Source organism: Jaculus jaculus, chromosome 14, assembly GCF_020740685.1.
Source record: "Jaculus jaculus isolate mJacJac1 chromosome 14, mJacJac1.mat.Y.cur, whole genome shotgun sequence".
In the NCBI taxonomy this organism is placed as follows: domain Eukaryota; kingdom Metazoa; phylum Chordata; class Mammalia; order Rodentia; family Dipodidae; genus Jaculus; species Jaculus jaculus.
Window position 1 is genome coordinate 48,947,669 of NC_059115.1, and position 288,358 is coordinate 49,236,026.

General features: G+C 40.9%; 1 protein-coding gene across 8 annotated transcripts in view; it reads left to right on the top strand.

Annotated features, from left to right (window-relative positions):
- The window catches only part of Foxp1 (forkhead box P1), a 526,824-nt gene extending 505,307 nt beyond the window's left edge, over positions 1–21,517 (top strand). For 6 of the 8 annotated variants that reach the window (XM_045134137.1, XM_045134135.1, XM_045134136.1 and 3 more), the window contains 7 exons: positions 3,237–3,438; positions 3,544–3,623; positions 4,224–4,325; positions 7,679–7,800; positions 9,466–9,535; positions 14,462–14,628; positions 20,205–21,517. In XM_045134137.1, coding sequence (XP_044990072.1) covers positions 3,237–3,438; positions 3,544–3,623; positions 4,224–4,325; positions 7,679–7,800; positions 9,466–9,535; positions 14,462–14,628; positions 20,205–20,349 — 888 coding nt within the window. In that variant the 3' untranslated portion in view covers positions 20,350–21,517. The remainder of the gene's footprint in view (positions 1–3,236; positions 3,439–3,543; positions 3,624–4,223; positions 4,326–7,678; positions 7,801–9,465; positions 9,536–14,461; positions 14,629–20,204) is intronic. The other 2 variants (XM_045134139.1, XM_045134138.1) reach the window with 1 other exon arrangement.
- Positions 21,518–288,358: the final 266,841 nt, after the last annotated feature.

Here is a 288,358-nt window from a genome sequence, read left to right on the forward strand (position 1 = left end):
GAGCTCTAAAAATTAATGACGAGAGATCCAGTGGACTTGGTGGGCTTCCTCACAAAGTGGTAAAGAAGTATGCATGTCTCTTAAAGACTCGTGTGTTCATAATTTTCTTTACTTTTTAAAAATATTTTTATGTATTTGCAAACAGATTTGCAAGCAGAAATAGAGAGAGAGAGAGGGTAAATGGGCACACCAGGGCCTCCAAGCCACTGCAAATGAACTCCAGACGCATGTTCCACCTTGTGCATCTGGCTTACATGGGTCCTGGGAAATCAAACCTGGGTCCTTAGGCTTTAAAGGCAAATGCCTCCACCCCCACCCCATAGACATTTACATTTATGTTTACATTTGTTAGGAAAGCATTGATGATTAGGATAATGTTCTTAAGCTGAAAGGAGAAGCAGAATAAGGCCCCAGAGTGGCTCCTGGGGTTTTGTGTAAGACTGTCCTTCACCGATCCCTGCTTTCTTTGGTTAAACCCTCAGGCAGCACTTACTGTTCCAGATTCCAGCCCTTTACAAGGTCTTTGTTCTATTTATTCAATGCCATTTAGAAGCAGGGATCAAATCTATTCATTGAATCCGTTCAACAAAATAAACATAACAGGGCTGGAGATATGGCTCAGCGGTTAAGCTCTTGCCTGTGAAGCCTAAGGACCCTGGTTTGTGGCTTGATTCCCCAGGACCCATGTTAGCCAGATGCACGAGGGGCGCATGCGTCTGGAATTCCTCTGCAGTGGCTGGAGGCCCTGGCAAGCTCATTCTCTCTCTCAATCTGCCTCTTTCTCTCTATGTCTGTTACTCTCAAATAAATAAATAAATAAATAAAAATGAACATCGGGCTAGAGAGATGGCTTAGCGGTTAAGCGCTTGCCTGTGAAGTCTAAGGACCCCGGTTCAAGGCTCAACTCCCCAGGACCCACATTAGTCAGATGCACAAGGGGGCCCACGCATCTGGAGTTCGTCTGCAGTGGCTGGAGGCCCTGGAGTGCCCATTCTCTCTTTCTCTGTCTGCCTCTTTCTCTCTCTCTATCACTTCGAATGAATACATAAAAATAATAAATTTTTAAAAATAAATAAATGAACATAATAGAGAAATAAAACTAGTTAGTGTTTATTTTCACCATTAACTAGGCATAAGAAGATTGTGTAAGGATCTAGGACCACCCATACATATGTGTAATCTGACTCGGGGTCTGGATGGAGAATACAAACAAGCTGGCTTTTTTCCTTCCTGATAGAATGTGAGCAGCTGTATCTCAAATATTCGTGGTGGTGTGTGAATTAAATGAAGCCACACAGGGGCAGGTGTTTCAGAACATTATTTTTTGCAAATGCTGCTTGTGTCTTCCTGAGATGCTCTGACTCTCTGGCTTTGCAGCACCTGGATGAGAAAGGCTGTGTGTACTTGTGAGCTTTCAACACTAATGTTCTTGACCTACTGCTTCAGCAGATGCAAATTCACACTCTTCCTGGACTTGGTCTCTGATGAAGGCTTGGGGTGAAGAAAGTGGTCAGCCCCCTTTCTTTCCCCTTGACATCTCAGCTCTGCCCCATTGCCTGACCTCTACTCTGAACTGCTAGCCCTTGGTTTGCGATTATGTGTCGCGGTAAAGTTTCCAGTTCCACTAGGAAAGCAGCTGACCACACCTGCCCTGCCTGCTGGGGGTCAGCGAGGGTAGTGCCTTCTTCCTGGTCTTGCTTTTGTTGGGCACCGTGGGCCTGCGGTGTGCTGTGTCAACATTCATGCTGAAACTAGAAAGGAGAGCAGAGCTGCAGACTCTCGACTCAACAGGGAGGAACTTTCCTTGGAACTTCTTAAACAGGGAGGGTGCTCATAGCCTTTCCTCTTCCTACACTGTAAAGGTTGAATTTTCCCCCAACACTTTGGAGCTCTCTTATTGTGTGCTTTGAGGGGAACTATTCCTAATTCTTTCTGCACATCCTGCTCTGTGCTTAAGGTCAACTGTAAGAGTGGTAAAGTGGACATTATGGTCAATGATTTGGTATGTGGGCTAAGGAAAGAGGAGATTTGGTAAAAGCTGTGAGTATCTGGGACAGCAATAAATAACCAAGTTCACATGCCTTATCAGATCTAAAGTGGTAGTTCTACCCCACTCAATTTAGAAGAAGCAGTTTCCTTCCCAGTGTTTTTTTAGAACAAAACACTGCCTGAGGGATGGATGGACAGACAAAATAGTATTCATTCATTCATATACTAATAGAAGTATCGAAGTAAATATTTATTTGAAGTAGTAAATTAATTTGCACGAACCATGAGAACTGCAAAAAAGCAACATCTCAATATGTGATAGTTTCATGAAGATTGTACATAAAGCTTTACAGATTTGTTTCTGCCAGCGGCTAGCTCGCTGGATGAGAGCCACTCTTCACTCCGGGGGAAGTGCAGGTCGAACACGTGCAATGGTTCCCACAGTCCATAAAGTTTCATGATGGACTCGAGCTGCCTGGACCCTTGCTGGCCTGTTGTGGTATCTCACAGCCATATGGGGCCGTTTAGGTTGATTAGAATTAAATAAAAGCTAATTTTAAGAAAAAAAAAATCAGTCCCTCCAGCCCTACAGTGAGCTGGTAGAAAGTCTGTGTCGGACAGGTCAGTTCTGTGTCACTGAATGTACCTGGTGTTCCCCCAGTCCCCATCGACACTGGAGCCATCAAGGATTCCATCCCTTGTTGAGGTTTATGATGCATAGTCAGCTTTTAGAGACAAAGACAGTGGAATTAAAGGAATGTCCTCACCCATGGTTTCTCAAAAGCCCTCAGGTATGGGCTGGAGAGATGGCTTAGCAGTTAAGACGCTTGCCTATAAAGCCAAAGGACCCAGGTTCAATGCCCCAGGACCCACGTAACCCAGATGCACAAGAGGGCACATGAGTCTGGAGTTTGTTTGCAGCGGCTGGAGGCCCTGGCATACCCATATTCATTCATTCATTCTCTCTTTCTTTCTCTCTCTCTCAAAGAAATAAGTCATAAAGATTGAAACATTAAAAAAAAGAACTCAGATCACTCCTTTGCAGCCTTTGGAAACTGTTGTAACCTAGGAAGGCAGGCATTGCAAGAGATAGCCTAAGTCCTGTGTGACCCATGCACAAGGCATCTGCTTAGAAAAATGACCCTCGCCAGGCATCCCTTGTAGTGGTCCTGGGAGTTGGGAGCTTCTGGCTTGCTTGCCTGTCTCGTTTTCTGAAAGTCTGTTAACTAGAAATGTTTTCTTCACAGCTGAATCTGGTATCAAGCGTCACACTCTCCAAGTCTGCGTCAGAGGCTTCTCCACAGAGCTTACCTCATACTCCAACCACCCCAACCGCCCCCCTGACTCCCGTCACCCAAGGCCCCTCTGTCATCACCACCACCAGCATGCACACGGTGGGACCGATCCGCAGGCGGTACTCAGACAAATACAACGTGCCCATTTCTTCAGGTAGCTACCCCATCTTGGGCTCGTGTCCAAGTGCAATGTGCAGTTCTTGTTGACCAGCCTCTGTTTTAAAAATTGATAATTAATAGGACAATTACTCTTATTTAGCAGACATTGCACAGAACCAAGAATTTTATAAGAATGCGGAAGTTAGACCACCATTTACGTATGCATCTTTAATTAGGCAGGTGAGTAAATAACACAGTATATGAGATGTTACCTAAAGGTGTATGTATACATGGATGTATTTTATGGAGGAAGTAAATTTAAACCCATTTAGTATGCAAGCATGCTAAAACCTTTTCTATAAGGTTTTTTAAAACTGCAATATATAACATAATTGCTTTTGATTAAGTATTACAATACGATGTGATTATTAGGAAATTCATTTCACACAACAGTGAAAATGAGCCTGTTTAAAGATGGCAAGTCAATTATCACAAGCTACAGTAATCTCCGATCCCTAGAATTAATCTGAGCTCTAAATAATTACTGAGCTTTAATCAGCTAGTGAAATGTTTTGCATTTCTCTTTGATTCTGCTTTATGAATGACTAATAAATTAATATTTCTGTACGGAAACAGAAATAAAAACTCAAAACAATTAGATAATTCCATTTTGAGTTTTGCTATTGAACTGTGAAATACAACCATTAATCTTAGATCATTCTGTGAAACCTGTCCTGGGCTTTCACTGTGAACCATAGTTTCTTTAGATTTTCATGAAACTGCAATTGCGATTCTATGCCTCAGTCATCAGTGACCTCCTTCTGGGATTCTGCTTCACAGGCCATTCTTGAATCTCCAGAAAAGCAGCTAACACTAAATGAAATCTACAACTGGTTCACACGAATGTTCGCGTACTTCCGACGCAATGCAGCCACGTGGAAGGTAAGCTCTACTCATTGCCTGTTTAGTCTTGTATTATAACCTTTAGAGGGCAAAGGTTGTTATTGGTAAAATTCAGTTATTTGGCTACAAAGATTATACCAGTGTTCTTTAGGATGGTTTCATTGGGAAGAGGGTTTTATAGGGCTGACCTACTCAGATGGAGCATGGTGCTGGGATCCCTTTATCTGATCATTTCAACCACCACAGAGCCCTCTTTCCCAATGAACTAGATGGAGCAATCCCTCTGAGAAACTATTACTTACACAAACCTCATGTTGGTGGGGTTTGACCACAGCCACTATTTGAAGAGGTAACATTAGGAACCTGGGGAAATGACCAAATTAAGTGTGATCTTTAATGGTTGGATTTCGGAGCTCACCAGCCCCCATTAGTGGAGAAAGCTGAGCAGTTCATATAATGGCACCATCAAGGAGTACATACTGCAGAATGTAATATACTGATTTTTAGCTTATCTGGTTTTTGTGTCAATGGATTGTCACTTAGAGGTTCATAGATTCCCTGGAAGAAAGGTAGTTTCAGAATGATGGAATGTAACACCACTTGCCATGAAACAAGACACATTCCGTAAGTCAGGATTAGATGTACCCCCAAAAGACTTAAGAACCCTATAGCCAGACATAGTGACACATGTTTATAATCCCATATCATCCCAGCATTTGGGAATTATGAGGATCAGAAGTGAAGGCCAACTTGAGTTAAAAAGATCCTGTCTTAAAAAGCCAAAATATGCAGATAGTATAAACCTTCACAAACTTTTTGCAGCTTCCTTTCAATTTCCTTCCTTTCTTTTTTTTCAATTTTGGTTTTTCAAAGTAGGGTCTCTAGCCCAGGCTGACCTGGAATTCACTGTGTACTCTCAGGTTGACCTCATATTTACAGCAGTCCTACATCTGCCTCCTAAGTGCTGGGATTAAAGATGTGTACCACCACACCCGGCTTCAATTTCTTAGTGTCTCTTATTATTGCATTTTTACTACCTGGTATTCTTATATTCCCTGTATTCCAAACAGATCTACTTAATACTGATACTTAAGATTTTTACATATCATTAGCCTAAGCATAGACGATATTTATTATAATGTAAAAGTTAAATTTCATATGGGAGAAAAACAAAGCACGTTTCTCCCTAAGTTTATAATAAAATAGCATTCCAGAAAAGTGAATGTGGCTGCAGAATTAATTCATTAGCCACATGGAGTCTCAAAGGAAGCTATTCCAAAAATCTTAGCAGCCTGCCTTAGGAGATAAATATAAAGAGTCCTTAACTATGAACACTTTTAAAGAATTTAGGAAGTAGAAGCATAAAGCAAGCATTTTCTGCAAACTGCCTATTATAAATACCAAGTGATCAAATTTAAAAATAATTATCACTTGTGAATATAAATTTAAGCTCATATCTTCACATCTCACTTTTTCAGCTTTGCAAAGTGCAGACAAAAGTGTCATTAATGTAAACAATCCCAAATGAAGGATTTAATGACTCATAAATACATATAATTTTCTCTATGTGCCCTGACTGGGCCTGTGATCTCCGACTAAGGGTAAAGTGACCAGCTAAAATTATGACTAAAGAGAGGTCACTCATCCTTTTCAAAACTCTTGATTTCCAGTTGCCTTCTATTTCAACACAAGCCCTCTGAACATAAAGGAGCACATTTTTTCTAAAGCAGCATCATAAGTCTTCCCAGTTTTGTACATTTGGATACTATCATACAATACCAGATTGGAAGTAATGTGACTTCTTTATCATTTATCCATCCTCCACGGTTACATGTTCTGTCTCGATTTTTAGAGGAAATAGTTTTATTTTTTTAATCTCCCTTACATTATTAGAAGAGATAACAATAGACATTCAGCCTTTATGCCTCTCTGTACAATACCAAAAGAAAAATTCCTCCAAGCTAGGCTAAAGTTACATTTGAAAAAATTTGTCCTACCAAGCCGCCTAACCATGAGAGTGGTTGTAGCAAATTTTGTTTTTTGAAGAAAACACATTAAAAAAGTTTCAATCAAGGATCTCCTTTGCTAGTTCTAGTCTGTAACCCTTGGGGAAGTCATTTTGTGGATTCTCCTGCCACTTGTAAACAGTTTGTCACACAGAAGAATGGTTTTTTAGAAAATATTTTATTTTACGTATTTATTTGAAAGGGAGAGAGAGAGAATATGGGTACACCAGGGCCTGTAGCCACTGGAAAGGAACTCCAGATGCATGCACCCCCTTGTGCATCTGAGTCATCTCTCCAGCCCGAGAAGAACATTCTTAATGTCACACGAATCCTCATAGTCAATACATTATTGTCCAAATATTGCAGGGCCTCTCAGGGTGTCAAGATTTGTTCCTGAGAGAATAAATACTAGATGTGGTTGCAGAAGAGTGGGTGGAACGTGTCTGAACATCATCAGTTTTACTGGAATTCTATACATATGGGACACTAAGCTCGGTGAATGAACCAGCTTCCCTTGGCCATTACAGAGTGTGGCCCACTAAGTCCAGCCAGGCAGGAATAAAGAAACAAAACCATGGTCATTTGGGCATCCAGTCAAAGTTATGAATTTTCCTGAAAAAAGCAAAGGAAAGGGGAGATACTTAAATGGTTCATACTTTTTGGTTAAGGGCTCTCAGCTTAGCAATGGCCAGAGATAACTTTTAAACACAGGCATGCACCTGTAGAACCACTGGAGCCCTGAGCTATAGAAATACAGTCGTTTTGCCATTCAGAGTCCTACTTGTGTATTCCATGGCACCTTCTCAGTTAGTGAAGGCCCTCCCTTATAGTAAATGCCAACTTCCATATATATTCTAGAAGGTAAGACAGCCTTAATCCACTCTGCTGCACAAGGTAATATTCTCAGTGGTAAATACCTATTTAGCATTTTAAATAAAACCCCTGGGTGGTTCCAATACTAGATACTGCTGTGTATTTAACAATGTTAACCAAGTATGTATTGGTTTAAAGTACCCTTTTGCATATGAGACAGATGAGTTTAAGATGAACAGTTTCATCCTTTATACATGTTCTTATTTTAAAGTTCTAGTAAGAATATTTTCAGTTTTGTGTTGTGGAATCTATTTGGGGCTTCCATGCATATTGCCAATATTATATTTCTGGTTAGATGTTACCAGAAGTTAGTCTTAAATGCCAAATACCATTAATTCATAATTTGAGGTTCTTATCGGAAAAGACGCCCTCCACCACAGCCAGGTCCTCTAAGGGGCAAGGGTGGTAGCCACAGCTCGGGATGGTTTTACAAATGTTAGGCTGAATGTACTGCTGTTTTTAGTCTTTTTCTTATAGAAAATGTCAATGTTCTCTCTTTTATACTTGCTGCAGAATGCAGTGCGCCATAATCTTAGCCTTCACAAGTGTTTTGTGCGAGTAGAAAACGTTAAAGGGGCAGTATGGACAGTGGATGAAGTAGAGTTCCAAAAACGAAGGCCACAAAAGATCAGTGGGTACGTCCACCATGTTTGAACTTCTCAGCCCAGCTTGGATTGTGCTAACAGGAATGACGTAGAGGCTTTGGCTGTTAGACGGTGTTAGACCAAAGCACTGGTTTCACGTTGTCTCAGTTAAGGGAAACAAAAGAGCATTTCATCCCTCTTGTTTCGTACACCCGCCAGTCCCCTGCCCTGCTTGCTGGTCTTTGTTGCATCACATGCTAGTAGCTTGTAGGTGGCAGTGCATATTAACCCTCACAGACCATTTGCTTATGCTTATTACATTTTATTTTCTTTTTCCTGTCCCCTGTATTGGATGTCTGTTCTGCCCCCGCCCGCCCCCCCCCCTTTGTTACCACCTCATCTCCCTTGCTGCTGCTCCTATCCCAGGGTGCCATTCGCACCAACCTCTCACTGCATAAGTGCTTTATCAGAGTAGAGGATGAGTTTGGGTCCTTTTGGACAGTTGATGATGAAGAGTTTAGACGTGGCCGCCATATTCAACGAGGCCGTCCTCGCAAATACTGCCCCGATGAAAACTTTGACGAGCTTGTCGCACAGTAAGAGCCTTTACTTGCTTTTGTTTTTTTGTTTCTGCTGTTGCTTTCGCTTTGCATGGTTGACTCATCCCATGTAGTTTTGCATTCCACCCAGGAGCAGTGCCACAGCCTTCTGCAACGGAAACCCAGTGGTGTGATTTGTACATGTTCTTCTCTTGTTTCTCTCTCTGGAAGGCCAGTGCCTGGAGTCATGCTTGTTTGATGTTTTCAATGAAAATTGCTGACTGGGTTTTGTTTCAGCAGCTCACAGGGCCCTCTAATTAGATCTTGGTGTGTGATCCATAACTCCTTCAAGAAAAAGGAAATGATGGTTAAAACACATATCAGTTTACTCACTCAATATAAAAATGAGAAATGGATAATGAAAATGTTCCAAACAAGCTGGGCATGGTGGTACTTGTCTGTAATGCCAAGCCTTTGCAAGTTCCAGGCCAGCCTAAGCTACACAGAGGGATGCTGTCTCAGATATCTAAAAAGAGAATAGTTCCACACATAGAGAAGAAACTGATCATCCCATGTATCCAGTACTTCCTGTAAAGTTCTATGATAAATGCAGGGCATATCCTTCTGGAGGCCATTCTTTTCCCTCAGTATGCCCTACGTAATTTCTTAGTGTTTCTCCTTCATTCTAGGCAAGAGTGATTCTTACCTATGGTCTCCTAGATTGGGCTACATGAGAAACACTGCAGCCCAGGCTCCTGCTTTACAGATCAGAAGGACACCTGCCCTTCTCATACTGTGCACGCTGTTCCTCTAAGCTGAGACGGCCCTGCTCCATTCCAGGTGTCCTGCGCATGCCACAGGCTGCCACCTTCCTACTGGAGTATGAGGAGCTACTAACAGTTTATAGACAGATGTTCCAGGGACTATCCAAGACTTGTTATGCCTTAAGCCCGTTTCCAGGGGGAATAGCTAAGTTCATCCTCACAGAGGTTCACCCAGACCAAACCTGTAAACCCACAGCAAGCCTGACCTACCGTGATTGGTGATGGGGGCGGTGATGGGAACTTCCTGATTTGGAAGGCTACCAGCAAGCTTAAAAACAAGACTTAGCAAGGACCTCAGATGTCGCCTGCCATTAACTTTGAGTTTTTTTTTTTTATATCTTTTTCTCACACAGTAACCCTTCCCTTATTAAAAACATGCAGAGTGGCCACGCCTACTGCACACCTCTCAACGCAGCTTTACAGGTAAGATTAATGGCTGTCCCAAATCCGCAGCCGAAGCGCATGTCTCCCCCACTCATTTCAAAATATATTAGCCTCGCTCTAATTAGATATTAAATTTTAATTCCGTTAAACTTTTTTCTTAAGTGCACAAAGCATCGTGCTCCCTGGAGGCAGACACATCGGGCTGCTTCAGCATTAGCGGGATGCTTAGCATTTTGAATATTGTGGCAAAAAAATTAAAAGTTCACTTATTAATATTTATCAGCAGTATCATAATTTCCATCCTCTTATTTCAGAATTTCACTTGAGGCAAAAATACCACAAGTGTAATTACTCTAGCACAGCTATTAATGTGCTGGATGATAGGCCGCCGTGTCACGTGACCTTCCATTGTTCACAGGCTTAAAGAGGAAGCCAGGGTTTGCATTTCTGCCTCTGCTTTGAAAGTCCATTCCTATGTCTTTCCTTTTTGATTGGGACAGGGATTTGGGTTTGTTTAAAGGCTCACACACTTAAGCAAAATATAGGTTTCTGGCGGATTGTTCCAGATTACCTAATCCTCACACAGAACATTTGTTTCCGACACACCACACACTTGTTACGTCCTCAAGGGTGCTGGAGGCCAAAGTCAGGGTGTGAGCTACAAGGGCAGTCCACGTGTCTAGGCAGCCTTCCTCTCCCAGTTCACCACACCAAGTCATTTTTAAAATCAGCAGGATATCCATTATGGCTTCATCGAGATACCTAGACATAGCCAAGGCCCCTTCAGGAGCTCCTAGGTAGCCTACATCCCTGCTTGTTTTTTTTTTTTTTTTTTTTTTTCAGAACAGTTCTAAAAGGCAGGCCAAAGGGAACCTCAATAACTTTTACATGACATGTTCTATAGACAAGTTGAACACCCTTTCTTAACACTGTGCGCCATCAGTGCCATAGCACCCACAGATTGGTTCTTGGATATACATTGTTCCATGCTCTTCAGAAGGACTGCAGCGCATGCGCGCGCGCGCACGTGTGTGTGTGTGTGTGTGTGTGTGTGTGTGTGTTTGTGTACATATATGCATGTGTGTGTATATATATTTATGTATATATATGTATATATGTATATATATGTATGTATATATATGTATGTATATATATGTATGTATATATATGTATATATGTATGTGTATACATATATATATACACACACACACACACACACACACAGAGAAATTTGTGGGTGAGACCAGAAATAGAGAAACAGAGGTCTAAAGGGGGGCGCTAATAAGAGAAGATGTTCAGACACTTTCAGACATTGTGGAATCAGTGTGGGGTTGTCATTACTCACTAAAAAGAGCTTGCCCAGCAAGCATATACTCTGTACCCACAGTACCATCTTCCCAGCTCACCAGCAGCGTCTTGAGGCTCTCCACACAGTTCAGTGGCAGATTTGCTGAACTTAGCATTTCAGCAATTATATTAAATTTAAATTTAATAGAAGAAACTACTTGCTGCATTTCTTTTAATTACTTGTAGTTTACACAGTAACTTAAGCGGAGTAAATGGAAGCACACTCAGACGCCGCCACTGTAAATACCATGCATTAGTAACTTGTTTTCCCTGGAGTCTTGTGAAGTGAAAATTTAAAGGTGGTGCTATCTGGAATGGTATTAAAATTACAAGCACACTTTACATCCACAAGGCATAAAGGCAAATAAGTAAATAGAGAAATAAGTATTCCTCCATCGTCAGGGTTCCTTAACTATGTGACTACTTTAAATTACTATGCTTTATCGTTACAGATAAAGGCATCTGTTTTGGTACCCCCTACATACTTTATTTCCTGTGGTAACTCCCACCCCAAAGCTACCTTACAGTTTTCCAGGAAGGCTTTTAGGGAGGCAAATAAATCGTTATGAATTCACGATGTGGGGAGTGTCCTCTTTCCTTGTCCTCTGTGTATTTGGATTCGCACTCACCAGACATTCACATAAGACAACTTCCTGTCACGCACATTAAATAAAGATCCTACCAGCAGGCCTTCCTTCCCATTATCACCCACTTCCATTTTTCAAGACAGTAAAAATAATAGTGTAACACTATCTTTTTAAAAAATTACTAGAGCAACATAACGCCTGGTATACAATTTATAAAATAGGACACAGAATCCACCACAGAAATAAAACACGGGGCTTGGGACAGATTGCATTATGCTCTGAAAAAGTGAAGTAACTAAGGGTAACCATAAAGCTTCATATTTATAGACTGCCTTTTCCCCAAGGAGCACAGAGTGGTTAACATTCCCAAAGCAATGATACTTACAGACCTGTGTATCATTGCTTAAGCACCTGTGTGTTTTGGGTAGACGTGCCAGTTTTGTATGAAACCACATACCATGTGCAAGAGCATTGACATAATTCAATCCATTGTAAAAAAAAAAAATGTGACACTTTTGCGTTTAAAGGAACATCAGCAATGGAAAGAACCTATCTTTTAGAAGCAAGGGGTGACAGTTTGTGCATCGCTGTTATCCTTTGCTGAACAAAAGAGTGCTCAGGCCTGGAGGGATGGCTTAGCAGTTAAGGCATTTGTCTGCAAAGCCAAAGGACCCAGGTTCGATTCCCCAGGACCGTCATTAGGCAGATGAACAAGGAAGCTCACATGTCTGGAGTTCATCTGTAGTGGCTGTAGGCCCTGGTGTGCTCATTCTCTCCCTTCTCTCTCTCTCTCTCTCTCTCTCTCTCTCTCTCTCTCTCTCTCTCTCCCTCTTTCTCTGTCAAATAAATAAATAAATAATTTTTTTTTTAAAAAAAGTACTCAAGAGGCACGATGGTGGGTTAGACCCCAGAATTTTATGGCAACCCATTGGCACGCGCACGCATATGCGTGCATCTGTATGTATATGTGCCTGTGTGTGTGCCTGTGTGTGTGTGTGTGTGTGTGTGTGTGTGTGTGTGTGTGTGTGTGTGTGTTTAGGGGACAAGCCCATTGTACTTAAATACTGCCTAAAAATCAAGGGATTGCACTGGATGCTTGTTACCACTAGGGCCACTTGGGCTGCACCCATCATCTTTGATCCAGTGTCAGTGAGAAATGGCTTTGAGAGCCAAAAAAATAAACACATCACCCAGGAAGGTGACCAGCTATGAGGTCACCTACCCATCCTAGCAGACTCATCCATATGACCATTTTGGTTTTTACCTCTCCATTTGGGGCTTGTGGATCTGCAGAATATTCAGCTAGCAAGTGTTCCATTTTTATTACAGCCAAGCCAAGTAACAGTGAAATTGCCCATGAGAATGATCTTGTAGTATTTCCAGTGCAAAGCACCTCAGCCAACAGTCCCAGGAGCACGAACACAACAGAGAATTGTGACCACTGTGTGGTCTCAAATAAGGCAGTTAAAAAGATGGTTGTCCAGCTACAGTCTACAGGAATTATTATTCTGCCAAACGCTCTGCCCAAAATAGTAGAAATACTTTATTGTAATTACAAGATAGGTTGAAAAATTCTTGATGTAAATTATTTGAAAAACCATAGGAGAGCAAGGAATGTTCATCAAATTGAATTCTCCACAGTGGGAAATAAAAATGACATTTCTCCTCCTGCTTTTTAAAAGGAGACAGATAAATTCAAATGTAGAAGCAAAAGCTATGGGCATAGCTCTGTGTTAACCAACACTGGGTGAGGTGAGTATTTGCAGACCTGCCACAGGCTCCTCTATAGTGAGCCAGGCTATGACTGTCTTAATAGGCAGTCTCCCTGCAACCCAGCTTCACTCCTTTTTTCTCCTTCATTTTGGCTTGTACCTTCTTACTCCTGCCAGGATTTCTAGAATCATTTCAACTCTTGTATGATGGGCCAGTGGAAGTCACTATGCCAGATTGTCTCCTGATTGTGCTTTCTCATTAGCAGGGAAAAGCAGGCACAGTGTCGTCTGCAAGAGGACGACTTTCATAAATCTTCATCTAATTACAGCTGCCAGTTTTTCAAAGTCTGTCCTCCTTAATAATAAAATGAGAAGTCACTGGGTCACCGTTGGTATCCAAACGAAGCAAGTACAGTTCCTTACAGTGCAGTGTTATTGAGGACCATCTGCATCTTAGACTATGTGGCCATCATACACATGTGCAGTAGGATGGGAAATGAACAGTCTCCTACCAAAAGTTCAGGGTTCCTTTTTTCCCATTTCTACAGGACTTTTTTTTTTTTTTTTTTTTGCAACTGTTTGGGGTTTTGTTTTGTTTTGTTTTGTTTTTTTGCTAATAATCATTTAGAGTAAACTTGTCACGCTACTACCAACATACTTATGCATCAAAAGGAAATCAAAATTAAAACTTCTTTTTTCTAGAGATTTTTCTTTAGTCCTAAAATCTTAGGTGATTGACCTGGGACAAAAAGATTACCTGGTGTTACCTTTAACTATTTATGTCAGACTTCTTAAACAGATTCAAAAATCATTAAAACAGAAACTATGGGGAGGTAGGGATAAAAATTGATTCCAAGTCTGTATCTCTCCCTTTTCTATAGGATCTGAGAGGTAAATGTTTATGGAAGTTCTCATAAACTTGAGCTGTGTGGCTGCAATAATCTCATCAAATCTTTGATATCCAATACTGGAGTTATCAAAGTGGATAAAGGAAATGAAAATTCCATTATATTTCACTATGATCTAGAAATACTCAGTTCCTTTAGAGCAAAAGCATCCAGTATCAGCCTCTTATTACACAGCTTTGTCTAGTCTGAACCACATGCCCTGATCCAGTCAGTTATTACTTCACCTCATAAGCACTTTGGTACCCCCCAAGTTAACCCATTTAAACCAAGCTTGGCATATATGCCATGAGTCACCATTAAAGCCAAATCCTTCTGCACTTCTTTGAAATTTGTGCTCACCAACCATGATGCTGAAGTTCACCCAAAGCAGCTTAGTGCACCACATCCTAAGTTTTCTCTTGCTTGGCACAGGCTTCAATGGCTGAAAATAGTATACCTCTGTACACTACCGCTTCCATGGGAAACCCTGCTTTGGGCAACTTAGCCAACGCGATCCGGGAGGAGCTCAACGGGGCCATGGATCACACCAACAGCAACGAGAGCGACAGCAGTCCAGGCAGATCCCCTATGCAAGCTGTGTGAGTACTGTTCCCCCGCATCCTCCCTTGCTTCCTGTCCCAGTATCCATTACGCATCCAAATAAGCTCGCCCTTCTCTGGGCCTTCTCGGTAACTTTCTTATCATTTCCAACTTCTTGGAGCCTCCCCAGGAGGAGGTTAGTGCCTGAAAGGACTAGACACTAACTTTTCCATGAAGAAGGTTGGCTTTATCTGGCTCTAAGTATACACAGTAAGAAAATAAGACGTTTCCTCCTCTTGGCATCTCAGCCCATTATTGAAGTCACACTGGGATTTTTTTTTTTTTTTCCTTCTAAAATCAGTACATAGCTCTTTGAAAAAGCTCATGGTGAGATCAACTTCCAGGCCTGCTAAACCTAGCAGTGAGAGAAAAGATGCTTGTTTACTTGGTTGTGTGCTGAGTTTCACCGCGAGCGCGCCATGGCAGTATTATTACCAAGCATTAATGATGGCACAAATGAAAGGCGGCATGATTTATAGATTGCTCTTAAAATATCAAAAGGAAAATTAATAGGAGCATTACAGCAGCAGACGGCAGGATAATGAGAGCACATATAACTGAATCAAGTGATGGGCGGCGGTTGCCCAGCCTGAATGTGAATAGCACGGAGGACCAGGCAAACCTCAGTGGGATTGAGGCCACCAGTCTAGGGTGCCCTCATGGTGGGTGTCAGGCAAGGACGGGAGTTACTGTCATAGCCGCTTCTCTCCCTGGGGAAGTTGTACAGAAGTGCAGCGAAGCCATGTGCAAAAGGGCCATCCCTCCCTCTCTCTGGCCTTCTGCACCACCGTGGTCCGCTCCAAGTGAATAAGCCAGTACGGTAATAGTTGCTCCTAGAATAAGCCACTAGTCTGCACATTGTTTCTGGATTAATGACCAACATCTTAGGTTAGAAAGTCTGAATGATAATATTGGAAAATATGACCGGTAGCAACTAGGAACAGAATGACCTGGAATCTGATGACAAAAATGAAATAAATAAAATAAAACTGGTTGTTCTCCAGCATAATCGGAGGGTATAGGAGGATCTGAAATTTGAATTTCATGACCAGAGTGCTTTGAAAAAGAACTTGTAGGGAAGTGTGTGTTTTTCACACCACTACTGCCATATTTTGTCTTTCATAAAGCTTCCTCGTTGTTGCTGACTTTATTGTCCTAACACATGGATTCACTGGGGAGTCCTCACAGGACAAGATTACATCAACTCAGATGTCCAGAAATTTTAGAGCAACTATACATTGGCACATAGGCAACTTTAAGAAATACACATTTGAGTAAAAATATCTGAAAATACTGAAATTTCTCATCATCTGTTCAAACTCAAAGGTTTAATTGACACATATTCCTATTATTTAGTACAAAGGATCATTGAGAGAGAGGAAAAAAAATAAAACTAGGAAGATTTTTTGATCCATGCCTGTCAGGCCATAGTGTAGTGAGGCCACTTTTCCTGGGCCCAATGAGGTCAACTGCAAAATTAATTTGTTTAACAACTTTGCATTGACCTCCAGCACTGCAAGAAAGCAGATCTCAAAGCAAGCCCTAGTCATGTTTACAGAAACAAGGGCGTCAGCTGCGTAAAAGAAAGAAGTAACTCCCCCACACAAGGGCATCCCAGAGTAAGTCGCTCAGATGTTAGCTTGAGCCACCTGTTCGGTGCGCTTGTGAGTGGACAGAAGAGTCCCCGTGACTGCAGTCACTGCCATAGCTGGTTACTCTTCCTGACCCTGTTCTTCCATTCAGTGAATTCTGCCCAGTACACATTCCTACTCTGCCGTGATGCGACCTGTTGTTTAACCATTCCAGTCAGTGGGAATGCATCAGACTATAAGCTATATGGCCAAGTTTAAAAGCCCTTGTTAGGAAAGAAGGCCAGCTGATATGTACACAACTTTTCAGTCTTCTCCTTGCTGTGCCATTTACTTCCTACTACATGTTGTTGCTGTTTAGAAGTACTGGAAGAAGTCACATAATGATGGCTTTAAGGCTCCCAACTGGAGCTAAAGGAACCACAAAGCCAGATCTTGCCGCTATACATGCACCATGAACACAATGACTTTCAGCACCAGTCAGCTTTATTTAAGAACCCATATGGTGAAACAAAGGACTTACTCATATGTAAGGGGAAGGAGGGATGTATAGTTTTGAACCATTATTCACTGGTGGCCCTTTCAAAAGTAGATGCTGGAGAGGAAGAGTGATGGGGCCTGGGTCTGGGTAAGGGAAAGCTCACAAGAGACACCCCACTGTTTAAGCCCCAGTTTCCAGATGACACACTGGGTATATTGCAGCATGGTGTCTTTTCCACTTTGCACCCCGCATGGAAGTCCATTCAGTTTTATTTCCCAGAGCTTGTGGCTGTACCATGTTTACCACAACCAAAGCTATCTGCTAACTTCAAAGACCCTGAAACTGATCTTCCCATTTCTGGAAGCCAAAGATGCCTTCATGTCTAATCTGACATAGCTGGTCTAGTTGTCACACAGTAGATTGAGTCAGCGTTTGTTGGTCATCCACTGTCCTGAGCACTGACTGGGACCGAACTGGTGGACATGGTAGTGTCATTACCTGTCTTTGAGAGAATAACCACTCCATGAGTTTTAGGGAAAACAAAATAGTTTGATATGTATCCCAGCACTTAGAAGTCAGAGAGGTAGGAGCTTTGCTGTAAGTTTGAGGCCAGTCTGTGGCTACAGAGTGAGTTTTGGGTCAGCCCGGGCTAGAGTGAGACCCTGCTTCGGAGTGGGGGTGGAGATAGCTAGCCACATACATATAACTCCTATTACTGTTTGGTAACAGTTTATCAAAGCATGTATAGCTGTCTAAAATTATAAAAAAAACATTTAATCAGGACTGTTCCATGTTTCTCTAGGGGTTCCCATCTTCATCCCACCCAGAGTTTTATATCAGCAGGTTCCAGTTTGTAAACTTAAAAAGATTAGTAAGTCTGATAGCTTAAAAAAGTCAAGCAGGAAAATGGTACTGGGGAAATGACATTAGGACCTCAAGATCTGTCTTTTAAAAAAAGGTGGGGGCTGGAGAGATGGCTTAATGGTTAAGCGCTTGCCTGTGAAGCATAAGGAACCCGGTTCAAGGCTCGATTTCCCAGGACCCATATTAGCCAGATGCACAAGGGGGCACAAGCGTCTGGAATTCGTCTGCAGTGGCTAGAAACCCTGGTGCGCCCACTCTCCTCTCTCTCTCTCTCTCTGCCTCTTTCTCTCTCTGTCTGACACTCTCAAATAAATAAATAAAATAAACAAAAAAAAATTTTTAAAGACAAATTACTATTTAGTGAACATCTTTAAACCCATGTGTTCAGTGGCAATGGAGCAATTTACAAAGTCACAGTTTTCTGTAATGAAAACACAGAACAAAGCAATGTCCATTGTAGTCAGTAAAACACAAAGTGGATTATGTAAGTGGATGACAGACATACTTGTGGTCCACCTCATACCTGCCAGGCAGGCAGCAGACTTTTGTTTTGCTTTGTGTTGTTTTTATTTTTTTTTAATTAATTCCCAGGACTGATGAGATTGAATCTCAGTTGATAAAGCCCCTTTGAAATTACTATCACAATAAATCAGAAGAACCATAAAGATGTTTTGGCCTCTGCTCCAACAATTCCATTCTTAGAAATTTATCCCAAGGAAGTAAATCAACAGAAGTAGAAAGATTAATGGGTAACAGTGGTTTACTGTACTATGCTAACAGTGGAAGGGAGGGAAGCCACTTGAAGATTGCTCTGATTCCACATAGCCAGAAAAATTATAACTGGGAATATAACAGGACAACAGCATTCCCATTATGTCTACTATTACTGTACAGAACAGCTCACTTTCCCACAGGATGACATAGGCAAACACTGACCTTAATTTGGGCTGACAAGTGACATGTATAGTCACATAGTTACACCATGCTTAGAAGAGCCCTGCACTGTTTTAAATATTTGATTGAAATTCTTAAATGTTTGATCCAAGGCCCTGGACTTTGTCAGTTCATATAGCCAGGCCTGGGTCACACTGCGAAAACACAGATGAACCAGAAATATTAGAACTATTAAAGAGATGCGGAGCCACTTATAAAATGTGCTATAAGGCAACTTCACTCGGTTTTGTTTTGCAAATGCTTTTTTAAGAATATGGGCATGATTGTTTAAAGCTATTTATCTGACATCTCACGCCCCCCGCCCCCCCCCCAAGCAATCTCCCTCTGTGCTGGGCTAATTTCAGAGTCAATTGATTCTGAAGGTTTCTGTCTTCCAGGGCAGTCCAAAGTACTCCTCTGTTTGTTTTCAAATGGTTCCAGGGGCCTTTGGGGTTTGCATACAGCATCAATTATTTAAGAAGCCAGCCATTCCCACTACCACCTCTTATTAGTAATACTTGATAATGTCCATTAAGAGCCCCTCCCTCCTGCAGCCAGGCCCAGAGATGGGAGCATTTAACTTGAATGCTTCTTTTACATATCAAAAGCCTCCTACAACAGAAAGCAATTTGTATTTGCAAAGGATCAGTTGTAAATATGATTTAGGAACAACATTTCTCAATTGTTATCAGAGCAGTTCTGTGTGATCACCCCAGCCCCCTTCGGATGAACCAAGCCTCAAGTCCATAACGAGAAAGTTGGCAGGTCTCACAGCAGCGTGAGCTTTCCCGGTGGCCGCTACCAGCTGGGCCTCATGTTCTGCCTTGTTTACGGCTGACAGCGTTATTATTCTGATTGGGGTTCTGCTTTCTTATCATATTGTTGTGTTGAGCGAGCCTTTTCCACTCCGTTTGTGTTTCCTGGCAGGGCTTTTCTTGCCTTATTGACAGTTTGTGAAAATATGCATTAATTTGGAGTTTCAAGCATGTATCATGGTGTCTCTTTGCTGTGTTTGCTTGAAGTTGATTAATGATGGAACCTCGCCTGGGGTCGTCCTCTGGGGAGCTCTTTCACAGGTTCTGCATGTTAACTAGCCAAGTAGAACACACAGCAAGCCATGAGGAGGCCAGCCTCCCGTGCTCAGTGGTCTCCACCAACCGCTGCTATATCACAGATTCTCATTTCACATAGTTGTTTGAAGATTGGTGTTCATCTACCCGGGATGCCACTATGGGGCCTGTTAGCTGGTGCTCAGGACCAGCAACATCACCCAGGAGCACCTCTGAAATGCAGAGTCTGAGGCCCACCCCAAACAGTGTGGATCATATACCGTATGTCACAACATCCTCTAGGGACTCAAGTAAACAGAAAAGCAGAAGTAGGTCTGGGTGGAGTGGCTTCCTTTTGTCCAGAGTGCATACTCAGACTGAACTGCTCAAAGAACTGAGTGTAGCAATGCTAATGAGCTCTCTGTATTGTCCAGGTCAGGAGCCCGCTAGCCACACGTGGCCCTGGACACTTGGAATGTGAAAAGGACAACAGATACATGGACTTTCATCACAAGTTTCTGGCTTAGTTCAAAGGCACCTATGGCCAGGAGTGCTTTGTTGGACAGAATTGATGTACAGGGTGACCTTCAGGTTGCCCTGCACCCTGGGTTTATGTTCTGCTTGGAGGCACCCCACTAACTCTCTGCTTCTTTCTCCAGGCATCCTGTCCACGTCAAAGAGGAGCCCCTTGACCCCGAGGAAGCTGAAGGGCCTCTGTCCTTAGTGACAACAGCCAACCACAGTCCAGATTTTGACCATGACAGAGATTATGAAGACGAGCCAGTAAATGAGGACCTGGAGTGACCTGGGCAGTCTAACCCTGAGCAGGAAGATCGAACAGGAAAACAAACAAAACAAAACAAAACAAACACGTCAAAAGTTAGCAGTGAAATGGTTCTCCACTTGTTGTACAGTCCGGAGGATTTTCACTACTTTTTGACAACTCTGCAATGTGTTAACTCTTAGTGCCATCAAGAATTCCCATTTGGGAGTATTTTTGATTTTTCTACTTTTTGTTGAAAAAAGGAATTTGTACTCTGTGCATTGGATGGACTTGTTTGGTACTTGGGATTTTCCTCTCTTTCACAGTCAACATCAGTGTTGTAAAATTTGCTAAACTGATTCACTTGTAGCAGCAGACTTTGAACTGCAGTCCTGCCCACGCCGGACATGGAGGACACCCAACCGAGCTTGTGCACCCGAGCTGCAGACCAAGCCTTTGCCCAGAAGTCAAGGATTCCAGTGACGACCTATTTGCACAGACTGCATGTTGATAATTCTCACTGCCTTTACTCCAGTCTTTTTTTTTTTTTTTTTTTTTTTTTTGCTTCTGGTTGGGATGGGGAAGGCCTTTGTGTGTGTATTGGGGGGAGGGGTTAAAAATAATTATCCGAAACTTTTTAATGTATTGCTCTTTTTTTTTTTTTTTTTTTTTTGGCTTCTACTTTACCATTTTAAGTTCTGACCTCAGGCCTCCATTTGGGCCCATGGCCTCTTGGAGGCTTCAAGTTTTCTGTACCTTGTGATGAATGTTAATAGGTGTTTTTATTATACAAAGCTGAATGTCATTTCTCGTTTGTAGTTTTCTGTCACTCATTCCATTTTCCTACAGACATCACCATGTTTCTCTCAAGTCAAAAACAAAAGCATTCCGTTTTGGTCTTTTTCAAAAAAAAAAAGAAAAAAAAAGGTCCCAAAGGCTGCACTCTACACATGAAGGTCCTCTCACACAGATGTGACTGTCCTGCCAGAAAGAGAATGAATGACAGAAAAGCAAAGAGAGAGACTCACATACATTCTTTAGACCCACACCGATTCATTCCACAAAGCAGTATTGGAGTGGTAAGGGGATCGTTTCAGACTTTTCTTTTCCTTGTGTAGTGCCCATCATTGTAACTGCCACCACATTCCAACAGCACAAGGAAACAGGCAGCAACAGAGAAAATAATAAAGACTAAAAAAAAAAAAAAAACACCTTAATCATTAGACTGACATTGTGACTGTGGAAGGCGCTCATCTCATGATGAAGTTGCAAGGACCACAGGTTCTGTGCTGTAATCACAAGTATGGGTTGCTTTGTTACCTAAATGACCAAAAAGCCAGCTTCCCTGACTTCCCTTGACTTTGCTGAACGTGACGGCGCTGAGATAATACATCAGTTCAGACCTGCTTGGTGGCATTTATCTGTTTGAATGCAAATGAGACTTCACATTGAACTGGTGATGGGAGTTAACGACGACTGAGCTCAGCAAATGCCCGAGTCGGTTTCCAGTGTGCAAAGTCCGTACTGCAGTTCAGTTACGCAATATTCACACACCACCCTCAGTATCACAGACTAGCCCAAGAGGCTCCTGGGAACCCATGCAGGGCCCACAGACCTTTATGACTCTAGGTAGAGTAACCTCAGTCCTTCCAACCCCTCCACACCTCCATCTGCACCCACTTCCCTGGCATTTATTTATCTAGGACTGTAGCCTTTGTTTTAGTTTGAGAGCCTTTCAGAGCATAATTTATATTCTTTGTACCTTTTATTTCTAAAATTACCAAAGATATTACACAAATTATGTTCTTTTATGCTTTATCTAATGAAGCCAAATATCCTCTGATTGTTAAGCCAAGGAGGCGAAAGAATTTAGAGGCAAGTGATGAGATGCAGGCTATTGCTAACCCGAGGAGAAACAACTGCCCCTTCACCATAGATACATTAGAAACCTAAGTAGAGAATGGAACCAAAGTTACTTTTCTCTAGTTTTTTTTTTTTTTTTCCTCCTTTTTAAACCTGTACAGAGACCAAAACTGACTCTTACAAAGAGAAATTATGGGGCTACTGAAGATAAAAACAGGAACGGTATTAGAGTTCCTACAGTAAAAGAGTCCCATCTCAAAGAAAAAGAAATGAATGTATGATACTGAAAAAAATCCGGGTATCCAACAGAGGAGACAGAATGAAATTCGAAGAGAACAGAAAAGCTTCTGTTGAACTGGGCCATGTAATAGTATTTCTAAGATATTTGTTTCTGTAGAAAGTGTGTATGCCACTTTTGTTTAAGGGCTGTTCTATGATTGCTGCATTGATTTTGGTTTACGTTGGGATTGATCTTCCAGTGTGTTTGTTTGTTTGTTTTTAATTTTTCTTTCCTATTTTTGGATCCTGATTTGGTCAGCATTTTTCACTTACACAAACACACACACACACAAAGTCACACTCCTGTGCACTCATAAGCTCGGTACAGAGCCATCTTTGGCAATTATTTTCAAAGCTTTGCTCAGCTTTCTGTGGAAAGGGCAGTCTGTGGTCACTCACGACTTTCTATTTTATTTTATTTTATTTTATTTTATTTTTTTACTTTTCCAGGCAGCTTCATGACGGGCAGGCAGTAGCCAGACAGGGTCATGGGAAGGGGGCCCTGTGCTTCTGAAACTGAGCGGTTGCTGGTTAGTTTGGTATTCAAAAGAGGATAAAAATCTGGTAGATTAGTTCATTCTCAGCATGTGTAGCTAGACATGAGTAAAGATAACAGCATGAGAAACTGTTAGTACGCATACCTCAGTTCAAACCTTTAGGGAATGATTAAAATTAAAAAAAAAATACATTTCACTCAGTTGCACTTAGTCGTATGTCTTGCATGCTTAGTCTAAAGACTGTAGCAAAAAAAGAAAAAAAAAAAGAAAAAGAAAAAAGGAATTAGATTTTAACATATCTTTGCAGGTATCACAGCCTTGCAGAAGAACCAACCGAAAAAAAAAAAAAATCCTCAGGCTTTAAAGCTAGCAAACGTCTCTATGAGTTTTACCGTTCTGATTCTGTTCACCATGGGGGGATTCCAGTCGCTTCTTTAGGGTGGGGTTTATTATGTTGTACATATATCCCAATGTGTCTGTGTGAAGTTTGTCCTTTTAGGGGGAGGGCAGAGGGCGGTTCTTTTTTTTTCTTTTTCTTTTTCTTTTCTTTTTTTTTTTTTTTAGGTATTGTTCCTAAAAAGGAATAAACGCATACACCTGTTGGTCAAAACACCTTTGCTTTTTGTGCAAGTGCTCTATATTAATGATACGAAAAACTATCTTTGGAGAAAACCTACTGTATGTAATGGAATTGCAGAATGTGCTGCCCATGTGGTTCGTTTTGTTATCCTTGCTCTGAGAATATTGGATGACATTTCCTGACATGTGGGAGGGAGAAACTCCCTACCCTTATTTTATTTTATTTTATTTTTTTTTTGCTTTTAAATTGTAACATAGTTGAAAGAATTCTTTTTTCATGTTCTCATTGATTAGAACATTTTGTACAGGTTTTGTGTGAGTGTGTGTGTATGTTATGTGGGTTTTAATCCGTTTTTGATACATTCCCGTCCCGTGCGTTTAATGCTACCACTGCCTTCCTGGCTATTTTAAACAAGTTCACAAGTTTGAAAAAGAGAACAAGAAAAAGTTGTTCAAAAAAAAATTTTTTTTTTTCATGCTGCAGTCAATATTTTGCATGTTGGAATTCCAGGGTCATACTTAAAGTTTTATCAGCGATGTAGTGATTAATAATGGGGAGTGTTGAAAATACTAAACTTTTGTATAAAAAAAATCTTTCTTTACAAGGTGCCAAGATATAAAGACAATTTACTCTTCTTTTTTAGTAAAAAGCGAGCATTTGTTAGAGAGGAAGTCCTGTGTGTAAGACACATGTACTGCCAGGAATTCGGACCTTTCCTGCTTGTTCCTAGATTCTGTTCATGTAAGATGACTTAGGCTGCCATACTGAACCAGCAATGACCTGAAACATCGAGACTTCCGTACATGAAGAATGACTTGACCACCAACCCTTACCCTTTTGGGACAGCTCTGTCTGACACAATATTCTCAACGTCCCATGAGACCTAATAAAGAAAACTTTGGACTTTTTTTTTTCTTTTACCAAAAAATATGTAAGTCACTAGCTTTTTTAATCACACCAAAAAAAATCAGAATAATAATAATAATAATAAAACCTCCATTCTAGCTGAGGTCTGTCTGCAAGGGCATAACACAGACTGTGCTTATAAGGAACTTGTTGGTATCTTTCGGTTAACAGCATACCCTCATGATATTCCGGATGTGTTTTGCAAGTCGGTTTCACTTTATTATCCTGAGAGTCAAACCTACAATCCTAAAGGTGTTCTATGGACCCACTGTAGCTCATTCAATCCCTGCTACCCATGAGCCCGGATGGAGATGGTGGCGGTCTGGGCTGGGAGTGTGGTGCTTCGTGTATATGTGCTGCCGCTAACAAGGGTTGTTTTGTTTTGTTTTGTTTTGATAAGGCATAAAAGAAACTCATTCCTTGACATCAACTGTAATTCCATCATTCCATGTCTGTGGACACAGACAATAAAAAAAAAATGTTGTGTAGTCAGTACTTACTACTGACATGATAGCATTCTCAAATGCAATAAAAATGCTGGTTGTTCACACTGGTAGACACTTGCCACAGCCTAAGTTTTTTCCCACTTCTGACCTGCTCATGTTGTGCTCTGGGCTTATGCCTCAAGCTTGCTAGCACCAGCGGCTCCAAGACAGATTGAAAATCAGTCTGCCCAAAATGCGTTCAGCATCAGGCAAGGCTAAAGAAAGCTCTTCCTGGGGAAGCTCATTTCCACGTGAAGGGAGAGGGGGCTGCCTGTCTTCCAGAGGAAAGCACACTTTCACTTCTCTTCATCAAATTTGATAAAGAAAAACACAATGTTTAATAACTAGCATTAAGAGCAAACTAACATTTCATAGGAAAGCAATTTCATGAATAATTCATTGAAGTTTCACATCTGCAAGATTAGTCATCCAAATAAAATGCTAATGTCAAAAACATGCACCGTCTATAATATTCTCATCAAGAAATCTTTTTGCATATAATGATAAATGCTTAGATTAGAACAAATGATTTTATAAAAATACTCTATCAAAAGTGTGCAAGTGTGCTGGATAACTGCTTTTGGAGGAGAAAACGGCTCACTGTAGTACCTAAATGTCCCAGGAAAACACTTCAATTTCAAGATTTTTAAAATGCCATAGCTTTAGAAAAATTTACTATTACTATTTCTCTTGAACAATGTTCTAAAAAACATATTCTAAGGATTAATGGATTTGTGTGTCAGGTTTCACCATAAATTATATGGGAAATATACTGAAAGAAATCCTTTATTGTCAGGCCAGAGTAACATAAAAACTGTTGGGTATCTAATTCCAAGCCCATAAGGCAAGATGGAATACAGTTTTGAAGGGGAACCTTACAGCCTTCACCCTGCAGCGTGGGAACCACGTGAAGGAAGGTTCTATCCCAGCCCTGTTTTGAGAAAGGTTCTCTACAATGTTATTAGTTTTGTTTTGTTGTTTTGGCTTTTCGAGACCGGGCTCTGCCCTGGCTGGCCTGGAATTCCCTGTATAGATAAAGGTGGCTTGGAATTTATAGCAGTCCTCCTGCTACCCCTCCCCACTCCCCCAGTGCAAGGATTACCAAAGAGTGTACCACCATGCCTAGCTCCTGATTTTTGTTCATTTTAAACAAGTAGAGTTTGTTATTAAGTTATAAAGCACCATCTTTAATTCGTTGATAATTCTCTAGTCTAGAAGCCCTCTAGTCTGATAATTAGCAAAATGTTTGAACCTTTAATTCTCACCTGGCTACTAAGAATATAATATCAGGGTTAATTGAAACTCCCTTAATTGCTAGGCTTAAACGTAAATACTGCTCATAGCATACACTGGTTACATTAGATGTGCACTTGTATTTCTTCTAATAGACTGCAAGAACCAGAGCAAGTGTGATGGTGTGTTAGTTTACTGGCTTAATTTCCTTTCAGGAATGTTTCTGTGGCAGGATACATGTTCCTTTCAGGCATGCCCCTCAAGTAAACACAGCAGCTAGCCCAAAATATTGGCTCTTCTAATAAACGGGGTCTTTTCTATAAAGTTATTATTTAAAACCAACACCGGCAGTTTCAGAATAAATAGTAACAACATTTTTCAAAAAGTATAGTTAGCATTTCTTACTCGACTCTAGAATTTTCTTAGTTGATGCAACCTATTTATGCACAGAGTAGTTAACACAATTTATCTTTTCATTGTAATTGAATCCAATAAAAGTATATTTTATTCCAAGAAAGTGAAGTTCAGGCTCAAACATGCATTTAAGGAACTGACTGTGAAAGGCTTAAGACAGAATTCGCATTGGATGGAAATTAAATTAAATGCAAAAACACTGGCTTAACTGTGGGACAGTATTTGGATTAGAAACCATCACTCTAAATATAACTAAATATACATTTATTTATTTATTTATTTATTTATTTATTTATTTATGGTTTTTTGAGGTAGGGTTTCACTTTAGCCCAGGATGACCTGGAATTCACTGGAATAACTCAGGGCAGCCTTGAAACTCATGGTGATCCTCCTACCTCTGCCTCCTCCTGAGTGCTGGGAATAAATGCATGTACCACCATGCCCAGTTTTTAAATATATTTATTTTTAAATACTATTTTATTTTAAAAAAACCAACCCTATATCATATTATTTCTAATCAAATTATAAAATATTTGACACACACACACACACACACACACACACACACACACACACACATATATATATATATCAATTTATCAGTGATCCATTTCCACCCACCACTGATACCTAGAAGACAGGCAAGGAAAAAGACAAGCTTCAAGTTATAATGTTAATTTGAAGGTAACCGGCCTTTCAAGAATTAATTTCATCCAATGCAATAATCATTATTTACCAGCGTGTGACATTTTTATAACTCATCATATTAGCAAGTTTCCATTGAAAATGCTAAAATGGTTCGTCATAAGGCTGATAACTGCTCGAGCTGTAAAAATGACCAACACAAGTGGTAGTAGTCAAACATTAAATTATACTGTAATTAATAAAGACAGTTAAACTGTCTACTAGCAACAGCAATTTAGGTAACCACATTTGATCAGCTATAAATTGTAACTACATTAAAATTCCAGAAATATTAGCAATATGGATTACTTAATGGAAGTCAGTGCTGATCACCAACTCTTCCTTTTCTTTCTTTCTTCCTTTATTTCTTTTTTTTTTAAACAACGGAAGCACAGGTCATGTTGACCACAAATCCATGGGCGAAGATCAGGCCTTAGCACTTTTAATCTTGTGAAACAAGCAATTACAAATAGTTTCATCGATCTGTTAAAAAGCTTTAGGTGACATAAATTGTTTCCTGTTTAGTTCAGGGCTGTGATATATAAATGTAACCGAGTCCGGTAATAATTAAGGTCCTTAAACCACACGGGGTGGCCGACATGGCTCCTGGTCTCAAATTTGTCACTCCTTTTGTGAGCGTCCTTGGCTGCTATTATCACCCACTCACTTCTCATTAGTGACTTGGGAAACGAAGACTATTTTGTTGTCTTTAATACCAGCTTCATTATTTTAAATGAAATTACAGGATTTTGTACTTGTTGTCTTATGATGGCACAAAATACCACATCTAAAGAATTATCTTATAAATAGAATAATATTTACAAGGGATTTCAGACCACATCTCACCCTTCTCAATATGTACTACTATACATGTTTTTTTTTTTTTTTTTGGTGGGGGGAGGGAGGTTATATTTCTACACTTAAAATGTAATTTTAAATGGCTCACACATACTGTTGACTTAACATAAATCAAATGTATCACATATACTTTCCTGAAGTTGGCATGTGGGGGGGGGGCATAGAAAAGTTATTAAATATAAATTTTTACTGTAATAGAATATTAATCTAATGCAATGCTCATTGGCCATTAAGCTGATTCTTTTTTTTAACATACACATGCTTCTTATTATATTGCACTCAAGCAAAAATTCCACATTCAAAGACTTTCCATCTAGTCAGGAATGTCACTGGTAAGCAATGCATCAAGAAATCCTAATGTACTAGAAGACAGTGGACAATGACTGTTCTGAGTGTTAGCCCACCGGGCAAAAAGACACAAACCTGCTCCCCCAAATGCCAAATCAGCGCTGGTCAGCAGTGGGCATAGGGAGAAATGATCACCTTGTAAATCTTTCCTCGCTGCTCCTCCACTAGCACACAGTTAAAATGTTTGATTTGCAACATAAAAGATTCATTAATTACCACTTGAATATTTAAAGCTATTTTGCAGTCTAACAGTGATAAAGCAGTGAATTAAAACTTCTAGTAAAATTGTAAAAATATTTCAGTAAGTTTACCCATGATATGATTTTGGGAGAAATTCAAGCATTCTTATGGAGCGGAATCTTAAGAATTTTCAAGTGTGTATTTGAAGAAAGGAGCTAAGTGTTCCTGGAATAATTTGTTTCTCACTGGCAAATGTTTACTAATAATTTATTTTTGATCCAAGCTTGCTACCTTAAAACTCTTAACAGTGGAAAAAAATATCTACCAAATGCATTGGAGCCTTCTGTGTCTCATCTAGAAATTAATATTCTTTCATAATGTTCAAGCTGATCTGAAAGGGTAGTTAGAGGGTATCCTATTCCCCACAAAATGCATCAAATACCTGACCCTCAGAATATGGCATAGGTGTCCTGATCTCCCCAGGCCCAACATCTGATTTGACATAAGATCCTCAAAGGAGATGGTGCTAGTTCACTGTGAATTCAAATGCTTGTGTATCTGACCCCAGGCTTCCCATGCTGGTCATAAGGCATGGGCTGATTCCTTCCTTCATCTCATTCGTTCTGAGCTTCCACTTTCTATTAATCAAGAACATTTACTAAATGATAAGGATTTCTTCCCATTTTATCCTTCTAAAATTTTAATAACATTCTCCCTTGGAGACTTTTCTTGATTAAATCCTCAGCCTAAGAGAGTTTGTGAAACACTCCATATTTCACTGATATTATAAGATTATCTTAGCAACCCCAGCCTTGTAACAAGGGCCCTTAGAAACAAATTTCATGAAAATGAATGTTTCTACCCGTCTATCCACCCTCACCTATCATTGAGGATTAAATAATTGACTCAAACCCAACACTGGAGATCCAGCTGGGAAAGACAGACATCCCTTGACTTCATAGTCCCTAATGAGTCACAAGGAAGAGAGAGATGGTGTTGCAATCTGATTGGTGCTAATGCTGGAGCAGTTCAAGAATCCAGGAAGGCCACCTACGTCCACTGGGCACAATCTGAGAGGCCTTGCAGAACATACAATGTTTAATTGAAACGTAAAGGATGTCTAAGCTTATGCCAACCAACAAGAAGCCAGAGATCTTATGGAACCTGTGTTTCGGAAGGTAAGGGACTTCACACAGGCATTGGTAAGAACTGTTAGAGAAAGCCACTGAGTAAAGTGATGGAACCTACTTGGTCATTGTCTCAAGTACTATGCATACACAAACTAGTGCAATCATTTACAGGAGGAGCAACGTCAAGACCCTTGTCCTGCCCCTTTCCACCCCTCCCCTTTATATGGCCATACAGAGGGGTCTTTGAACCCTATCCCAGACTTCTTTTCTTCCGGAGTCTCTGAAAGTTTCTTCCTGCCCTATTCCCCCACCCCCGGCCCATTCCCCCCACCACGGGTTGTTTCAGTGTTTGGCTAATATAACCTTGGGGAGTGGTTGTGTGAATTTTAAGATTCAACCCTCCCCAACTAGGCTTCCTGAATTCCCAGAGCCTCCTTTCTTTCTGGAATTTGTGGCACAAAGGTAAGGCACAGTGATGTGCTTTGAGGGGAAGTCAAGAAAACAAGAGAAATCCGGGTGTGGTGGCGCACGCCTTTAATCCCAGCACTGGAGAGGGAGAGGCAGGAGGATCGCCATGAGTTTGAGGCCACCCTGAGACTACATAGTAAATTCCAGGTCAGCCTAGGCAAGAGTGAGACCCTACCTCCAAAAAAAAAAAAGCGAGCGAGAGAGAGAGAGATACTCCTCTGACAGGCAAGAGTTAATGGGGGAGGGGAGGGCTGCGGGATTGTGACAACTCGGTCTACTTGCACTAGGTCCCATCCTTCAAGCTGTCCCCGCCCACTCAGCCAACACTGGTACGTCAGCAGTTGTAGCACTAAGCCTTGCATGCTCATGACTACATCCCAGGACTTTTCTCCACAGTGTCGAACCTTCTCAACGGTATTAATGACAGGAGAGAAAGCAAGCCCAGAGCTGGTGGTAGCTATTTCTGTCATCACAGCCCACGGGTCTACCTAAGTGAATGCAGAGAGAGAAACACGAGACAAAGCGGGGAGATGTAAGAGTAGAATCCCAGAAGAGACTGTGATCCAAGACAAACACTAAGATAGGAGACCAGGACCTGGAGCTCAAACCAGCCCCAGGAACAAGAGACAGAACACTTGCACACCGAGTCTTGGTCACATCAAGGCTCTAGATCCAACCATCCTTCACAGAAGGTAGATCTTTAGTCTTGCCTCCCAGGGAACTCACTTGGGTCAGTTCACACTGACTTCTATCTCTTGTCAACCAGTAGCCCTTCATTGTAAAGTGAGGTCATTTCATGAGGAAGCAACGTATGTCAAGGCCCTACAGCAGGAAGGGCCACTTCAAGTTCGAGGGGGCCCATATGATCCTAGCTCCCACAGTGACAGTCTGGGCTTCACAGTGTTGTAAGACTCAAGCAGAGGCGCTACACACTCATTATCACAACTTGATGAGAAGGAATCCTTTGAATTGCCAAATACACGTTCGGAATCAACATTCTCCCATTTGGCAGACCCCATTGGAGCTCTAAAGCACAGAGCTAAGGAGAATACTTCTTTGTGGTTACAGCAGAGACAGAGACAAAACGAGCATTTTGTGCTTAAACAAAACCCAAATGTAATCCAAGCTGCAGAAAGGGGCAGTTGGCCCAAGTCGCTGGAAACTGACTTGGATGAATTTTTACAGCATTTCTCTCATTCTTGATCAGAGGGAATTTGGCTGTAGGCTTCATGAGATACAGTCCTCACGTGGTAGGGTCACAGCTAAGAGGTGGGGGAGGGTGGCGACACAAGCTTGCCCAAAGTTCTCCGAAGGAGGATTCTTTTCAAAAAGTGTCTTCATGGGCTCAACTTTGTGTGCTATGATCATGATAGAAAAGATGCTAAAGACAAGGAGACATGTCGGCCCGCAAACCAAATATTATTTTCTGTCCTTCTTCCCCCACATTCTCCTATGGTAGCTGGGTTCCCACAGCTGACAATCAGCTGTCACCAACTGGATGGAGGTGCCATTAGTCGGTAATACCTCACGGTTGCCCATGCCTCAGCTAGATGCATTCCGAACCTTGCCCTGATGTCCCCTGTATAATAAAGGTGACCACCGGCAGAGCCCGCAGCATCTCCTGCTTTCACCATTAGAGAGTCCGGGGAAGAGCTCCAAGGGGCTTCTCTTAGTCAAATACAATACCCAACAGCAGGAGGGCTGCCTGTGCTCTTACTGGCCACACTGGTATTGCACAGAAAAAAACAATAATAATGACACTGAGTGGGGTCAACACAACTCTCCTTGAAAACAACAACAAAAACATACTGCTGAGCTAGGGAGTGCCTAAGTGAAGTGCTTACCTGTCAAGCATGAAGACCTGTGTCAACCCCTAGATCCTGCATGAAAAAGCTGAGCATGCCAGCAGATGCTTCTAATCTGGCACTGAGGAGGCAGAGGCATGTGAATCTCTGGGATTCCAGGGCCAGCCAGTATAGCCTGATTGATAACTTTGAGGCCAATGAGAAGCCCTGTCTCAAAAATAAATAAATAAACAAAACAAATGGATGTTGTTGGGTTGCTATACGTGCATTCACACCAACACACACACACACAATGCACACACACGCAATGTTGCTAAAGAAGCTAACACAGTAGTTGTCTACTTCCTGAACTGCACAGTGCTAAGCATGTTCTTGAACTCAACACTGAAAGAGATCTTCACTGGGCCTAGCTTGTGCAGGGCCCCTGGCTGCTCTGATCCAGTCACACCTCAGTGTGACTCTCATTTCACATCCAGTCACAGTGAGTGCTACATGCATCAGGCACCGTGTGAAGCTCTGAAGAATCAATAGAAAGCAAAATAGGACGGGAGGGATGTCTTAGCGGTTAAGGCATTTATTTGCTTGCAAAGCCAAAGGGCCCAGGTTCAATTCGCCAGGACCCATGTTAGCCACATGCACAAGGGGGCACCCACGTCTGGAGTTCGTTTGCAGTGGCTGGAAATCCTGGCGCTCCCATTCTCTCTCTCCCTCCCCCTCTCTCTGAGTCTAGTAAATAAATGAAAATTTAATTTTTTTTTAAAAAAATCAAAGCAGCCGGGCATGGTGGCACACGCCTTTAATCCCAGCACTCGGAAGGCAGAGGTAGGAGGACTGCCATGAGTTCGAGGCCACCCTGAGAATACAGAGTGAAGTCCAGGTCAGCCTGGGCTACAGTGAGACTACCTCAAAAAACCAAAAATAAATAAATTAATAAATAAATATTTAAAAAAAGCAAAGCAGAAAAAATCCTTCATCCTGAAATATCCTTTCCAGAAAGGAGAAACAGACAATCTTAGGTTTGATGTCAAGTGGACTGCAGAAAAACACAGCTAGGGCCGGCCGTGGAGGCGCACGCCTTTAATCCCAGCACTCGGGAGGCAGAGGTAGGAGGATTGCCGTGAGTTCAAGGCCACCCTGAGACTACAGAGTTAATTCCAGGTCAGCCTGGACCAGAGTGAGACCCTACCTTGAAAAACAAAAAACAACAAAAACAAAAAAAAAACACAGCTAGGAAAGGGGACAGAAAGTTCTGTGGGAAAGAGTGGACTGGGGGGATGAATGTCATCACAAAAGCCTCCATGACAAGGTGACGTTCCAGTAGCGCTCTGAAGGATAGAGGCTGGCCAGACATGAGAGGAAGACCATCCTAGGGCAGAAGAAACAGATACAACTCTCTGTGGCTGGAACAAAAATGATTAGGAGGCTAGAAATTTGGTTTAGCAGTTAAAGCGTTTGCCTGCAAAGCCAAAGGACCTAGGTTCAATTCTCCAGGACCCACATAAGCCAACTGCACAAGGGTGGTGTGTGCATCTGGAGTTCGTTTGCAGTGGCTGGATAACCACCGCCCCAGGGCTGCATGAGTGTTGCTCCCATCCTCTGATCTTCCACTTCCTATGTACTGAGATTACAGGGAAGGCAGTGATGGGCGGCCATCAGTTGGCTCAGTGTGTAGTGAAGCTCACAGCTGCTCCTGATAAAGATGGAAACGGTTGTTCTGCTCAGAGGACCACGTCAATCAACATGGTTTTATAAATCAGTGGACTCTGGATGATGTTTGGTTTTCCTCTTGGTGAGAAGGAAGCTGTTTGAGGGTTAGGGCACAAGCACGGCATGACTGACTTGGGTGGGCTTTTGTTTGTTTGTTTGTTTGTTTCTGTTTATTTCAAGGCAGGGACACACTGTAGCCCAGGCTGACCTGGAACTTTTAAAGAATTTCTCTGGAAGCCGGGCGTGGTGGCGCACGCCTTTAATCCCAGCACTCGGGAGGCAGAGGTAGGAGGATCGCCATGAGTTCAAGGCCACCCTGAGACTACAGAGTTTATTCCAGGTCAGCCTGGACCACAGTGAGACCCTTCCTCGAAAAACCAAAAAAAAAAAAAAAAAAAAAAAAAATCTCTCTGGCTACTACAATGAAAATGTGAAGAAGTAGTAACAGAAGAAAAAGGACCTGTCCAGGCTGGAGGGATGGCTTAGCAGTTAAGGTGCTTGCCTGCATAGCCAAAAGACCCAGGTTGGCTTCCCCAGGACCCACATTCAAATGCACAAGGGGGCACACATGACTGGAATTTGTTTGCAGTGGCTGGAGGCCCTGGAGTGCCCATTCTCTCTCCCTCTCTCTCTTTCTTTCTTTCTTTCTGTATCTCTCCCTCTATCTCTGTCAAATAAATAAATAAATATATTTTAAAAATGAACCTGTCCAAGAGATGGTGATGGCTGGGACATAGAAGGCTTCAGGACAAAGAAGGACAGACAGGTATGAAGGCATTATTAGTTTGGAGACAGAGCCAGTGGACATCATTGCTGAGTATGGTACTGGTATGAGAGAAGAATAAAGCCACCAGAGACTTCCAGTGTGTTGGCAGTATGAATTACAAATACATTAAAAGATAGTTTATTTATTTATTGGGGTGTATGTGTACATGGATTTGTCAGGATCTCCTGCCACCATAATTGAATACCAGATGCTTTCACTATTCTTTGCATCTGGCTTTATAAGGGTGCTGGGGAATTGAACCTGGGTTGGCAGGATTTGCAAGCAAGCACCTTCAACCACTGAACCATCCTCCAAGGTAAGATAGAAAGACATTTTTACATTACAAAGGCATGGGCTTTCTGCAATCCTGAGAGGACTGCAGAAGGAGTGGGTACAAGATAATGTCCCATTTAGACTTACCCCAAATGCTTTCTGAGCATTCAGCGTGGGACAACAAGTAGGTGGCTGAGTATAGAAACCGAGTTCAGAAAAGAGGCCAGGGCTGAATGTGTGCAGGCGTATGTTTGGGGAAGAAAGAATAAATTGTATTTTGGTTCCAATGACACAGAAAGTAAAGTACACAATCCTCATCCCATTAAAACAGAATCTAATTGGAGAAATGGAGTAGTCTATATTCAATAAAATCACAAATGTAGACATCCAAATGTATCTTTCTTGGCCTGACACCAGTTGACTTGCTTAATGAACTTAAAACCAATGTACATACAGACTGTACCATTTATGCTAGGCTTAAGGAAAGCAATGTGCTGAGACAACTTAATGTTAAGTTCACAAAACAACATAAAAGTATTCATTTTTAACATGAGAACTAGAAAACACTATATGTGTTAAAGGGGCCAAGCATATGCATGCTGTGTAAATATACATAAACAACTCTATCATCAAGAATCATTTCCTGGGTTGGACATTCTCAAAGAGTTACTAATTTAAAAATAAACATTTTCAAAATGCTCAATTCACCATAGGTTCCCTCTCCCTCAGAAGTCCTTCTTTAATTACAAAACCTGCATAAGCCATTTCCTTTGGTGTGCAAAAAGGTGTGTAATTAAACCATCAGCATAATACCTATCTCCATGTAAAACCCGCACTGATGAACTTTAACTGCGAATAAAAAGTCCTATTACATGACCATTAAGTATTATGAATAAAGCAAGTCATGGTAGAACTTGATTAATTTTTATGCACTATGGCTTGTGTGTAGAAGAAATTTGATTGTGGCGACTCTTCTCCTAGGCAACTCCACAGCCCTTGAGGGTTTCACCTCAGAAAAGGCAAAGTCCAGTTGGTACAACGAAAGACCTCTGACCCCATCATAGACATGGCACCATCAGCTACTCCTGGAAGTGTCTCTGCTCATGGAGAAAGCTCAGACCACACCACCCCCAAAAATAATCAATCCACTCGGCATTGTTAAACAAAGGCAGCAGTAGTAAAGGTGGGACGTATGTATATATAATTTGAATATAGCTTCCAAAGATGATAATGTTTGAGAACAATACATATTTTAAGTGTTGTAACATAAGAGTTATGGTTTAAGACATGACAACATTCGACTTGGAATTCTACAGCACTATCAACTTATGCCTCAGGAAGCTCAGAGAGTCTGGTCAAATAGGCTTTGAGAAAAAGAAGAGTTTTGAACTGCACCTCAGAACCCTAAACAAAATTCATTCTCTGCAACTCTGAGCAGTGAAGCAGGCTTCATTCAGAACAGTGTCTCCACCCAAAGGAAATATACTTGACCAGCAGTGGAAAATCAGCAAGCAGAAAGACTGAGGAAATAGAAACCAAACTGAAAGCAATGGCCAAGTATTTTAGAATGGGGAGAGGAAGGAACTTGGGGAAAATTTACAATGGACAAGGAGTAAAGTCACATAGAACTAAGATATAGTTAGCATGTACTTAAGCATATAGCGTCAAAACACACTAAGAAACAAGTACATTTGCAGAGAAAAATAAGCAAATATTACAGATGAAATAACTGTCACACTCGTCTCTGAACGCATTGAACAAAAAAAAAAAACACCTCAGTACCAATATATAATGTTTGAATAAATTGATTTGTAGGCTAAGCTAGTAGAAATAAATGTATATGTAGGAAACTGATATCAGATAAAGCATGCCTTGTTTTCAGGCATATTTAGAACATTCATCAAAGTACATGCTAATTTACAATGAAAGCCTTAAAAATGCAAAAAAAAAAAAAAAAAGAAAGAAAAGAAAAGAGAAAAACTTCAGGGCTGAAGAGATGGCTTAGCAGTTACAGTGTTTACCTGCAAAGCCTAAGGACCCAGGTTTGATTCCCCAGAATCCATGTACTCTAGATGCACATGGTACTACATGCATCCACCTAGAGTTTGTTTGCAGGTGCTGGAGGCCCTTGTGCTCCCATATTCTCCCTCTCTCTCTCTCTCTTTCTTTCTCTCTCCCTCTCTCTCTCTGTTCCCCCTCTTGTGAATAAATAAATAAAAATTTTAAATTTCATAGTGTGGTGCTGGAGAGATGGCTTAGTGGTTGAGGCATTTTCCTGTGAAGCCTATGTACACAGTTTTGATTCCCCAGTACCTACTAAACTAGACGTACATGGTGGTGCATGCATCTGGAGTTCATTTGTAGCGGCTAGAGTCCCTGGCATGCCCATTCACTCTCAATCGCTCTCTCTTTCAAGTAAATACAAATAAAATATTTACAAAAAAATTTATTAGGGGATAGGGAGATGACTCCGTGGATAAAAAATATTCATCTCTCAATCCTGAGTATTAAAATTCAATCCCCAGGCCCCGCATATAAAGCTGGATGCCATGGCAGACTTCTGTAATCACAGCTGATTGTTCTCTGAGCTGGGAGGCAGAGAAAGAGAATTTCCCTGAAGCTCTCAGGCAGCACAGTGAGGAACAGCAAAGTGAGAAACCCTGCTCAAAAAAAAAAAAAAAAAAAGGCAAAGAGCAATGGGAAAGTTGTCCTCTGACCTCCATACACGTGCCATGGCAACCATGTGCCTGCAATTGCAATGACCACACACACACACACAAATGAATAGCAAGATTAAATTAAAATTAAAAAAAATCACATTCTCTGGGCTTGGGATGTAACTCAATGGTAAAGAATTTGCTTACCATGGGCAGGCCCCTACATTAAATTCCCAGCACCATAGAAAGACAAGAAAGCAAACCATAAGATATAGTCTTCTGCAAGATGATATGCTCATTCCAATTGTAACCTAGACAATTGTAACCTTGACTCAAATGTAATAATAATAATATATTAAAATACATAGAAATGAATGATGTTCAAAGTGCTAAAGTTTTTTTTTTTTTTTTTAAGAACAGCATGGCTTTCAAAACATTTGATGCCAAAGAAGGAACATAATAGACTAATTCATGAAGTTAAAGACTGCAGCATGCAGCCTTGAGAGCAGGGAGGGAATCCCAGGCAATTAGAGACAGCAGTAGCCAGCTCTCACACATTGCTGGCAATACTACAAGGCACCACCAGCCAGAATGGAAAAACCTCAAGATTTACAGAGCATCAGTGAAAGTACTTAGAAGGGTCTTGCCTTGGTAATAAGAATTAATTAGCCCTATAGTCAACAGTGCTCTGAGACTGCCTAAGAAATCTTAAAAGCCAGACACTAAGGGATCAATCTATTTCTAAGTAACTTAACTACATCCATAATAAAGCTGAGGAATATTTTTAGTAATTTAAAAAATATATAGCCAGAACTCAACTAGGCAAAATGGACCACATCTGTCATTTAATCAAAATTTTCCAAGCAATGGTACCCTGAACATGTGAGTTGAAAGCCTGACTACATAACTAGATTCCTTGTCTACAGAGAAAAAAAAAACAAAAACAAGAACAAAAACCACCACCTCAAACCTACTACAACCAAGTCCTGGAAAATTGCAAACATTTCCACTGAAAGACTAAGGGTATTAAAAGAAACGTCCAAACAATGACAACCCAAAATGTACAAGTTCCAATATAGAAACACAAGCATAAAAAACCAAGGCATCATAACTCCTCTAAGAATTACTAATCCCACAGTAATGGCCTCCAGTGAGAGTGACTTAGGTGGATACCCTAAGAATTCAAAAGAATGATTTTAAGTATGTTCAAATAAATCAAAGAGGACATGAATTAAAGTACTGAATGAAGTTTTAAGAGAACACACACACAAATGGCCAAAGTGAAATAAAGATGACATTAGAGTATATGAAAGTAGAATCAATAAAAAGGAATACTGAAAAAAATCAATCTTAGATACTGGAAATATAAAGTCCAATACATCAGATAAAAAGCTGTGTGGAAGACCTTGCCTTAGAATGGACCAAGGGGAAGACAGAATATCAGGGCTTGAAGAGAACAGAGATAAATGGAACATTCAACAAGGGCAAAGATAAATAAATAAAAATGACAAACAGAACATATCAGATCTATGGGACTCCATGAAAAGATCAAATCTATGATTTGTGGCAATGCCATGCTGGAGACAGAAACGATTTCATTAAATCATATAGAAATTCCCCAAATCTAGGGAAATAGACTCCAATACAGTTATCTGAGTCATTTAGAACATTAGAGGACACTGAACCTTCTTATGTCAATTTACACTTAAAACACTGAACAATACAGAACAATAAAATTACATTGAAAACTGCAGGAGAGAAACACCATGCCACATATGAAGGTAGGCCAATCAGAATAATCATATGTTTCTCAACAGAAACTTCAAAAGCCAGAAGGACTTAGCATGACATACTTCAAGCTCTGAAAAGCAATAACTGCCAACCCAGATTACTATATAGAGGAAAACCATATGTCAAGTTTGAAGGAGAAAGAAAATCTTTCCATAATAAAAGACAAACTACAGGAACTTATGCCTACTAAACCATCTCTACATAAGTACTTGAAGTAATTCTGTAGATTGAAGAGAAAGGTAAACACCCCCATAAATTCACAGCAAAGAGTAAACCATCCTAGAACAATAGCTAAGCAAATGAAGAATAAGAAAAAAACACTACAAAAATCAACAAAATGACAGGAATTAATACACATCTTTCAATCCTACTACCTATGAATACTCACAGCCTTAGTTAGAACTCAGGTTAGATTCTCCAGGATCCATATAAGCCAGATGCATACGGTGGTACATGCATCAGGAATTCACTTGCAGTGGCTGGAGGCCCTGGTACACCCATTCTGTCTCTTTCCCTGCACCTCCTCATTATCTCTCTAATAACTAATTAAATAAAAACAAAAAATAAAAAAGACACATAGTAGGAGATTGGTTTAAAAAATACGATACACCTCTTTGTTGCCACCAAGATAAGTACCTTATCATCATAGATAAATATAATATTTAGGTGAAAAAATGTATTCTAAGCAAATGTGTTTTAGCTATGTTCTTGTTTCTGGGACATACATCTGACCAGAAGCAGCTTATAGGAGGAAAGGCATTATTTCAAGTTTAAAGATTCCAGGAAAGCATCTTCATGGTGGAGGAAGCTGGCTCATGTTATCATACCTCCACAGCCGAGTGACAACCACCAGCCCCAGCAAGCCTGGGCAGCCAGGGCTCAAGCTGGCTCTCTGCACACCTCATAAGGCTGAACTGGAGATCCACCCCTTAGCTCTGCTTGCTGAAGACTAAGTAGGAAGTCAATTAAAAATGCCTGACTGTATGTGAGACATATGTTTAATTCAAACCACCACAAAATATAACTAGGAATCATCCAGTTGTTACTGTTCAAATATATGACAAAACAGGCCTCAAGCCAAAATTAATCAGAACACATAAAGAAGGACACTGTGTACTTACTAAGGGAATAACCCAGCAAGCAGACATTATAACTCTGAACATATATGTACCAATGTTGGTTCACCCACTTTCCTAAAACAAATGCAACTGGGTATAAAGACACTGATAAAACCCAGCACATAATATGGGTAACATCAATGCTATACTCTCACCAATAGCCAACTCAACTCACCAAAAACTTTTTTTAAAAACCCCAACATTGGAATTAAACAAAATCAAGTGTACCTAAAGACATATATAGAACATTTCATCCAGACACTCCAGAATACATGTTCCTCTTAGAATCCCATGGAGATTTCTCTAAAATCAATCATTAAATGATGCAGAGCAAGTCTGAAAGACCTATATAATCTAATAAAATCAGTCCTAGTAGTGGTCTAAGCACCTATATTAAAATATCAGAGAGAGCTCAAATAAATAACTTGGGTTGGGGAGACTGCTCAATGGTTAAAGGCACTTGTATGCAAATATATAACTTAACAATGTACCATAAAGTCTTGAACAACAACAAAAAAAAAAAAACAAAAAAAAAAACCTCGAGAATTAGCTAAAACCCAAATTAAGAGATGAAAAGAAGCAACTATGATCAGAGCATAAGTCAATGGACTGGAAATAAAAGACAATAATAATAACCATTGAAACAGTCAGTTCTTTGAAGAGATTATCAAGATCACTAAACCCTTAGCTAAACTCATCAATACAGAGAGGTCATAAACTAATAAAATTAGAGATTTAAGGCAGATATTTCAACAGATACCAATTAAATTCACAAAATAAATTGGGCATATCCTTAAAACTTATCCCACTAAACTGAAAAAGCTAAAGTGAAAGAATTTTTGAAGCCATATAACCTGCCAAAATTAAGCCAAGATATACAATTTAAACAAATGTGTAACAAGTAATGAGATTGAAATGATATTAAAAACGATCTCCCAACTAGAAAAATTCCAGGCCCAAAGGTATTGATTTATTGCTGAATTCTATCAGGCCTTTAAAGAATACTATTGTAGTTACCTTCTCATTGCTATGATGAACACAGCAGCTTATGGGGGAAAGAACATATTTTGGCTCACAGTCTCTTAGCAGAGGCTGGACCTCTGGAACTCACCTTTGCTACAGTGTGTAGGAAACAACTTCAGGACAGTGAGCTGAATTAACTCTGACAAGCTAGGGACTTAGTCATCAGGGTCTACCTCCAGCAACACACCCCATCCAGCAGGGCCCCACCTTCCAAATTGCCATCAGCAGGAGATCAAGCATTCAGAAAACATGAGTTCAATGTGGGACATCTAATTTAGACTAACACAAACACCAGTGCTTCTCAAACTACCCAGAAAATAGAAAGGGAAGAACCACACATGGTAATAAATGCCTATAATCCAATGGTGAGTGAAGGGAAGTGGATCAGAAGTTCAAGGTCATCCTTGGCTATATAAAGAATTTTAGGGCTTACATTAAGGTTTTTCATCCATTTGGAGTTGATTTTTGAACTGGGTGACAGACAGAAATTCAGTTTTTTCTTGCACAATTTGTTCAAGAGCCTATCTTTCCTTCAATACACTACTTTTGGCATCTTTGTCAAAACTAGGTAGATAGTTAAGCTTCCCATATATATTTATGTATATTTCATCCATAAAGAGCAAAGTTATATTGTTTTCAGGAAAATAGATTCAACTGGAGTTAATGATATTGAGTTATATCAGTATCAGAAAGACAAAAAGACAAACATCTGATGTTTTTTGTCACTTGTGATTCCAGATTTTAAATAGATATATAAAATCATGTATGAGTATATAATGCTGAAGTAGAATGCAAACTGCATAGGTTAACAACAAGACTAAACAGAGGAGGAAGGGTTAGAGAGGGGTGGGAAGGGCATATGGAGGGGATAGGATCAAAGTTTAATATAAATTTGCATTAAAATGTCCTTATATGCAACCCACTGCCATTCACAATGAATATACACAAGTGAAATTCTAATGACAATCTCCAGGCATGAAAAGTAGAAAAATATGACCCACATAAGGCCGGGAAAGCCAATACATTGGTCTAGCACAGATGTTAGAATTAGCATAAGGGAACCAAGAATGGTGGCATTACCTGTAAACTCAGCACCCAGGAGGCAGGAAAATCATCAGTTCTAGGACAGCCTGGATTACATGGTGAGCTCAAATCCAGCATGGTCTATGTGGCATAATCTTGTTTTATAAGTAAATAGGGCTAGAGAGATGGCTTAGCTGTTAAAGTGGTTACCTAAAAATTATATACATACATATATATATATATATATAATTATTTTATTTATTCATTCTTATTTGTTGTTTTATTCAAGGCAGGATCTCACTTTAGCCCAGGATGACCTGGAACTCACTCTGTAGCTCTAATCTGGCCTTGAACGCACAGCAATCCTCCTACTTCTTTCTCTTGAGTACTGGGATTAAAGCAATGTGTCACCATGCCCATCTGCAAAATAATTATTTTTGTCCCAGTAGAGTTGTTTATTTAGTATATATGTTTTTACCTAATAATATATTTTATCTGGTTCTTTCCCCTCAAAAGAACCATTCTTGAAATTATGGGTATATTTGACATTATGTGATGGGTAGATAAGTGAGAAATTGTTGGCAAAAAATTATGACTTCTCACATTAAAAATATAGACTGATACTATAACTTTATAGTAATTCCCCTAGGAAATATGCTCCAATTATTTGTGAACAATTAAATCTCTTCATAGTTGATGCTTTGGCATTTTTTCTGCATCAGAAACTTCCATTTAGCTTGTCAAATGTGTAATCATCCTCTTTTTTTTAATTGGCAATCATTCTTCTTTGAAACTTTGGTAGAATTATTTTTTGCCACTTTTAAAATTTATTGTGTGTGTGTGTGTGTGTGTGTGTGTGTGTGTATGTGTGTGTGCATGTGTGTATAGGTCAGAAGATAGCTTTCAGCTATCTGTACTTGCCTTTTACCTCATTTTGAGGCAAGTTCTCTTGTTCACCACACCCTTCATAAATTTCCAGGAAATTCTCCTGTCTCTACCTTCCTTATCACCTCAGGTACACTGGGATTACCAAAGCCCACTACAGCTTCTACCTTTTATGTGGGGCCCGGGGAATCCAATCTGTGTGTTCATAGTTGCATGGCAAGCAGTTTATCCTTTTTTGTTTGTTTGTTTGTTATTTGTTTTTTGTTTTTTGAGGTAAGATCTCCCTCTAACTTAGCCTGACCTGGAATTCACTATGTAGTCTCAGGGTGGCCTTGAACTCACTAAGATCCTCCACCTCAGCCTCCCAGTGTTGGGATTAAAGGTGTGTGCCACCACACCTGGCTTTTTTTTTTTTTTAAATATATGGATGTCTTCAGGCTAGTTTCAAATTCTTGGGCTTAAACAGTCCTCTTTCCTTAGCCTCCTGATGGCTGGAACTACAGATATGCACCACTGTTTCAGACAAGTCCACAATATATTTTTTTGTAAATACTTTTATTTATTTATGAGAGAGAGAAAGAGAAAGAACAGATGCAGCCGAGTCTCTTGTCATTGCAAACAAACTCCAGACACATGCACTACTTTGTACATCTGGCTTTACCTGGGTACTGGGGAATTAAATGCAGGCTGGCAAGTTTTGTATATAAGCAAACTTTAACTGCTGAGTCATCTCCGCAGCCCTTACCCATAATTAAAAATTATATCTTATTTATTTATTTGAGAGAGAGAGAAAGGGAGAATGATAGTGGATGCACTGGAGTCTTCACCCACTGCAAATGAACTCCAGATGCATGCGCCACCTTGTGCATCTGGCCTTATGTGGGTACTGGGGAACCAAACCTGGGTCCTTTGGCTTTGCTGGCAAATTCCTTAACTGCTAAGCCATCTCTCCAGCCCTTCTCCATAATTTTATAAAGTGAAAAAATACTTACTTGCATGTTTATTATGATAGTTATAGTCTCCTTGACATTGTTGGGATAAAGCAATTGATGGGAAGAAAGGTTTTATTTTGGCTTACAGACTCAAGGGGAAGCTGCATGATGCCAGGAAAAGGGTGGTCCTAGAGCAAAGGCTGAGATCACTCTAAGAGACAGCAGGTGGGGATAGCAGCAAGAGAGTGGACTGAGCTTGCACTGGTAATCTAGGGGTTCATAATCCCCAAGGCCTGCCCCCAGTGACATACTTCCTTCAGTAAGGCTCCAGCTCCCAAACTGCCACCAGCTGGGGACCAAAAACCTAATACCCATGAGCTCATGAGGCATCGTATTCAGACTACCACCAAGTTGATATAGATGTCATGATCAAAAAGGAGAGATTGTCAAGTTGTAAAACAAAGGTAGTACTCACAAAATGTTCCCTATAAGAAATACAGCTTCCATATGAAAATACTAATAAGTTTAAATTAATGAGAAATGATATACCTTATTTATATTTACCAAAAGAAAGCTAAAGTGAATATATTAAGCAGTTTCAGGGCAAAACACATTTACCATGGACAAAGAAAAATATTTCATAATATTATTAATCATTAATAAGAAGAAATAAAATTCCTAACTATGAATACAACTAATAACAGGACTTATGACTATAATAAGCAGAACCAGGCAAAGCTACAAAGTAGAGTATAAAAATTTACATCGAATATGATTTCAATATCTTTGTCATGTGTCAATAGAACAGAATATAGTACACAGTAAATTAGTAAGAATATAGAAGATTTGAACTACCATACAACTCTCTTGATCTATTTGCTACTTTTTGAAATTTACCAAAAAGAAACAGAACACTTATAGAGGCAGTTTAGGGGTAACTTGGACCCTGGAAAGTAAGTGAGAATGTACTGAAGCCTGCCCGTGAGGTCTCCACTTTGCTAGAGGTCAAAAAAGGATCTGGCTTCTCCTTATCTCTTGCTGCCTAAAGGAGTTCCCTATGCTTTTTTTTTTTTCTTTTTTTTTCTTAAACTAAATGTGAGTCCCTTCCTAAGCAGTAGTTCCCTTTCCCTGGAGGATTATGATTCCTGGCAGAACTTGGAGTAGTGTCTGGTTAGCTAGGCCTCCATTCAGAGCCTATAAAAGATCCCACTTGAAGTCTCTAGGTGGGCTTTACAATGTTCCTTCCTTTTCATGGGCATTCTATACTCTTCTTTCTCTTAAGCACTTGAAGTTCTATCTGTAATTTAATAAAATCTCTCTAAACCTTCTGGTCTGTGGATTGCATTTCTTTTGATTCATAAGACAGGAATCTGAAGTCTTCTGACTCAGTGGAACTTTTACTCAGACATACCAAATTCCCATATCATATCAGTGTGTTGGCATAACATATTGATGCATTGGCAGACAATCCCAGCTCCTATTTCATTATTATTTCAAGTGCACATGGAACATTTTTCCAAATGAATAATATTCCAGGTCATGAAACAATTCTCAACAAATTTGAAAGGATTCAAGTTATTCAAAGAATGTTCTTAAACTAAGCTGAAACCAGTACAAGAAAGATGTACAAAAATATCTGCGTACTTGCAAACTAAATTAGCTGAATATAACTAATCAATTGATCATAGAAAAAACTTACAAAGGAAATTCGAAAGGATATGAATTGAATAATATGACAACAAAACGTATCAAAAATCTGTGGGATGCTACTGAAACAATGCTTGGGAGAATTAAAGGCAATAAATATGTTTATGAGAAAAAAAGTGGTCATAAGTGTCATAGGTGATGTCATTTTTAACCTTAAATTAGATGAACAACAGAAAATATAACCCAAAATAAGCAGAAGAAAAATATAGAATTGAAATCATTGAAAGTAAAACTAGGAAAATATTATAGAAAAACAAATGAGAAAGTCAATAAACTTGATATATCTCTGTTTAGGCTCACCAAGAAACAAATAAAAGTGTCTATGGGCACCCTCTGGAGAGCATCCAGTCTTACCTGTTCCCAGAAGCTAAGCAGAGTCAGACCCAGTTAGTAAGTAGATGAGGGGAAAGAAAGAAACAGGTTATCAGTATAAGACTTGATAAAGATGGCATCATTATAAACCCTAGGTATATGAGGAGGGTAACAAGGGGTTATTAAGAACTTCTGTATGCCAATGAATTTAAATATTAGATGCAAAAGACAAAAGTGCTTTCAGAGATTAAAAGCTACCAAGGAAAATAGATAAGATGAATTTATACTTATATTACTTAAAGAAATTAAATCTGTAGCTAAAAGCTATCACAAAACTCCAGAAGTAAATGATTTTATTGAGAAATACACACTAGGTTTTCAAAGCTATTCTAGAGAAGTGAAGAAGAGAGAACACAGTTCAACTCATTCTATAAGTCCAACATACCCTCAAACTACAACCAGGTAAAGCCATCACAAAAAACAAAGATCAAGTTCTTTTTGGACATAGATGCAAAACTCTAGGCAAAATCTTGGCAATATGAGTTGAGGAATACATAATCCAGAGTGAAGAGGTGGGGCTTAGTCCAGCAATATTGGATTTGTTTAACATTTATTGCAGACAGTGTGGTGATGGCTTAAGCATGGGCAAATGGATCAGTGACCAGAAAAGAGTTCAAACACAATCCACACATACACGGACAACTCTGTCTTCTTTACCAAAATGTAAGGACAATTTGGTGGAGAAAGAATGATCCTTCAAGAACTCTTGAGTCTGGGTTCCTTGCACAGACAGTATGTGAGCCCACACAGTGGCCTGGAGTAAGTAGGCCAGACCCCAGCATCTGGGCTCCTCCCACCTCCCCAGTCTAGGTTGCCTGCACTGGTTCTCTGGTTCTGGTAAGTCCCATTGTGCCTTGCATGGGAGGCCTGATCCCTGTGTGAGCTGTGTAATCAGGCCTTTTGCTGACTGACCACCAAGTATCAATATCCCTGATCACCTGGGTCAGAAGGTGAATGGGCCAAAGGACAAAAACTTGCTTCCATCTCAATAAAATAGTCTTCCTAAAATGGGTAGACAACAACACAAAAAAGCACAACAACACAACTAAAGTCAGAAAACTAAGAGATCTCCAAGGATGCCTAGTCTTACTTCAGAAGCCTCCAATGACATCCTAGAGAAATCAACAGAAATTCATTCCCAAAATAAAAACACAACAACCAATGAGACCCTGATTAAAAAAAAATATGTTGAACTTTAAGCAAACTATCAGAGAACAACCAATGGTATCAATGAAATTGAACAGAATTGTCTCCTAGAGTGTTCAGCTTTTCACAGTAGGCTTAATTTGATTGAAGAAAATGTTAGAACCCTCCAAAGAGATATGAATAAATTGAAGGTAAGTCAAGAAATGGAAGACCTCAGCAACCAGTTGATTAAGGTTAATGAAGACTTGATCACATGTAAGAATGAGATATCCAGAAAATCATAACATGAAATCATACCTCAACAAAGAGAAGGACACAATGCAAAACAACACAACAGAAAGCAAAAATTAAATAGAAATTATAAAAACTTCTCTAGAACCATTCACCAACCAACATAGTTACTCATGTGGAAGACAGAATCTCTGACCTGGAAGATAATACAAAAGAAATTGATTGGGAGGCCAAAAACCTTGCTAAGTCCAAAAAAATCAAGTGAAGCTGGGTGTAGTGATACACACCATTAAGCCCAGCACTTGGGAGGCAGAGGTAGGAGGATCACCATGAGTTTGAGGCCACCCTGAGACTACATAGTGAGTTCCAGGTCAGCCTGAGCTACAGTGATACCCTACATTGAAAAACCAAAAAACTAAAAATTAAAAAGAAAACGAGTGAAGAGAATATGAGGGATCTGTGGGACAGCCTGAAATGACCAAACATCTGGATCATGGGTATACCAGAAAGAGAGGCAATCCAGGCCAGAGGCATAGAGAACATATTCAACAAAGTTATTAAAGAAAATTTTCTGAATCATGCAAAAGAAAGGCTCATCCAGATACAAGAAGTCCACAGAACACCATACAGGATTAAAGAAGAAACTCTCCAAGACACATCCCAGTTAAAACTCTCAACAACAAAAGCAAAGAGACAGTGTTAAAAGCAGCAAGAGATGATTTTATGGAAGAAGGGACAGAATGATTGTTAGAGACACAAGTTGGGACATTTTTCACAGAGACATTGCCTCCCCCCATAATGCATGACCCCAAATCCTCATGGAGTTGACCTGAATCCCCAACAAGAAAGGCCTCTTCAGAAAAGGGACCAGGGGGAAGGAAAGGACAAGAGCTATGATCTATCTTTTCTCATAATGGGATTCCAGCTGTATCTGTTATAGGTACTAAACCATGCATTGTTTCAAGTATTTGCTATATGACATAGAATAACTGAGAACTACAGTGCAATGCAATACAATACAATCAATACAGTACAATACAATGCAATGCAATGCAATGCGATACGATACGATACGATATGATACGATACGATACGATACAATACAATGTGTTGATACATTCAAATATACAATATTGGTGAGAATCTAAAATGAAAAAATGATAAACTCACTTTGGAAAAGCATTTTGTAAGTTTCTTTTGTAATCTACAGATAACAATTGCCTTCATTATTTTTTCCACTGGTTACTTCCTATGAAAAAAATATTCTAAATATTTTCTCATTTCATTTTCAGACACATAGTACACAATTGCCATGTATACTAACCCTGTCGTGTCATACCATGCTAATACTTTCTAGTCCTGTGTAATTGCAACTTACTACCCATCGCACTATTTCCTCATTCCTGCCCCATTCCCACTCTCCCCTGGCCTTTGATAACTAGCATTGCATAATAAATTCCAAAAACTTCACTACACATCAGTTTTCCTTTCTTTTCTTAGAGATTAATCATAAGGGATTCAGATGGTACCACAGAAATGTCCAACATTCACTTCCTTCTGCAATGAAGAAGCCAAGGTTATAAGCGTATGGATTTTTTTTTTTTTTTTTTTTTTTTTTTGGTTTTTCGAGGTAAGGTCTCACTCTAGCTCAGGCTGACCTGGAATTCACTATGCAGCCTCAGGGTGGCCTCAAACTCACGGTGATCCTCCTACCTCTGCCTCCTGAGTGCTGGGACTAAAGGTGTGTGCTACCACGCCCGGCATAGTGTATGGATTTTGATATGAGCAACCACAGAGGAATAATGAAAACCAGCAAGAAAGGAACTTGAGCCATGTGTGGCTCAGAGGCCTTGGGTGATGGCATGATAAGACAAACACAGTACCTTCGCATCTAACACCCCAAATCCCCTTGTAGTAGGATGAAGATGAAAATCCTAGAAATCTTTCTCAGCATAAATGCTAGTAGTCATAGCTAAGGGCAAATGCTACAATACTCACACTTGTAGCTTGTAGCACACCAAAAATAACAACTGGAAATCTGTATAGTAGCCTTGTTTTGGAAAAGTCTGTCATGTAATCTCCCAGAGATCACCCAGCCCACTGAGGTCAGCAGCTATCTTGAGAAGTGAGCACTGCCTAAGTTTAGACCACTCACAGGGTCAGAAACCCCTGCATATGCCCACCTCTGGCTCTCCACAGATATGAGTTAGTTGAACCTAGCCCAAGAGAATGACTATGACCTAAGCCCACTGGGTGCCCTGAACTCTAGGGAATGGATGTCATGATTTGGAGGTAAACAGAAGTATGAACTTTGAGACCCAGAAGACCTGTGCACTTTAACTTCTAAGGCCAAAACTAAGTAACCACTTGTATACTCACACCAGTGCCAGAACTGAGGGTAGGTGCCCATGTGCCAAACCCTTCAGTCCCTACCTCATCCCCCACACATGCCTCTTTCTGACAGGATACAGAGGGAACACTGCAGTTTTCTTCACTGCTCTCCCTATGGCAGCATTTGAAGGGTCCTTCCCAACACCATGGCTCCAGTTGTCATATACTAGAGCTGAAGGAATCCACTCGCACATCATCCTGACCCACGCAATGTATAGCCAGAGACAGCAGAGAGAAACTTCATATGGTGCTACCTCCACACCCACTCCTGAACATACAACACCACAATCAGGGAGGATACCATGTTCCTGGCATAATTTCACCTATGAAGATCTCACTGCTGCACAGTGCTTCTAGAATTGGGTATAAATGCTACAGAGTCAATGTTTCTGCAGTCACCAGTGCCTCTCCCAGAGCACATGTAGCAGTACCTTCTGGTTATTGGACTAACAGCCAGTTAGAAGTCACTTATGGATGGTAAGGGTTTATTTCAGGCTCTCAGGGAAGATCTATCATGGTGGAAGAAGCTGGATCACTTCCACCATATGTCTGTAGCATAGAGAGACAACTGCCAGCCCCTCAAGCACAAACAGCCAGAGCTCAAGCTGGTTCTTTACACACCCAGGATGGGTAGAATGGAGATCATTCCCCAGTGACATACCCACTCTAGCAGGGTCATGCCTGCTGAAGACTAAATAGGAAGCTTAACCAACAATACCTGAGGCTATGGGGGACATGCATTTACATTCAAACCAACACAGCAACTATATCACAGACTGGGCAGAAAACAAGTGTTCCAGGTCCCTCACCACTGCAGGGACTGCCAGAGAGAGAAAGAAGCCCTTGGGAAGAGCAAGGAAACCTCCATTGTCCCATCCCCTACCACTCATCAGAGGAGTAATTACATACTGAGCAGCCCACTTCTACTGTTCTCTGAGGTAAATGACTCGCTCTTCCCCAGAACCCATTAACTGCCATTTTCTTCTCAGAGAGGGCTATGGACATGAGCCCCTCTCCTGTTCATGATCGAATGTTGACTGGCCTTATCCTGTGCAGGTCTTCCACAGGTAACCCACAGCTGCCACTGAGTTCATGAGTGTAACAGCTGTGTCATGCCTAGACTACAGAGTAATAGAGCACTCCTTCCCGACCTTCAGTTCTCATAATATTTCTGCTACTTCTTCCATGATGTTCCCTGTGCCTTGGAGGAGGCAATAGAGATGTCTGGTATAGGCCCAGACACTTGGTATTCACTTATTTTTAACACTTTAATCAGTTATTAGCCTCTGCACTAACCACTACCCACCACAGGGGCAGAGGGGAGAGATTTTCTGACCAAATTGGAGAGCACCACTAATGTGAGAGCAGGAAAGGGCAACGCACAGTGGAGCCTGGGTGGGTGGCAGGCCCAGGGAATGCCTGACATCTATACTCATTGTGTGGAGTGCCTTCATAGCAATTGTCAAAAACAAGACTTAAAAAAATCTCATTTAAGCTGGGTTTGGTGGCACATGCCTTTAATCACAGCACCCAGGAGGCAGGGGTAGGAGGATTTCTGTGAATATGAGCCCAGCCTTAGGAATACAGAATGCATTCTAGGTTAGCCTGGCCTAGAGTGAGAACCTACTTTGAAAAAAAAAAAAAAAACAATTATATTTATACCATATTGTCCAGTCAATCGGTCCTAGGTACTGACCCAAGAAAAGAGTAGATACACCAATATGAAGATCTGTACATGAAACATCCCAGCAATTTTTTAAAGGAATTTTACATTATTCATTTGAGAGAGACAGAGAAAGATGCAGGGACAGAGACAGAGAGAGAGAGAATATGGATGCACCAGGGCCTATAGCCACTGCAAATGAACTCCAGATGCATGTACCGGCTTGTGCATCTGGATTACATGGGTCCTGGGGAACTGAATCTTGGTCGTTTAGCTTTATAACCAAGCACCTTAACCTCTAAGCCATCTTTCTTGCCCCATTATAGAAATTTCACTTTTAACAGTTAATGCTAGAATTCACACAAATGTCCACCCACTGATCAGTAGAAAAACAAACAGATCTATCCACATAGTTTAGTATACCATCTAGTACCTAGCAATGTTGGGTAGTACCCATTACTTGATGTAATGCATGTCAAAATAATGAGGCTGTCATGAGTTCAACTGCAGCAGTGAGGCATTCTCAGGTATTGGCATTCCACACTACATTCCCACTTCTTCCAGCTCTTACATTCTTTCCACCCTTCATCCACAAACTCTCATCACTTTGACTTTGATTATAAGCCTCTGAAGTTACCTCTGTCACAGCAAAAGGGAGCTTCTCTGACCAAAGCTGACAGCACCGCTTATATGTGGCTATAACTGTAGTTATTTAGAAGGTAATTTGACAGGCCCATCTTGTCCACTTAGCAAAATAACAGGAGTAGCTTCATCATTAAGGAATATAACACCCTGAGGCATGGGCTTTAGCCTGGGTTTACAGTTTGAGAAGAGGATTTTTTTTTTTCCCCCGTGGAGTGGGCCTGAAATCCTTAGAAGGTAGTTGGTTACCCCCATAACAGACTTGCTACTATTGAATCAGTGGGTACATCTTGCCTGTCCTGTCCATAGTGTTACATGCAGGATCTACAGCAGGAAAAGACTATCGATGACAATTCTTTTCTGGCAGTCTCATAGCACTTCCCAGCACTATCAGGGCTACCCCACAGGGAGGCAACTTCCAGCCCAATTTCAGCTTGATTTCTCTATCTCCTGTGACTAGCACATGTAGGGTCCTTAGCAATAAGGTCTAAGCATCTTGTTCTGGTAGACAACCAACAGCAGTGGTAAGTCAGAAGCTGTGATTATCTGCCCAAGAGCTACACAGTGTTGGACCTGCCGGCATCCTGTTATGGAGGCCAGTGCAGCTCATGAGGACCCAACTCTCTGTAAGGGTTTATATGCAGTTAAAAAGTGTTGAGGGAAGGAGGGAGAGACTATTTTCTTCACTGATGATGCCACTGGTAAGATACCCATGCTCTTGTAAATAAACCCTCACCCATGCTCCTATAAAAAACCCTAATGTAACTTATCACAAAATGGGGGGACGGTTAGGAAGATATTATAAAGTGTTTCTATGCAAGTATGAGTACCTGAGTTGAGACTTTTCAGAACCCATGTAAAGCCGTACACTTTGGTGGACATCTTTAATCTCAGAACGCCTATGGTAGGATGGGAAGCAGAAACGGGAAGTCTGTGGGCCAGCTAGCCTGACATATGGATACATGAGAGATCCTGCCTCAAACAAGATGGAAGCTGAGGACTGACTCTTGAAATTTGAAATTTGTCCTCTGACCTCCATATGCATGCCATGACTCTCATGTGCCTACAGTCACATAAATCAACATGCACATGTATGTAAGTGGGCACATGCACACACACACACACACACACACACACACACACACACACACACACATAGAGGAAACCATTAGGGGGACTAGTTGGAGATAGGAAGAGCTTAGAGGCAATGTGGGAGGTATAAGACAGGGTAATGTGGTAAGTGAATATTGTCAAAATACATTATATACATATATGAAAAATATCATAACAAAACCCATTTATGTGGGCCTTGGGACATGGTTCAGCAGTTAAGGGGGCTTGTTTGCAAAGTCTGTGGCTTGGGTTCAATTCCCTAGGAACACATGTACACCTGGACACAAATGTGATGCAAGCATCTAGCATTAATTTGCAGTGTCATGAGACCCTAATGTGTGTGTGAGAGCATGTGCAAAAACACATGCAACTGAATAAATTAATTGACATCAAAAAAACAAATTGGCCAGGTATGATGGAGCATACTTTTAATCCCAGTACTAGGGAGGTCAAGGTAAGAGGAATACTGTGAGATCATCTGACCTCAAAAAAACAACAAAAAATTCATTATATATAATTAATAAAGACTAATTAAAAATAATGAAGATGAGAAAATCAAGTATAAGTGAATGTATAAATTGTTATTATATTTATGTAAAATTTCATGAGTAGCAAACAGGTCTCTCATGATAGAAAGCAGATCAGAGGTCTCAGCATCCTAGGATGCTGGGAGATGTGGAAGAGAGCAGTCAATTGGACAGGGGCATGAGGACATTTAATGTGGTGGTGGTGTGTCGTGTGTATGCTGGCATTGTACTGATGGCTTCTCAGTGTATACATTTGTAAAATCTTATCAACTCTTACCTTTTAAATATGCAGTTAAATTCATACTGTCAATTAGAATAAAACTGCTTACAATGAACCTGAAAAAAGAAACAGAGCAAAGAGATAGAAATAAGAAAACAAGGCACAGTAAAGATAAGAACAGACAGCTATGTAATATGGAAAAACAGAGAGGATTAACAGAAATGGAAGCTGGTCTACAGAGAAGATAAACAAATCTCATGTAAGACGGAGCAAAGACCATACATGTATGTAACTATATACACACTTATGCAACAAAAAGTGAAAATGACCCCAGAGCTAAAAGAAAAAATATTATAAACAACCTGTGTCAATAATAAAATAAACACTTCGGCATAAGGAAGAAGCAGAAAAGTAGAATAGAATCTACAATGATAATTATATGGTACCCACTTTCACTATTTCACACTCAAATGTGTGGCAATAAAAAAACAACCAACAAGCCAAAGATAATAGTATTGCTGAAAACATGAGACTTGAAAGGCCCCACTGACCTTCATTCAAAAGGGAGTGCCTGTAGGTGCAACCACTTTAGAAAACAACATGGTGCATGTGGGCTTGGTTCAGTGAGCTTATTGCCTACAACCTAGAAATTCCCCTTCTATGGAAAATTGTTTAGCTGTGTGCTTGGTACACAAAGCATGCTTATGACAGCATGGTTTGTGATGACAAAATGCTACAAAGAGCCCACAAAGTAATTACTGGACACACAAAAAAAATCAATTACTGCATAAAATTTGGGAACCTATGAAGGAAGAGACAATGAAGAAACCAGGTGGCTTAGAAGTTAAGCACTTGCCTGTGAAGCCTAAGGACCTTGGTTCAAGGCTTGATTCCCCAGTACCCACATAAACCATATACACAAGGTGGTGCATGCATCTGGAATTCTTTTGCAGTGGCTGGAGGCCCTGATGTGCCCATTCTCTCTTTCTCTGCCTTGTGCTCTCTTTGTCACTTTTTCAAATAAACAAATTAAAAAAACCAGTAAAAACAAAATAAAAATAAAGAAACCAGATAGACTGGAATTCTCAGGAATACAGTGTTTGGACAAGGAAGCAAGCAAATGAAGAATAAAGGCATCGGATTCCCTTTTCATTACTGTTCCAATCACCAAAATGGAGCACTGTTCTTTTTAGAACTATGACAGACCAGGGGCTGGGGAGATGGCTCAGTGGATGGATAAGACATCTAGTGTGAGAAGGGAGACAGAGGCCGAAGAACGTCCCAGAAGATCATGGGTCAGCTAGCCCTGTGAACTGAGTGCTGAACAAGAGATCCTGCCTCAAAACAAGGTGGAAGGCAAGGGCCGGCATCTGCAACTGTCCTCTGACCTCCAGGTGCACAAAGTTGCAAGTGTTCACCTGTGCTCATACACATGAACACAGACAGACATCCTACACATGTATACAAAAATAGTTGAAATGCTGTTCTGTGATGGTTTGAATTTGGTGTCCTGCAGAAACTCATGTGTTCTCAATACTTAATCCCCCACTGGTGGCAACTTGGAAGGCAGAGCCTTGCTGGCAGAGGCGTGTTTCTGGAGGTGGACCTTGAGGTTTAAGAGTCCTAGCTTGCCAATGTTAGCCCGGCTCACTCTGCCGCTGAAGTTGTCCATCTGACGTCAGCCAGGGGGTCCCCGTCTTTGTTCACGCCATCCTATACCCTGCCATCGTGGAGTTTCCCCTCCTGTATCTAAGCCAAAATAAACCCTTTCTTCCCATAAGCTATTTCTGGTCCCAGCAATGAGAAAGTTAACTGCCGCTTACACCAAGGAGCACTGAGAATTGCAAAAAAAAAAGGACACTGACCACTTCTCTGCTTGGCCCAGTGCATGTGATCAGTCACCGTCTCTACCGAACTCACAATGGCCTCCTGGACTCAGCCTGAGACCCTAGGCACCCACTCACAATCCATCAGTGTTGACAGGCGAGGTAACCATCTCTTTGCAACCTCAGTTCTTGAGTGTAATACCCCTAGCCACCTCCATGGCACTGGGTTTGGTGCTGCCAATCAGCCCATTCATAAAAGCCTTCAAAATGAATGCCTGGGTCAAGCGATCCGCAGTGAGAGGGAAGCCTGCGGTTTCCGCCTGAGCCTGCTGACCTATGGGAACTGAACTCATGCACAGGAAACAAAACTGTGCTTGTGTGAACTACGCAACTGGCTTCCATGTACAATATTTACTTTGGGTCTGAACATGCAGTGAGGTTTGAAAAGCGAAAAACCTAATAAATCAGATTTTTGCTTTTTTTTTTTTTTTTTTTTCCTGGCTCAGGTAAACCGGAGACCCAACACCCAGCACCAAGAACTCCAGTGGCTGAAGCCCTTCCCTTGTGATGTAACTCTCTTTAGCAGTGGGAAGGGATGGCTATGTTTTCTGTGATGTGCACTCACGGTAAAAGGTGGGGGTGGGAAGGAACATTTCTGTCCTCTCCTGTCATTAGTTCAAGTTCATGGAGCAGAGACCCAGGCTCACACTGAAGTCTTGAGGTGAGACTGCATCCTTCACTATTTTTTCCCGGCTTTTCCCTGTGGGGATTCTTGGAAATCCAGCTGATTTTAGGGTGGGGACAGGGAACATACAAGACTGTGATACAGCAATTTGTATTGTCAAAAATTAAAGCAGGGCTAAGGAGACAAAGGGGACAGTAGAACATCAAGATGAAATAGTAAGGTCTGGGAAGATGGCTCAGTGGGTAGAGGGCTCACTGCCCAAGCATGAAGACCTGAGTTTGCATGCCCAGCACCCGTGTAAAACGCTGGGCAAAGAAGCCTGTAATCAAAGCACTGAGGAGGCAGAGACAGGAAGATCCTGGGACTTGCTGTTGGTCTCGCTGAATTGGTGTGCTCTGAATTGAAACCCTGTGGCATAAAAAATGGGTGAAGAAGTTATAGAGGAAGACACCCAACGTCAGTCTTTGGTCTCCACACACATGTGCATACACACACATGAACACTACACATACCACACACACAAAATCATGCAGAAAGAAGAAAAGAAAGAAAGAAAACAGGAGACAGGGGTCAACCAGAAAGTAGTCCCAACAGTCAGAAGTGGAAAATCTAAGCAAAAATGTAAAGAACCCAACATTGGATTATAACTGACCACATACCATTCATCCACATGATTCCCACAAACCAATTATGAGATAAATCAATAAATGAAACCGACAAGGAACTTCTTACAGGAGAATTCCTGGTATAATTACCATTCTGACTTTTTACCAGCATAGGCTGTTTGGGCCAGTTTTGTACTTCCTGTCAATGGAAGCAAGTGGCCCACCTTCGAAGGTATTTAGGCAAGACCTTGTATTTAGTGGAAAGAAGACATAAGTGAAATCTGAGAATCTGAGGCAGAAGGCCCTGATGGTATGTTGTCACTGGTGGATTTTATGTGACTTACTTTCTCTTAAAATACCCATAAAACTCTGACTTTAGAATTTAACACCCCACTAAACACTTCAAATGTCTTTATTTACAAATCTGAGATTTGTAAGACTATAAGCTAAAAGCAGACTAGTGGTTTATGACTTAGAAACTTTCAGATGAATGTACCACGGGTTCAAGTCCCTGAAGGGATTAGGTTTCCAAAACAATCAAACCAAAAGATGTCATTTTAACATGGAAACAGTGATAATCACCCAGCTCTGTCTGCACTCAATGGTTTCTTCCCACACAGTGCTAAGTGCCATCTCAAGCTATTTGTGGCCATTCTCATGGATAATTTTAATCATCTAATACAGTGATGGAAAATAATTAAAAAGTGAAATTGTCTGTCATAGGAACTCATGAAAGCTGTGCCAGAAAACTGAGTGTCAGCTAGATGTGGTGGCTCATGCCTTTAACCCCAGTACTTGGGAGGCAGAGGTAAGAGGATGGCTGTGAGTTTGAGGCCAGCCTGAGACTACATTCCAGGTCAGCCTGGGCTAGAGACCCTACCTTGAAAAACCCAATAAACTGAGTGAGAAAAGAGGTTTTGTAAGAACTACTTGTGAATCAAAGATAGAGCCATATTAGACAGGGGAGGGTTAGACCAGTATGATGGTTAATCTCTGGGTGTCAATTTGACAGGATTTAGAATTACCTTGGACACAGATCTCTGGGTAGGTCTATGAGTGAGTTTCTACAGTAGGTTAACTGAGGTGGGGGGGCGGGGAAGGCTGCCCAAACTATAGTCAGTGCCATTCCAGAAATGCTTCCTTAGCTAGAATGTTGTTCCGGAAGTTTCAACTGGGAAATCAGAGTGTCCCTCAGGGATTAGAGGAATTCTGACACCTGAAAAATAAAGCGGGTTCCTGGATTTGGAGAAGGTACCAAGTTAGTTGTGAGGCAGGCATGAAGATCTAAGGTATGAAAGGAGGTTGTCAGGCAGGGGGTGGGAGGGGTAAGGTTGGGGACAAGAAGCAGCATTAGTATTTTCAGGAGGAGGGAATTCTTGCCTTGGAGTATGCTGTGCCCACTTCTGCCTTGAAGAAATTAATTCAGTGGAAGAATACTCCTCTTTCAGAAAATCCATCTTAATACTTACAATAGGAATTAGTAGTACAATGGGATTCATTTTGTAAGATTTCATTTTTCTGTTAGCCTTGTATGTTTTATTAGGGCAAACAAGAGTAATGTTGTGCTCTTCAGCTTTATGAAATATAGTTAAATAAAGCTGTATGGGGGGGTGTGCTGGTGACATGGCTAACTGGTTAAAGGCACTTGTTTACAAATCCTGGCCACCTGGGTCCAATTTCCCAGTACCCATGAAAAGCCAGATGCAGAAAGTAGTGCATGCATCTGGAAATTGTTTGCAGTGGCAGGAGACCCTGAGGCACCCATTTTTTTTTTCTCTCTCTCTCCTTGGAAATAAATAATAAATGAAAATATTTAAAATAAATAAATAATAAAACTGTACCTATCCAAAGCATATTACTCGATTTTTTTTATAGTGAAAAAAAAAAAGGGTGTATTTAGAATTAACCAGCTGGGTCCAGTTTAGATGATCCCAATTTTGTTGGCAACATCCAAAGCAACATAATTGGGAGCCAGCCGAACATAGGCCTTCTTCTCTCCATCAGGCCTGATCAGGGTGTTGACTTTGGCCACATCAATGTCATAGAGTTTCTTCACAGCCTGTTTGATCTGATGCTTGTTAGCCCTGACGTCTACAATGAACACCAGGGTGTTGTCTTCTATCTTCTTCATGGCCGACTCAGTGGTCAGGGGGAACTTGATGATGGCATAGTGGTCAAGCTTGTGTCTCCTAGGGGCGCTCTTCCGAGGGTATTTAGGCTGCCTCTGGAGGCGCAGTGTCTTGGGTCACCGAAAGGTGGGTGATGTGTGGATCTTTTTCTTTTTGTGGCTGTGGACGCCTTTCAGCACGGCCTTCTTGGCTTTCAAGGTCTTTGCTTTGGCTTCAGCTTTTTTTTTCTCAATATTTTAATATACATACATATTGTCAACTTATTACCACATTCAAACTAATTACTATAGGCAGTCATGATGGTGCAGAGGTAGGAGGATCACCATGAGTTCAAGGCCACCCTGAGACTACACAGTGAATTCCAGGTCAGCCTGAGCTAGAGTGAGACCCTACCTTGAAAACCCAAAACAACAACAATAAAACCAAACTAATGAGCATATCCATCACCCCACAACTACTGTTTTCTGTGTCTATATGCAACGCAAGTATTTAACATCTACTCTCTTAGGCAATTTCAAGTATGTATAATATTAGCCATGGTCCCTACTACTGAGCATTCAATCTCCAGCGCTCGTCTTATTAAAGCCAATATGTATTCTTGACCAGCATCTGTCCATTTCTCACACCCTGCATGTGATTGTCAACTTGATTAGATTGAGAGTTCCTAGGAGACTGCTGTCGGTGTGCCTGTGCGGGGGCACTCTGGGAGAGGATTAATCGAGAAAGGAAGACTGGCTCAGAATATGGGTGCCACCACATCCCACATGCCTGGACCTGGATGGAAATCAAAAAAGTCAACATGGCGAGTGCAGGAATTCTCTGTGGCCCTGGCTGCAGCGAGGTGAGCTGCTGTATTTTCCACACCCTCCCCATCTTGATGAAATCAAACCTGAAGCCATTTGCTCATGTGTTTTGCTACAGTTTCAATTTTTTTTTTACTAACACAGCACATTTCTCGCAACTGTAGCCTTGTGCTTTTGGCAATTCAGTGTCACTGTGATGTCTAATTCTTTGAAAAAAAAAAACAAAAAACAACAACTCAAAGATCCCCTTAGCCTCTTTCAAAATATATCTAGGGAGGGAGGGGCTGGAGAGATGGCTTAATGGTTAAGCACTTGCCTGTGAAGCCTAAGGACCCCGGTTCGAGGCTTGATTCCCCAGGACTCATGTAAGCCAGATAAATAAGGTGTGGCATGCATCTGGAGTTCCTTTGCTGTGGCTGGAGGCCCTGGAATGCCCATCCTCTCTCTATTTATCTGCCTCTTTCTCTGTGTATTGCTTACAAATAAATAAATAAATAAAGTAAACAAAAAAAAAAATATCTAGGGAGCCCATGTGATCCCTGCCACAAACCTCAGTGACATCTTGCCCATCTAGACATTTCATGAGGAAAGGGACGAGGTTGGGACAGGCTATAGGCCATGTGGCCCTGTCACCACACTTACAAATAGTCATATTGGTATAGCAATGCATCCACATTCCTTCAAGAAGAAACAAAACAAACCAAAACCTAACAGTGCTTCACTTGCACATCCCAAACTTGTTTTCTTTTTTTTTTTTTTTAATTTTTATTAACATTTTCCATGATTATAAAATATATCCCATGGTAATTCCCTCCTTCCCCACCCCCACACTTCCCCGTTTGAAATTCCATTCTCCATCATATTACCTCCCCATTACAATCATTGTAATTACATATATACAATATCAACCTATTAAGTATCCTCCTCCCTTCCTTTCTCCACCCTTTATGTCTCCTTTTCAACTTACTGGCCTCTGCTACTAAGTATTTTCATTCTCACAAAGAAGCCCAGTCATCTGTAGCTAGGATCCCCATATGAGAGAGAACATGTGGCACTTGGCTTTCTGGGCCTGGGTTACCTGACTTAGTATAATACTTTCCAGGTCCATCCATTTTTCTGCAAATTTCATAACTTCATTTTTCTTTACCGCTGAGTAGAACTCCATTGTATAAATGTACCACATCTTCATTATCCACTCATCTGTTGAGGGACATCTAGGCTGGTTCCATTTCCCAGCTATTATAAATTGAGCAGCAATAAACATGGTTGAGTATGTACTTCTAAGGAAATGAGATGAGTCCTTTGGATATATGCCTAGGAGCGCTATAGCTGGGTCATATGGTAGATCAATCTCTAGCTGCTTTAGGAACCTCCACACTGTTTTCCACAATGGCTGGACCAGATTGCATTCCCACCAGCAGTGAAGAAGGGTTCCTTTTTTTCTACATCCCCGCCAACATTTATGATCATTTGTTTTCATGATGGTGGCCAATCTGACAGGAGTGAGATGGAATCTCAATGTAGTTTTAATCTGCATTTCCCTGATGACTAGTGACGTAGAACATTTTTTTAGATGCTTATATGCCATTCGTATTTCTTCCTTTGAGAACTCTCTATTTAGCTCCATAGCCCATTTTTTGATTGGCTTGTTTGATTCCTTATTATTTAACTTTTTGAGTTCTTTGTATATCCTAGATATTAATCCTCTATCAGATATATAGCTGGCGAAGATTTTTTCCCATTCTGTAGGTTGCCTCTTTGCTTTTTTCACTGTGTCCTTTGCAGTGCAAAATCTTTGTAATTTCATTAGGTCCCAGTGGTTAATCTGTGGTTTTATTGCCTGAGCAATTGGGGTTGTATTCAGAAAGTCTTTGCCAAGACCAATATGTTGAAGGGTTTCCCCTACTTTTTCCTCTAGCAGTTTCAAAGTTTCCGGTCTGATGTTAAGGTCTTTAATCCATTTGGACTTAATTCTTGTGCATGGCGAGAGAGAAGAATCTATTTTCATCCTTCTGCAGATATTTATCCAGTTTTCAAAACACCATTTGCTGAAGAGGCTGTCTCTTCTCCAGTGAGTATTTTTGGCATTTTTATCGAATATCAGGTGGCTATAGCTACTTGGGCTTACATCTGGGTCCTCTATTCTGTTCCACTGATCTACATGTCTGTTTTTGTGCCAGTACCACGCTGTTTTTGTTAGTATGGCTCTGTAGTATAGGTTAAAATCAGGTATGGTGATACCACCAGCCTCTTTTTTGTTGCTCAGTATTATTTTAGATATTCGAGGTTTTTTGTGATTCCAAATGAATTTTTGGATTGCCAAACTTGTTTTCAAACCCACATTCTAGAACAAAATTGAAGTTCACAGGGCCCCAAATCCTGGCATCTCCAGCACAGAAGACCCATTTCAATGTGACAGGATAGTTACTGGTAACGTATTATTGAGATTGGGCTAACAGGTGCCCAGATAGTCACAAAGCATTATTTCAGACTATCTAGGAAGGTGTTTCTAGAAATGGCCAGCACTTGGTAGGTTGACTTGGGAAGGAGGAACACCTCACTGGTGCAGGTGGGTCCAGAATCCTGGGAAGGAGGGACAGAGGGAAGAGGAAGAAGTTCACGTGAAAGTACCGCAACTGGCCCTGGCTCTCCTACCCTCTACTCCTGAGTCTTGGGCCTTTGGTCCTCGACTACATTCCACTACCTGCTTTCCTGGTGCTCAGAGTGCCCAGCTGTCCCCTTCTGCATCGATGACTTCCTAGTCTATTCACGGGACTTCTCAGTTTCCAGAACCATGTGCCAACTTCCAAAATAAACCTCCTCTGCTTAACAGAACATATCCAGGGTGTGTGTGTGTCCAGTTGATTTCTTTCTCTGGAGAACCATGATAACAGAACAGGCAGCTCTGGGACTTCTTAATCACATAATCTAGGCTTGTTTCACTGCCTTAAAGGGGCAATCAGTGACATTCTAGGTGACAATGTTTCCGCTATGCTAGGGATAGCAGAAGAAATGAGTAGTCACAAGACAGCTCTTTCACAGATAGCTATTATCTCCTTAGAATAAAGAATGCCTTTGGTTGAGGGGAATGCCAGCTACCCTTTAATTTCTTCCAGCTGCTTAGCTCTCAGCATCCTTCAGCTCCTTGGGCTGCTATATACTGATTTGCTGTTTCCTTCTCTCTGTCACAGCAGGTCTCAAAGAAGCCCTGGAGTCCACTGCTGAAAGGCTGAGGTTGTCACTGCGTTCATGCAAGTGTCACTGTATTCATGAGGTGGCTGTCCCCAACACTCCTCTAGAAGGACACTCCTCTTACTTCCCTGGGAGGGGGGGGATAGTCATCCCCTTGCAGCCCAGAGGCTGGAGAATTGTGGGCAAGGCCATGCTGCTGTTTATGCCTCTGTTGGGGAGTGTGATGGTTAATGTTTTCATCTTGATAGAATTTAGAATCACCATGGAAACAAATTTCTGGGCACGTCTGGAGGAAGTTTTCAGATTAGGTTAACAGGGGTGGAAGATCCATGCTAACTGTGGGCAGCACCATTCCATGGGTTGGGGTCCTGGCCTGTACAAAGAGGAAAACGTGTGCTATGTTTGATTGCTATGGCTCCCTTCTCTCTGACTGGGGACTCAGTGTGACCAGCTGCTCCACCCTTATGCATCAATGACTTCCTTGTCATGATGGACTCAAATTATGACCCAAAAGAACCCCTTCCTTCCTTTAATTTTTTTTAAAAAATCACATTATTTATTTATATATAACTTTTAAAAATATTATTCACAAGAAGAGAGAGAGAGAGAGAGGGATAGGGAGAGGGAGAGAGAAAGTATGGGTATGCCAGGGACTCCTGCCACTGCAAACGAACTCCAGATGCAAAAGCACCACATTGTGCATCTTGCTTTATGTTGGTACCGGGGAATAAAACCCAGGTCATTACGCTTTGCAGGCAAGTGCCATAACCGCTGCGCCATCTCTCCAGCCTCCCTTCCTCCTTTAATGATTTTGTCAGGTTTGTCACAGCAATGAGTAAAGTAACTAATACAGGGAGCAACGTTTTCCCAGAGCTGAAAAGGTCTGTAGAGAAAGAGGAGGAAGAAACGGGAGGAGTGTCGGTGGCACAGGAGACGAGCACATTTACATAGTGAAAATGAAGATAGCAGTTTTTCTTTTTAAGACAAGATCTCACTATGTAGCGCAGGCTGGCCTTGAACTCAAGAACTTCTGCCTCTGCCGTCCAAGGGCAGGGATTACAGGCCTCTGCTATCACAACCTCATTCCACACCCTCTCTGCTTCTTGAGTTGTTTTCAGTATTGATCGCTCACTTGAATAACACACCCTATCTGAACGCCCAGAGACCTGATTAGATCTTCACGGGTTTCTTTGAAGGAAACTAAGCAGAAGGGGAAGGAACGAGCTGCCAGTTCCAGCATGCTTTACTTTTGCCAGAAAAAAAAGAAAAACTGATTTTGAGAGACCATTAATGAGATGAGTCTATTTAACACTCAGAATACAGTCTCTCCCCTCCCCCCGCCAGCCAGCCACTCCAGGCCATGGATGAAGAGCTTTCAGCCTATGCCAGAGCTTGGCCTTCGGACAACAGTCATACTTTTGCCTCTCTCCAGGCTGAACTCACTGGTGTACTCTCCCCCAAGCACAACTGCATCTTTCCTTGCTTCTCAGCATTGGTGATGTGGTCATTTCTTCTCCTCTACTAGGAAAGAGGCCTTGCGCATGCTCAGTTGACAATGCGTCTCCCTGAGCAAACTTCCCTATGTCTGTGGGAGTCTCTCCCCACGACCCCTACAAAGCAGTAGCCACATTCCAGCTGGGCCAGCACTACTGGTTTCCCTTAGCTTTCTTAACCTTAGCTTCTAATAGGGTCCTCAAGGACAAGGGCCGCATGTTGCTGCTTGTTGAATTTGATAGTTTAACTGGAACATTTCCTTACAGAAAAAGGCTGTGAGCTGGAGAGATAGCACTTGCTTTAAAGCCTGGCGTCCCCAGTTTGATTCCCCAGGACCCACATAAAACCAGGTGCACAAACTGGTGTATGCATCTGGAATTCATTTGCAGTAGCAGAAGGCCTGGCATGCTCATACCCTCTGTCTCTCTGTCTGCCTGTCTTTCTCAAACAAATAAATATTCAAACAAGAAAGAGGCTGTAAGCTGAAAACCAAAACCCTATCCTCTACTTTTCCATCTGGACCCTGCCGTGTCTAAGCAGTTATTAAGTGCTCCTAGAAAATTAACTGGTTTCAGACTCTGTTTCTTTTTTGGTCACACCTCTTGTTTTTGCTTTTGCATGAGTATGGACATGGAGTGCATGTGTGTTCCCATGTTCACATGAGTGTGGATATATGTGTGTGTGTGTGTGTGTGTGTTTAGGAGTGCACTGTGTATTTGAGTATGGTTTTCCTCATTCACTCTCTACCTTACTTATTGAGTTAAAATGGCAAGCTCAGAGCTATTTGAGCATTCTTCCCCAGCAAGATCTGTCTAACCCTATGATGAATGAACACCTTTAGGACTTAAAATATTTTAATCTGCTTTAAAGATCAATCAATCAATATTTCTTTTTCTTTTTTTAATTTCTCTTCTCCTTACTTTTCCTTTTTCTCTCCCTTTCCTTTTCTCTCTCCTTCCTTTCTTTTCTTTCCTACTTCCTTTTCTTCCTTCCTTCTTCCCTTCCTCCCTCCTTCCTTCCTTCCTTTCTTCCAATAGGGTTTCACTGTCTACACCAGTCTATATCATGCTGGTCTTGAACCTGTGTTCCTCTTGCCTCCATCTTGTGAATGCCGGGATTAAAGGTATGTGCCACTATGTGTAACTGTGCAATGTACATTCTGTGTCCAGCTTCCTATATATTTAAAGTATAATCCCTATAAGAATCCTTGAGGGTAAGTGACGTCACCACCTTTCTTTTTCTATTTTTTTTTTTTTAGGTAGGGTCTCACTCTAGCTCAGGCTGACCTGGAATTCACTATGTAGTCTCAGGGTGGCCTTAAACTCACAGCGATCCTCCTACCTCTGCCACCCAAGGGCTGGGATTAAAGGCATGTGCCACCACTCCCAGCTTGTCACCAGCTTTTTATAGATGAGGAAACAGGTACTTTAAAAGTTATGATCTCCAAAAAGGCCACAGAGTACTATTTGAACAAGTCACTTTTATGCTTTTCCTGATAAGTTTGGGCTCTAAATATGGTTGAAATTACACATCACTTTCTAGAAAAGATTTTCTTTGTGCACCAAGTGGATATAAGGCTCTTATAAATAAATTGTTTCATTTTTAGTGACTTGAAAGAAAATGTGACCAAGGAATGCTCTTCCAAGAGACAATTAGCCAGTTCTGCACTGAATCGATAATATTTGTGACTTCTGGTTAAGATGGCCTCAGTGAAGAAACCTGGGAGGTATAAAAGCTAACACACAACGTACCCTTCTTCCAAAGCAACCAAGGTACAGGGAACTTATTAAGTCAGGTGAGACACATCTAGAGAAATAGGAGAGAGCTGACAGCAACCAGGCAATTAGCAAGGATCAGGCTCAGGCCATTGGGAAGTGATTTTCTTCCCCTTACCCTATCTGAGCCAGTAAGAGCATTGAAAGGTACTGGGAAAGGAGACCCCCACTTAGAGCAGCCCTGAAGAATTAAAAGAACTTGAAGGAGAACACACCAGGGACCAGCTTAGCAGTGGAAGAGCACCTCCAGACAGCATCCCAGAACCTCCTCTCCCCCATAAGCCAGTGCCAAGCGCACCACTGGAGATTGTTGCAAGGGGGTCTCAGATACTAGGCCCTCACAGCATTCAGACCAGCTAATCTGAACCTCTCACAAGCATCATCAGCTGAGATGAGCCCACAATGCACCAAAGAGGAAGCCAGCTCCATAACTCTATACAGGTGAGACAGGAAGTTACTCTAAAATGTAACTGGGCTGGTTTACACTGGGATAATGTGTTCCAAAAAGCTGGGGATATAGGTTTGAACTGGAAGTGCTAATTCCACCTTTTATATGAGGGCAAATTGTGACAGAAAAAAAAATTCAGTGAGGGTAAGAATTTAAAATAGCCCACTAAGGTAGAAATACTGACTTGTTAGATCTGATGTATGTTTAGTCTGTTTTGCCAGTCTTTAAGTAATTTGTATTAGGGTTTCCTTTTCTCACTTTTCACATTGCTTAATTCTTAGTATGTTTTTTGTTGTTGTTATTGAGGCAGGGTCTCACTCTAGCTAGGCTTACCTGTAGCCCAAGCCTGCCTTGAGCTCAAGGAGACCCTCCTACCTCAGCCTCTTGAGTGATGGGTATATAAACCAGCATATAAACCACCATGCTAGGTTTAGAACCATTAAAAATATCCCCACTCTGCATATATATCTCTTGCTGGTTGTGTGTGTGTGTGTACATTGATAAGTTGGATTTTAAGCTTGTTCTCTAGTTTTTTCCACCCAGCCTAAGACTGGGATCTCTCTACTATGTTTCAGCACAACTCATATGCTTTCCTTCTCTTTCCAACCTCTTTTCCACATTCTTTCCTCCTTGATTATCCCCCACCTTTCCATTCTCCATAACTCCAACTTTATATAGCCTCAACAACCTCTGAAGATCTGTGGAAACTGACAATATCCCAACTTCCTTCTCCCAGGTACTTGTGCCACTTCCATCTTTTGAATTTATTTATCTATTTATTTATTATTTTTTAAAATTGACAACTTCCATGTTTGTAAACAATGTTCCATGTAATTCCCTTTCCCCAGTTTCCCCTTTGAAACTCTACTCTCCATCATATTCCCTCCCCCTCTCAATCAGTGTCTCTGCAATATCTCTATCACACTTTCCAAGACTCAAAGTCCATTGCGGAAGAGGTAGCAGAAAGAATATAAGAGCCAAAGGAAGGGTAGGACTCCTTACAACATGCTCCTCCAGACACAAAATAGCCTGGATATTCATGACCTCACAGTGCCTGACACTACCTGTACTTCCATCTTTTTGAAAGATAGTATTGTGATCAAATGAAGAATTCTGGATATAGAGGAAGGAGAAGAATTTCAATCTAAAGGCATAGTAAGTACTTTCAACAAAATCATAGAAGATAATTTCAAAAATTAAGGAAAAAGATGACAGTACATATATGGGAGGTATTTAGGACACTAAGTGGACAAAATAAAAAGAACCTCTCCTCGTCTAATTATAATTAAACTATTAAGTACACAAAGCAAAGAAAATATATTGAAAGCAATGATAGAGAAGCACATAGTCATCAATTAAGGCAAGCCTATCAGAATAATAATCTATAGTCTTAAGTGCCCATATTAAAAAAGTAGAATGATCAAAAATAACTTATTGCTACACCTTTATGCCATGGAAAAAGACATCACTCCTTGCCACAACAGGTGGAAAACAGAAGCAAGAGAGGAACCCAAACTCTGGTAAGGGGGAGTTTACTTTAACACCCCTAAGTCCATCGCCAGCAACACACACCTCCTCCAGCAAGGCTCTGCCTCCCAAACTGCCATCAGCTGGGGACCAAGCATTTAGAGCACATGAATTTATGGGGAACATCTGATTCAAAACACTACACCATCATACTCAACACTTCATATATAGACATACACAAGGACTTTATGAATAGAACTTTAGTATGGAAGTAAGACCACTGTGTGTGGTGGTTTGATTAAAGTGTCCCTCATAAACTTATGTTCTGAATGCTAGGTCCCCAGATGGTGACAATTTGAGAATTGTATCCTCCTGGAGGTGATGTATTAATGTGGGGAAGATTATAGGTATTGTAGTCAGCTCCCCCTTGCCAGTGTTTGGAAAACTCTCCTGCTGCTGTTGTCTACCTGATTTTGGCCAGGAGGTGATGTCCACCCTGTGCTCATGCCACAATTTTCCCCTGCCTTGAGTCTGTAAGCCAAAATAAACCCTTTCCTTCCATAAGCTCCTCTTGGTCAGGTGTTTTCTGACAGCAACTTGAAGCTGACTCAACAAGCACTAATCAGCCAATGGGACATCATGAAATCAAAAGGCTTTTGAATAGCAAAAGATGCTATTAATTGAGCAAAGAAGCAACATACAGAATGGGAGAAAAATCTTTGACAGCTATATATCTAATTGAGGATCAATATTTAGGATATACAAAGATAGCTAAAAATTGATCTATCGTATGTTCCAGTTACACCATTCCTGGACATAAACCCCAAAGACTCTAAACGTTACTATTAAGAGATACCTGCTCAGCCATGTATATTGCTGCTATATTTCACAATAGCTAGGAAATGGACCCAGCCTGGATGTTCATCAGTTGATGAGTGGATAATGAAGATGTGATAGATATACACAATGGAGTTTTCTTCATCCATAAAGGAAAATGAAATTATGAAATTTTCAGGAAGATGGATGCATCTGGGAAAAAAATATTATATCAGGTGGGGTATAACCCACATGTTACAGGTCCTCTCTCATGTGAAGATCCTAGTTTCAAATTTTAGATTTGTATGTGAGTTGGAGTAAATGTTAGTAGTAGAGGCCAGGAAGCTACACAGGGCCTATGAAGGGAGAGAAGAGAGAAGAGGGCTTAAGTGCAGGGCACAGTAGATCTGTAAGTGCGGGAGAAGAACACTGAGGGTGGAATGATCTCTGCACTCACCATAGGGGAGCGAGAAGAGGAGGGGTTAGGAGGAGGGTTAATCAAAATTAAAAATGAAAGCTGGGAGCAGCGCCGCACGCCTTTAATCCCAGCACTCAGGAGGCACAGGTAGGAGGATCACTGTGAGTCTGAGGCTACCCAGAGACTGCACAGAGAAATTCAGGTCAGCCTGGGCTAGAATGCGACTCTACCTTGGAAAAAACCAAAATAAATAAATAAATAAGTAAATAAATAAATTAATTAATTAAAGATGTCATGAATAAGCCATATGGAAACCTATTTCACTAGCTAAAAACATATATGTTACAAAAGAGTCTATGCAGAAGTACTCTGTAGCTGTGAATGATGTGCCCCAATAAATAAGTAAATTAAAAAAAAACATATTTAAAAGTGCCATATTTCAGTGCCAAGGGCACCCAGTGAGTTATTGATCAGCAAGGCCTGTGATACCCCCAGAATAATGCAGGCTATCTTGGTTGTCCACTGTAACTAAATAGTAAGACCCTATTGATGAAGACACCACATGTTTTGGCTATAGGGCATGGAGATAAGAAGCTGGAGCTGAGCTGTAAGCCTCCTTCCTGTTGACTACTTGTCATGGTACTAGGAAGTACTATGCATCCTGCAGAGGGAAAAATGTCATCAGCAGCCTGAAAACAGCAGCTGTACACTGGCCAGCCATGTAAAATGTGACACCTAGTGCTATGTGAGCATGTCTGTTATAGGAGAGACCATCTGCTCTCTGATTGGATTTGAGGTCCACTCCATGGAAGGGAATTCATATCTCATACTAAAATCTTAGTTAAACGCCTATGGTTGGGAATGTCATAATCACTGGGATAACTACTACTGTTATTTGGCTAAATGGGTATATTATGCTAACCAAATGCCCCCTAAATATTCATGTTTATGATTCTATGTCAATACTACTCTCACTTTCAGTTAGAGAATTTTCTATTTTCAGATGTGATGACCAGTGGGGAGACTCAAAACTCACCATAGTCCTGAAAAGAAATGACAGTGGAGTGTTTTTAGTTCTGAGAGGCATGGCTCTGTCACACCCACCAAAGCTCAGGGACCATTGCAGAAGAGGTAGCTAACAGAATGTAAGGGCCAAAGGTTTTTGAAGTGCTATTTTCCAGACGCAAAATGACCATTGCATTTATAACTTCACATTGGCTGGATAATATGAGGGCAATAAAAATTATGACATCAAAATCGAAGAAAGACTAGTTGAAAGAAGAAGGGGTTCAGAGGAGAGGATATGGGGAGAAGGCCCAAAGGAGGGTGGTGGGAGGGGATTATGAACAGGGTGTATTATGAATATGTATAGAGGTTGTCATCATATATATATATATATATATATATATATATATATATATATATATATACACATACACACATATTTGTTTTTTTTGAGTTAGGGTCTCACTGTAGCCCAGGCAGACCTGGAATTCACTATGTAGTCTCAAGGTGGTCTCCAACTCATGGTGATCCTCCTACCTCTGCCTCCCGAGTACTGGAATTAAAGGCATAAGCCATCATACCAGGCTTAAAATCTGTGTGTGTGTTCTTTTTAAAGAAATATTTCCATGATTACTACATATTAACAGGTTTCATGCCTGACTAATGGCTTGATGGGCCACTGTCATATCTAGTATAATAGCCAATGTACCTATAATTGTAGGAAGAGGAAAATATTCTTCATGGCTAGGAAAGGAGTGGTTCCTTCCCAAGATGTAAAAGTCTATAGGGATTGGTTTGAAAGGTCAGAGTTCAAACCCTTAGTAGTGGCTGAGCCAGCATCTAGCCCAAGTTTTCCTTGCTTTCTATGAAAGAATCAGTTAGGTACCTGATGCTATCTATGGAGATCCTGGACTTCTCCTTCAGGTGAGGCAGGAATCGGATGAAGTTTGTATAGTAGGTACATTGTAGCTTAGCTCTTTACTGGCTAGGTAACTCCCTGAGTATGTTAGGCAACTTTTAGTATCAGTTACCTTAAGTAAAGAAAGTGAAGAGCTGCTGGGAAAACTCCAGCAGACATTTCATCTACTAAACTTAGTCCAATTTCAAGTATCTCATAAGTGCTCAGAAATATGAGCTTCTATTATCTTTTAAACTAAAAGTTCAAAAGCCTTTTGCAAAGGTTCAAAGAGTAAGTATTTTCACCATCTCTGAAGCAACTACTTAAATATGACCTTATAGAATAAGAGCAAAAATAGACAACATAATAAATGAGTATGACTGTGTTCCAATAATGGTTTATTTACATGAATGGGATGCTGGTCAGATTTGAACTGTGGGTCATAGGTTGATGACCTTTAGTCTAATTTAACATACAAGAAGTTGCCTTAATCTGTGGGAGAGTTGTTCAGAAATGCCCAGCAGATATCTGAAATCAGTAGTCGTATGCAGCCCTGTGTATACTATTTCTCTCCTCTACATACTATTATAATCAGTTTCATGTTGCTGGGATAAACATACAAACCAGGCACAGTTTATGGGAGGAAGGGATTTATTTCAAGGTTACAGATACAAGGGAAATTACACCTATGGTAAAAGAGACTGCTTTCATATACCTGACTGGAAAGAAATAACCAAATAGCCCATAAAAAGCAAAAGCAGGAAGCACGAAAGGGCAGTAGGCAGCAGGGACCCCACCAGAGCTCAGACTATTCTTTTATACCTTTGGGCTAGAAGTAAGATCTGCCTCCAAAACACACCTTAGGACTGGGCCCCAGGATCTGCCCCTGTGACACCTCCTCCAGGCAGGTCTAGACCCCAAGTTCTGAACTTTAATAAAACACTTGAGTCTATGGGGAACACACATTCAAATTACCACACATATACACCTCTGATTAAGTTCAACTTGTAGGTTGGCACAGTGACAGAGGAACAATTAGAATGTGTAGTAATAAATGTCAAAAATCTTACTGTGCTCACTTTTCTCATATGAAGGAGGGGGGGAGTGGAGTGGATGACATTGGCTCTGTGAGGCAGGGTCAGGATGCTGACCTTGCTTGGATAAAAGCATGAAGTTCTGGTGTGCCACAATTTAGTCACAGGTTTGTGATGATAATGCATCTTATACTTCAGAAACTTAGAAGAATATATTTTGATGTTTTCATCTTATAGACCTCATAAATGTATTAGGAGACAGATATGTTTATCCTGATATATGGTGCATACATGTGAAATACCAAGGGTACCATATGTGGTGGTTTGATTCAGGTGTCCCCCATAAACTTAGTTATTCTGAATGCTAGTCTGCCCAGCTGATGGCAATTGGTAATTAACATCTCCTGGAGGCGATGTATTGTTGGGGATCGGCTTATGGGTGTATAGCCAGTTTCACCATGCTGCTGCTTGGCACGGTCTCTTGTCCCTGTTGTTCACTATATGTTGGCCAGGGGTTGGTGTCCCCACTCTGCTCATGCCATCATGAAACTGCACCCTCGAGCCTGTAAGACAAAATAAACCTCTTTTTCCCACAAGCTGCTTTTTGTTAGGTGATTTCTACCAGCAATGCAAACCTGACTGCAACACCATGTAAATACAATATTATTGTTTTGTGTATCACCTGAAAAAAATAAAGTGAATTTCAATTTCACTTTTATTTTATTTAATGCGGGAAGGGGGGGTTGTTGAGAGAGGGTCTTGCTCTAGCCCAGGCTGTCCTGGAATTCACTATGAAGTCTCAGGCTGGCCTTGAACTCATGGTGATCCTTCTACCTCTGCCTGGAATTAAAGTTATGAGCCACCACTACCCGCTTTCAATTTTTTTTCTCCAAAAAAAGGCTCACTTGAACAAGAGTCCCATAGTCAATTTGATAACTGAGATAGCTAACACTGGACTAATGGGCAGGTAGTATTTATAGTGTGGAACAAAGAAATTATTCACAACTTGGCTTGGACAACACAAGATTTCATCACACACTATGATAGAATGCAATTTTAAAGTCATCAATCATGCATTTCTAGAATTTTCTATTTAGTACTTTGAGACCTACCTTGATCCTGGGAGGAAAATTTTTGTTTTGGTTTACAATATCAAAAGGGAAGCTTCATGATGGCAGGGAAAACATGGCATGAACAGAGGCTGGATATCACTTCTTGCCACAGCAGGTGGAAAACAGCAACAAGAGAACGGTTAAGCTCTGGTAAAAGGGATCTGGCTACAACACACCAAAGCCAACCCTCAGGCACACACTTCCTCCAGGAAGGCTTCACCCCTCAAATTGACACAGAAGGACCAAGCAATCAAAGAACATAAGTTTATGAGGAACATCTGATTTAAACTCCACAAGGCGCCATGTCAGGGTCATCAGTGACGGTGTTAAAAATAAAATTTCAGGGCTGGGTAGATGAGTCAGTGGTTAAAGTACTTGCTACATAAGCCTGATGATCTGAGTTCAGATCTCCAGAAACCATGTAAAACTGAACATGGTAACATGTGTCTAATTCCATCATACCTATGTGTAAGGTGGGAGGGACAGGAGACTCCCTGGAAGTTAGTCTGGTATATGCAGTGTCAAACAACAAAAGGCCCTGCTTCAAACAAACAAGGTGAAAACCAACACATGAAGTTGTCCTCTGACCTCCACATGTGTGCTATGGTATGCATGTGTGACACACACACACACAAATAAATGACAAAAAAAATTACAAATGCCAAGACCGTTCCCAGTATGGTCATGCACCTAGGAATTGGTGTTTTCATGGCAGTTTTGATGTGCATGAGTCTGGCATGATGCCAGAGAAATGGTGACGAGGACCTATCTTTTGTTTTGTTCTAGCTTTACCGTTACGAGTCTAGCGGGAAAAGTTTGGTTACCAGTCGTGGGAATATAGATGCTGCAAGGAACCCCAAGGTGGCCACTGAAAGTGCTACAAACCTCTCTCTGTGACAAAGCTGAGCCCACGAGCCTTCAGAGGAAACCTCCACACAGGCAAATGTGTATCAGTTGTGAAAATGGAGCACGAACTTTGCAAAATCCTCATCACAAGTGAAAGAAATGAAATTTTACCATGTTTTCCTGGATCCCTGGAGAGGGCTTGATTACAGTTTTGACAATATGCCCAAACAGTGTTATTGTGGAATGTTTTCTCTGTCCATGATCTTCCCTGATCCATCCCTACCCAGCTCTTCCTGAGGATTTTTGTCTGAGCCCTGCTTTAAATTATCTTTCACAACTTGATGTCTTTGCTCTTTGCCACATCTAGTTTTACTCTCTCCTTTATCTGGGATGTGAAAGCATATATGTGTCCCTGCCATACAGTTCACTGATCTGTTCTATTTAGGATTTTATACAATGTGGGCATAATGTTCAGACTGACTGAGGAGCTTGGCACCTTGCTGTTCTCAGGATCGAGAGCGAAGGCTAAATTGCTGTCAATGTCAAAATTAGGCAGGTACAGGCCAGCTCTGAGCCCTTGAATTCTAGCTGGGGACATCATTGCTACCATCTTGGGTCAGTTTGGCTGTCACAGAAAGAGGCAGGAGGACCTTCCCCCTTTATTGCTTAGGATGGAGATTAGACAATTATTTATAACCCTCTCCTTCTGTGGAGCTGGAAAATAATCATCATCTGAATATAACGACATTATCTCTTCCCCCCATTTTCTTTCAAGGTAAGGTCTCACTGTAGTCAAGGCTGACCTGGAACTCATTCTGTAGTCCCATGCTGCCTTGAACTCATAACATTCATCCTACCTCTACCTCCAGAGAGCTAGCATTAAAGGCGTGTGTTACCACACCATGCTCAAAATTTCCTTTAGTTTGACTTATGGGAATTACATTTTCAATTTTTTTTTTTTTTGGTTTGTCAACGTACAGTCTTGCTCTATCCCAGTCTGAGCTGGAACTCACTATGTAGTCTCAAAGTGGCCTCGACTCACGGTGATCCTCCTACCTCTGCCTCCCAAGCGCTGGGATTAAAGGCGTGCTCCTGTTAGACCTGTTTAAACCTGTTAGATCAAAACAATTCTTTGTTGCTCAAGTGAACTCTTAGAGTGAGGACACAGATGATATTAACCCAACCACAATGAGCTTAGCTTTATGATTTTAATGGAGCAACGAAAACTGATTTATTAATAAAGTGTATTGTTGAAAGAGAATCTTTGTGGAATTTTGGGCTATGCAAGCATCCATTTTTATTGGCTTCACTTTGTTATTCTTTCAAAGCTATTTATAATGTTATTCCACTGAAAATTCCTTTCCATACTGTCATTTGTCTTCTATCTCCAGAAAGCTTCACAATCCAAGTCAGAAAAAAAAAGTTAGTCTTTCTTCTACACCTCTTTAAATTCAATTGAATGTGGCATCTCCTGGGACTGGGTCCATTTCTTATCCATGCTCCCAGCAGGGGAACAAAATGGAACTTGCTCTAGGAGTAAAACCTAGGCTGGTACTCCCAACTTTTGTGCTTACTTAGGATCTAGTTCACATTCTTTTCTTTAAGCAAAAATGATGTGAGAATTCAGCCATCTTCACAGATTTGTCTGTATGCTCTGAAATAGAATAAGGCCCTGGGCTCAGAAGAGTTTAAACTTGGCTTAAGGCTATGCTGTTGTTTTGAAAATTTGAATCATCTTTGAATGAGGGTGTTCATGTTTCCATGGCACATGGAGTCCTGGAAATTCTGTAGTTGGTTTTGTTAATACCCAACATGCTAGCACACTGAATTTGCTTTCTCTGTATCATTTATTTGGGGAATGAGGGAAACAACAGCACATCAAAAATTATCTCAGTTTTTACTGGGTTTTGTACTTAATACCGTGTGTGACCATGTTTCAACTCTAAACAATCCTGCAGGTACTCTTATTGCTCTCTTTTCGGAGATAGGAAGTTGAGGGCTATGTTAGTTACTTGCTCATTGCTGTGACCAAACACCTGACAATAATCAGTTGAAGGAAGGAAGTGTTAATCTTGGCTTACGATTCTGGGGAGTACCTTACATCATGGGGAGAAAGGTGTGGTGGCAGGAGTGGGAATCTGGCTGATCACATCGTAGCCCTCAAGGTTCTGTTTCCTAAAGATTCTGAAAGCTTCCTAAACAGTGCCACCAGATGCTTATTAAGTGTTCAAACGTTTAATTAAACATGCATTTTAGGGGTGTGTTTCATATTTAAACCACAAGAAGGATTAAAGAAGGTAATACAAAATATGTCTTTATCTAATAGAAAATAAATTAATTAATTAAAAAACAAAAAAACCTTTTGAAGACTTAAAAATGTCATTAGCATGATGATAGATAACAAGGCAACATGAAACATATGCAGATTTCTTTTCTTTAACCTAACTTAAGGAAACAAAGCATTCCTATGAAACAGGGTCTCATTATACAAATACAAATATAGATTGATAACCCCTAATCTGAAAATTTAGCATCTGAAATATTGTAAGATCTAAAATCTTTTATATACTAACATGAAGTTACAACTGGAAATTTCTGAAGATAAAACTTTATTTCATGCACAAAATTATTTAAAATATCATGCAAATTTATGTTTCAGCTACATGTATAAGGTTTACATGAAACATTAAGAATTTTATATTTTGACTTGAATCCCATCCCTGATATATCTCCTTCTGCTTATACAAATGGTCTAATACAAAATTTCCTAAATATGAAATACTTTTGGTCTCAAGCATTTTAAGTAAGGGTTACTAAATTTTTAGTTATTAAAATTAATTCCTGAGTTGGAGAGGTGGTTCAGAAGTTAAGGTACTTTTGCCTACAAAGCCTAATGACCTGTTTCAATTCTCCAGGTCCACTTGCACAAAGTGACTCATAAGCATGGAATTAGGTTGCAGTTGCCACAGGCCCTGGTGCAGCCTTTCTTTCTGTCTCTATCTCTGCCAATAAGGGCTACTGAAGGATGAAACTGTTTTTTATCTTAGTTCCGGTTCTAAAGACTAGTACACAATCTAACAATTCAATGTTAGTTCTCACTTCGGCATCCGATGGTTTTAAAAACTTAATTATTCTCCAGGCAGATTATTTTCTGTGGCTGTAATAATTGTTGCTGGGAAGTCTCTGAAGACAAGATGTTTATTTAGGTTATAGTTTGGAGGCTGTGAGTTCAGGTCTGAGTGGCACCATCTGTTTGAGTCTAGGGAGGGTCTCTCTGGTTACATTACCACACAGCAGGGGCAGCATAGAAGGAATAGTTAGGTATAGGAAGGAGAGAGCAGGCATATGGCAAATGGGAAAATAGAGTTTGTAGAAGGACTGACTGTGTACCTTTTTTAGCAAACCCTCTTCAAGACAAGTAACCAAAGTTCCATGAGTGTTCTGTGACTCTTTTCTAAAGATGAGGGTCCAGTGAACGACCTAATGCTCTTCCATTAGGCTTTGCCCCTTAAATATTCATCCACCAGAGCCCCACCACTCTGGGAACTAAGCTTCTATAGCACTTGACACTTTGTGGGGATAAACCATACCATATCCCAAATATAGCATTTCATAAGCAAGTATGACCCTGTCTAAACATTATTATTCTCTACGTATTGTAGAATATATATGTAGATAGTAGATATACAAAGAGAGGCCATTAAAAACAAAGTGTTTATATGTTTCCTTTCTCTCTTCATAATGTGCATTTCCCTTTGTTCTTATGATACAGTTCAGGAACTTTCTTTGGATAGTCCCTTTTGTCCTTTGCCCTTATTATTCTAGTAGAATTATCCCACACCAAGACCAGAAATCAAAATCTCCCATCCTTTGGATACCACTATCAATACCTTAGAGTCTCACTTTAGTGCAGGCTGATCTGGAATTCACTATGGAGTCTCAGGGTGGCCTTGAACTCACGGTGATCCTCCTACCTCTGCCTCAGAGAGGGCTGGGATTAAAGGCAAGCTCCACGACTAAAGGCTGCTTCATTTGTTTAAAACACCTAGTTTCTAGCTGGTGGCAGTGTGGGAGGGACAACATTGTTGGGGGAAGGGTATTGAGGAGCAGACCTTGAGGTTTATTAAAGCCCAATATTTTGACCAGGTATCTGACAGCTTCCTGCTCTGCCAGGCTTTCCCCACTAAGATGAAACTTCTCCACACAGTAAGCTGAAATAACCCCTCCCCCATAAACTGCTTTTGGTTGGGCGTTTTGTCCCAGGAGCCAGAAGCTAATTGCAACACCATCCAAGGCATACCATACTACCATCTATGGATGGACTGAGTTCCCCTGTGAAACATCAAGCTGTGTCTGGGCTAAGGAAATGTTTACCCCTGCTGAACTGTTTCAACTGAATGAGTGGATACTCGGCAATGAACAGTGCCAGTGGCATTTGGGAAGAGTCGAGAATAAGATTACAAGACTTATTTCTGCATTTCAGATCTTCCAAAAGAGCCCTAGCCCTGGGAGCTTCATTTTCCACACTATCAAACATAGAGATTCTATTTGCAAAATAAATACAGAAAAGTCTTTAAGGTGCATGGGGCTTTGACAGAACTGAGGTGGATAAGATTTTGTGCATGTGTCAGTTTGGTGACTTTATGTATCATCTTTATGCTGGTCACAGAGCTAACTTTGTCAGCCCAGGTATAAGAGAGAATTGTGTTCCCTTTGCTTGCTAAGTGCAGCCCTGGCAACCATCCAAAGAGAGTGGTGTGTGCAGACATCAGCTGCATTGATTTTGCTTTGGGGTATCTGCACATCAGGTGTCTATAAGGAAGAAGACAGGCCATCTTTCACTTGACTGCATAGACATGACACATTTGCAGAGGACTGGAATTCTTTTAAGTATTACTGTCCAACAGTGGTTAACCTTTCCATGCCTCATTAGTCTCTCTCAACTAAACTGTCGAAAGAAGATGACTTCTATAGTTTGGATGTATCCTCTCTACTTCAGGGGCTGGAGACTTGCTCCCTACAGTTGGATGTTAGTGGTATTTGGAGATGAAGCCTTCAGGAAGAGCTTGGCCTGCATGAATGGGTCAGCCCCCTCACGAATTAGTGAGTTGCTGTGGGAGTGGCTCTGTTTTAAGTGCTGGCTCTCTCTGGCACACTTGCTCTGTCTTTTGATGGCCATCATGTTATAGAAAATCAGAAAGGCCTTCACTAAATATCAAGCAACTGCCAGAGAAATGCCTTTGGACCTTATTGCCTCTAAAACTGTGCAATAAATAGAAACCCCTTTCTTCACAAACTGCATAGCGTCATGGATCTTGTGATAGCAATAGAAACCCATACAGACAATCCGTCACCTTGGACTTAAGGTGATAGATTGCGGCTCTAGAGTACAGGCCTGAGCCTGAAGCTGTTACTTCTAACTGTTGTGTTGATGACAAGCTGATTCGTGTCTTGGACTCTTGCGTATGTAGGGATGATAATATTGATGGGTGTTGTTGCACAGCTTAGCGAATGCGTTGGCCTGGTCTGGATACATAGGAAGTGCTGAATACAGCTCCTCATGCCATTTCTCTTGCATGTCTAACTGAGCACCACCTGGTGCTTACTCTATTCTAAGCCTCCACCTGAAGGTTGTGGGTGTGGCTTGGAGAAAGCATAGGTCTGAATCATAATAAGATTCTTTGAGGATTCCAGTTTCAGTAAACAAAAATACACTATCAATACATTCTTTTTTTTAGTGCAAGTATACCCCATTTGGTATTTGGGACATGTTAATATTAACAAGCATTTATTATTTATCTGATGTTTAATTTTATCAAGAGATATGATATGGTATCTGACAATACTAATCACAGACTATGTGATCTTATTACATCTCTAATTTTATCATTTACAAGGATAATTTGAACAGCAATTACAAATTTTATGCATCACACAGTAATAAAATAATTTAGCCTCATAGAAAATCAATGAGTTATTTTGCAGATGACAATATGGAGACAGAAAGATTAGTTAACATACTTATGTTCACACAGCTAAGACATAGTTAAATAGGTTCTGAACCCAGCTTGATTCAAAAGGTCTCACTGGGCCCTATTGCTTTTATAAAATGAAACACTACATCCATCAAATACCGAATGCATATGAGACGAGCAGATAATGTATGTTGAGTGTAATCCTAACAAACCCGAAGTTCCCACATAGTTCAATCCCATGAAATAAAACTTGAAAAACCGCAGCCCGACTGCCAAAAGGAATTTTTAGAAGTTCCATTAAACAGAGCCCAAATATTTGAGCAACAGTTATCAAAATTCTCCTTCCTTTTCTGCCATTTCACTCCTGTCCTGCAACTCCCCAGAGGTTTCTCTTCTCAATAACTTCTGGAAAAAAAATAATTCCACCCTGCTAGCCTATGACTTATTTTTCCTCTTCTTCTCCATCTTCTCTTTCTCAGTCTTTTCTTATGTAGATTTACTTGGCCTTTCTCCTAGAAGAAAAAGTCCATATTCTTTAGAAGAAAGGAACAGGAAAATTAGCTTGGCAATTCCAAGTTTCCCTTTGGCAGGCTGGGGGAATTGCTAGAATTTATGTATATTCCCTTGTTAATAATTTTTTGTTCTTTTATCCTACACATCCATTAAATGTTAATTTCTTTTTGCCTTCCCTTGCATTTGCCCATATTCTCCTCACTGTTATTGAAGGTTCCCTCTGTGAATCCCCCATTGGTTCTCTCAGGAATTGGCAGGTACTTGAAGCTCTTGAAAACAGATGGACATTGAAGTTCATGGGTGTTGCCCAAGATTACTGGGTTAGCCTGTACAGTGAGCAAAAGACAGCTCAGAGAGTAAAGAACTCCCTATGGATCTCATGAGAATGTGTCCCCAGGAAACAGGCAGCAACAGAAACCCAGAAGCTAGTACAAGGAAACTCTCCTCTGGAGGAGGAAGCCCTTGCCTGCCCACGTGGTTGTGGCTGGTTTCCCTCAGTCATTGGCTTCCAATTGCTCACAGGTGATCCATAGCATAGCACTTATGCACACCATGTACACAAGCACACACACACACACACACACACACACACACACACACACACACACACACAGCAGTTCCAGATCGTCTGTCATATCACTCAAAGAACCCAGCTCTTAACAATGGACCATAGGCTCAGAATGCAGCTTCCAGAACCATACTCATCAGGTGGGGTAATAAGGCTCAGCCTGTACATTTTTAGTGTGCAAGAGTGATTCTGATGCCAGGGTACCAAGGAGAGACACCTCAAGCTTGAGGTGGACCCATGTTCCATTGACAGATATGGAACTTGTTCCTAGGAAATCTGACTTCAGAGTCTTGTCTTTCTTTAAATGTGTACATGTGTGTGTTCACATGTTTGTAAGTGTATGTGTGTGCAGGTACACATGCATATGTGTGTGCATGCATGTGGAGGCCAGAGGTCGATGCTGGATATTTTCCTTGATGTCTCTATTCCTTATTTGATTGAGATCAGAATCTCATTTGAGTTTAGAGCCTGCCAATCTGACTTGTGTAGCTGGCCAGCTTGTCTTTGGGGATCCACTGTTCCTCCTCTTGAGCCCTGGACTTATAGGTGGGCCACCCCTCCCACAATGTTTATATGGATTCTGAGGATCTGAACTCAGGTCCTTATGCTTGTGTGGCAAACATTGTTCACTGAGCCATTGCCCAGCCCCAGAGTCTAGTCTTTCAAGTAATGATCATAGCATACATTTCAAAGTCATGATTTTACGAAAGTCTGAAATAAAAGGTTCAGCTTCTGGCCAACTGGGACAAAGACTTTTGCTAAGTGCAGCTGTATATCAATAGCTCTGAACTGGAAATGATTTCCCTTCCTCCCCCTAAGGTATTTGGCAAAGTCTAGATGCATTTTTGGTTGCATAAATTGGGCAGGGCGGGGAGGGGGCGTATTGCTACTGGCATCTTGTGCATGGGGCCAGGGATGCTAGTTAATTCCTGCAGGGTATAGTAGAGTCCCCACAACAATTATATTCAGCTCTTAATGCCAGTAGTATCGAAGTGAGAAGCTTTGGTTTCCATTACAAGTTCAGATTTTCTTTAATGGAATCTATCATAAATTTATGTTGGTGGTTGGACTATGATTCTTCAAGTTTCTCTCCATGAAACTTATCTGGGTGGGAACCCCAGATGATTTAAATTTACCCGTCAGTGGGTTTTGCTAGGAATACTGAAGTCCTCTGCATGTGTCCAGCAATGCTCACTCAAGGCACACTGCTGTATTGTTTATTTACTTTTTCTTAATTCTGGTTTTCTGTTGTTTTTCAGATCTTTGCCCAGAGGACACATGTAAAACATCAAGCACCCGTCTTCTCAAATTGCCTTATATCATCACGGAGTTCAGCGGCCTTGCACCTATTACTTCCAACTACACTATCTCATCTTGACCTTGCACTTGCTCTCTCCAGATTCCAATCTGCTTTTTGGGGTTAATTCCACAGTAATGATGAAATGCCATGACAGCTTGTATACTAATGTTCTCACCTTCCATGCCCCTTGTGCCTACTATGGAATATGAATTTTTGCTACCAATGTTGAGTTCACCGATTTAAATGATATTCACAAAAACAGAACTTCTTAGCTCTCTGTGTGTAGTAAAGAGGTTTCCTGGCTACTCATCAGAGACTGCAATCTGAACTCCCCAAGACAGATAACCAAAACTGCCTGTGAAATTGAACCACTGACTGGGCAGGAATAACTTCAGCAACCTGAAGCCTACTCATTTCAGTCAACAATATCCCCAATCAAGTTGAGTGTCAAAGAGGACAACCACAAATCATGTGTGTCCTGATAGAATGCAAGAGGTACACAGCCCTACCTCTGAAAGAGTTTGCCACAAATTAGATTTAACCCAAGTCTCTAGATTTACCAATCTGCCTACAGAAAATGAGGCAGAGAGAGGAATAAATAAAATGAGAGCTGAGAAAATAATCTCTCAGATTCAGTAGGTGGGAAATCTGCCAAATGCAATGGACCTCATTTGGATTCTGATTTCCACATACCAAATGCAAAGAGACACTGGAGATGAGGAAGAAAGTTTGAACATGGGTTTGGTACTTGAGGATGTGAAGGAATTATTGTTCACTTTTTTCAGTGGTGACAACAGCATAATAGTCATATAAAAACAAATTTAGCACACCAGTCACTAATGTTTTTCCAAACAGGAGATTCCCCATTATTACATCAGATGTTTATGACTGCTTTTGACTCTGAAACAAAACCAGACCTCAATTACTGTTTTATTCAGCTCTCTGTTGTTGTCATAATATAACAAAAGAAAGAAAGGAAGGAAGGAAGGAAAGAAGAAAGAAAGAAAGAAAGAAAGAAAGAAAGAAAGAAAGAAAGAATGAAAGGAAGGAAGGAAGAAAGACAGACCAGCTTAAAGGAAGAAAGTGAGTTTAGCTCATGGTTTTAGGGATTTAAACCCAAGAGTGGCTTATTCCATCACTTTCAGATCTATAAGGATGTGGAAACAAGGCAGAAGAGCACAGAGGAGGACAGCTCTTCATATCATGACAGACAGGAGTGAGGGAAGGAGGATGAGAGGGATTGGGAGGCAGGGGACAAAATATGCCTGTTAAAAGCACATTGCCAGTGTCTTATAGCCTCCAAGTAGGTTCCGCCTACTGGCATTTCCACCACCTCCTAGTAACATCATCACATGGGGTACAAGATTCCTGGGGCATGTTCCAGATGCAAACCATAGCACATACATTCTTGGCAGGATTGTTTCATCATAGGTAACCCTTCTATCATGAACAGCAAAGTTGATTATTGTCCAATACAGAGAAGATGGAGATATTTAAATATTCTTAGCATAAAATATCTCAGGAGGCAAGAGCAGTATTTGAACAAACTGAGTGAATTAGAAATAACTGGAAGGGAAGTTTAGATGGTGCATGAGAAAAGACCTACAGCCAAAATGCTGCTGAGAGAACATGGTGAAATTGCTTTAATCAAAGCACACAGTGGGCACTGAGGATCCTCAAGATGTGCAAGATACCCTCTCCCTAATGTGTGTTTTGACAAGAGATGCTAGCTGAGAACAATGGCATATTTTGCTTGGACAGATCTTTCAGATGCTTAAAACATGACAAACTGAACATAATGAACCAGTGAATAGGTCCATATTTAATGATTTTCACTTTAGCAACCCCATTTAGTTGATGCTGTTTTTAAAAGGATCTTCTTCTGTTGGATGTGTGTCTTTATCACTTTAAAAGTACAGGTAAGGTCATCTTCACCCTCGTTGGGACCGAAAGCACAAGTAGAAATCCTCGGAGTGTCTGCACAGTGGCTAGGCCTCGGACATCTGCATAGAAGACAACCTGTGTAAAGGGAGAAACAGAATCAGGCACAGGTTGACCTTGGTAGCTTCGGAAGCGCTGAGACTGTTACTTCTGTTTATCAGCATATCTACATAAAGCAAGTGCAAGGAAAAGAAAGGGGTTACGTCCTTATGATTTTGTACAATGATTTCACCCAGTTTTCCTAGGCCCCTGAAATCTCTTTGTGATTCTGTGTCCAACAACAACAGCATGTCTTTTCTTTATCTGTCTTTCATCTTTCTCGGGGGCTTCCTGACTGGGTGAGATCTATGCGCTGCTGTCATTTGAATGGCGCTGCTGTCAGCTTTAAAGCCTGTGGTATAAGCAAGAGGAACAGTGGACATCTGGAGAGGAGAATGGAATTCTAGTCTTAGCCACATGGTCACCAAAATTCTCTTGATTGCATTTCATGGCTTGCTAAGGGGTTTTCGTTTTAAGGGTAGACATTAATTTGATGTGGATTTCACTCCCCTTCCTATTTTTTTTCTGCTTGGTAGAGCCAGTGCTCATTATAAGGCCCATCAATGGCAGGGTTGCTCCCTTCAGAAGCACTGTGTGGAGGGACTTTTCCTTGACAGTCAGCTTTACTGCTGCTCACAGACTTGTCTGAGGAACATCATTCCCCTCCCTCCCTTCTCTGGCATCAGGCTCGGCCATGTGATATTCTCTGACCAGTGAACTGAGGTACAGGTGATGGGCAACTTGCAAGTAGAAGCTGAAAGTTCTGTGTAGGGTTTTACCCCATCCTTTTCCTTTCCCAGGAGATGGGGATACATTGGGTGCTGACTGCCCCCTTGTCCTGGGTCCCAGAGTGAAGAGCTGTGGGGAGAGCCTCAGGCAACCACGATGGGCAGGTCACATGAGTCAGCAGTGAACTTTGGTTGTTAGCTGCTGAAATTAAAAGGATTTACACTTAACCTGTCTGTTTTTGGTTTTGCTTACTTTGAAAACATAACCTACCCTGTCCTAATTGATAATCTACTACCTATGGAGCAAATTGGATTTGGGGTAGGGTGAGGAGAATTAGGCATGGTTTAAAAAGCTTCTCAGATGATATAATTATTATTATTATTATTTTCTTTTTACAGAAAGAGTCTTGCTGCATAGCCCAGGTTAGCCTCAAGCTCATCAGCCTCCAGCCTCAGACACCCAAGAGCTAGGTGATTTGTATGTGTTTATAATGGCTAATTTTTATTGTCAATTTGACTGGGTTTAGGATCACGTATAAGCCGCACCTCTGGGCACATGTGTGAGAGTATGTCCAGAGAGGTTTAATTGTGCATGGAAGGCCCATCCTGAATGTGAGTAGCCCTACCCCGTGGGCTGGGATCCTGCATGCAATAAAAATGGGAGAGAGAGAGGGAGAGAGGGAGGGAGGGAAAGCATTCACCTCTCTGTTGCCTGACTGCATAAGCAACGTGACAGTCACCTCTTGCTACTGCCACCATGCCTTCTGTACCGTGATGGATTGCATCCCATCAAGCTATGGGCCAAAGGAAACCATCCCTTCCTTAAGCTGTTTTCATAAAGCATTACATCATAGCAATGAGAAAATTAGCTAATACAGCGCACGTGTGCCCTTCTACGTGGACACTGTCACCAATGTGATCTCCCCCCCTCCACCCCCAACATAAGCATCAGTGTCTCCAGCTCTGTCTTCAGATGTATGGAAGATATAATTGTTTATGCTAAATAAACATATTTCCTGGGAGACTGCTTTAGTGTATGTCCTCTTGCATTTTCTCATCTGTGATGCATCTTAACTGCCTTGAAAGCTTAATATCCTTATTACATTCCATGTTCTTTTAGCCAATATGAGCTGCTTAACTATCGAAACAAAGAAAACAACACAAGGAAGGGGAAACATATTCTGTACCCCGATTAAGTACCCAGACCCCCATTTTATACACATTACAATTACCGGCATCTCACGAAAGAGGACATTGAAACTCCGAAATGTTAGCTACCTTGCCAAAAGTCTTGCATGCTTTGGAAGCTGAAGACAAGAATCCAAAACACAGGCTAATTTAAGTGACTGGCCTGCTTAAAAGGCCTCCATAAAGTTACCCCATGTATTTATCTTCCATTTCCAATTATTTACAGCTTTCTTACTCATTTACTTATTACTTATTGTTTTCATACCAATGTTTAACATTTGGTCCGATTATCAGGTAGAATATGATATGCTAGAATATGCTGGAATCGGATGCAATAACCAAATGTCTCCCTCATATCAGTGTCTCAGCACAACCAGACTCTGAATGTTGCTCACACAGTATGACACCCCGGGTCTGTTCTGCTTCTCTATCCCATTGAAGTCAGGATGATTGCTTGAGAGCCAGCATGGGAAAGAGCAAACAGAAGGAATCATGCGCAGGTTTTCTGGAAGATGATTGGGGCTAGAAGTGCCCCGAACTCCAAGAAGAAACTGATGAACAGGTACATGTTAGTATAGTGTGGTGAGGGACCATAGAAATGAGACCATGGACAATGGGATCATCTAATATTCATAGGGTGGCCACTGAGAGAGAGAAATAAACTGCCAACCCCAGTGAATCCAGGTCTATAGCAGGCCATGAGCAGGGATGGGAGTGAAAGAGAATCCCAGCAAACTCTACTGGAACAGATGTGGGCAACTGTCACCACCAAAGGTTGCAGAGTCCTCAGAGGATGGTGCCCAGTGAATCTGAAAATTTGAAATCCACTTAGAAACCTTGTTTGGGGTAATAATGCCATATCACCACAGCATACTGTAGCCAGAAGCCACCTTGAAAAGGGTGCTATTGTCTGTGCTTGTGATGCTGTGGGGTCAGAAACCTTGCATGCTCCCACCTCTGGGCCTCCATAGATAATTCTAGCACACTGGCTCATGGAGGGGCTACCCTGTGAGCCCAACTCTTCCAATCCAGAGGGATGGCTATGCCCTAAGCTGCTAGGTGCTGTTCTCTCTGGCAAGTTGTCCCCGGCAGAATCGGGAGGTAAAAATGGATCACCCTGACTTCCAAAGTAAACAGAAGTAGCCAAGATCCCTAGTGGTCATATAGCATCAATCCTAGGAGCCAGGAAGAGTATGGCCAGCCATGCATGTGGCATCTTGCCAGGGCCAGGTGCCCACACAGTTCTCGCTGCTCTTCCCCAGGCATCAGGCTTAGATATTTGCTGCTCACAGGGTTGGGATGGAAACCAGTGTTCCTCTGCTGCCCAGCCCACAGACGCTGTGGTGCAAGGTCAGAGGGACCTGGAGAAATTTTGCCACAGTTTTGCTCCTGGGCAGCCACTAAAGCTAAAAAGGAGTCCTGGGAGGGAGTGGTTGCAGTTCTGTGTATCTATGCACTGCCCCACTTCCAGGTGTGCCCTGGAAGAGAAGGGATGGGGCATCCCCGTGGTTCCAGGGTGCGCTGCCACCAAGCCCTCAGAGAGGAACACCATTATGTGGTAATTTCATCTTAGCTGAAATGTTTCTATCTCAGAGAGAGGCCCCCGAGGACTCAGGAAGTATATGAAACTTAAAAGGCGCAGGAAGTAAACAAAACTCAAAAGTCTCAGGAAACTCCTAAGACCCACAAGACTCACAATGCCCCTCCTCAAGGTTATGGAGAAAGTAGCAATTGGTTCAGGGAGAGGAGTCTTCCCTTCTACTGGGCAGCTTGCAAGTAGATCCAGGGATGCAAATTTTGGAGCTGTCACCCATGCTACAGTGGGCTTTTCAGCAATGCTGCTACTTTTGATTTATTTATTTATTTGACAGAGGAAGAGAGAGAATGGTCACGCCAGGGCTCCAGCAACTGCAAATGAACTCCAGATGCGTGTGCCTCCTTGTGCATTGGCTGATGTGGGTCATGGGGAATCAAACCTGGGTCCTTTGGCTTTGCAGACAAATGTCTTAACCGCTAAGCCATCCTTCCAGCCTGCGACTTTTGAGTCACCCATGCTCCTGTAAATAGCCCCTTGCCCATAATCCTATAAGCAGTCCCGGTAAAAATCATTGGTTAACTAAGCTCAACTTGAATTTCTTTAGTCTGTCAGTGTGACATCTCTGGAATGAATATGTGCTTATTCATACCTCCTCAGGGAAAGTCACCGAGCAACCTTGGTTCCCCGTGCCAACCCACTCAGTCCGACACCACGCACTGCCGTCAGGTGTGAGTGCCCCCTGAGCCGTGCGGCAGTTCCCGTCACTGCTGAATCCCATGCAGCGACGGAGTCTGCTCCCCGGGCTGATCAGAAGACACATGTTTTGGGCCCCTTCCCAGCATGGGAATTGCCCATGCAAGGTCTTTGGTAGTAGCAGAACTAGCATCACAGCTGCTTCTTGAGGAAAGTGCCATCAGCGGACAGGTGTCACCACTCTGTAGGAGAAGCCACAGAGAGCCTTCCCACTCTACCTGTCTCCACCACACCTGCTAGGATGGTCTCACTCTTGCATGACCCACAGAGACATCATGTCTCTCTGACAACACCCCAGGGTACACTGTGTTGGGAGTCATTAGTCACAGTCAAAACCAGGAGGTGACTACACTATGATGCCCAGCTGGAGACCAAGTCAATGCTGCGTGAGCAGCGGACTTTCCAAACAACTTTAGGACAAAGCTTCTTACTGAAAAGACCATGCAGTGAGGATGTCTGGTTAACCTGAAACATGAGTTTCAACCTAGGGACTCACAAAGTATGAAAAAAAGAGTAACTCTCTAGTAGCAGACTGAAGGAATGGAGATGGAAGAAATGCCCATGATGGAAAAACATTAGAGACACGAGGCATGGAAGGATGGCTCTGCCAGTAAAGTATTTCACTCAAGCATGAGGACTAAGTCTAGATCCCCAGCAGCCACATAAAATCTACCATGCACGTGTGGCAGCAATGTGCCTATAATGCCAACACTAGGGAGGCAGCAACAGGAGGATTCCTGGGGCTTGTAGACTAGCTCATCTAGCAGAATGGTGAGCTTCTTGTTCAGTGAGTTTAAATTTAAATCTGTTTAAAACAAAATAAGGTGTTGAACAATTGAGGTTGATCTGTGGCCCTAATATAAACATGCACACAATTATATGTACACTTGAAGATGCACATGTGCCCATAAATACAAATCTTAAAAATTAAGCAACAATTGGAAAGTCATGACCACTAGACCTGGTTTACCAAACATGTTCAAGAATGTCCTGCATCCAGAGGTACACGTACATGCACCTCATACACACATGCAGAAAACTTAAAACAGTGAATACAGAAAGCTCAATGATCCAAGGGAATGAAGATGAGAAGACAACTCATGATGTGAATGAGAAGACCAATAAGATAGAGATTTCTTAAAAAGAACCAGAAAGAAATACTGTAAATGAAGAACTCAGTAAGAAACACAAAAAGTACATTTGAAAGAATCTCTACCAGGAATAAAATCTCTGTTCAACATGATAATAAAAACTTCCCTAAATTTGGAGGAAACTTATGGACCCCATGTGTGGAGGATTTCTGGGATCTGAGAAGGACATGACCAGAAAATAGGCTCACCACAGGATACTATAGTGAAAATGTCAAGAGTATAAGACAACTGAATATTTAAATCTGCAAGAGAAAACCACCAAGTCACATTTAATGATATCATTATTATACTAATCACACATGCATCAACAGAAATCCTGAAAGTCAGAAGATAATAGAATGATGTATTCCAAGTTTGGAAGGAAAATAATCAATAACAAATAGTACCATATCCACTAGGGCTATCCTTTAGTAATGAAGGACCAATTCAGTTCTTACCAAACAGCAAAAGATGGAGTTCATGACCACTAAAAGTCTTATAAAAGGTACATAAGGGAGTCCTGAAAGGATAGTATAGGGGCTGGAGACATGGCTTAGTGGTTAAGGCACTTGCTTGCAAAGCCAAAGGAGCTCATATTTGATTCCCCAATACCCATGTAAAGGCAGATACACAAGGTGGCACATGCATCTGGAGTTCATTTACAGTGGCTGGAGGACGTGGCATGCCCATTCTCTCTATATATCTGCCTCTTTCTCTCTTTCCCTCAAATAAATAAACAGATAAAACAATTTTAAAAAGAATAGTACAAAAAGAGAAGCAGAAATGAACATAATAAGTGTAGTAAACCATCAAACATGAAAGATGTACAAGAGAGGAAGAAAAGATCAAAGACTATACCAGGCAACTAGCAGGGATAAAACAAAGTAGCCAGGGTAAGTCCTCATCAATCAATGAACTCTGTGTGTGCATGCGTGTGTGTGTGTGTGTGTGTGTGTGTGTGTGTGTGTGTGTAGCCAGAGATCAACCTCAGGTGTTGTCCCTCAGGTACTGCTCACTATTTTGGAGACAGGGTCTTTTTCGGGAATGAAGAGTGTCAATTAGACTAGACTGGCTGTCCAGCAAGTCCTAGGGATCCACTTGTCTCTGCCCCCCTAGCCCTGAGATTGTAGGTATACATCACCATACCTGAATTTTTTAATGTGTGTTCTGGGATCAAATTCAGATTCTCATGCTTATAGGCAAAGATATTATGGATTGAGCCATCTCCCCAGCTTCAATAACAATCTTGAGTGCAAATAGACTAATTCTCCAAGTAAATGATACACGCTGACTAAATGGATTAAAAAAGAGACCTGACAATATGTCACATAGAAGAGTGAGTAAAGACACACAGACTGAAAGGAAAAGGAATTAAGATGATATTCCATGTAAATGGGAGTAGCCACTCTTTTACTGGCCAAAATAATGTATAATCCTGAAAGAGGAGAGAAAAAATGGTAATTATAAATGAAATCAAAAGAATGTGATGATTGCAAAAAATGTATACAGAGGCTGGAAAGATGGCTTAGCAGTTAAGCCCTTGCCTGTAAAGCCTAAGGACCCACGTTGTAGGCTCAATTCCCCAGGATCCATGTTAGCCAGATGCACGAGGTGGATGGAGGGCCTGGCACGCCATTCTCTAACTATCTGCCTCTTTCTCTCTCTGTCTGTCTGCCAATCTCAAGTAAATAAATAAAAATAAACAAATAAATGTATACATACTCAATATTGAAGTACCTAATCTTATTAAAAACCATTATTAGTCCTAATGGTCGAGACAAAATCCAACACAAAATAAAGGACTTTAGCACATCATTTTTAATACTGGTCATCATCCAGACCAAAATCTAACACAAAAATTTGAGTTAAACTATACCACAAATTAAGTGGTTTAGTAGATATTTACAGTTATTTTACCCAACATCTATCTGCAAAATACATATCTTTGTATCAATGCAGACTCTTTTCAAAAACAGATAACATAATAGGCCACCAAACAAGTCTTCAATAATGTAAAAAATGAATGATATCTTGTTCTTTTTATCAAAATGGAGTAAGAGTAGAGGTTAACAAAATGATGTTTTAAAATTATATAAATACATTGTGGTTGAAAAACAACACACTTCTGAACAAAAAGGTAAAATGGCAAAGAGATAACTTTCAAAATTTCCCAAAACATATGAAAATAAAAAGACAACACACTGACTTACAGGTTACAGCAAAAACAGTAGTAAGAGGATGTTTATAGTAAGAAGAATCTAAAGAAATGATTGTAAGTAAACAACCTTTCATGTTGAGGACACAGAAAAGCAAAAGTAAACTAAACCCCAAACCAACTGAAGCAAAGAAATAACACAGATAAGAGCAGAAATGAACAAAGAGGAGATACAGGAAATAGAGATCAGAGAAGCCTAGCATTATTCTTAAAATATAAACACAATTAACAAACATCTAGCTACACTAACCAAGAAAAAGAAACAAATAAAATGAAAAAGGAGACATTATAAATAATCCTGCAGACACAAAATGGATAATTAGAGACAGAGATGATGTTGAAAAGCTATGATTTGGAAAATCTAAAGAAAATGGACAAATTTCTGGACATACATAAAGTACCAAAACTAAAACATGAAGACATAAAACCTTGGATAGACCGATAATAATTAAGGTAACTGTATCAAGAATGAAAGTTTACCAACAAATGAAAGTCTAAGACAGCATACTTACATGCTGAGTTTAGCAAATTAAAAAAAAAAAAAAGAACTATTGCCTATTTTTCTTAAACAATTTCAAAGAACTGAAAGTGAGGCCAGTATTATCTTGCTCCCACTGCCTGACTAAGGATACAACAAAAGAAAGCAATGAACCAGGCGTGGTGGCTCACGCCTTTAATCCCAGCACTCAAGAGGCAGAGGTAGGAGGATTTCCGTGAGTTTAAGGTCACCCTGAGACTCCATAGTGCATTCCAGGTCAGCCTGGACTAGAGTGAGACCCTACCTCAAAAAACCAAAAAAAGAAAAAAAAAAAAGCAATGAGCCAATATAATATCCCTTATGAAAATAGATGCAAAGTTCTAGACAACATATTAACAATTTGATTTCAAAAACATTCCAAAGACATTGGCCACAATGAAGCTGAGTTCACCCCAGGATGCAAGGATGGTTCCATACATGCATTCCATGTACTTAATATACCATGTCAACAGAAAGGTCTGTATAAATCATATGATCATCTCAATAGATGAGGAAAGAACTCATGATGAAAGTCAAAATTCTTTCATGATAGAAGTCCTGAGCAAGTTAGTTATAGAAGCTTCAAACCTCAATCTAATAAAGACTATGTATGATAAACCCACAGCTAACACCATCCTGAATGGTATGATCAGGAGTTCAACAATGGCGTCCTCTCACTGCTTTTATTCAATATGGTACCAGAAGTTTTTGCCTTAGCCATGAGGGAAGAAAATGAAATACAAGACATACAAATAGGAAGGGAAGAAGTACAACTCTCCCTGGTTGTAGATGCTATAATTCTACCTGTGGAACACACTAAAGGACCCACTAAAATCTGATACATGAATTTTGAATTTTGAATCAATACATAAAAGCCTGCAAAAGCAGTTCCTTTGCAATATATCAATAATGAAGTTACTAAGTAGAACATCAAAACAACCTTATTAATAAGAGCTGCAAAGAAAAGTAATACCTAGTGATAAACTTTACCAAGGAGGTGAGAGATCTCTATCGTGAAAATTACAAAACACAGAAAAGATATTAAAGAACACACTGAAAGACGGAAAGGCCTTTTGTGTTCAAAGAGTGAAAGATTTAATATTGTGAAATCACCAATACTACCCAAAGTGATCTACAGATTCAAAGAAATACTATCAAAACACCAAATTCTTTGAAAACTGGAATAAAAATAATCCCTAAATCTTTTTATTTGTATTATTTGCTGGGATAAAATATCCAATGAAAATCAGTTTATGGGGGCCGGAGAGATAGTTCAGTGGTTAAGGTGCTTGCCTGTGAAGCCTAAGAACCCAAGTTCAATTCCCCAGTGCCTCCATGAGCTGTATGAACAAGGTGGCACATGAGTCTGGAATTCACTTGCAGTGGTTGGAGGCCCTGACATGCTCATTTTCTATTTGCTTCTTCCTCTCTCTTTCTCTCTCAAATAAATAAATAAAATATTTTAAAAATCAGTTTATGGATTCTTCTCTGGCCTCCACATACACAAACATGGCACGTGTGCATTTGTGCATGCATTTACCACATATAACATACCACAATATATGCATACACACATATGCCAAATGTATGTACGTATGTATATAGATACAAAAATAGAATTTGAGGATGGGTCTCCTTATATAGCTCAAGCTGCTCCACAGACAGCCAAGTCACCAGTTTTTGAAGACTGTTTTAAGATGTTTGCAATGACTTCCAGTGAAGTATCTAGGAAAACTTATTTGTGTTTTTTTCCAAAGAACTTTGAGGTTTGGATGTACTCCTTTTACTATTTAGCATGTTTCTACCTGGCTAAAACACATATTTTCCTTTGCATGGTATGTTGTGGTAATTATTATTACTATAAACTGCCACTTGGGCTTTACATTAGGTCAAAAATTTTGCGGAGTGACCCAAACATAAGACTCTGTCAGCGTATTTGTGCAGAGCAAGTTACCTTTCTGTGTCTGATTTCTGGTGGCCATCTGTTTTCCACCTCTGCTGTCAACCATATTTTTCTGAAATTTTTGTCAACTTTTAAAAAATGCTAACAAATCTAATATGAAAAGGGGAAAAATTCAGTTGAAAGCAAAAAAACCATTAGTTTATGGGCGTTAGGGTTTATTTCAGCTTACAGTCAGTTCTAGGTTACAGTCCATAATGATGTGGCAGAGACAATAGGAATTCGAGGTGGAGTATGTCACATTCAGCCCACAGTGAGGAAGTAGGGCGTGATCAATGCAGATGTTCAGCCAGCTGCCCTTTTTATACAGTCCAGGACCCCAGCCCATGGAATGTGCCACCTACAGTTAAGGTGGGTCTTCCCATCTCAGCTGAGCTAATCAAAATAATCCTTCACAGGCATGTCCAGAGACTAACTAAATATCCATACTTCTTCATATATGGTTCCAGGTTCCATCAAGTTGGAAATCAAGGTAAACTATCAAAAATCCATATGGAAGACGACTCCAAATAAGCACAGAAATCTTGAAGAAGAGGCTAGGAAGCTGGCACAGCACTTTAAGTTTTTTTTTTTTTTTTTTGAGAGCGACAGACACAGAGAGAAAGACAGATAGAGGGAGAGAGAGAGTGGGCGCGCCAGGGCTTCCAGCCTCTGCAAACGAACTCCAGACGCGTGTGCCCCCTTGTGCATCTGGCTAACGTGGGACCTGGGGAACCGAGCCTCGAACCGGGGTCCTTAGGCTTCACAGGAAAGTGCTTAACCGCTAAGCCATCTCTCCAGCCCCACAGCACTTTAGAGATGCTTGCTGGCAAAGCTCCCCAGCCCACGTTCAGTTCCTCAGTCATCTACTGAAGTCAGATGCAAAAACTGACACAAGTGTTTAGAATTCATTTGCAGAGACACGAGGCTCAGGTGTGCCCACACACATAAAAATAAATAAAAATAAATCATGAAAAAAACATAGCTGGGTTCATCAGAACATCTGATTTCAAGACATATCACAAGGCTATATTTAGGGAGCAAAACTGTGTCAAAGTAAAAATAGACACAAAGTCCAAAGGAATGGAGGAGAGATCTCCAAAATAAATCCTTGCTTAGATAGCCAAGTGACTCTTGACTTTCCCTAAAAGGAGAATGTCTTCAGTAAAGAGGGACAGGAAAACTAGATAACCATAGGTTGAAGATTTGAACCCTATCTCTTACCCTGTACAAAAATCAACTCAAAATAGATGAAAGACTTAGATGCAAGTTGTTCATTGGTGAACAGCCAGACTTTAAAACGTGGTTGCAGATAGTGGTTTTCTGGGTAGGGTCCTCAAAGCACAGGATTCAAAAGCAAAACTGAGAGATGGGATTACATCAGATTAAAAACTGTAGCAGGTGACCATAGCCAGTTGCATATCTCAGCTACCATGAATAGTGCTAAAGTAAACATGGGCATCCAGGTATCTCTTTGCTGTGCTGATTTCATTTCTTTTGGCTATACACCCCAAAGTCGACAGATAGGTGATGTCATATAAGGAAATAACACACAGAGTGAATAGATAGCCTACAGAAGCAAATAATATATATGTAGGCAGACAAGCGGAATATATAGGGAGTAAGAATAAATAAGGCAGTGTAATAAAGAGCACATGAACAAACAATATAAAATAAAACTTGGAAGATGTTCTGAGTTGACAGGTCTCCAAAGAGGAAATGCAAATGAACAATGCCCTGGAGAAAAAGACATTCAATATCATTAGCCATCATGAGGAGATAAATCAAAATTATATCAAGGTAGTATCTCATTTATAGACTGCTGTTTTCTGGGTATAACATGGCCATTTCCATCTTAACAAAAGCAACCTGGGCCAGGGTGATGCAGACAGACACTGAGGAGACTCAAAATGCACCAAAGCAGAAATCCTGCTGAAAACTCAACATGAAGGCAGAATTAAAGTACATCCACCAGTGCTCAGGGAAGTTTTCAGAAGAGGGAGCAGAGAGGATGTAAGAGCCACGGGGTGGGAAGGGATATCCAGAGACATAGACCTCCCCACAGTGGCAGACTGCTGCTCTCACAACTCATGACCCACAACTCCAGGGTGAATGCCAGTAATCCCATGGAGGATGGTCCTCAGTAGAGTGGGAGCAGGAAAGATGTGTCTATACAAAGTTTCTACTTAATAAAAAGAAAAGCAGCTGTGACCACCTGCAGGAAGACTTCCTGGGTCTCGGAGAATGGAGGAGAAGGTTATTAGACCTTCACCTGAGTTTCCAACCAGCCACTTTCTCTGGTCAATAACTCTCCTACCTGTATGTAAATCTTTATAGCTGCATGGTGGTCTTGGAAGGTGTATGGATGAATAGAAAGTGGCAAGTGAATTGATAAGGTAACTCTATCTGTATAGTTTTCAGAGGGCGGTCATCCATTCTGAGGTTGGGATGGACTTTTCGGTGATGAAGCTGTTTTGGGATCACCCACACTCCTGTAAATAACCTCTCACTCATGCTGTCATAAGAAAGCACAATAAACTCATTGCTAACCAAGCTGAACTTGGATAGAATTATTTCTTTGGTCTATTGCCCTGTCTGAGATAAAAAGGCATCTGTTCACATCTTACCAGAAAAAGTTAATGCAACATTACTCCATTTAGAATGCATATTGTCTAACAAGTAGATAAATAAGCAAACAGACATGCTGGTGAAGATGTGGAGAAAATGAATTCTTATACACTGAGGGTGGCAATATACGGGTAGTTATGGAAAACAATATACAGGATCCTTAACAAAACCAAGCAAGGATAGAACATATAATCCAACTGTACTACTTCTGGGTATAGAAACAAAGAAAATGAGACTAACACACCAAGGAGATACCTGAATGTCCATGCTTAGTGTGGCACTATTCACAATAGCTGAGATGAAGGATTGGCTCAGGTTACCCACCTACCTATGAATGGATAAGGAAGATGTTGTTTATGCACACTCATAAAAAAAACAAAATCCTATTGTCTGCAGCAAAATGTAGCTGGAGGACATTATATTAGGTAGAATAAGCCACTCACAGGATGCCAAGGACCACTAGTATTCTCAATCGATCAGGGAGTAGAATAGAGATTGGTGGAATTCGAAAGGGGGCATGTGGGCATGGGGGTGAGTAAAGCCATATAAGTGTATGCAATTATCTGCCAAGCCTCATGAATTTGTATAGTTAATATGTGTCAATAAAATATATGTTGTTTAAAAATCCTCCTTAGTTTAAGTGATGTCTATCATTTCCATTCCCATTTTATTGGTCAAAGCAAGACATCCAGCCACGCCTACATTCAAGTTGATTGGAAAACTCCATCCTAGCGTGTGTTTGCAAGGAGGGTAGAACTTGACATTGATTAACATTACATCATTTCCATGGCTAGTCTCCATCAGATGGTGTTTCATCTTGGTATACCTTACAATATCTTTAATTTAAAAAATGCAAAACAGCTGCTGTGTGCCCACGGGTTTGATGTGATAGGCAAGAGGAACAAGGCAACTCAATTTGAAGTGTATTTTCTAGTGCAGTTTTGATCTTTTCAGAACTTACCTCCTCCCAGTATCAAGTTGGTAACCAGGGCTGCAGTGATGTTTCAGTCGATTAGGTGCTTGCCATGTAAGCATGGCTACCAGAGTTTGAGTCCCCAGAATCCATGTTTGAAAAAAGCCAGAAGCTAGTTGGGCGTGGTGGCCCTCGCCTTTAATCCCAGCATTCGGGAGGCAGAGGTAGGAGGATAGCCGTGAGTTCGAGGCCATCCCGAGACTACATAGTTAAGTACAGGTCAGCCTGGACCAGAATGAGACCCTACCTTGAAAAACAAAAACAAAAACAAAAAATCCAGAGGCTGTGGCAAGTGTCTGTAATACTGGTGTGCTTATGGTGAGAAGGGAGGCACAGACAGGAGAAGATGCAGGCCAGTTTGCCTAGTGAATGCAATTGGAATAATGAAAGACCCTGCCTCAAATGAAGTAGAAAATGAGGCCTGTCACTGGGAGTTGTACTCAGACCTACACACCTGTGCAGTGGTATGCATGCCTCCACTCACAGTCAGGAACACACATACACATGTATCTCTCTAACATGCCCCCGCCCCGCACCCGACACACATCTCATCCTGATCCAAACCAAAAGCATTAGAGAAACAGGAATAAAACTCCTGTCTGGGATTGATCAATGGGACTTTATCAAAACCCTATTCCATTCCAGGGTCTTGACATGCTGTTTGTAAACAGGCTCACCATTTGGTTAATGCAGGTATGTGAGGGAAATAGGCACACATTATAAATTATCTCATTAAAAATTAAAGCCAGATAAAATTGTATACACTTCATTAAATTACCTTTCTAGGCTTTGCAAATATTCCAAGGGCAGCTAATCTCTCCATTTTAATTAGATTGCACATCTTTTCCAAAGGCTACTGTCCTCATGTTTTAATATAAAAAGACAGTTCCTATTTAAGGCAGAGACCTGGAGAGGCGGGAATTAACACTCACTGTTAACCTTCTCTTATTGCAAATGTTTTACCGTTGAGTGAGGAAGACCCTCCAGAATTGCACCACATTGGCAACTGTTAAGGTAGAATGCTAGCTCACACTATCCAAATGTCTAAGGTATACTTTATCTAAAATTACACCTTCCACCATCATCCTATTTCTCTTCTGTAAGCTCATTTTATGTCTCCCAATTCATTTATTTAGGTATTTCTTGTTTGATGATTGCTTAACTTTCAATAATAAGTGAGGTACCTGGCATGCAGCAGGGGCTCACTGAATATTTACTGGCTGTATCAACATATCAGTGGTTTAATTTCCAAAGTGTCACCCTTAAGGGATGTTTGTTTCTTGAACTTAAAATGTTGAAGGATTGTATCTTGGTCTTACCACATATAGATTCTCAAACAACAGTACTAAGGTAGTGCTGGAATGGAAGTGGTTCAGGTCAGTCTGGACAGTGGGTACCTGGAGCATAGTCCTGACACCAGCAGAAGTCTGCAATGTAGGAGGGGACGCTAGGTGACCTTTGGTAAACTTAGCTGGTCTTTGCATCTCCACGCTGGGCTTTTCTGCCCAGGGTGGCCAAAGCCAACCATGTGTGCATTTGCGCTTATGCGTGGGCGAGGGGAAAACCTTCTCCTTGTGCCTTGCTGTTTGTCTTACTTCTGCTTCACCTCAGGCCTCAACTTAGATATCACTCTCTGCAACTCAAATGCATTCAGGTATTAATTAGGTATTCACGTGGCTTGGGAATTTATGACTCTATTTTTTCCTCTGGTCTGTACTACCCCTTGATGTTCCTATCTCTTCACCAATACCACACTGTATTAATTAATTAATTAATTAATCCTTCATGTCAGGTCATTCCTCTAATATTACTCTTCTGGGTCAGGTATAAACATAAACTTTAGGGCTTGTTTCTATTCCTGTGAAATTTAGATTAAAGTTAAATTTTGCTGATATGGTGACACAAATTGTATTAATTATAGATCAATTTGGGAGAGTTACATGGTTACTATGTTGAAGCTCTAACCCATGAACATTTTATGTCTCTCCCCTGTTTTAAGTCTTCTTTGATTACATTTGCCTGTGTTTTAGCAACTTGGGCATAAAAATCTGATAGATTTCTTGTTAAGTGCATACATAAGTATGTTGCTCTCTTCAAAACAGCTGTAGGCCATATTGTATTTTTAATTTCAGGTTCTGTATGCCTATCAGCACTTTATATAAGTGTAATTTTTTGTGTATGTGTGTGTGGCAGGGAAGGGGAAAGCTGTTATCCTATAACACTGGGGAACTCATTTATTAGGTGAAGTACTTGGGGGGGGGGTGGTCATTACACACTTGACATCTGAGGCCCTTGGGGCTGTGCTTTGTTTTAGAAATGAACCCAACACCTATTTGGTTAACAGTCACTTAAGGACATCAGCTAACCATTGGCCAATGTCGACATCATAGGAGAGATTCTTTATTCCTTTGATGTTTCATGTAGAGCAGGTTGAAGTCAATGACGGAGAAAGCATGTTATATAATTTATTTTATTAAAACGATTGTGTGTGTGGCTTGCATGTCACATGTGTACTTGTGTGTGGATGCATGTGTGCTTGTGGATGAATGCTCATATGGAGGCCAAACACTGGTGTCAATGTTTTCTTCAATGCTCTCCACCATGATTCTTGAGATAGGGGTTCTTGCTGAGCCAGTAGCTCACTGATTCTTCTAGACCAGCTAGCCAGCAAGCACTGGAGATAATACAGGTGCACCCTCACCTGATTTTAGTTGGATCCCAGGGATCCAAACTCAGGTCCTTTTGTTTGCCTGGCAAGAGCTTTACCCACTGAGCCATCTCTCTTGCCAGAGGTCATACTCTTATACAGTACCTACTTCCAATCCCAAAATGTCTTATTAAGGAAGCTTTGGCTGCCTAGCACATGATCAACTAGATGGGTCAAAGGCTGGAACCCTAGCAAATATGCTCAGGAGTTATAAAGTATATAAAACTACCTTTCATGCAACTATGTGGCCAAAAAGGTCCTTGCCCGCAATGAGCCCAAAACAGCTCAGGAAGAAAGCTGTCCCTGTATAGCTTTCTTTTCCTTTTGAAGAGATTTCTTTAAGAAATTAAACAGGACAAAATCCTCAACTTCATTTTCCCCCCAGTTCCCTAATTATAATTCAGAACCACATCTTTGTTTAAGGATTTATGTAGATAAATCTCAATTTTGTCAATCTCAATTTTAGTCTAAGAAGTAGGATCAACTTCTAATTTTCCATGTTAAATCCTATGCTCTACTTTTCTCTTGCAATATTCTAAGGATGACTGAAGCAGGTTATGTCCCACGCTGGGCCAGACACTGTCATCAACTAAAGAACTGTCCTCATAGGTATGCCTCTGCAGGCTGCTGCAGATGCCTGGGGTAGGTCATCCAGCTGCTTCATAAGATGGCATCAAAAAAAAAAAAAAAAAAAAAGAATGGTGGAGGGAACAGAGAGGTGTCCCCCAAGGACATCCTCCTCATGTGTGTTCTTCCTCACCCAGGTCTGAGAAAACCAGACTACTCCTGGGAGAGCCCAAGTCTTCTCTGAGTGAGCCTTTGACTCGAGGAAAATTAAATCCGCATGGTAAATTTTTACAACAATTTGAAACCCAAGTATCAAAATCTAATATTGCAAGAGTAGGCGAAACTGGCAACTTTTGTCATTCATTAATTAGAGAATAGGATGTAGGCAGAGTGAAAACCTCAGATGGCTTGAGGGGTCTGACAGGAGGTTTTAAATGAACAAAAAAGGCAGCTGAAGGAAGAAGATGGAAGACAACTTGCAGTGAGTGCCTTGCCTAAAGGCACCCACATTTAAACTGTTGAATGTAGCTGGGAAAAAATGGTGGCTAAGTTTGCAAAGCCAGTGCTATGAAACCATCTCAAGATGCTTGCTGAAATTGCATAAAGGGGGGAAATATACTTATATATAATTTTAGATGTCAGGCCATCAACTCTGCAATGATAACCAAATCTGACAATTGTGAACTTTTGAGAGCAAAGATGGCTGAATGGCTGTCTTATCCCATGTGAGACACAATTCCCCAGTGCTATATTAACAGCAGAAGCCAAAGGACTGTCTTTAATCCAACCTAACAGGCATTTATTAAAGTCACTTTTCTGAGAAACATATTTATGTGCGCTATAAACAAGAACACTTCTTAACATTAAAAAATTTGAACTTTAAAAATATGTAAAATGTTCAAAGAATGTAAACAGGAATTTTCATCTCATTTTCCATATGGTTATGTAAGAAGCACCTTAAATATCAACACTGATCACAGACAAACCATTTACATGCAGAAGGATTTTCTAAATAAGAACAAATTAATTAAAAATTGTTTCCAAAATTAAATGTTATGTTTTGGCAGCTAACATAACATTTGTTATCATCAAGACTGAAGGCTAATGTGTTACATATAAGAAAAATGTCCACATAATTAAAGTTTTTCCATAATCCATTCAAAAATGTTTATGTTTCACATATCCAGTACACACTTTCCTATAGTTCCTGAAGATTTGGAAAGTACAATTAGATAACCTCCTGATGACTTATCCATGCCACAAGCATTCATAATTGTTTGGTATGCCCTTTGAAAATTTTCTTTGTTCTTCCTCAATGGCTGGCTGTTTATAAAAATATATGAACTCCAATTCTGTGCTTTGGAGCCCTCCATCAACTCCAACACTACCTGTCTCTTTCAACATTGCATATCACCTTGAACATTGTCTATTACACTCAACATTGAGTATTACTCCCAACATTGTATGTCACCCTCCACATCAGCACTGCATATCACTTAAACACTGCATATCATCCTCAACATTACATGTCATCCAAATGTTGCATATCACCCCCACATGGTCTGTCACCCCCAACAGTGAATTGTGTATCACCCCTAACGTAGTGTATCAAGCAAGCCTATCCTCATCCCAACCGAGCATCATTGCAATAGGCAACTTGCCTGGTTTCTTAAAAATATTTGACCGATCAGCAGACATTACTGATATTGTAAGCAATGCGCCAATTCAGAGCACAAAGTGGTGACAGATGTGTGCCAGTTTGGGACAATTAGAGATTCTTTGGGTTTTGTTTCATTGAAGTTTGTTTTTCTGTGACAGGCTTTCATCGAGTTATGTCACCCTAGACCAGAAGACAGGCGTTCATAACCACAATTTTAAAAGAAAAATGTTATTACTGTGGTTTTTTTCAATTTAAGAAACCACCCTTTTGGACATTAAGATTGATTTAAATATTGAGTTTTGAATTTAATGTCAAGAACGCATAAAACAATTAACTTTGGTGAAAAACCTAACTTTTGTATAGGCGCATGCGCATGCGTGCGTGCGTGCATGCGTGTGCGTGTGCGTGTGCGTGTGTGTGTGTGTGTGTGTGTGTGTGTATTGGTGTGTGTGGGGAAGGAATGAACCTCAGTTGTTTCTCAGGCACCATCATCTATTTCTTCTTCTTTTTCTTTAAAAAAAAACATTTTTTTTACTACCTCAACAACAATTTGTTCTTTTTGTTTGTTTGTTTATTTTTATTTATTTGAAAATTACAGAAAGAGAAAGAGGTAGATAGAGACAGACAGAATGGGCACGCCAGGGCCTCCAGCCACTGCAAACGAACTCCAGACAAGTGCGCCCCCTTGTGCATCTGGCTAACGTGGGTCCTGGGGAATCTAGCCTTGAACCGAGGTCCCAAGGCTTCACAGGCAAGCGCTTAACCGCTAAGCCATCTCTCCAGCCCTTCTTTTCTTTTCTTTTCTTTTTTTTTTCAAGGTAGCGTCTCACTCTGGACCTCTACTTCCCGAGTGCTGGGATTAAAGGTGTACACCACCACACCCGGCCATCTACTTCTTTTTGAGCAGGGTCTCTCACTGGTCCTAATCTCACAAAATAGCTTATACTAGAATCCTTCTGTCTCTGGTTCCTTAGAGCTGGGATTATGGGTTTGTGCCACCACACTTGGCATTTTTATGTGGGAACTGGGGATTGAATTTGGGTCCTCACTTTTGTGAGGCAAACACTTTAACAAGTGAGCTTTCTCTCTAGTCTGATTTCTATTTGCCCAGAACCTTCTCTCCAACAATGTGCCCAGTTCTCTGCCCATACGATCATCAACTAAGTGTACCTCCATATTGCCCCATTGTCTATCAACCTACCTAGTATGATGTCACCTACACTTGACATCTGCAAAGTCCCTATTTTCAAGTAAGGTCACAGTCACTGAAACCAAAAAATGAGGATGTGATTATATATTTTTATATTTTAAATCTATTAGGAGGACACAGCCAACCTACTACATATGTAGACATAGTCAGTACTGATACATACACTAGCCTGTGCAATGTAAACGTACGTAAATTATATACTTCCTCTTGTTTAGATGATTCTACAGATATGGGGGAGATAACTAACTTCAAATCAGTGCTTAAATAGCACAGTCTGAGCTATAATGAAAAGTGAAAAAGTAAAGTATGTAACATTTCAAGTCACAGAATGAAGTTTCAATACCAGGAAACTATTCTGGCCATTTTATCTTGATTATAAATGAACATTTTAATTACAACTAACCCTCATAATTACTGTTGTATTAATCATGTTATAAGGTGAGTGTTCTATCTGGGTTTTATCTCTGTTATAAATTGCTTTGTTACCTCATATCATGTCCCTTGCATTATAAATTATTGGAGACATGTCTTTGCTAGCACTGGGGTCATGAGTAATTGAAGAAGAACCTAACAGATGGGAGAAATTTTTCCCTTTGCTTGCAAGCCTGGGTGGTTCCTCTTAACACCTGTAGAAGGTACTCTCTTATCTTATGATGAGTTTTTCTTTTTTTGTGTGTGTAATTCAGGTACAACATTAAGACCAGGCAGGGGAAGTCATTACATGTGAATTGCTGGCTAACACTTAGTTTTCTTTTTTGTCTGATTTTTTTTTTCAAAATAGAGAGGCATTTCTGCTAAATACAATGAGGCCCTTTTATCCCTAGGTGATAGTCTCTATTACTCACACATAGCAGCCTCTCCCATAAAAACAGAGAGCTTTACAATTCAAGGAACAAGTGTTTGTACATGCTTTTGAGTTTAACTCAAATTATAACACTGAGAATGAACATTTTAGTTGCATACGTCCCAAATACAACCAGAAATCCAGACTCAATCATGGCCTGATTGAGGTTAGAAGATTGTGTTTCTGGATAACCAGTTACCTTTCTCACAAGTTATTTTTATTTATTGATTGATTGATTGCAGCAGTGCCTCACTCTTGCCCAGGCTAACCTGGAACTCATTATGGCCTCAGGCTGGGCTCAAATTCAGGGCGATCCTCCTACCTCAACTTCCCCACCATGCCTGGCACAAGATATTCTAATTTGCACCAATACCTGGAGAAAATAGTGTGACTGCGTACCTCCCTAAACACATAGACATGTGCTCTATTAGAACACGTACTGATGCAGAATTTTGGGGTTCAGTGGGGTCCCCTAGCATGTGAATCGCAACCTTTGGGTTCTTTTACATTTTAACAAGCAATTGAGAAGACAAACTCTGAGAAGGATAAATTATGAATTATTAAGTTAATTTGGGGAGAAATTATGAATTATGAGGTTTATTATAGGGGGAATTAAGATTCAGGGAGAAGGCTAGCTGAAAGACTGAAGCCAGAGGAGAATTCTCCTTGCCCAGCAGGAAAGGAAGAGAGGAGACAGAATGGGCATCACAGAGAAATCTCTGGGGTCAACAGGGCTCTGGAGAGGGCACACCCATCTACACATGGAAGGCAAAAGCTTAAGAACCAAAAGATCCCCTTCACACAAAAGAGCAGAGAGGATTAAGAAATAGTAAAGCACTCAGAGATCAAAGAAATATCATTCATGCAAAAACGCGAGAAAGCACCCCAAAGCAAAGCACATGTAGAAGGCAAACAGAAAAATACCCAGGCGGAAAGAAGTGCTCCCCACTTCCCACTGGGAATGGAAGAGACAGATTTACACACCGGTGCTCAGAGGCTTTATATGCGTGGTTTGTCTTCTTTAATCAGATATCTAATTAGGGTGAGCCTTGTTATCTGACTCAAATGTGTAAGGAGAGGCCTGATTGGTTCATGGACTCAAGGGGCTTGACCTAGGAGAGGCCAGCCCACATAGGAACCCTGAGCTGCAGAAAAAGCAGGAAGTTTCTGTTGGGGTGTGTGGCTTGCAGCCATATTGGATGGGACTGGATCAGATTTGAGTTTTAGTTTTTCCAGGGCAGGTGGGTTGCATATCCTTGTTCTTTCTTTGGGCCTCTGCCTCTGTCTATTAAAAAAAAAAAAAAAAATCTTACTTCTGTTTTTCCTTAACTGATTTCTTGGATTGTGTGGAAACGATTTTGGATGCCACGAATGAGATGGCAGCTTAAACAAAAAAAAGTCAAAAGTTTAAGTTATTGCTCCACTCCACGTGAAACCTTAGAGTTTGTTCCCCCAGTCACCCTATTAATGGAGATATATAGTCTGTTTGAGAGTTTCCTGTCAAGCTCTGTTAAGTAAATAAAGGCTAGGTGAAATATCAGAAGCAGAGCTCATGAGTGGAGGCCAGGCCACCACTCAACAGAGGAGAGCCAGCTGTTTACTGTGCTAATTTGAAACAAAATGAAAATGTATGTTTTTCATCTTTGTGGAATAAAAATTTTCAAACATAGGTTGAGAATCAGCTTTAGGAAAGACTTTTGTTCTTTCTCTCTCTTTCTCTTTTGAAAGAGATATTTAGTGGTCTGGCTGTTGTGTGACAAATAAGATCTGGTCCCGACAGATGACAAATGTCTTATGAAGCCCTGCATATTGCCTTTAAATTGAACTTAAACCACAAAGTCATGTTTGAATCATCCAGCTGGGTTAGTTGGAATGTGTCAAGACCAGATTAAACTAAATTTCATATATATAGCAGGAGACTCATGATTGCAGCTACCAACTTTCAGGCAGGGCCTAGGAGGTTTCCTGTGGGTGAGCAAAGCCACCCATTCAATGAACGCCATGTTACCCTCGATCCCCCCCATGTAGTGGACATGGTATCCTGGAGGCCAGCAGACCTCAACTGCATCTATGCACTCCACTTCTGCCATAGTCACTGGAGCCATTCTGGGCTGTCACAACTGGCTCGTTGTTGTTCATTTCTGGTGTCTGGAGATCAGGAAAGCTGCAAACGGCTTTACGTTTCCAATGCAGCTTCATGCAGAAGGCAGGCTTCTTCAGCCTCAAACATCTGCATGACTGGTGCAGGATTTTGGGGATCAAACTTGTGGGTCCCAATTTTGAGTCCTTGTTCTAGTTTTAACAAAGAATTGATAAAATGGACTTGATAAGGCTAAGCCATGAGTCATTGAGTTTATTTAGGGAGAAATCACAATTCATGTGCTTTATTTAGGGAAATTGACATCTAGGAAAAGGCTGGGGCAGTTCCACACACGTGTGAGATGGAACATAGAAGTTATTTAAATAGCAACCCAGAGAGGATTCAAAAAGAGTGAAGCACTTAGAGATCAAAGATAAATTTTTGGTATGATCAAAGTGACACAGAACCCAGACACCGAAGGTAAGAAGAAAAATCCAGGTCAGTATTTTTCCCTTTCCAGAGGGGGAGAGGGGGAGAGGGGGAGAGGGGGAGAGGGGGAGAGGGGGAGAGGGGGAGAGGGGGAGAGGGGGAGAGGGGGGAGAGAGGGGGAGAGGGGGGAGAGGGATAGGGGGGGAGAGAAGGGGGAGAGTGGGAGAGGGTGAGAGAGGGAGAGAGGGAGAGAGGGAGAGAGGGAGAGAGGGAGAGAGGGAGAGAGGGAGAGAGGGAGAGAGATTGGGTCATGTGGGTAACCTCATTTTCATGGTTAGGACATCCAATCCAGATGAATTTTTCATCAGACTCAGGTGTGTAAGCAGAACTCTGATTGGTTCAGACTAAAGAGTATGAGTCAGAGAGGCTGAGCTGAAGAAACCGCAGGAAGTTTCTGCTGGAAGTGCCATTGGCAGCCATCTTGGAGAGACAGTCTCAGACCCAAGTTTCAGTTTTGCCAGGATGGAAAGAATGGCATCTCTTTGTTTCCTCTTTGGGCTCCTCTGCCAGTTGCCTGAAAGAAGCTAGCTTTTTCCTGTACAATTTGGAGAAACCCAACTGTGGTAGGTAGGCTTGGAGGTCATTGAAAGACAATGGACCTGCACTCCAGTTTCCCAGGTAACATTAGATAGGGAACCATCACAATTGCTCCTGCAAAGGACTTAAAGTAGCATATAAAAGGAAGGAGGATGATATTATCTGGGCTTTTGTTGAGGGAAGCAATTTGAGTTTTACCTTGGGCACTGGGTGGGGACTGACATTCTAAACTACCCAAAACGTAACATTATGGTCCCTTCTCTTGAACATTAATCCAACTGAGCCTGTCACTCACTCAGCTGGTCTAGAGATCACCCCTCCCACCTGCAGGCATGCTGAGGCTTAGGGAAGAATGTTTCCCTGTACTGAGACAATGTACTATACCAGGCAGGTCTTTCCTCTGGGCAGTTTCTTATAGACACTCACTGCAGAGTCGGGCAGCTTTTCTGAGTTTTGGCTGAAAAAGTAACCTTTTCTTTTTCTCCTTTCTTGTTTTTAAAAAAATATTTGATTTATTTATTTATGAGAGTGAAAGAGAGAGAAGGGTAATGGATGAATGAGAAACAGGCACACTAGGGCCTCTAGCCACTGCAAAAGAACTCCAGATGCATGTCCCACCTTGTGCTTTATGTGGATACTGTGGAATCAAGCTTGGGTCCTTAGGCTTTGCAGGCAAGTGGCTTCACCACTGAGCCATCTCTCCTGCCCCTATTTTTCCTCCTTTCTATCTCTTTGGATGGCAGCTGAAATCTTAAGCATGCTTTGACCTGACACTTTGTGGCTCTCCTGGACAGTATGGAAACGTGCAGCGCAGCTCCGCGGCAATGGTTCCTCCGCACAAGCACACCTCAGGATCACTGGGATGCTGGGGCAGCCTGTGGCAGCCCTGGCTCACTCCTGGAGGACAGGAACCTTTGCAGCATTCCCCAATCTCCAGATGATTCCTGCTCAAGTTTGAGAGCCCCTGCCACCGGATATTATTACGTTTGCATGTTAGACATGAACCATTACTCAAACCTTTTGGAGGCTATTTCTTTTAAAATTGCTCTATATCTCCTGCATGGCAGAAGAATTAATCCTCCAACAATGATTTATTATTTGTTATTTTGATAGAGTGGCACATTTTACCCAGTCCATGGGCTGTGAGGTTGTTAACAAAGCTGCGAGGTAACATGTATGTTAAAGCATTCTTCACAGCACTGAGAGGACTACTACCTGATGTATGTACACACATGAACATTTCCCATGTTGCACACATGGTCTGATTAATAATAAGCATATTCACTTGGAATCATGACTCAGGGAGAATTTTTTAAAAAATATTTTATTTATTTATTTGAGAGAAAAAGAGGCAGATCAAGACAGACAGAGAGAGAGATAGTGGGCATGCCAGGGCCTTCAGCCACTGTAAGTGAACTCCAGACACATGTGCCACCTTGTGCATCTGGCTTGTGTGGGTACTGGAGAATCAAACCTGGGTCCTTCGACTTCGCAGGGAAGCACCTTCACTACTCAGCCATCTCTCCAGCCCTCACGGAGTGTTTTTAAAAATGAATGAACACAAATGTTTCTCTGCTGTTCTAGGAAAATGCATGAAAGATTTTGGTATTTATTTATTTATTTATTTATTTTTGTTTTTTTGAGGTAGGGTCTTGCTCTAGCCCAGGCCGACCTGGAATTCACTATGTAGTCTTAGGGTGGCCTCGAACTCACAGCGATCCTCCTGTCTCTGACTCCGAAGTGCTGGGATTAAAGGCATGTGTCACCACGCCCAGTTTGGTATTTATTTTGCGAAGGGTCTCAAATTTGAAAATTATCTGCATACCACAACTACTGTATTTTCTTATATTGCCTGTTTATTCTGAAAGCCCAGGTTTTATACATTAACTACTTTACAGCATGCCTTCCTTAAACTTGATTTCTCAAATGAATTACTTGGGAATAAGGCTTGACAGACTTTCATCAAGTTGCCCTGGACTGTCATGGCCTTTCTGGCTAGCTTCTAGGAAATGCATATGCCCCAGTTTTCCAGACCATTGCTGGAACAGAGGGCATTCAGACACCTCCAAAAGTCTCAGACACACATAACTTAAAAGACATGTGCTGTTGAAAGGATGGGAGTCCAGTAAAGCAAGAAAGAAATCTGCAGAAAAATCACAGCTCACATTTAGTTGGTGTCAATATTCTAAATGCTCCTACATAAAGTTAATTTTCTAAAAGATGACAATTAGACAGTAAGAACACCTGAAGAAAATTCCGAGAATGAAATCTCACATAGAATGCTTCTTTGCTCCCTTAGGTTGTTAATTGTCTTGGACTCCTCAGTTTATAAGTGGCATAAGTCAATGACATAGTTCTGAAAGCTATCTTTTTTTCTTTTTAAAGCGTCTTTCTGGGCTGGAGAGATGGTTTAGTGCTTAGGAGTTTGCCTGCAAAGCCAAAGGACCCAGGTTCGATTCCCCAGGACCCACACTAGCCAGATGCACAAGGGGCACATATATCTGGAGTTCGTTTGCAGTAGCTAGAGGCCTTGGTGTGCCCATTCTCTCCCTCTTTCTCTGTCAAATAAAAAAATAGGGCTGGAGAGATGGCTTAGCGGTTAAGCGCTCGCCTGTGAAGCCTAAGGACCCCGGTTCGAGGCTCGGTTCCCCAGGACCCATGTTAGCCAGATGCACAAGGGGGAGCATGCGTCTGGAGTTCGTTTGCAGAGGCTGGAAGCCCTGGCACGCCCATTCTCTCTCTCTCCCTCTATCTGTCTTTCTCTCTGTGTCTGTCTCTCTCAAATAAATAAATAAAAAATTAAAAAAAAATAAAAATATTTTTTTAATAAAAGGGTCTTTGTTGCCCAAAATCATTATGTAGACCAGGATAGCCTCCAGTTCAGGACTTCTCTTGGAGTGCTGGGAATCCAGGCACCATGCTACCCTTGAACTTGTCAGAAATGCAAGTTATCCATGTAGTCTTGGGGATCCTGAATCACAAGCCCTGAGAGAGGTGCCCTGTAATCTGGGGTATGAAATACAGCTGTGAGCTTGTATCTGACTACCACTTGTTAGACTTCTTTTTGGGGGGTAAAAATAAATAAATAAACAAATAAATAAAATTGCAAGCAGAGACAGGTAGAGAGAATGGGTGTGCCAGGGCCTCTAGCGGCTGTAAATGAACTCCAGTTTTATGTGCCACCTTGTACAAATGGTTTCACATGGTACTGGGGAATAGAACACTGGTCCTTAGGTTTTGCAGGCAAGTGGCTTAACCATTGAGCCACCTCTCCAGCCCTTGTTAGACTTTTCTAATGTTCCTGGGCAGTGATTGCTGTGGCACTGTTTCCATTTGTTTTAGTGCCAGAATGCCAGGTCTCCTTTCAGAGTCAAGATTTGAGATGCAGGCCTGCTCTTGACCCTTTTAGCTCTTGTTCTAAAGGACTATCTCTCACTCACATCTCCTAGTCACTGGCTGGCCAGACTTGCTTTGCTTCGTTTATAACCTCTCAGGTGTTGGGGTAACAGGGTATTATGCCAACAACTAAATCTTAGTAACATTTTTACAGTTTTGTCTTATGTTTGAGATATTTTCAAAATAAATCAGGGCTTGGAAAAGATAACTTGCATGTTAAAGTGCTTGCCTTTCAAGTGGGAAGATTTAAGATAGATGCCTAGTATCCACACAAGTGCTAGGTTGGTAGCCTGCATTTGTAATCCAAGCACTGGGGAGGCCAAGGCAAGAGCATCTCTGGGTTTTCTGGCCATGCAGTCTAGCCCAATTAGAAAGCTCCAAACCAGTGAGAGACCCTGTCTCAAAGAAAGTGGGTGGTGTTACTTAGAATGACACCTGAGGTATCCTCTGGTCCTCATATTTTTGTGTGTACACTCACACACATACACTCACACACATACACTCACACACATACACATATATGCATAGCAAACCACACATGTGAAAAATACTAAATTAATTCCAAGATGGTTCTCAGCAAGTGCATTCTTTTCCATATAACTTTTGACTCATATGGGGGGACCCATGTCATATGGTGACACCCTCCCAGCTCTGCATTGTGCACCATAGCTCCTTGGTTTATGGTCATTCCCTCACAGTTCCAGGGAAGGACCCCTCCATTCATGACTGCTGTAGACAGAAATGCCTGGTCTCACTACTACCTTATTTGTATTCCAAGTCCAAGGTCAACGTCATCCTCTTCTTCAGGTGGCCTTCTTAATCGCACCGACCTCCATTTCCCTTCTTCTGGTAAATTGCACTGTCACCCTTCCACTTCCCATTTGGCATTTGCTATACTGAGATGTCTGTGGCCTGCCACGGTGGATGATCCCTCTCAGAAGACATTCACTTTAGACACCTCTGCCAATGCCGTCTTCAGAGTAAGTGTGTGATAAAATGAGCCTGCTGCGTGACTCACGCCTGGAAAGATCTTCTTTGTCATAAAATAAAACCCCGCCTACAGTTCATTTCTCTGTGGAAGAACTCAGTAGTTGTCAATACAAAGGACTTCTACTCCTCCTACACTGGACCAGAAGTTTAAAACATGTGACATTTAGGATCAACCTTCATGCCTAAAGATAACCTGAGCTTTTGGAATGTTTTTAAATAAGTGACTTTCCTCTGTCTGAGAGCCATGCATCTTCTCAGGCCCCCTTGTCATTGCTGAATCTTCTTATCAGCAACTGCATGGCGAAGTGTGCTAGGCAGTGGGACTGAAGGATCCAGCGCCCCCCCCCCCCAGGGTGTGCTCTTCAGTGGAATAGTAATCAGACACACTCTCTGCAACAGAACAGGTGACCCTACTACTGCTCCCTGAAGATGTTTTCATCACCATTTGGATAAAAATCTAGAAAAGGGGGGGAGAGGTGGCATGGGTGAGGTAAAAGAATTTCTGTTGAAAACACCTGTGTGCACTTCCTTTGGGGTACTAATTACATGACTGTGTGTCCAATTGCATTTCTGAAGATTGCAGTTTTCCATTTTGTGCCTCCAAATTGTGATTTGATGGGAAACAGAAAGTCTCTGGCAGTGTGTGTATGTGTGTGTCTCCCTCTCTTTTTGTGAATGTACTTGCTAAGCCCAATTTTGGAAATGTGGCCTTCGGTGGCTCATTTTTGTATGATTGGTACATAATGATACTCATCAGTAGCTTATTGCTATGTAATCAAAACTACTCAAGATTTCAATGCTGCAATAATATTAACTCCAACCATTTACTATTTTAATGAAGTGAGTGTTGATATAAACATTTGCATACTTATTTGTCAATACAAACAGATTTGATGTTGAGTAATAAGGTCATTAAAAGTAATCACATATTTACATTCTTAATCCCATTCCTCTCCACCCCTTGCTCCCCTTCCTCTTCTCTTTACTTCACTAAATAAATCAATGAGGGAATGTGGAAATCCCAGTACAAGACCACCATGGGTGTTTCCTCACATCCTCACATCTGTCACTGGCATGGGAGGATCTGCTAGTGCAGAGGAAGGTTACTTTCTCTAGGGCAGGTCCTGCAAGACACTCGCAGGCTACTGAGATACGCTGTGCTTTGTTTGGGAGAACTGAAAGTGGGTTAGCTTAACGCATTCAGCCATGCCCAAGGAGACCAAACACAACTGGAAAGGATACTGGCTTTCACTCGGGTTCAGGCTGATTCTCAAGGTACGTCAAGGCTGTCTGCCACACCTGGCTCTGGGCAGGCTTCTTGCCCTTTCACTCCTCACTGGAAGTCAGACCAGGTGGAGACCATGCAGATGCGGCTCTGGGAGGCTGAAGAGAAAAGGCATGGAGACAGGAGCAAAGAGAGAACTGGAGCCTTTTTCTGGAAGCCAGATGCAAAGGGTCAGTGCCAGACAAAATCATGGAGGGTCTTCACTTGAAATCTGTTTTACACATAACCAGCTCTATTGTCTGAGGTCATGAAGATATTCTGAAGTCTTCCTCCAAAGTCCCCTTTGGAAAGGTCTTTTGTCAAACTCATACAAAGGACTCAATTGTCAGTCAAAAATAGGACCAGTGGTGCAGTGTTATTATTATTTTTGTCTTAACATGTATTTAATTCTTAACAAGCTCCCATTTCTCATGCCCCATCTTCTTTAGTTGACCACTTTCAGGAGCTAGCTCTTCTACAGTTGACATACCATTGATGTGACAGTCAATCACAATGCCACCCTTTCCTTCTCCAGTAATGGGCTTGGAATCAAAGGCCAAACTTACTCTCTTTTCTTGGAGTTTATGTCTAGTTACTTCTTGGTAGACACTGTTGCCTAGGTGGTGGTCACTAGACTTCAGGAACAGCTGCACCTCAGTGTGCAAGCTGGTTCCTCTCTCTGTGTGATTCCTGTGAATGCCTGTCATCTGTGGCAGAAGATGTGAGTGGCCAAGTCATTGGCTGTGCTTTGTTACTTTTTATTGTAGGTCAGGAAAGAACTTTTAAACTCGAGTGGATATGTGTTCAAGGAAGGCCAGAAAACAGCACTGTGCTCTTCTCTATGGTGACCACAGAGACTCAGCAACAGGCAGGGAGGTCACATGTCTGAGGGGAGAAGACCCAGCAGGGAATGGCAAATCCACCCTGTCCCACCTGCCCATCTCTTCTGTGGTGGTACTCTCCACAACATTGTTCTTGATGATGACAATGCTAGTGACCATACTCTGGTCCTGGCTCAACTATGGCTGTACATGAATTTCCACAGCTGGTATGACTGGCGAAGTCAGAGAGGTGGACACAGACATCCAGATACTCTCTTACTCAGTCACCTGCCACCTACAGGACTCAACCATCTTACAGTGGGGAATACACTTCAAGTCCCCTGTGATGATGGTTCATCTTGGCTGCCAGCTTGATTGGATTGGAAGACATGTTGGAGATTCATAAAGCACACTGCTGGGTGTTGGTACAGGCATTTCCAGAGCCAATTACATTGAGAATTGTGATCTGATCAATGGTTTAATCTAGTCCTTTGAAGAGATTCAGAATCTGAATCAAATATGGAAGATAGGGTGGGAATAAGTGGGCCATGGGAGTGGGGGTAGAAAAAGCCATGCTGCATGCAGTTCAATGGGAGAGAGAGAAATCACCAGTGAAGATACTCAACAGTGGATATTGCAAGCCTTATATTTATCCAGCCAGGACAAATGAGCCAACAGGTACAATAGTGGCATGTCTGTTATGGGGGAATCCAACCACCCTCTAATTTGACTGGAGGCCCACTCCTTGAGAGGGAATATATGATTACTGTAACTGAAAACCTACAACAGGGACATTCATGAGTCCTAGGGATGTAATATCTGCTGGTGTCTAGCTAAATGTATATACTATGCTCATATGTTCATACTCATATTAATGCTACTTTCACTTTTGGTTAGAGAACCTTCTCTTTTCAGATGGCAGTGACCTTGGGATTACTCAGAAGGCATCATGGTGCTGGAAAGAAGTGACAGGGTTTCTCAGCACTGAAATATCTCTATCACACCTTCCAAGGCTCAGGGTTCATTGTGGAAGAGGTGGCAGAAAAATGAAAGAGCCAAAGGAAGGGTAGGACTCCTTACAATGTGCTCCTCCAGACACAAAATGGCCTGGATATCCATGACCTCACAGTGCCTGACACTACCTACATAAGACCATCATAACAGGAGGAAAAGATCATGACATTCAAATAAAAGAGAGTCTGATTGAGAGCTGGAGGGAATATGATGGAGAGTAGAGTTTCAAAGGGGAAAATAGGGTGAGGGAGGGAATTACCATGGGATACTTTTATACTCCTGGAAGCTATAAATAAAGAAGCAGAAAGAGAATATTTTATATTTATTATTTATAAAAGATGTATGTGTGTGTATGCATGCAATATATGCATGTGTGTACACATATGTAGGCAGATGGGCATGTCTTTGGTCACAGGTACAGAGGAGGATGTTGGATGTCCTCCTCTCTTGCTCTCCTTCTGCCTTATTATCCTGAGACAGAGTCACTCAGTGAGCCTGGAGCTCACTGTTTCTCCACTCGCTTGGCTGATGTTTGAGCCCAGTGATCCTTCCACCTCCTTCCCCCCATAGCACTGTGGTAAGTGGCCATGGTAGGCTTTTTCCATGGGTCTGGAGATCTGAACTTGGGTCCTCATGCTTGTGCAGCATGAACTGTCACCCACTGAGCCCCACAGGTTGTGTCTTGGCTCAAGCTCCTTATTTATGACCTCTCTCTGCTTTGGGAGTGCTGTGAGATGAAGAACCTCTTCCCCACGCCACGACGGGGATGCCTGGCCTTAGCTCTGGTCCAAGCAATGGGGACAGCAACCACGGACAGAGACCACTGACACCACAAGCCAAATACATCCTTGTTGTTTATGTCAGGCATGTCATCAGAGTGACACACAAGTGATCAGCACACTTGTCCCCTGAGCCTGCCCATCAGAGAAGGGTCCACTCTTCAAAATCTCTTCAAAGGCCTCCTTTTGCCCCTCTCTGTGGTTCCTTCCAGCTTGCCTACACTCGCCTCTCACTCCCAGTACCGGGGGTCTTAACTGTTATCATTGACCTTCCATTGACCAGGGTGACAAAGTCAGCAATTCCTCTGAGCTGAAGCTTTTGTCTTGGAGGCAGTATGTGTGTGGTGCACAGGCTCTGGAGCTTGGCTACCTGCATTCACATGACGCTTTGTCCTTCACCAATAATAATGACAAACTCACTAGTAAGTAGCAGCCGGTAACATAAATGGCAGAGGCCACAGAGAAGACTGTTCCAATGTATATGTGTAGTTTCACGCAGTAGCTATTTGATTCCCATCAAGTTATTTAATAAGAGATAGAGATGCAGAGTGCTTGGAAGATGGCTCAGTGGGTAAGCATGCTTGCCAGGTAAGCAGGAGGGCCAACGAGTAAGATTCCCCAGCACCCATGTAAATAGCTGTGCATGGCCACACTCCTGTAAACCCAGTCGTATGGGAAGAGGAGACCAGAGACTCTCTGGGGCTTACTGGTCAGCCACTTTGGTTGAACAATGACAGCTCTGGTTCACTGAGAGACTCAAGGCTCACAGATGAGTGATAGAAAATGCCAAACATTGTTCTCTGGCCTCTGAATGCACACGCAGCATGCACACATCTTCACATACTTGTATATACTACATACACACACACCACCACCACATCTCTCATACCACACCCACACAGACAGAGAGACAGAGAGAGAGAGAGAGAGAGAGAGAGAGAGAGAGAGAGAGAGAGAGAGAGAGAGAGGGAGGATAGATAGGTAGAATGAAATATTAGCCAGTAGTGTAACAGGAATTAATAGGGGATATATTATTACACTAGACAAGAGAAACTTAGAGAATCAGAGAATTTATCCAAATCCAGATAGACAGATGAGAAGATATAGATGAAGCAAGGTAGTGTCTGAGTGTCCCGTCAGGAAGACATTATCTCGTTTCCCTCTGGAGGAGTAAGTGACTTAAGTAAGGGTGCTGCTGAGAATGTGCAGGGCTGGGATTTGAATGGGAATCGTTAGTGTAGGCTGCAGTGACACTGTGAAGAAGACAGAGGTCTAATGGCTCTTCCCTGCCATGCTGTTATGTGGGCTGCACACTCTTCCTCCTGGTCTGAAGGGGGCGAAGCTTTCTATTCCCTTCTGGAGTGGTGGCTGTGGCTGGAGAGGGGTGTGCAGCCCTGTATCTGGCCTCACTGGGTAGCAGCAGAGTGCTGGAAAGCCCTTAGCTAGGTTTTGTCAAAGCACAAGAAGGGAAGCTTACCTCAGAAATTCAGGGGCAATTCTCTTCTGAGGTCTGAATAGAACACTGCTTATTATTCCTGTTATTCCTCCTCTATGTTTTTGGTTTATTTTTTAATTTATTTATTTGAGAGCGACAGACATAGAGAGAAAGACAGATGGAGAGAGAGAGAACGGGCGTGCCAGGGCCTCCAGCCACTGCAAACGAACTCTAGACGTGTGCACCCCCTTGTGCATCTGGCTAACGTGGGACCTGGGGAACCGAGCCTCGAACCGGGGTCCTTAGGCTTCACAGGCAAGCGCTTAATCGCTAAGCCATCTCTCCAGCCCCCTCCTCTATTTTTTAATGAGTGGGTCCACATGTGTGTGAGCATGTACATGCATTGTCATACGAATGTGCATGTACAAATAGGCGTCTCTTCTCTGTGTAGACCAGATGACCACCTTGGGTGCTATCCACAAGACTGTCATTGACCTGTTTTTTTAATTTTCTTTTGAGATAGGCCTCTCATTGGCCTGCAGCTCAACAATTAGTCTAGTGTTGCTGGCCAGGAGCCCCAGGAATCTCTGTCTTCTTGATGCTGAGATTATACACACATATCATTACATCCACCCTTTTAAAATATTAAAAAAAAATATTTTCACTTACTTGCAAGCATAGAGAGATACAAGAGAGACAGACAAAATCGGCATGCTAAGAGCCTCTAGCCACTGTAAACGAGCACCAAATGCATGTGCCACTCTGTGCATCGCTATGTGGGCACTGGGGAACCAAACCCAGACCATTAGGCTTCACAGACAAGTGCCTTAATCACCAAGCCATCTCTCCAGCCCACATACAGCATTTTTACTGGGGTACTGGATATTGAACCCAGGTCCTCATGCTTGCAAAGCAAGCATTTTATTGACTGAACTGTTTCCCCAGCCCCTTTCTTCAATTTTTCAGTTTCCACATGCACTAGATAAACCCCAGAATCTTCTCTGTTATGGTGGTCTCTAGGATCTTCCAGGAGATACTTGGCATAAAAATGTATCCCTGGGATATAAAGCAGTGCGGTGGTATTTACCTGGATTTAGAAAAACAATGTTCTCATAGGTGACAGATGACAGCTGTTGGCTCCTCGGGGTATGCGTTCCAGAGTCTGTGTGCCGTCATAAACAACACGTCCTTACAGGATGAGGATGGACTCAGAGCCGAACCTGTAAACCTCTCACTTTGACCCACATACCTTTCTAGCCACTGTTTATTTTTTCCTTGAGAAAAATGAAGGTTTCCTCTTCCCTGCCAAGACTTACAGAGAAAGCTAACTTAAAAATAGTTTAATTTATTAAATGTGTCCTGAACTATTAATTAAGTGGAAAACATTTAAATAAAGGGCTCACTAAAGGAGAATGAAATGTTAGCCAGTAGTGTAACAAGAATTGATAGGGGATATATTATTACACTAGACAAGAGAAACTTAGAGAATCAGAAAATTTATCCAAATCCAGATATTAACCTTAAAGCTCTCTCTCCCCCTTTATTTCTTTTCCTCCCTCCTCCTTTCTCTTCCTCCCTTCTTCTATATAGGACGGAGTCATTCTCAGCCAGCAAGGTACTTGAATTATCAGACAGACTATACATCATGTCCCCAAATGGATGAATAAAGTCAGAAAGAAAAAAATGTTTTTTCCCACCATGAAACATGATTTGTGTACCATTTTCATTTTTTTATGTGTGAGTGGCATATGTATGTGTGTGGTCCCATGCATGTGTGCAGGTGTGCCTGAGGAGGCCATAGGTCAGCATTGGGGTACTTCTTAAGTGTTCCCACCTTATTTTAAAATAACCTTTTAATGACAATTGTTATATGTGTACAAATGAATGTTGATCATAATCTTCTCCCCTTATTCTCTTGTTCCTCCCTCTCCTGTACCTCTTCCTTCTTCCAACCAGTCCTTCTACTATTTTGACGTTTTCTATCCTTCTTCATCCATGGTCACACATCAATGGGCCCAATATTGTGAAGGTAATAACAGTCATTGTGCAGTCATGAATGAAATGGTCACTTCATGTCCAGAATACAACATTCCAAAGCATGCTCCTCACTCTCTGGTGTATATATGTGTGTGTGTGTGTGTGTGTAAAGTTTTTTGAGGCAAGCCCAACAGTCTGGCACTGTTTTTTTTTTAAGAGAGAGAGAGAATTGGCTCTCCAGGGCCTCTAGCCACTGTAATCAAATTCCAGACATGTGTTCTGCCTTGTGTGCATGTGCAAACTTGCGCACTTGCATCTCCTTGTGTGTCTGGCTTATGTGGAACCTGGAGAGTCCAACATGGATCCTTAGGCTTTGCAGGCAAGCTCCTTAAACCCTAAGCCATCTTTCCAGCCACCTTTACCACAGTGTTCCCTGAGCCTTGGCATGTGTGATAGAGATGTCTCAGTTAATGCTGACAGTTTAACTGTACCTTTTTCTCAGCACTTTAATGGGCTTTGAGGATTCCATATTTTTTTAATATATTTTTTTTTTGTAATAGGGCCTCTTACTGAACCTAACTCACTGATTCAGCCAGACAAGCCAGCCAGTGGGCTCCAGGGATTCTCCTATTTCTGCGTTCCTAGGGCTGAGATTACAGGCATGTGTTGGCATTCCTGGCTTTTTTTTTTTTTTTTAAACATGAGTACTAGGGATATGAACTTGGATCTCTGTACTTGTGCAGCAAGCATTTAACTGCCTGAGCCATCTTCCCAGCCCAACATCCCAGTGATTAAGTAAGGGGCTCATGAGATCATAATTTTGGGAAAGGACCTGGAAACATTTGAGATTAAAAGGTCAAGTATGAGTTCTTTATCTGTATAACATTGCACAGGATCTCAATAGTTTGCACTTAATTCAAAAGTCATGGCCCTCAGATCCATCTAAAGACTCTAGGACTTGGGTAACAATGTCAGCAGCTGGTAGAACTGCTTAGGAAACAAATCAAAGTCCAGAGCTTACTTGTGAACAAATATTCAAATATTAAGTTACTCTCATTGCTGCCATAACTCAAAGCACCCTCCAGGAACTGACGCAGACCACACTTTGCTATGACCAATGACCATCACTAGCCCACTTTCCAGTTGAGGGAAGTGAGGCCTAGAGCAATGCATTATTCAGTCACAAGGTGAGATTGGAGTGGGTAGTTTAGATCTAGTCCATGACTTCAAGTGTCTGCTTGTATTTAAGAAAAGAGTCAAACATTCACTTCTCAGCAATGAAAACTCAGAGGCCAACTGGGGCCTGAAGCCATGTTTTATTTTTAATATAACAATTTCATACATGTATATATTATATTTTGATCACCCTTCCCCCTAATAACTCCCTCTTATTCTCTTTTGCTCCCTCTAAGGCCATTTGAGTTCATGTTCTTATCATCCAGCCACTTAGTTGAGTTATTAATGAATTTGGAGCTGAAGGAAAGCTAGTAGAACTGGAACACTTTTCAAGTCTAACTCCTTCTTAGTGAAATTCACTGCACCCCGATGTTTGCAATAGGCATGGGACAGCAATAGTGAAGGAGGAACTGAAGGCTTGATGATCATTTGGATGTCAACAAACAGCAAGGAGGACTTAGGACAGAAGGTTTTATTTTATTTTTTTAAAGATTTTTATTTATTTATTTGACAGTGTCAGAGAGAGAAAGAGACAGATAGAGAGTGAGAGAGAGAATGGGAGCGCCAGGGCTTCAAGCCACTGCAAATGAACTCCAGACACGTGCACCCCCTTGTGCATTTGGCTAACGTGGGTCCTGGGGAATCCAGCCTCGAACCAGGGTCCTTAGACTTCACAGGCAAGCACTTAACCGCTAAGCCATCTCTCCAGCCCAGGACAGAAGGTTTTAGAAGTGTAACTCAGGGTGGACCAACTCAAGTCCCTTATCAAAAATACCTTGGTGTAGCCTCTGCCAGTTGCCTGGAAAGAAGACAGTGTCTATTCATCATTGCTAAATGTTGCATGACAACATACAAAAGCATCTTGGTTTTTTTTTTTTTTGAAAAAAAAACAAACCCTCAATTCTATCTATGTTCTTCATTTTTGTTTTTGAAAAACAAATGCTTTCCTAATGGTCAAAATATTTAAGTCTAAAAGCCAGGTAATGGGAATATGCGATAATTGTTTCCCTCAGTTTTTTAAAAAATCCAGTAATTCCCTTGTCATGTGACTTCTGATTGTCATTGTGATGAGATAATGACACAGGGAGGATGACACAGAGTGGAGTCATAGAGTTGGTGTCAAACCTTGTCAGGACAAAGCTAGAGTACTCTTCCTCTGAGGGAGCACGTAAGGCCATGACATTAGCACCAGAGCTTTTCCAGGAAGCCCAGCCTTGGTACATTGGTTGGTATCTGTTGTAGTCAGGTTTGCACTGCTGGCAGAAAACACACAACCAAGATCAGTTTGTGGGTAAAAGGGGTTTATTTTGGCTTACAGACTGGAAGGGAAGCTCTATGATGGCAGGGAAAAATGTTGGCATGAGCAGAGGGTGGATATCACCTCCTGAATATAGCAGATGGACAATAGCAACAGGAGAGTGTGCCAAACACTGGCAAGAAAAAGCTGGCTATAACACCCCTAAGCCCACCCCCAACAATACACTGTCTCCAGAAGGCATTCATTTCCAAATTGCCACAAGCTGGGGACCTAGCACTTAGAACCCCTAAGTTTATAGGGGACACAGGAATCAAACCATCACATTCCTCCTCTGGCCCCCATAAACTGATAACAATACAAGATGTAAAATGTAATACATTCATCTAACTTTAAAAGTCGCCATACTTTTTATCAATCCCAATGATATTCAAACATCCCCACAGTCCAAAGTCCAAGATCTTTTAACAGAGCTATAATACATAAAACAAAACAACACCCCCCAAAAAACCCAAAACCCATAATGGTACAGAATAAACATTCACACTGCAAAAGATGGCATTGGGCAGAACAAAGAAATATTCAGCCAATAAACAGGGCAAACATCAAATCTGTAGTTCTAGGACCAACAACTCTAGCCAGTGACAAGTCTCTAGATCCAATAATCCTAACCAACAACAAGTCTCTGGAGTTTCAATTCCAGTCCTGGAAAACTTCATCTGAGGCTGGAAGCTCTCTTTAGCAGCTGTCTTGTGGTCCGACATCTCCAGATGGACTCCACTACAACATATGGTCCATCCTCATGGCTCCACGGTATCCATACAGGCATCCAGTAAACCTGCTTCACACTGTCCGTGGCCATTTCCAAAACACAAGACCCTGTTGCAAACTCAATGCCCCCCTCTTTCTTGCATTTTGATACTCCATAATATCAGATGGGCTGCCAACTTGTTAATCCAGGGGGGGAATAAAGCAGACTTTGAAGAATGGGATGCTCCTTCAGCATTCAGGCCACTTCCAAAGTGTCTGCATTCTTCCTGTTGTCCCAGTGCAGGTCAGCTGACCCAATCTCAAAGGCTGCAATCTCTCAAACAATTGCAGCTGAACAGGGAGAAGTTTGGCCCAAATATTTTATTTTTTATGTGCCATATCCCTCTGCTCACACCAGCCCATTTTCATGCAGTGCAAATCTGTACAAATTCTCAGGAAACAGGCATAACAGCAACCTTTTCACACAAAGTGCTTCTAGCCCAGTCCAGCCAAAGCACCTTCCCACCCTCATAAGCCCAACCTTACAGTCCATAATTCTTGCTGCATCCAGGTCTTTCAACTGTGACCAGGATAGTCCATCAAACTGTACTTACAGCACTGCAATAATCTCTTAGGCCAAGGTTTCAAATTCACCCACATTTCTCATGCAAAGCAGTACTAAGAGGCCAAAGTCGCTGTCAAGTTTCTAACAGCAATCATCCCAGTCTTGGTACCAACTTTACTATTGCAGTCAGGTTCACATTGATGGCAGGAAACACCCGACCAAGAGTAGCTTCTGGGGGAAAAAAAAGGTTTATTTTGGCTTACAGACTTGAGGGGAAGCTTTATGATGGCAAGGGGAAACGTTGGCATGAGCAGAGGGTGGACATCACCTCCTGACTAACATCAGGTAGACAAAAGCAACAGGATAGTGTGCCAAACACAATGGGAATATGCAATAATTGTTTCCCACAGTTTTTGAAAAAAATCCAGTAATTCCCTTGTCATTTACATGTGACTTCTGATTGTCATTATGATGAGATAATGACAGTGTGCTGGTTATAATACCCATAAGCCCACCCCCAACAATACATTGCCTCCAGGGGGCTCCAATTCCCAGATTGCCACCAAATGGGGACCTAGCATTCAGAACACCTAAGTTTATGGGGGACACTTGAATCAAACCACCATCGTGTCACCTACCATTTCCTCATGTAGCAGATCTCTCTACTTCTTTACATAGATACACTATGACTCCAAAGTACATAATCATGTTAGGCAAGTGAGCCTGAAACCACCCCTGAGAGGAAAAATACGTCACCCAACTGCTATTCCCTATGGTTTTGGGTATGATGGAACCCAAGGCCTTGTGCATGCTAAACAAGTGTCTACTATTTAGCTATACCACCAGACCTTCACTAAAGTGTTTATTAAGTTTTTATTATTTATTGAATTTTTTAAAATAAAAATGTTGTATTCTTAGATCTCCTTACCCCTGCCCCAATTCTGCTGAAGGTCTTCTTTGGTGGAATTTTTGGTATTCATTGTGAAGACTAAGAGGTCTTAGTAAACCTCTGGCAGGGCTTGAGGTGGGGCAATATAGTACCCCAGGCTATTCCAACTCATCCTGAGGCTCTTACAATGTTTGAGCTCCCTCTTCAGCCATGTTCCCTACATCCCACAGAAGTGTTTTTAATGATAAAACAAAAAGTTCTGTCCTTTGTAGTTTTTCTAAAAGAAATTTATGGGTAACCAATTCAAAGCACAGGCATTGCCTTTCTATTTCACATTGCCAGGGAGTTCTTTCCCAAGAAGTTTGTACTGGACAGCCTTAGAGTCCTTCTCACCATGTTATATTAGTTTACTTTCTGCTGCTGGTAACAGCGTGAAACACAGACTGGGTAAGTTGCAAAGAAAGGATGGTCACTAGATGATGCACAATTTTGGTGGTTCAAGCTCCAGGCAGCACAGCGTAGTTTCTGCTGGCTGAGTTCCAGAATGCAGGCAAGGTTATGTGGCGAGAGACGGAGCACACAGGTGTGTAGATACTCAGGGCTTTATCCCTCTTCGTGAAAAGCCAGAATGATTCAACCAAGGGCATGTTATCCTGATGAGCTTACTTAAACACAATCACTTTCCAGAGTCCTACCTGTGAATACAACATCCAGGGTGGGTTCCACCCTCTTAACACAATGGGGTTTAAACATCAACACCAGAAACCTTGGGGGCCACTCACACCGATTGAGACCCTTAGCAACTACCACTTAGTGAAAAGTTCAAGGGGATAAGAGATGAAAACGGGTCTGCAAGTCCAGATTCCTTCATCCAGGAAATACTTATTGAGCTCTGGCTCTGGGATTTCTCATGAAGAGGAGGTGGGACACTGATACGCTTCCTCACAGAATGGGTGGCCTTGAGAAGGACACTGAACGAACTCTGAGGGATGCGGTATTTTACAATATAGAAAGGAATCATCTTTGAGACGCGATTTTAAAGAGGAAGAAGAGACAAGGAGGTGGAAGTGTGGAAGTGAGGAGGGGGAAATTTAGGAAGAGAGGACATAGTACAGAGGCTGTGGACTCCCTGGAAAGCAATTGTTGCTAGAACACCTGCCACAGAAATGGTAGGGGAAGACTAGGAAAAAGCGATGAGGCAGCGTGTTTCCCAATGCACCCCTGCTGAGTCCCATTCATCCCACAAAACCTAACTAAAATGTTCTTTCTCTTTTCCTGAGATGATGTATCAAGAGCAATGCTGCTGCAATACCAGATACTTTATCTCGTTCAAATAGAGTTAATTTTCAAAGTCAGTAATTAAGAGGAAAAAATAACCATGTAAAAAAACAAAGGAAAAACTGCATACAAATATGAATTTAATCATCAAGGCCCCATCCTTTGTAAGCCCCCAAGCCAAACATTCAATGCTTTTTTTTTTTTGTTGCTTTTGCTTCTGGCTTTATTCGTTCTAAGGCACTGGGAAGTAAGATATCTAATTGCCACCACCGCGGGTCTGGTGTGTGTGTGTGGGGGGGGGGGAATGTCTTCCACTCTGTTGTGCTGAGTTTTTACTTTCAGTTTGCTGAGGAAGGTATGTTACCAGAGGGCACAGAGCTTCTGCTGGGGAAGGCAAGGATTTTTTGAGTTTATCTGGAGGCAGGAGGTTGGGAACACAGAGGGAGTAGTGGTGAGTAACTAGCATAGTGTTTTCTTAAAGGATTCCCCAGACAACCCTCACTTTGCCTCACGAAGAAAGGTCATACTGCTGAGTGATACTCTCCAAGCGGGATTGTGTGAGCATAATGTATCAGGACAGTAGGTGGCCTTAAGGGAGGCAGCGAGACCAAGGCAAAGTCACCTAAAAGGTTGCTACGGCCTGGGGTTCATTTATTCTGAAAACAAAGAGCACAGGGAGGAATTGATGGTGGGGGGGGAATCTTCATGTATGTATACTGCTCAGGGCAGTGTCTGAAAACCAAAACAAAACAACCATCCAGCCTGAGTTGTAAATAGGAATCAGTACCATGAAATTCTGCCCTCCCGAAATTCAGAAAACAAACATGAAGTTGTAAGAATTCCCACCAGCTCCATCCTTCAGGGACCCTGAATACTGGAGCAGACCTTTCCTATACTGAGTATACTCTAGAGTACAGTCCTTTCTGAAGAAGATTGTGCATTGACCACATCATTCTTTAGCCGGCTGGGATCCCTTTTCTGTAGTCTTAACACATTGGTTTTACCTGTTGATCAATGAGACTCTAAATTATGACTTTGGGTGCTGGCTTCATTTACTATGGAATCTTTACCTGTTACTCATTTCTTTAGTCGTTTAGTAAATATTTCCAGGATGGAACCAACACGTGCTGTTTACATACTGAGTATGTCCACAACTAATACATAATACACAATAGGTCTAATATATATAACATATATACTAGACCTGAGCATGCACGCGTACACACACACACACACACACACACACACACACACACATAAAAAAACAAGAAAGAAAAGGGGTTGAGCTTTGATACATGACAAAAGTAAGAAAGAATTCATCAGAAGGCATAGGAAATCACTGTTAGAATTTACTATGATATGGACTAGCTGCTTTAAAGCCCTTAGTATTAAATTGAAGATTATTTGTCCTTATATAAAAAAAGTATAACTAGGGCTAGAGAGATGACTAAGCAATTAAGGTGCTTGCTTGCAAAGCCTAACAGCCTAGGTTCAATGCCCCAGTACCCGCATAAAGCCAGTTTCACAAAGTGGCACATATGTCTGAAGTAAGTTTGCAGTGGCAAGAGGCCCTACAGCACTATTCCCTATCTCTCTTTTGGAAAATAAGTGAATAAAATGAAAATGAATATAAAAATATATCCAGATGTATTTGGAAACATGTGCCTATACATATATTGAACACAAGCACACAGATATGACTATTAGTTTCACCAGGCTACAACAACAAATAACTAGAATCACATTAAATACCAGTACTATTAATATGAAGTGGAACACTAAGAATTCAAAACAATGACCCTGTTCTCTCTCATATGTGCACCCTAGCTACAAATAACTGAACTTCTGTGTAAGTAGGAAGAAAACTCAGCAGCACAGGCCAGTAAGCTAGAAAGGAGATATAAAGGGAATAGAAAGGGAGGGAGAGGGGACCTAATAGGATGGTACTATATATATGTAAGTACAAGAACAGATTAATGGGGATGAAAAGGTCTTAGTGAGGTCAGGGAAAGAGATTGAGTAAGAAAAGGTGGAGAGAGGTCTAATCAAAATCTAAGAGGATATAAATATGTCACATGGAATCCTACTTTTTTGGACACACAGGAGCTATAGTTATTAATAGAAAATTTTCAGTGCCGGGGATGGGATACCTTCCAGTGAGTTGTTGGCCAGGGAGGTCCCTGGTGCTCCCCAAACATTACAGGCCATGGCTGAGGCCCTTGGTTTCCCACCAGGAATAGATGGTAAGACTCTATTGTTGAAGACTCCATGTACTTGGGCTTCAAGGTCACTGAGAAACCCTGCTGGAGTAGAGCTGAAAACCTCCTCCATGTCGACCAGCTGACAGAAAGCTCTAAAAAACCATGCTGCATGCAGTTCAATGGGAGAGAGAGAAATCACCAGTAAAAACTCCCAACAGTGGACACTGCAAGCTTTGTATTTGACCAGCCAGGCCAAATGAGCCAATGGGTGCAATAGTGGCACATCTGTTATGGGGGAAACCAACTGCCTTCTAATTTGACTGGAGGCCTACTCCATAGGAGGGAATATATCCCTGATACTGAAAACCTACAACAGGGGTAGTCATGAGTCCTAGGAGTGTAACATCTACTGCTGACTGTCTAAAAGTATATACTATGCTCACCAAGCTTCCCAGTATGCACTTCTCTTAATGTTCATACCCATATATTAATGCTAGTCTCACTTTTGGCTAGAGAACCTTCCCTTTTCAGATGGCAGTGACCTTGGGATGACTCAGGAGGCACCATGGTGCTGAGATGAAGTGACAGAGGAGCACTCAGCACTGAAATTATCTCAATCATACCTTCCATGGCTCAGGGTCCATTGTGGAAGAGGTGGTGGAAAGAATGTAAGAGCCAAAGGAAGGATAGGACTCCTTATAACATGCTCCTCCAGACAAAAAATGGCCTGGATATTCATATCTTCACAGTGCCTCACACTACCTACACAAGACCATCATAGTAGGAGGAAAAGATCATGACATCAAAATAAAAGAGAGTCTTATTGAGAGGGGAGGGAGGGAATTGAGACTGATGGAGAGTGGAGTTTCAAAGGGGAAAGTGGGGGGAGGGAGGGAATTACCATGGGATGTTGTTTATAATTATTGAAGTTGTCAATTAAAAATATTTTTAAAAATGACCCTGTGTGCTATAGAAAGTGATTTAGGATATTTCCTCAACTGAAAGAAACCCAAGGAAAGTTGTAAGCACAGAATGATTATATGTCATGTTTTGCATACAACATTTCTATGTCTGCATATGCATGCATGGTCTCTGATGGGATATGCTTAATTTTCCTGCAAGACTCTGAGATAATGCATCTTTCACTGAATGCTGCTTATAATTATCAATTTAACCATTCAAATATGAGGTAGTTTCAACTTAAAAGAAATAATCTAGGGCCAGGTGTTCTGACACATGCATTTATTCCCAGTGCTTTGGCAGCAGAGGTAGGAGGATCACCACTAGTTGGAGGCCATCCTGAAACTATGCAGTGAATTCAGGCTAGCGAGATGGCTCCATGGTCAAAGTGCTTTGCTACATAATGACTTTCATGTCAGCCCGGCCTAGAGTGAGACCATAGCAATAGATTACCCACAGAATGGGAGAAAATTTTTACTTACTACACACCCAACAGAGGCCTAATTTCTAGAATCTAAAAGAACTCAAAAACCTAAACAACAAAAACTCAAACAACCCACTCACAAAATGGGGCAAAGGACTGGACAGGGAGTTCTCAGAGGAAGAAATACAAATGGCAAACACACACTTAAGAAAGTGTTCATCATACCCAATCATCAGGGAAATGCAAATTAAAACAACCATGAGATTCCCCCTTACCCCAGTAAGGATAGCAAACACACACACACACACACACACACACACACACACACAAATCAAATGCAAACAAATGCTGGCAAGGAGGTAGAGAAATAGGAATCCTCATTCACTGTTGGTGGGAATGTAAGATGGTACAACCAGCATGGAAAGCAATATGGAGACTCCTAAAACAGTTGACTATAGAGTTACCAACAGACCCAGTTATTCCCTTACGGGGCATTTACCATAAAAGCTCCCCACCTCAGTTCAGAGATATTTGCTCAACCATGTTTATAGCTGCTCAATTTATAATAGCTAAGAGTTGGAATCAACCCACATTTCCATCATTAGATGAATGGATAACCAAGATGTATATTTACGTGATGGAATTCTACACAGCAGTAAGGAAAAATGACACAATGAAATTTGAAGAAAAATGGTCGAACCTGGAACAGATCATTCTCAGTGAACTCACCCAATCATAGAAAGATAATCGTCACATGGTCTCACTCATGTGTGGCTCTTAACCTAAATCTGCCCAAGATGCTGACATTCCTAATAACATCTCAAGGACCAGACAATAGGGAGGTTGGGGCGGGAGGGGAGGATAAGGGTAAGGATGGGGTACACAAAACTGGATCCAACTGGCAATGGTACCATAAAATTCTACATCCTAAAAGACAGACTAAATGGTTGACCAAGGCCTCATCACTGAAGTAGACCTAAAATGAACCCAACATGCTCAGGGAAATTTGTGGAAGAGAGGGCAGAAAGAATGTTAGAGCCACGTGTTGGGAAATTATGCCCAGAGACATTGCCTCTTACCCATAACTGATGGCTAACACCACAATGCACGACCCACATACCTCAATGAGGAGGGTCTCTGCAGAGTGGGGAGGACAGGGAGGAGGCTAACAATGGTACCAACATGGCTGTATGCACACTGTGTACATAACTAATAAAAATATGTAAGTTAGCTGCATGGTGGTGCACGCCTTTAAACAAACAAACCAAAAAAACAACAACAAAAAATATGTAAATTAATATACAGAGTAGTTCAGATAGAAAACAAATAGACTTTTAGGGACTTTCTATTAATAAATTGCTTATCTGGTGCCAAGAGCAAAAAAAAAAAAAAAAAAAAAGGAAACAACCTAGGTAGGGGATATGGCTCAGTAGTTAAAGGCATTTGCTTGCAAAGCTTGCTGGTCCAGGGTTGGTGCATCTGTCAGGGGTTCATAAGCAGAAGAAAGGGACCCTGGCACAGCCACACTCCCTTATACTCTCTTTCTCTGTACTTATAAGTAGATAACACTTTAAAAATTAAATTAAATTAGAAATCTAAATAATGGATTTCAATAGTAAATAAAAATAATTCTACTCATATAAGATCTAGTTAGCCAGCTGTGACTCAGTATAGACTACATTTTGGCCTACATTTGGAGGGTTGATTAACAGCCTGTGACACTATTATCATTGGGAAGTGCTGGAACGTTTGAGACAAACCCACTTATGAAGAGGAAGGAGTTGTGGCCTAGATGGGGAGGAAGTTAGGTGACGAGGAGCATGCTCCTGAAGAGGACATTGGAATGTTAGTCTCCTCTGTCTGTCTCACTGTCCCTTTCTCTCAGTGATCCTGTCTTGTTTTCCTCCCTTTCCTCTTATCTTCTCTCTGTCGCTTCTTCCTCATCATGACATGAGCGCTTTCTCCACTGATTGCTTCCATCTTTGCTTTAGGCCCAAAGCAATCATGAACTAAAACCTCCAAAGCTATGAGCCTAGATATTTTTTTTTTCCCCCCTTTAGAAGTTGATTTACTTCAGATGTCAGTTCAAGGAAAGGGTAATGTATAATGTAATACTTAATATTTTTTTCTCTAGTCTGAATCATTTTCATCTGTATTAGTAAAGTCTAAAGGGGTGTGCCTTAATTTATTAATGTGAGCAAACATTACACATATTGCCTGAGGGGGAGAGGCCTATGAAAAGGCAGATGCCCCAGGTGAGCCTTCAACGTCTCAGGAGATGAGAAGGATTTCAGGAGGAGGTATTGCCTTCTTAAGGAAGAGACCTCACACTAATTTCTATCACTTTGTATATATACCTGTCTATCACTTTGTCTACATACTTGTGCCTACATACCTGTCTTTTAGGTTGCAAGTAAATAAGTTTTGAATATCTTTCCATGTGTGTAGAGATCCAGTCTCTACCTTTACTGCTACCGTGTCTGGCACCATCATTGTTACCTGTTCTAATAAACCAGTCTCAAATATATAAAAAAAATATTTCAAGAGTATTAATATATTAATCTCCTGTTGTGGTTCTAAGAAATTCCCATAGCAGTGGCTTAAAACAACAAACGTTTACTACTATAGACTTTAGGGGATTGGAAGACTGGAATTGATCTCCCAGAGTTTAAAAGAAGGCAAGAACAAGGGTGCATTCCTAAGAGGATCTGTAAGAGAGAATCCAGTTCTTGATTTGCCCCCTTCTAGAGTAAGCCTGCATTCCTTACCCCCTGGCCTCACAATACTTCCATCTCTGACTCATGTGTCACATCTTAAAACCTGACTCTGACACTCTTGTGTCCCTCATTAAAAGATGCCTGTTATGGCACAAGGGCCCCCTTGAATATCCAGGATAATTCTCCGTATTCAAGATCCACTATGCAGTCACACATGTACAGTGTCTTTGCCATCTAATGAGAGAGATTTGTGTTTCTGTGATAAGATGTGGGCATCTTTGGAGGAGAGTCGTATTCACAAACCACACTATCTGTGTGTCAAACATTAAGCTAGTGCTGTGAATAGCAAAAGCAAGGATGGTTCCTGTCCTTATCAACTGTGGCCTGATGCTTCCCAACAGGGAGGGTATCATGAGCTGAGGTCTGAAGTATGACTCAGCTTGAGGGCGTGAGAATCCATCCCTAGCATAGAGTGGGCTGGGGTACTTGATGGAGGACAAGGAAACAGACACTGATGGAATTGCAACTAGCAGCTCCTCACAAGGTTATAATTATCTAAGCAAGAGGAAGTCAAAGCAGACTTCTAAATAGGTGTGTGTGTGTGTGTGTGTGTGTGTGTGTATACATACATGTGACTACTGCCATAGTCCGGGTAAGAGGCAGTGGTAGAAAGAATAAGGATAAAGAACAGTGATACAGGGCTGAGAAATAGCCTGGTAAGTAAAGTGCTTACCTCATAAACATCAGGACCTGAGTTTAATCTCCAGAACCTACATTAAAAAAAGAAGAAGAAATACCTGGTATGGTGGGCACATACAGAGGCAGATGTACCCCTGGAGTTCTCTGGCCAGCCTAATTGATGGGCTCCAGGACAATGAGAAATTCTGTTTTGAAAAAAGGTGAATGGAATTCCTTAAGAACACCCACACAGAAACACACACATACACACACAAACACACACAGTGGATTCTGGCACACTGCTCCTTAGTATGATATTCAGTTGAAAACAAGCTTCTATGTCTACATGATAGCTTGTGTCTCAGTTTAGAAAATAGCTGTGTGTTCGTCTTCCCGGACTGCTTACGGTCCCTGGAATTCACTATGTAGTCTCAGGGTGGCCTCAAACTCACGGTGATCCTCCTATCTCTGCCTCCCGAGTGCTGGGACTAAAGGTGTGCGTCACCATACCTGGCTTCTCCTTCAGTGTTGATCTGACTTACTTAAAAAAAATGAAACATTCATTTTCAAGTACATGCTCGTTCCAAGACCAACCACCTTGGCCAGGTGAATGAATGGTCTGCAGTGATGGATTAGGCTGGAATCAAGGGACCCCAGCCCTCACAGCCCTTCCCAGTTCATAATCCAAGTGGTGATGATTAGTGTCCCCAAGATGGAGAAGAGGAGGGCTGAATATTTGGAGCTGGCACTGTCCCAAATGCATCCTCTTACCTTCACCTGGATTTCTGTAAGCTACCTAAAGGTAATATGTCTTTAACAGCAAGTTTGATTGTTTTTCTAAAGTACATATAAAATAAAGTCCTTTGTCACCTGTTTAAAACCTCTGTAACTGGCTGATTACTGTTCTCCCTAATTATTTTGATGGGGTACAGGACGCACTACTCTAAAATACGGCAGGCACTTTGGCAGACTGAGTATTTTGAGCTGCCAGGATTAGAAAAAATAGCAGCTGTAGGGCTGGGGATGTAGCTCAGTTGGTAGAGTGCTTGCCTAGTATGCAAGAAACCCTGGTTCTATTTCCAGCACTGCAGAGGCTAGGCAAAGTGGTGCTTGCCTGTAATGCTAGCACTTAGGAAGTAGAGGCAAGAGAACCAGAAATTCAAGGTTATCCTTGGCTACAGAGTGAGTCTGTAGCCAGCCTATGACACATAAGACTGTCTCAATGCCTCCCACAAACAAACAAACACTCCCCACCCCGCCAGCAGGTATAATAAAAACTCTCTGGCTTCTGCTGAAATCCTAAGACCCTCCCATGATTGATGCTCCCTGTTCTCCTAGGAAAGTCCTATGTGAAGACATAGGGCCATTGAACAGGATCTGGCTAATAAACCTTGCAAAGTTTTGCCAGTTTATTTTTATTTATTTATTTATTTTTGAGGTAGGGTCTCTCTGTAGCCCAGGCTGATCTGGAATTCACTATATAGTCTCAGGGTGGCCTCGTACTCATGGTGATCCTCCTACCTCTGTTCCTGAGTGCTTGGATTAAAGGCCTGCACCACTATGCTGGGCTCCAGCTCATTACTTTTTACATGTCCCCTTGTTTGTCCTGTCGCTACTCTCCACCAATATAAAAACATTGAAATCTTCATTTTCTTATGTGAGGCCCTTTGCCATATAAGTGGTACATTAAATAAACTAGCCAACACTTTTCTTGTTTATCTTTTTTTTTTTTTTTTTCCTCTCAAAGACTCAGCCAAGAGCCAAGAGGCATAGAAGGAAAAATATTTTCCTCACATACAGTGTCCACTTAATAATCCTCAAAGCCTGTTACATGGCAAGATGGACTGCAGAGACATTGTTGGGGCTCAGGAAAATGATGCCTCAAACTAATGCTATGACATGCCGCACACTTTGAATTGAACCAGCCTCTTACCACTTCCTGACCCTCAGCCAGGGGAGAGATTTTTATCTACTTAATAAGATTTCATAGTGCAGGCCCATCCCTCACCTCCCTGGAACCAATCCTTGTTCTCCTCTGAGCCCAGAGAAACATTGTCCGGAGATATTGTCTGTCTTGCAGCCACCCATTTCTTCTAAAAACTACTGATGATTCCTCTAAAGTTACCTATATCCCCACCATCTTTTACTACCTATGGAAAAATTCACTCACTGAGTTTCATATTTTGTGCAGCTTCCACACACAGGAGTGTGAGAATGAATTTCTATAGCTCCTTCTGCTAATTGGTCTGTTGTTGTTGGTTTATTTCAGTAGACTTAAATATTCATCTTTATTCGAAGTTTGAGCATTGCTATGAAGTTCAGGAGCTCAAGATGGGGAAACAATCCTGGAATATGTGTGGACCCAGTGCACTCTCCAGAGGGAAGAAGTCAGACAGCTGGGATGAGACAATGAGAAAGAACAAAAAACAAACAAACAAAAACCAAAGCAAAAAAAAAAAAAAAAAAAAAAAAAAAAAAAAAAAACAACTGAAGCTGTAAGGAAAGCCATCAGCTTCTAGAAACTAGAAGAAGCCGGGGACTAACCGTCCCTCGGAAGTTCCAGAAGGCGTCAGTCCTATGGATGTCTTGATTTTAGCCCTGTGACACTCATTTCAGACTTCTGACCAGTAGAGTTAGGAGATAATAAAATTGTGGTAAGGCTCTAAGTTTAATTAACTTGTTATTCCTTCAGAAACAAGACAGTGATGTACCTTGCCATGGTTGGTTGTTACACGTAGAATGCAGCTCAAATTCCGAACTCCGCCCCTTCCTGACAGAGCTTGTTTCTGTTTTTTTCTGACTTCTCCCTCCTTTCTTCCTTGTCCCCTGTCCTCTACTCCTATCTTAGCCCCAAATGGTCAGCACAAGCCAAAGATGGTCCTCTAGCACTTGGCTAGTACAATGGAGCTGACATGTCAAATTCAACTTGATTTTTAAAAATTATTTATTTTATTTAAGAGCAACAGACAGAGAGAAGAAGGGGGGGAAAGAGAGAGAGAGAGAGAGAGAGAGAGAGAGAGAGAGAGAGACTGGGCATGCCAGGGCCTCCAGCCACTGCAAACGAACTCCAGACGCGTGTGCCCCCTTGTGCATCTGGCTAACGTGGGACCTGGGGAACCGAGCCTCGAACCGGGGTCCTTAGGCTTCACAGGCAAGCGCTTAACCGCTAAGCCATCTCTCCAGCCCTCAGCTTCATTTTAATTGATCTATGTTTTTAGCTGAAATCTGAAGCAGCATAAAATATTTTCTCGCTAAGCAGTATTTTGTTTTAGTAAAGTTACATTTCATTTCACCTGTTAAAACCTTAGCAGGTTTTGTTCTTTCAAGTTGAGCTATGCTTTAGGAATAAAATACACACTAGATTTTGAAGACAGTATAAAAAATGGAATATCTCATTAGTGACTTTTAAATTGATTACATGTTGAAACTAAATGTCACTATATTGGATATATTAGGTTAAATGAAATATGTTAAGAATCAATGTCATCTGCTCCAAATTTTTAAACTTCTTTTTTTTTTCAGTAGGGAAACTCGGTACTTTTTAAATGACATATATAAAATTTAAAAACCACATTTTATTTCTATCAGATAGTGCTTCTCTAGTCACCAGCTCAAATTCTCTCTCTTGCTCTCTCTGTCTATGGATATGTGTGTGTGTGTGTAGACCAGAGGACAGCCTCCAGTGTTGTTCTGCTCAGGTACTGCCCGCCTTTTGTGAGACAGGGACTTTCCATGTAGGCAAACCAGTGACTAGAGGGGTCCAGGAATGCTCTGTCTCTGGTTTCCCAGCATTGGAACTACAAGCATGCCACGATACCTGCGTTTGGTGTGTGTGTGGGTTCTGGGGACCGAACTCAGGTCCTTGTGCTTGCACAATAAGCACTTTACTGACTGAGCACCCCCCGCCCCAGCCCTAGATTTGCTCATTTCGTTTGCAAGAAGTGCCTTCATTCACTCAGGTCTTGTCAGTACCGTGTTCGCATTGTGCTGCTGCGTTCAGGCGAGGGAACAAGATTCTTTGGTCGATATTTGGACCTGGAGCAGTTTCGCCTTTCTCATCTACTCAGTTTAGTGTGAAGGCCAATGGCAGGGTAAAGAATGTACTATAAGGTCCCTGTCTTCTCCTTTTTCTTCCCCTTTTCCTTCCTCTGCTTTTTCCTTCCTCTCTCTCTCATTTGCATTTGAGTCTTAGTTTTCCTTAGTAATCTGAGTTTGCTTTGAAAAGTGCTCTTCTGGGCTCCCGGATGCAGCGCTTTGGAAAGGAGGACCACATGTTGGAAGGACACAGATCGCAGCTGGTCCTCCAGATGCCATGCAGCAGCCTGGAGTCCTTCTTTGGTTCCTATGGAGTCACTGGTCTTTTTCTATTAGTTAACATTGCTGCTGTTATTTACACAGCTGCTAAAAGCACAGTTTTTTTCTTCATGTTATTTTTGTTTTTTTCTAGCTCTGTTTGTCTGGGCACATTTGGATACTGACAGTTTATTATAGCCTGGATTTAAATGTGGAGTTGTCAGCTATTAAAAGCTGCAGAATTAACAGCTCACCCTCTTAAGATAGAGTGTTCTGGATGCAATTCTTTTTTGAAAACAGAACTTGAATGACAAGAACGACATAAGCAACTTGGGCTGTATAATATTAATCAAAAGGTAGGTCTGTTTTTCCTCTGAACCTTTAATTTGAAGATAACATAGAGACATAAGATCTCTTTATGACCATATCTTCAATTATGGAGGGATTGTTTTTATTTTCATTTTTCAACTTACGCACTTTACGTGTTGTGTACCATTCCTTTATCTTCCCATCTTTGCTCACTCCCAGTGTTCATAAAACACAGGAAGTAGAAGGGGGAAAGGATTCTGTGTGAAAAAAGAACTGGCCTGTATGCCAGCTTCAGACTAACATCATGTTACAATAAGCGTCAGTGCAAGAATGACGACTTTCTAATTCAACTTTGACAAGTGATCGAGTTTCATCTACAGAAAACAAAGAAGCAAACGTTTGGGAAAATTTCCTGTTACATTTTTTTTCTGGGCATGAATAACTACAATGAGAGGAGTTTTTGAGCAGTGTCTATCCAGCCCCCACTGGAATACCTGGCAGTTATTATATACATTTGAATGATATGGAGACATATCCTGTGTTCTGAACAAACACCAGTGAACTCTAGAATTGTGACTGTCTTTCTTGGAAGATCTCCCTTTCTGATAGGATGCAGGAATTCTTTTTAAAAAATAGTTTATTTGCATTTATTTACACAGAGAGAAGAGAGGAAGGGTGAGGGAGAGAGATAGAGAACACTCCAGGGCCTTTAGCTGCTGTGAACGCATTCCAGATGCATGCACCACTTAATGCATATGGCTTTACATGGATAGTGGGGAATCAAACCCAGATCATTAGGCTTTGCAGGCAGGTAACTGAACCCCTGAACCATCTGTCCAGCCCTGTACGTGGTTTTGAATGTACTTTGATAAGTGTTTCTAAGGTGGAAGACAATATACATGTGATAATGGAAGAAGTCAATTCATTCGGCCTATTTCACTAAGGAGGATATAATTAATGAGGATCATTTGTAAGTAAAGGAAAGGATCTACAGACACAAATAAACAAGGGAACTCTCTCATCTTATGGGAATCATGAAATATAGAGAAGATGAGTTTATTTTTAGCCTGTGTATGGTGTATATGTGTTCACATGAGTGTGGGTATATTTGTGTTTGTACACATGCATTTGTGTGTACATATGTAGGAAGGCTACAGGTTGATATTACGTGTCTTCTATAGTCATTGTCTATCTGATTTGCTGAAGCAAGGTTTTATCTAGATTTAGAGCTTGCTCTTCTGGCTAGTCTAGCTAGCCAGCATGCTCCAGGGAGCTCCTGTGTCCTCCTCATGAGCACCATGGTTGCATGTGGCCTGCCACACCGACCCAGAATTTATGTGGGTGCTAGGCTTCCAAACTCTGATCCTCATGCTTGTGTGGCAAGTGTTTTTTCCACCGTGCCACCACTGCAACTCCAAGAAAGTGAATTTGAACAGAATCACTGAAGAAGGTGATTATGAGAAAAGATGGGAACAGAGTAGTCCTTAGTTGATATATCTTTTCTAGAATGCAAAGAAAGAGGGAGGATTTCTTTGGTGTTGCTCAGGCGCAGCTCAACACCAACAATCTTACTTTTATTCCGTTTATAGTTTGTAGCTGGACGTCTCAGAAGTAATCCAAAACTTCTTCTCATTAGACCGGGGCAAAGCAGGGTACAGGAAGTTGTCTCTCAGGGTTTGCTATTTGGATTCCTCTAAGCACATCTGGATCATTTGCTTGAGAGGTGGCAGCAAAAGACAGCTATTTTAGAGTCCTGGAGGCCAGGCGTCTTAAAAGAAGAATGCCTATTAGTGAATTCCAGGTCAGCCTGAGCCAGAGTGAGACCCTACCTCAAAAAACCAAAAAAAAAAAAAAAAAAAGAATGCCTAAATTGAAAAGGAAAGTACCCTTGCAAAAAGTGGTACTCCCTAATAGGAGGCAGTTCAATGGGAAATCTTTGGCTATGAAGTTATGATTTCCTCCCTCCCTCCCCTCCCCTCCTCTTCTTTCTTCCCCTTTCCTCCCTCCCTTCCTTTAACTCCCCCCCCCCCCAGTTATAAGTATGTTTCCAAGGTTGGTCTTGAATTACAATGTTCAAGGGATACACCTGCCTTGACTTCCTGTATAGGTGAGATTATTGGTATGTGACAGCATGCCCAGACCTCATAAATTCTTGATACTCTTCAGCTAATGTTGGTGGTCTGTGTGAGATCCATAGTATTAGCTGCCTACCATATAACTGCATCTGTGACTGGACTTTGTGTGTGTGTGTGTGTGTGTGTGTGTGTGTGTGTGTGTGTGTGTGTGTGGTGTGTTCATATGTGTGTGCCTTGTGTGCATGCATGTAGAGAGCAGGGGAAGACATAAGCTCTTTCTTCTATTACTCTTTCTTGAGATACTTTATTTTCTTTGTTTTTTTTGGTTTTTTGAGGTAGGGTTTCAGTCTAGCTCAGGCTGACCTGGAATTCACTCTGTAGTCTCAGGATGGCCTTGAACTCACGGCCTCCAGAGTGCTGGGATTAAAGGTGTGAGCTACCATGCCCAGTTGAGATTCTTTATTTTCTTGAGACAATGTCTCTCACTGAACCTGGAAATCACTGTTTTTCAGCTAGACTGTCTGACCAATGAGCCTAGAGAGCCTCCTGTTTCTGCCTACCTCAGTTCTGCAATGGCAGGTAAGCGTGGCCACACCTGGCTTCTTATTTGGGTACTGGGAATAACACTGAGGTCCTCATGTTTGCACAGAAAGTGCTCTATTCCACTGAGCTGGGCTTTCTTAGTGATCCAGACAGTGATCTGTACAGGGGGAGTTTCTGATTTTTGCGTCGTCCTGTAATGTTAGAAATCCTTTGACGATTAGTTCTTGGGCTTCAGATTTTGTGCAATTATATCAGATGCAAGACAATTTTGAATGGGTAGGGATCTGCCACTAGGATTTTAGTTATTTGAGATACCAGGTCTTTCAGGAGGGAAACTGCAATTATTAGCCTAGAGTTATAGCTAGTTACTGAAAAAATAATGAAAAAAAAAAAAAGGTTCAGATTAGCAAATTGAGCAAGATAAGAGGATCCATTCCACTTTGCAGGCAGATTCCAAAAGATAAGGTTTTTATATTCCATTAATCCATTTGTAGAGAAAAATATATTACATATGTATATTATCTATCTACCTATGTAACTGTCAGGGACTGAAATCAAGGAGGACTAACCAAGACCACGATGACATTTTTGTCTTGCTATCAAGGCAGTCTAGCAAGCAAGTGGACTCACTGTTAGTTCAACATAGAACTCTCCTGTTACCTAGATAGAGGAAGCAAGGACCTAAACATGACATCCACTCCTAATCCAATCATAGCACAAGTAGGAAAGATAAAATTCACAAGACAAAGAAGATAAGATTTTTTTTTTTCCAGAGTATGCCAGAAGTAAAAGCACCTATTTATGAGAATCAAAAAGACAGAAGGAGAGAAAGCCTTTTCCTCAGTCATCAAGGATAGGGAGAGGTAGATGGTATTCAGAATTTCTAGGCTAGGACGGGCCTTTGTGGTCGCCATTTCTCAGAAGACAAAATTAAATGTGTGTTTGTGCTGGAGGAGAGGTGTTCAACCAACATGTGTGCTCAGATCAAGCTCAACATTTATCTGCTTCAGCATTGTATTAACAGGACTTGAGCATGAGTTCATAGCGATCATACAGCCAGAGTATGGGAGCCCACAGACATCTCTTCCTTGGTCGATCTAACCACTATCTTCTATGATTTCTTCTTCTTTTTTTTTTTAATTAAAAAAATATTTTTATTTATTTATTTGAGAGAGAAGGAGAGAGAGAGAGAGAGAGAAAATGTCAGGGCCTCTAGCCACTGCAAATGAACTCCAGACATGTGTGTCAGCTTGTGCAGCTGGCTTATGTGGGTCCTGGGGAATCGAACCTGGGTCCTCAGGCTTTGCAGTCAAGCACCTTAATTGCTAAGCCATCCCTGCATCCCTCTTTCTTCTGTTGATAACCTTAGCTTTGCATGCTGAATAGTACCTTTTTCCTTCTATCAATGTGATTTCTTCTTGATTTCCTTTTATTGGAGGAGATAGCCAACTTCAGTTTGCCTCAACTCTGGAAGAAGTTGTATCTCCTTTCCCACCTCTTTATCTCTTACTCTCCTCTTTAACTTATATGTTAGTTCTAACTATGGGGAAACAACCTTTTATATTCTGAAAAATTGCCAATTTGATGCTGCAAAGTACAACATTTAGCTTAAAACATTCCACTTTAATCCTATGTTCAAAAGAATGACTTGAAATTTGCAGAAGAGAACTAGTAATGGGACAGAAATTGCTGACAAAGTATTAGCAATTTGGATTTACTAAAGGAGGACACCCCATATTTAAAGAAAATTTAGAATTATAGAATATAGTAAGTGGAGCTCCATACCTTACTTTACACCGTATTCTATAACTCAAATTCACAGAGAAACTTGCCTGGAAGATCATTTTGGTAGACCTGCTTTAATAAGAAGCACTTATAATTAGCATAAGATTTTTGTATGCAAATTATACTCATAGAGCACTTTAAATTTACTCTTAAGTACTTTGCACATTCCCATTTGCCATCTTATTTACACCCTTAATTTGAGCTTCCTGTGAGGAATGGCTTACCTAGTGAAAAGTCCAACTTCAATCCAGCCCCACAAACTCTGAATTAACACACCCAAATCAATGAGAATTTCACTTTACATATGTTAAACCGTGCTGTATATAACAAGAATGCTGATTTCTGGTGATATACTAGTATACTAAAACTCCACTCACACTTAAATTTTGTGGCATTTACATACCCACAATTTATATATTATAGGCTGGGAAAGGAACTAAGTTATTGCACGTAATTGGACGTGAAAGACTTTGAATGCATACTGTAACTGCTGGTATTCTTCCTTGTGTGTCTTCATCTGGTACTTTTGAAGACATAGCACTTTCGAAGACTATTTTCAGAAAGTAGTTCTTCATTGCCCCAAATCTTAGTTCATTTCTAGCATCACTAGGAGAAAACTGAAACCAAAAGCATGTTAATAGGCCTTATAAACAAATATAAACGAAAAATGAAAAAGAAAAAAACCAAACTTTATATCTAAAGGGCGAAAGAGGTATGCAAACTAGATTCTAAGTTTAGCTACCTGGGATCCTGTATCTTTAATTTAACTCTGAGAGAAAAAGCTTTGGAGTGCTTTGGATTTTTGGCATTTTTTTCCCCACTTGGCAAGCAGCGTGGGCCGTGGTTTTCCAATCTGATTCTTTCTCTATCTACCTTTTGCAGTTTGCAGCTCCCCATTTATCTCCCGGGACTCGCAGGCTGTGTTTACGTTCTGCCAAAGAGCTGAAGTAAAAGTGAAATTCCAATTCCTCACCCAGATGTTTCCAAACTCTACACAGCCATATTTGGAATTGTATATATAAAATACCTCTATCATTTATTAATTTTTCTTCCCCACCTGGATGTTTTGGCATCAGCTCACTTCATGTCTGGCAACTCCTGGGAGTTGCATATTAAGGTCTGGAATAGGGGTTCCTTGCTAATCTTGAAGTCTAGCCAGGTTAGTGGGGCGGGGGCGGGTGGGTAGACATTCCACCTCTGCATGATGTCTGTAATACGACCACTTTTTGCAGGAGCATGGTGAGCCAGGCACCAGGACCAATGTCATGTAAGGGCTCCCATGGCTTCTGAGTAGTGAGGGACCAGTGAGTGGGAAAAGTGACCTTGTCTTTGATTGCCTTAAAAACAAATGACAATAAAAGCATATGTATGTATGGTGCAGTCAGGTTCACATTGCTGGTAGAAATCACCCAACCAAGAGCAGCTTGTGGAAAAAGAGGTTTATTTTGGCTTACAGGCTCGAGGGGCAGCTCCATGATGGCAGGGGAAAACGATAGCGTGAGCAGAGTGTGGACATCACCCCCTGGCCAACAAGGTGGACAACAGCAACAGGAGAGTGTGCCAAACACTGGCAAGGAGACACTGGCCACTCATAAGCCTGCCCCCCAATAACACACTGCCTCCTGGAGGCATTAATTCCCAAATCTCCATCAGCTGGGAACCTAGCATTCAGAACACCTAAATTTATGGGGGACACCTGAATCAAACCATCACAATGTATGTATGTATACATATACATACATACATATACATATATGTGCATATGTAGGTATATATACACATAAATATGCTGCTGCTTCTTATCAGAATAACAGTTTTAATAGCTGGAGACATACCTCAGTTGGTACAGTGGTTGCCTCACAAACAGGAAGACCTGTGTTACATGCCCAGAACCCACATAAAAGTGTCAGGTTGGTATCATGTTTGTAAATCCAGCACTAGGGAATTAAAAATGGGTAGCGCCCTGGGGCTCAATGACGAGTCGGTTCAGCCTAGCCTACTAGGTGAACTCCATGCCAGTGTAAGACACCCTGTTTCCAAAGAAGTGGACAGCATCCCTGATGAATGACACCCAAGGCCACCCTGGAGCCTCTCCAGGCAAGTGCCCACACACGTACCCCCCCCCCCCACACACATGCAGGGACACTCACACGTGCATGCATGTAAAAAATCATATAAATAGTATAAAGTCTTATAATAATAAAATAAATGCAGAGTCTATGAGCCAAAAGTGTTTTCTTACACGAAATTTCACAGTCTTTCTTTTCACAAATGAGTAAACTGAGGCCGAGAGAGGTGGAGTGACTCATCCAAGACTGAAGAGAAAACCACCCAAAAAGCCAAGAGCAGAGCTGAGGTCTGAACGAGCTACACACTGATGTGGATGCCAGTGTTTCATTACTTTATTCTGCCACTGGGAAAACCTATTAGGATAAATAAGGCTTTTATTACTTTATGTGGCAAATTATGTTAGGATAATTCTCATATTGAAATAGGCTGAGAAAGTTTTCATTTTGTTTAAATTATACAAACACTGGCATTTTTCACCCTGAATCAAATCATTCTTTCAAATCGCCACATATAATTTACACTGGCATCCCAGGGAAACTGATTTGAACAGAGCCACTGCACCTTAGTTTCTGTTTCTCATGTGTAAGACGACCTATGTCAGGCTCACGAGGTGGATGCGGATGAACCAGGAAGCATGGCCCTCTGCCCGGCTCTGTGGGCATTCAATAAAGGGTCCTCAGGGACTGTGGCTTGTCTGAACTCTGGGCAGCATGCCCCCGAACAACTGTGAATGCAGCTCAACACAAAATTGTGAAGGTATGTAAGGCATTATGAGACTTTCTTTTTTTTTTTTTTTTTTGTAACTTAGCATGGTTCTTGATGACAACATTGTAGATGGTAATGTGTCATCTCAGAAGGTTGGACATGCCCAACTGAAGACTGGCCTGAGCCATCCATCTCTAGTGGTGACAAACTACAGTGACTATGAGGAGGGAACAGAGAGAGGGGCGTAACCTGTGGAGAGTCAAGGAAGACACTAGAACCATCTGTGACTTAGACAAGGAAATCAAGGCCTGCTGTGTACCTCATTTGCAACCTGCCAATAAAGAAATACCTTGGCCTAGGTATCTTTAGCTATGACGTCTTTTTAACCTTCGATGATTCTAGAATATTCTCCAGGATGAGACAAAACTCATCATTGGTATGAAGTACTTTTCCTATCATCTCAGGACAGAAAGGACTTCTTGGGAGAAACATACAGCCGACACAAAATAGGCTGTGTAGATTTTCTCCTTGTGCGACGCCTTTAAGCATACTGAGCGTTATCTTGTTAGCATGCCGCTAACTCCCCAGTAGTTTAGGGAAAACAAATGAAACAGGCCTTCCTCTCTCTGTACGAGGGGGATTTATGCAGGCAACCCGCATTAGTGTTAATGGGTGTTAGACATGTAAAGCCCAGCCCTTCAACATGATAATACATAATATACCCCTTAATTTTTAATTCACCCGAGTCTCAATTTTAAAGCATTTTCTTATAGTTTGTCCTAATTATAATCATTTCTAATGACAGCTTAAAAATTTCATCCAACTGTCTTATCACATACGGTACTTAATTTCTCAAGTGAACAGTTTTACTGTACACCATTCTGGGAATTTGAAGAAGTAAAACATAAAAGGAGAGAAAGTCCTTTGTATGGTGAAACGGGATGTTAATTGTTCTAATATACATAAAGAGACCAAAGCAGTTTCTGGAAGCTGGGGCTGGCCTTCCTGCAGAGCCCTCTCCAACCCCTTTCAAGGGAGATTCGTAAAAGCCCAGGGGAAAGGAGAAGAAAAGGATTTTCCCCCCATTCTGCTGGGTTCTGCCAAAAATCAGAATGGGATTGAATATTCATCTCTTCTCCAGGATGAATAGATGAGTCTTGTCTGTTCAGACCAAAGTGAAAACTACCCAGCTAGAGAGATTATGCAGCTGACTGCTTCAGCCATTATCGTCCCTGAACTTGATTTCTTAAGTTGTTGGAGGCACAATGGATTTGTTAACACTTAGTCATGACTATCGATCATCTATCATCTCTCTCTGTCTCTGTCTCTTATCTATCTGACTGTTTGTTTGATACCATCTATGGGTGTTGGATTTGTTTTCTCTGCTGATTAAAGCATTAAATGACAAGGAAGGGTTTAAAAATTAAAGTTCATTTCACAGTAAGAGATCAAGATTACAAAGAGAACAGACTCGTCTAAGAGGAGGGATTCCATAGCTGCAAAATTTCCAGTCAAACGGGGACTGGACTTCTATTGAACGGTGGAAGCCCATCTGTCCTAAGTCCATCATTGGTCAGTTTAAATGGTGCATCCAGAACTGCGTAGGTTCCAGAAGGCCTGCCAAGCCAGCCCACCAAACCAGCCTGCCAGTGAGAAAATTCATTTAGGCCAGGAAGAAGTGGGGTCACCCACTTGGCCATCTTGGGTTAAAATAGAACCACCTATCAAAGTCCCTTTTTTCTTTGTCTACCTATCCATTGAATCTTCTAGTCCCTTTAGTGTTTCATGTTGATCTGTCTGTCTGTTGGTCAGTGTACCTATCATCTATCTTTCATTTCTTTATTTGTCTACTTATTTATTTACATTACATGCAGGGAAAACAGTAATTTAGGGAAAAACTGCAGCTGTACAAAACACACACTCTACATATCCCCTTGTCTCCTGACTCTGGGGTAATGCCAATCTTCTTTTGAATTGACACATGATAATTATATATATTTATGGATTATGCTGGGATAATTTGATATATGCATACAATGAGCAGTGATCAAATCACGATAATTAGCATTGTCCTTTCTTCAAACACTTATCATGTCTGTGTTAGGAAGCATCAAACTCCTCTGGTCCTTCATAAAATATGTAATAAACTGTTGTGAACTATCGTTATCCTCCTGGGCTCATAAGCTCTGATAGTCATCCAGGGCATAGTGCTATCACTGTTAGGTCGTATAACCACTTAGAGTGCTCAATTAACTGCTGAGCCAAGAGGAGTCTTTCCTGCCTCTACTTTGTAGAAAATGCCTCATGAACCCCTGAGTGTGGTTGAGCCTCAAGTCGCTTATTATTTTTGGAGAAGTTGGAAGTCTCCAGAGAATGCACGCTGAACAAGCAGAGATGTTCTGCATGCTACTTCATCTGGTACCAATTCCATCACAGTTTCTTACTTTTCTATGTACTTGATTCAGTCCAAAAATGGACAAAGTGGTGGGAAAGCACACCTTGGCTTGTTGTGAATAATGCTGAGGACAAGTTGAAAGGAACAAGGGAGAAACTTGAAAGTGGAGATATGGACCTCGTTTCAACTGTGCCAGAGAATGGGCTACTCTCCTTGCTTATAAACTTTAGCCCATCTCAAAGTTTCCTGAGCATGCTGCACTTGGGGCATGGGAGGGGAACCAAAGTGTACATTCCTATCTCTCATTTCCAAATCTCTAAATCCTGTCAGGTTTAATAAATCAATCTGTTTTTTTTTTCCTTTTTCTTTTTCTTTCCTTCCTTCCTTCAGGAGTTCTTGAATGTGTATGTGGTATGTACGTGTGTATATATGTGTTCATATGTGTGTGGCATGCATGTGTGTGGGTGTATCTGGAGACTAGAGGTCAATATTGGCTGTCTTCCTTATTCATTTTTCCACCTCCTCTTCTTTGACACAGAATTTCTCACCAAACCTAGAGCTCACTCATTTGGTTAGACTTGCTAGTCAGTAAGGCCTAGGAAATCTGCCTATCTCTGCCTCCACAGCACTGGGAGTGCAAGTGCATGCCACAATTCCTAGATTTAAAACTTTTTTTTTTTTTTTTACTATTGTTATCTTCCATAATTATAGGCAACAAACCATATAATTCCCTCCCTCTCACTTTCCCCTTCACAACTCCACTCTCCATCATAGACCCTGCCCCTCTCAATGAGTCTCTCTTTTATTTTGATGTCATCATCTTTTCCTCATATTATATTGGTCTTGTGTAGGTTGTATCAGGTACTATGGGGTCATGGATATCCAGGCCATTTTGTGTCTGTATTGTAAGGAGCCCTACCCTCCCTTTGGCTCTTACATTCTTCCTACCACCTCTTCTGCAATGGACCCTGAACCTTGGAAGGTGTGATAGACATATTTCAGTGCTGAGCACTCTTCTGTCTCTTCTTCTCAGCACTATGGTAACTTTTGAATCATCCCAGAGGTCACCACCATCTGAAAAGACAAGATTTTCTAACCAAAAGTGAGAATAACATTAATATATGGGTATGGACATTAAGAAAAGTATGTACTGAGCCGTTTGATGAGCATGATATATGTATTTAGCCATACACCAGCAGGTGTTATACCCCTAGGGCTCAAACTTCCCCTGTCATAGGTTTATAGTATCAGGCATGTATTTTGTCCTGTGGAGTGAACCTCCAGTCCAATTATAAAGCAGTTGGTTTCCCCCATAACAGACATGCCACTATTGCATTTGTTGGCTCATTTAGCCTGGCTGGCCAAACTTAAGGCTTGCAGTGTCCACTGACGATTTTTGTCTCTCCCATGTAGCTGCATGAAGCATAGCTTTTTCTAGCTTTCTGTCAGCTGGTCTACACAGAGGAGGTTTCAAGCTCAGCTCCAGCAAGATTTCTCAGTGACCTTGTAGCCCAGCCATCTAGAGTCTTCAGCAATAGGGTTTTGCCATCTATTCATGGTTGGAAACCAAGGTTCTCAGCAATGTTTTTGGGGTATCAGGGACTCCCCTTGGCTAACAACTCACTGGAAGGTATCCTATCTCTGGCATTGAAAATTTTCTAGTAACAACGTGTGCACCATTGTTCAAAAGAGTAGGTTTCCATATGACTTATTCATACCCTCTTAGATTTTGATTTTAATATGAGCATTGGAGATTGAACTCAGGTCCTCATGATTGCACAGCAAGCACTTTACCCATTCAGCAATCCTCCCCAGACCTAGAGAGTCTTTTTAAAAATATTTATTTATTTGCAAGGACAGTGAGAGCAAGAATGCTCGAGAGAGAATGGGTATGCTAGGGTCTCTAGCCACTGTGAACAAACTCCAGATGCACGCACCACTTTGCACATCTGGCTTTACATGAGATATTGGGGAATCAAACTTGGGTCACCCAGACTGTTGGGCTTTTCAGGAAAGCACCTTAACTACTAGGTCATCCCTCCAGCCTGGAGAGTCCTTTTTAATAAGAGCTCAGTGTGATTTGGAAGTGAACTATGAGGAGAGATGTTGGTCAGATTTGGGTTTGTTAAATACACACCAAACCAAATGTCAAAATAAACAAACGAAACCTTAACAAATAACATATTCTTCTCTTAGTAAATGCTTGTAAGTATGGGATAGACATTTTTTTCCCATAATAGTATAAGAGAAAAATTCTAATAATTGAGTGATAGGTATTTTTGCTTTGTTGCTCTGTTTTTATTTTTGGTGCTGGGGAGTTAACCTAGCGCCTTGCACATCCTAGGCAAGGGCTCTACCACTGAGGAACCCCACCCCCTCACTAATGGTTTTCACATATACAAAAGCATTTTCTACACCCATACCAACAGTATTAAACTGCCATTTAAAAACCTCTCTCTTATGGATATTAACATGGAATGTCACCAGGAGCTTGATACTGCCAGTGATGTGTTAAAGGAAAACCTGGCTGAGTTATTGGCTTTCGATGGTTGGGGCACATTCTCATTTAGTGTAACTGCTGAGGAAAAGCAGCTTGCCCCTCCCCCCACCCCCACTCACTCTTGCCGGGCTCCCGTTCCAGATGGCAGAAAGGCACAAACGCTATTTCCGTGTGCGGCGGTCTGTCTTCATTTCCTTTTGGGAAAGGCCCAGGATTTTCTGGGTGGTGTGAGCAGGGCTCACAGAGGGCTGTGTGTGTGGCTTTCTTACACTGTCCATCTCCGGGTTCTCTTAGGGGGCTTGGGGCTTTGCAACGTAAGGATTCCAGTCCAGCCTTTGCCCAAATAAGTGTACTCTGATCATGTGCCAGATGGAGTGAAGGATTCAGGCACAAACATTTCTCTCTCCTTCTCCCTCTCCCTCTCCTTTTATTGGATGCATCATTCCTATCTATGTGCACGTACAGTCTGTTTTTACTTCTTTCTGAGAAAGGAAGAGGTTTTCCCATGTGTTTTGTGTAGGGCCAATAGTAAGCCCTGGAGTGATGCCTCCAGAGGTTCAAGCAGGTCGCATGTGAGGAATTGCCACTTCCCAAAATGGCACATGCCTCAGTTTTCGGGTGGTGACAGAGTAGGAGTTACTTCTTTTTTTTTTTGGCTGAGTTCACCCATGGAGTAGAGTTGAAAAGCCAGTGACCACCCAGCAGGTGAACCAACTCTATGACCACCAGCGCAGTGGCCAAGAAAGCTTGTCTCTCCTCCAGCTTAGCTGGGCCAAGGCATTGAGTGGACCTCCATGTGGAGGACGAGGTTGCATCTACCATAAGTGCTGGAGGGTGAAAATCAGCGCCAAATTAGTAGCTTCCAAATATCATTTTCAATAAAGACTTCGTGATAGAAAGCATGTTAATACCCAGTGGTTAGTGGTTTTTATGACGGTGTTGAAGCCTTTGTGCTAAGGCTTTGCCTCTGAGGTTGTCCCTCGTGGAAGGAAGCGATTGGCTTCGAGTGTGAGGCTTGCCTGCTTTCACTGTTGCTATAAAATCAGCCCCCAGGAGCATTTTAAGTCTTCTTGAATTGCTTTTTAGCACAGTGTAAGGAAGTAAAAGTTCTAAAACTGCCTGGTTACAGACAAATCACTTAAAAAGCCAGTTTTGCACTGGCAAAGCATTGTTACAGGAAATGTTTCAAAAGGCAGAATGTGACAATATGAAAGCTGAGTATTGTTATTTATTTAACACACCAAACAGGCTGTCATGGCAAACTAGGAGCCTTGCAAGAACACTTTAAGGTCACGTGAGGTGCCAGATCTTTGGTGTAACAGACGTCCTGCTATAATGGGTGGCAATGTTTACACACGTATGTCGTGGCTGGTGGGCTTGTTTATACACACATGCATAGGCACACGCTCTCTTTTCAATTAAAAGTTCACTAATCCATTGCAAGTTGATTTAAAATAATACCTACTATAAAGCCATTCTCCAGATGGTCGGAATCCTTGCATTTTCTAATGAGAAATATAGAATGATCAAAAATATAAGGAGTAGAGTAATCTAGATTTAGTTTAATGCAAGCCCCATATATTTGAGAGTTAAAATAACCAGATCTAGCTGTAGGCTAAATATACCCTGCGCACACAGTGTTTTTACAAAACAGAGTGAGGCCAGACCAGAAGCGCCACCATAAAAGGTAGGTGGAACTCTAGAGATAGGACTTACATCTGACGGGATTCAACTGGTCAATGTCAGTCTCTCCCTCCCACAGCATGTAAAGCCCTGCAGGACAGATGCCGTGTAAGTTTATCTTCCCACACCCTGTTCCCCGGTTTTAGTGTTGGTGTTCTGCACGTAAACATGTTCAATAAACATTTAATGTCATAACATGCTTGTGGTTGTACATTTTCAGCTTCCATGGAAAGATACTGTTTTATTTTATTCACTGGTCAAGAAGAAACGTCATAATTAAATAATCCTATTGAACAAAGTGGGCTGGTTTAAACTGATCCTTAAGAAGTCCTTCAATCCAAGAATCTATTTCAATGTGGACCCATGTAAGCCATCTGGCATGTTGCCCTGTGGGCTAACACTCCCTACTTTACATGGACTGACCTGTGAGTTGGCTATCCTTGAGTATTCCAAACAACCTACCCGCCCCAAACGTAACAAAGAGCTAGGATTGTAAAAACCTGGGAAGACATTTGAGAAATGATAAACAAGTCTGAGGATTTGAGTATTTATTCTAGGCTGCTTATGATGACATATTTTTATAACACTTGTCTGGGTGCCAGGAAATGGCAGGATGGAAAATCACATTCCCCAAATAAGTGAAGGGTGTGTCACCCTGAATGGCTTCCATCTCCAGCTAACTCTATTGATAGCCGAGCAAGAGAGCTTAAAGGTGCAAGAGCGATTTGATTCTTCTCAAAATGGTTTTTAAGAACCTTATGTTTAGAGGCTTCTTTTTCTTTTTCTTTTCTTTTTTTTTTAAACAGCCCACTTTCAGTGGGTTAATTTGTGATCCTTTAAAAATGTCTAATGTGTTCTCAGACCTTCTGTGTATCTTTAGTGAGGAAGATTTCTCTGCTTTCTTTATTGTTTGCCAGATAGGGATATATGTATGTATGCATATGTGATCTTTGTATGTATGCATGTATGTATAAATATGTAAGTAAATAAATAAATATTTCTTTCAGGAAGCAAGCAAAGAAGGAACCTGAATAATTTTACACTTCAGTTTGGAGCATTTGAGATTGATAATTTTGGGACTAAACTGAAGACGAATGAAGAAACAAGATTTCTCTCTCTTTTTTTTTTTCTCTCACATTGTGGCTCAGAGCATATATTGGAAGGCCAATTCTGTCATTTCTATTAAAGTGCAACATGAAATTATGATTTCAATAAGGGCCTGTAGGTCTTCTAATCATATCAATACTTCTCATTGTAAAATATGCCACTATGGGCCCTGGAGAGATGGCTCAACAGTTAAAGGTGCTTGCTTGTAAAGCTGGACAACCTGGATTCAACTCCCCAGTTATGCATGTAAAGTCAGATGTAAAAAGTGGCACATGTGACTGATGTTCATTTGCAGTATTGTGTACATACACACACACACACACACACAGGTGTAAATGAATTGATAAGAAATTAAAAACAATCCATTATGGAATTCCAAATACTATAATGATGAAGTGGTTAGTAAAATAGACACCCAAAATGCATGTATGTTTTCCGATTCAAGCAATTACATTTACACATGCAAGTTAGAAGCTGAAAGAGAAAACAAGTTATGCAGAAATGGGGACATAAAAGTAGTTTCCTCTTCTCTGAAAACTAAAATTCTCAATGTACATAGACCTTTAATGCTGGTTTCACATTGGTCAAGTAAGAGACCATTATCAGTGACAAGTGAAACCAGAAGATTTGCAATTATGGCTTGTTTCAGCTTGAGGTTGAAAAGTGCAGACAATTTATGCCAAATCCATCTGATTTCTTGCATATTTTGATATTATTAGTAGATGTGGCTTTCACATTGGCTGAAATTTGCATGAGGTATACATTAGTACTACAGAGTACAGTGGAAACAATCTCAGCAACCAAATCTAAGTCAACAACTCCCAAAGTTTAGGGACAACTGGCTCCTTCTGCAATGACAGTGAATCACTAGAGGAGTTTTTAGAGCCTCTGATGAAGTCGCAGAAAAGGGCATTTTCTCCCTTCACAGCCATGCCATAGTGAACTTCCAGAGAAGGTGTGGAGGCATTCCAGGCTCCAGCAGGCTGGGCACAACAGCTGCAGAGGACACACTGTGAAGTCCCATAGGTCCCCTCACAAAGACTCTACTTGTTATGACAGTATGCTGTCACTTTCTCAGTTTTTATTTTTATTTTTATTTTTTTTAATTTTTTATTTATTTATTTGAGAGCGACAGACACAGAGAGAAAGACAGATAGAGGGAGAGAGAGAGAATGGGCGTGCCAGGGCTTCCAGTCTCTGCAAACGAACTCCAGATGCGTGCGCCCCCTTGTGCATCTGGCTAACGTGGGACCTGGGGAACCGAGCCTTGAACCAGGGTCCTTAGGCTTCACAGGCAAGCGCTTAACCGCTAAGCCATCTCTCCAGCCGTCAGTTTTTATTTTTGAGACAGGTCCCACTATGGAGCTCAGGCAAGCTTAAAACTTAAGATCTTTCAATCTCCCCAGTGCTGGGATCATAGGCTTGCACCACACACCTGACTTATTGGAACGTCTCAGTAATTATCACAAACATATCTGTGAACCTGTGTTTTGTAAGTAAAGTCCAATAAGACAATGAAACATGTGTGTCAGCAAACAATATGTGTGTTGGTCATTCTCTGTCCCCTGATCTATGAATCACACAACAACATTTTGGTGGATCCAGGGACATGAGAAATTTTAAGGCTCAAAACAAGTACAAAGCAACCAATTTATGGCTATGCACACCACCACATGAGTTCTGGGGATGGAACTCAAGGATTGACTGAACTATCTCCCCAAAGCTCTATTTATTTGTTTACTTGGCTTAATCGTTAAAGACACTTGCTTGCAAAACCTTCCAGCTTGGGTTTGAGTCCACAGTACCTATGGGTTTGACTCAGGTGTCCCCCATAAACTTAGGTGTTCTGAAGGCTAGGTCCCCAGCTGATGGTAATTTGGGAATTAAAGCCTCCTAGAGCCAGTGTATTGTTAGGGGAAGGCTTAACCAGCTTCCTGTTGTCAGTGTTTGGCACACTCTCTTATTGCTATTGCCCATCTGATGTTGGCCAGAGGTTGATGTCTACCCTCTGCTCATACCATCATTTTCCCCTGCCTTCGTGGAGCTTTCCCTCGAGTCTGTAAGCTCCTTTTTTTTTCCCACAAGGTACTCTTGGTCAGGTATTTTCTACCAGCAATGAACCTAACTGCTACAGTACCCATATAAAGTTGGATGCACAAAGTGGTGCATTCATTTGGAGTTCATTTGTAGTGGTAAGAGACTTTTTGTGCACCCATTCTCTCTCCTCCCCCTTCTGCTTACAAACAAACAAATAAAAGTATGTTTCTAAAAAACAAATACTATAAATATTATAGACAAATGCAAAGGAAGACAGTGTGAGAGCTAGGACAAGCCCAGAGCTCAAGAGCATGTGCAGAAAAGGGAGTTTGGAAGGCAAAAAAAGTTTTATATTTTTGTACTATGCACACATATTTTCCTATTTTCTGAAGAAGGAGCCTGCATTTCATTTGGCACTGAGCCCTACAAATTTTGTACCTGACCCTGGGGTTGATAAGGAAAAGAGAAACCACACGAGTTATTTTAATGAAGATAATTTAATATAGGGAATTGGATAAACAGATATTGAAAGGCTGAAAAGGCAAAAGGGACCATGGAGATGCTAGTAGTCAATGCATGCAAGAGCCAACACTCCTAAGGCGGGGAAAACAGAGGGAAGCCTTGAGAGTATCAGTAAGTCTCGAGGCAGAAGCTTTCTAGGCCTGTTGCTCAGATTTCTATAGAAGGAGGACTGACAGGCCCATGCAAAGACCTTAACTCAGAGGAGCAACTGCACCATGCCAGGTCCCGGACCCATAGAAGGAACACTACCTGCTTGTGCAAGTGACTCTAATGGGGTAGAGTGTGGCTGGTTTCGGGGTGTGCCAATCCTGCTGTAGTCAACTACTAATTCAGGACTAACCGACACACAGGGAAGGAGTGAGACCTTCCTGCCTGCTAGAGTCCCTCCAGCACTCCAATTGGCCAATCAAAAGAGGAATTTGAGACAGTAACTGCAACAGCTGGTAGAGAAGTATGGTTTGCAGGATGCGGTTAACATCCACCATGAGCTGTTGATCAGAAAGATATACAAGATTTCTCAAAAGAAGACATATTTCTGTCAGAGCACTTGATGACCCACCAGAGGTTAATGGTAATACCCTACTAACGAAGACACACCATATGCTGTTGGTAAAGTGTATGGAGAGACCTGTTGGAATGTGGAAGAGAGTCAGTCCCCAGACAATTAGCTTGTCTAGTGCCAGAAGGCACTACATGAGCGGCTGGGGGAAAATGACCAACATCTGTCCAAGCAACTTGTGGTCTAAGCTACTCAGCAGCAAACAACCTGAAATGATGCTCACCCAAGTGCAATAGTAGCACAGAGCCATGGTCATTAACCAACTGCTCTTGAATTGGCTAATGGATTTGCTCAGTGAAACAGAATCCATAGCTGTAACTGGGAAACAAGTCAGAACCATACCCAAAAAAATGAGTCCATTCTCCAATATCAAGCTCCCACCAATCTTGAGCCACAAGAGGGTCTACACCTATTAAATTCTCTCTAAAATAATAATGGTTATCCCATTTATCTGGTACTGACTTCACTCTCCATTGGAGAATTTGCTTCTCTTTTTCAGACAGACTCAGAATCTGAGGAGAGAATCAGCTCATCACACCTCACCAGGGCCCCAGCTGAAACCAAGAGCAATTGGGTAAATAAGCAAAACTGTTGTTTTCTTGATGAACCTGATACCAGCACAAGGGTGAAGGAGACAGACACAGAAAATACTCAACTCCTACGAAACCAGATATCCAGAGACACAGAGGCTACCAAGACCTCATCACTGAAGCAGAACTAAAACGAACCCAACATGGCTCAGGGAAATTCTTGGAAGAGGGGGCAGAAAGATTGTTAGAGCCACAGTTGGGATATTATGCACAGAGACACTGTCTCTTCCCCATAACTGATGGCTCTCCCCACAATGCACAACCTACAATCCTCAACGAGGAGGGTCTCTTTGGAGGGGGGAAGACAGGGAGGAGACTGACGATGGGACCAACATGGCTGTTTACACACTGAGTATGTACGTAACTAATAAGGAGAAAAAAAAGTGTGACTGGCAGAGCCCCCACTGCAAACATTGTATAGAAGAGTGTCGAATGGCGCGAGATAATTGAGAGTCCACTGCTAAGGAAATAGCTCCAGGGCAAAGCCACATCTCCACTGGGGCCACACACGGAGCTATAAAGTGCAGCCCGAGAAAAGGGAAGTCAAGCCACATGAACAACCTCTCCATGCACAAGGTTAGACATGCCCTTCATGTGGTCCCACTGCCTTCTAAGCTTGGTGAATTCCATTTCCCTTCCAGAACATAGCTTGCTTTTTCCCTTTCAGAGCATGCCCAGCTCCAGAACTTTCTACTCCCAGATACCCTATGGCAAACTTCTAAGTATTACCCCAGATTATTTCCCACTCTGAGACTCCTTTCCTGACCTCAAATCTAAACTGATTACTTTGCCTCCTGGAGCACCTCATTGTCCTCTTTCGTCTTGGCCATTATCAACAGCTAACAGTATCTCCTTGTTTGTTAATGTCTTTCCTATAGTAAAGAGCGAAGAGAAGCATAGTCTGTATCATTCAGCTCATAAAAGACTATGATAGGTACTAAAGAAAACATTAATTTATTATGTTGGATATTGAAACCAATGCATGTGTTTATACACACAAGGCAAATGCTATAGTAACTGAACTACACCCAAACACTATAATCCCAAACACTTCCTTCTAACTCTGTATTAGTTATTTATCTCATAATTATGAAAAAAGTACTTGGCAAAAGCAACTTAAGGAAGGATTTATCTGGTCCATGGTTTGAGGGTATACAGTCTGTCATGGTGGGAAAGGCATGGTGGTGGGAGGGTGAGGTGGCTGGTCACGTTGTGCCCGCAGTCAGGAAGGAGAGAGATGAGTGCTTTAAAAAATTTTTTTCTTTTGTATTTTCTTATGAGAGAGTGATAGAGAGAGAGTGTGAACTGGTGCACCAATGCTTCCAGCCACTGCAATTGAACTCCAGACATGTGTGCCACTTCGTGTGCCTGTGCAACCTTGTGTGCTTGCATCACCTTGTGTGTCTGGCATATGGGGGACCTGGAGAATCAGACATAGGTCCTTAGGTTTCACAGGCAAGTGCCTTAACTGGTAAGTCATCTCTCCAGCCCTCCTTTTTCTTTTTTAAAAAATATTTTATTTATTTGCGAGAGAATGATACATAGAAGAGAGAAAGAAAGAGAGAGAGAGAGAGAGAGAGAGAGAGAGAGAGAGAGAGAGAGAGAGAGAGAGAGGGAGAGAATGGTCCTTCCAGCGGTTCTAGCCACTGCAAACGAACTCTAGATGCACATACCACCTTGTGTATGTGGCTTATGTGGGTACTGGAGAATCAAACCTGGGGGTCCTTAGACTTTGCAGGCAAGCACCTTAACTGCTAATCCATCTCTCTAGTCCATCCTTTTCCTTTTTTATTTAACCTGGGACCCTATTCCATGGAATAGTGCCATCTATATTCAGATTGGGTCTTCTCTTCTTTAAAGCTCTCTGGAAACTCCCTCAATGACACACACAGAAGTGTGTCTCCTAGGTAATTCTAAATCCAGCTGAGTCAACAAAGAAGTCAAACCATCACTAGCTGAAAGTGAGAAATAATTCTATAATAAATATTAGTATGAGGAAATTTAGGCTCACACTAGGAAACTAGGAATATGATTCTTTGCTGAAGTGGCACTCATCAAGGTTCTGATGATCATAAAAATTCTTAAAATTTTAACTACTTAAAAAGCATTTTATTTATTTGTGTGTGTGTGTGTGTGTGTGTGAGAGAGAGAGAGAGAGAGAGAGAGAGAGAGAGAGAGAAGGGGGGAGGGAGAAAGAGAGCAAGATGGAGGGAGAAAATGGGTGAACCAGGGCCTATAGTGACTACAAATGAACTCCAGATGCATGTGCCACCCTGTGCATCCAGCTTTTCATGGGTACTAGGGAATAACACTTGTGTTTTTGGCTTTATTATCAAGTGCCTTAACCACTAAGCCATCTCTCCAGCCCCTTTACTGCTTTTAAAGAATATTTATTAAGGATTAATTACTCACCTTGTTGAAACGTTCTGCTTAAGAGGTTCTGTGTGTATGCGCTTGTCCAGGCAAGTGTTCTAAAGTATTGACTGATACAACTGAAGAGGATGAAAGACTCCAGGATGTCTTCTGAACATTCCAATGTCCAACAACTAAGTATACAAACTAAACATGATCATTTAATGGGGTAGCATTTGGGGATGAATAAGGAATGACACACAGATACATATGACCCAATGTAGATGAACCTTGAAAACATTTCACTGACTGAGAGAATCCAGTCACAAAAGAGCATGTATTATATGATTTTATTTTATGAAATGTCCAAGATAGGCACATGTAAAGAGATAGTACATAATCAGTAGTCATTAAGGCCTGGGGGGTAGTGGCCATATTGGTCATGAAATAGGGAATAATAGCTCAGTGTATAGGGGTTTTGTCTTGAGGTGATGGAAAATTCCAAAAATAGTTGTGGTATGTTTGACACACATATCTGAGAGTATTATGGAATGATTGAATTGTATTACTTAAATGGTGAATTTTAAGGTGAGTCAACAAAGAAGCCAAGGTGGTGGATGAAGAATACTTATTTATATTTTTTCCTCCTCTGCCCTGTAGGGATGGACAGCTATGGCTCATGGACCAAATCCAGACCATTGCCTGTTGGCCTGTTATTTGTGAACAAAATTATACTGGAATGCAACAAGGTTCATCTGTTTGTATATGGTGTATGGTCGCTTCATCATTAAAATGCCCAGGTCTTTATAGCCCATAGAGCTGAAGATGGTTATTCTCTTACCCTGTAAATGTTTACTCACTCCTGTTTCAGAAAATAAGAACAGACAGACTGATAACTGCAATACTGTTGGCAGGATCTTGTCATGGTAATGCTATGCAGGTACTGCTGCAGATTATGCTGTAGATGCAAAGCGGAGCAAGACAATGCCACCTTGTCATATCAATGCTCTGTCATCACGTTATTCTCAGATCACTTGATTTCCTTGGCCCTGGGATGCCACCCATCATAAAAGTCACAGACACTATATGACTACTGAGGAACTCACATTTACTACTTAGCATGTAGCACAGGCCTTCTCATTGCAAAGCATGTCTGCTTTTCCCTTACTGAATGAGCCCTTGCAGGCTCATCCAAATGGATATTTACCCTTTGCCAGGTCTGTACATGCAGAGGAAGGTAGTCATGAGCCAAGGGAACACATGCATGCAAGCCCGTACGAATTCCTGTGGGCCCCCTGGACAGAATCCCCCAAATGACACTTTCTCATCACTTACCTTATTCTTCCCCATCTGCTTTGTAACTGCCACCCATTATCTCCCTTCCTCCATAGCGCTCAGTTGTTATATTATAACATAATGAACCCAAAGGACACAACAGCAAAATGATGGACTGCTGGATGCAGGGAAGCATGGTATTGCATCATTCTCATTCTAACTTGTGAACAAGACACTGATGTGGATACTGGCTGGGCAGCAGTGGAGAGCAACTAAATGATGTTGAGCAAATTTCTATTTATGCGATCAGCTGAGAATGTCTAGAGTCATCCTCAAACCCATCCTTATAAAAACTGGAGTCTTTCGGCTTCCTGCTGAGGTCGACTGTTAGAACTAGGAGATGCTTAATGGAGGCTTGAGGTCTAGAAGTCTGTGCGAGCTTTCTGAATTGCAGTTCCTGCTCTGACTGATAGGGGGCACTGCGACAACCTGCAGGCTGCCTAGGTGATCCTACTCTTTCCTTCAGCGGCATTCTGCTATCCGCAGTTGGCAAGATGCAGATCCCAGAGCAGCAGCAAGCAACATCATCTGGGAGCTTGATCATACCCCAGACCCTCTGAAGCAGAAACCCCGGAGTGGTGGCCTGCTCTCTATGTTCACAGTTCCTCCCGGTGCAAGCCAGTTTTGGAAGCAAGAATGTTACTATGTTACTTGCAGGGGTCATCCGGATCACCTCTTCACCTTTTTCTGGCCTCTTCTACTTGGACTAAAGGTATCAGAGGTGAAAATCAGTCTAGATGTTTAGTCTTCACTCTCTGCAGAAGAGACTGCTCAGCTAGGGGAAAGGAATGTGCCATTTTCTGCTACTGAGAGTTGAAAAATTGTCTTCCCCGGGTGACATGATAGAACATGACTGATTAGCAACTCCAGACTGGCCAGTCAGAGAAGCCCTCGCTGACGAGGAGGCAGTGAGTTACATGGACTTCTCAGGACAGGAAGGTACCAGTCCCTCAAGGCGCAGGAATAGAGGCTGTCTGTGTTCTTGCTCACGTCTCCATCTTAAACCATCCATCACATGGATGACAAGTTAATACATTTAAAGCATTCATTTATATTCATGTCACACTACTGTTCCAAAAATGAATATGGCTCCTGCCACGAAGTCTATGTCATGATCAAATTTAGTCTACATTCCGCCATGGGCCACATGGTACCCATCCTTTCTACCCAAGTCATATTTTTACTTCAGTCTAATGACTTTGCTCATGTGCTCCTCTTTTTCTGTGTGAGCTTCTTTTCTCATACCTCCATCCCACCTGCACATCTCTTTCTTGTTCTCAGTTTGAAAGCTTATTACCTGTGACTACTATGTTTTAGTTGCATGTTTGTTGCTGTGAACAAATATCTGATCGGAAACAGCTTAAGGAAAGAAAAAAAAGTGTTTTTTTTTTTTTTTTTTGCCTGACATATTTCAAGATTCATTGCATCACAGTGGGGAAGGCAAGGTATCAGGAGTAGGAGGCCAGTACCTCTCATCACATCTATAGTCAGAAAGTAGAGGACAAACAGGAAGTAATGGCAGGCTATCAACATCCAAGGCCTGCCCCCAATGACCCACTTCCTCCAGCAAGGCTCCACCTCCTAAAGGTTCTATAACTTTCCCAAACAGTACCACCAGCTGGGGACCAAGTGTTCAAACCCATGAGCTTATAGAGGGTAGTCCATGCTATGTAAAGCTGTCACATTCGCCATTCCATTGCTGGTGATGAAACCTTTCGATATTCTCACGAGCTTTGCTTAATCAAGATCTGTGTCCTCTGTATATCGCCCCCATTATAATGAGACACCCATTGCTTTACAACTGTTTCCTTCAGTTTTGAGAAATCCTCACCCCCTTAACCCACGTGCATGGCAGCAGGCGTGTATCTGTCCCCTCAGCTATTTTTCAGCTTCATATCTGAATCAGGTTTTCACCCTTGTTTCCCCAGCATTCACTTTATAGGTTTGTGGTGAACCCATATCAACCTTAATGGGGAACACGTGCTTGTGACTGAGTGCTTAAAAGAAACTGCTCATAGAAGACTTAGTTTCTACCTTTGCTTCTCCTCAAGGGCAGTTTCTATTTGGTATATCTAAACAAACAACTGTGGCAGGGTCCAGAGGAGTCGAACAGGAAGAAACCTGCTTGGGATTAAAGGGCTTGCAAAGGGAGCCGCAGTGTTTATGTCAGCACAGGTAGCCTGAAGAGTGACAGGAGAGAAGCAGGGAAGGAGGGGGGGGGGGAGAGGTGAAAGAGGAGATTGCGAATAAAACAGATTAAAAAAATAAAACTTTGATTTAAAGGTCTTTGTATTCAAAAAGATAGACATACTTTAAAAGTTCTAAGATCCTGGCTTGTGAAAGCTCCCATCAACATGGTTCTCTGAGGAAGACTACCGAATCACAAAGGAACTAGTAACTATCAGGGTTTGGACATGTCCAAGGCACCTGTTGACACACATGGGCATGTACACACACACACACACACACACACACACACACACACACACACACAGAGGATTCGAACAATGTCTCCCAGCAGCACTATACACAACACAGATCAGTGTCAGTCAAATCAAAAGTCAATCAAACACCCTGGCAAGTGGAACAAGGTGAGAAGGCTGCAGGACAGAATAGGAATTTACTGTTTTGGGTGACAAATTCCATCAGTGAAGTATGACACCTGAAGGTCACATGTCTGCTCCACACCTTGCCAGGTGTTGGCCTTCCAAGCTTACAAGGCAGCTCCCGAAGAAAGGGTTTAATATTGCCTCCTAGGTTGTTAGGAGATTGAATAAGTGAAGCTCCTCTCACAGGGGTTGGCACCTAATAAACACTCCATAAATGCTAACTATTACACAAAGAAGAGATATTTTTTTGTGTGACCACTAGATGATATTTCCTTCCTTCTGGTCTGCAGATTCCACTGTTCAGTGAGTGTAGTGCTATTAGCTATCTCACAGCAGAGAGCTGCTCTCACATGGTTTCTGTTTCATGAGTTTCCTGGCTGTCTGAGGAAATGCTTTATCAGATCAGTGCGCCAAACTCACTGCCCTGCTCAAAAATCAGCAAGACAAGAGTGCCCTACTGCAAAACCCAACAAAAGCTAGAGAACGAAGTCATTTCTGCAGCCAAGAATAAATGTGCATATGAAGAACGTGATTTCAGTCACAGGTGAGGTAGTCTTTGAGCAGGTGACAGCTGGGCACATGTTGGTATTAACTTCGTGAGAGTAAATAAGTCAAGTAGGGCTACCTCAATCACTTGACAGAAGTCAATTCAGAAGGCACTGGAAATGCTTGGCTGTAAAGATAATGATGTTAAAAATCAAAAAGAGTCTCCCATTACAGTCAGGCTTTTCAAATGCAACAAAGTCATTGTACCTGTCAAGATTTATGGACAGTTGTATTTATGTTGACACCAGACCACAAATGTTTGGACGAATGAGAGGCCTTGACTTATACAACGGAGATGTCTGAGTCCATCTCGCCATTCAATGAAAGGGATGAAAGTAATGTATCATGACAAGATGGGAAAGGACACTGCAGGTGGGGTGCTCTGTGGCCCTGGGCCCTCCACTGCCTCATGTCACAATGTTATGTGCAGTGGTTTGCTGTCACCACCAGTGTACTTGGAAATGGTTGGTAGCAGGATATAATGAAGAGAGGAGGCCCCATGTACAGAAACAAGTCTGATTCTTTAGCCTTCGAAGGATTTGTGTAGTTCTGCCAAGGAAGTGAGGCTGATTTGATTAGTGTCTAGGCATCTGAGTGTGGTGGGGATCCGGTGGCCTTGGCTTCTAAGTTTATTAAAGAAGGTAATTCTGCTCAGTGAATTAAAGTCAGGGCTCGATTCATACTCAAATACCTGGAAGAAATTTGCTTAGGAAAATAAAAAAGGTCTGTAAAAAGACAATTAGATTTATGATTTATCATCAGGAATTTGATAAACTCGCAATGACCAAAAGGACATTAGATGCATGTCACTAATGTAACAAGATCGGTTGCATGAATAAGAAGAATCTTTGCAGCTACAATTTTATTTCTACTTGCTTATTTTTGGACATCGTCCTTTGCATAATTGTACCAACTCACATTCCTTGCCTTATACAATCTGTAATAACATAGGCTCTATATTGAGGAAAACATCTTTCCATTACAGAACGACTCAACATGAACAGAGGCTTTGTCAGGAGGAAACAAGAGACTTGAATGCAAGCAGTGATCTTCTCCATAGGAAGAGAGATTGGATATTGGGTATTACTTGCAGAGAGGGCGAAGTTGGCAATACCCAGCGCGAGGCCTCTGTAAAGTACTGCAGATAGCTTTGGCAGAAATCATGAGCTCAGCCAGTGTGTGTTCATGCCTCTGCACAAATGTACACGCTCCCTTTGAATTTAGATGTGACTATGGAAAATAGGAGAACAAGAGGAGATCTGTAGGACAGGGGCAACAAGTATGTCAACAGTCACTCACCCGTTCATTCCAATAGTAATCACGAACATGTCCTGTGCTCCACGCAGCACACGAAGACCTAGAGACACACAAGAGGGGTGCCGCGGTTGACTTGTGTGTTCTCAGGGGTGTACGCTCAAACTGAGTGCTGAGAGAGCACCAAATAATAAACAGGGGCAAGTAAGCAAGACAAGTATAGAGTCTGAGGATACCACCATAAGGAAGATAAACACATGTAGACAACGCACGGTTACTCAGAGGAGAGTGCTCTTTAAGTAGGAAGCATAAGAGAGATTTTATGAGAAGTCGAGTGAGAGGTAAGATCTGAGGAATTACACTGGGACGAGCTAAAGACTGAGTGTACGAGACAGTGGGTTCTGAGATACACGGACACCTGGCTTCTTGGTGGAAAAGAAAGGAAGTTGATGATTGACTGGGTAGAATGGGTAAGGGTAAGTGGTGAATATTCATTGACATAAAGAGTTTTGGGGGCGGGGGAAATTAGTAAAGTGCTTGCCTTGAAAAGTGAAGATCTGAATTTGATCCTCAGAACCCATATAAAACATATAGAGTGTGGTCCTGTGCATGGGGAATCCCAGTGCTGTGGAGGTAAAGATAAGGGGGATCCCTGAGGCTTGCTAGCCTGCCAGACTAGCTCAGTTGGTGAGCTGCAAGCCAGTGAAAGATCCTGTCTCAAACAAACAAACAAACAACAAAAACAAAAACAAACAAAAAAAATGTAGACGGATTCTTAAGGTGACACCAAAGATTGTCCTTTGGCCTTCACATAAACATATACACATCTACACACACACACACACACACACACACACACACACACACACGCATTGCAAAAAGTTCTGATTGCCTTGTGAAAGCAGGGATGAATGTTAATAACCTTGTAATCATTCAGGCAAGATCATGGCAGGTTGTACCATGTGCACTGCATGCAGATGGAAAGGCATAGATGGATTTGGGATTGATTTTGGAGTTGAAGCTGACTGTAGTTTCATAGTCAGTTTCTTTTACGGTTTAATGTTTTTCTACCTTGTTCCTAAGATTTATATAGAGATGAATGAAATTGTACCCACACAGTATTTTGAATTCCTTGGAGGGAAGCAAGGCATTATTATTATTTTCTTTACTCATATTATGAATTTATTAACTTTTAGTTCTGATATTGAGGTAGGTATTTCATTGACAGCTGGGGTCTCATTTAGCTAACCAGGTGCCTGTGCTGAACAAAGGTTATATTATTATTAAAGTTATTATTAGAAAAAATATAATAGCTCATGTTGAATATAAATAAGAAAACCTAATTTCTTATGACTCCAGCAAGCAGCTGGAGCAGAGGTAGGTAGGCTCAACAAGTGTGTTTCCGATTCTCAATGTCCTTCTTTCCTCACCATGTTGAAAGTGGTCTGGAGTCCTGAGTGATTCCAGAACTATTCATTCTGAATGGCAGTTTTGCATGGTGGTCAAAACCAAAACTTTCTCCAGCATTCTAGATAAACCTCTCAATGATGTGAGGGCCAGAGAGTTTATAAGGCAAAAGAAAAATATCCCAAATTACTTGATTCTTAATAATTAACTCAATCCCGGAAATATGGCTATAGGAGGAAGATGACTTTGGAATACTTGTGATCATCTTTTAAAGAAAAACATGATAAATACAGCAACAATACACATAAATAGTTTCTTCAAAGATTGGATGTGGACAAAAATCACAGATAGTATATTACCTGAGAACATCCTAATCCCCGAACTCCTAAGGGCCACCTTCTCCAGAATAGATCATATTGGCCATAAAATTCATATGGAACACAATTAGTTAATAGTTGCATTAAAAAATTATTAGAGCACACAGACAGAATAATGTGCCCCTAAAAGGCAATAGTATAGGGAAACTCTTGTTAACCACAGTAAAAAGCTAACCCATAATATGAACAGGCCCTGAGCCGAGAACACAGTTACTGTTGTGAGTGTTTACATGCCTCAGTGGAGTGCATCCCAAGACACTGGAACTGAGACTTCTCAGCAAGTCAGGAAATCAACAAATAGTTGGAAGGAGGCCACTGCCAACAGCAAGACCTCCTACTTCCAAGGGGCAGAGCTGAGAAGCTGGCTGAAGCCAGGAGCCTGTTCCTCTTTCTCTAGGACTGGATCCTTAGTCGTGTATTCCTGGTTCCTCTCCATCACAGCAGACATTATTACTGACTTAGTTGCTGACTCAGTTTTCCTGTATTCTTTTTGTTTAAAATATGTATGTGTGTGCAGTGTGCATGTATGTGTATGCATGTACATGTGCATATAGAAGTGTGTGTGTGTGTGTGTGTGTGTGTGTGTGTGTGTGTGTGTATGTGTGTGTGTGAGTGTGTGTGTGCAGGTAAGTGGACACATGGAAACCAGAGGTCAATGATAGCTATTTTCTTCAATCTTACTCCTCCCCTTATTTGTTTGAGAAAGGGTGTCTCCCTGAATCCACAGCTCACCAATTCATCTAGACAAGCCAGCTAGAGAGCCTCAGGGATCTTCCTGTTGTTACCTTTCCAGCACTGGGGTCACAGGTGAGCACCACCACATACAGCATTTTCAGGAGAACATAGGTTCTCATGCTTGGGCAGCAAGTATGTTCACTGAGTCATCCCCTAGCCCCTCGCCTGGGTTTTTTCCTTCTCCTTTGTTGATGACCCTGATTTTGTGGTACATGATGTCCATGTATCTAGGTAAAGGGAATTACTATGGATTATATTTTATAATCATGGAAAATGTTAATAAAAATTAAAAAAAAAAGACCCACATTCTTAGATTTCCCTTCTGACTAGGATTGGCTGTGTGGCCCACTTCTGACTGGTGAGGCATAAAGAAAACTCCATTAGACAGGTCTTTCTCAGAAGCTATTGTTCCAATTCCACAAGGCCAAAGTTGACTAGCATGCCTTTAAAAGAAAAAATGGTTGCTAACTCTTTATTTCTCTTCTTTGTTTTATAAACATGAATGTGTGGAGAAAGAAAGCAGACATGTGAATGAGAAGAAGCAGCCAGCCTGAAGGCCAGAGCTCAGGGCACAGAAGGTGGTGTAGATGCCAAAAAGAGCTGGGATCCTGTGGGTACCATTGAGTAGCAAGGACAATCCTGGCTTTCCTACTTGTAGAAGCCTTACTCTATTTTGATGTCACAGTTTTGGGATATCCTTGTCACTTACACACTATTATGAGGCATAAAGGATGGTGTGGTGGTTTGGATCAGATGTCCCCTATAAACACATGTGATCTTAATGCTTAGGTCCCAACTGATGGCAAGTTGGGAGGATAGAGCCTTGCTGAAGGAGGTGTGTTGTTAAGGGTGAGCTTAGAGGCTTGCCAGAATTTGTCTCACTCTCTTGCTGCTGTTTTCCACCTGCTATGGCAGAGGTGATGTCCAGCCTCTGCTCATGCCACACCTTCCTCAGCCATCATGAAGCATCCCCTCAAGACTGTAAGTCAAAATAAAACCTTTCCTCCTACCAGTTGCTTTTGGTCAGGTGTTAAATTACAAGATGGCTTTAAACTTGCAGCTCATCTGCAGAGCAATGGTCTTGCAATTCAGGGTGAAATTATTCAGGGCAGGAGCAAAGCTTTCTTCTTCTCTGTGGTGTTTAGCTAAAGCCAAAAACCTAGAGCACCCTACAGTAATTTTAGAAGGTAAAAAGGATGGAAGAATTCTAGAGCTGCTTTTATATTAGTGCTTCTCAACTGGGGCTGCACATCAGACACACACACTCTCTCTTTGTGTGTATCTGTATGTACAGAAGCAGACACACACACACACAGACACACACAATTTACAACCTACCAACCTGGACCCATCTCTAAATGTTTAGATTCAGAAGGTCTGAGGTGGAACCCTGATATCTGTACCTTGGTAAATATTTAAGGGTGTGTATACGTGTGTGTATGTGGAGGTCAGATGACCACCTTAGGATCATTCTTCAGGAGCCCTCTATCTTCTATGAGACAGGGTCTCTCATTGGACTGGAGCTCACCAAATAAGCTTGACTGGCTGACCAGGGAGCTCCAGGGATCCATGTGTCTCCACATCCCTGGGGCTAAGATTACAAGTGAGTGCTACCATATATGGCTTTTTAAAAAATTATTTATCTTTAAGATAGAGAGAGAAAGAGAGAATGGGTACTCCAAGGCCACTGGCCAATGAAAATGAACTCCAGATGCATGTGCCACCAGGTGCACCTGGCTTACATGGGTACTGGAGAACAGAACCTGGGCCCTTAGGTTCACAGGCAAACACCTTAACTGCTATGCCACCTCTCTAGCCCTATGCCTGGCTTTTATGTGTGGGTTCTGGGGAGTCAAACTCAGGACTTCATGCTTGTAAAGCAAATCCTTTACTGACTGGGATATCTCTCCAGCCCTGGCATGTATACTTCATGGAAAAAAAAAACCCAACAAACTCCATAGGTGGTGGTAACATCCACATTTTAGACAATTGTCTAGAAACCTGGCTTTCACTTTGTGTATTATATATACTCATTCATCTATGCTTAAAAAATTCTTGCTAGGGAAGTCTGTCATTCATGGGCTTCCTACATAATTGTGATATGTGAAAAGTTTCCTATTTTAGGTATTTGGGAGGGATACAAATCATTCAAAGGAAAAGGTAAACTATAGCTAGCCTCTCTGGAACCTTTTCTAGTGAGAAGGTTTCAGTATGCACTTCATAAGGATTATAATTATCATATTCCTTATACTTAAAAAACTCTCATGTTGACTAAATATAGGTTGATGTGGGAGTGAGTGAGATGGGGTATCTAGTTAGGTAGGGTCACCCTGGGGCTTTCTAGAAAGGTGTCTGATAGGTCCATAGATACTGTTATCATTATACCTTTAATGCACTGCAGATATACCACAGGCATATTTTTTTTTCATAATGAAACCTTTAAAAAAATTGAACAATTCAGGAAAATAGCATCATAGCCTTTCTCTCATGAAAGAATATAAAAAAACAACAATAAGAAAGCCGCACAAATGAGCTATGAATCATGTAACTTTTCCCTTGTGATGATGAGTTCGGGCTCCATTCTCAGCAGTTTTCTTTTCTAGCATGTTAGTACACAAATTTTCCTGATTAAGAAGTCATCACTAATAAAATGCAGCCTGGCCACATAAGAGAGCTCAACTCTAAAGTCAGTAGAATTTTATTAGGAACTCGAAGGGTATAATCACTTCCCATTGACCTGCAACTTATGAAGGGGAGAGCAGGTCGTGGAAGGCTGTACATCTATCTTGTTTTACTCCCAAACAAATTTTATTTTTATTTTGCCCCTTTGGACTGCATTTTCCATTGATCAGCACTGCGAAAGTAGTGCATAGTGTTTTACAGAGTGAGCAGAAACCGCTCACTTCCTGTCCTTTGGAGTAGGAGTTGGGGGTTGGATACTTATACTCATGCTTTTCCCTCCTTCCTCAAACCCATGGATGGCACATCAGGGCAGTGAGACACAGGAATGTCACAAGGGGTTTCTTTTTTTCCCCCAAAGAGAGCATGGGTGTGGGCTGGGAAAGCTAAGTGGATAAAGTGCTTGCCGTGCAAGAGTGAGGACCTGAGTTTGTATCACAAAGCCCATGTGGAAAGCAGATGCTCTTGTAAGCATCTGGAATCCCAATGTGCCTATGTTGAGATAAGAGGTGGAGACAGGAGGATCTCCCAGAAGCTCATGTGCCAGCCAACCTGGTTAATGCAGCAGCAAACAAGAGACTCTGCCTCAAATGAGGTGGGAGATGAGGACTGGTATCTGAGGTTGTCTTGTGACCTCCACAGTTGTGCCATGGCACCATGTGCTTACCACCCCCAAAAAGGTCTATGGATGACACTGCTTCTTAGTCACAGAACTCTCTCCAATTGAGCCAAATCATTGAGTCAGAATCCTCAACATAGTGTCTTAATCAGTCCTGGGAAATAGAACCTGAGTCCTTTGGATTTGCAGGTAAATGCCTAATTGCTAAGCCATCCCTCCAGCAATGTATGTGTGTGTTCATATGTGTATGGTACATGTGCTTGTGTAGATGTGTGTGTACGTGTGAATGTAGCCATACAGTGTCTAGAAGACAATCTCCAGTGTCCTCCTCAGGAACACTGTCCACCTTTTTAGAGACAGGGTCTCTCACTGGCCTGGAGCTCACTGATGAGGCTAGACTGGCAGGCCAGTGAGCCCCAGGGATCCTTCTGTTTTCATGTCCCCAGTGCTGGGATTATAGACATATGTCACTATGCCTGGCTCTTTTACATGGGTTAGGTGGACAGAACTCTGGTCTTTTTGGGGGAGGAGGGTGTTTCAAAGTAAAGTCTCACTCTTGCCCAGGATTCACTCTGTAGTTTCAGGGTGGCCTCTAACTTTTGGTGATCCTCCCACCTCTGCCTCCCGAGTGCTGTGATTAAAGGTGTGTGCCGTGAGGCCCAGTACTCTTGATGCTTCTAAGTCAAGCACTTTACTGACTGAGTTGTCTTGCCAACCTCCAAAGATTTTGATTCATACCATATCTTTAAGTATATCTTTGCTAAAAACACCTAACAGGGGATTTCTCAAGAGCCCATTCCAAAGTCAAGGGGTGTCCATTGGAATGTGCTTTGAGTGAGCTGACCAGTGAGCACTTTTGCGGTGGGTAATTGGAAAGATTCCAGCAGTCAATGCACTCAGAGCCCCTGCCACTGTCCCACAATTCCCCTGATTTACAGGCTGCCAGTCTGCACAGGGGAACAAAGGTTGGAGCAGATGTCTGCATGAGAGTTGTTGAGCTGAAAAACTGGCTTCAAGTCAAATTATAAATAGAAATTTATAAAATAGATCACACTTGTTCAGTGACAATTCTTCACCTGTTTTCTCATCACGCAAGGTCAATGTTGCCAGCTGCTAAGCAAACACTTCATCTCATTTAGGTGTATAGGACACCGGCCTCTCATACCAGGGTGGGGTAGTAGCAACCCATCAGGAGCAAGTCTTCACGCTCTAAGGAGAAAGGCCCACCCGGAGCTGCGGGAATATGAGTGTGAATGATGCTAGAGGAAAACACGTCCAGTTTTTGTCAGGCAAGCCCATATTACAGAGACCTGCAATTTGTTAGGCTTTCTGCACATCCCTATAGATGCGTTGATGAACAAGCCAACTGTGGTCTGGCCTCAGGGAGCTTCTAATCCAAGTACCAGTATTTGTGCCTCTTATGTACCATGGAGTGCCTGTGATGTTTGGTGAAGAGTGAACACTTTATGATACTATTTTCAAGTCTATTAAATATATAGGTTTATAGAGAAAAATCAATGATCTCAAAATTATTATTTAAGTAATTTTAAAATTGTGGTATAATATACATGTTTTTATCTTCACTAATGCACATTACATAAAATTTTGCAGCACATCAAGCAAATCCTGTAATTTAGGAATGATGACAAGCATAACTGATATTTTAGGAAATCAGCAGTAACTGTAATGTGGTGTGAGGTGTCTGATCTATTGCTGACAAAGTCGCAGATACTGCTTCTCTGTTTCTGTTTTGTTGCTTTCATTCATGCTACCGGGTGATGATAAATTTCAGCTTGAAGTTAGTGAGAAAAAAAATAGATCTATATATTTTTTTGCCCAATTAAGTTAACAACCTGTCTCATGAATAACTATTTATGGATCCCTTAAAGGTTTGTCAACCAGGTTATAGATAATGAATTTGATAATTTCACTATGCTACGTTTATATTTTGATATCCATATACCTTTAAAACATAATGTGTGGCAGGTTGCATGGTAGGGAGGTACAGGCTTCATTGTGATGCCTACTCCAGCCATTGGTGGAAGAATGTAAGGGACATATGGAGGAAGTGAAAGATATGGTTTGGGACATAAGAGATAAGATTAAGAGGAAGGAAGAGACGTGAGAAAGGAGAAGTGGGAACTGTACTGTTCTTGACAAAAGAGATCACTCATGCATAAGGTAAACTAGAGCAAGCTTAGGAAGGATGATAGGTTTCTTAGCTAGGACCTTAGAATGGTGAGGTGGGTGTGGGTGTAAAAGGCTGAGAGCAGAGACCTGAGTAAGGAAGACGTTAGATAACAAGATATGAAAGTCCAGGTCCTTATCCCAGGACCAGTGAGACAGAATTATTGGTTTTAAGGAACTCTATTAAGTAAAGAAACACTTCAGTTGTTATGTGAATAGCAGATGACGGGATAAAGAATAGAGACAGGGAGACCAGTGAGCAGGTCCCTGGGTACATTTGGCCACTGATTTGAACTGGGGAGGGGAGCAGATGTGGGATAGAGTTGGAATTTTGGTGTATGATGGTGCCACTTGCTGATGTTGATGTCATAGGATGACGCTTGGGCTTGGGGAGAGGTGGTTTACTGAATTCAGTTCGGACATGATGGCTTTCATCAATGTGTAGATGTCAATCTACATGGGGCCTGAGGCCTAGAAATAAAATGTTGGGTGGAACTGCCTACTACAATAGCACATCTCTTGTTGGGTATCAAAGCAAACAAACTGAAATTGCTAAACAATTGTACTCAGTGCTATACCAAGCAATTTTTAAAGAATTTACTGCTATATATGAGGCATAATACTATATGTTGATATGCATTTTCTTAGTAAATATTATTTGATCTAGGCATGCTTTTGCTGTCTTTGCAGATAGAGAAATCAGTGCTAGAAGAGTCTGAGTAATTTGTAGTAAAAGAAAGAGTCAGGCTTTCATGCATGTTCATCCTGTGGCCCAGGGTAGCTGTGCATGTACAAACAGTTGTCATGTCATTATGCCCAAAGACTCGACAACCCTGAGAGTTAAACCAAGTCATCTATTGCCCAAGCCAACGAGACTTCGGGCTGCGGTACTTGAGGGAGTGCCTAAGTGCTTGCCTTCAGGAAAAATCACAATGCTGCCTTTATAAAAAAAAAAAAAAAGACAGAAATTTCAGACTTTTAATCAACTTCTACAGAGTATTATATACATTTTCATTTCAGGGCACAGATGCTATCTAATAAAATTTGTTTTATCCATTTCATTGCTTTGAGTAGTATGCTTTCAACACATATTTAAGAAGTGAATGACAATGGAAGTTTCACCTGAGCTAGATTTATTAAGGAAAAAGATGATGCTTGGGGATTTTATGAATTAGGGGAAATTATGTTAGTTGCAAGAGACATAAATGTTTAAATTTGATTTAATGTAGTATAAAGGAGAGACATAATTATTTCCTGTATGGTTGAAATCTTCCCTCTTTCAGGATGGCAGGATTCAGCTGTGGTTCCGACTCATCACTAGGCTTGGCCTCTATCTTTCTTTAACTGTGTGGGGTTTGTCACAAGGCTGCCCCCAGTAGCTCCAAACTGACATCCTCCTAGATTCAGTTCCAGGAATAAGAGGTTTTTATTCCAGTCATTCCAGTATGAGTCTTTGAACTGTATCTCTTTGGTCTGGCTGGAAACACACATTCATTTCGAGCCAGTCTCTGTGGCCAAGAGGAAAGACTGTGATGTCTGGTTGGGTCTGAGTCATAAGTCCACTTTTCAAGCGAGGAGATGGGGTTTGTGGGAAAGGATGAGGGTCCTCCCCAACCATATGAACTGATGGGAGTTGGGGGTGGTTCTCACCCCAACGCAATCCAGTGTCTACTAATAGTAAAAGGGAGGAATATGTGCTGGGCAGGCAAAAACAACAGATGTCCATTACATTTGGCCACAGCAAAATAAGATTCTGGTTTTTCATAAAGAATGCAGTTTTCATATAAATATCTTTGTGTCTAAGAGATAAGAATATTTCAACAACAGCAAGTTCCATAGTTAACTATTCAACCACCTTGCGTTGTTTGACCAGTCACTTCCTGATTTTATTACTAGAATCAAGTAAACTAATCAAGACCTAAAAATTTAAGGGTACTTAATTTCAAAGATGAAAACGACTCCCAGCAATGTCATCTGGCCTAGTGTCAGGAATTTAGAATATATTCTGCGAACAGAAAAAAAAAAAAAAAGCCTCTCTGACACCAGTGTAGCTCCTATGCAAAGAAGGGACTAATCTAAGAGCAGAATAAGAAAATTTGCCCTCATTATCTAAAACATGTTTAGTTCCTGATTTGGACAGATTTAAGTAGAAGTTATCCCAGTGGGGGGATGTTCATACTGGTTGTAGACTAATAATGCGTTATACTTTAGATAGGAAAACTTTTACTTTTTGGTGTATCTTCACAAACACCAATGACATACACAATTATGTAAATGTAACATTTAACAAAATAAGAACAAAATTCTATCTGTTAAACATGAACTATAGCATTCTCAAGATGTCTGAAAGCGTTAGTTTTGTCTAGAAGAAAAGTAAAAGCAAAGGGAAGAATAAATTGCTACCTAATGTAACCAGTATGACATTGTCATTATCTTTGTATGTCTGGGGCGCTTAATATTAAAATGACCCTGTGAGATATATGTCTAGGCACTTTTTTTTTTTTTAAGTAACTTCATCTTATAGGCTGGGCAGACAGCTCCGTGGATAAAGTGCTTGCTGTGTAAGCATGGGGACCTGAGTTCAATCCTCAGTGCCCATGTAAAATCTCTGGTGTGGTGGCATGTGTCTGTAATTCCAGTGCTGGGAAGGTGATGAAAGGAATATCTCTAAGGCTCACTGACTAGCCAGTCCATCCTAATTGTTCAACTCCAGTCTATTGAGATCTTGTCTTGGAAAGAGGTGGGCAGCATTCCTGAGGATAACAGCTGAGACTGTTCTATGGTCTGTACACATATGCAGAAGCATATGAATATGTGTACATACTTGCATGCACCATACACACACACACATACACACACACACACACACACACACACACACATGAATAACTTGGTTCCACAATAAAGCTGAGCAAAATCAGAATAGGGATTGCTTTGTTTTTTTTTTTTCCCCCCAGATACTGTTGCTTTTGGTACCTAGGGAGATTCATGAAAGAACAAATCAAAGAATATGATTGATATGTTTTGAATACTTACTAAGGGCATAGCATTTGATTGTGCAAAAGCTTTTCAGTTAGAAATAAATTTAGACTTAAAGAAATGCGAGAATAGTAAAGAAAACTCCTGGATGTTCATTACAGGTAACAAGAATGAAAAGCCTGGCCAGTGGTCAATACCCAAATGAAGAGACACTTCTGCTGTTCCCTTCTTCTCCCTACCATGCCTGCCTTATTTTAAGTCTAGTTTTGCAGCACCCATCAATTGAATCATACCTGCAATTTTCATCCAGTGATTTTTTTTTTCACTTAAATTTACACAGTTGGTTTCTGTGGCTTGCAAGTTGGCGTTTTACATAAAATATACAAGATATCCTTTTAGTATTACTAATTCCCTTTATGCTTAGAATTTAGAGGTGGGACTTTAAATACACTTTCATATTAAGTGATCTCTGACTTTAGCTTCTAGCTTTGCAGTCCTGCGTCCTAGGACGGTGTTTGGTCACCTTTGCTGCACGTATCTTTTGCAGGCTGTCTCTTCCCATGGTGACACCCTCCATGCAGGCATGGCCTAGTCCAACAGTACTAGACATGTCATGAGCACACATAAGTTGTCAAGGACAGAAAGGCATGACTATAGCTAACACCTTTTTCTTCTGGTGGCTTCGTTTGTCCAGGCTGCTATAATGAAAAGACCACAGGTTGGGTGGTCTGTAGACATCACTTAATTCCCACAGTTCTGTTGGCTGACAATTAAAGGCTTACCAGCAGATTTGGGATCTGGTGAGGAATCCTTAGTTCATTGGTCATTGTGTTTTCATGGGTCTTTCATAACAGAATGGCAAAGAGATCTTTCCAGAGTCTCTTTTATGAGGACACTAATCTCTGTGTATGGACTCCACCCTTTATGCCAAATCCTTTCTAATACTATCATTTTCATGGGTAAGGAGTCAACATATGAATTTTTTGAGGGGAGCGCACAAGAATTTGTTCATAGCACTTGCTAAATATACACTCACTGTCACCATCCAGAAGTCACCTATTTACCTTTGTGATAATTATTTTATATTCTGGTGAAGAGTCAACATTTGTGTTCAACTCCAAATTAGCAAAGGTAGATGTTCTTGTACCAAATATTGATAAAGAACTCATTGAAAGTGCTGGAAATATTGTCATCACATTGTTGTCATAGGAATGGGAGAGTCTATTAACTTTAACTTCATTTAATAGGTCCTAGGATGCTTGAGAAAGTATTTCCACATGCCATGCTTAATCTCATGATAGATCATTAACTCTTTTAAGGGAGACTGCTTTCCCTTGGAGTTTACATACATTCAGAGTTGTGGGCTTGTAACCACGGAAAAAATTACAGTGGAGCACAGACATAACAACAGTATCTAGCAAATGAGGGTGATGTTTACAACAGGGCTGAATGGGACTGATTTTAAAGCACCACATAAGCTGCTGGCAGCTACATGTATAGTTTTGATGGTATGTCAGTTAGAATGTTTGTGATAACATGGATATAACTATTAGAATTCAAACCTAAAAGGAAGTGAGCACAAGCCTTAACTCAGAGTACTAATTTGTCTATTGCTAACAGTTTTGTATGTCTTTTAAGTAGAAATAAAGACACGATAATTGAAGAAGCATTTTCCTCTCGTTTACCGTGCCCTCTCAGGGTTAACAGCAAGCAAATGGAATCATGTGGAATTTTTAAAAAAGTAACCACAAATAAGACAAGCATAGAGGAGAGGTAGGTTTCAGCTTTTTTGGTTGCTTCCCACAGAGGTTGCTCATGTGAGATTGATTGCCCTGGTGAGTAATACCAGTTGGCAGACATTAGTAACACTTTGTCTTACTTTTGGTACAGTTGTTAGCTTTTCTATGTTTAGCATATTTTCATATTTTAATAAGAATCCTGAAGCTGCATGTATATATATATATATTCAGCATTAGCCTGAAACTTGACACTTTTGATTCTGGGGTAATTTATAGCTTCATCTGTATTTGACATAACTACAAGATGCTTTCAACATATGGAATTATGCTTGTAAAATTTAACCTTATTACATTCCTTTTCCAGTCCCTGTGCATTTTATACACATTTACCCTGCATTTTAAACATTTTGATTATATATTGTTATTGGAGTTGGCATGCTTTTGCAGGAGACTGGAAGGATAGAAGGAAACTAGGGTATCCAGAGGTTATTTTTTTATTCTTCTGACAATTGACCAGGAGACTCCATTTTTGAACCAAGATGGATGAGGTACCAACTTGAAATCCTTTGTGACTTCGCCAACAACATAAGTAACGGGGATGTTTTTCACCCTTGCACTAAAGTATCCGATGAGGTGTTGGAAACATGTGAGCTCTTCCAGTATTTTGCGTGGTGCACTTGCTCCCTTCTGGGAGTTGGATCACATCCACCAGGCAAGCCATGTGAAAGGCATGTCCTCCCCACCCCCCACCACAATGGTGTGATGGAAATTTAAATAGGCAAGGGCTTGTGCCAAGTTAGTGGAGTATTGTTGCAGGCAGACTTCGGCTCCAGCCAGTGAGTGGCTTGGCTTTCATCCTTCAAGGCAGAAGTTGAAAATACATCCGACTTGTCTGTAAAGTTCTGGGAGTTTTCAGCTACTCAACAGAACTTCCCTGTCTTCATTAGAAGATTCTTCTGTGGACTGGCTTGACCTAGGAAATCTAGAGAAGAAGGCTGTGGGCACTTTAAATCCTCAATGACAATCCAGGATGAAACTGAATGGATGACACCCCCTTCTGTGTTTGCTTATTTCTATTTATTGCACCAGGGTAGTGAATTTTAAATGTTTTATTATATTCTTGCTAAGGAGTTCAGTGAACATTGCCTCTGGCCCAGGGGTAGAGCAAACTTGGAGGTTTTTCTTAAACAAAAGAGAGGAGAGCTCGTTCCTGAAGCAGGTTTCCCAAGGTCATGGCCACTCCTAATTACAATTCTAATGAAACATAAGGAGATCTTCCCAGGAGATCATTAATTGGTAATTTTTCAACTATAGTCATACCATCTCCTTCCGTATTTGGAAAATACAGAAAAATGGCCCATCAGAAACCGTACTATAGGCTTCATTTTCACATTCAGTATTTCTGAATCCCTGATTAGTTCCCTGACAAGCAGTGCATTTATACACAGTATAAAATATGAGCGTTATCTGTGTCTTGGTCTTAATTTAAAATTTGCATTATACAATATTTATGTAGACCTTCTCTGGAACCTCTCAAGTACTCAAATGAATGATTCTCTATTAAAAGAGTTTATCTTGAAATATCTGCCTGAGCATTGTAAATAGCGTGTCATGGATCATACGTTTATTTAGACAATTGAAATACAACATCCAAAAGCTATTGCAGAAAAAGTAGGCCAATATGGATATTAAAAATAAAGCACCATATATCTTGGGCAAAAAAGTTCTCTGGATCCCACGTGCGAGGACAGGAATATTTAGACTCTCTAGCAAAGATTACATGTTTCTTGATTCATCTCACAGCACAAGTCTACTTCATTTGCAAAGTGATTACCTATTACCATAACTAAACCGCCTATTGCATGGAGCCTCAGAAATAAAATAAAAAGATTAGCCAGTTATCTTATTTACATATATTGAATTGCAGTAATACAGCCCGATCTCTGCCTCTCATTTGATTCTAATTAAAGCGTAGCAGAGAAACTGCAATCCACACAAGAGCTTATTTTAATAGTCAGAGCTGGCAAAGTCCCAATATCACAATGTAGCAATTAACAGCACGGCTGTATTTGCTATTCATGGTTTGATGTAAAAACTTGTTTATTAAGATGGGCTGGAGGCGCTGGTGTGCAATAGACCTGCATGTAATTAGATTCCAATTATTTGTCTGTTTCTGATATTGTAAACTGGCACTTAGCACATCAGTTAAATTGACACACGGCGCTGCATGGTTTACTCGGTAATTAAAACATGTTCTGTTAATTAGATGATGACCACTTTATTCCAGGGCTCTTGTGTTTGGGTTTTCTAGTGTGCTCTGTTTGTATCATGAGCCACCAGACGCTCCTCTAATGAGTCCTTGTTTCTTTTCAATTACCACCTGCTGTTCAAAAGCAAAGCTTGTTTTAACTAAACAAAATTAATGCTTGTCTCTTCCTTTGTAAGAACTTAAACGTTAGACAAATTAATACGCTTATTATCGAAGTGCTAAGCTCTGGTTTTAAAGACTGCTAAGGCAATTAGAAGAAAGTTATGAAATGTTGTAGAGTGCAGCATAAATATTGTTTAGCGTATTAAGAGGCATTACAAACAATGAAATATTTGCTGGCGTTGAAAGGGAACATGGGGACTTAGCCTGCCCACCCCCAAATTAAATTAGCTCCGACAATTTGTAAAGAGATCCAGAAACTAAAGATATAGGGGGATTTTTAGGAGAAGGGATCAGATAAAGTTAGACAGAAGGCATGTGGCATGACCATAAATAAATCTATGAATGATATTAGACCATCCTGGATGTCTTCCAAAACCATGTGCTTACTGAATATCCCCTTACATGAGATGTGATTTGTTTCTCATGCTTCAGAAGGAATTGCAGTGTGTGTGTGTGTACTTGTGTGTGAGAGTCAGTAAAGGCATGTATAGGTGTGCATGTGGAGGCTAGAGGTCAACCTTAGATGCCATTTCTCAGGGACACCTCTTTTTGAGACAGGGTCTCTCATTAGCTTAATGCTCACCAACTAGACTAGACTAGAAGGCCAGAGAGCTGCAGGGTTCAGCTTGTCTCTGCCTCCCTAGCCTTGGGATTACAAGCATGTGCTACTATGCCTTGTTTTTTCATATGGGTTCTAGGGATCAAACTTAGGTATTCATGCTTACCAAACAAGCACTCTACTGACTGAGCCATCTGCCAGCCCTGCAAATGTTTCTAGAAGCTATTGTTTTGTGTGTGTATGTGAGTGTGACATGCATGTGTATATGCATGTTTGTGTGGGGGTGCATATGTAAGTGTAGATGTATGTCAATACATACGTTCTTGTGTGCACAGAGGCCAGAGGTTGACAACGGGTGTCTTCGTCAGTTGCTGTCCACCTAATTTCTTGAGACAGGGCCTTTTATTGAACCCAAAACTTGCTGATTTGGCTAGTTTCGCTAGCCAGTTTATACATGGACTCCTCTGTCTCCATGTTTTGAGCACTGGGATTACAGCCAGCTGCCATGCCCACCTGGCATTTATGTGGGAGCTGGAGGTCCAAGACCAGGTGTCACAATTGTATGCAAATACTTTACAGACTGAGCCATCTCTCCAGGCCCTCTTAAAACTTTTAACTGCCAATTCTTGTAGAAATGTCACTTACTATTTCGAGGGGATTAGGGCCTATCCTATTAACCAAGTTTCCTTATGCCCTCATCAGACATTCCCCCATGGAACCATCAGAGCATAGCCCGTCTTTACAACTTTTGCACAGACTTTCCCATCCTGAAAGCTTCTCACCACACACATGACATCACGGCCACTCCTCGTGTTCAGAGCTCAGGACTGCCATCATGCCAACATGGGGAGCAAAGGATGACTATTTTCCAGAATACTGTCCTCACAAGATGTGGAAAACTCATTAGCAAAGCTAATAAAAGTGATGTTGACAAGTTAGCCACCAGTGTGCACTGAACAAGTGACTATACTTCATAGCATCAGGCATTTCAGAATGGCAAGAAAAACTTCTAGTTCGTACCCTTCCATTGGTGCCAGTCAAGGCAAGACCTGGGCAGTTGTCCTATACAAGACAGTTCTCTCTCACATGCAAGACAGCTTCAAGGTGGTTCAGCTATACTCTTGCAAGTTCAATTCAGAAACATTCAGGGTTCAGTTCAATGTATATTAGAGCTGACATCCTGGCATCTTTATGGAAATGTACTACCAAGTCTGGAACAGGTGCATGCATGAGGTAAAGTTGGAACATATTTCCCTTCCAAGGCATGTTCCCAGGGAGTAAGAGTGGCTTCATTCTTGTCAGTTCTTCTGGAGTTGAAATATCACCCTGCTTGGAAATAGAGAAATGGCTCAGTGGGTAGGAGCACTCGCTTCACAAGCGTGGAGCCTGAGGTAGCTCAAGTTTGATGCCAGCACCTACTTTGACTGCAGCCAGACTGACCTAAGAAATGCAGGCACCATATTCAGTGAGAGACTGGAAGAGTGACCAAGGAGGACACTGAACCTTGTCCTCTGGCCTTGGGTTAGGTGTAGCTACACACACATGTCATCCACTATACATACATGTATCTCACATACACCACACCACATGCATTAAGTACACATGCCAAATAAGAAATAGAAATATCAAGCCTTCTAAAATTCTGCAGACAAGATGTCACAATATAGATTCCAAATCAGAGTTTGTGGAATCAGTGCCTAAGATCACAGGCCTTGTCTGTGCAAGATATACCCTGGTACAAAATCTAAATCCTGTACTTCCCTCTCGAACTTTAATTGAAAAAAAAAATTGCAGTAGTTGATTTGTATACCTTAGGGGTAGATTTCCAAAGCAATGGGTGGCAAGTGAGCTGAGAGACTTCTATTGATATTAATGGCAGTCGTGAAGTGAAATCACTGATTCCGCTTGGCAAACTTATTCCTTAATGCTGCAGTTGTTTTAAATTAATATTTTACAAAGAGCTAAAGTAATTAGACTGCGTCTTACTAAATGCTCCATTTACTCATTAGATATTTCAAAATGCATCTTTTGCTGCAGGCCCGTTGGGGCCACACCAACTACTCTAAAGTATACAAATGACTTCAGTGGGACCTTTTAAAATATGCTGGTGCAAGGCAAGGCCACAGGCTCCTCACTGGTGACCAATTAACACTGGCGCATTAAAGCACACACTGCTGGGACTCAAGGGACATTCCTTGATTATGACTGTCCAGATCAAGGAAGCAATGAGATGTTTTCACGTATGTCTGATGTGCACATTTTAGATGTAAGCTTTCATTACTGCCCTGTGGTTTGGATCTGCTGTTAGGCCTGTTAGGGACTATTCTCTGTGACCAGTTTTCCCATTCCTTTGGGGGAAGCCAACTTCTTTCCCAGCTCTGGGCAAGAAGCTCAAATGGAACCCGCTGCTCTTGACTCCAGTGTTGGTTCAAAGATGGACCTACTCACTACGGTGGCCCAATTCCTGCAACTCCATCTGTTCAGCCAGCAGCTGAAGGAAGAGAGGATTTCTCTTCTTTGAGTAAGTCATCAGAGGGACATTAATAGCTGGAGACCATTTCTGACCATATCTTTTGAGCAAAGAGCTGTGCAAAGTAGAGAACTTGGTTCAATCATTGAGACCCATATCAATCCACATGTGGTATCCATGCTATCTGAATATCAACACAATCCAGTTTTCTTTACTATATTTTTTTAAATTTTTTTTTAATTTATTTGAGAGCGACAGACACAGAGAGAAAGACAGATAGAGGGAGAGAGAGAATGGGCGTGCCAGGGCTTCCAGCCTCTGCAAACGAACTCCAGACGCGTGCGCCCCCTTGTGCATCTGGCTAACATGGGACCTGGGGAACCGAGCCTCGAACCGGGGTCCTTAGGCTTCACAGGCAAGCGCTTAACAGCTACACCATCTCTCCAGCCCTACTATATTTTTTGTTTGCAAGCTCATTTAGGGTAGTTTATTTTTAATTCATTTGCATGTAGAAAAATGTCTAACTGTCACGACCTGTCAGAGACCATAACCTGGCTGCCCTGAGGACAAAAGAGAACTAGCAGCTCTCATGCAGCCCCTCCCCCGAGAACAAACAGCTGCTCTGGGAGATGTCACAAGAGGGATTCCAGAAATACCACAAGATGCTCCAGAAGATTATGGCCAGGTGGCCCTACTTCCTCCTTCCTTGTACCCCCTCCCCCTTTTTCCCCTCCTTATTGCCCTACCTGCTGGTTGATTATAAAAGAGCTAAAAAATCCAACATTAAACAAGACCTTGACAAATCCTCCACTTGGTCTCCTTCTTCTTTCCTGCCCATTCTTTCAGGTTGCAGCCCTCCTCGACCACCCCATGTTAGATTGGTCCCACGGGTCGGGGGCAACGACCCTATTTTTCATATCACACAGTTATTCTAGTTCATTCATTTGTATCCTTAGGCTTAAGAAAAGAACCCTTGAAGGCATGTTCTTCATTTGAGGTCCAAGGATAGATTTCAAAGGGTTAATATGTTCTTTGATGTAATGGTGTTCTATGCCATTTCATTTTTCTGGAGAGTCACAGATTTCCTATCTCAAGAAAATTTCAGAGCCTTGTAACTCATAACAAGAATAATAAGAACATCTGCACGGAGATGGGCAGCAGCCCCAGAGGACCCTGTATGAAATTGGCTATTTAATGAAGGTTGATTTTAGGGTTCTCTGCTTCAGATCCAAATGTTAAAGAACACACACAGGGATTCTCTCTATAAACCTGTGTAGCAGAAAGCTAGCACTCATTGAAACTGGGCTTGGTTATCCTGGGAGACAGAGGTTAAATGAGGCTGTGTGTGAATAAATGAAGTGATGCTTTAAAAATTAAGGACTAAAGATTGATTCGTTTCAGAGGTTTCTGTGCTTATGTTCACATAATGTACTATGGCAGTCTTACCTTACCTGATGGGGGAGGAGTGGAAGATCTTTCCAGACCTTCCATGGACACCTGATATCGTTGGTGGTACTAAGCAGTTCGTACACTTTGAACTTTCCTATACACATCTACATATGATAAAGTTTAATTTGTAAACTAGGCACAGTAAGAGGTCAGCAGCAATAACAATGATGGAACAATTGTAACAATATACTAGAAAAGTAGGAATTTTACATTGTGTATGTTGAAAGCACTGAGAAGTTCTCCAAGGCAGAAAACTATTTAACTTGGTCTAATGTAATATTTGACCGACTGTTTTGTCCTGCATATGGTTTATTTTGCATTTATACTGGCAGGGTTAGTTAAGCTTTTTGGATCTATGGGTTTGAGTTTTTCATTACAATTGGAGCAAGTTCAACATCATTTCTTCAAATGTTTTTCTTCTCCATTCTCTGTTTTCCTTACTGGGTTCCAATTATACAACTGGACTTCGGCTATTATCTCACAGTTAACCGAAGCTCTCAGCACATATTTAACTTTCCCCCTTTCCCTTCCTCCAACTTGAATTTGAATACCTCTCATTGACCTGCCTTCATTAGTTCTTTAGACTTCAGCGACCAAACTCTTGCTAAGCCTCTCCTATGCATTCTAAAAATAACACATCCCAGATTTTGGTGCTACAGTTTCCATTTAGTTTCCTTGGAAAGTTTTTACTTCTTTCCTGAAATAGTCCTATTATATCAATCCTATAAACCATTTAATGTATTTATAATAGCTATTTAAACACATCTCTCCTCATTTGGTTAACTAGGTCATCTGTTGTGTGCGTCTTTTGGCTGTTTTCCTTTGAGTACATCTCATTATCCTGATTCCTTCCCTTTGCCTTCCCCTCATACCTCTTTCTTTCCCTTTCTGTTCCTTTCCTCCTTTTCCCTTCTTTTTGCTTCTTTTCTGTTCCTTTCCCTCCCTTTCCCTTTCCTTCTAGTTCTTTCTCCTTCCTTCCCTCTCCTTCCCTTCCCCTCCTTCTCCTTCCCTTTCCATCTTCATTTCCTCATGCTGAGGGTGGACCTCAGGGCCTTGCCCCATACAAGGCACTCTACCACCGAGCTACATCCTCCATTTCTCTTCTTCTTCTCTGGTCTCAAAATTATTTTTGGTTGGGCTGGAGAGATGGCTTAGCGGTTAAGTGCTTGCCTGTGAAGCCTAAGGACCCTGGTTTGAGGCTTGATTCTCCAGGACCCACGTTAGCCAGATGCACAAGGGGGTGCATGCGTCTGGAGTTCGTTTGCAGTGGCTGGAAGCCCAGGCGTGCCCATTCTCTCTCTCTTTCTCTGCCTCTTTCTGTCTCTGTCACTCTTAAATAAATAAATAAATAAATAATGAACAAAAAAAATTGTTGCTGGTTGACTTCATAAAACATAATATGCCTGAAAGACTTAAGGAATAGAACATTAAAGTGGCTCTCATGAGGGCTTCAAGACACACTTGCAGAGATGGTGGAAGAAGACCAGAGATGCATGGTTGTCTGCCACACTTACTCTTCTCACTTTGTCCTCTTTCAATAAAACAAAAGGGGGCTGGAGAGATGGCTTAGCGGTTAAGCGCTTGCCTGTGAAGCCTAAGGACCCCGGTTCGAGGCTCGGTTCCCCAGGTCCCACGTTAGCCAGATGCACAAGGGGGCGCACGCGTCTGGAGTTCGTTTGCAGAGGCTGGAAGCCCTGGCGCGCCCATTCTCTCTCCCTCCCTCTATCTGTCTTTCTCTCTGTGTCTGTCGCTCTCAAATAAATAAAAATTTAAAAAAATAAAAAATAAAAAATAAAACCAAAGGGAAGAAAACAATGAAGTGTGGAGAGGGCAGCATGGCGCTGCCTGTCATGCACACTGGATGGAGGGTTGGGTGGGTCAGTTGTCCCAGGCTTGCATTGCCTTGGGGAGGGAATTGGAGGTGAAACCCAGGGAAGGCTGAGGAATTAGAATTTAAACCACACAAAAGGACTGTGGGAAGACACCTACAGGTCTTATTAGGAACCCATTAAGGGGTTGGAAAGAAAGATCTACAATAATGGCTACACCACCCCATGTTGCATAAGCTGATGACATTGAACTCTCTGTCTCCAGTGATGAGGGGTGAGCTTTCTACTCCATTCTCGTCAGCACAGTACCTGGCATAACAGATACTCAATGTACGTGGTTGATTTTGACCAAATAAATCAGAGTGCATCCATTTCTCCATATACTTTTACTTCTTTCCCTCTGCCACTCATCAAATCTAGCACCATATGTTTGTTGCTGCATTGACTTTCTTCCTAGTTTGTTTTGTTTACTGTGTCCCGGGACCACGTGCAGTGACTAGCACAACAGCCATCTCTGGAATGGAAGTTTCTGCTGGATGCCACATGACAAATGCACAGTATGAAAAGGGGGGGTGGGAGGCAGCTAAAAGAAAGCGGAAGGGGCAAATAGTACTTGAATTTTAGCAGCATAGATAATTTTGAGGCAAGCTGTTATATTCAAATAATGACAATGTGAAACCCACTCTGAGGTACCATTCTTTGAAGTGCTATAGCTTTGAGTTTTCATGTGTGTCTGTAAATGGGTAGTTTCCCTGAAATCTTTTTAAAAATCATAACGTAATGATTCACTCTAAGGCAAGTATAAAGGAGGGGATAATTCCTGATTGTTAGGATTACATGTAAGGAGTTGAACAGTAGATATTTGCAAAATCACTTGAAAAGATTTGGGGAGTAACTACCCTGAGGCTTTCTACAGTAGCTGCTGGATCTACTTAAGCAGATGTAGTGAAGATGGGTTTTGAGAGAGGGATTTCATGTTGTTTTTTAAGTTTAATATGCCAAATAATGCAACATTATGCTGAAACTGAAGTTCCTTAATCAGACGATAAAGTTGTGACTTGTGTTGGCTCAGAACATTCTTGGACTTAGAGTCTTTCCTCAATCTTGTTTCCAAGGCCATAAATACACCCGTCAGGTGGGAAATGTCTTTGCTGTGTTGTGAGTTTCAGAATGATTTAGTTTCAGAGGGTTTGGAAACAGGGTACCACTGGCAACAAGGACATTGAAGCCAGTCTACCAATGTCTCGATGAAGGAGTCACATTCATGCTTATGTCTTTGGGATCAGTGGAATAAATATATTTTTATCCATGGAGGCCATACACTAAAGCCTATGAGGTAGCTCTCTCCTTCCCTTTATCATTGCATCATCCAAACAGCTCACTCTAACTCTCATCTCTGTGGTAAAAACAAACAAACAAAGGATCAGCAGCTGGATATGGTATTATAAAGGGTGCATGCTTGTAATCCCTGCACTTGACAGAAAAATGTAGGATGGTGATTGACCAACTATTTTTCTTAGCATCATTGAAATTAAATTCACTGGGATGTTTTTATTTCTGAATAAAAGAGTGAAAAAAACATTTTTACTTTTTTGTTCTTTTAAAAAATTTATTTTAGCTGGGCATGGTGGTGCATGCCTTTAATCCCAGCACTCGGGAGGCAGAGGTAGGAGGATCACTGAGAGTTCGAGCCCACCCTGAGACTACAGAGTGAATTTCAGGTCAGCCTGAGCCAGAGTGAGACCCTACCTTGAAAAACCAAAAAAAAAAAAAAATTATTTTATTTATTTGATGGGGAGGGAAGAGAGAGAGAGAGAGAGAGAGAGAGAGAGAGAGAGAGAGAGAAGAGAGATAGAGAGAGAATGGGCACAGCAGGATCTCTAGCCACTGCAAATGAATTCCAGATGCATGTGCCACCTTGTGCATCTGGTTTACATGGGTCCTGGGATATCAAACCTATTTCCTTTGGCTTTGTGCTCAGCCTGGGCTACCAAACAAAAACCTTATTTCAAAAAATAAAAATTAAAGAAAAAGGACTTGGCTCATTTGTTAAAATTCCTGTTATGGAAATGTGAGGACTGGAGTTTGGATACTCCATACCCATGGAAATACCAGACTGGCAAAACAGACTGAGAATTCCCCAGGTTAATTTGTTAGCTAGATGAGTTGAATAGGTGAACTCTGTGCTCAAGTGAGAGACAGTAAGAAAAGAAGACAATGACTGAAAAAGACTCCTAACATCAGCCTCTGACATTTACACATACCCCTATGTATGTGTGCCCACATGAGGGCACACACACACACACACACACACACACATGCACACAAGTAAATATGAATGAATGCATAAATAAAGTAGAAATAAGAATTTGAAAGTCTGAATCAGGTAGGAGAACTAATCCCAACATTGTCTTTCTTTCAGTTAAAAGTAAATGGAAGAAAATTTTTGATATTTTGCTCAGTATTCCTTGGATGTTGGTGAAAAAAAACCCTGTGGTCACCTTGGGACTTCAGGAACACCTCCTTTAATATCCACACTTCCTAAAAACATACACTGTGACGTCAACAAGGTGTTGATTTACCACGCAGGAAATTGACCCAAAAAAAGAATCTGCAAGTGGCAATTTATACAGTAATAGATTTTGATGAATATTTTTCAAAATGTTCTCCTGATGCTTGACATCGTAATGAATCATGCCAGATTACATCAATCATGTGTGTCACAAAAAAAACCAGCCCCCAAAGCACAATGTACTGTTAAAGATGGAGTTGCAATGGACCAAAGTTAGGAGGTATCCATTTTTAGAGAGAAAAGAAGTACAGCAAATACCCAGTAGCTTTTTTTTAAAAAATTTTTTATTTATTTATTTGAGAGTGACAGACACAGAGAGAAAGACAGATAGAGGGAGAGAGAGAGAATGGGCGTGCCAGGGCTTCCAGCCTCTGCAAACAAACTCCAGACGCGTGCGCCCCCTTGTGCATCTGACTAACGTGGGACCTGGGGAACCGAGCCTCGAACCGGGGTCCTTAGGCTTCACAGGCAAGCGCTTAACCGCTAAGCCATCTCTCCAGCCCCCCAGTAGCTTTTATCCAATTACTAAAGTAAAAACAGCTTTAAAATTATCTGTGAAATAAAGATATTGGGCAACAGTCTCTTATTTAATTTTTTAGTAAATGATATATACTAAGGAAAACTATCATCAAGAAAAAGTTTAAACACTGTATGTTATAAATAAACTGATTGGGGCTATTTTCTAAAAAAAAATGGCCTAAGTATCTCTAATTCTAGTTCTTAGCTTATCACCAGGGGGCTATGGGAATCTTCTCCATGTAGACACCAGTTTATGGGCATAAATGGGTCTATCTATCAAATCTTTCCAGGAAAGCATGAAGATCTGAGTTAATATCCTGAGCCATCACATTAAAAACGGTGTATGGTGGTGCACACCTGTAATCCTAGTGTGATAACTGTGCATGCGTGTACACACCTATAAATTCAGTGCGGGGTAGAGGGAGACAGCCTTTGGGGATTGTTAACCATCTGATCTATTGAAATCAATGAGCTCCAAGTTCAGTGACAGTCCTTGTCTCAAAAACTAAAGTGGAAAAGAGTGAATAAAACAGTTGGCATAGATCCTCAGCCTCCACATGCACACACAAGTGCCTACATACCTGCACATGCAAGTGTGACCATACACATGCAAACATGCTTACATGCATCAGCCATTCCCCCACAGTAGCTTGTACCAATGGACCATGTCTGGAGCAAGACACTGATGAGTAGGAAGATGATGAAATCATCTTAAAAGCTTCCATCCAATCCATAAAGCTCCTGGCAAGATCATTGTTCCTCTGACCCACTTAAGAAATATTTTTGCAGGATGTCAATGCTGTCAAAATAAAGATTATGTCCCTTTTTCTTTCCTTCAATTATGATTGAATTCCCTTTCTTCTCTTCTTGATTCTAACAGAAACAGAATGGTACCTAATATATCTTTTAGAAGAAAAATTTACTTCTGTTTTCACATCTCTAAAACTATCCTCACACAGTTATAGCCGATGACCTCTTCAAATGAAATTGAATCTATAAAATAGGTAAGCCACATCAAGTGGGGTTAAGTTCAATGTGATTGACCAACTATTTTTCTTAGCATCATTGAAATTAAATTTAATGGGATGTTTTTATTTCTGAATAAAAGAGTGAAAACTTTTTTTAAACTTTCTTTTCTGTTCTTTTTAAAAATTTATTTTAAGCCAGGCGTGGTGGCGCACGCCTTTAATCCCAGCACTCGGGAGGCAGAGGTAGGAGGATTGCCATGAGTTCTAGGCCACCCTGATACTACATAGTGAATTCCAGGTCAGCCTGGGCTAGAGTGAGACCCTACCTCGAAAAATCAAAAAAAAAATTATTTTATTTATTTGGGGGGGAGGGAAAGAGAGAGAGAGAGAGAGAGAGAGAGAGAGAGAGAGAGAGAGAGAGAGAGAGAGAATGAGCACACCAAGGTCTCTAGTCACTGCAAATGAACTCCAGATACATGTGCCACTTTGTGCACCTAGTTTACATGGGTCCTGGGAAATCAAACCTAGGTCCTTTGACTTTGCAGGCAGGCAAGTGCCTTAACTGCTAAGCCATCTCACTAGCCCAAGCATGAAAACTTTTAAAAGTTGTATCAGTCAGCTTTCTGTTGCTACAACAAATCCCTGAGATAACCAGCTTATAAAGAGAAAAGGTTTATCTTGGATCATAATTTGGAGGCTTTAGTCCAGGATTTGTTGGTTCCATTGCTTCTAGGACTGTGACAAGACAGAAAAACTGCTTTGCATGGGCAGGACATGAGACAGAAAGAGGAAGAAGAAAGAATTTTTTGTCATAATGTCTCTTTCAATTATGTGCCCTCAATAACTGGAGATTTCCTGTTACCCTTCACATCTTAAAGGCTCTAGTATCTCCATATAGCACTGAGGGCTAGAGAGCAAGCCTTGAACATATGGGCTTTGGTGGAATCATATATCCAAACCATAGCAAAAGTTCATTATAATTCATTTGCCTACAATTTAAACAGTCTAAGCTGATCTGTTAAACTGTTGGGTTTTTTAAGTGGTTGCAACCATATTAACTTAGACAAGAGTAGACTAGATAGAAAGAAAAGCAACTAGTGTGTCACTTGCACACCAAGGATGAAGTGTGCACATGCTGAAGGAGGATTTGTATTGTAGTGGGAACACATATGGACTTTGAAGCCAGTCTGCTTAGAATTCAAATATTCACACTAGTTTCTAGTTGTCGACATCTGTCAAGGTCTTATCTCTGCCCAAGCTTCAGTTTGTCACATGTAAACTAGGAACGTTACCAGTGGCATTCAGGAGGCTATGGCATAGCTCACTGAGGCATGGAAGCTGAAGCTGCTCTGCGAACAGGCACATCTCAGCTACGTTTCGTACCTGGGGAAAGGCACCCGCTAGTGTTGTTTGCGTGCAGCACCTGAAGCCTTTCAAGGTTCAAGACTACAAGTGAAGAGTTCTGCTTTCTTGGTGAATCTGGTACCAGAACAAGGAGTGAAGGAGACAGACACAGAGAACACTCAACTCCTACCATACCAGAGATCCAGAGACACAGAGGCTCCCAAGACCTTATCACTGAAGTATATCTGAAACTAACTCTATAGGGCCCAGGGAAATTCACAGAAGGGGGAGGATTGTTAGAACCACAGGGTGGGACATTATGCACAGAGGCCTTGCCTGTTCCCCATAACTGATGGCTCCCCCCACAATGCACAACCCACAATCCCCATGGTGATAACTAGCATCCCCAAAGAAGAGGATCCCTTTGGAGGGGGAGAACAGGGATGAGAATAAATATGATGCTAACACATGCTGTTTACACACTGAGTATGTACATAACTAATAAAGAAATAATGGTTAGGAAAAAGAGAACACAAGTGAAAGCTAGGTTTGGCATTGCACACCTCCAGTCTCAGTACCACGAAGGCTGAGGTAGGAGGACTGGGGTCAGCCTGAGCTATGGGCTACACTTCAAAATTCAGTCCTCAGAACTAAAAACCAGAAACTGTATTGTTTCTAGACATTTTTAAGATTAAAAAAAAATTAACTCATCTTAATCATGGATTTTTATTATGGAATCAAAATATACAAACAAGAATCAAAATTCTCATTCCCAACTTACAGAAATACATTCAGAAAGGCAATGTTGTTTCACTAAAAAGTTATGCTGGAAAAAAATCTGATTTTTCACACTTCTCTTTTTAGTCACCAGAAAATATTTTGCTCTGCAAAATTCTTTCCCCTATTATCATTTCTCTTGTAACTTTGATCTTTGGGTATTAGTTGTTGCATCTTTGAAGCTTCTTCAGATGATTAAATATTTTTTGTTTATTTTTATTAGTTATGGACATACTTAGTATGTGAAGCCACATGTTGGTACCATCCTTTCCCTCATCCCTGCCCATTTTTCAAAGGAGCCCTTTATGTTGGAGACACAGGTTATTCCCACAGGGGTTATGGGCTGTGCATTGTGGGAGTAGTTAAAAGTCTGAGAGGCCAGAAGTCCTTCAGGGTGAGCTGTGGCCTAGCACCACTGCCAAGAGTTCTCAGAGAAGGTCTCCATGCACTACTTGACCTCATTTGCATAGTTTATGACACTCGTGGTGTGGGTGGCCAGAGGCTCAAGATTTACAAGGAGCCACTTCCACTCTCCAAATTTTGAAATACATGAGAATCACACAAGAAGGAGAAAGACAGAGGATGTCTTTGATGACAGTTGGCCATTACCAAGGAAACTGCTCCCTTGGTAACCATGGTCAGTACATCTGACTAGTTGCATTTCTAAGACTCACATAGTCACTACCATGGAAAATGCATTCAAAACGAAAACACATATAGGGAAAAACAATTGAAACCCAAATAAAAAATAATGGAGTTGATAAAGAATTCTTCACTATTATGGGAAAGTTGTTAGGAAGGAATTATGATGTTCGGTAGACCATGACTAGGGGTGTTAAGTCATAAATGGAAACCAAAATGTCCCCAGTTTAAGTCATCCCATAAAACAAAGCAAATGTAAACCAGATAATCATAGGGTTTACTATTCACAATACACATGGAGTCTTAGACTTCATAAAAGTGTTTGTAGGGAAGCTTACTTCAAACATTGAGCACTCCCCGTGACGTGAACCTAATGTCTGCAGAACTATGCCCAATAGAAGTAGATGTGGGCAAGACGAAGGAAGATGAAGATAACAACCAACTTGAGAGAAGGTAGAATACTAAGATCTATTGGGAGTTTAAATAAGTAATTTTGAATTAAAAATCTAAGATGATAGAAGGCCATGATTATTAAAAGAAAACTCGATTCAATCACAGCTCATAAGGAAGATAGTAACATCACTTTGTGGAATGCCTATACTGAACTGGTGCTTACCTTGAGAGGCTGAAGCGAGTAAAAGTTTTAAATTAAAAAGATTGAATAAAAATAGAAATATAACGATTTTAATATGTGTTATTTATATAAATTTCATTGTTTTTATTCCTATAAAAATTAATTTATAAATTATAATGAACACAGTTGATGAAGACATTCATTGGAATGGGAATTTGGAGGGTCTATACCAGTAAGAAAAGACACTCACCCATTATAATTAAATAGCTGCACTGGTATAGAAGGCTAGCTAAAGTGAAAACATGTGAGTCTACAATTCAGTTTATATTCTGAAAACAGCAAACCAGGTGAGAGAATTAGGAGAAGCTGTTGTGCTATGTTTGCAGGTGGACCTCAGTCAGTACACAGTATTTTAAAAGTTCCCTGTGAACATTTTCCTCATCCTAACAGTCATGGAATGTTGTGATGTGGGTAGTGGTTTTGACAGGGTTGTCATCATCTGGACTTGCTCATCAAAACCTGTGACATGGGTAAGGATCAGCAGGCTTGAAAGTGAGTCTCGGTGACAACAAGGAATAGAAATGAGAGTATGTGGGGAAGCCCAGACCTCAACAACTCTACCAAAGATGAATCCCTGAGGCGTGGACCAGGAAAGTAAAGAAATTTTAGGAACAGTTTAACCAATTTATTTATCTTATGTTTTCACTTTTTATGTTTGCACAAGAAGTTGATAAAATATGCATCTAAATCTCAAACTCTTCTTTCAGTAAGTATGACATCAAAATTTTAGGTGATAACATAGCATTACATTACAGTTCAAGCACCATGTTCTCTTCTTTCTGAGTGGTAAATAAGAATTGGTGGGGCTTATTACAAGTGACATTCTGTTAGATGCAATGAAATGTAGGGCTATAATTAGATATTACCTGTTAGTGCCTAGAGAGTGAGGCAAAAAGGAAATGGAATTGAGGTAGAGGTAATGACCAAAGAAACACTTCTTACTTCCCACCCCTCTACCCAAAATGGAAGAAAGCAATGATAATAAAAGTGTGAATTACTAGGCAGCAAGGCTTAAAAAAAAAAAAGAAAGAAAGAAAAACAAAATCAGTAAGCAGCTCTGTATGACAAATACTATAATTAAACAAACGATTCAATCAATTTCATAGATGACCTTGGTGCTTAATCTTAGTCTGCTTCTGGCCCTTAATCGGAAATCCAATTTCATGTCTGATTTTGTATATCAAAGAGTCAAACTAGGTTCAAGCGACATATTTCCTCAAAGGAGAAACTTAAAGGAGACAAACTTTCCCAAATATTAAGGTTGATGTAGATACATTAGGCAGAGAAGCACTAAATTTGGTAGTTCTATAGAGCAAGTCGATTTTTTTTCTTGGATAAATTATTCATTGAGGCTGTCTTCAATGTCAAGTGTAAAATGGTATCTTTACAATACTGCCAGTCAGTTATTGTACATATTCTTTTGCAACTGATTTATCTACCAGGGTCTTTTTTTTTTTTTTTTTGTGCCTGTTGATTGAAAAGTCAATTCTGAATACATGCCATTTTCCTGATCTGTTTGACAGGATGAGAGGGTGTGGTGGTTTGAATAGAATAGATAGCCCCCAATATTCAGTTCTTTATTGTTTGTAGTTTGCATCTGCTGGCTACCTGGCTGGAGGCAATGTCACTGGGTGATCTTAAGGTATGATGGTGGGTTTCTGATTTCAATCTAAAGATATGCAAAGTGTGCCTAGCTGAAGTTCCTGAAGTGTGCTATGGCTTTTGAACTTTAGGCTTGTGCTTCTCTCTGTCTGCTTGGGCCTGTGAGGCAGGCCAGCTTCTTCTGCCATTATGGAACTTCCTCTGGATCTGTAAGCTTCAATAAATCCCTTCCTCCAAAACTGTGCCTGGTCTGAAAGTTCATCTCAGCGAACCTGAAGCTGTCTGCCACAGAACTTGGTACCAGGAGTGGGGTGAAATGTACCTGACCATGTGGATGTTGATCTTTTGGAACCTTTGTTTTGGAGGAATAGGCATGGACTTGGTGCTTGTATCTGAAGATGTCTTCTGGATTGGTAAACCAAGTTTTATGGACTATTCTGATGAGAGTCTGAGAATGCTAAGTGCAGACAGCATTGAACTTCGAGGCTTGGCTTATGAGCTTTCAGAGGGGAAGGAAAGACTGCAGAGGACTTTGTTGGAACTGGGCTTCTGGCATAAGGGCTGGCTGCATCCTGCTGCCCAAGCCCAGAGAGTTGGATCAAGGTTAAATTTGTAATGGACTGATGTTCTTGGCTAGAGATATTGGACTGAGAGACTTAAGACTTTAAGCTGGAAAACTTTAAGCAAGTTAAATTTACTGGCACAGAGACTGGCTTTAGATTACTAAAGCTGCTATTGTCAAACACATTAGCAATCTTAAAGGACCATGGAAAGGATGCCTGAGGAAAGACTATCATAGAAATGCAAACACTTTTGGAAAGAGTTGACTGGAGAAGGAACCTGCTTTTCAAGGTTACGATTTATTTTGTCTGTGAATTAAGAATATGACTGTGTCCTGCACACCTGGTATTGGTTTCAGAAGCATGAAAAATGCGAGGAGTAGTCATGAACTGCACATGCTTCCAGGAGCTGCTACTGAGATGCGGCATGAGGTAGGGCCTGATGCCCTGATAGGCTGAAAGAGCCTTTGGAGAATGTGAGGAGTGGTCATGAATTGCACATGGTTCCAGGAGCTGCTGCTGAGACACAGCATGAGGCAGGGCATGATGCCCTGTTAGGCTGAAAGAGCCTTTGGAAGATGGACCGTGGTTTGCATGAAGACCTCAAGATGTTTTGGATATACCAGGACTGTGCAAGGACTACCATGGAATGCACTACTGGCCTGGGCTGGAAGCATTCCCTGGCTACTCTGCCCAGCTGGAGGGGTGGCATTGGAAAATCTGGAGACTGTCAGTCTCTGGTTATGTTGAACTTGAACTGCAGAAGTTTGATGCTTGTTTGATGGTCCTTGAGTTTGTGTTGTTTTAGTCTCTCCTTGCTGTGCCTTATACCAGTTAAAAATGTTTACTTTGTGCCTTTATATGTTAGAAATGTTTAACTTGTTTGATTTTACAGGTCTTAATATCTTAAATTGGTCAAGACTGTGAGGACCTTTAAAATTGAACTGCATACAATTTACAATGTGTGATGATTATAAATCTATTGGGGGACAGGGGCAGAATGTGGTAGTTTGAATAGAATAGATGGCCCCCAATATATTCAGTTCTTTATTATTTGTAGTTTGCATCTGCTGGCTACCTGGCTGGAGGTAATGTCACTGGGTGATCTTAAGGTGTGGTGGTGGGTTTCTGATTTCAATCTAAAGATATGCAAAGTGTGCCTAGCTGAAGTTCCTGAAGTGTGCTGTGGCTTTTGACCTTTAGGCTTGTGCTTCTCTCTGTCTGCTTGGGCCTGTGAGGGCAGGCCAACTCCTTTGGCCATTATGGAACTTCCTCTGGATCTGTAAGCTTCAATAAACATCCCTTCCTCCAAAACTGTGCCTGGTCTGAAAGTTCATCTCAGCGAACCTGAAGCTGTCTGCCACACAGGGAAACATCGGAGGGGAGGACCCTGCTTGCAGTGTTGCATCACTGCTGTGAGATCCTGTCATGTGTCAGTGAGAGACCGTGAACTCCAGCTTGAGAGTGTGACTTCCATTCTGTGGTGAGCTATTTTCATCTTGGTACATTAACGAACACAACATGAAAATGAAAGACCCTGAAGGGGATATGAAAAATCTGTACACCCTCCAGCTGATTCTTCAAAGTTCATCTTCAAAATGGGCTTGTTTTGTTTCACCACAACAGGGACACCTAACCTAGCACACTCTTAGACAGATGCAGGGCCTCTCAAGTTTTTTTTTTTTTTTTTTTTTTTTTGAGGTAGAATCTCACTCTAGCTCAGCGTGACCTGGAATTCACTAGGTAGTCTCAGGGTGGCCTTGAACTCATGGTGATCCTCTTACCTCTGCCTCCCAAGTGCTGGGATTAAAGGCACGTGCCACCACGCCCGGCTTTTTATTTTTTTTTCTTTTTAATGGAGGAAGAAATTTATTGAACAAATCCAGGGGAAGTTCCATAATGGCAGAAGAAGCTGGTCTGTTTTCATAGGACCAAACACACAGAGAGAAGCCCCAAGCCAAGGGCTACACTATACACTTCAGGAACTCCAGCTATGCACTTTGCATATCTTTAGATTGGAATCTCACACCCACCACCACACCTTAGGGCTGGACTGCCCAGTGACATCCGCCTCCAGCCAGGTGGCTGTAGATCTAAGCTGCAAACTAATCAAACACTGAATATATTGGAGGCCATCTATTCAAATTACCACATTCTGTCCCTGACCCTCAATAGATTTTAAACAATCACACATTGTAAACTGTACTCAGTCCAATTTTAAAGGTCCCCACAGTCTTTATCAATTTAAGATAGTTCCAAATTTCCAATTCTCATCGAGATTTAAGATTGTCTCTTAGCTGTGAGTCTAATAAAATCAAACAAGTTATATATTTTCAACATATAAAGGCACAGAGTAAACATTTTCAACTGTATAAGCATAGCAAGGAGAGACTATTTAATATTGGCATTTCCCTTCCTTTAGAGTTTGTTTTTGAGGACTCTCCTTACCTCGTTGACAATATAATTCTGGAGTATCAGTAACTGTTGGAACAGTCTAGTTACCTTATGTAACTGTGGTGGATACAAAAGCCTGTGTAGCAACTAGGAAGATCAAAATTCCCAGCCTGCCCTGCAGTTTGATCATGTGACCATATTCAGGCTAATAGGATGTGGACAGAAATGATTTTTTAAACTTCCATCACTTATTCTTTTCTTTCTCTGGTGGCTGGGCAATGGGTGTAAAACATCCTATTGAGGACTCTGGGACTTAAGGGATGGATGAGCATTAGAATGAAAAAACCTGGGTCCACGTATGACCCCCCCACAAATCAGGACTGCACACTCCAAACCCACATTTGGTTTGAGAGAATCATCGACTTATGTTAGGTTAAACAGCTGAAATGCTGGGACTGTTTGCTTTTAGCAACTATCCTTACCTAAATTAATTAGTAATGGTAGCATAATAGATCTGGCTCCTTTGGAGGGAGCCCCATCACCATGTTCACACAGGCATAATGGTCCAGGTGATGACAGGTGCTTAGAAATAGATCACACTAGCTGGGGGTGTGGTGATGCATGCTTTTAATCCCAGCACTTGGGAACATGAGGTAGGAGGATCACCACGAGTTCGAGGCCACCCTGAGGCTACATAGTGAATTCCAGGTCAGCCTGAGCTAGAATGAAACCCTACCTCAAAAAAAAGATAATAATAATAAAAAGAGATAGATCACACTTATAAATGCAACATCACAACCATGATCATTTGTGTGATGCAGAGTATCATGGTGCAGTTAGACACAAAGACTTGTCTTATCTAGGCACATAGGACAAGAACTGCATGCTGAGGGAGCAGAGGAAGCTTGAGAAGAAATGACAAGACTAGGTAGGTGGTCAGGGTCGAGGAAGTGGAGGAAATGGTGAGATGAGAAGAATGTAGGGACAAAACTAGACTAGAGAAAATCTCTGGTCTTCATGCAGGTATTAAAGGCTACACATTCCTGTTGCCCTTCAAAAAAGACAACATAATGGGAGAATAGTGCTGACATAGTGGGGGAAATGGATGGGACATATTTATATAGACAGAGCGTAAGAAAAAGACAGTCACCTCCTAGTATATGGGCAACACAGGAAGTCATGAAACATGAAATCAGTTCCATACTGGAAAAAATTTTGAGGATAAGATAAGGTTTTGGTAAACTTTAATTATATTTTTATGTGATGTTATTTTCTTCCTTTACAGTTTGGAGTCATATCACAGTTGAACCTGTTAAGTTTGAAAAAGGGATATCTGCTTTATACCACTGAGAACATACAAAACAAATTAAATTATGTGAGACTGGTTTTGAGTAATATTTTCATCACCTGCCTCCTTAGCACTCAAGATACTCCCAGGATGCCAGGAGCCTACAAATCCCCCATCCACTGTAGTTATCTAGGAGAACTCTACATAGAGGAACTGGGGTAACCTATTTGTGATTGCCTAGGAGGTATCATGATAAGTCAAATTCTCCAGAGATTTTTTTAAAAAAATTTAAATTATTTTTATTTATTTATTTGAGAGCAACAGACAGAGAAAGAGGTAGATAGAAAGAAAGAGAGAGAATGGGCACACCAGGGTCTCCAGCCACTGCAAACAAGCTCCAGATGCAAGCACCCACTTGTGCATCTAGCTAATGTAGGTCCTGGGGAATCGAACCTTGAACCGGGACCCTTAGGCTTCATAGACAAGCACTTAACCATGAAGCCATCTCTCCAGAGATTTTTATGAAGGGTATCCTCAAAACACACAAGAGAAAGATCTTTTCACCTCTCCTCTGATTCCCTAGATTTCTGGCGCTAATGTCCCTCTGTCTTAGACTGGTTCAAATTCTATATTGGTGCTTGAATCTCTCATAACACTTATTGTTCCCATGTACATGAAGACCACTGTGACAAAGGTTTATGAGGACTTATCTTGAGATGTTCCTTGTCCTTCTCTGGGCCCCAGTCTTGTTTTTTTCCCCTTGTGATTCATACTGTAGAGTGTGGAAATCACACTTTCCCAACCACATAAACATCAGGGCAGGTTCATACTAGCCCCATCTTTTCTACCCATGGGACAAGGAATTAGATGTTCAGCCTTTTTTTTTTTTTTTTCATTTTCACACTCATTTCACCTTTCCAAAAGCAATATGTACAGAGAATGCTGAAGACACCGCCCTGAATTGAGTTGCTTCTGAAAGGTGTCTTTTTCTCATAAGAAAGGATGACTGATTCCACATAGTTGTTTTCATGGTACAATTGTAGACTTTCAGAGTCAAGCTGTTAATTTGGTGATATTAACTTTTGAGTCACTTGACTAGACAGTTTAGGAAGCAACAATTCTCTTAAAACTCCTATAATTACATTTGGACAAGTTTGCACATAGGACCGCAAGTCCACCAGCTTATTATAACCATGGTGCATTTCACACACGATCTTCATTATCTTGTGCTTAAGGAAGAGTGAGCGCACTCCTCTGTGGGTAATTTTAGATTGGCCACTGACACACTCCACAGTGTTTATAAAGAAAACAAAACTTGGATGTTGGCCCTTTTAATTATAACTGGCAGAATCGAATATACCCCGAATCACATAATCTCCTCACATTATATCTTTGAAGACATCTGCTTGCAAAGCAGTAACAAGGAACTTGAATTCTAAAAACAAACTTCGTACTAGATTGATTGGTCTGGTGAGCCATGCTTCTAAAGTGCTGATGGATTCTGGAAGATATATTCCTGAACTTCCAGCAAAGTTTGAAACACTCTGTAATGGAGAGCCATACATTTGTCTTTGGCCCAGACATTAAGATTAGTGCCTGAGCTCCTATATTACTGGAAAGTTCACTGGTCCTATGGTCAGTGCCATAAATTTCTCCAGGTATTTCTACTCTGTGGTATCCAAACAAATGTCTGGCCAGTGCAACTTTCTGTGGACTCTACCACATTATTTCACCTATGAAATAGCCACATATGGTACTATTGTTATATGTGTTTTCTGTGATACTTAGGACAACCAAAAAATATCAAATAATAAAAGCCAATCTATGACATCACCTGGGCTATTCAAATAATCCCTACTCTCCACGCAGACTTGGAACCTGAATCTAAATCTATCTTTGAGCATCTCTAAGTGATGTCTGCCACTTACTTTTGGCACATCAGGTTGTGGTTCACTGAGTTCCTAAACTTGTCATGCCATAATGTGAAAGTCGAAAGAGAACAAGATTGGCTATTGTTGCTAGGCAGGGACATTGAAATCTTTCCTTTAGGAGGTGATTTGTTCATGGGTATTTGAGTTCACAGTCTGAAACATAAAGCAAAAGCCTGATTTTTCTGCCAAAATCAAATTGCCAACATCTTACATAGTCGTGTAACTCATAAGAGTCCCACCCTCCTTCCACAATCCTAGCCAAAGAGTCTGGTTTCCCTTTCCTAACACCGTATTTTCTGGAGGCCAGGATGCGTTGTTAAACACTATCAGGACATAACGACGGCTGCCGGGAAAGTGAAAGCAATCCCACCGTACTGAAAAAGTCCAGCTGAAATAACCTCAAATTCCAACATCTAAAATATCCAAGTGAACAACTGCTTACTGCTCACATGGTAGGTTTCTGTTGAGAATCTTTACCCCAACTACCTTACCATTTTAGCATTGACTATATTTTAATGTTAAAAACTATATTTATAAATAAATAAGAATTGTTTCTAAAAAACATACAAGTGAATGTATAATGTTTTCAAAGTCCTCAGAAAGCCTCACAGATACTGACATTTATTTCTCACTCAGTACTGAGTTTATCAGGCGAGAATACTTTTTCCCAAGTGTTTTTCCAGTGGTTTAGAACAACTGCTGGGTCCCGGGAATGCTCCTCTGTTAAACTGGTACTGATGAGCTGTTTGGGTTCTAACAGTTCAGTGGCATGTTTGGTTGTGTTATTTTGCATAAGTACGGTCTTCTGGCAAATATACAAAGCAATGAGGTTAATAATTTTGATGCATATTAAAAAATTCTGTGTGTCTATCTATATGTAGCACACAGGGTCCAGAAATACCCTGAGAACTAGCAAACCTGAAAAATGATAGAAAGTGCGAGAGAAAAAGAATGATAACAGACCTAGGAATGGTTTATTTTAATGGACCAGTTCAGTGTTTCCACTTTGAACCTTTATGGTGTGAGTGATTACTCATCATTCTTTCTTTATTCTACAATTCTATTCTAGTCTATTTTCTATTCTATTCTTTCTTCCATTCACTCATTTATTTGTAGGTCATGCCAGGCAGACTTTGGTGGAGGAAAATCAGAACAGACTAAAGATAATGTGAGGGAAATATGTCAAGTGAGAAAATCATTCTAGAATTTTCTGTTACCAGAGAGTGAGACAAGGGCTTGGTGCATTTGGGCTACACCTTGGAATTTTAGGGCTTCAGCAGGAAACTGGGACTCCGACAAAGCTAGGGCTTAAAGAAGGATGTAATGTGTTAAATTGGCCTTTCCTTATTGTTTGATTATTGACTGATACATCACTTTTAGGCTTTGCTTATGTTCTGTTTTCCATGGCAAGTATTCCAAGGTGTTTTCGTGAGTCAGGTAAAATCTACATCATAGGCAGACTAAATATGCATATATATACTGCAAAATAATTTTCCTCAATTGCTGTTATGCTAATCCACAAAGTTCCTCCCAGGCTCAGAGAATAACTAGGAAAGTCTATGACTTTAGCACAGCTCTTCCCAGTGTGAAGGCAGCAAGCCAGACTGCTCTTTGACTCTCATAGGAAATATATAGATGTAATTTTGGCAGTGAGTAATGGTACAAATAAAATTATGTTTATTATTTTATTCACAGCATTTAATTACAGAGGGAGATGGGTAGTCAGATAGCAAGAGAGCTACGAACAAGGGAAAGGCCCCTCTGTTCTCTTGGAATGAGACTCTAAAACAATTGGGGAGAACATTCACGGAATGCCCAGCCCACCAGAGATTCCAGGTGCCTGAACCTCCTCTTGGGTTCATCAAATAATGAACAGCTGGCCCATTTTCAAGCCATCTCTCTGCAGTCACTTGACATTTGACAGGATCACCTTTGGATGTTGGTCTTGGACTCTGTTGTGCCTGTGAAGGTCTCCTTCTCACTTAAAGATAATGTCACTAAACACATTAAAGTTCTGCACGGAGGGTCACCTATTCAACATGATTTTGTCTACAGCTTATTTTCTTACCTTGCTCTCCTTAACTGAAATGATCAAGTGACTAGTTTCTATAATAAACACCATCTATTTATTTTATTAAAAAGCTCCCAGCCTGGTGTGGTGATGCATGCCTTTAATCCCAGCACTTCAGAGGCACAGGTAGGAGGACTGCCCTGAATTTAAGGCCACCCTGAGACTACGTGGTGAATTCCAGGTCAGCCTGGGTTAGAGTAAGACCCTACCTTGAAAAACCAAAACAAACAAACAAACAAAAAAAAAAAACAAAAAGAAAGAAAGAAAGAAAAAGAGAAAAAGCTTCCCCTTCTTCAGAGGTGAAATAGAATAGTATTGTAAAACTTACAGGCAATTCTTTACCCTCTTAAGATTCAGAGCATATGCTGATTATGATTTTAACTCAAAAGTTTCAATCCAAAGCCTTAAGGACAATGTTCCTATAGTGTCATGTCTAATAACAACCAAAAAAGCCTGAACAGGCCGGTCATAGACAAAACTCAATTCTGAGGCAATGAAATTGTATATGGGACAAACAAAACACACCTTAATGCTGGCACTTGGCTGTTCAAAATATAGTTAATAAGTTTCCAAACATGCAAATTCAAATTTTAAAATTAAGCCTTCCAATTGCCAATTTCAAAAAAAAAATATAATGAGTTTAGAGTGGCCTTTTTATTATGCATGGTTTTATGTCTTTGGGTTTCAAAATTACCTAGCATGCATTTTCGACTTTGCTACAATTTCTGGGCTGTTTTCATTTCTATTTAAAAAAGGCTAAACACTAAGATGTGCTTCTGCTTTGCATTCTAATTGCACGTAACTGATTTGCACAGCAGAACAAAAAACTCATTTTCCGATTAAGAATCGTGCACCAAGAAATAATTATTGTTCTGGTAGAAAAAAAAAAAATTCCCACTTTCTCCCCTCCTTTTCTGTGAACGTTTTGCTGTGTTTCCCCCCAGGTTGCAAGCTTTTTATAGGCTGCCATGCATTGCTCTTTGGGGACTAAAATAATGCAAATAGAAACGAGGAACCTACAACTGTTTTGACTACATTCTTCTGCTTGCAACATAACACTTGCCTTTTATTATTTTATCTTCAACAATCAAGGGGTGACTAAATGGTTGCAGGTGGTGATGAAAATAAAAGCCATCCATCATTATTTATTAGGCATGAAAAAGATACACAATAATGTAATTTAATCTCAGAGCAGACAATTATTCCCACATATTGATAATGCAACGTGAAAGCTGTCATGAGCTCTAATATGATATTTTGGCTTTATTGGTGTGCCATGGCCAGCATGACAAATAATGAAATTGTATCAAAAAGGGAAAAAAGGTAATTATGTGCATATGTCAATATCACGGGTGGAAAACATATCACTAAATTTTTAAAGCTTCTTCATTACAACTTGACCAATTCAAAAGTTTGCAGTGGAAAATAAAAAGTACATTTTCAGTCTTCACTATTTAAAGCAAAATCTTTTGCATTTATACCACACCTCTCTTCTGAGTTAAGTAGTGACTATGTGTTTTATCATGTAAAAGTTTTGAAGACCAGCCAGTCTGCTAAAATATTTGCGAGAAGTATATATACACCATCAGCTCAGATTTCTAACATTCTTGAGTTTGCTTTAGTCTGGTAAAAGTCTGCAGATGAAAACTATGATCTCTATTTTACATAGCACATACATAGTGAGTATACCTAGTGCAAAGAAACTCTTTTACCCAAATAACGAAAATAGTAGAAAATAAATATCTTTGGTAAGAAAAAATTCTGACTGATAAAATGCATGGTCTAAAAACTCTCAAAAGAAAACCAAAGGCAGCTTTTTCACAAAGTGAAATAATTTCTTCTTTCCTTGGCTGCTTAGCCCATTCTCTGAGCAGGTTTTCTTATGTGAAGAATAGGAACAGTCCGGGACTCAGTCTTTCTAGCTAGAAACCCAGAGCCTTTGGCAACTTCTGTTCATAAAGGTTTTGATTCCTACAGACAAGGGATCACAATCAGAGACTTTCCTAGTCAGGAAACGGTGATGCCTCCCATGTGCTGGGACTCCAGGTATGTCGCCATATCTGGTTCATTGCTATGTTGGGGATCAAACCAAGGACTTTGTGTTTGCTACAAGCTCTGTCATCTGAGACATATCCGCTGCCCCATAGGGTAAAATTTTGATAGATGTAACTCACAACACCAAAATCTCTCTGAGTTCCTCTGTAGTTGTGTGTAAAGAACTCTGAGACCAAAAACTCGAATCTGCTTGTAACTTTGAAGACAGGGATGGTGCTGAGCAGCTATTATACCAGCACTTTGGAGGCTGAGGCAGAAAGATTGCCATAAGTTCAAGGCCAGCTTGGACTAAATCATGAGACATTTTCTCTAAGAAAAATAACCAAAGAAGAATATATATATTCTAAATACCAAGAGTCCTCTTGGCGCACACAGAATAGTGAGTTCTAAAAGTGACTCTATGGAAGCGTGCCCTTCTCCATTGGCCCAGTGAAGAAGAAGTTGGGCAAGAGGGCTTCCACAGCCCAGCCAGCAAATGTCAGGGCAGGAAGTGGGACCCTGGCACCTGATGTCAATTCTTCCAATTCCCTGGAGACAACTTTTCAAGCAATGTTCTAAAGCCTTTATGTTTATTTATTTATTTGTGACTCTTTCTGTAGTGCTGGGGATTGAATCTTGGGCCTAGAACATGGTTAGGCAAATGCTCTACCACTGTGCTACATCCCTTGCTAAAAATAAGAAGGCTTTGAAAAAGTTGTCTCTATTGATTTTCTAAAAAACAAGTTCTCCCTCTTCCCTGTCCCCCTTTTCTAAATTTTCTGGTTGGTTGGTTGTTTCATTTTGTGCTTTGAAATAAGATCGCATATAGCCCAAGCTGACCTTGAACACCATATGTAGTAGCTGGGCTGGCCTTGAACTCCTGATCCTCTGGTCTCTGCCTCTTCACCGCCTGGAGAAAAGGCATGTGCCACTATGCTGGATTCCCTTTAGTTTTGTTTGTTTGATTGTTTTAGCTTTTTGTTTCAGACACCAGATCTACCTGTGTTGTCCAGGCAAGCTTCCAAGTCTTGGTTCCTCCTGCCTGCTTCTACCTCCCAAGTGCTGGGATTATAGGTGTGAGTGACCATGACTGGCATGAGATCAGAGATAGATATCTAGAGGATATCACACACACACACACACACACACAGAGAGAGAGAGAGAGGATGTGAATGTGTGTCTGTCTATCTATCTATCTATCTATCTATCTATCTATCTATCTATCTATCTATCTATCTCATGGAAATTTAGCAACAACCAACCAAAAAGGGAAAAAAAAAAAAACAGAAAGAAATATGATGGGTTTAAAAGTACCTATGCACATGTGAGAAAACAAACAATCAGTTTTTGTTATCCATGCACAGCATTATAGGTACTGTCTCAGAGACCAATTTACTTACTGTTCACTGATAGACTAATGACATATGTGAATATATATGATCAGATAAATGATATTCTCTTAGAAAAAAATGCCTTTTAAAATTACTGAGGAAGGAAAATATTTTGGATTTGGCTCAGAGTGATTGCAACACTGTGACCATTCTGGGCTGGAGTAGAAAACTTATATATCATGTGGTTACTCAATTTTATAAAGAGAACCTAAGAACAAGTGTAAGCACTGGTAAGGAAAAACAAATGAAAGGAATAATTTAAAAAGTCAATAAGCCACAGGAAATCTGGAGACTGTTTAAAAACACCTTATTGGAAACCCAGCAGAAGTTATGTGCCAGAGATCAAAGGGATACTTGGAAATGTGGCTCAAGGAAGGAAACAGGGAGATCCGCAAGCTATGGCAGGTCAGGTGTGAACAAGAATGCAGAGGAGCCAAAAGGGAACTCAAGAGTACCTTGCAAGTGACTCCAATGCTAACAAACATGTTCTTCCAAATATACTCATGGCAGGAAACCAAGTCGAGAAGTAATGGGCCTATCATATGACCCACTCAGAAGACATTCTTCTTGAAGGATCTAAAGTCTTCTGATTTCACTGTAGGTGAGCCTTCTATGCATACACCCATGTATCCATTCACTTATCTTCTCATCCACCCATACAACTCACCTATCCATTCATAACCCTTTCCTCCATCCATATACTCACACCCTCACCCATCCATCCATCCCATTTTTCTCACTATACTACTTAATCAGCCCCTTCTTCACCCATACATTCATATCTCTCTCTCTATATATATTTAATATTTGATGTATTTATTTGAGAGAGAAAAAGACAGATGGAGAGCGTGAGAATGGGAAGGAAGGCCAGGGCCACCAGCCACTGCAGTTGAACTTCAGATGCTTGTGCCAACTTGTATGCATGTGCAACCTTGTGGGCATCTGGCTTACCCGGGACCTGGAAAGTTGAACATGGGTCCTTCGGCTTTGTAGGCAAGCACCTTAACCCCTAAGCCACCTCTCCAGCCCACATTCATATATTTTTGCTCTGTGTGGGAATGTGTATAGCATGTTCAGATCTTATGTGGATAGTAGCTGCGTGTGGTCTATCAGGTGTACTGTCCACGCACAGAGGCCGAAGGAGAGTATCATGTCCTCCTCCATCACTCTTCCACTTTATTTACTGGCGATGGAGTCTTTCACTGAACCGGGCATGTGCTGTTTTTGTTGTTGTTGCTGCTGCTGCTGGTGGTGTTGCTGTCATTAGATTGGCTGACCAGCTATTCCTGGTGATTATCCTGCCTGTATCTCCTAGACATGGAGTTGCAGGCCTGCACAGTCACACATGCTTTTTTTTTTTTTTTTTTTTAACATGGATGCTGTGGATTTAACTCAGGTCTTCATGTTTGAACAGCTAGTGCTCTTACCCAGTGAACCATCTGCCCAGTCCCCATTCATGCATTTGATTATCCATGTAGGAAAAACCCCCAAATCATAGAAAGCCTATCTATACTAGACGTTAAGTTCATTACTGAGAATACAGTAATATATGACACTGGTTGATTCACTCATTCATTCATTCTTTTTTACTCATTCAATCATCTAGTCATTCATTCACTTGATTCTGTATTCATACAATTCCTATCAATATGGTACATAATATCAATCATGAGATAGGCTTTGGAAAATCAGTTCATATGACATTCATTCATTCATTCATTCATCCATCCATCCAATAAAGATTTGTGTTTTGACTATGTGCCATTATTCTTTGAGATGCCTCAGTGATCAAATGAGATGATAACTATACTCAAATCCAAACCTTTTCTAGCAGGACAGCAGAGTGGGTTTAGGCAATAAAAACAATAAGATATTAATCATAAAATTAAAATCATCCATTTAGTTTTATGAAGGGCAATTTTAGTACATTTCAGTGCCTGATGATGGATGTGTCTAAAGTAGAAATGAATGCCCTGTCAGGAGCCAAGGGAATCAGAGAGTGAATGAGAAAGAGAGAGAAAAAGAGAGAAAGAGAGAGAGAAAGAAGAAATAGGGATGATAAGATGAGATGGTCCTAGGACCCTTTAATTTGGGGCTTGGTTTACTCTGGCCTTTCTAAGCTCTTGGCTCCAACCCTCAAAGCCTAACCCTTACCAACCATTTGTCAGTCTTTGATCAAATCTCACTGTCTTAAGGGCAGATCATGAGCATTAGACTTGGTAAGTGCTTGACTGATTAATCAACTAATTCCTTCTCATCTCTTCTTTTACCTTGATTTGTACTTTCTTTGCTTATTCCACTTATTACCTTCTGGTGTATGATTGCTGTTGTTCTTTTAATTGTCTCCATTGCCATCCCTCAGGGAGAATTTATTCTCCATAAGAGCAGGAGGATTTTCTTTTGTTCACACATTTATCTTAATTAAAACAGAGCCTAGGACAGAAAATTGAATATTTACTTTTCAAATAAACAAAATAATGAATACATCAGTCACATGATCATCATAGAAATTTTAGGAAATTATAGTGTTTGAAGGTTAAGGATTAAGTTGGGAAGTGTTCAGCGTAGGTATAGACAAATAGGAGGCTTTCTGGAAGACCTCAAGGGGAGAGGAAACAATGAAAGTACAGGCCAGAGAGAAGATGATGGCAGAGGCAGAGAAAACTAAACTAGATTAAGATCTTCTTTTAAGTAGACTAATGTAGTCCTATATTTGATTCCTGTAGTAATACTCTGGGCCTCTCTCCTACTTTTCCCTTTCCTTCCCTCCCTCCATTCCTTCCTTCCTTCTATCCCTTCCTCTTTCTCTCTCTCTCTCTTATAGGATCTCTTGCTAGACCAAGCTAGTTTCAAACTTCCTTTGTAGCTGAGGACCAGTTTATGTAGTACTGAGAAGAAACTCAGGGTGAAAGGCATGTTAGACAAGCACTCTAACAACTGAGTATACCCCAAAACCCTTGCATTGTTTTTCTGATTGTTAAATATGCAACATATTTACAATTCTTTGTTAAACATGGACATTAAGGAAAGTCAAATTATATAAACTTACAATAACCTTCACCAAAACATAGGTAATAAATATGCACAAGTGATTACTCCCTAATTATTTCATTTCATTTTGTATTATTGATGTCCCTGAGGATATTATACTTATTGTGGATCTGTAGTGACATGCTATTGTGAGTATTGTATATAGTGTGCTATTGTGTAAATCTCTCTAGTCCTCATGCATTTAAATCAGCTATGGTAGGGTATTTATTCTTTTGTGATTGTCAAACACTATAAATCAGGGCTTGATTTATAGCATTGTTGAATTTTTAGGCCTAATAATTCATATTCACTTTAAAAGCATGTCATGTTTGTAGATAGCCTATTGTTACTATTACACAAAACAAAAGAAATATTCAAGTATGGGAAAACAATTATTTCATTCATCAAGTTATCCATGACATTGACAAAACAACAAAATTCCAACAGACATCTGTTTTTGTTACTCTTGGATGTAAAGCCAACTGTCAACTGATGTGCATGTAAGAAATATACTTATGTATCAGTTGCAAGTATAACTTAGGTATGTGCATACGAGTTTTGCATAAAACAGTGAATATATTCTGTGAGAACCAACTGGCCATATGAAAATTACAGTTCAAAGCTACTATATATTTCATTACTATTCATAAACTCTGTGCTATATATCTTGGACAGTGCCCAGATCTAGGGCTTTATGCATGTAGGCAAGCTTGGTCACGGAAGTATAACCCTGGCCTTATATTTCCATTCTATCAAGTACATATATGAAAAATCTAAAGATATAGGCATATATTTCCTTTTTTAATGTTTCCTTTTTGGGAAGAACTTGTTGAAAAGCATTATACTCAGTATTGGGATCAAGATAGAAGGAACTGTCAAAAACATCATCAGTTTTTGTCCTATTTAGCCTCCTGATCATTACATTTGACCTTATTAATTCCCTTACAGTACTATGTTTGTTGAGTGGGAATAGGGAAGGCAGTGTCAATGGTGAGGCTGAAGAGACAGCCAGCTTGAAGTGTGAAGAGACATATAGGTACAAGGATTAGTTTGTCAGCTGGAAACGTAGCTCTGAAATTCAGAAGACAATTCCCAGTTGGAGCTGTTATTTAATGTAATGTCTAGGAAGACTGAGGTACTGTAGACCTGAGAGCAGAAGAAATATTTCTGAGTGTGTTGCTCAAAGTCACCAAAGCATGGGTGGAAGATGTATGGATGAAACTGATAAATGATGAATGTTCACACTATAACTGACAAGCTAAAGGTGCCCACATCATCAGTGCCAGATAAATCCTGTAGGCATACTGCAGGTTTTCCTCATGGATGCAGACCTCTTAACATCTCAGTTACAGATCACCTGTTAGGGTTGACATAGATGGGAGCCCAAGGAAGTGTGTGTAAGTCACCATTACTTCTGAGTGCTGTTAGTGGAATACTGAGATGAAACTCAATAGCAAAATCCTCAAAAAGGGCCATTTTAAACAGGTTTTTTAAAGTTTTATTTTTTAACTGATTTTTTAAAAATTCAGGACATACTTTGTGTGGATTCATGATGTGTTGGTACCATCTTTTCCCTCTTCCCTAGCCCCATTCTGCAGGGGGCCCTCCTCAGTGGGGCTGCTGGTATTCTCTATGAGGTTATGCACTGTGGGAGCAGCAGCTGTTATTGGAGGAAGTGCCTCTGGGCATGACATCCCAACTTGTGACACTTAAAATCTTTGTGCTCCCTCTTCTTCAAAATTCCCTGAGCCTTGGTGTGTTTTAAGTCTAATTCAGTGATGAGCTCTTAGGAGCCTCTGGATTTCTGGTTTGGTATGTGTTGAGTATCCACAGCATCTGTCTCCTTCACCCTGGCACTGGTTGTCACTATGGAAGCAGTGCTCTTGCTCATTCCCCCACTTCCTCTATGGTTTCACCTGGGCCTTGACTTAGATGCGAGGGGTGGTTTATTTTCTTAGGTCTCCATACCTTCTGAAAAATAAAAACAGATTCTCCAACAGAGTGGAGTCAGCATAGGTTAAATTGGATGTGTTATTAATTTATGGAGAGTTTGATGGATGTATCACCTCTTTTAGCCAAAGACTTGTGTGAGCTTGGCATTGGAGAGCATAAACTTTTTTTTCCATAGTCTTCAGACCTGGTTCCCAGTTACAGATATGGGTTGCTTTCCACCCAGTGGATCTCTTAGCCAATCAGAAAACCACCGGTTAACAACAAAGACTGTGTGCCACCATTGCACTGGTGTGTGCTTCTTGTCAGGCTGGTTGTTTCTGAGTAGCTTAGACTCCAGCTTGTTCACACTGTTATTGGCCACTTTGCCCCAGTATCTCATGTAGCACTTTTCAGCACTGCATGGGCTGTCTGGGGACTGGCTGTACTCCGGATTCCAGTCAGTGCTCTCTGTGTTCTGTGTTGGCAGCATATGGTGTCTTCATCAACAGGGTTTTACCTTTTATCTCAGGTGGGTAATCAAGTGTTTTGACCGAAGCCTGTCTTGTTTGGGGGACCTTATAGGACTCTCTGATCTATTTCTGGTATTGTAAGTTACAGGTCAGAGCCATTTCTTTTTAAGGTTAGGCTTCATCTTATTCTTTCTAGGGCCCTTCATTTCTGTGCTCCCCCATAATCCTACTGCAGGTTCAATTTTTTAGTCTACCTTGAAGGAGAAAGGTTTCAATGGTACTAGTTGATCTTGGTTTAGTTTTGTGTTTTTTTCCCCTCACCCAGTCCTTCCCCTAACCACCAAATTCTTCCATCCCTGCTGTCTGGGCCTCACGTTGCCTATCCAATATATCAGCAACTCAAACTGATCCAGGTTAGGAACTGCAGATGAGTGAAACATGTGACATTTGTTTGTCTGTGATTGTGTATATTCACTGATCTGTTCCAAGTCTGTCCATTTCTTTTCTGAAAATACACTTATTTATAATCAGTTTTTAATGTTTATTAGTTAGGTACACAGTGTGTATATAGCCATGTTGGTACCATCATTAGTCTCCTCCCTGTCCTTCCCCGTCTGCAGGGACCCTCCTCATTGGGGAATGCGGGTTGTGCATTGTGAGGTAGTCCTCAGTTATAGGTAAGAGGCAATGTCTCTGTGCATAGTGTCCCATCTTGTGGCTCTAACAATCTTTCCATCACCTCTTCAGTGAATTTCCTTGAGTCTTGTTGGGTTTGTTTTAGGTCTACTTCAGAGATGAGTTCTTGGGGGCCTTGGTGTCCCTGGATATCTGGTTTGGTAGGAGTTGAGGGTTCTCTGTGTCTATCTCCTTCACCCTTGTGCTGGCACCAGGTTCACCAAGAAAGCAGCACTCTCAATCATTTCCCCTGTTACTCCTGATTTCAGTTGGGGCCCTGGTGAGGTGTGATGGGCTGATTCTCGCCTCAGGATCTGCATCCATCTGAAAAAAAAAAAAGCAAATTTTCTGGTGGAGAGTGATGTCAGCACCAGATAAATAGGATGACCATTATTATTTTAGAGAGAATTTAATAAGTGTAGGCCCTATTATAGCCCACAATTGGTGGAAGCTTGATAATGGAGAGTGGGTTCATATTTTGGATATGGTTCTGCCTAGTTTCCCAGCTCCAGCTATGTGTTCCATTCCACTGAGCAGATCAACTAGCCAAATCAAGAGCAGTTGGTTATCCACCATGGCTCTGTGCCATAATTTCACTTGGGTGAATATTACGTCAAGTTGTTTGCTGCTGAGTAGCTTAGACCATGAGTTGCTTGGACAGATGTTGGTCATTTTCCCCCAGTTGCTCATGCAGCATATTTTGGCACTAGACAAGCTAACTGTCTGGGGACTGACTCTCTTCCACATTCCAGCCATGTCACTCCATGTTCTGCAACAACATTATATGGTGTCCTAGGCAGTAGGGTCTTACCACTAACCTTTGGTAGGTTATCAAGTACTCTGACAGAAATCTGTCTTCTTTTGGGAAACCCTGTAGGTTTCTCAGATCAACAGTTCATTGTGGATGTTAACCATATGCTGGTACTGGGAGTTATATGCCAGTGCCAAGGAAAAGAGGGATAATACAAAAGAGAAAGTGAGAAGAGAGAGAAGAGGGAGAGAGAGAGAAAAACAGGAGAAGATTGAGGTTAGTCTTCATCATACCCTTTCCTGTGATTCAGGCATTCCCTCTAAGGGCATGATTAAGGTTCAACCATTTAGTCTGTCTTTATGATATAGAATTTTATGGTTAGTGTTATTCCAAGGTATTTAATTTTTGTGACTATTGAAAATGGAACAGCCTCACTGATTCCTTTCTCAGTATATTTTCTCTTTGCCTATAGAAAGATAACTGATGTTTGTGTGTTGATTTTGTACACTGACACTGAATCTTGTTTGATTAAGGTGGATAATGCTTTTCATATGTTGTTGAATTCAGTTTGTGAAGATTTTGTTCAAGACTGTTGCACCTAAGGTCATCAGGGATATAGGCCTATAGTTTTCTTTTCTTGTATTTCTGTCTGGTCTTGGTATTAGAGTGATGCTAGCTTCATAAAAGGAGCTGGGGAAAATTCTGTGGTCTCAGATCATGCAAAAACAGTTTAAGAAAAACTGGTTTCAGTTCTTTAATGAATGTTTGATACAATTCAGCCAAGAATATATCTGGTCCTGGTCTTTTCTTTTGAAGGAGGTTTTTGATTACCTTTTCAATCTCAGTGAATGTTATAGGTTTGTTTAAGAGATTAATCTGTTCTGAGTTTACTTTTGGTAGGTGGTAGGTATGTCTAGCAATACATCCATTTCTTCCAGATTATCAAATTTTATGGAGTAGAGGTGTTAGAAGTATGTACTAATGATTCTTTAAATTTCATTGATGTCTGTTATGACCACTCCCTTTTCATTTCTGAGTTTGTTAACTTGAGACTTCTCTTTTTTTGTGTGTTTGATCAGATAGGCCAAGGGTTTATCAATCTTGTTTGATTTTTTTCAAAGAACTGGGTCTTCATTTCATCAATTTTCTTAATTGTTTTTGTGTCTAACTTATTAATTTCTGTTCTGATTTTGACTACTTCTTTGATGGCGCTCTAAGGGTTGGATTCTTCATGTTTTTCTAATGGTTTTATGTGGATGGTTAAATTATTGATTTGGTATCTCTCAGTCTTTTTTATGAAGGCATTGAGGTCTATTATTTTTCTCCTTAGTACTGCCGATAATTTTGGTAAGTTGTGATTTCATTACCATTTAATTCTAGAAATTTTACAACTCTTTTTAACTTCTTCCACATTCCATTTATTGTTTAAATGTGTATTGTGCAGTCTCCAGAAGCTTGTGGAATTCTTGATGTGTCCCTTGTTGTTAACCACTACTTTTAGAGCATTGTGATCTGATATGATGCAGGAAGTTATGTCAATTTTCCTGAATTTATGGAGGCATGCTTTAATGCCTAATATATGTTTATTTTGGAAGTTTCATGGGCTGCTGAGAAGAATGTGTATTCTGTAGACATGGGGTGGAAATTTTTGTAGATATCCGTTAGGTCTAGTTGATCTTTGATATTGTTGAGCTCTATCATTTTCCTGTTGATTTTCTTCTTGGATGATCTGTTTCTTGATGATAATGGAGTATTGAAGCCCCAAACTATAAAGCTACTGGTTTTTATTTCTCTTTTGTTGTCAAGTAGGTTTTGTTTTAGAAACTGTAGCACACCTGTGTTTGGTGTATATAGATTTATGTTTTGGATATCCTCATGTTGGATCATTCCCTTAATAACTAACAACTGGTCTTCTTTGTTCTTTCTGATTTCTTGTAGTTTGAAGTCTATTTTGTCAGATATTAATATGGCAACACCTGTTTTTCTCTTATTTCCATTTGCCTAGAATATCATTTTCCATTCTTTTATCCTCAGGAGATGTCTGTTTTTAATGGTGAGGTAGTTTCCTTAAAGACAGCAGATAGAAGGATCCATTTTTTCTGATCTAACATGTTAACTTTTGTCTTTTCATGGGTGAGTTGAGACTATTAATATTTAATGTTATAATTGTTATGTTCAACTTAATCCCTTCCATGATGGGGTGCTTTATGGGGCTTGGTACTTTCTTTGGCTTTGTACTTTTTTTTTTTTTTTTTGCATGTTATAAATGGATTTAGTAGTCTGGTTTTACAGGATACAGGCTGGGTGGGCTTTGTACTTTTTTGAGCTTACTATAGTTTTAGTTATTGTGACCTTCTTCTTGTTGTAGGCTCTTGCAATTGGTTGTTTGACTATTCTGTGTGGATTATTCCCTTCAGTATTCTCTGTAGGTTTGTCTTTTTGTTCATATAGTCATAGAGATGACTTTTTTTCATGGAAAGTTTTCCTTTCACATCTACTATGAAAGATACCTTTGCTGGGTACAGTAGATTGGGTAGGAAGCCATAGTTTAATTTTAATCTTTGAAATGTTCTATTCTAGACCTTTCTGGTTTCAGGGTTTCCATTGAGAAATCTGAGGTAGTTCTGATGTTATTAACTTTGTATGTAGTTAGTTGCTTCTCTCTTGCTACTTTTAGCACTCTCTCTTTGTTTTGATTATTAAGAGTTTTAACTATGATGTGCCTTGGAGAATTTCTTCTTTGGTTGTGTCTGTTTGGTGTTCTGTGGACTTTGTGTATCCAGATGGGCCTCTCTTTTGCAAGGCTGGGAAAGTTTTCTTCATTGATTTTGTTGAATATATTCTCTATGCCTCTTCTGGTTTACCCATTATCTGTATGTTTTATCATTTTAGAGTATCCCATAGTTCCCTCACATTCCATGTGCATGATTTTTTTTTTCTTCTTTTGTTTTTGATGTAGGGTCTCATTCTGGTATAGGCTGACCTGGAATTCACTATGTAGTCTTAGGCTGGCCTTGAACTCATGGTGATTCTTCTACCTCTGCCTCCAGAGTGCTGGGATTAAAGGAGTGCACCACCACATCCGGCTTCCACTTGCATGATTTTTTTGAACTTAACAAAGTTTTTGGACTCCTGGTCAGTTTTTTTCTGTCCTGTCTTCCAGCTCAGTGGTTCTGTCTTCCACATGAGTGACTCTGTTAGTGAGGGGATTTAGAGAGGATTTTTAAAGCTCTGTTTGTCTTTTGCTTACTATTGTGTGTTTTTGCATTTTTTGAAGTTTGATTTCAGTTTGAAGTCTGATTTTCTTGATGGTTCCTGGAATTCATTCTTCCATTTGATCATGTCTTCATTATATTTAATCAGCTGGTTATTGAGATCCTCTCTTTGTTGACTCACCTTCAATTAATTTATCTTTTTTATGAGACTTTATTTGTTTTTCAATTAAGTTAAGCCTACTGACAAAATCTGAGTTTTCTAAGACACAATTGTGCTCAATTTCATTTATGTGATTATTGCTTTTTTTTTTTTTTTGATCCTTTGCTTCCAATTCAGCAATTCTCTTGATCAGGGTCACATAACCTGCTGTACTTTCATTTTGGGATTCTACTGTTTTCTCTGATTTCATTGGATACTTCCATTGTAGGACAAGGCATCCTTGGTGGTATTCTCTCAGTTTTCTGACTCATTTGGTGTTTTTGTGTTGTAGTCTACCCATCTCAGGGTAAAAGTCTTATTTTATTGAGGAAGAAACAAGTTTTGCCCTTGTAGGCTATTCAGTGGGTGTTGTGTTTTAAATGTGAACTGGACTGGAGTAGTATGGAGTTATAACTATAGATGCCCAGATTATGGACATTGCAAGTATATTGAAGGTACCTGGGGAACTGGGAGATCGATAACTGGGAACTCTGGCCTGCTCACTCCACTTGCATGCACTCTTCAGCACAGAGGAGCCAGGGGTTGGGGAACCAGGATATGGGAAGCTGGGGAGCCATTGATAGGAGGCCAGTGTACCATGTGGCTCAGGGGAACAGGGATTTGTGGACCCAGTGCCAGGTCAACCAGGAAGGCAGAGCCAAAGGCCTGCTGCTGCAGCAGTATGCACACAGGCTCAGGCTGCTCTAAACTAGGAGCAGGGACCAGGGAACTAGGAAGTGAGGAATGAACCAGGAGCTCTGGCCTACTCACTCCAGAGCAGGGGATTAGGCATTTCTTTTGAGGCTTTTGTCCTACTTGCTAACAAAGCACCATGGACTTCCACTTTGGCAATGTTGGATCAACATAGTTTTCCATGTGTCTCTCACTCAAGTGTAGCCGAGAGCCCTGAACATTATGATATAATGAATGGAAACCCGTGAAAGGTTAGGGTTAGGGTTAATCCTCACTGCCAGGCCTGCAGACTTGCTGGAGATCAGACAAGGAACCTCAAATTCCATGGCCAAGTAGCACCTCACCTGAGACCACAGCATCGACAGAGGTGGAGTGGGAATATGAACCTCTACTTCCACTCGGTAATCACAAGGGATTGACTGTCCCTTTTCCTGCTGGAATGTACTGGAAAACAGCCCCAGCTAATTCGGAAGTCTCAGAATGTGGATTCTTAAACTGCAAAACAAAAATTTCCATATTTTTATCAATAATTGAACATGATACCAAGAATCAAGAAGATGTAAATCTGAGTTAAAGATGATCAACCGATGCTAATATGAAGAAGATGAAGCTGGGCTATGTGGAATATGCTTTTAATCTCAGAATGGGAGACTGAGGTAAGAAGATCACTGTGAGTTAGAGACCAGCCTGAGACTAATGCAGGTCAGTCTGGGCTAGATCAAGACTCTACCTCTAACAAAACAAAACACAAAAAACAAAAATGTATGTGTATGTATGTATGTATATATATATACATATATATATATATCCATCTTTGTTATATATATAGTCTTTGTAGCAGCCATAACAAAATGCCTAGTGATGCCACTATGATGCCAATGCTTGAGACAAGGGCAAAAAAGAGAAAGTCTTGCAAATAACACAAAAAGTCTCAATAAAGGAATGAGAGATATAAAGAAGTATTAAGGCTAGCGATATATTAGATAAAAATAATTCAATTAATGTTTGCAGGAGTAGAAGGTGGGAGTGTAGAGGAAAAAAATGTATAAATGGCCAAACAGAACAGATGACCAATCTGTACAACAGAAACCAACTAGATGGAAAACTAAGATTTTTCTGCCTGTAGTTCTCCAGTGAAAGAATGGCTACAGGTCTGGGGAGATGCCCCGTGGATAAATCATTTGCTGTGCAAGCATGAGTCTGGATCCCCAAATGCCATACAAGCTGGAAGTTGTGTCAGGCTGCTGTAATCTCAGTACACCTATGAGGAAATGGGAGGTGGAGACTGGAGAGTTTCCTGGAAGCTTGCAGATCACCTAGTCTAGAAACGAAAGTGCTGAACAAGTGACCCTTCCTCAAACAAGATGGAAGGAGAGGACTGACACACAAAGGCTGTCTTCTGATCTCCACACATGCACTGTGACATGCATGTACCTGCACACATGAGTATACAAACATGAATATAGAGAAAAAAAAGAATGGTATAGAAGTTCTCTACACAGAAAGGAGATGATAGAAGAAAACTTCCAACAGCAAGAACAGGATCAGCAACAATCTAGGGAAATAAAATAAGGTTTCTTTCTTTTACACATCCAAAATTATGTTTTTAAAAATCAGTTTTTAAAAATGTATTTACTTAATAGGGACATAGGCAGACATAAAGAGAATGGGTGGGCTAGGCATGTTTGCCTTTGTAAATGAGCTCCAGGCATATGTAGCACTTGGTCCATCTGGCTTTACATGGGTACTGGGGACTATAACCTGGGCTGGCAGGCTTGGCAAGTGAATATCTTTAACCACTGAGCTATGTCCCATCTTCAAAGTTATGTTTTATTATTCAAGCCTAAAATTATAATGTTTGATTTCCCTCTAAGTACATGTGGAAGAAACTTTTTTTACAACTATATTATAAGGAATGTGATATGCAGGAGGATAAAGATTTCTTTTTCCTTTTATTTTTCTAAATATTTCATTTTTATTTATTTATTTGAGAGAAAGAGGGAGAGAGAGAGAGAGATAAAGAAGGAGATGAAAGAGAGAGTCAGGGAGAGAGAGAAAGAGAGAATGGGCATGCCAGAGCCTCCAGTCACTGCAAATGATCTCCGGACGCAAATGCCACATTGTGCATCTAGCTTACATGGGTCCTGGGGAATTGAACCTGGGTCTTTTGGCTTTGCAGGTAAGCACCTTGACCACTAAGCCAGCCCTCTTGCCTCTCTATTTTTTTGAGGTAGTGTCTCACTCTAGCCTATTCACCATGTAGTCTCAGGCTAGCCTCTGACTCACAGAGATACTCCTACCTCTTCCTACCGAGTGCTGCAATTAAAGCCTTGTACCACCAAGCCCAGCTGGAGGCAAGATTTCTATATGGCATGATAAAATAACAAGGTAGTTAAACATAATAATTTATGCTTATAAAATATAGTACTTAGAATGACTCTTTAAAAAAAATGAACAGAGATACTTTCAGAAACACTGGAGAAAAAGGAATAAATCTTGAAGATTGCTTAGTACACAGTAAGGCAAGAAAAAGAGGGAAATGAAAACTAGTACATAAACAAAAAAATAAAATGGTATGCCTAAGTGCTAATATCAATAAATATAAATGGTTCAAAATATACAAATTAAATGGCAGCATACTAAAAATGAAATTTGAAAATTAAGACACATGCAAGTCTAAAGTAAAGGCTACAGTGTCTCTGGTAAGCAGAAAGGCCATGTTCCTATCAAATGACATAGATTTACATTCTAGATTACACAGAGAGGAGAATAAATTATACTATGATAAAAGGTCAGCCATTCAAAAGGACCAAACCACAGAGTTACAAAGTTTGTGAGGCCAAACCTAACACAATAAGAAGTAATAATGGAGAAATGCAAAATTGTAAGTGGAGAATTTGTTGCTATGTTCTCAATAATTAAAGGAAATCAGTGAAAGAGATCAACAGGAATTTGGAACTCCACATCCATTGCTGAAAGAATTCTACTTGACATTTGAATAAATCTCCATCAGGAAGCATAAGAGGGGCCTGAGGAGAATGGGAAAGCATGCTTGAAGACTTGAGTTTGATCCTCAACACTCAAGTACAAAACAGCATAGGAGTGCACACTTGCAAACCCAGTGCTGACAGTGGAGGTGGGCGAGAGCAGAGACCTAAGGATCTCTGGGGCTTCCTGGTCAGCCAGCCTTCTGGAAAAGTAGGGCCTCTAGGATCAGTGACTGTGTCAGAGAAATCAGGTAGAAAGAGTGACAGAGGGTACCTACTTGTTCCTCTGGCTTCTGCAGCTGCCCACCGTGTGCTCACATTAGCACATACATGTACATGTACATACACCACACTCCCCCCCCCACACACCATACACTAAAAACTTACAGAAATTATATATATATATATATATGGATAGATAGATAGATAGATAGATAGGACTGGAGAGATGGCTTAGCAGTTAAAGATGGTTGCTTGCAAAGCCTGATGGCCTGGCCAATTCCTCAGTACCCATGTGGAGCCCGATGCACAAACTGGTGCATGCATCTGGAATTTATTTACCATGACAGAAAGGCCTGGCACCCATACCCTCTCTCTTCCTCTCCTCTCTCTCTGTCTACTTGCAAATAAATAAAAGTAAAATATCTGTTCAAAAACACCAGAATGCACAATTTCTAAAGTGCATATGGTACTAACAAAGAACAAAGATACGTAATGTTTGCCCAAACAGTCCACATTCTAGGCATAAAACAAAGTCCAAAAAGTTGAAAAAAAACTAAGGACTTACAAAGTATGAAAAAATTTAGAGGGAAACAACATTAAATGCTAAAAAGTAAACCAGAAAAATAATCAATAAGGTAGAGAGGAATCATTACAAAAGAAGAGAAAATGTTCAGCAGTCTAAGTTCCCTCACTTCTGAGAACCTAGAAAAGGGGGCATAATTAACCTGACAAAAGATCAGGAATGAAACAGTAAAGATAGAAACAGAAACCAATGTATTTCAAACAGAAAACCAGCAGGAAAAGTAATGAAATGAGACGCTGACTCAGAAATGATCGTTAACAAACGGCCAGCAAGACAGAGAAAGAAACAGAAGAAAAGTATCAGAAATAGAACAGGATCCCAGTACAGATTTTGTAGACATCAAATTGATAATAAGGTCACACAACACACAACTCTATACACACACACACATTTGACAGTGAAATTTACCAGTTCCTCCAAACACAAATGACCCCAGCTCACCTAATATGAAACAGACAAGTTAGACCCATAGCCACTAAGGAAGTGGGTTGGCTATCGAAAACCTCCCCACAAAGCACTCCCCAGTCCCAGAGGCACTCATGGAAGAATTTCTCCAAATGTTTGAAGAATTAGTATTAGTTTTACACAACCTTTTCCAGAAAACTGAAGAGGTGGGAACATTTCTCAATCCATTTTTAAGTGTATATTTCTTTGATAATAACAACAGTGAGCAAATTCACACATCCACCCCAAACTCAAAACGAGCAAATGAGAACCAGAGACTAGTATATATGGATATAAAAACTTTCATCAAAATATTAGTAAGGGGACTGGGGCGATGTTTGAAATATTTAAGGCACTTGCTTTCAAAATCTGCTGTCCCAGGTTCAATTCCTCAACCATCCACGTAAAGTTGGATACAAAAAGTGGTGCAAGCAATTGGCATTTGTTTGCAGTGACAAGAGACCCTGGCATGCACGAACACACACACACACACACACACACACACACACACACACACTCCTAAATAAAAATTTTTAAATTTTAGTAAAAAGAATCAGTAATATTCAAGGAGAGATCATTCCAAAAATGAAGGAGAAAATTAACATTTGAAAATCCATGTGACTTATATCATCTTAAAGGGGAGAGAAAATTCACATGTTTGTGTCACTTGGCATACAAAAAATATTTGACAGAACTTAATGCTTATTTGTGATCAAAACCTCACAGGAAAATTGACCAAGGGGGGATCTTCCTCAACTTCATAAAGAATGCCTTACCAAATCCCTGAGGTTTACATCATAGTTCCTTAAACAAACAAACAAACAAATAAACAAACAAACTCTTTGCCCTAAGACCTGTGAGAAGACAGGTACATCTGCTCTGCCCAGTTAGAATTGTCCCGGGGCTCCAGGCAAAAAATTTGCCCAACTGATTTTATTTTTTAAAGTATAGTCTCAGTCTAATTCAGGCTGATCTGGAACTCACCCTGTTGTTCCAGGCTGGTGTTGAAGTCACAGTGATCCTCCTACTTCTGTCCAGAGTGCTGTGATTAAAGGCACATGACACCATGCGCAGCCTGACCAACTTTTCTGTAATTTTTTTAATGAAGGAGAGAGAGAGACAGAGAGAGAATATTGATGTTCCAGGGTCTCCAGCTACTGAAACCAAACTCTAGATGCATGCACCACATAGTGTGCATGTGTGACCTTGCACACTTGCATCACATTGTATATTTGGCTTACGTGGGATCTGGAGAGTTGAACATGGGTCCTCAGGGTTTGCAGGCAAGCATCTAAGTCATTTTTCTGGCCCCCTTTTTTTGTAATCATTTTTATGAAAGAGAGAGAGAGAAAATGAACCAATTTTTGACAAAGGTGCAAAACCCTTCAGAGAGGTATCATTCTCAATAATGTTACACCAACTGTTCATGCACAGGTGGGAAAATGTACTTTGTCCCAAAGCTCAATTTCTCCAAATATCAAGAGATCAGACAAGTGAAATGCTAAAAAAAATTTTGAAAAAAAAAAGTACCTATTTGGACTTTAGTACAAGGCACAATTTTCTTATGCCAGATGCCAAAAGCATGTGTCATGAAAAGAATTGCTTAACTTTTTTCTTTTTTCTTTTTCTTTTTTTTTTTTTTTGAGGTAGGATTTCACTCTAGCTCAGGCTATCCTGGAATTCACTATGTAGTCTCAGGGTGACCTCAAACTCACGGTGATCCTCCTACTTCTGCCTCCCGTAGTGCTGGGATTGAAGGCGTGCACCACCACGCCTGGCTTAAGAATTGCTTAACTTTTCAGTGAAGAGTGTTTGCGCTGAGAAAGACCTTGTTGAAAGAATGAAAGGTTAAGCCATAGACCAGGAAAGCTATTTGTCAACCACATATCTGACTATAGCATAGAGAAGAATGCTTGCTTAATGTTTAGCAGTAAAGGAAACAAAAAATTCAACTAGGAACTCCAGACGCGTGCCACCCCTTGTGCATCTGGCTAACGTGGGACCTGGGGAACTGAGCCTCGAACTGGGGTCCTTAGGCTTCACAGGCAAGCGCTTAACCACTAAGCCATCTCTCCAGCCCACACTTACTTTTTTGATAGAGAGTTTGATAGGTGTAGGCCCTCTTGTACCCCATGATTGATGAGAGCTTGATATTGGAGAGTGGGCTTGTGTTTGGGTATGGTTCTGACTTGTTTCCCAACTCCAGCTATGGGTCTCGTACCACTGAGGGGATCAGTTAGCCAAATCAAGAACAGTTGGTTCCCCACCATGGCTGGGTGCCACTATTGCACTTGTGTGGGCATCACATCAAAACACCTGGCTAAATTTTTAAAAATATATATTTTATTTATTTATTTGAGAGGGGAGAGAGAGAGAGAGCGAGAAAGAGAGAGAGAGAAAGAGAGAATGAATAGGCTTGATAGGGCCTCCAGCCACTGCCAATGCCAATGAAAATGAACTCCAGATGCATGTGCCCCCCTGTGCTCTCATTTATGTGGGCTCTGGAGACTCGAACCTGGATCCTTTGGCTTGCAGGCAAATGCCTTAAATGCTCAGCCATCTCTCCAATCCCCTCTACCTCACTTTTTGAGAAAGGTCCTTTCTTTGAACCTAGAGCTCACCAATTTAGATAGACAAACTAGCCAGCAAGTTAAGGGTTCTCCTGTCTCTGCCTCGGCTGTGCTGGGGTTGCGGGTATAAACACTGTGGCCAGCCTTTACCTGGGTGCTAGAGATCTGAACTCAGGTCCTGTGCCTGGGCCTTGGGAAATGGCTCATAGGATTAAGTGCTTGCCAAAACCCTTGTAAAACCGGTCACTGGAGTGGGCACATGCAATCGCTGCATGCCTATAGCAAGAAGGGAAGCAGAAACAAGAGAATTTCCCAGAGGCTCATGGGCCAGCCAGCCTGGTATACACAGAGGTGACCAGCCAGACATCTGGCCTCAAATAAGGTAGAAAGTGAAGACCCTCGCTGGTCTCCACATGTGAGCTTTGGCTTAGGCACACCTTCACTTACACACATGGACACATTGCACTCACACAGAAATGAATAAAAAGTATAACGTTCATGACGCAGCCACTGTAATTCCATCCCTTTGTTCCAGACACATGAACATGTATATTCACATAAAATCTGAACACAGGTGTTCATCGAAGCTGTGTGATAGCAGGCCACAACTGGAAAGAACGTATATGTATATGGGCGAGTCTCTTAAGGAGCAGTGGTATAATGACTCAGCCACAACAAGGGACAAGCGTGATTGATGCACCAACCTAGATGAATCTGCAGATGAACACGCTGGGTGAAAGAAATTAAAAACACAATCCTAAAAAAGGCAATTACTGTATGATCCCATTTGTGAGAACATTCTTGAAATAGCAAAGATTACTCGGACTGGTAAGATTGGTAGGCATGTGCTCGCCCTCATTTCTGGCCCCCTTACAGGTTTGTGGGGCCACATGCTCAGCTCTGGCTGTCCGCTAAGTGGTGGATTCCCCATGTAGTCTGGAGCACTTAGGATTCACCACGCAGCCTCTCCTCCACAGTGATGATCCTCTGGTATGGTGGTGTCAGGCAGCTGCATGAGTCACCCCATGGGAGACAGATGTTCTGGGGAGCTGACAACACTTCAGTCAACTTTGCAAGAGCTAAATTTCTCTTGTGTTAGGCTACTGGATTTAAGGTTTGTTTGCTGCCACATCTCAATCTAGACTATAGTTGCTGATTTAGAATTTGACCCTGGAGGAAAGCATGGCATTATTAAAGCCCTAAATGCATGATACTGACTTGATATCTTTCCATGAGGTGACATTAATGGGTGTGTCATGGTTCAGGAATGGCACATGCCAGCAGGTAAATGTGACCTAAGGGAAGAAGGGAAGCTGAGCTGTGAGTTTGGAAGGAGAAACCCAACATGTTTTAAAATTTGTAATAATGAAAGACGAGAATAGTAGGATATTCACGCACCTAATCATGACTTGATTTGACACACCTCGCACTCTATGCATTCCATAGGGAAGTGGAATGTGAACGTTATCCTGCAGACGAGGTGTAAGTCTCTGTGGGTGGTGATGAGTGCCTTCTCAGAACTATAATTGATTCCATAGATACTAATAAACACAAAGAGAACAGGAAAGCAATGTGGTTTTGGAGTCAAGAAAAAAAAATTCTCTATGTCCAACAAGTAAAATAAAATAAAAAATAAAATAAGTTTATTTGTAGGAATAACACTGCCGTGCCTGGCAAGATAGCCTTTCAATGAGAGGAGCTAGGAGTACTTTAATATTATAGGAGCCCACATTTGCCTCGTTGTGTTGATTACTGGCTTGGAGAAACAAAAAATAAAGCTAATACTAGTGATTAGCAAACTTTCAAATTGATTGTTCAATAAAAGATAAATGCATTGAGAGGGAAACCATTTCTACTCCTCAGACTTATGAGGTTAGAGCTCTCTTATGGAGAAGAGATGTGGGGAGACAGCTCAGTGGGTAAAGTGCTTGCCATGCAAACATGAGGATTTGAGTTTAGATCCCCAGTACCCATGTAAAAACGGGGTGTGGTGGTGTAGACCTGCAATTCCAGTGCTGGGGAGGCAGAGAAAATCCCATTCCTGGGGCTTGTTGGCTAGTCTAGCGGAATTGGTCAGCCCCAGCTCCAGTGAGCCACCCTGACTCAAGAAAGTAAGGTGGGGAGCAATAGCAGCAAACAGCCAACCTCACCCTCAGGTTTCCACATGCAAACAAACACATGTGCACTCACATGCATAAGTACAAACACACACACAGATATACACAGAGAAACACACACAAAGACAATATACATGCACAGATGAAAGGCAAAATTCTAAGTTATGAAAGAAGAAATCACTAATATAAAACAGATTTGTAAGAGTAATAATATAAATACACATACCTTTAGATAATACTGTCCCCCGGTAAACACAGCATAAACAAAGTTTATTTGAATTAGTGTATGCTCATATGAAAACTCTGGAATTTTATCCATATTAAACAAGAGATCAATAGTTCTTTTTGGAAACATGTATATTTGGAACATTTCAGAAGAATTAATACAATTTTATCTGTCTTGTACAATGTAACAATCTTTTCCTATCCAGATCCACATCCCAATTTTAGCTAAATGGTGAGCTCAAGGGAGAATCTTAATTTTAAACATGGAAGAACTTTCTAATAATTTGTTACTTAATAATAATAGAATAATAGAAGGATCCATTCCCCTCCTTTCTCAAATACTATATAGAAGAGACACAGAGATTCCCCTTTTAAGTCAACCTTCCATATGGGGAACTTCCCTTGGCTTTCCATTCTGCCTGAAATTGCTCGAAGGCAGGGTGTTAACCCTGGCTACCCTTGGCTACATCTGTCTGGATCCTGTATCCTCTTATCTTGCAGTTACATTGTTTCTTTCATGTACCATTAACCGATTCCTTTCCTTTGGTTTTGGTTTAGTGTTATCAAGAAAGAATACATATTCCAAGGCCAAGTTCCTTAATCCACATCCTCATCCTAAACTCCCACTTGCCCATCACACTTCCTGTGCTGACTGGAGAGGAAAACATCTTAGAAATTACTTATATCACACTCTCTCTTTTGTTTACTTTCCCCTCTTTTATGTTATATCTACCCACACTGGGCTCTTTCCAAGGCAGCTGTGACCTTTTAATGGAAAAACCAGCATCAGTTTTCTATCCTTCTTGTATATGCGTGTGTGCATGTTTGGTGTGCATGTTCATGTTCATAGCTATGTGACTTCATGTATGCGCATGGATGTGGAGGCCAGAGATTGATTTAAGTGTTTCCCTTAACTTCTCTGCACCTCATTTCTTGAGGCAGGTCTCACAACCTAGAACTCACCAGTGAGCTAGCCAGTGAGCCCCAGGGATTTCCCATGTCTACCCTGGCGTTGGGAGTACAGACATGCACCATCACACCTGGAGGTTTATGTGGGTGCTGGGGATCTGAGCTCAGGTCCTCATGCTTCTGCAGCCAGCACAGTGGACACCAAGCTGTCTCCCCAGCCCATGTAATGTTTATGTATACCTCACTTTTCAACAAGCATCTGAAAGGGTCGTTCTTGCCTCCTTTCTGCAAGCATTCTGCCCCCCCTAGGCTTCCTTCATTTAAGGTGTTTATCTTTTTCTTTCTTTCTTTCTTTCTTTCTTTCTTTCTTTCTTTCTTTCTTTCTTTCTTTCTTTCTTTCTTTCTTTCTTTCTTTCCTTCCTTCCTTCCTTCCTTCCTTCCTTCCTTCCTTCCTTCTTTCTTTCTTTCTTTATTTCTTTCTTTTTTTCTTTTTTTCTTTTTTGAGATAGAGTTTAACTCTAGCCCAGGCTGACCTGGAATTCTCTATGTAGTCTCAGTGTGGCATCGAACTCAAGACTATCCTCCTACCTCTGCCTCCTGAGTGCTGGGATTAAAGGCGTGCGCCACCATGGCAGGATTTAAGGTGTTTATCTTTTATTTTACAGGGCTGAGAATGGGCTTAGTGTATGCCAGGCAAGGTGCTTTACCACTGAGCTACATCCCTGTCTTTTTCTCTCACTGTCTCTTAAAGCTACATTCATCTGATTTTGCTGAATATTGTACTGATTTCCTGACTTTGTTCTTCCTCTGTTCATTTGTGCTGGGATTTAAGAAAAAAAGTTCCTGGGATGAAGGGATAGCTTAGTGGTTAAGGCACTTGCCTGTAAAGCCAAAGGACCCAGGTTTGATTCCCCAGGACCCATGTAAGCCAGATGCACAAAGTGCCTCCTGTATCTGGAGTTGGTTTGCAGTGGCTAGAGGCCCTGGTGCACCTATTCTCTATATAACTCTCTCTGTCTCTCAAATAAATAAAGAATTTCTCTTAAAAGATCCTTTCTCCTTTGTCCTGTCACACAGCATGACTTAGTCCCAGGCTTCAGCTCTGCTCTGCCTTGTGTCCTAGATGATGTCATATAGTGTTGGAGCACTGATAATATGTTTAAGTTAATGATGGGAACCTTGTTATTCAGCTCTCTACTCAGCAACTCTTTGAGGATAGGTATCTGACTCTTAAGCCAGTCACCAGGAACCTGGGGCCCTTTCCCTTTGTGCCCTGCTAAGCCCGTTTCAGCAGAAGTTAAACTTGAAGTAAGTGTTTCATACCTGTATCTTGAGGCTTCATTACTGGAACATAGTAGCAACCCATCAAATGTTAGTCCTTGTATAAGAATATAATGCTGTAGTACATGCTCTCCTAATCACCTAGTGCAGGATTCTACCTCATCTTTCTTCTGCATTCATGTGTACAATTAGCAAAGCATCATCACATGACACAGAAACATTTTGATAATATATGATATGACATTTTCAAATTCATAATTATGAGGATAGCCATTTGTCAGCAATCACTGATCACCAATTGCCTAATTAATAGCTACAATATACCTCATACCCAACTAATCATTTAGGGTGACAATACAGATGATATTAGTCAGGCGAGGCTAAGCCATGCTATGGTAGCAAATCTCTATATTTCAGATCTTAACAACACTACAGTTGATCTAATGATCATGTCACAGCTTAAGTGAGTGCAGTAATTCCAGGATTCAGCCATCTATCAGTTGGCTCTACAACCCTTCAGGAATTCCCCCCTGAATATCTTCAGTTAGGAGACAGAGAACAGAGAGGCAAGGCACAGGAGTGTCACAGGAGTCAGAGTAGTATAACCAATTGTCAGTCCAAGTCTGATTGGTAAAATACTCAAATACCTAACAATGAAGGAGGTGCAGGAGTATGCGCCCAGGAAGAGGGCGGAGGCTAGGAGGATGCTTTCTCCCAGTTATCTCCCTGGATGTCTGGATCTACAAGTCTTTATTTTCTTTCTCCTGATCATTCTACACAGCTTGGGACAATTTGTACAGTTAAGTCATTTTTTTTTCTTATTCTACTTAAAAATATTTGCCAAAGTAATTCATGCTATGGAAAAAATTTCAACTAAAATCTTTACCCTGCTCAAGGAAAACTTTTAAAGCAGGAGTAGAAAGATTAAGGCTATGGACTATATCCAGCCTAGAGCTACAAATGGCTTTTGTATTAAATATTGAAAAATAAACAAACCAAGACCAGTAGTTTCTGACACATGAATGTTCCACAGCATTCAAATTTAAGTGGCTTTACATAGAGTTAGATTACAATATTACCATGTCCATAATGTTGATGGCTATTTTTCTCACTAAAACAGTGGAATTGAACAGTTGGGACAGACACTGTGTGTCCTACAAAGCTTAAAATATTTACTGACCCTCTACAAGTTTGTGGATCCCTATTTAAAAGAATGTGGGTAGTATATACTTTAGTGTTGACAATTCAGTAAACAGATTACAAATTATCCCATTGTTTTTGTTTCTCCCACTGGTATTTATCTCAAAGAACAACAGGTTTTAAAACTGAAAAGGAAGAGTCCAGCAAATAATAAATAGCCAAGAATGGGAATGTGCTTGTCTTCAAATCAAAGATTCCAATTTCAGCTAAACAGAGTTATTTAGCTGTGGATTATTAGAAACAAATGTAAGTGATGCTTTTTATGATCAAAAGATGCTTCTATGCTCTGGGTATAAGTTTTCTAACTTCTGAGCAGGCATTCTTCTCTGACAAAAATCAAGGCCACTTATTGCTGTCTCAGTCAAGCCTGTGGCCCCCAGAATTCTCAGGAACTGGAATTGGGTGTCAGAAGACAGAGCTCCCCCACTTACTCACGGTCCTATACAATGGGAATTGGTTCTAGTGAAGGGTACCTTCGCCTCAATGAAGGAGCTTTCCAGAAAACATCCAGTAGATTATGTCCTTAAATCTCTAGTACAGCTCTCTAGAATAGATGTGTATAATAAAGGATATTATCCCCAGGGACATTCTGCAGTTCAGAATTCATAAGTTCACAAGGCAATATGTAATGTATTGTCTAAAGTATTTGAATGAGCATGCAGATCAACAGTCAGGCAGATTTAACTTTTCATTTCAATGAACACCAAATGTGTCACAAGAACTTGTCATAGTGCAAGCCAGGGACAAATGCCACCAGATCTTTACCAAACTGTCCTCTTTGAGCTCTGCTGTGGAATTTTCAAATTGCCTTGCAAACCAAACTGTATCATGTTATTTTCAACAGACATAATTAAAATAATCACCTGTGGCTCATTCTGGCATTATTTCTTGCTCTCACTTCTTATCTAGACATCGTCATTTTCAAGTAGGACTATGATGAGCTTTCTCTATGATGAACAAAACTTACCTACTATAGAAAGGTGTGCAACTACCATCAAGGATCAGAAAACCCAACTGAGATTTCTATTTTTACCTCTGCATTATGTAAATCTCTTTCCTTTACATTGCATACTCCTGAGATGTGCTCATGAGAACTTAGGTGGATAGGTTTGCTCACTTTGTTTTTGCTTTTGACCAGGGCACACTGGTGGAAGAAAAAGAAAATGAAGTTTAATTCCATTGAAGGCCCCAATTTTAGATCTCTTAGAGCCAAAATATGTTTGATAAAGTTTCTACTGAGGGACCACATTTATAGATGTTCAGAGGATCCTACATCATTATATAGTATATTTTAAATTATGCAAATATTGGAATTCTGGAAGGAATCAGTCACATTTATTAACTTCTTATAACAACCAAATCTGCCCAAATGAAATCTTATGTTACTATAGTATGGAGACTTAATGTGGTAATTAGGAAATTTATTTTATTTTTCCAACTCATGTTAAATTCATTGCATTTTATAATCATCTACTTCTTCCCAGTAACACACATACTATTTTAACTTTTATTAAATTTGAACAAAAATTGGTCATTCTAATTAATTTTTTTTTATTTATGACAGAGAGAGAGAGAGAGATAAAGAATTGCCATGCTAGGTACTCTAGCCACTGCAAACTCCAAATGCATGAGCCACCATGTGCATCTGGCTTTATGTGGGTACTGTATTGGGGACTTGAATCCAGGTCCTTAGGCTTCACAGGCAAGTCCCTTAACTGCTAAGCCATCTCTCCAGCCCTCATTCTGATTTCTATTAGTGCCTAGTTACACTGGAGCTATGTATCTGCTAGAGGAGGTAATGGGTTTTAACATATCACTTTTGGGAAATAAATGGACAACTACACTTCCCTGAGAGTTTCTTTTGAAAATTATATTTATTTACTTATTTATTTATGAGAGAGAGGGAGAAAAAGAGAACATGCATGAAAAGGCCTCTAGCCACTGCAAACAAATTCCAGACACATGCACCACTTTGTGCATCTAACTTACATGGGTCCTAGGGAATTAAACCTGGGTCCTTAGGCTTTGCAGGCAAGTATCTTAACTACTAAGCCATTTTCCTAGGCCAGGCTTTTTAAAAGAAATACAACAAAAATGCCTGTGGTGGTTTGATTCAGGTGTCCCCCATAAACTTAAGTGCTCTGAATACTAGGTTCCCAGCTGACAGAGATTTGAGAATTAATGCCGTCTGGGGCAGTGTATTATTGGGGGTGGGCTTAAAGGGTGTTATAGCCAGTTTCTCCTTGTCAATGTTTGGCACACTTTCCTGTTGCTATGGTCCACCTTATTTTGGCTAGGGGTTGATGTCCACTCTCTACTCTTGTCGTCATTTTCCACTGACATCATGGAGCTCCCCCCTCGAGACTGTAAGGCGAAAGAAACCTCTGTTTTTCCTCACAAACTGCTTTTGGTTGGGTGATTTCTACCAGCAATGTGAACCTGACTGCAACAATGCCCTAAAGTATATTTTGGCTGTGCCCACAAAATGCATTGAAATTTTACAAAATTCAAAGGGAAAATATAGGACTGCTGGCAAATTGTTCAGAGTAGCTGAAATTATGCATTACAAATATTTGTTTGTGAATATGCATGAAATATCTGACATTATGTGAGGATCAAAATTACTGCAGAAATGTGGCCAAGTCAGCATCAAGTGATTTCACAAAATTATTCAACTTTTCTTCATTGGAGATGTTCCCGGCCAAAACTTTCCTTTTTAGAAATTTCCTCAAGCTTGCTTGTCTGCCCCAGAATAGCACCTGAGGCCTCTCTTGCAAAGACTGAGGGAGACACAAGGGCTCCATTTAGGCTTTATCTGTACCCTTGGGAGGGGAACTCTGTCCTTTCCCCTATACTTCATGTTTGCACATTGTTCACAGTTTTCCTGAGAGGTCTTTATGACTGACTTTTCTCATTCACCACTTGGTAACTTGGACTCTGGGACATTTCTTTCCACTAGAAAGTGAGTGTTGAGGGATGAGATCTGTATCTGTTGGGCCCAATATGGTAGTCACCAGTTCCACGAGGATGCTGAGCAATGACAATGTTCATGTGTATGAAGAACTGAGAAAATTTGCATTTTCTTCAAGGTAGTGTCTCCCTCTAGCCCAAGCTAACCTGGAATTCACTATGTATTTTCAGGGTGTTCTTGAACTCATGGCAATCCTCCTACCTCTGCCTCCCATGTGGGAGTGGTAGGATTAAAGGCATGTGGCACCACACCTTACTTGAAATTTGTATTTAATTTCATTTTAAGTGGCTTAGGTTGAAATAGTTACCCATGTCTGCATTAGACAGCACAGATGGCCTTTTTCAGGACAGAATCTGCAACCTTATTGAAAACTAGATCTTAAATTCTGCAAGCACAGGGTGCTTGGGGTCTGAGTGCATCAAACACACCCAACACTATATTTGGCATACAAATGTTTTTGATAAATTCATGATGAAATGCATATAGATGGATACGAGAAACTTGAAGACAAAGATAATACACCAATGGGGAACAGAGTCAGAATGTATTCTTTTTTCGTATAACACATCAAATTAAATCTACATTTTTTGAAGACTTTCTTCTTAAGGGAATATTACTGGTTCACCAAACTGTAGAGCACAAACCCGTGATAAAAATTTTCCTCGCATTGTAGGTGATCTTTAGAATCACAGGCCCTTAATCTAAAGGGACTGTGCTGAATATTTATGAAACTATGGAGAAGCGTCTTTTCATGGCTTACTTGTGCTCTGTGTTCTATCAAAGAGGAGCATCAGTGACTGGTGCATATTCACTTTGAATAAATGCAAATTCCCAAGGGAAAGTATATAGACATGATTGTAGTACCTGAGAGGCAAAAAAAACCCCTTGCCTGTACAGAAAGTGGTCAAGGCACTCATCAACTCATGGCAGCTGTGGTTATGTTTGTAAGACTTGCATGAGACAGGGCCAATCAACCTTCTGTCATGGATGAGGGAGGGGTGCATGAGACCCACCCCCACTAATGGCTGTTGGAGGAGGCTGGCCGAGGGGGAATCATTCCCTTCAATGGCATATCACGGAAGAGAATCAGAGGGGCTGGGAGGGTATGAGGGGTGGGTACTCATCAAAATACTTTATGGGTCAAAGAACACAGAAGTTTAAAAAGGAGGAAAAAATAGGCATTGGGAGAGCATTGGGAGAGGTGGTTCACTAAGGAAGAATGCTTGCTGCACATGAGGTGCTGAGAGAGCCTGTTTCACCCTGAGTTCTATTCCCAGTATCTACCTAAAAAGCTGAATGTGGGGCTGGAGAGGTGGCTTAGCGGTTAAGGCATTTGCCTGCAAAAGCTAAGGACTCAGGTTCAATTCCCCAGTACCCACATAAGCCAGGTGCACAAAGTGGAGCATGCTTCTGGAGATCGTTTGCAGTGGCTAGAGGCCCTGGCATGCCTATTCTTCATGTCTGTCTCTCTTCTCCGCATCTCTCTCCTTCTCTCTCCTTGCAAATATATATAGGAAGCTGAATGTGGTCATGTATTTTTAACCACAGCCCTGAAGGAGGCAGAGATATCAATATCTCTGGGACTCACTGGTCAGACAATTTGGCCAAAAAAGAGTGGCACCTCTAGGTTCAGGGAAAGACACTGTCCCTAGAAAATAAAGCAGCAGCGTGATAGTGGAGGATATTCAATGTTCTCCTCATACCTCTGCATGCATGACCATGGGTACACATATGTGTATACACTATACATTCATACATCACAGACACCGTGTCTCAATACACACACATTCAAAAATAGATTAAAAAGAATATGTTTTTCTCTCTTTAGCTCACTTAGGCTAATATTGTTGCATTCTCTTTCATTTTACTGACTGTAGGATACCATGATCAAAAGGAAACCAGCCTAACCATAAATAGAAAATGAAGTCTGTGCTATAGGGTCCTACTTTTTTATGAAAGGAAAGGACCCGAAGCAGTTGTCTTTGGGGAGATAACTCATGCTCCTGAGAGAATAAAGATTATTTCTAATGCAAGACAAGAAAAAATAAGTGGCTTATTCTATCATGCCAACCTTCTAGCAAAGAGGTCGTATAAAATATTAAAATTAAAAACAACTTTCAATGAAATTTAGATGTACATATAGATTAAAAAACAAGCCAATCCATCTACTTAGGACAGCTGATGGATGTTGTGGAATAATTGAAAATTTGAACTAAAGAAAAGGCAAAGATATATGATTATGAAAACTCAAGTTAACTCTAAACAAGCAAACTGGATGGCCACTTAGCCATCATGAAATCATGAAAAAAAAAATCAGTTTATCATTAACACTGGTAATGTAGTAATATCAGCTACCTCACAATCTTATCACCAATATATTTTTCAATTTTTCTTAAATGTAAAACAAATCCCTGGGAAGTGGGATCCCAGGACTGCGAGTGTGTGTCACTGTGCATGTCTCCTTCTCTCAGACTGTTGTCTCTTCTCTTTTACACATTATGGGTTTGACAGTGGTAGCTGGATTTGACGGAAGCATAAGCCATCACAGCCATTTTATAATATCTAGCAAGGTTGCATGCCTTCATTCTCCTAACTGCTTCTAGAGAGCCTTCTCTGTTAGTGTAACAGGAACTATGGGTAATAATGCTCATATTATTATTGGTGGAAATAATATACATGGATAAATTTCCCCTTTACAACAATGAAAGTAAATATCATTATGCTCCTGCAATACTCACACACAGCATTGACAACGAATGAGAGGACATGAATTGGTATGAGAATCTTAACCAGATGTGGTGGTACACACTTGTAATCCCAGCACTGAGGAGGCTGAGGCAGAAGGAGCTTGAGTTTGAGACCAGCTGGGCTTACATAGTGAGATCCTCTCTCACCAGAAGATGAATCTTAGAGATGTTAAAGGAGAAAGCAACTCCCGAGGCTATATAAAGTAAAATCATTCAGGACAGTGTAGAAACTCCAAAAATTGCACATTAAGTTTATGTGCACTTAACCATGTGGTAATAGCTTAGATATCTGAGAATGAAAAACATACAATGTTTCTGGAGGATGCTGGGCCTGGGCTTCAGAAAACAATGTCATGGCTTATTTCCTGAACAACTGAAATCAATGGGTTAAAATATTATGACTGGATATAGCCATTTGTTCATGAGAGCCCTTTTGAACAATTTGAAATACAGGTCAGTGAATTATTTCTACTTTAGAAAGTTTGAAAACCATTTAAATCAAGATTTCATATTCAAAAATGATAGATTTCTGCCAATTCCCTTCTTGACTAGGAAGATTCGGCCTGTAGAAATGTTCCCGTGCTTGGTGATGAGACTGGGCCAGCAGCTTGGGAATATTCTTAAATTTATTTTGATAGTTGGACTCTTTTTTTTTTTAAATTTGTTTTTATTTATTTATTTATTTGAGTGTGACAGAGAGAGGAAGAGGCAGATAGAGAGAGAATGGGCACGCCAGGGCCTCCAGCCACTGCAAACGAACTCCAGACGCGTGTGCCCCCTTGTGCATCTGGCTAACGTGGGTCCTGGGGAACTGAGCCTCGAACCGGGGTCCTTAGGCTTCACAGGCAAGCGCTTAACCGCTAAACCATCTCTCCAGCCCCGATAGTTGGACTCTTTAGTGAGGATGGTGTAAAGTTTACATTGAGGCTAGAATGCAACCAAAGGTAAGCCGGCTCATGAAGAGGTCCCGGTGAGCTAATAACATGAGCATGAATGTGACAGTGGAAAACATTGTATTTTATATTAGAAATTTGCTAAGCAGGAAGAATTTATGCACTTTTCCCCCAAAAAGTAACTATGTAAGATGGACTGTTGATTAGTTTGACTGTGGTAATTATTTCATAGTATATACCTATTTCAAATCATCTCTTGGGGTATTTTACATATCATTTCATTTTTTAAAGCTATACTTCATTCAAACTGAAAAAATCATATAAAGGAAGCAATCAATTAAGACTACACTTATTAATAAAAGTGATAGAAATCACTGAAGTTGTCTACAGTACAAAAGGCTATTGTATACGCTCCATAAGCGTGAGGCAGCTACCGGAGTAGCACAGTGGTCAGAGCTGTGTGCTATGATCCTAGCCAAGCTGACAAGGATTTGGTGATAAAAATTCAGCAATACTAACAAGTTCCTTTCATATATTATATATTTTTATATTTATATATTCATATATTAGGAAAAGAGTTAGATGAGTTACACTTTAAAAAAAATATTTTTATTTATGTATTTCAGAGAGAGAGAGAGAGAGAGAGAGAGAGAGAGAGAGACAGAGAGAGAGAGAGAGAGAGAGAGAGGGAGAGAATAAGCATTCCAGGACCTCTAGCCACTGCAAATGAGCTCCAGACACAAGTACCACCTTGTGCATCTGGCTTACGTGGGTAATGGGGCATCGAACCTGGGTCCTTAGGCTTCACAGACAAAGCACCTTAGAGCTAAGCCATTTCTCTAGCCCAAATTATACTAATTCATGTTTCTTTTCTTTATTACTTTTATTGTATTTTTATGTTTGCATGTGTATCACACGTACATGGGTATGTGTACATGTCGAGGCCAGAGGAGGAATTTAGGATGTCATGCTCGGAAATGACCATTTACCTCTTGTGAGACAGTCTCATTGGCCTGGAGCTCAACCAAGTAGTTTAGACTGGCTCACGAGGAAATCCAAGGGATCGTTTGTTATCACCTTCCTGGCACTGGGATTATAAATCCACTTCCATGCCTGGCATTTTCCATGGCTATTGGGGATTGAATGAAGGTCCTCATACATACAAGATAAGTACTTCAACCAACTGCATTATCTGTGTGCTACGTAAGCAATATTTTAATACCCACCGTGCAGTGAGCAAACCAAAATCCATTTGGCCATAGTCTTCTAGATGTTGCCTGGCATAATGGGAGATGGCACAGCAGTTGAAGGTGCTTGCTTGGAAAGCCTGCTGAGCCATGTTCAATTCCCCAGTACCCACCAAAACCCACATACAAAATACAACATGCATCTGTGATTCCAAGGTACCCATGACAATGATAGGTGGAGCCAAGAGAATGCGTAGGTGGGCAAGCTAGTCTGGAGTCCCCTAGCAGTGTGGCAGTTCATTTGCACAACAGATTCTGCTCAGAGAAGCTGGATCATGGACACCTCAAGGTTGTTCTCTTACTTCTACTGTATGTGCACAGTGGCACATGTATACCCTCCAAATGTGTGTGTGTACACAAACTTTAGATATTGCATGACAGAGGCAAGCTTTCAAACCTAGGGTTACTTGAGACAACAGAGTCAAGGATGCTCTTTCTTTATTCCACAGGGCTACAAACAGGTATGTTTTCATGTTCAAAACACCTAGCCCTATCTCTTTGGGATGACTATTTTTGGACTTTATATTATCTGAAATCCTTCATCAAATGAAAGTTCTTCCTCACTTTTGGCAGTATTTTATTCATGCATCTTTCTTTCCTTATTTACTGTTTTTGTTTTTTTCATTTTTTTGAGGTAGAGTTTCACACTAGCCCAGGTTGACCTGGAGTTCATTATGTAGTCTCAGGGCAGCCTTGAACTCCTGGTGATCCTCCTACCTCTGCCTTCTGAGTGCTGGGATTAAAGGCTGCGCCACCAATCCTGGCTTTCTTATTTATTTTTAGTTGAATTTAATTTAATTTGTGTGTGTGTGTGTGTGTGTGTGTGTGTGTGTGTGTGTGTGTGTGTGTTGAGGCAGGGTATCACTTTGTAGCCCAGACTGGTGTAAGCTCACATCCTCTTGCCTCAGCCACCATGGCCAGCTACTCCTCCATCTTTAAAAATGTTCTCTTGGGACTGAAGCGATGGCCAAACAGGGAAGAGTACTTGTTACGCAACATTAGGGCTCAAGAGAGTCTGACATTCACCCCCAAGACCCATGTATAAAGCTAAGTGTGGCCATGCATGCCTATCACCCCACTCCTGTGTGGAGCAGAGGTAGAAGAATCACTGGGGCTCACTGGTCAGCCAGTCTGACTGACGATGTCAGCTCTAGGTTTACTGAGAGAATCTGACTCAGCAAAATAACACAGAATACCCACACAGGATGCCCAACATGCTCCTCTAGCCTGTGCAGAGGTTCATGCATTTGTGCCCTCACGTGCATGCACTGTACAGACACATATACACACACACACACACACACACACACACACACACACACACACATACATACACCATTCCATACACACATGCCAAAAGTAATGTTCTATCCTGTGGCAAAGCTTTTTTTTACTACATATGTATAATAGCATTTGAAGATGTTTGGGCTTCAATGTTGCTTTTATTTTTCCACTGACCTAGTGAATAGGTTCCTTGTTCCACTTGCTGAAAACTTCAATGCTTTAGAAAAATCAATAGCAAACAACAGAGAGGAAAGAAAAAGGAGGAGAAAAAAAAAAGTGAAAACTTCCATTTGATTCCCAGATCATTTATTATTATTATTTTGGCCGGTTAATTTTAGCTAATCTTAGGCTATCATTGAACATAACTTTTACAAGAAACATCTCAAAATCTGTAAGAAGGTATCAAATTTATCAAACTTAGGGGCTGAAGGAATTGAATGTAGATGAGAAACACGTGCAAATGTGCTTTATAGGAGTGCATATATTTTAATGATGTGTTCAGGGCCAGGCCCATTTTTGACACTTTACTATTTCACAAAATAGCTCAACTCATTCTGTAAGTTATCTGAAAAATGAAAAGAAAAAAACATCCTGTACCAATATTATTGCTTTATTGCTAATCACCTGAAAAGTTCTGTTGACAATATATGCTTATACACTCAGAGGAATTCTCCCCCACTCCAAGATTAACTTTTATTTCTCTCAGATGTATTTTTTTTTTACATAAACCCAAGCAAAACAACATTCTAGATGCTCATGGAAAATTCTCTTTTTCCCTCTGCAAATATTATGCTGAAATCTGTCATTCATCCTCTGTCCCAAATCAACAAATGGTAAATATTTCAATATAGTCGTCTGGTATATTTTGGTTTCTTCTCTAAATTCCCTTTGAAGAAAGATTATGCCCTTCACTTAACTAAAGATGTCTGCCAAGGAACTAAAAGCAGTCAGGAAAAATAAATTAAAAGTGTCTTTGCTCTCCTCTATTGTCTTGTACAAGGACCTTTGTACTTACAATATTGCTGTGGAAAATGTCTTTGTGTTCTATCAATAATACATGGAGGCTCGGTTTATTTCATCTTATGTTGTTTTTGCTTCTGCTTGGCAAACAAAACTCTCTCAGCTTCCTCATTCTAATCAAACTGTAGAATGCTAATAAAACAAATCCAAACTAATAAAGCCCATTTCCTTTATATTAATTCTTTTAAAGTTATCAGGGACTCACATCTATGGATATAAATAGTAAAATCAGACATGAAGTAGGAGGATGAAGTATGGATAAGGGAATATTAACACACAGAGGATTAAGACCAAAGCATAATGACAAAGGCTGAAGTGAATCTGGAGATTATTTAAGACATGTGTTGGGTGGAGACTTGACTCCACAGGAAACATTTAATATTATTGAAGCCTATAACCTCTACACGAACAGTATTTTAGCCTTCGTTAAAAAAAGATTTCTTGGCTGGGGAGATTGCTCAATGGGTATAGTGCTTACCATACAAACATGAGGACCTAAGTTTAGATCCCTAGGACCCACATAAAAACTGGGCATGGTGGTATGCATATGTAACCCTGGTGTAAGTGTTACAGTCAGGTTCACATTGCTGATAGAAATCACCCAACCAAGAGCAGCTTGTGGGGAAAAAAGAGGTTTATTTTGACTTACAGGCTCCACAATGGCAGGGGAAAATGATGGCATGGGCAGAGGGTGAACATCACCCTCTAGCCAACATAAAGTGGACAATAGCAACAGGAGAGTGTGCCAAACACTGGCAAGGGGAAACTGGCTACATACCCATAAGCCCACTCCCAAAAATCCACTCTCTCCAAGAGGCATAAATTCACAAATATCCATCAGCTTGGAACCTAGCATTCAGAACACCTCGGTTTATGGGGGACACCTGAATCAAACCACCACATTCCACCCCTGGCCCCCATAAACTAATAACCATACATGATGTAAAATTCATTCATCCAACTTTAGAAGTCTTCATAGTTTTTATCAATTCCAATGATGTTCATATATTCCCATAGTCCAACTTCTAATTAAGCCATAATACCAAAAGATCCCCCCCCTAAAAAACAATAATGGCACAGAAATCACAGAAATAATATTCACACTGCAAAAGGTTGCATTTGGCATAGCAAAGAAACATTCAACCAATACAAGATTTAAACAGAGCAAACATCAAACTGTAGCTTAAAGTCCAACAACTCTAGCCAGTGACAAATCTCGTAGCCTAATAATTCTAACCAGGAACAAGCCTCTGAAACTGCAATTCTGCCCCTCCAGCTTGGCTACCCTCACAGCCCTGGAAATCATCATCTGGGGCATACAGCTTTCCTTGGCAGCCATCTCGTGGTCCCCGCATCTATTCTGGGTCTGTACTGTAACCCATGGTTCAGTCTCATGGCCCCATGGGTTCTCCATGCAGGCATCCAGCAAACCTGCTTCACACTGCCCATGGCCATCACCAAAACAAGACCGTATTGCAAACTCAATGACCCTCTTTCCAGCATTTCTCAATTATTTATTTATTTATTTATTTGAGAGCATCAGACACAGAGAGAAAGACAGATAGAGGGAGAGAGAGAGAATGGGTGCGCCAGAGCTTCCAGCCTCTGCAAACGAACTCCAGACACGTGCGGCCCCTTGTGCATCTGGCTAACGTGGGACCTGGGGAACCGAGCCTCGAACCGGGGTTCTTAGGCTTCACAGGCAAGCGCTTAACCGCTAAGCCATCTCTCCAGCCCTTTCCAGTATTTCTTATACTCCACAATACCTGGGAGGATGTCAATGTGATAATCCAGGGGGGCATAAGACAGACTTTGAAGAACAGGACACTCCTTGAGCTCTTAGGCCCCTTCAAAAGAATTTACATTCTTCCTGTTGCCCCAGTGCAGGTCAGCTGGCCCAATGTCAAAGGTTGTAATCTCTCAATTGCAGCTGAATGGGCAATAGTTCACCCAAAGATTTTTCTTTCTGTGCCATATCCCTCTGCTCACACCAGTTCATTTCTATGCAAAGCAGCCCTGCACAACTTCTCAGGACACAGACATAACAGTAAGCTTCCCACACAAACTGCTAGCCCACAGCAGGCAAAGCTGTTTTTCACCCTCATAAGCCAAACCACACAGTCCATAGTTCTTACTGCATTTAGACCTTTAAATTCTGACCAGAATAGTCCATCATACTGTACTTATAGCACTGCAAGCCATCTCTTAGGCCAAGGTCAAATCCTTCCACATTCCTCTTGAAAATCAGCTCCAAAAGGCCAAAGCCACAGTCAGGTGTCTAGCAGCAATCCCATTCCTTGGTACCACTTTACTGTTGCAGTCAGGTTGGCATTGCTGATAGAAATCACACAACCAAGAGCAGACTGCGGGAAACAGAGGTTTATTTTGGCTTACTGGCCTGAGGGGGAACCCCATGATGTTAGGGGAAAGCGATGGCATGAGCAGAGGGTGGACATCACCCCCTGGCCAACATAAGGTGGACAATAGCAACAGGAGAGTGTGCCAAACACTGGCAAGGGGAAACTGGCTATAACACACAAAGCCTGCCTCCAACAATACACTGCCTCCAGGAGGCATTAATTCCCAAATCTCCATCACCTGGGAACTTAGCATTCAGAACACCTAAGTTTATGGGGGGCACCTGAATCAAACCACCACAGTAGGAAAAGCAGAAGAAGGGTGATCTCCAGGGCTGGCTGGCAAGCTCATCTGGATTAACTGGTGAATTCTGGGTTCAGTGAGAGCCTTCGTTTCAAAAAATAAGGCAGCAGGGTTGGAGAGATGGCTTAGCAGTTAAGGCACTTACCTGCAAAGCCAAAGCACCCAGGTTTGTTTCCCCAGCACCCGCATAAGCCAGATGCACAAACTAGCACATGCATCTGGAGTTCATTTGTGGCTGAAGGCCCTGGAACATACCTTCTCTCTATATATATCTGCCTCTCTCTCTCTCTCTCTCTCTCTCTCTAATAAAAAAAGGCAGAGAGTAATCAAGATACACACCTCTGGCTTCCATACACATGTACACATGCAACCACATACATGTGTACCCCACACATGTATATACATAGACACGTGCATGCAAACCACACACATATAAAAAGGATTTCTTAGGAATTATTTTTATATGGATTTGTTTTGTGAAAGATTTTAGCCTACAGACCACAGAGTTGATAATTGTTCCTGTAAGTGCTTAGGAATACGGAGCTACCGTAGAGATTTTGCTTTTCACAAAGAAGAATTTCCTCTAAAATCTAGTTTAGTTTAATTATAGCAGGCAGGGTGTGATTTCTGTTTATATCTCTCCGGTTGAATCTGCTCTGGCTGGGTTTGGGTCAGAGCTATTTCTAGGAAATGCTTGCTTCTTTTTCTCAAACTGAAGCTTCTTTTTGTTTTTCTTTCTTTTAGTTTCTGGCTTGAGATAATTGCTACTTGAACATGACAACAGGTGACCCATCTGCACGTTGATAACCAAGCATATGTGCCTGATACTGATGTCTACAGAGATGGTGAGCATGCGGTAAGGTGGATATGCCATTGCATTATTAAAGATGCCATGACACTGGAGTTCCTTCAGTAAGCATGCCTGATAAGCAAACCAATCAACCAAGAAAGTGGGAACAAAGAAAGAAAATATATAAGGACATGGAGGCTGACCACAAATTCCTAAGCAAGAAATGCAATACTCTCCCACAACTCAGGACTATAAACCCTATGCTATAGTTTGGTTCTGGAGTATTCTCAGAGGCCCATGTGTTAAGGCATCCCCAACCTATATTTCTATTGGGAGGTAGCAGAACCTTTAGGAGGTAGGGCCTAGAAAGAGGCGTTGAGGACCCTAGGTAGCATGCCTTTGATTGCATTGTGGACCTCGGCCCCTTTCTCTTCCTCTTTGAAGCTAATCAACCACGTGAGGAGTTTGATTATGTTCGTGTTTCTTCCATCATGTGACACCATGAAGTATAGTCACATGCCCTAAACAATAAGGCATATAGGACAGAAAGTCTAAACTATGAGTCCACATCTCTTACCCTCCAAGACAGTTATTTAGTATTTTCAGCAGTGGATAGCTGGGTCATATCACTGAGTCAATTCCAGCTCCTCGCCCAGCTTGGCAGCTTGTACTACACCGACTAGATGAACTCCAGTAGCTCTGGATTTCCAAAAAGCAGATGTTTCCTCATGGAGAAACTAACTTTCCTTTGTACCCAATTCCAGATTCCCAGGAAAGAAATCTGATGCAAGGAAAACTCCCACTCTCTTTATAGTCTAAGCATTCAGTGAACTGGGACTAAGACTATATCTTCATTGAAGGGATCAATAGGAAGGGAAAGGTGGCACACCAGGCATTTGTTGAAAACTAGTTAGATGTATGTTCTATGCAAACATCAAACTCCTAAGCCATTATGGTGGGGAGAGAACACACATGAGCTCCAAGAAGAGTTAGAAACCTCCCAGTAGCACACGTGGGCACAGCCTTCTAACAATCACGAGTAACTTCGTCGTCATCTTTGAATACCTGTCAACCAAACTAGTATTGTCTGAAGTGATTCATCCTTCTTTAAAAAGCACAAGATCTGGGCTGGAGAGATGGCTTAGCGGTTAAGCGCTTGCCTGTGAAGCCTAAGGACCCCGGTTCGAGGCTCGGTTCCCCAGGTCCCATGTTAGCCAGATGCACAAGGGGGTGAACGTGTCTCGAGTTCGTTTGCAGAGGCTGGAAGCCCTGGTGCGCCCATTCTCTCTCTCTCCCTCTATCTGTCTTTCTCTCTGTGTCTGTGGCTCTCAAATAGATTAAAAAAAAATTAAAAAAAAAGCACAAGATCTGGGGGCTGGAGAGATGGCTTAGCAGTTAAGCACTTGCCTGTGAAGCCTAATGGCCCCAGTTCAAGGCTTGATTCCCCAAGACCCATGTTAGCCAGATGCACAAGGGGGTGCACGCGTCTGGAGTTCATTTGCAGTTGCTGGAAGCCCTGGCACGCCCATTCTCTCTCTCTCTCTCTCTCTCTCTCTCTCTCTCTCTCTCTCTGCCTCTTTCTCTCTGTCTGTCCGTCACTCTTAAATAAATAAAAAATTAAAAAAAAGCACAAGATCTAACCAGCGTTTTGATGTGTTGTATGAGTATTAAATTCTAGACAGAGGTGAAGGGTCAACCTGGCATCCCTTTTCCTGGGAAGACGCTATACAGCAGACATAGAATTCTTCTGACAAGTGCTGCATTGTGAGTGGAGCTGGACAGAAAATTTTGTTCTATAAAATGAATTTCAATTTATCTCAAAGTGGGATCTCATTATGAAAATTTCACACATATTGCATTAATGTGCACAGACCCAAAAGTCATGTACAAATAGAAACTAAAAAAAATAAAACCAAGTAAGATTTGAATTGTACAACTCACACTGTCCTACTCTGATAAAACCTTATCCCATATAAGGATAGTTCTCTTTTCTCTGCTAGGATAGCACCATTTAAAGAAATGCTCTAGACAGTGCTAACAAAATCCATAATCTAGATTAACCAAAACTCATCAAGTTTAAAATTATCATGAGTCTTCATGATGCAATGCCATATTTTCCTCACCCAAAGAGGACAATGGAATCTTATGAAGGCAGGTATATGCTGTGGGAGATCTTAGCAACTCACTGTGAAGTCATTTCTACTCAAATAAATGTTTTATTACTAGTTATTTAAAAAAATTTAAATATTTTATTTTATTTATGAGAGAGAGAGAGAGAGAGAGAGAGAGAGAGAGAGAGGGAGGAAGAGGCCAATATATATATATATATGGTGAGAATCGATGCACCAAGGCCTCTAGCCACTGCAGACAAACTCCAGGATGCATGTACTACCTTGTGTATCTGGCTTACATGGGTACTGGGGATTTGAACCTGGGTCCTTAGGCTTCACAAACAAGTGCCTTAATTGCTTAGCCATCTCTCCAGCCCCCATTCCTAGTTCCTTTGTCAAGTGAGAAATAGTTTGTATGCCTTTGTACAGGCTCACACACGAACCCTCCAGTGAAGATAGGGGTGTGGCCCTGGCTGTGGCATAACAAACATCAAATCACAGTTGAGATTTCCCTTCTTTCCTTCTCTTACTTTGCCTCCATTCTAGGTAATGATGGCCACGAGGAAGAGAAGTGACCCTGGAGGGTAGGTGGTGTGTCATTCATTAAAATACTAGGGCTGACTTTGCACACACGTGCACACACACACACACACATGTGCTTTCAACATTTTCTATTCTGGGTTTATTAGATTTTGTAGTGCTTTGTAATTATTCATTTGTTTACAGTGATGACTGGGCTGATGTCTGTTTCCCCCCAAGACTATTCATGGCCTGAGGATGGGGGCTTCCTATATGTGGTTATTTAGCAACAAGTGAGATCAGGGGCCTGGAACAGTGGCAACACAGGCTGTGGAGTGTGAAGGTTGCCATTTTACCATGTGCTAACCATGGGACCTCAGGGAAACCACATATCACTGTGCCATCAACAAAACATATTGTCTGCACTGTGTGCATGTGACAAAGACAAGAACAGCACTAAGAAACAGCGTTAGCATCCATGCTCATTGACGCTCCATTTACATTAGCTAAGAATTGAGATCAGTCAAGATGCCCATTGGAAGATGAGTAAATAATGATGACGTGGTACATATGCACAATGGGATTCTTGGCAACAGTACGGAAACGTGAAATCTATAGGAAAATGGATGGGTGTGAATGGAATCCTATTAAGTGAAGGGACTCAAACTCAGAACTGCCAAAGCTTCATGTTCTCTCTAACATGTAGGTTGTGGTGTGGAACCTTACGTAAGTATGTATATATCAGGGACACATGTGAATCAAACCAGTATAGAACTGAAACCCAAAGTGGATATAAAGTGATGAGCTGGAAGAGGGGGTGGCCCAGAAAGCTAAACGTTGCATGTTCTCTCTCATATGTGGATCCTAGCTACAAATGTTTGGACTTATACGTGGAATAAAACTCAGTAGCAGAGGCCACTAAGCTAAAAAGGGGATATAAAAGGAGTAGAAAGAGAGGGAGGAGGGGTGACTTACGAGGGTGGTATTGTATATATGTAAGTAGAAGAACAGATTACTTGGGATGGATAGGCCTACATGAGGTCAGGAGAAGAGATTAAGTAAAGGAAAAGTGGGCTAGTCAAAATCTAAGAGGGTATGAATAAGTCATATGCAAACCTACTTTTTTGGACAGTGGTGTGCCCAGAAGTCATAGACTGTTACTAGAAAACTTTCAATGCCAGGGATGGGATACCTTCCAGTGAGCTGGTGGCCAGGCAGGTCCCTGATGCCCCCAAAACATTACAGACATTTGCTGAGGCCCTTGGTTTCTTATCAGGAATAGATAGTAAGATCATATTGCTGAAGACTTCACATACTAAGACTGCAAGGCCACTGAGAAACCTTGCTGGAACTGAGCTGATAACCTCTTCCATGTAGACCAGCTGACAGAAAGCTGGAAGAAGCTGTGCTTCAAGCAGTTCCATGGGAGAGAGAGAAATAGCCAGTGCAGATTAACAACAGTGGACACTGCAAGCCTTAAATTTAGCTAGCCAGGTCAAATGAGCCAATGGGTGCAATTGTGGCATGTCTGCTATAGGAGAAACCAACTGCCCTCTAATTGGTTTGGAGGCCTGCTCCATGGGAGGGAATACATCCCTGATACTGAAAACCAATGAAGGGGGAAGTTATGAGCCCTAGGGGTGTAATTTCTGCTGGTGTCTGCCTAAATGTATATACTATGCTCATCCAACTGCCCAGTAACCACTTCTCTTAATGTTCATACCCATATATTTATGCTACTCTCTCTTTTGGTTAGAAAGCCTTCTCTTCTCAGACAGTTGTGACCTTGGGATGACTCAGAAGGCACCATGGTGCTGAGAAGAAGTGACAGAGTAGCTCAGCACTCAAACATCTCTATCACACCTTTCAAGGCTCAAGGTCCACAGCAGAAGAGGTGGCAGAAAGAATGTAAGAGCCAAAGGGAGGATAGGACTCATTACAATGCACTCTTCCAGATACAAAATGCCCTGGATATCCATGACCTCACAGTGTCTGACACTACCTACACAAGAACATCATAATAAGAGGAAAAGATGATGACATCTAAATGAAGAGAGACTGATTGAGATGGAGAAAGGTTATGATGGAGAGTGTAGTTGCAAAGGGGAAAGTTGGCAGGGAGGGAATTACCACGGGTTATTGTCTATAATTATGGAAGTTGTCAATAAAAATGAGGGAGTGGGAAAGGAAAAAGGACATTTGTGATACAAAGGAGAGGGGCACTAGCAGGAAGAGGAAGAGGGGAATAGGAGAGGAGACTGTAAGCAAAAAAAATTGTACTTGAAAATGCCAGAATGAATGACACATAAATCTGTGTATAGCAACTAAAAAATTTAAAAAGAAAAAAGAAACAATGTTAGCATGTGAGAAGAGCTACATGAGTGCTTCTCAGATAAACAATAGACACTCATCCATTTGCTAAGTAAGTGTTGAATACATTATATAAAGAGATATTTATCATTTTACAAGATTGCATGCCTGGTTATATGCACTTTGTATCTTACTCAAAAGCCCTAACCAGTTTTTCCTCCCCAGCATATATTTTGGCATAAGTTTAAATGGAGGGTATTGCTTCTTGTTTCCCCCTTGAAATTGCTCAAGGACAATAGACTTGATAATAAGTGGACCTTAGTAAGCTGGATGCTGTATGTGAGGGAAGCTCATCTTTTGGTAGAAAAAAAAAAAAAAAAAAAAAAAAAAACCATTGGTACTTGTTGTCAATCACTAGTTCTCTCCAGACATAAAAAATATATATAGTGTCTTAGGAACTATCATTTTAACTTTATCATAAAAAATGCATTATAGGAAAGAATTTTAAAACTTAGTGCAGAAATCAAATAAACACATGGTAACACTATATTGAATAAATTTACCTCTATGACAAAAATGTAATATTTTATAACATTTTACACATATCCTAGAATGGACTATTTACTATAGTATTGATTTATAGCACATCCCATTTTAGTATATCTTTCATTTGGTCCATGAATATCTTCCCACCTGAGTTTTACAATGAGGGTCTTAAAATATGCATTTTTCCATTAGTATATTTTCTAGTCCCAAGATTTGAGGATGTTTAGGATGCATATGATTTTTTTTTCTATGATAACAATACTATAATTACCATCCTCAGAAGAGGACAAAAAGGAAAAATACCCCCACATAGGAGAAATCTTGGCTTTGATGCCAGTCTCCAAGCTCAAGGAAATGTATGTCTAGTCAGATCTACTCCTTGAATTTCAGTACATTCACATTTAATCTTTTACCACTCATGATTCTGCAAAGTATTCCATAATGTTGAAAATACATTCACAGTGCTAGGGCCGCCATTTCTGCTCAAGAAGTACAAGCTAACGATTGTCCCCTTTTACTATCTCTTTGAAGAGTTTGAGAGTTGAGACCACAAAGCAGGCTATGGAAAGAGAAACATGCAGGTGAAGGTATTGGAACAATGCAGAAAGCTGTTCATGGAAGGAAAGGGCAAGGGCATGGGAGAGAAGCCCTACTTCTCAACAGTGCTGAGTAACCAGGATGCATGCATTGTTAGCTTAATGAACAACTGCACACTCATTCTTACTTCTTCGATGGTCAGGATTTTTAGAGTTGAAAGGTTATGTATCTTTAATTATCGAAAACAGGATCTAAAGTTACAAAGAGTTCACCCACTTTTTACTCATTATGCCGACTTACCAAACCCGGTCCTTGCAGCAGCTTCTTAGATTTCCCCACCATTGGCTCACATGGCTCTCCCCATGTGGGCTTCTTTTCTGGGCACACAATTAAGCTTCAGGTGGGCCATTTCTGCTGCCAAGCAAGTTCACAGAACCTGCCTGTTCTCACAATCTGCCACCAGCAACCCTTCCCACCCCGCCTCTTTGGCCCCCACTCAGAGCTCTAGAGTCTGTTGGAGCTTGGTGTGCTCAATGAGGCTAGTCTGACTTGCGTATCAGATATGTCACAGCGGACACTTAAGGGCTGGCCATGTGTCTCAAGCCTGCCTACTGCAGCGTGGTCTTGGGAGGTCCAGTAAAGGGAGATCTCTTTCACAGTGTGGAGCAGGCTGGCAGGAGGGAGCCTAGGGCTGCTGTGCAGTGGTGGTGACCCCGCAGAAAAGAACGTGCTCAGGAGTGGGACCATGAAAAGACTGGCACGGCATTGAGAAGAAGGAGAAGAAAATGGGAAGAAGGAGTCTTACATCTGAAGCCTATTTTGCTTTATTCACTCATATCCTGTGAGTGAATGAATGCCCGTGGCTTAGGCCATATAGTTGAGTTTCTGTCCCTTGTGGCCAGCACAGTCTGACAAATAATCAATATCCGTTCATTCACAGAGCTTATCATGTGTCATTCACAGCAAGTTCTTTTTATACTAACTTCTCTTATGCACAAGAGTGCCCAAGGCTGATGGTTTTACACACTCAGTTGGGAAAGTCCACGAGTCCATGCAATGGCGCATTTAGAATTCAAACACAAGCAGTCTAGTTTCAGAGTCTCTGGCCTTGACCATCTCACATCTCAGTAGCCTAATAGCACAGAGCCTTCAATGGTTTGCAGAGTGATGATATAATAGGATAAGTCCAAGAATGGCTGGAGTCTTGGGGACAAGGACTATGTTTCATTCTTTTTTTTATTTTTATTTTTATTTATTTATTTGAGAGCGACAGACACAGAGAGAAAGACAGATAGAGGGAGAGAGAGAGAATGGGCGCGCCAGCCTCTGCAAACGAACTCCAGACGCATGCGCCCCCTTGTGCATCTGGCTAACGTGGGACCTGGGGAACCGAGCCTCAAACCGGGGTCCTTAGGCTTCACAGGCAAGCGCTTAACCGCTAAGCCATCTCTCCAGCCCCTATGTTTCATTCTTTAAATAACCAGTGTCTAGCATGAGCTTGTCTTATAATTGTACAGTGGAGGAAGGTTAAAACAAAATGGAAGGCAAAATTATTATTGTGTTAATGCATGAATAAGTTTGTGTATGTGCATGCACGCATGTGTGTATGTGTGCATGAGTGTGTACAGGTGCGCATACACATGTCTATGGGGGGCAGAGGAAATCTTGGATATTGATCCTCAAGAATGCCATCCACCTTCTTTTTTCCAGCTAGTGTCTCTTGTTGGCCTGGAATTCACCAAGGAGAGTGGACTAGCTGGTCTTTGAGCATCAGGAATTCTCCTATCTCATTCTGCCCAGTGCCGGGATTAAAAATACAGGGCTCTGACATCTGCTATTTTTTTTTTTATATGGGTTCTGAAGATCAAACTTGCATCCTTATGCTTATATAGTAAGCACTTTACTAATTTAGTTCTCTCCCCAGCCCCAGGGCCTAGTATGTGCCTGACTCATGATTACGGAGTCAAGGCACAAGCACAAGTGAAACCAAAGAGGAAGGCAGGATTTCTTGAAAATAGAACTACGGTTATCTATAGGATAGAAGGTAAACGTACAGAGCCGGCAGATACGAGGGTATGCATAGGCTTGTCAGCATGAGAAATCTCACCAAGGGACAGATCCATATAGTACTGCATAATGGATTGTTACCATTTTCAGAATTCAGAACTTTTTCTTCCTCTCGTCTCACAATAGCCAGGGCTGCTGCTTAAGCCATCAAGGAGATGGATTTTTAGAAGTCTCTCATGGAGTCCTACTCACCTTTCCCCTCTGTGCTCTGCAAGCTCTGCGCGTATCCCCGGCCCTGTCTCTGAATTCGCGCTGCCCATCCCCCCACCCTACCTTCCTTCAAATGTCCGTTCTGATCAGATGGACAAGTCAGGCTTTGTCCAATTAGTCTACTTTAAGTAGCTTACCCTGTACATTATCAAAAGCAAAATCCACACTGGGTTGACAAGATTAGAGGAAAATATAAAAATAAATTACTGTATTAAAATTAATTAAATGAAAAGCTGTATCTAATACCAGGAAATGATGGACTTCACGGGAGTAGTGAAGCCCTTAGTTCAACAAATGATTTTTTTTTTTTAAATTCCTAAAAACTCCCAGCCCAGGGCTGAATTAAATATTCCACACTGAATGCAAAAGCAAAAAGATGTTAATTTTGGCTTTTTGCACAAAGTGAATAAAAAGTTCATTCTGCTCTTGCTCGGCAGGAAAATTCTTCTGATTGCAACACCATTCCAGAGACTGGGTGTCAGGAGAAGCAGCATGTTGTGCTCGGGGAATGATTTTGTCTGGGGCTCTCTTAAAGAATTTCAAAACCATGCGCTTGTGTGTACCAACAATTAAACCAGTGAGCAACTAAGTGGAATTATAGGTTCCAGGGCTCAGTTTGATGTTTGTTGTGTACCTATTAGGAGCCAGGATCTGCGCCAAGTGATGGGCACATGAAAAACTTAAAGAGACACGGAGTGAATAGAAACAGGAAGTGTCGCACATGCTGCCCACTTTCATAAGCTGGCACTTTGTAATTTCTTTCAATTTTTATGCATTTGCATGTGTGTGTATCTATGTTTCTGTGTTTATTGGTCAGGGTGCATATGCATGTGTTTGCACATTCGTGTGTGCGTGTATTTGTGTGTGAACATGCATATGGAGGCCAGAGGACAACTTCTGGTGTCACTCTTTAGGCACCATCCTTTTTTTTTTTTTTTATTTTAGGTAAGGAATCCCACTAGCCTGAAATTTGCCAGATAGGCCTGACTGGCTGGCCAATGAAACACAGAGACACAGGGATCCTCTTGTCTCTCCCTCCCCAACACTGGAATTACAAGTGTGTGCCACAACAACTGGCATTTTCACATGTGTACTTGGAATTGAACTCAGGTCCTCATATTTTCTAAGCAAGCATTCTAGGTCCGGAGCTATTTATCCAGCCCCACCAATTATTTTTAAGCTTGGTATTTGACAAGAGTTTGCTACAATCCATTACCCTGCCTATTAATAACAGGTAGTATAGAAAAATATATAATTACGGTTAAAGATTAGAAAGTACAAAGTAAAATAAAGTTCTACACATTAATTCACTGTGAGCTCACTTTGCATATAAATAAAAAATTTACTGGTGTGAATCTAGAAATGTTTGAGGGTTCAGTGGGTTGGGAGGGGTTGGTATATATTATTTTCCAAAGTTGTTTTTTTCGGGGGGGGGTACAAGCCTCTGTTTTTTGTTTTTATATCACAAAAAGACTATTTTGGCAATTAATATAGGCTTTGGTCTTTCGTTCTGCATAGATTATATTTCCTACCTTTTGTGATCAATTTTAACTGATGATAATATTAAAGCATCTCTCTCATATCCTATATCCCCAATGACTATAGTAACACTTGCTACACAAATTTTAAATAACAAACACCAACATCCTACATTCATTAAAATCTTGCTTTGGAGATGTTAATTGAATTGTGTTAGACCTTTAAATGAATATTCATGAAGATGAACATAAAAAAACACCTGACTATCTCAGGCTTTCTCTTTATATACTGTTGCAGTCAGGTTGGCATTGCTGATAGAAATCACCTAACCAAGAGCAGCTTGTGGGAAAAAAGAGGTTTGTTTTGGTTTACAGGTTCTAGGGGGAAGCTCCAGATGAAAGGGAAAACAATGGCATGAGCAGAGGATGGACATCATCCCCTGGCGCACATAAGGTGGACAACAGCAACAGGAGAGTGTGCCAAACACTGGCAAGGGGACACTGGCTATCATACCCATAAGCCTGCCCCCAGCAATACACTTCCTCCAGGAGGTGTTAATCCCCAAATCTCCATCAGCTGGGAACCTAGCATTCAGAACACCTAAGTTTATGGGGACATCTGAATCAAGCCACTACATATACTATCTTCATCCTTACAAGAATCCTTCAAGATAACTAAACATCTCTAATTTACAAGTATCAAAACTCAAGTTTAAGTCAGGTGTGGTGGCAAACGCCTTTAATCCCAGCACTCAGGAGGCAGAGGTAGGAGGATTGCCGTGAGTTTAGGGCCACCCTGAGACTCCATAGTGAATTCCATGTCAGCCTGGGCTAAAGTGAGACCCTAAATTGAAAAACAAAAACAACAACAACAACAACAACAAAAACCCTTAAGCTTTGGGACATTAAATAATTTGTTCCTGGTCCCATCTAGGAGTATAACTCATCTATCAGAATATTTCATGCATGTGTGTTTTGGCATCTATCCTTTTTAATGATATAAAGAAATAATTAGAATTTACTTCAATACTTACTACATGCATGGACATTGTCCATATTGTTTAAGTCAATTCCTCCCACTATGAAGCAAACATAATTGTTTTTGCTAGTTAGAAAATAAGGCTGAGGGGAGGAACAATATTGATCTTTATCACACACTAAATTATGAAGTCAATGTTGTTCATTTCTGGTAGGGTCACATCCATGCACTGAACTCCTTTCCTGCAGATTCTGAGATATGCTGTGAGCATCTATTTCTGCCAGAGTTCCACCATAAATATTGCTATCTAGCCATCACTAAAAGACACAGAAGAAAATGAAAGGATATTTACCTATAGCATCCAAGCTGCATCACTAAGACAATCTGAAAAAAAAAAAAAAAAAAAAAAAAACCCACTCCTGTAGTCTTTTAACAACTTTAGGGAAGGGATTTCTAGTCTTTCAATGTGATTACATATCTGTTTTACTTTCTTTGTTTCTGCACTTCTGCTTACTAGAGTCTGTCTATTCAAATAAAAGATAACTAGCCTTCCTGAATTCCATATGAGGAATCACATAGCCATATGGCCACACCTGCTTCCCAACTTGTGGCTGCAGTCTCTGGGGAAAGGTGAGTGTCCCTGTTCTTGTTGATGTCTTCATTCAACAGGGAGTCTGACCCATAATACGTGCCTACTTTCCAGGCAAAGGATGGGCAGAGTCCTAGAGGTTGCAACGAAGGCTTCCAGGAAGGTGTGCCGGGAGAGGAAATTGCAAGTGAATTCCCGGCCTTACCAAGAGCTCCCCAGGTAGACTTTGGGAGAGTGACAAGAGCTTCAAAGCCTAGTTCCATCATGCTGAGCTCAACACACATCTTTAAACATAAGATTGTCGAGAAAACAGATACTCAGAAACCCTTTGGTCTTAATTAAAGTTATATGGGCTATGGAATGCTTTTCCTTTATATTAAGCTCTTATTCCTGTGGAGAAATTTCTATTTGTTTTTATCTAATTTGAGCTTCAAGGTTAATCTCGGTTTAAGACTTTCACTCACTGGGAGAGATGGCCCATCCGGTTCGCCCTGATCCCACATATATGCGAACATCCACCTAGTCCCGCTGGGCGCCCAAGCCTCTGTCTGGCTGCGCGTTCTTTATGCTGTTCCTTCCCCAGAAAGCCTGGGCTGTGTATCTGGAAAGGATATGTGGGATACGGAGGATTTTGAAAAAGGTCACAAAGCTTTCTATTTTAGGGAACCACATGCTGCAATCCTTAAATGTGGAGTTTCTGATAAAACTTGCTCTGTGATGTAGAGGGTAAGATCTGCACAGTGGCAGAAGTTAGAGGCAGAGGGAGACAAAGAAACCGGGGATGCTTTTCTTTCCACAAAGGGGTTTCAAGGATTTTGAAAGTATTGATAGCTCGGCATATCATGCATCTACTTTTCCTTCATAATTACCTGGTTGATTGGGTTGAACTGGTGATGGAAGGGACATCTGCTTTTGATTTCAAAGGTAAAGTGAAAAATCTTAAACAAGTTGCAGAAGAAATAATTGGGATGTCTGAATTTTTTGTTGTTGTTTAAATATCTGGCTGCCTCCCTAGATGGTAAAGCACCTTGACTCTTGCTTTGACATGAGTGTTTCAGGAAGGATGAGTGTTAGAAGTTGAAGAACTAAATATAGTTAGGTTATGATGTATCTGTTGTCACTTCAGTCACTCCAAGATTTGGCAGATGAAAGACATAATTACCTATGACCTTTATGTTTCTACCTGTAGCTGGCTGCAGCTGCAAACCTCTTTCTAGTGACCTTCAAGTGACCTCCAAGTGCCAAAACCAAGCAACTGATGCTAGCATGAACAAGGAGCCTGTGTGTCACTCTCCTCCACACATTTAACTTTTCTAAGTTATTACAAAAACTGATCCTTATATAATATTTACAATTCTCTTATCTATTGAGGTTGACCTCATTCTCTTACCTTCCTCCACATTTGATTCAAAGCCTCTGCCAGCTGGCATAGAATCCCATTTGCAATTCTTTTCTGTGCCTTCAGGAGTAGAATCTAAATCCATGCACTGACCCCGAGAAGGACAGCCACTATTTCCTTTTCCAAGGGAACTTCTATTCTGAGTGCTCACAGTAAAGGCAGTGATGGGTTTTGAGTTAAGAATCCTGATGTTCCAGGGAGACAGAACCTTTGTGAGCTTATGCAAGTCACCACTCAAATCAGGAACATGTTTTCCCCCACTTGTGAGGACAAGGGGCTGTGCTCATCAACGTCTCTTCTGAGGTTCCTTCGGGGTTTATTTCTTCCTTTACCTAAAGAACAGTGTAAGGAGTTATGTTCTTCCTTATATAAGTAATAATAAAGATGTTGAGCATGATCAGCTACTACTTATTTGTATATTCATTCATTCATTTACTTAATTATTCATAGAAGGAATGAGTCAAGAGAAACCAGAAAAGAAAGAACTCAGAGCATGGAGAAGATTCTAGAAGTCAGCTCAAAAGACATTCCTGTGATAAGGAAGACAGGTGGTACATTATTAATAACCAACATCTCTTCCTCTGTTCTGAAACAGAGTCTGAATAACATAAACAGAGACTGTAGGAGTTCCAGAGACCGTCAACTCATTCAAGGCTCACCTTTGAGAAGGGTAAGCTATAGGTAATAACATTTTTAGGATTCTGCTTTAAAAAAACTAAATTACTTCTTATCAGAGAGACAGAGAAAAGGAGAGTAAGGGAGTTAGAGAGAGAGAGAGAGAGAGAGAGAGAGAATTGGCACACCAAGGCCTCCATGCATTGCAATTGAACTCCAGATGCTTATGGGCGGGTGCAACCTTGTGTGTCTGGCTTATGTGGAACCTGGAGAGTTGAATGTGGCTCCTTAAGCTTTGCAGGCAAGTGCTTTAATGACTAGGCCATCTCTCCAGCCCAAGTCTTGCTCTTGTCATATATGAGTAGCAGTATAAATTTTGCAATATCAATTTTATCAGTTGGAATCTATCTTGATCTTTGTTTTTTTTTTAATATTTTTTTGGTCATTTTTTATTTATTTATTTGAGAGCGACAGACAGAGAGAAAGACAGAGGAAGAGGGAGAGAATGGGCGCGCCAGGGCTTCCAGCCCCTGCAAACGAACTCCAGACGCGTGCGCCCCCTTGTGCATCTGGCTAACGTGGGACCTGGGGAACCGAGCCTCGAACCGGGGTCCTTAGGCTTCACAGGCAAGCGCTTAACCGCTAACCCATCTCTCCAGCCCGATCTTTGTTTTTATGAAAGAAAGAGGGAGAAAAAGAGAATTGGCACACTAGGTCCTACAGCCACTGCAATCGAACACCAGATATGTGTGCCACCTTGTGTGTGTGTGTGAGACCTTGCACACTTGTGTCACTTTGTACATCTGGCTTACATGGAACCTGGAGAGGTGAACATGGGTACTTAAGCTTTGTGGGCAAGCGTCTTAACCACTAGGCCATCTCTCTAGCCGTATTTTTATCTTTGTAATAATTTTTAATTAAATATTTTGCAAAAAATTTATAGTGGCTAAAACAATATATATAACAATACATACATATGTAGGTACATAATTACTAAAAAACTTGCATCAGTTTCTCATGTGTGTACTTCAATATGAATAAATGTAACTATATAAGTCTCCTTTTAACATGGAGAAGCCCATACAAACACAATACACATTAAAGACTATCATTTTTCATTCAGAATGCATTGGGATCTTTCTAAACCAATAAGTGTAAAGTTTCTTATATCAGTTTTAAATTTTAAACATTGGCATATTTTCTCATTATACAGATACACTGTTCTTCATTTGACCATCTCATTGATGGTTGTTTAAATTGCTTCTAATTTTTTATTGTAATGCTGAAATGAATATTCTTATTTATATAGTACATTTCTTGAGTGTAACTGTACTTGTAAAAGAAATTATATATGGAAAATGATTGGGTTAAAAATGCACATGTTTGTAATTTTGATAGATATTGGATATCTATTTCTAGATTGTTTCCATGGTAAATCTTTCCTGTGGTATATGTTAGTGCCTATCTCCACTGGATTTCAAGCAATACCTTTGTTAAAACCCTGTCGGTACATTGTGTTAGTTATTTGCTTGTCGGTGTGACAAATCCCTGGCAGAAGCAATTTAACGGAGGAAGGGTTTATTTGGGCTTTGGGCTTCTGGGAGATACGGTCCAGCCTAGTGAGAAGGCATGGTGGCTGAGGCACAGAAGTGTGTTGGTAGCTCACATGTTGGAAGATCAGAAAGAGACAATGGAAATGAACTGGAGGTAGATAATACTAAAAACCTCTCCTCAGTGATCCATCCACATAACATCTCAAAAGCTCCATACCCTGCCCAAACAGTGCCATCAGCTTGGGACCAAGCACTTCCACTTGTAAAAAGAGGCTGAGCATCTGGGCATAGGGCTCAGTCAAGGGCTTGCCACACAAGCAGGAGGACCCGACTTCAACCCCCAGATCCCACCTTAAAAAGCTGGGCATGTGGTATGCAATTGTGATACCTCTGGTGGGGAGGAAGAGACCAACAAAAAGCCTCACGCTTGCTGGCTAACCTACAAAGTGAGCTTTAGGCCAGCAAGAGGCTCTCTCTAAATAAGGTTGCTGGCACATAAGAGGAATGATGTTCAAAGTTTCCACTGTTCTCTACAGTCATATGCATGTTTATGCATATGCACCCCCGTGCATGAACACGTACACACACCCACATGCATAAAGAAAATATAAGTGTTTGGGAGACATTTCATCACCAAGCCATACACATACATGTACAAAAGTGCTACAAAAGCAATTCTCACTCAGCATACGGATTAAGAAACAACATTCTTAGGATCCCAGAAGCTTCCTGTGTTAGTTACTTTTCTCATTGCTGTGACCAAATACATACCAAGAAGAAGCTTGAGGAAGGAAGGGTTTATTTTGGCTCACAGTTACAGGGGCTACAGCCTGTCATGGTGGGGACATGTTGGGGCATGGTGGCAGAAGAATGAAGCAGCTGACTGAATTGACTCTACAGTCAGGAAGCAGAAATAGGAAGGAGAGCCTAGCTAAGAAACCTTCAGGCCTGTTCCTAGTGACTCACTTTCTCCAGCTAGCGCCACCTCAAGACCTGCTCCCAGCTAGGAACCAAGGGTCCTAGAAGGAAAAGTGCACATATAAATCATACCATCCCCTTTATAGCCCCAGCTAATATTTTTCCCTTTTTCCAGGAACTTCTATTCTTTTTTAAAAAATATATTTAAAAAAATTTTTTTAAAAATTTATTTATTTGAGAGTGACAGACACAGAGAGAAAGACAGATAGAGGGAGAGAGAATGGGCACGCCAGGGCTTCCAGCCTCTGCAAACGAACTCCAGATGCGTGCGCCCCCTTGTGCATCTGGCTAACGTGGGACCTGGGGAACCGAGCCGAGAACCGGGGTTCCAGGAACTTCTATTCTGATCACTAAAATCATAGATTAATTTTATAATCATTGTTAAATATTAAAAAGATTATTTTCAAAGTGGTTTATTGCCTCCTTCCAAATATTCATTGCTTTGCAAGATGTACTACAAAACAGTGTGAAGTACAAAAACAAAGTCAATAAGAACACCTTCCCAACAATCTCCTGCCTTTTTGCCCAACAGCTTCAGTAAATAATCTCCCACTCATTCTATGAGAAGTACATTCAAGATGATACCCAACACAGCCCATTGTATTTGGGTCAATCTATTGTAACAAATCAATCTTGTTCTTTAAATTGGAAAACTGTAGTAATAGAAAGTCATTTTTCACCAAGTTTAGCCAAGTATCTGAAATGGTTTCTGACATAAAAGAGATACGGTGCAAATGAAATTCATTTTAGCAGGACAACCCCGGGGGAATCTGAAGAGATCGTCAACCACACACCAGCAAACCTTCCGCTGAAGCCAGATGAATGCCGCTGCTGTGTGAGGAGGACAGGAAATGTGCACCAAGATGTGGTGTACTATGCAAGTGAAGAGGCAGAGGCCGAGAGCAGGTAGGTACCTAAATAGGAAGCCAGAGTGGGCAAGCTACGTGTTGTGGGTATTGGGTTAGATCTAAAAGCTTCACATACAAATGACTCCTACTTAGCATCTTCCACAGTGACCAGCAACAGGAGTTTATGAAGAATACGTAGTGATTCTCCACAGCGGCGCAGGGGAACACCGCAAGGAAAAGGATGCTCCTCTGTACAGTTTTTCCTCTGTAATTTTCACACTGCTGAAGTTGTATATCCCTTCCTCCATGCTGGCAGGCTTCTCTGACTCTCCTATGAGCAACATGCTCTGTCCTTTGAATCCTTCCTTCCCTTTTGTATTTTTTTTCATTTATTTTCTCACTTTATGTTCAACCAACACATCACAGCTAAGAGTGTATGAAGTGTGTGGTTTATGAAGGTGGTGTGATACCTTATGAAGGAATTAGAATTTCATAATCAAACTGCAGAAAACATGAGAATTGGCTTACCTGGTTTCCCTCACGAGTGGCCTGGTTTATTAGTTAATATGAAAAAAACTAGCATATTTGGTCTCTAAGTCTACAGTAACTTTATTGTATTACATCTACTTGGTTCCCAGACAGATTTAAAATTATTTAGTTCAAAAGACATACTTTACAGCAAGCTAGGGTAATTTAGAAATAAGTAAGGTACAGTAGGAAAAGAAGCAAGTGTAGTGACATTAAATGAATGAAGAAAGGAATTTGAACCACAAGTGTCTGCCATTAAATGCTTTGCACATTGTAGAAAATCTGCTCAAATCTAAAATTCTTGGATGTGCATGTTGGTAGAGAAGTGTGAAAAAGTACATGACTGGGATTCTTCACAAGGTAAAGGCAAAGTAGTCCTTTGGGAGAGGAGCTATCCTAGATATTGGGACAAGAAATCAGAGAATTCAGATAGCCTGGTAAAGGAGACAGTCAGGGGAGCCCTTAGGTCTACACAGCAGGTGTGACATAGGACTTATCAAGATGTGAGTCGCCATGGGTCTTTGCATATGGCTAGATGGCACTGTGCCAAAGAACAGCAGGATCTATAGTCAAAGCTTCCCAGTGACCACAGGCAAATAGGATATGTCCTGGGGAAACATCTAGATACCATAGAAACAAGGTCCGGTTATTGTTGGGTTGGGTGTGGTTTCTCTAGGACTCTAGGTAGCACCGAAGATGCACTTTGACAGTACATTGAGCTGAGAGAAGTGGGTTCACTTTGTTTCATGGTAGAACGAGGCACAGAACACAGTCCCAGAGTATTCTGGAGACAACTTAGATGTTAGAGGTCTGCAGTTACCTAAAACTCTAAGATTCTTCTTAGGAAATGATTTTAGTTTTAATTAAATCCACTGAGACATGGGCTACTGAAGGCACAAAGATCTACAGCCATTTGAAATCACCTTGCATTTAGAGGTCATACATCTTTTAAAAGTCCTCAGACAGCATCAGCTGTCAGCAATGAGATTTTTGGCATGTTCTTCTAGATAAACTGGTTGCACAACTAGTCCTTACTCTATAGATATAAATATCTCTATACTACAAAATCTGTATAATCATGCATTACCTTGACAGCTAAGTTCTAAATTAGATGCAATAAAATTGTTTTCTAAATGCAGACTCTTTTCTGATAAAGAGCAAATGCAGTACAGGGCCTGAAACTCTTGCTGTAGAAAAATATTCCTTTGCAGGATGAGATAAAATATAGATCTGCTATCCTCTACACTTGATCTTTTTTTGTGTTTGATCATGAATGCACATTGTAGAAAGATGCCTCATACCTCCAAGCTAAACACTGTTTGGTACTCATTAGTGATTTATAAATGATATTTTCTCCCTGGTGACATATCTTTTGATATGATTCTCTAATAATAACATCCACCAATATTAAAATAAGAACATCCCCATGCATTGTGATCATCTTCAACCACATTTCCTCATGAAAATTAAATTTTAGCACACCAACTGATATTGTATGCATATATTTGTCTTCCATCATTATAAATCTCCTAAGGGTCTCTATAAAATGATAGTTTTGCCTCTTTGCAGTAATTCTACCTAAAGCTCCAAAGCAAGAAACTAATTACATGCTGACTTTTTTTTCACTAACTTTCATCTTTCAAATACCATACGGTGGAGGTTCTATAGGTAATCATATAATTACAATTCACTAAATGAGTTGAAATTAGCCATAACCCTTTTTATTTAAATTGTATTAACTTTCTTTAGCAACACTCTCTGCACTTCTACTCTTTCCTACAGAAGTTTGGTGATATAAGGTTTCAAACTGAAATCTGATTATGGTCACTAATGTTTATAACAAATGCTTCATTATAATACCAGAAGTGCCAATGAAGATGAATATGCAAAGAATTTCTTAAAATATGCTTAAGGAAAGGCCAAGGTTAAACTAGAGTGGTATAAGGAAATGACTCAAATTTCTCAGGGGAATGTTTTAGTCAGCAAGAAAAAAAAAAAAAAAAATGACCTCACTTATGTTTTCCCATTGAGCTGGTACACTATTTCCTGAAAGAAAAGTCTGAGACAATTGTTCCTTTCAGTCTACCACTGGACTATAGACAGAAAAAAAGAAAGCTAGATTTAATTTTGGAAAATACCCAACCCTTCATTCTAGATTAACCCCTTGCTCATTCTAGCTAAGTATTTTTTTTTCAGTATTAGAAATTGGATTTAATTTTACTTGTTCAGAACAGTCAATATTTAAGTTGTTTTTTTAAAAAATATAGTACTTACTTATTTGAGGTACAGATAGACACAGAAAGAGGCAGACACACACACAGAGGGAGAGAGAGAGAGAGAATGGTCATGCAAGGGCCTCATGCCCCTTTAAACAAATTCCATATGCATATGACACTTTGTATATCTGGCTTTATGTGGGTATTGGGGAATCAAACCTGGCTGTCAGGCTTTGTAACAAGTGCCTTTAACCATTGAGTCATCTCTCCAGCTCTGTTTCTTTCCCACATTTTCACCATTTCTTGGGCAACTACTGCTATGGACTGTGTTATGATGATCCTTTAAAACTTTTTTTAAAAATAAATATTTATTTTTATTTGTTTATTAGAGCTAACGTGGGTCCTGGGGGATCAAACCTAGGTCCTTTGGCTTTGCTGGCAAGAGATGTAGCTGCTAAGCCATCCCTCCAACCTTTTTTTTTTTTTTGAGGTAGGGTCTCACTCTTGCCCAGGCTGACCTGGAATTCATTCTGTATTCCCAGGGTGGCCTCCAACTCATGGCAATCCTCCTATTTCTGCATCTGAAGTGTTGGGATTAAAGGTGTGCACCATTACGCTGGGCCCTTCTTGGCATATTCAAGACACTCAACCCATGGCTCACATGTTGGGCAACTTCATTTCTATAGAAGCTTTTGGGTTGTCACAACTTTTAGGGTTCTACTGGGATCTAGTGGATAAAGTTCAGAGATGCTAGGTGTCCTAACATGCATGGGACAGCTCCTTGGAATAAAGAAATATCTGTCCCAAGATGTCACTAGTGCTGCAGTGGAGAAATCTTGCCTAGACCACATATAATGCTGTAAGTATAAATTAGTAATTGCTTTGAAAAAGTCTTATGAAGAAATTCATACTACCTGTTTGAGTGGGCAAACTGGTCATGAATTTCCTCCTTAAAATTGACCCTGAAAAGTATGGAAAGGAAATATTGCCTTGTTTAGAAAATAGACCTCTATCTTTACCATGTTTATAGTCCTTATTTATCTAATAACATCCAGAACCCCCAAGATCCTGGCCACTGCGTTTTCATGAAAGCTGAGTAAACAAAGGGTGTTTTGACTTGCCATCAATCATGGCACGTGATCACAGGGATACTGTGCTCGGAGGCTGTTGTTTTATCTGGAGCCACGGCCTTTAGTAAATTCAAAACAGTCAAATTGTTCGCTTGACACCACTCTTGACCTCACCCGGAGTGTTTCATTCTCAAAGAAAGTAAAACACATGCTGCTTTCCCCTTGTTTGTAATTATGTAGGAAGTCTATTTCTCTGGTGAACTTTGCTACGGCCCTGCGACCAAGAGAAAAAGAAAAAGCTTAAAAGAAATAACAATACTTCCCAGCCACCAAAGAAAGTGGGTTGATAAAATTAAGTAACTATGTGTAGAACCAATCATGACCTCTCATTTGATGAGTCTTTTGTAGAACAGGGGGTGTGTTTAGCTCTTGGAATTACATCTTTTGGGATCTTTTTGCCCAAAGAAGGAAATTATATTTATAGCAATCTTAACTTCAAGAGAGCTTGTGAAGGTGAATCAGTAACATGGTTCAGACACACTTCTCCTGCCTCCCAATCTTCACTGTCTTTGACCAGACTCAACCTCAGGACAGCTTCTCCCCATCTTATTCCAGCTTTGGAGATAGAGGGACTGTTTGTATGCTGGGACACAAGTCCAGCTTCTAATGTATCACTGGGAAGTTGTCTCTAGGAGGGTGAAGACTTTGTCCTGAAACCTGTTTAGCCACTTACATACTAATTTTCTTTGGCCATTTGATATTTTTAGTTAATGATTGACATATGGTTCAAAGCAACCCTCCTTTTGTGACACTGATTCTGTCCATGTAGCCTAGGCTATCTAGCCTAGCCCAGGCTGGATTCCAACTCTCTGTTTTCCAACTTTATCTCTGAAGGGCTGAAGCTATATATGTGCTGACCATAACTGAATTTAAGTTTGGCTCTTTTTAAATTTTTTTTTTTTTTTTTAGAGGTAGGGTCTACTCTCTAGCCCAGGCCAACCTGGAATACATTATAGTCTCAGGCTGCCCTTGAACTCACAAATGATCCTCTTCCCTTAGCCTCCCAAGTGCTGGGAGTAAAGGCCTATGTCACCATGTCCGGCTTAATTTAAGCACTTTTAACTTGGTATTTTCTTTGGTTCTTTTTGACCAGTGGCATGCATGTTCAAGTCACAGTTTTCTAATGCAGTATAAGTTACCAAGAAATTAATGAGCCTATTTAAAACCTGGTTTCTAAGAGCTAAAATTACTATGCGATTGAACAACCACTTGAGTGTGAGGACTAAGAATTTTGAGAAATTAGGCTCCAAAGTTTTGCACATTCCCCAAGCACACACAGAGGAAATCACTGTGGGGCCCTGATAAGTGGGAACTTGTCTATTTGTTTTTGTTTGTCTCTTGAAAAATTGAATGAAATGAAGTCAAATATCTTACAGTTATGGCTTAAGGCTCTTGTCTCTTTCTCTACATATCCAGTTTGGGGCAATGATATTAGCAGCTTTCAACTCTGTATGCTGGTGACTGGGGCTGGGTGAGAATGCAATCTGTCCAGCCTGGTTCACTTTTCTCCTCTTGGGTTGTGGATGCCTTGTTATGGTCTTGTGAAGGGCAAGGCGAATATTCACAAACTGGATATTCAGCATTACATAAAAAAGAAGATGAGAGGCTAGGGAGATGGATCAGTGGTTAAAGCCTGAAAAGCCTGCTGGCCTGGTTCAATTTCCCAGCTACCCAGGTAAAGCTGGAGGAACATGCATTTTCAGCCCAAGAGACTCTGGTGTGTGTGTGTGTGTGTGTGTGCGCGCGCGCGCGTGCATGTGCGCGCGCGCACACACGCGCACGTGCATGCACATTCAAGTAAATGAAAAATATTTAAAGAAATTAATATTTTACATGGCAAGCTACTCAACACATTTATTATATTTCAAAAATTTAATCTGATAATAATGGCTGATGGAATTGGTACTTTCTTTGTCTGCCTAGAATGTGTTACCAATTCATCCTATCAAATGTACTTGCTTGTTAGTACTCAGTTTAGCATCTGGTTTTCTGCACTATAGGCCAGTCTTCCTTTAGCTTTCTTATTGGTAATTTTTATACATGTTTGATCATAATCTCTCCCCTTTACCTTCTCTTGTACTCTGATTACCCTTCCCCTGACTCCTTCCTTTCCACCTGGTCCTTCTTATATTTTCATATCTTTTTGGTGTGTTTTGCTTTTTTGCCCTCCTCCACTGTCATGACAGGTTGCTGATGAGTCCAGCACCATGCAGGTCTTATGCAAACAGTGACAGCTGCTGTGAGGTCATGAATGCAGTGGTCACGTCAAGTCTGGAAGATGGCTCTCCATCCTCTGCCTCATATATTCTTTTCACCTCCTCTTCCACAATGTACCCTGAGCCTTGGAGACAGTGATAAAGATGTCTCATTTAGCACTGAACACTCAACGGTCACTTATTTGCAGCACTTTGACACATTTTAAGTCTCCCCAGTAGTTGGTGCCAAATGCAAAAAGAAGCTTCTCTGACCAAAGATGAGAGCAGCATAACATCCATTTACCAAAAAGTAGTGTTTCTCTAGGGCCTGTGAAGTTGTTCATCCCAGGCCTTTGACTAGGTTTTCAGCACCAGGCATGATTTCTCTCCCACAGAGCAGACCTTAGACCCAGTCAGAGGTAAACTGATTTCCCCATAACAATCATGCCACTTTTACTCCAGTGGACACCTCTTGTCTGGATGGTCAGTTGTATAGCTGGCAGAGCCCACTGTTTTCCACTGTGTATCCATCATCTCTAGTTGTGTTTACTTGTATAAATATCATCGTGTCTTACATATTCAATGGATTCATCGATTCATTTCTGTGGTCATACATAAAGTCTACCAATTTGTCATGAACAATTCAATAGCATTTAATCAAGTCACCAAACTTTGGCAATCATTATCACAATTTTAGAATAATTCTGTTACACTAGAAGTACTATTCATGGCCATTTACAGCAGTTCAACAATCTCATTCGCTTCCAGCCCAAGACTATTTCTGATCATCGGGTCACTTTTGATTTCATGCCATCCTACACTGCCATTCTCAGAGCTACACTTGAGAAGATTTTAAGCTTTTCAATGTCATTCATCATGATTTTCAAAGAAATGTTTCTTTTGCAACTCTTACTAAAACTGTCAGAACATAGCAGTTAATATTGACCAGAACTTTCATTTACTTAAAATAATATGCAACCAAAGTCCTTATCAGTCGCCTCTGCTTTAATCCTTAAACAGCCATTAGATTGACATTTCTTCCATTCTCCCTCACGGAAAAGCATAGAGCCTTTGAGAGGCTGAGTTACCTATGCAGGGCCATGTTGGGATTTGATACTAAAGTTGTATGACTATAAAGGTGAATGAAGCCTGAATAAAGAATGGGAAGATAAAAGTTCTTAATCTAGGACTATTGCTACTCCTGTAGAAATATCCAGAGTTGTTATCAGCTTTTCATGGTTAACCATAAGCTAATAATACCAAAATTCCTTCCTTGGTAGATAGTTGTGATCTGTGGTCCTTCCAAGTGCTTCTATCCCAATAGGACAGAAAGGTAGATGCAAACCTCCATTATCCATTATATGGATTGCCATCTGAGCAAGGGTTTCTGAGACCACCTTTGTCCACAATCTTATTCTGTGTTTTAAATAAAGAAGTAAGCCCTCCCTCATGGCTACTGCAGGAAGTACCACCACATGAGTTTCCTTTTCTGTTTCTAGTACCTATGATGTCGATAAAGTTGTTAGGGGGAAAAGAAAATCAAATGGGAGATCTGTACATGGAGAACCCTCTAGCTTGTCCCTTTTCCTGGTGTAAGCCCTGCAGAGCAGGGGCAAGTTAATTGTATTTGAATGAATAATTCTAATAAGGCAGTGACCTTTAATGCCAACTGGTGTTTTTAATTTTGATTCACTGTCAGTCACTCCAGCGTGAACTACCACAGGATGTGAGCAGTGGAGAGACCAGTGTGTACACAGAGCAGAAAAACACACACACACAGTGCTGTGTGCTGCTGGTAGGTAAACACACAGAGGACAGATCCTACAAAGAGATGCACGCAGTGTCCTCACAAACAGCCAGGAAAATGGTGGAAATGAATGAGAACCACAGGGATATTGAAATCCAAGTGAAACATGCCCTTCCTATCACAAAGATGACAATTCATTGTTCGCAGTGTACAATGTAGATGAGACAGAAAAGCAAAAGCCAAAGAAAGGGCATGAAAAGAAACCAACCAACAACAATCTGATAATTTAAACTTGCATAGAAGATCACTATAACTACTGTAAATATTCTGAATTATATCCTTTCAGTTTTTCTCTAGGTTTGTAGAAAAATATAGGTATATGGAAGCATATTAAAAATATATAGAAATATAACAACCTGTTAGAAAAAATAGAAATGCCAAGCCGGGCATGGTGGTGCATGCCTTTAATCCCAGCACAGGGAGGCAGAGGTAGGAGGATCGCCATGAATTCAAGGCCACCCTGGGATTGCATAGTGAATTCCAGGTCAGCTTGGGTTAGAGCGAGACCCTACCTCAAAACCCACCCCCCCCAAAAAAATGCCAAACATGTATTTCTACATATTTGTCATATGTATATATAAGTATTATAGATATATATTAATTCATAGATATTGTATACATTGAATTATACTTATGGATTGCTTTGTTGCTTGTTTGTTCATCAAAAAATGGTAGATCCACTTTTATGTAAACAGTGGATGCCACTTTAAAACACATAAACTTAAGTAGTACAGGGCTGTCTGAAGTAGATTTCAGAATTCAGATATTTGAACAGTCAAATGGTAACAATATCAAGTAGTTATGAATAGGGTCTATAACCAGGGGTTGCAGGCATCAAATCCTGATGTAGTCACTTCTGGGCCCCATGAACCTGTGGGTTCATTGCTATGCACTTTTCAGACTTTAAGTCAGAAATTCCCATTAAGAAATCTGCCTTTCTGTGGGTAGTCTGTTGTTTATGGTATGTTTGTTTGTATGAAAGCTTTTGAGCTTTATGATATCCCACTGGTTGAGTGATTGTTTAATTTCCAGAGCTATTGGGGTATTGTTCAGGATGTCTTTCCCCACTTCTATATCAAGGAAAGTTACCCCTATTTTTTTTTTCATCCAGTAGTTTGAGAGTTTCAGGTCTTATATTGAGGTCTTTAATCTATTTGGAGTTGACTTTTGTGTATGGTGAGATGAGTGGGTCTAGTTTCATATTTTCTACATGTGGTCATCCAATTTGACCAGCACCCTTTGCTGAAGATGTTGTCTTTTCTCCAGTGTACACTGTTGACTCACTTGTCAAAGATCAAGTAGTTATAGTTTCTTGAACTAAGGTTTGGGTCTGCTGATACCTCCAGGAATGTTTCTTTTGCTGAGGATATTTTTGAATATACATAGTTTTCTGCCATTCCATCTGAATTTTGAGTTTATTTTTTCTATCTCTGTGAAGAATGATGCTGGAAATTTTACTGGTATTATGTTGAATCTGTGTATTGCCTTTGGTAGAATTGCCATTTTCACAACATTAATTCTACCTTTCTAGGAGCATGGGAGGTCTTTCCATCTTCTCATGTCCTCTTCAACTTCCTTCTCAAGTGTTTTTAAGTTTACATTATATAGGTCTTTCACATCCTTGGTTAGTGTTATCTAAGGTATTTTACCTTTTTGTGGCTATTGAAAATGGGACAGTGTTGCTGCTTTCTTTCTTTGTATATTTGTCTTTTGTATATAGGAAGGCTACTGATTTTTGTGTGTTGATTTTGTATCTTACAACTTTGCTGAAGGAATTTTTCACATTTAGAAGCTTTATGGTAGTCTTTCAGGTCACTTATGTATAAGATATCATCTGTGAACAGAGCTAGTTTGACTTCTTCCATTCCAATTTGTATCCCTTTTATATTTTTCTCTTGTCTTATTTCTAGGGTGAGGTCTTAAATATGTTGAAGAGCAGTGGTGAGAGTGGGAAACCCTCTCTTGTTCCTGATCTCAATGGAAACTCCTTAAGTTTTTCCCCATTAAGTGTCATTAGGACTTTCGTTGCTTTGTATATAGCCTTTATTGTGTTGAGATATAAACCCTTCATGCCTATTCTCTCCAGTGTTTTAATGCTGAAATAATGTCGTATTTTGGCAAAGGCCTCCTCTGCATCTATTGAAATAATCATGTGGTTCTTGTGTTTAAGATTATTTATGTGGTTTATTAGGTTAATCGATTTCCATATGTTGAGCCATCCCTGCATCCCTGGGTTGAAGCCTGCTTGATCAAGGTGGATGATGCTTTTGATGTGATCTTCTCCAGCTATACCACTGACAGAAATCTAATATCTAGAATCTACAAAGAACTCAAAAAGCTAAGCAATAAAAAAGTCAAACAATCCACTCAAAAAATTGGGCAGAGAACTGAATAGGGAATTCTCAAAAGAAGAAATACAATTGACTAATACTCACCTATGAAAATGTTCAGCATCCTTAACCATCAGGGAAATGTAAATTAAAACAGCTATGAGATTCCACCTTACTCCACAAAGGATAGAAATCATTAAAAAAAATCAAACAACAATAAATGTTGGCAAGGATATGGGGAAAGAGGAACCCTCATTCACTGCTGGTGGGAGTGCAAACTCATACACCCACTATGGAGAGCAACATGAAGACTCCTGAGAAATAGGAAAGTACAGCCACCAACTGACCCAACCTTCCTCTACTGGACATCTGCCCAAAAGGCTCCATTCTTCATCACAGACGTATTTGCTCAACCATGTTTACAGATGCTTGATTCACAATAGCTGAACTGGAATCAACCCAGATGCCCATCATTTGACAAATGGATAATGAAGATACGGTATATATACACAACAGAATTCTACTCATCAGTAAGGAAAAATGATATAATGAAACTTGTAGAAAGATGGATGGACTTGGAACAGATCATACTGTGCAAACTCATGCAAGCACAAAAATATGCATGCTGCATGTTCTCCCTCATATGTGGTTCCTAAACTGGAACAGTTTGAACTGTAGGCATATCTGACAAGCAACTTGAGGGACAGTGTGGGTTCACAGGTCCTTGCTCTGGTGCTGGCCACAGTCCCCTTGAAGGTGCCCAGGCAACCAGCTTGGGTGAGTGGGTGACAAGAGGAAGAATCACTCCAGGGAGATAGTTTCGGTGAAGAACTCTCTCGGTTTATTGTCAGGGAAATGGATTTATAAGCATCTGAGGATGGGGGAGGGTCCTAAGGGGATTGGATGTACAAGTTTCCTATGGGGACATTCATTCAAGCATGTAGGCAATTGTGGGGTGGGGGTCTGGTGATCTAGGGTCTTGGGGGATGGGCTGTGTGAAGGCTGATAAGGAGTTTCCTAGGGAACTGGCCAAAGGTTTCAGGGCTATGGGCAAAGCCTAAGTTCAGGTGTGCTGGGCTTGGGGAGGAAGTGGCCTCCTGTAGCCCGGGGTCCTTAGCCTGGCAGCTCAGGCTCTTCTCCTGAAGGCTCCAGTCTGTGCCTGGCAGTGCCTGACAGGACAGTTAAATAGGGATGAAAGAGTTGGTAGGGGAGGGAAATGGGTAGGAGAAAGTAGATATATGCAAATACAAATCCAAAATGAACTGGTACACACCCTCCTCCTGGGTAATAGACTAAAGGATATAACCCTCGGTAGAAGCATGGAGGGATAATCAGGTAAGAAGGGCCCTGGAGAGGGTGGGAAGAAGCCTAACCCTAAAACATTTGGCTCTGGCTTCTAACTCACAGTACCAGAAATTGGTTAAAAACCACCCTGAGCTGTTAATCAGAGAGACCTATGTGGTCCTCCAAACAAGACAGACTACTGTCACAGCACTTGATTTCCTCCCTGAGGTAAAAAGGTAAGGCCCAATTTCCAAAGACACCATATGTTGCCAACACATAACATTGAGGAATCTGCATGAATCTGGAAGGATGCCAGTTTGTAGAAGGCCTGCCCATATAGTGCTGAAAAGTGTTACCCGAGTTGCTGAGGAAAAATGGACAACACTGTTGTGAGCAAGTGGGGGACACCGCTATATGAAACAACTAGCCCGACAAGATGTACACACCTGTGCACTAGTGACACACAGCCTAGGTGAGAAAACAAATGATTGGCCATGAGATACGCTGAGTGGGAAGGAACCCATAGCTGGGACTGGGAACCAAGTCAGAATCCTAAGGAGACCAAGATTATGGATTGCAGTGAGAAGCTCTTGGAAGTATTTGTCCAAAAGTGAGGCTATATCCATCAAAGTCTCTCTAATTTAACAATGTTTATTCCCATTAACCTATCCTGGTCTCACTGTCCATCTTTTTTTTTCTTCTTCTCCTCCCTCTCTCTCTTTTGTGTTTTTTTGAGGTAGGGTTTCACTCTCCATCCCCCACATTCACACTGCACAGCAGGTCTGATAAGACGACCTGTATCTTCCCAGGGAGGCTAGTTGCTTGTACATAGCATATGCTAAAAGTTAATATGGGGTTCGAGAGGTGGCTCAGTGAGTAAGATGCTTACCATGCAAGCAGGAGTACCTGCGTTCAGGTCGCCAGAATCCAGCTAAAAGCTGAACTCCATGGTGGACATCTGCAGTCCCAGTCTGCCTAAGGCAAGGCGGGAAGCAGAGGGGCTGGAGAGATTGCTGAGTGGTTAAGGCACTTGCCTGCAAGGCCTAATGTCCCGTGTTCATTTCCCCAGCACACACCTAGAGCCAACTACACAAAGTTGGCAAATGCATCTGGAGAATTTTTTAATGGCTAGAGGCTTTGGTTTTCCCTTTCTTGCTCTTTCTTGCTCTCTACCTCTCTCTTTGCAAATAAATAAAGCATTTTTTAAAAAGAAGGGAAGTAGAAACAGGAGCATGCTTCAGAAGCTTATGGGTCAGCCAGTCTGGCAAAAGCAGTGGTGAATAATGAAATGATACACCCTCAAACATGGTAGAAGGCAAGAACCAACATGCTAAGCTGTCTTCTAACCTCCATACACGTGTCATAGCATGCATGTACCTGCACTCACACGTGAGCACACACACATCATATGTACACGTTAATGAAATCAACAAAAACATTTCGTTTCAACTGAATGCACATTTCCTAATGCATCTGGTGTGATGGGAAACAAGTGGGACCACCACTTCTCTCACATGAAAAAATGTAGTTATTGGGTTGGGAAAATGGCTCAGTGAATGAAGTACTTGCTGATCAGATTGGAGCACCCAAGTTCAATCCCCAGACTCCATATAAAAAGCCACATGCTACAGTGGGTTTCTGTATTAGCGGGCCTGCTGACACCGATGGCAAGGTGGGTGGCAGAGACGGGAGAATTTCCCAGAAGTTTGCAGCCGAGTAAGAGTGCAGGGACGGAAGCTGTTGAAGTTACTTCTTCGCTGCTAGGGATGGGGAGCCATCACACCAGATGCAGCCTACGGGAGAAAAGGGTTTATTTCAGTGTAGTCTTTGGGGGCAAGTTTCATCAGGCAGGGAAAGCATAGCATGAACAAGACAGCGGTGGAAGGGCGTGGAGTATTAAGTACTGGGCTTGCGGCTGGGTTAAGAAACCTTAATATCCACTCCCAGAGACACCCCTCCTCCAGTAAGGCTGTACCTCCCAAATTGCCACCAGCTGGAGATTGAGTATGAGGCTTAATGAGAGCATAGAAGGCAATGGGAGCCATGTCACATTCAAACTACCACATTCTGCCCCTGATTCCCACAGACTCATCACTTTCTCCTGATGCAAAATGCATTTTGTCCATCTTTCAAAGTCCAATAGTTTTTTTTTTTTTAAACCAATCCCAACATTGTTCAAATGTCCAAAGTCGAGCTGGAGAGATGGCTAAGTGGTTAATATACTTGCCCACAAAACTTAATGATCTGATTCTGATTCCCCAGTACCCACATAAAACCAGATGCACAAAGTAGTGCATGGATCTGGAGTTTGTTTGCAGTGTGCCTATTCTCTCTCTCTCTGTCTCCCTTTGTGTGCAAATAGCCGGCCCAGTCACAGTGGTGGCCATCTTTCTAACAATTATAGCTGAATCAGATTGCAGACTTTCAGACTTGAGATACTCATTTCTTTCTGCCCAATTTGATATCCTTCTTCTGTTTCCTTTGCCAAGCATACCAGTCCACTACTTTTAATTGCAACTTTGCTCAAGTTTTAAGACATGGGCAGAGCACAGCCATAACATCCCACAAACTGCCACTAGACCACCTCTGACAAAGGACTTTCCCCCTTTGGAGTTCCCATCCACTGAGCCTCCACAGTCCATAGTTCTCTTTGTATTTAGACCTTTCAAACTCTGACCAGAATGGTCCATTAAGCTCTGCTTATAGCACTGCAAAGTGTTTATTAGTGTACAGATCCAAATCCTACCATATTCCTCCTACAAATCAGTTACAAAAGTCAAAAATACAACAGCTCCACTCCTCAGTATCAATTATTTTAGTGATAATCTTCTATAAGTATATATGTGAAAACAATATATCTGACATTTTAAAAAAGTAGGGGTGGCAAATATTCATTATTTAAGTGATAATATATAAGTATGACACACCTCTATATTTCTGGTTTATTAAAACAAAATGAAACAAAATACCACATGGCATAACATTAACTTTAAGAACATGTTCAATATTATCTTGTTTGGCATCAATGATTGGAATATGGTTCTAATGTCTAATTTTAGTCCAAATATATTTCTTTGTGACAATCTAAAATGATTCACTATATATGGCTTTGACTAAAATAATATTTTGTTAGACTCTACTAGAATGTTAATACCCCTATGAGCCAAGCTGGCTCCATTCAGTGTTCACCTTAATTAGGTAACATTAACCATCATTAGGGTTTTATATGGTACAGTGCACATTACTTCATAACTTCCACCCAGGTCGCATGGAGCTAGCACATAATACATGGTATCAATTATCAATTTCCTTGGCTTTCTTAACACCTACCTTTTATTCTAAAAGTTCAGGTCAATGATAAGTGTTGCACTTCAGCTGAAAAAGTTTTTTTTTTAAGAAAAATTCAATGTTAATTAACAATGTTAATTAAATTTTAATCATGTAAATGAAAGCATTTTTCATTCATTTGCTTAGTAAATTATAATCATGTAATCTCCCATATATTAGTTCAGATGACATAGGAAAATGGTGTCTACCACTAGGGAATGGGGAGGAAAATTGGATAAAACAAAACAGAAATTTACACATGGAATGGTTTGTTTTTTACTTGAAGGACATACATTTGCTCTGAAGTTTTCACAAGTGACATAAGGGAAAGGTATAGAAAGCATAAAGATGTATATTTTGAGCTTGTGTGATATTTGGAAGATCTTTTGTCCAACAAAGCTAATCCTGGCTGGCCAAAAGACATGGCCATATATACATTTGGCTTCAGTATTTTAAGTTAATAGCAATAAGGTTTCCTGAAACAGACGTTTTATACTTAAGAGTATTACAAAGTATCTAGACACCAATCAACCAATAAAGTCGCTGGAATGGCTGAATATTCCTAATATGCAGGCCTGTTTTATCCCTATTCTATGAGCACTAATCATTGCTAACAATGGGATTCTGACCAGAAAATCAGCTTTTCTCTGATTTTGCAGTTAGCCTGGAAAATGCAATAATGAACAAGAGAGCCTGCCTGAGAAAGGTAAGATGGAATGAGCAACAATTCAGAATTGTTCTTCGACCTCCACATACATACTATGACAAACATCGCAACTACACTCATGCACACACACACACACACACACACACACGCATGCACACACGCACGCACACACACGCATGCATGCATACACCATCCTCATTTAAAAAAAAAAGAATGCAAAACCACAGGACAGATTGCAAATCAGAGAAGAGCTGTTTTTCTGATCATCATAGTGGTTGTCAGTGCATATGTTAGACATACTCTGAAAAAATATATTTTCCCATAGATGCTTACAGAATGCAGGGATCACTTAGTTTATAATCTTATACCACTGACCAAAAACTGAGTCTCAAATATACTATGGCATTTAAGCAACATCATAGCTAATTAAGGCTGAACCAAAACAGTTCTTGGCATATTTTCACCATTTTTTTTTTTTTTTTTATGAGTCATCTGAAAGGCAGCTTTCTTTGGACTGCTTGCTTGAGGGGTAGGACAGTCTACTTTTCCAGGTTGCTTTTCGACCTTTCTTCCCTACCCATCACAATGGGAGCAAAGGTCTGGTTAAGGTCACTTTAGAGACAGAGAGGATGTTTCATTTCACTCAACAAAATGGTCAACTTGTTGATGGACTTATACTTTGATCATTGATAAAAAAAAAAAAATTGCAGTGTGCCAGGGGTGGTGGCACCCGCCTTTAATCCTAGCACTCGAGAGGCAGTGGTAGGAGGATTGCAGTGAGTTTGAGGCCACCCTAAGACAATATAGTGAATTTCAGGTCAGCTGGGCTAAGGTGAGACCATACCCCCCCCCAAAACAAAAAGAAAAGCAAACATTGCAATGGAGTTTTTCATGAGACATGGATGTGCTGCAAATTTTTATTATGTTGTATCTCTGTCATGCAATTTGATGTTGTAGGCATCAAAATATATATGGTCGGGTTGGAGAGCTGGCTTAGCGGCTAAGGTGCTTGCCTGCAAAGCCTAAGGATCCAGGTTCAGTTCTCCAGGTCCCATGTAAGCCAGATGCACATGGTGGTGCATGTATCTGGAGTTTGTTTGCATTGGCTAGAGGTCCTGGCCTGCTAATTCTTTCTCTCTCTCTCTAATAAATAAATACCGATACAACTTTCTAAAAAGTATATATGGTCATAAAATGATAATAATGACTCACAGAGGTGACCAAAATTAATGACTTCCATAAGAAAACATCTTCCTGCTTTGATCAACATGTCTTATCAATTCCATCTTAGAGGCTTTTGTCAATGGAGCCATTAAGCTTATAGTCAGGGAATGGTAGAAATGTCCCTTATTATAAAACTTCTGGAGCTTCTTCCATTGTTCCATCTAGAACACACCCACAGATTCCCTGGGGAAGCTACTTTTACTTGGTGATTATTGCAGTCAGGTTCACATTGCTGGTAGAAATCACCCAATAAAGAGCAGCTGTGGGAAAAAGTTTTATTTTGGCTTACAGGCTCGGGGGAAAAGCTCCATGATGGCAGGGAAAATGACAGCATGAGCAGAGGGTGGACATCACCCCCTGGCCAACATAAGGTGGACAATAGCAACAGGATAGTGTGCCAAACACTGGCAAGGGGAAACTGGATATAACACCCATAAGCCTGCCTCCAACAATATACTCCCTCCATGAGGCGTTAATCCCCAAATCTCCATCAGTGGGAGCCTAGCTTTAGAACACCTAAGTTTAGGGGGACACCTGAATCAAACCACCACAGTGATTGTGTCAGATTTGTGTTGTAGTGCTAAGTGCTTGAGATAAATCCAACTTCAGGAAAGGATGATTTCTTAGAGAGAGAGAGAGAGAGAGAGAGAAAGTGAGTGGAAGGAAACAGGGATAACCCATTCTATGGTATATCAGCAATGGCCTAATTTCCTCTAACTGGATCCTATCTCCTAACAGTCCCACTCTGTCTCAGTAGCATCATGGAATGATGCTCAAGTCTTTAGCATGCGAGTCTTTTGAGGCCCCTTTAAAACCCAAACAATATACGAGGTCTAACTTTTGCCTTTTAGCTCTAATACTTTCATTGATCACACATATCTTTCTGTAACATCTGGGTATGTCTGTATTCATTATTAGAAAAGAAGCCATTCAAGAGAAAATTCTACTCTTAAGATTTATCCTGATATTTTCCATCTAACATACACCAAGAGTGCTTGCTTTGCTTGTCTGTTCTTAATATTGAGTACACATCACCGTTGTTTGTGATCAGGAATGCCTGCTCGGTTTGTGAATCTTTTCTCATCCTTCCAAGATAGATAAACCAGTACTAGAGCATAATAATTGGGCATTGCCTATTTGTTACTGGAACACCAACTCTGCATATGAGCATCTCAGGGTGATTTTTGTTTCCAAAGCAATTTACCTAGATTGGCAATAGGAATCTTGGGTCAGTTAACTTTAGTGCCAAGTTGATGGGTTCAGATCTAGGGCTTGTCCATAGGGTATCACAGGAGGACTTGGCAGAGGCTGAAGCACCAGCTGGCAAGGATGAGGGCCCTGGGAGAGAGCAGCTAGTGCAATGATTATTAATTGACAGCACATACCCTAGTCAGTACAGCAATCTGAATCCTCCATTGAGTTGGGGGAGGGAGGATAGAGAAACAAACCAGCAGTAATTCCTTTGTTTTAGAAATTAGTTGACACCATTTAATAGACTCAGGTACCCTTGTTAGTACAGGGAAAATAAATGCCTAGTATGTTAAAGTTCTGTTCCTGGCATGAGTAAATCAGTTTGTGGTTACAATGAGACCAGAGGAAATGACATGTAAAAAATCCTTAATTTTACCAATTTAAAATGCTTGATTACAGTCCCTAAAGTTAACCAATCAGGTATGTAGCAGTTACAAGCAACAATTTTGGTAATGTGACTTACTTCTCATGACTGAACTTTCAGGATGGATTTGAATTAAAAAAAAATTGTACAAGGCATACTCATAACTGGCCTTTGAAATTTTCTTGATTCAATAACAGGACAAGGCAAGTTACTCAGAGCACATTAGCATTTTAGATTCTCAAATTGTTTCTCCTCTTCATTTTGTACTTGCAAGGTACATTTTGGAATCATTTCCAGTGCAATAAACACAAGAAATATTTCTTTCAAGCAGGAGGAAATAAATCTGGGATAGAATGTTTCACCAAGCAATTTTAACCTGGTGGTATTTTGAAAAGGAAAAAAATATTACTTTGCAAAATTAAAATCAGTAAATATGTTAATTGTATGCTGCATATATATGCAGTGAAAATAGGAAATTTTCTTCTTGATAACTAATGAAGTTCTTTCATCATCAAAGGTTATCATGATCAGAATGTACCTTAAACATGAATTATGCCTGTGTAGAGATTACTACATCTCCTGTTATTCAACCAACCCTTCTCCTATTCCGTTATGTAATGATTGTTTTAAAAGGAAAATTTTAAACTAAAGTATGTTAAGTTTTGGAGCATTTTACTAAGTCTATTTTATGACAATGATAATAAAAATAGAAAAGTGCATGCAAATATATCAAGCACTGCAGCCTTGGTATTACAAAACAATGATACAGAAAAGTAAAGTCTTCACTTACTTAAGTAATCCCTCCCTCCCTTCCTCCTTCCTCTTTTTCCTTTTCTCCCTCCCTTCCTTCCTTCCTTTCTTCTTCTCTTTAGAGATAGAGCCTCACTATATAGCCCAGGCTAGCCTCAAATTTGGGGATAGCTCAACAGTTAAAAGCACTTTCCACGTAAATATGAAGACCTGAGGTGTCCTGAGAATACCTGAGTTTTGTTTCCCAGCAATCATGTGAACAGCTGGGCATGGCCATATAGGTCTGAAACCCCAGTCCTATAGTTAGCAGAGACTGGGTTCAGAAAGCTACAGAATTAGTGAGAGACTCCCCTTTCTAGGTAATATATGGATAAGCAATATTTAGAGGATACCAAGCATCCTCCTCTGGCCTCTTTATATCAATGTGCATAAACCACACATACCATCCACACAAATGAAGGCCAAAGAAAGAAAGAAACACACACACACACACACACACACACACACACACACACACACACACACACACTAATACCATCCACCTTTAAAGTTCACAAATTCTGGCATTACAGTCATATACCACCATTCCTGGCCATTTTACTTCCTTGATTCATTTATTATTACTATTTTGCTGGTTTTCTTTTCATGTGACAGTGTACATTTGTAATTATTTTTGCTCTACAATGTATAAACCAGATAGAGAATAGAGATTTTCAGTTTTTTCTTGCATTTTTTTTTGTTTATGTGTCAAAGAAACACACCTAATCATATGCTAAAGGAGTGAGGAATGCCCAAGTTTCTGTAACCCCCCCCAAAAAACAAGCCAAGGCGTGGCTGTAATCTCAGGCCCTCTTCAACTTTCATAGAGACTCACATAGTTCTCTGCATACAGCTTTAATTTGCTAACACTTTGATTTATTGTGCTTTGCTGATTTGCTTTACTAAATCACCAAACCCTTAATATTAAAGCCTTAAACAAAAGATGTGGGAAATTAAATTCAGAGAAGTGGTAAAACATTACATCTGAGGAAATTCTCTCTGCCTTTTCCCTGTTCTTATGTGCTGCGTGTTGGCATCAGTATTTCCAGACACTTGAATAAATGTGAGGGGAAGCTAGCTAGCATGGATGAGGTCACTGTGAGGCACGGTGTTACCTTGGTCATAGCATGTCCATCGCGTAAAAATGGGTTTCTCACCGGAACACAAAGTCACTAGGCAAATTTAGGGGCAGGTGGAAGATTTTCTATAAACTTGTAAGATAGCCTACTGTGGTTATCCAAGGCAACTGTCTTTGGAAATGCTGATACCAACAGGGACCAGAACGGATTCATTTTTGGAGAGGTGAGGCTTTCTTAAACACTGTTTGTAGAATAGCTTGTCTGCTTCAGACCCAAACAGAGAACAGTAGTGCCTAGATTCCAGAAAAGAATGAGACTAAAGAAAATGAGACAGAAATCTGCCAGGGCCCAATTAGAATCATGTAAAACTCTCCTCATGTTTGTTTTCCCTTTGCATCATCGTAGTAGCATTTATTTCTGTATGGAGAATTTGATTCTCTAAATGTCAGCAACTTAAATATGCTACTCAGTGGGGCCACAAATAGCCCCTGCACTAGAGTGAATGATACTTTATTCCAAACCTGAAAACCTACAGAGGTTTGTTTTGATAATGGAAAATATTTTTTCTTTTTTTTCTCTCTGTATGTCTGGGAACTTTGGCATCTAACTAATTTGCCATGCACTTAAGGCTGGTAGCAATATTGGGAAAGAAATAGGATAATTACTTGCTGCCACAAAGTATCCTATACACGGTTCTCTTTTTCAGCTCTAGTTTCACATGTGTTGGTTCAATGGAATATTCAATAGACATTTATAGGAAATAAATTGAGAGATGAATGTAAACCATATGGCATCTGGAGGTTTATTTGCAAAGTCCCTGCATCAAAGCTTCTCCAGATCTCTCCATATTAGCTGTGTTTTCCAGTCCAGCAGAATCAGGAAGGTAACCACAGACTTCCTTGATGGAAAACACATGAAAAACAGAGCAAATCTTAGTATGGAGCTTGAATTGTTGGTCAAGGAGCATCCCTTAAAATAATTTTATTACCAGTGCATACAGCACATTGCTTAGAACTGCCTTAAAAACATAAAATGAGTTGTTTTGCTTAGGAGATTTTTTTCAACCTTATGACATGACTTTCATTTATTTATATTAATAAAATAGTATCACTTTAGTTATCTTTTATTAAAATTTTAGGACTAGTTTTTTCATGTTAGATAAATAAATATGGACTCTAACCAAGGACAAATTTAACATTTAAATCTATTACGTACTAGAGGTTTTGCACATAGGAAAAGAACATATACCTAGCTGAATACTCTTGCATACACAAAGGCCACCTTATTAAGCTTTGGGGAATCACATTATTGTAAGTAATATTTGAAAACATTGATTGGACAGAATGAGAAATGGTTTGCAAACTTAATTTATATATATTAAAAAAAATCTTCAACCTTGAATGCACTCTGCTTGTACAGTTGGTTATGGCTGGCATTACATCTGATATCAAATTAATTCTTATGTAGCCTGTTATATAAATCATTATGAAATGTCAAAAGCTTGTACATATATTTTTTAAGTTTTCACTTACTCTCCAAATAGTTTCCATTTTTCAGTGTCATAGACTTTTTAGCCACTCAGTCAATTTTAATGATTTTTTATCACTCTAAGTTTCCCCCCTCATTTACAGTCTGTCTGTGTATGTCTATGTGCGTGTACATATGCACACATTATGCTTGGCCACACAGGTGACACGCACAATGAAAACATGAAATGTTTTTCTCTTTTCTGTCTGCTTAAACTGAATGCCCAAATGATTGGCACAGAAAAAGAACAAAATGTTCTAGCGACTTAAATATGCAACATCTAAAGATTACCTTTTATAAATAAACATTAAAGATTAAAATTATAGCCAATTGACTCCTTGACCTCGGCCCTCCCTCCGTAGTTTCTATTTTAGAATGGTTGTTAGGACCATGGTGCCTTGCAGTTTTGAGCAATTACTGAATTACCCATCTCTGTGATGGTTACCTCCTTTTACAGGTTAAACTTCTAAATTTATGGCAGTAGGCTAATGCCACTCATGATAAAAAAAAAAAAAGGCATGGGAGCAACATCACTTAAAAAATATGTGGCTAACTGCTGGAAGCTATTAAAAACCAAATAAACAATAGAGATTACACTTCAAAGAAATGTCAACAGTTTCTCCTCTCAGAACAGACGAGTTTTCTTTACTTATATCCACATCTGGAAAATGCTTATGGCTTTATACATCTTTTATGGTAAAATGAATTTATTGAGTTTTAAAATTTTCATGATGGATTAATGCAATCTTCATAAAAGGTAAACCCACACCCTAGTAAAAATCTGTCTTAACACTGAAGGATTTCAATAATAAAAAGAAGTCCAATGTTAATTTTAAGGAGCAAAATACTTTCGTGAAAGCATTTGGTTAACTAGATTTAAAAATAATTCCTACATAGAGATGAAAATGTAATATTTTGTTTCTTATGACCTATCTTTATATTTGCACATGTGATTTTGAAGTTCAAGAGAAAATAAGAACACAGAAACAGCTTTCAAAGTTAACTCAATGTTTAAATGCATGTACTTTCTCAAATTAAGTAACAATAGACATAAAGAATGCACTAAATTTCCTGATAGATCTCCAAGGGAAGATTTCAAAACAGTTAATGGATTTCTACAGTTCTTCATGAAATTATACATCATGATTTTTATGTTTAAAAGATGAGATTTAATTTCTCCTACAAAAACACATACCCACTCAAAAAGCTCAAACAACTGACTGAATATGCCTCTCACGACTCTCCTGTGACCCCCCACACTGACAGTGACCATTTCAAGTTGTTTCATAATTAACTGAGCAGTAGCAACTTGCTCTCCATAGAAGGCTGCCAAGAAAAATCCCTCCTGTAGTATCGAACCAGATATCCAAATCTGGATGCATGACTCAGAGTCAAGTCACTTACAGCTCATGGAAGGTGCCATCTTTATAAATCAGGCAAAAGTTTAGCAACAACAACAGCAACAAAAATCCCTACCACAAGAATGTTTAAAATGGAATAACATAATGGGGATGGAAATTAAGTGGTCTGTAGTCAATTAAAAAAGAGAAAGAAGAGGAAAAATAAACTCTAACAGGACAGCGGCAATCTTCAAAAGTAGATCTATTTTGTTTATTTGTAAGTGAGTAGTAAGTAGATTCTTTCACACTAACTAAACCAGACAGTAATTACAAACACAGGCTGGCTAAATTCCCTGCACCCTGTGGAAGGAAGCTTCCTTCTTTTCTAAATATTGTCTTTATTTATTGAGCTTCTTTGAGTCTTGGTTTCACTAAAACTATGGAAGCACCACATCTTTTACCCCCAAACAATATCAACCTTGTTAAGCCAAACCTGAATACTCATTATACAAAAATGTGCAAGTAACCTAACAGCAAATCTTTGGGGTAGTCAGTTAGCATACCGAATAAAGAATTTGGATTATTTTTGTTCCATTACAGAAAAACCTCACATTATATTGTAATCATGCAGGAAGCAAACATTCGTCGCCCCAGTAGTTTTGGATAATTAGTTGCCTAAATTTTCTGAGGAGAATTCAATGTATTCAGTCTGAAAAATATTATTGCTTATATTCTATAAAACCACAATACAATCTTGGCTAACAATGAAATTATAAATATTGGAGTAAAACGTCATTTTAGAAATCATTAGGTTTTTATCAGTATGGTACAACTGAGTTCCTCATTTAAGGAACTGTTTTATTAAAAAAAAATGGGGGCCTGTAATATTGCTTATACTAGCTCATGTCAGATATCAGATTTCAAAAAAATAACCCCTCTAACACAGTAGACACTATTAAAACATCATTATTAGAGTTGTCATGCTCGGGTGGTTTGAGCAAGTGAATTTCATGTACTTGCTGGGAAACAGCAATAATAAGTTGAGGAGCCTGCATTTCCAAGCAGTGGCCCAGAGCCCTGCAGAGCTGACCAGTGAACCTCCAGGACAGCTGGATGCATGCCATGGTGGGAGCAGTATGGGAAGGGTGAGAATCCGATCAAGATTCACATGGATACAGGCATTCTACCCAGACCCCCTCAGGCAGCCATTCCAAATGGGCCCAATCACTTCCCATTTTGACTTCTTGTCACTGACATCTACAAATTTCAGGTTACCCATATTCTTTTGTAAACCAGGGCAAACATATTTCATGAATACCCAAGCTCACTCCCCAAAGTCTGAATGGAGAGTACCAGTCTTTCTCAGAGCAACACTCCAGCTAGGGACTTCTAGTCAATCCACTTGATAGGACACCATCAAGTCCTTATTGATCTACATCCCTCTTACCTTGTATACTCATCGTCACATGGTGACAAATGAACAAATGTTTCTTCAGAGAGTAATTACTTAACTTACTTGAGATGGAAGAATATAATAGTTGGAAGTACAGAATGGTGCCAAACTATTTAAATTTAAAACCCAGCTCTATCATTTATTAATTATGTAATTTTGGATAAATTATTCAATGTCTCTATTTCAGTTTATTTTAAATCTGTAAACTGTGACAAAGAAATCAATGTGGAGAATTAAGTATTTTACATATACAGAGTACTTACAAGAACCTCTCATATATATAACAGCCAATAAATGTTGGATACTATCATCATATTGCTTGCTGAAATACATTGTCTACAATGTTATATGTAGCTTGCTTTGTTAAAATATCTATCTAAGCCTGGCATGGTGGCACACACCTTTAATCCCAGCACTCAGGAGGCAGAGGTAGGAGGATTGCCATGAGTTTGGGGTCACCCTGAGACTCTATAGTGAATTCCAGGTCAGCCTGGGCTAGAGTGAGACCCTACCTCGAAAAACCAAAAGAAAAAAAAAAATCTACCTAGCACTCCATAAATCTTCACAGGGATTCTAATAGACAGATCTTAGGATATGCACTCCTCTAAAAGTTCAACATGACTACCCATTGTAGACTTAACAAAACCCAAAACAACCTATATCATTTCCAATATATAAGGCCAATTTGTAAGTTCAAACTTATCTTTGACTCCTAACCTCTCTCCTATTACATCCCTCCATATCCTGTAATCTTTTTGTTTCATTTTGTGTGTGTGTGTGCATGTGTGTATGCATGCGTGTGTGTGTGTGTGTGTGTGTGTGTGTGTGTGTATTTCCCCATAAGGCTCTGGGAATGCAAGTATTCCACCACTGAGCCACATACATGAGTTGCCTCCCTAGCTAAGCTGCATCCCCACCCCCTTGCAACCTTATTGTTGGGTTGTACCTCAGTTTTTCTCATTCACTGATAATCTGTGAGCTCTCATTCATGCTTTCTGTCGTTTGGATTATGCCTGGCTAATTTCCTTTGGTATTTGACAAACATGGACTGGTCTTTTGAGACACACTACATTATTACCTCCTAGGTGAGGCATTCCCCAAGTCCATCAATCAATTAGATTGCCTCCTAGCACATTGCATTACCTCATAGTGCATTGCCCATGGCCTTGTACTGGCTCTTTTTACTTCTCTAGGATGTTCTAGTATCTTTCTTGTATGTGTCTCCAACATATTACATGTTGGACATGCTCACTCAAGTATGTAATGATAGGTCAATATGTCCAACCCACAATTTCAAAGAGTTTTCTGGGATAGCATTTCTTTTTTCTTAAATAATCACGTTTTAAGTACTGGTAATAGCTTTTCAAATTATGAAGATACAGGCATGTAGCAACAAGTAACCAAAGCTAATCACTGCCCCCAATATCCATCCAATCTTAATTATTTCTGACATAATTAGCACCTGTTACACATCCTCAACCTGCTGTTTATTTGTGTTAACAAACATCTACAAGGATGCAACAAACTTTTTTTGTAATAGGATAGAAGGTAAATGTCTTTTCATGACCTAGTCCTGAATACACTTTTATTTTTCTTTTGAGGCAAGCCCAACAGATTGTGCCCCCTTCTTTTTTTTTTTTTTAGAAGACAGAGTGAGAGCAAGAGATACTGAGAGAGAGAGAATTGTTGTGCCCAGAACTCCAGCCACTACAATCGAACTCCATATGTGGATGTCACCTTGTGTGCATATGTAACCTTGCTCATATATCACCTTGTTCATCTGGCTTACATGGGATCTGGTGAGTCAAATCTGGTGAGTCCTTAGACTTCATGGACAAGTGCCTTAACTGTTAAGCCATCTCTCCAGTTCCTGAATATACTTTTTTCTTTTTTAAGCTTAGTGAGGTCTTGCTCTATCCCAGGCTAACCTGGAATTCACTATGTGAGTCTCAAACTCACAATGATCCTCCTACTTTTGCCTCCCAAGTGCTAGGACTAAAGGCATGCACCACCATGCCCGGCTGAAGTATGCTTATTAACTGTGCACTTTCAGCAAGAAAGAACCTGTAAATGGCTCATGGGCAAATGGGTGTGATGTGAAGTTTTATTTACAGAAGTAAGCTTGCAGATAAAGGGGTTGCTGCTTAAGCTTGAATACTCAGGACCTACAGTATTTTGTTTGCTGACCATTCAGATTCACTCTTCATGAATTGTTATCCATCTTTTTGAAACTGTAGTTTCTTATTAACAATAAGTTTGCATTGGATTGTTCACTCTCTCTTTGTTTTTGACCTTCAGATAACACAGAGCAGTCAGGGCTCTTGTTTTATCTACCTCCTTCTACTGGGTATCCTGATGGATGTCCATGGGTACGTTACAGTGACCAAGTTACAGGACATTTAACTAGATTTCATATGGTCTAAATGATGAGTAGCATTCACACCATTTCAAATTTATAAAGATTGATTTGATGGAAACACAGGAGGGTTATCAGCAGTATCTGTGGTGATGAGTGTATATAAATGTTACTGAGTTTTTTTTTTTTAATTTTGGTTTGTTTTTATTTATTTGTTTGAAAGTGACAGAGAGAGAGAGAATGGGCGCGCCAGGGCCTCCAGCCACTGCAAATGAACTCCAGATGCATGCGCCCCCTTGTGCATCTGGCTAACGTGGGTCCTGGGGAATCGAGCCTCGAACCGGGGTCCTTAGGCTTCACAGGCAAGCACTTAACCACTAGGCAATCTCTCCAGCCCTGTTACTGAGTTTTATCCTATGCAGAAACTGTGCTGAGCCCTTTATGAATACTGCCTTATTTGGTACAGTCATTCTTTGCATAGATGCTCTGATTAGAACTTTGCAGTGATGGGACATTGAAGTGGAGATAAGGTAAATACCTCATCAGGGTCATGGCCGCAGTCTGCCGTAGCCCATGACCTCAGTGCCTGTCACTGCGCTGTTCTCCCACATTCCCCACAGTCAAGACAGAAACACGACCAGTTTATATCTAGGAAGGCTAATGTGGATATATTTATCTTACCTGGTGTGATTTCTCTGATTAGCTCAGAGATTCAATTCGAAAGCAACATTTTAACCCCTCTACTCCAGTGTCCACTTGTAGTTACAAATGTCAGGGAACAAGTTAATATGATTT